The sequence below is a fragment of the Aethalodelphis obliquidens genome, unplaced genomic scaffold (assembly GCF_003676395.1).
Source record: "Aethalodelphis obliquidens isolate GAN/ISIS:26980383/991018 unplaced genomic scaffold, ASM367639v1 scaffold28, whole genome shotgun sequence".
NCBI lineage: Eukaryota > Metazoa > Chordata > Mammalia > Artiodactyla > Delphinidae > Aethalodelphis > Aethalodelphis obliquidens.
Genome location: NW_020837972.1, coordinates 9,831,396 through 10,111,588, shown reverse-complemented (window position 1 = coordinate 10,111,588; position 280,193 = coordinate 9,831,396). Strand labels below are relative to the sequence as shown.

Below are 280,193 nucleotides of genomic sequence, written 5' to 3'. Positions count from 1 at the left end.
TGCCATGGCCGCTGAGCCTGCGCGTCCGGAGCCTGTGCTCTGCAACGGGAGAGGCCACAACAGTGAGAGGCCTGCGTACCGCAAAAAAAAAAAAAAAAAAAAAAAGTGAAGGGTGACCTTTGTAGGTGATTCCCTTGAGTTATAACTCTTGGTAAACAAAAGTGCCCTAAGTTCTAGAAGTTGACTTGCTAGTTTCCCAATGCCCAGGAGACTGAGAAATCTTGTCAGTTGTATTGTTTTAGTGTTCGGTTTTAAGTAAAACTAAAAGACATTTTTCATTTTCACGAAGAACTTTATTGAACAACGAATTCACTAACTGAACGAACTTTTTGGCCGACCCAATAGCAAAGACTTCTGCCTGGATGGTTTTGGGCAAAATCAAAATTGCTTTGACTAGAACAACTAAAATCCACAGGCTCTAGAGTCTGAAACTCTAGGTTCAACTATCGTTTTGCTGTGTGACCTTGGGCAAACGCCTGACCTCTCTGAGCCTTTTACACCTCTTCTAAAATGGACATAAGTTCTTGTGTTAATCTAGGTCCTCTGAGAAAGAGACGCTAGTGCAGGATTAGACTTGCAAGGGATGTTTTTTTTTTAGGAGAGGCGCCTGTGAGGGGAAATGGGGAGAGCTGGGGGGACCTCAGATGTCGGTAAGAGTCTGACCCTCAGGCCCGTCCCACCCCAGTGATAAAAGGGAGTGGAAATCAACTGCTGGGCAACCTAAGAGTTCAGCAAGGCCAGGGGGGAGTCCTTGAGCCATAGTCACCAGTGACTCTCCAGAAAAGGCTCACCTGAGTGTCCCTGCAGTGCAGTCACGGCGGGAGCTGCAGGCCAGCTCACAGGGAGCCTGGTCTTGTTCAAATGCAGTTATGGCTCTTTGACTTCAGCAGGTGTGGCCATCCGCCAACTAAGTTTCCAGTAGATACAGATTTCAAAGTCATGGTTTCAAAGCTGCCACAATACTATCATCTGAGATGTGAAGATTAGAAGTGCATGAAATCCTGGCTCAAAGTGGCACGTAATTGCAGTTAAACACTCTTTTTTAAAAGATAATTTGCTGTTTATTTTATTTTTTAACTTTTATTGGAATATAGTTGATTTACAATGTTGTATTAGTTTCAGGTGTACAGCAAAGTGAATCAGTTATACATAGATCCACTCGTTTTTAGATTCTTTTCCCATAGGAAAAGAATGTAATGTAGGCCATTGGAGTATTGAGTAGAGTTCCCTGTGCTATACAGTAGGTCCTTATTAGTTATCTATCTTGTATATACTAGTGTGTATATGTCAGTCCCAATCTTCCAATTTATCCCTCCCCCCTTACCCCCTGGTAACCGTAAGTTTTAAATAAACACTCTTATTGGGGATCCATTCAAAGGTCACGGCTCACTTCCACTGCCTGTGTGAACTTAGGTACACAGATGGGAAGTGATGTGCCTTGGTCTTCCCATCTCTGAAATGCAGTTACCCATTTAGTTTAGACAAACTTGGAAGGCGTTTAAGCGTTCAGCATAGTACAGGGCAGATACTGAGCGAGAGCTCGCATCTCGGATTCTCATCAGCTGTTGCTACCGACGTCTTCACGGCCAGTGACTTTGGCAGATCGTCCTCTTGTGACAGGAGCACAGCAGGATCTGCGTCTCCAACCCCTCTTGAATTAGGAGTCCGCTGCTGGTGTTCCCCATGCTTGCTGTCCTACCTGGGCAAGTGGCATCCTCTTAGTCAAGGAGGGACAACTGCATGTCAAGTAGGGAAATCTGCCGAAAAGCCATGGTGGGGCCTTTAACCGTCCCTCCCTGCAGCTTGTGTAGCCTTGGCGTGGCAGGGAAAATCCCTCCTGTTTAAGCAGATGAGTGCACACACCTTGGGAGCTCCAAAGCACCCAATGCTTAGAGCCCTGTCCTTATATTAACACTTGATGTAGGAAGAATTGAAATTCTTTTTATATAAATTATGTATTTTTGGCTGCATTGGGTCTTTGTTGTTGCACGCGGGCTTTCTCTAGTTGCGTCTAGCAGGGCTACTCTTTGTTGCGGTGCGCGGGCTTCTCATTGCGGTGGCTTCTCTTGTTGCGGAGCACGGGCTCTAGGCGCACGGGCTTCAGTAGTTGTGGCTCGTGGGCTCTAGAGCGCAGGCTCAGTAGTTGTGGCACACGGGCTTCGTTGCTCAGTGGCACGTGGCATCTTTCCGGACCAGGGCTCGAACCCATGTCCCCTGCACTAGCAGGCGGATTCTTAACCACTGTGCCACCAGGGAAGTCCCCTGAAATTCTTAATGTTGGCCCAAGAGGCCCACGTGTTTGCTTGCACCAGGCCGGGCAGATGATGTAGCCGGTCCTGAGTAGGTGTGTCACTTCGGATCCTGGCGAGAAGCAGCTGGTACATCCAAAGGGTTTCATTGAAGACAACTTAGTGAACAGATCACGTGGAGGGGTGTGAGGGGCGTTAAGGACGCTAACAAGGAAAGGTAGAGCACTCAGACTAACAGCGCGAGCTGCTGCTGCCCCTGGGAGTCCTCTCCAGCCGCGGCTGTAACTGCAGAAGTGAGACAGCCCGGGACCTGGGACCCTTTGCTGCAGTGCTGCATTTCTTGCACCTGGACACACCTCTCCCTGAGCAACAAAATACAAAGAAACTGTATGGGACTAAAAATAACTGCGTGCATGTGCAGTTGGGGCAAATTCTTGACCCAAGAGTTACAAAGAGACCAAAAAACCCAGCTGCCCCTTTTGAAGAGCCTGGAGCAAAAACAGGGTGTCAGGAGCAAAAGAAGGTGCTGAGCATGCCGCCTGCACACAAGACCACTCAACGGGTGGGCAAACTGCCTAAGCCGTCCCTCCGGCCAGACCCCTGGACACACCCCTACCCTCACCCCATATAAGGAACAAGCTTGCCCCTGCCTCGGGGAGCGAGCAAGCCAGGGGACCTCTTTGTTCTCGCTCCTCCCCTGCTACAGCGGGGGCCCCGATAGAGCCTCGCCTGAATTTCTTGTCTGGCCTCTGATCAATTTCTATTGACTGGGGAAGGCCTACAACCCTGGTCAGTAACGTATTACCGCCCAACAGGAGCTGGGGGCTCCGAATTGGCTTCTCCTAAAACTGAGGGCTAGAAAGAGGAATTGGACAAATGAGTTCCAGATTTTGCTCTCTCTTCTGCCCATCTCCTTCAGATGCCTTGGATTTGTTGCTAAGACAAGCAGAGGGCTAGGAGCTTGGGAGAGGTGGCCACGAAAACTGCCCTCCTGGGACATGGTGTAACTCTTGGAAGGGTGGCAACTCCATCTGAAGGAGCAAAACCATGAGGTGGGCCAACATGACAGCTTCTACTGATGGCCACTTACTTAAAGAAATCTGAGTCTCTAGGGCCCAGCGGTCTAGCCCCAAACTAAGTCGCCCGGAAATAGAATGTCAGATCTATACTTCCCCACGAGCAACGTCAGTGGAGCCCTGAGGATTCAGATCTGCTCTGTTGAGGGAGGAGAAAACTCGTTTATTAGCTAGAGGTTTGCTTCTAAAATACTCCTCTGCTAGCTAAAACGTTAAAGCTGTCTTAAATCAATTGACGTCACTGAATTTTTCAGACCGGTTTTACCTAAGCCTTAAGATTTAATGTTCAATATGCCGCTGGATAAACGGGGGGGTGGGTAACATCACTGAAACAGATACACGAGTGTACTCGGACTCAGCTGTGAACGCAGACCTGGAGACGTGAATTATGGACCTTATTTTTGTAAGTCGTCTTGCCAACGTCCTTATGAAAACTCATGTTTTGAGGATGATGCCTCCAGGGATGAGTACAAAAACGACTCTTCTAGGAGGGATGCTTGGAGTTAGAAATGCTGCGGGAAACCTTCCAACAAGAACACTAACATCATTGACGGGAAGCGGTCTTGGGACCATCTTTTAGCTGTTAGATGCTCCACAGTTGCCCGATTCTTCACGGAGCAGAGTTCCCCATAAAGGAACACGGCTAATGGATGGATCTTATGATCTAGGACCACCTCTAATTCCATTCTGCCTTCTGGTATCTGTATGCTTGGAGTGAGTTAACTTCTGGGTCTGGTTCACCTGTAGACAGGAAAACGACCTACCCCAACGTTGGCCAGGCTGAAATGCGGGCCTTTACGGTTCCTGGTAACCAGGACTCACGTCAGCAATTGAGCAACCGCCGTGCCGTTGCCACCACCGAGAGCAATCTACAGGGAGACGGATCAGTGTAAATAATCAAATGCTTGGAGGGTCAAGAACAGAATGACATGGGAACCCGGAAGAGCTTCCTGGCCCCTGAAACTCAACGGCAGGATGACAGCAAGAGTTTCCTGGGGCAAAGCAATAACTAAACAAAACTTGCGGCGTGTAGGACTTGGACTGGAGAAGGAAAGGAGATTTTGAAAGGAGACCTATTGTCTGGGCCCCGTGGCAGCCGACTGGATCCCTTCAAATGGCTTAAGCTGTTGGAAGCGTCACCGGACAGAAGAGTAAACTTTGGGGTGAATTGCCCCCCCCCATCCCGTCCCCCTCACCCCCTGCCCCTAACACCCTGTGAGATCCAACTTATGCAGGAGCGGAAGTGATAAAGGAAACAAACTTGGATGGTGTAGGAAGTCCTCGCCAAGAGGTGTGCAATTATCCAGCTCTCCGCACACCCTCGGGGCAGAGGGACGGCTAAAAATTGGGTGGAGCTATCCCTCCTCCAGTGCACACAACCAGCTCCCAGCCCTTCCCGCCCTGCTTTATAAAGCGGAGGGGCGCAGTGGAGGTCAACCAGACTTCCCCTCCACTTTCGGGCCCCCTCACTCCCCCTTTCAGCATCCTCAGAAACCCTAGACAATGCTTAGCGTATCAGCTGGGTGTTCACATTCTCCCAGGTTTGCTGGTGGGGTCCCCGCGAAAGAACCAGCGCCGGAGTGCGGGGAGAGCACACGTGCATCCTCCCTGACAGCCGCGCGCAGGAAATACATTCATTTCCAACCTGTTGGCAACGCACTGACAGTCAGAGGAGCCACAGCTGTGGGTGTGGAAAGGCTGCTGGGGAGAACTGATTTCCCAGCCCCGAGCTGCTGTGGAAGGAGAAATTGAACACTTACTTGTAATTTCCCCCCGAGGCATGTCGGGGCCTAATCTAAGTAGGCACTTGGGCTGAAAGGGCAGGCCCTGGAAGCCGAGACTTTTTCCAGTGGCCATGTTCCAGCCCATCCCTCATGCCAGCACTCCTATAGCCCTATTTCTGAGGACGCTAGAGTCTTGAATACCTTCTGGGGGCTGAACCCCCTCTTTGATAGAGTTCTTCATTTTTTTTTCTGAAAAGTCAAAGCTTGAATCTGGGTTTGACTTGCCACGTGACCTCGGGCAAGGTCTTAACTGCTTTAAACGTCAGTCTCCTATAGAACTGTTGCAAAGATAGAAAGAGAATGTATATGCAGGACACGGGCCAGACCTGGCATACGTCTCCCGATAGCTTGTGTACCGGTTCCTGCCTCTGTCACTTGGGGTTTGCAGTGGACCTTCCTCTTCCTGGGATGCCCTGGAGATGGGGAGGTAGCATCCATCCGAACTGGTTGCTCAAAGGCCTGACACAGCCAGGGGGGTGTGTGCCTGTGTTTTGGGACAGAGGTTGGGGGTTAGCCGCTAGAATTAGAAGTTGGTCTAAGTTCTGAGAGGGCTGGCAGGCCCACAAGTGGCTCCAGGGAAATGCTGACTTCATGACATAACCTATTTGAGAGCACTTGGCATGGTATCTGATACACCCTTGACCTTCTGAGCTACGTGACCTTTTTAGTTTTGTCATTAGATTCAGACCATGGAGACGTGGAACCAGAAACTCCAGGAGCTTGACTTCTGACTTGGCTCTGTGTGTGTGTGTGTTTTAGCTACATCGCGTGGCTTGCGGGATGTTAGTTCCCCGACCAGGGATCGAACCCATGCCCCCTGCGGTGGAACCTCGGAGTCCTAACCACTGGACCTCCAGGGAATTCCCTTGGCTGTGTTCTTTGTAGAGCAGCGCTCTGCCCTATGTTGTCCCCCTAAGTGAAAGCTTACAGCCAAGAAAACTTCTGAGCCTCAGTTTCACACCCTCTTTCCCAAAACCTTGCCTCCCTTGACGAAAGGACTTCCGAAAAAGCACACCCCAAAGTGTTGTTCCCATGTAGGACTCGGACACGTAGAGGGAAGGGACTTACCCGCTGGAGACAAGAGAATGTTGTCGGTGACAGGGTGGCTGAGCCTGGGGTTGCTCTTAGCTACGCCTTTAGCCACAGGCTGTACCTTAGGGGTCAAGTGTAGTTGTTGAAAGCCTGGCTCTACCATGAGCTGGATGACCTTAGGCAAGGTGACAGCTTTCCCTGAGCCTCGGGTTCACCTGGAAGGAACACCTGCCTCACAGGACTTCTGTAAATCTAGACGAGATGGAAGTGCTTGACACCAAAGCTGTCTGTTTTTGAGCACGTTAAGGACTGTCAAGACCCCAACCAGCTTCTAAAAGATATGAAAACTTAGGAGTTGGGTCTGACCTTTTTTAACTTGGCTAGAGAGAGATTAAGCCATAACCTAAGCTTGATGGCTACACGGTTTCCTTTCAACTCCTTTCCACGCGCTCAGAACTGTTGCCAAGATCCATTCGTGACCTCCTGCTGGAAACCTCTCCACCAAGCATCATCGAAAGTGGCTGGCCAGGGGCACAAAGGAAACCTACCCACCAGGCACCCTTTGTTTTTTGCCGGTGCGTGTGAGAGGGAGGGGGTATGTTACTTTGTACTTGGTTCGTCTAGTAACGATTGCTGAACCCAAAAGAACAGTGGCTTAACCAAATTGGTTTTTCCTCTATTAAAATCTAGAGGCAGCCCATCTAAGGGCTGGCGTGATGTAGGGACCCGCCCTCTTTCAGTCTTATTACTCTGTTCAAGACATATGTTCCTAGAGTCACCTCATATTACAAGGTGGCTGCTGGGGCGCCAGTCACTCGGGATTCCAGCCAGTAGGAAGGTGAAGGTGCCTCCTTTAAGAACATAGCCTAGAACCTGAGCTCACCAATTCCACCTATATCCCATTCGCTAGAACTTTAGTGACGTCGCCACACCTGGCTGCAAGAAGATCTTGCCCTGTTTGGGGTAATCATGTCTACACAACTAACAATGGGAAAGTCTCTTACTAGGAAAAGACAGGAACTGATGTTTGGGGCTAAATAGAAGTCTGTTTAGAATGCCAAAGCCCTTGACCAACCAGTACTGGCATCGGCCGTGTGCCCTCAGGCAAACTAGCATGCCCATTTTACAGATGCGAAGGTAGTTATCCAGTTCATAGCTTTGAGGATTGATTTCCACAATAGGAGTGTTTCTCTAGTTCCCAGCACCCAGCTGCTACTAGGATCTTTCCCCTAGGGGTTGTGCATCCTGGCTTGCACATTCTACTGCGTATACCTTAGTGAAAAACCTAGTTCTCCAGAAAGTCTTCATGGAGAAATGCGAGTTGCATGTAGACATCTGGGCCTGATTTAGGAAGTCTTTGAGAGATGCACTGTTCTCTATGAGGCATCCCTTTTGTCAGAGGCCGCCAGCATTGCAAGGACACTTAACGGCTAAGTACAAACAGCTGTCCCACATCTGCAGGATCCATTTTCAACAACTGTTACAGTAGATCCTGCTGATAATGAACTTGGGTCCAGCAGGGCTCAGTTCATCGGGGGCACTGCTGAGGTTGCAAGGTGCAAATGATGATTCCAGATAGCGAGGAGGCCCCGAGAGGCTGTTCTGCCTTCAGACTCCGTTTCTTAGCTGAGTAACGTGACACCTGGGGCTGTTTTTCTCCAGAATTTTTTTGGTTTGTAAAATAGGGCAGCACTGCGTGACGGCTGCCCAGTGAATTGGAAAGCAACCCCTCCCTCGCCCCAAAGAACTCTGATACAAGCAAGATTGCTATCGTGAAACGTTAGAGGGAGAATCTATAAACCCACCTGATCTGTTGCTCTGTCTGGGCAGGAAGATGCTTTTAGAAGTTTGACAAATGTCCATCCATCTTGTGGAGGATCCCATTTTGGTATCTGTTCTTGTCCTATTTATGACCCCAATAATAGAAAGTGCTTCTTAAGGTCTCAGGTGACAGAGATGCTGGGTTGCTTCAAGGTTGAATTGAGGGCTTCTGGGAGCTGTTTTCGGCACCACCCCCTCCCCCGGGGCAGCCACGCCTACCGCAGCGATCTCTACTTAGAAAGTGAGCTCACCTTTCTCTTTCAAAGCTGCACAGAAGCTCCCCCTGCAAGCGAGGCCGCATCCTCCTTATCGAGAACTTGAATGGTTGTCCTTACAAGGGTAAATCGGAACCTTAGCTTTAAGAAACGCACTTAACATGAAAGGAATAAATCCATAGTGTAAAAATGATTTTCCAGTTGTTAAGCAATGAAGACTTCTGCATTTTGACACCTATTGGCATTTATGACGTACTTGAACAGCCATGATAGAGGCGGTAGGATCAAGTGTTGCAGTTAGACTGGGTCCAGGCTGAGTGAGCATCCTGCCGGACCACTGACCTGCTGTGTGACTTTGGACAAGTTACTTAACACCTCTGTGCCTCAGCCACGTTAGGTGTAGACGAGATTTAAAAAAAAAGCATAATTCCCTTACTCCTCAAAACACCTTGAAGTACATATATATGGAATCTAAGAAAAAAAAAGGTCATGAAGAACCTAGGGGTAAGACGGGAATAAAGACACAGACCTACTAGAGCATGGACTTGAGGATATGGGGAGGGGGAGGGGGAGGCTGTGACAAGGTGAGAGAGAGGCATGGACATACATACACTACCAAGCGTAAAGTGGACAGCTAGTGGGAAGCAGCCGCGTAGCACAGGGAGATCAGCTAGGTGGTTTGTGACCACCTAGAGGGGTGGGATAGGGAGGGTGGGAGGGAGGGAGACACAGGAGGGAAGAGATATGGGAACATGTGTATATGTATAACTGATTCACTTTGTTATAAAGCAGAAACTAACACACCATTGTAAAGCAATTATACTCCAATAAAGATGTTAAAAAAAAAACACCTTGAAGTAAAAGTGCTTAGAACCATGCCCAACATGCAGTAAGCTGAGTATTTGTTAATATAATTTTTTTATACAAACTTGTTTATAAAAGCTGGGGCTGGGACTTCCCTGGCGGTCCAGTGGTTGAGACTCTGCACTTCCAATGCAGGGGGCATGGGTTCGATCCCTGGATGGGACACTAAGATCCCACATGCCACGCGGCCAAAAAATCCCCAAAAAACCAAACTACCCGGTCTGCCCCATAAGGCATTGCTATGAGGAGTTAATTTTGAAGCCTACCTGCACAGATGATATGAACAGGGAGTTGTAGAGGTGCAACTTGTGACCCCAAAATGTCTCTTTGGTATAAGGATTATTTTAGGCTGGTAATTAAACAGCAGACATGGAAGAAATGGAAAACCGAGTAGAAATTGCCCTTTGTAAAAGATACTTATTTGTAATCTTAGATTACACTGAGATTTGGAATTTCCCTCTGTAGGGCATCTCCCTCCTGTACCAGGAAGAAAAGGATGACCTTATTTCTAGAAATTCTTACCAAGGCAGAAGGCAAGAACTTAAATCTGCATAACAACTTTACTCTTATCTACTGCTTTTCCTGGTCACCTCCCATAACTGGCTCCCCCTCCCCCAACGTCTTTTGTCTTTAGCTGAAGATGATCCCTAAGGTAGCGACTCCCCCATCTCTCCCTCAGCTCTGCCCTCAAAGAAGAGGGCATGGACAGAATTCCCAGCGACAGTCCTGAATTTCGCTCTGGTTGGGGAACGCCAAGAGCTGATTGCTGATTACCTTGGGCCCATATTACGTGAACCCGTCACTGGCTAAGAGGATTTGACTCCTCTGTCTGGTCCAAGGCGATCGGGACGCATCTCTAGAGTTTATTGGTTTCCTTACCTACCTTCTCGGGTCCCCTTTCCTGGCCACTGTGCTACTGGGACCACACCCTTTATTTTATTATTTTTATAAATTATTTATTTATTTTTGGCTGCGTTTGGGTCTTCATTGCTGCGCGCGGGCTTTCTCTAGTTGCAGCGAGCAGGGGCTACTCTTCGTTGTGATGCCCGGGCTTCCCATCGCGGTGGCTTCTCTTGTTGCAGAGCATGGGCTCTAGACACGCGGGCTTCAGTAGTTGTGGCACATGGGCTCAGTAGTTGTGGCACGCAGGCTCTAGAGCACAGGCTCAGTAGTTGTGGCGCACGGGCTTTGTTGCTCCGCAGCATGTGGGATCTTCCCGGACCAGGGCTCGAACCCGTGTCGCCTGCATTGGCAGGTGGATTCTTAACCACTGCGCCAGGAGGGAAGTCCTGGGGCCACACCCCTTAAACACCAGTTTACTTTCAGCTAACAAAATATGTTAATATTTGGTCTTGAATAACCAGCTTATCTAAATGACCAGGCTAACTAGACGCTCAAACTTTTCCAAGCTAGTTGCAACTGCGTTGACCAGGCCATCTGCCTTGAACGGGTTCACGCCCAAAATGATGTATTTCAAGAGAAACCACTTTGGGGAAACTCAAACTTAGTTTTCCACGCCACTTCCTATTTTCATTCTTGTAGCGTCTCTGCATTCACCAAGATAGAGCCTCCAGACTCGGGATCAATTAGTTTCTGGGCCATGACAAGGGATTTGAACAAAGCTGGTTATAATTGCTCAGTGCAGGGGGACAAGCAGTATCCCCTGGATCTGGTCTTAATGAGCCTGAATACTTGGGCCAGAGCGCCCCCTCCCACTCTGACCCCCTGTGGAGGTGATTACCCCATCGTTGCCATTTTAAGAATGGAAGCAAGGGCGATCGACTCCTCTAATGAGACCTGACAGTGGCTCCAGCCTCTGGCTTCGGGAATGAGGGGGAGGCCAGGGGCTCAGGAGCACGCCATCCCTTAAGTGTCTCCTCCCTGACCCGGGAGAGCAGAAGTCTGTTTCCCTGCTGCTCGGGGGGCACGGGTGGGCTCTCTATCTCTAAAGAAGAAAGCAAGCATGGTTTTTGTTTTGCATTAGCTTAGCAAAGGAGGGATTAAACTCAAATGCCAAAGCAATCAGACCTAGAGGAGGTGCAGAGATCAGGGCAGCATCCTCTCTGAGGCTGATCTGAGAAGACAGGTTGCCTGGAAGATTCCAAGCCTGCTCCCCGCTCTCGGGGGACTGGCTACCTGAGGAACAGGTGCTGGTGGGAGTCATAGCACCCTTGCCTGGCACCTTTTCTCACCTTTTCCCATTTCACGTCAGGCGTCTCAGTAGCCCTGGATACCCACAGTGGAAAAGGACACCCCCAGCGAGCAGCACGTGGCCCGCCAGTCGCTTCGTACTCTTCCCCGCAAACATGTACTTTGGGAGAGCGAAGGGCACTCAGGCTGTCTCTTTCCTTGCTTTCTGGTGCTTTATCTTCTTAGATACTGGAAAAGTTAAGGTTTAGCATGAGCTTCTTTTGACTCGCTTGGTTTTGACTTGGTTCTTTCTGCCCAGCTGGTGGGGCTGGTGACTTTGATTCACTGTGAACCTCCTCTCTGGAATCTTTTGCTTTTAGGGAACGAGCTTTAGTTCCTGTTCATACTTACCTCTAGATTTCTATCTGTTTCTGAAGCTTGATACCAGATCCGTCTATGGACTTATTTTTCTCCCACATACGTAAGTTACAAGCTCTTCTGCATCGTCTCGTTCCCCTGCCGCTCTGTGTACCCATCCAATGTCAACAGGAGGCACGTACGGACCTCTCCACTCAGAGACCCACTGGGTTCATTTTGTGGCTCCATCTCCTAGAACCTTGGGGTCCTCTGCTGGAGGAACAAAAGGGTGGGACCAGGGTGCTGCTTCTTTCTCATGAGCTCTAAGTGCCAACTGGCAGCTGAAACTTCTTACTGCCTAGAGCACACTTGACTTTGAGGCAGAGCTCACCTCCCATTTAGGGGATGAAGTATCTTTAAGAGAAATGTACCCAGGGGCATAGTAGACCCATGAACAGCGTTCATGTTCCCCCACCTCACCTCAGTCTAGGACTAAGTCTTTGAGGCCAAAATGATTCTCTGATCAACTGTGGAGCTGAAGAATCCAAAGCTTCGGAACGTGCTAAAAAATCTCCATTTGTGTCCCCTGCCCCGACTCATTCCCCGTCCCTCCTTCCCCAGGCCGGGCCGCGTCGCCAAGAGGGTGACTCTCTGCTTTCCTGCTCAGTAACTTCTAGGCTGCTCTGGTTACTGGTGGAGTGTCTGGCCACTGCCGGCTACCATCCAGCCGGTGAGGAACGGGGGAAATGCTTTCTCCTGCGGAGAGAAGGGGCTGCGGCCAGTGTGCCCGCTGGGTGCTAGTAGCCATGACCTCTAAGTCTCCTCCAAGATACGTGTAGTCCCAGAGCCACTGGCCCCTACTAGTTTGAGGACCCAACTAGATTAAAAGCTACCCATCCCGGGGCTTCCCTGGTGGCGCAGTGGTTGAGAGTCCGCCTGCTGATGCAGGGGACACGGGTTCGTGCCCCGGTCCGGGAAGATCCCACATGCCGCGGAGCGGCTGGGCCCGTGAGCCATGGCCGCTGAGCCTGCGTGTCCGGAGCCTGTGCTCCGCAACGGGAGAGGCCACAACAGTGAGAGGCCCACGTACCGCAAAAAAAAAAAAAAAAAAAAGCTACCCATCCCATGCTGACAAAGTTTTCTTAAAGGCTTTTCATAACTTCGCACAAACAACTTACTTATGCTGATCTTGGCTGAAGGTAGCAGCACCTTCTTTTCCTCCTGGAATCTTATTTTCCCCCAGATCTATGCCACGAACAAATATGGAGCCAGTTCTGTATGCCAGGGACTTTGAGGTCTTCACTAACGTTTGTGGTTTCAGACCATATAAAGCATCAGTGGAATAGCCCCCAGGTCTAGGGACAGGCTGGTGAGAGAAGTTTGTAAGGATTCCCTTCAATACTATCTGTTCTGCAGAGCAAATACCAATACATAGCACTAGGAAGAAAAATAGAAAACTCTATTGCTGGAGGGCTTGATTGTTGAAAGGGACAATTCGGGGCATGTAGCTCCATTTGGGGTGGAAAATCTGCAAAGCAAGCTGGGCTTCCCCTGCCCTCACACCCTTCTCCAGAGACTCTCCTGCTAGACAGCCGATGCCCTGAGCTGCTCGCTCGTGGAGGGATGTGGTATCAACAGAGCGTCCTTGGCCAATCCTGGTGCCAATGGGGCGATGCATGTGAATGAGGACCTTAACGTTGCTGAGGCCAGGAGAGAGGAGCAGGTCGTGTGCACACAGGGTCCTCGGGGCGAATCCTATGGTGGCTTTAAAGCAAAGGGACACTGGGCAAATAGCAAGTGATCATGCAGAGGAAAGAGTCCCTGTTTGCCTGGTGCAAAGGGCCTCTGCACTGGGCGCCTCCCCTGCTTTTCTGCATTTTACTCTCAGGGAAAACAGACTGTGAAGGCCAAAGACATGTTTGGCCCACCCCTCCCTCTGGAGCTTTCCTTGTAGCTAAACTGTACCTGGTCTAATGCTCTTTCTCTTGACGGGCGCATATGTTTAATTCCATGGAAATTCCTGGGAGTAGGTTCCCTTCCCAGAGACGCTCAGAAATCGACTATCGTGAATGCCGAAACTCCAGAGCACTCAGACTTGGACCACTTGACTCTCCCCCATGTGGCCTCTAGATGGCTGAACTTCCTTCATTTATTGTGGGGGAGGGGATCCTATCACGAGAGAGAGTTGCTAACTGCATTAATCAAAGATCTCCTTCTGGATGAAAACTCCTGAGGCAATCCGCAGTCAGCCCGCTGCCCTGGGTATCTTTAAGTGATGGGATCTGTCTGTTCATGTGCTCATGAAAACACCTGTAGAGCTAACACTCCAGACAGAACTGTAAACACTTGCGTGATGGCTTCAAGGTCTACCTGTTTCTGCCCCCAGCAATCACTCAGAAAGCAGGATTCATTACTCCAGGAAGTCGATTAGGCAGTTTGTACTCACTGGTCAGGAATGGATGGTACTTCCAACTTTGCTGTGATTCTGGTAAAAGTGTTGATCAAGTGGTATTTAGAACATTAAAGGCGACCCTTTGTGCTATAATATGGTAGCAGAGATGTGACTGTTTCCTTAACGAATGTGATTTCCCAGTAGAGTTTGATAACCCATGTTGAGACGGTTGATGTGACCCACTCTTTCCAGCATCTCCTGAACCCGTTCAATCTGATAGAGTACTATGTTCATGGATGCCGTTTATTTAGCCAGTCTCCGTGTCCCGGTATCAGCGGGGGTCTATATTAGCAACGAAGCTTACATGGAGGTAGGCCTTCTGAACTATGTAATTTGGGTGAGTACAGACCACGCTGCAGATTGCGGTAAATTAAATACAAAAATACGGATATACAACTGGAGGACATGGTTATTTTCAGGTCCAGAACTTGGACATAGAGATGAAATTTCCCTCTTACTGTGGTTTAGAAGGGGTTGAATAATATCTGCTTAAAAACAGGAGACTGTTTGCTACGGCATGTGTGCTGGATAACCCTACTGTGAATAGGGGAAATCCTTCAGTGACTCCAAGCTTATTCTGTCGAGAGATGGTCAGTGGGTGCTTCTCTAGAAGAATGCCTTAGATGACTCTGGATGCTCCTGGCAAGGTCATGTTAGAGCATCTTGATTCATCTTCTAAAACATGGCCAGCAATGATTTTCATCCCAGAGGTTGAGGTAGTACATAAAGGCTGAGGGAGAAGTGTCTTTGACTGGTTTTCTAGGCACATCTCCAGATGAGTGTGCGAGTCAAAACATGGCTATGTGAGATCCTGCGACTTTTCTTAGCTCCTCTGGGAACGAGCCCTGCAGCCTTGAGTTCCAGCACTGGAGAGCGAGGTCTGCGCACCCCCTCAGCATTTGCTCTCAGGAAGAAGCAGGGACACCTTCTTCCCATGGTCTTGAGTCAAGCCCTCTGCTCCTGATCTCCGTGACTATATGTAGTAACTTGAGCTGAGATCTGAAGGACCGTGAGAAACCAGCTACTTGAACTTCTGGGTAAAACAGGGTTAGAGCTGGAATGAGGAAGCTGGAAAGGAAGGGACTGAATGAGGTGGTGACGGGTATCCAAGACGCTCTAGATATAGCTCCAGCCTGGTTTGCTTCATGGTGGCTGACACCTCACCAAGCAGAACTTAATGTTCCAGGAGCTCTGCGGCAAGGTTGTTACCATTCCTTCCCAATTCCTTTGTGTGTGGGGTGGGGGGAGAGTGTGGCTCAAATGCTCTGGGACAAGTAGGTGACAGCCATGTCAACGGTGGCACACCTGTAGAATGCTATTAGCACCAGTATCCCAGCAGGCTGCTGAGAAGCTTGGGTAGCTGCCTTTGAGACAGCAGGACACAAGCTTCTAGAAGTAGCCCTGCTTACTGAACTGGGAAAACAACTCAAGAAAATCCATGGGGGATGTATGGCATCGTGAGGCTGACCCGCTTGCTCCCCTGCTTACAGTTGTGTGTAGATCTGATCTGCTTTGACTGTAACAGACACCACCTGGATGCACTGCAGCTCTGGCTTTCCGAGGTGTCCTGAGGCTGCTGCCTGGTACTTGCTCGGAGAAGTCTTTCACGGTAGAAGGTGCCAAGATCCTCGGTTCTCTTGCCCAGCCTCTTAGATGCTGGCTTTGTCCTGAAGAGGCTCTCTCAAGTGGAGACCCTCATGCTTTCTTCCCTCTTATCTGTCTCGCCTGTCTTGCTGTCGAGAGTGTTCTTGGGATTCATCCCTGTGGAAGCCAAGAAGGAAACAGGATTGGGTAGGTAGAGGAGTGGAACTGTCCACCTCTCTTTTGGTCCAGCAAGTGGTTTTAAAGAGGAAGATCCTTTAAAGCTGTCCCGAGTGGCGACAAGAGCATCGGACCTCTCCATCCCGTATTGATCAGTCACTGGCAGGGGCAATGTCAGGAAATGGGCATGTAACCTAGGCGAAGGCAGTTCTTTGGCTGAAATAATCCCCCCAGGGAGCTGACTGCTAAGGGCTGTCTGCCAGCAAGTGAAGTCATCAAAATGAAGGGTGTCCGGGGAGCTGAGTGGCACGTCACAGCGTTTTGCTCGACAAGCATAAGTTTCCCAGAGATGGCATCTCTTCCTCACTCAGTTTGCTTTATCCCAGTCTCCCATGTTGTGAGTGATGGAATCAGCCATTTTTTCTACTTTTTTTTTTTTAGCAAGTGAAGCTTGTAAAACTAGAGATCGCAGCAAGGTAGGTAAAGCATGGTGATGGCCGAAGGGATGCTATCTCATTGCCGCTTTCATTCAAAGGAGTACCTTTGTCTTTGAAATCAAGGTCCACTTGCGCTTATTCCTGAGCTCAGAGCAGGCAATCAATCTAGCAAGGCTTGCGGGTAGTGCCAGGTTCTACCCAATTGGCTGGCGGGGTCTAGTTTTGTCACTTCTGGGTCACCAACCCTGAGTCAGTGGATGATGGAGCCATGGCAAGGGTGTCCCGTCTGCCCCATGGAGCCCTCAAATCCCAAACTGTCGTTCAAGGGTTTCCTCATACATTCTAAGGTTCAGACCCCTGTGGAACGGACAATGTCTGACTTCAACTGGAATTGTCCCTCTGGTCACCTCTGAGTATTTCTACCACACGTCCAGAAGGTCAGACCATAGAGAAGGTCTACACCGGGCCCCACTCGCTGTGAGCTTCCGAAGTCTCAGGATGGGCTCATCCAGAACGTCAGATAATCTGCAAGACAAATAACTTGGTCTCTTAAATGACAAGAAATAATTCACTTTAACCCTGATGATGGGATTCCTGCTGTTGGTTCCTTCCGGAGGTGGTGGGTAATTCTTACGGCCTCATGTCTGGGAGGCACGTGCCAGGACGGCCCACCTTTAGGGATGCTGAGATTTCTCACTCAAACATCTTTTCATTGTAAAGGTTCCTCTCCCCACTTTGATTCATGTGTGAAAAATGTGAGATCCCTAAATGGTTTTGCATTTATTTTACTCAATTCCTGCCCTATCGATTGATGGTGCTTGTAAGCTCGCAATCTTCTAACCCTATCATTCAGTCTACACCTATTCATGAATAATTATTATCAAAAAGCAAAACACAGCAATGCAAAAAGCATGTCCAGAGTTCGGCCCAAGGGAATATCTCATATAGAAAAAACTTATAGCTGCCACTCTAGTTCTTTGAACTAACCAATAGAAAGACCAAGTTCAGGGGTTATGGAAAAGATACAAATATTTTGGAGGGGCTTATGCGAAGACGGTAGCTCTACCCTCATGTCGTTATTCAAAAATTATCTCATGGTAAGTCTTATCTATAATCCATCCACTTCCTGTTCTGTATTCGGAAGCAAACATCATCTGTTTGTATGCATTTCTTAAAGAAAAAAAAAAAAAGACATGCAGAGGTGCCCTTCCAGCATGACAGCATAAAGAGTTCTGGGGTAGACCTGTTCCCTGGGGAAAATATTAACCATTTAAAGTCTCTGGAAATGGCCCAAAGGTCCTACAGCAAATGAATATACATTTAATCAGGAAAGTCTACAATTTAGAACCGCAGAGTCTTTGGTTTTTGAACCAAGACCTGCAGACTCCCTTCTCCCGTCTAGCTCAGTGATAGGTTAAACTTCACTCCAGCATAGAACAGCCAAGGACCCAGGGCCCCCTTCCCCTCAGCTCCCAGCTTTCTTTTCAGGGAGGTGCAGGACGTCAGCATTCCTCATCCTGTTCCAGCGACTTGTTGCTGAGACTAAGCCCTGTATGCGTACGGCTGAGGAACCCCCTCCTTCCACCGGACCACCACCCTTGGGACCGAGGTTCTACCTTGGGTTCTGTGCTGCTGAAAATACTGGGACTCATGGGGCAGGGGTTTCATGGTGAGAAGCAAGCCGAAGAGACCTGGAGTTGCTGGCCCCATCCGCCAAGGGCTCCCCTCCTAAAGTGAGGGTATAGGAGACGCTCACAATTTCCCCCACCACTAGCACTGGAGCTGTGTCTCATATTCTGCTCTCTGGATTGAAAGCCGTAGAACAGAGCTCCAAATCTCTCGGCGTGGAACTGACTTCAAACACAAGAATATGGAGACCTCCAGGCCAGAGGGCGCTCTTAAACATGGTAGAAGTTAGGGTGAAAAGCAATTGGGACGTTGATAGCTTCATGGGAGATACAGGCTAAACTACAGGCTGGCTAGTTTACCAGTAAATGGGGGGAAGAGCACCTCAGCTGGGAGGGGCCCTTCTGGGGGAAAGACAAATCTTAAATGCTGTCCGTGGTCATCCGGAAGAGAGGGAATGACCTCCTTTGAGGTTGGATGGATTGGGGTACCTGATCAAGCTTCAGATAAGCCCAACCAGTTGAATCTCCAAGGAGACATACACCATGTAACAGACACCTCGATTTAGAGATTTCTCAAGTCAAGAACTCAGAATGGGGTAGAATAAATGAGTCCGTTTGCCATTTTTTAACAGAATTACTCATGTTCTTTAAAGATCTAATTTGTCTTATTCAAAAAAGTTGTCTTCTGGAGGTGTCTTTAACAAGAGATGAGGTATCTAGGTTGCAAGCTGAGATTAACGTGTTTGTCTCTCTAGGGGACATTGTGAAGAGATTGTTCTACCAAAATGTGGTTATTTTTAATGGAAGCTATTAGGTCTTTGCAATACTGGAGTATCTCTCCTTTTATCAGTTCTGGGTCAAAACAGGCAGAAGCCAAGTGCATCGGGCCTCCTGTGACTATCTCAATGGGTGACAGTTCCTGAGTTCCAAGAGGGGTGGGTCTGAGGTTTAGAAAGACCAACAGTAATGCTTTTGGCCAAGGTATTTGGAGGGCCTGTACAAATTTTGCCAACCGAGTCTTCATGTCCTTAGTGTGTTCGACTAAACCAGAGGATTGAGAGTAGTAATGGCAGTGAAAGTGTTGTCACACCAGCTAAGTAGTGCAGACTTGAAGTACCTGACCAGTAAAATGGGCTGCTCAATCATTGAAATTCGAGAGGAGTTCCCCAGGTACGTACGGTCTTTTCCCAAAAGGACTTTAGCCGTGGAAGAGGCAGTAGCCTGTCTGCAAGGGAAGGCTTTGGTGCAGTGTGAAAACATAGACCATGACTAAAATATATTTATATCCATGGGATCGAGGAAGTCGTATGAAATGCATTCGCCGATCTCAAATGGTCCATTAGGCAGTTTAAAATGTCTGGAAGCAGCATGAAAGGACTTCCCTGGGTTGTATTTTGCACAAGTGAGGTAGGCACTCTTTTTCAGTCTTGTTAACGTTTCCCCATCTATATTCACGCATGTTGTCAGTAGCCAGTGGTTTAATACAGGCACAGTGGTGAGGGGTGGGAATTTGAGTGTCTGGCAGCTTGGGTTTGGACTAAACAACTCAGTTGTATCCCTTTTGCCAAATCCACCAGTGGAATGGTTGCGTTTCTGATCTCTTTTCCTTTCTGAGGTTGATGGTTGGGCTTCTCTAGCCAGTTTTTCTAACTATCACTTGGGGAAATCTCCCTTTTGGACTGTGACAGAGGTTTGACTGCTGTTGGTTCCTTTTAAGGGTAGCATTCCTTGCGGAAACGTGAGCAAGGTGATTTCCCTTAGCTTCCAGAGAGTCACGTTTAGAATGCTCCAGAATCTTACTCACTAAAGCAGCAGGTAGAAGTACTGCATCCAATAATTCCTAAACGTAGGGACCATTTTAAATTATTTCCACTGGAAGTAAGGACGTCACATTGCTTCCACGACATTCCAAAATCATGAGCTATTCAGAAAGCATGTCTACTATCAGTGCCCTTGACCAAAGTACAAGCCCATGCAAGAGACTATAATTCAGCCTATTGGACAGACGTAGCCATAGGTAAAGGTGCTTTCTCAGCCTTAACCAAATGGGCAGTGGAAGTAATGGCTCTAAGGCAAGGGAGATCACCTGGGTCACAGGGTCCCCTTGCTGCCTATAATATCTTGTGGGTTGATGGTGGTCCTTGTCCTTTTTGATGAGTACTCCAAGGGCATTCCCTTTTCATATACAAAAAGGAAGAAAAGAATCTTGACAATTGGGATACCCAAGAGTCTGTGGGTTCATCAAAACTATGTCATCCAGCTCTTTCCCATAAAATTCTATAGGGATGGTCATTCTTTAGTAAAACATAGAGGTTTGGCCATAAGAGAAGTTTGGAATACACTTCCAGCAATCACCAACTAACCCGAGAAAAACTTGCAGTTGACGCTTAGTTTTGGGTTTGGGAGAACTTAGATGCAGACAGACTTCATGGCATCCTAAGTGCAGCTCTTGTCCTGATATCAGGTGCCCTAAATGGAAAACTGTAATTCCAGTGAAACCGCCCCTGTTCCCCAAGGAATCAGGCTGAAGGCTGATGCAGTTCCAGTTGGAACCCCGTGATTTCAAGAGTCAGGTCGAAGTGCTAAATGAGTACTTGGAGATACAGAAAGCCTTAACCAGAAAGGATGAAGCCTTAAAATAGATCCTGAATAAAACCTGGAGAGCTTCAAAATGCAAAGAGGGTAGAAGCGTGGATCCAGGAGAAAGACCTACCCTCAAATCCCAGGGTCAGCGAGAAAAGCAGCGAGCATCGATTGGGTTATTATGGGAACTGCACCTGTTTGCTCACCTGCCTTAGCACCATCAAGGGTCTTCTCTGGATCCCTATATGGGCCACCAAAATGTTAACCTTAAATACACTGCCAGGTATCTCTCCAGAAAAATTGGGTCTACTCGGGATTGGCATAGGAGTGCCATTCGGGGTCTGCATCCCTGGCAAGCCACATGTAAGTCCCGTGCAACAAGGACAGAACTCTTTTGTTGAGGGGAAAAGGAAGTTGGGAGGGCTATAGTAAACAGTCCATTGGAGGAATTGAGTGTGTTTTCATTGGCTAAGTTATGACAGTCTCTCATTGGCTGAGCTCTTGCCATACAAAAAGCGTTCTTCCTGTTGGGTTCGAGTATCACTGTAGGGCATGAGATTCCTCTTCTGGCCTCCCAATTCTAATTGAGTTTTTTGTTGTTTTTGTTTTGTATTTACCAGTAGGAAGGGTCTAATTTTTCACATTATGGTCACCAGCTTGGAGAGTCTGCATGGTAGAGCTTTGCTTCTGGCCACCTGACGGAGCTCCTGCCTCAAAACATCACCACTAAAGACCACACACCACCTGTGGGTTTGCCTCTCTCTATATGTTCTCACTGTCACCTCCACATGGAGGTGGTCTTTACCTTGGTCACCTCCAAGCACTCCATGTGTCTGGAAGGTAGGACGTAGAAGGTAGGACTTAGGTCTACGGCCAGCCCTTCTTACCATGGTTTTGTCAAGGTTATGACATTCTAATCCAGAATGTAAAGGGAAAAACTTGACCCTTCTACTCAGTACTCTACTACAATAAGGTGACCCTTGAATAATATGGATTTGAACTATGCACGTCCACTTATGCTTTTTTAAATGGTAAATAAATTGATACTACATGATCAATGGTTGGTTGTATCTGCAGATACCAAACCACTAATACGGAGGGGCCAAGTAGATGGAGAGCCAACTATAAGTTATATGTGGATTTTTTTTTTCAACTGCATGTAGGGTCAGTGCCCCTAACCCCTGAGTTGTTCAAGGGTCAGTTGTTCTACTTCACCCAGATGTGTGGTTTTTCCACACATAAAGCAATTCTGCATCACCGTCTGGGTGTTCTATCATTTAACTCAATTCTGACACCATCTACCTGGAGATAAGTATCAGATCCCCCATGGGTTCAGGTCTCAGTCCCACAGGACTGTTCACCTCCCACTTCAGACACCAATCACAATTCCAGGTTGTTACCTGTGCTTCTGATCGACTGGCTATGAATCAGTGGTTCCCATGACCTCCTCCTTGGGGTCAGTAAACTTGCTAGAGCAGCTCACAGAACCTAGAAAAACACTTACTAGCTGACTAATTTATTATAAAAGGATATAACTCAAATCTCCAGATGGAAGAGAGATATAGGGCAAGGCGTGTGGGGAGGGGGCAGAGAGCTTCCATGCCATCTCCAGGATCACCATCCTTCCAGAACATGCATGTGTTTACTGACAGGGAAATTTCAGCCAGCCCTACCCATCACCTCCACCTCCAGGGAGGGGAAAGGGGCTGGAGATAGATTATATCATCGGTTATTAGTGATCAGGTCAATCATGCCTACATAACAAAGCCTCTATAAAAACCCAAAAGGATGGGGTTTGGAGACTTCCAACTCCCTAATCCTAAGGTTGGCTCCCCTGGCACCCAGCCCCCATCTTAAGGGCTCTCCGGAAAGTAACACCGTTAACATAACTGTGTGGTTGAAAGGGGCTTGTTATGAATAACAAGACACCCATTTTACCTCTGGAGCTCTAGAACTATTTCAGGAACTGGGAACAAAACTAAATACTGTAACAAGATGCTCCGATGGCTCTTGTAATTTCCTATAGAAGGGTTTCAGGAGCTATGTGCCAGGATGAGGCCTAAGACCAAATGCATGTTTATATTACAATATCACAGGGCATAATCTGCAGGATAACCAATATAGACACTTCAGAAAGTCATCGGCTCTTCCTTGCACACAGGGTTCAGCCACAATCCTTATAAAGAGGGACCCACATATCAGAGGCTGCGATGCCCTGCTGTACATTCTAGGCTTTGTCTTGGAAGAGCTTCTTGTTTTTGCTGTTGCTACTTTGTCCTTTGCTGGCATCTCCCTCTTTCTCCAGCTCCTCTGGCTTCATGGAGAAGCCTGGAGAGACCTCATGAGAAGACCCAAGGATTAGCTTTTTCAGGCCAAGTAAAGTAAAGCCTTCCCTTATGTTAGTGGGGATCAGGATTGGGGGCATCTCAAGCTGGAAACCAGAGAAGATAAACTTGGTGATTCTCTCATGTCTGTAGTGCCGAGGACTTAGCGGTAGGATAAGGGACCAACTCTGAACGGGTGAGGATCTGTATGCCCTTCTGGCTATTTGTACCTGGTTCTCTCCTTTATATCATAGTTGTATCATTAAATCTGGTTTCTGAACACAAAGAACATGCTATACGGTCCTCTTAGTCTGAGGGTGGGGGATTGTATGTGGGTAACCTCTTCTAGAACAATCTATTTCCCTTGATGCTGCATTGGTGTAGTTACCTGATAATCGAGTTTTAGGTGAACTCAGCCATTGGTGTCTTCTGCAAAGGTCTCATAACACATACCATCTTGGTCCAAATTCTTAAGTTAAAAACTCAGAAGGGGTAATAAAACTCACTGAGGCCACTGCTGTTAGGGTGTTTCAATCTTTCTCTTCTTAAAGGCAATGTCTTCAACGACTTTGGATTAAAGGGTTCACCTCAACTCTAGAAGCCTGGTGGGAAGAAGGGCCCTAGTAAGAGCTTTTGTTTCTGTTCTAAGCCTTTCCAGAGGCATTGCCAAACTGCTCACCATTAAGGCTCTCCCCGAATGTGACTTTCTTGTTCACTGCTTATGTGGGAATCACTCTGGGGGAGAGATGAGTGTACAGTCTCCACATAACGTCTCTATTTGATTCTATTAATCAAACAAAATTTCAAACACCACTTCCCTATTTAACATTTAATGAGCTACTTAATGTGTAGATGTGGGCAGTACACAGCTGTGCAAGGGACTGAGTCCGTTATGAATTGTGACTTCCTTCTGCACTGCAATAAAAATACTGCAGATAAACAATGTGATAGTGCAAATAACACACATTTCAAAGTGAAACTATGGGCTTCATAGGAAGTAGAATGGAGTCTATCATCAGGATTTCTGTGCAGGTAGGTGAAGAACAAATGAATAGTCCATGACCAAGAGTCAACCGTGCCTGAAGCCAAGGAACAAAGGGACAGTCCTGTGGCCCAGAAGCAGATGCATGTGACCCACCCTCTGAAGCCACAGATGTAGCCATAGGATGAAAAATTCAGAGGATGCCCGTTTTGTCCTCTCTTTGCTTGCAGTTGAAAAGTTAAGAGACCCCACGTGCCCTTGCAAGTGAGTGACGATGACAAGAGCAGAGACGTGACATTCAACCTGCAATCACTTGGCAGTTTTTAAAGACTTGGCCTTGAGTATCTGGCCTCTTTAATAATGAGTGTCGAGTTGAGTGAGTTCCTCGCTGGCGATTTCTTGGCTGTCGCTGAGGTGACTAGAGTGAGTTAAGTGTTGAATAGTCGGCACCACCTGGAATTTTGCAGTCTTGGGAGCTCTTGTAGGGATGGCGGGATCTGCCAGAAGCAGAGGACAGACCGCACTTAAAGAACGATAAGCTTTGAGGTCTTGTTTTAATGGAGGAGGTGGAGGAACCGAAGTGAGATAAACTCAGAAGGTACAAGGACTTCAGGTTCCGGCGGATCCCGCGGAACGCAGTAGAGCAAGTTCTGCTGGAATATTCCGAGACCACAGACCCAAGTTCCCAGCAGTGGGGCCTTGCTCGGGATGCCCTTGACTTCAGAAGTGAGGTCAGGCTCCTCGGCAGAACCTAGGGAATCTCCTGTCCTATCCCGTGGGGTCCAGGATGGTCCTAAATGGGCCTGAAAATGGACTCTGCGCTACGTAAAGTACTCGTCTGGCTCTCTTCCTGGGGGCCTTCCCAGCGTGCATCGGGAGAATCAACTTGCCCTTGGAAAGGGTCCTGAACTGGAACTCCTCACCAGAGAGTCACCTCCTCCTAAAGAGGATAAGTCCCTTCTTAAGGGGATTCCTGCATTTCTTCACTGGACGGAATTCTTTCTCTTTGGGGAGCCTCAGATTTCTGAACAACGCTTCTGTGTACCAAAGCCTTCATCCTGATTAATCTGGAAGAAGGACCCTTTGAGTTCCAGTTTCTGCATGAAGTTATGCCCCTGCTCTTCATCAAAAAGTCTGCTGGTCTACGAGCTGACCCAGTCGTAGGAATCAGCTCGCGTTGTGCGTGTCTCTTATCAGCCTGCACACTACATGCCTTGAATCCTGAAAACGAAATGCCCTTCTTCTCCATGAGGGTCCCAACCGGAGATAGAATCCGTGTCAGATGACTACTCATAGGCATGGGCTGGGTTGAGGGAACCAATGAGAGATGGCCTCCCTCTGCTAGCGTCTCAAGGCTTCATCACACCACTTCCCCTCCCAGAACTGAAAAGGCAGGGGAAATATCCAGGGCTCACGGGGCCCAATTGTGAGCTGGAGCCATGGAAGCTAAAGTCCGAAAGAAATGCGGCCGCTGGTTGGAGGAAGGGGACTAAATACCCCAGCCTCTCTCCTCTTGTGTATCATCTGCTGGCAACTCTCACTGGGTCCATCAACTGGTTCTTTTGCCCTCTGTCTTCCAGATGAATATAAACAAATGATCCTCCCTCTCAGAGCACAGAACCAGGGGCAGAATGCTAGAAAGAGTGGGTCTTTGGAGGCAAACGAGATCAGGCTGACAGCAGGATCTGAGCGGGTGTGCTATTCCTTGGTTTATACTCGACTGTGAGGATTGACGGTTTCTGGTATATAGAGCCATGTATGGTTCTCTGCCACTGGGGTCCTTTGCACTGAACCGGCTCCTGTAGATCTGGAGCACTTTCACCTTTTTATTACAGTTCTCCTGCCTGACCCGGTCATAAGGAGATTCTCTCCAGGCTGCTCCCAATACGCTGCCCTTTCTGCTCTATCGACCACTGTCGCCGTCACAGCTACCATTCCTGCTTCCACTCGTGCTGCCCTCAGGTTCCCTCTGACGCAGATCTCGCTGCTAAGCCATCGGCTCCACACCTGCTGTCCCTGACAGCAATGCAGATTAGAAATCAAGTGCCTGGTACGTTTTGCAGCAAAATTATCCCTGGTTCTCAGTTTTCACCAGAACATCGTTCTTCGGCTGTGGTTCTCAGCACAATGAGAGCCACGTGTAAGAGGGTGGGACTAATCCATGGCTCAGAAGGCTGGCAAGGGTACAGGGATCTGGACTCTCAGCCCCGAAATGGTCTCTTCACGAACCGTAACAGGAATTATCTAGCATCTCGGAAATGTCTGCAGTCTCTGTGGCATGTCCTAGTGTTGGGGGGGAGGTAGAGGCCCCATGCAGTCTCTCTCCTGGCATCTCTTTGCCATTTTCGTGCCCAGTGGCTCCTGAAGCACTTCTAACAGTCAACACTGGCATCTTATTGTTAGAGGCCGGAACTCAAGGTGTGATCAGTACAGACGTGAAGTATAAACACCTTATCCAATGACTGGTGGCTGCAGGGGTATAAATACTCCAGCTCCCTCGCCACCATGAGGCCAACTGGGGCTGATTTATATCGTCTCCGGAGCTCGCCCGTAGAACTGAATGTGTTACCCTCTGTGGAACCAGGCTTGATACTAAGGCTTCAATGCTTTCTTGCCTTCCTGGTCCCATTTCCTTGCTCCCTGACTGATGGGTCTGGAGGCCACTTCCTAATAAGGTCCCCTCTGAGATTCCGGCCAAAGCTAAGGCGGTAGGCTACCTAGGTTTCTCACGTGTTTTTTTTTTTTGCTTGGAGTGTAGCGCTTTGGAAATTGTCAGGAGTGGATGTAACTGTTAAACTCAGTTTCCTGAATTTTAATATGCGCCTAGCGCCTTTAAGACAGAGGCAGAGATGGGCTTTAAACTTGGAATTCCCTAGATCCTGGCATCAAACCACAAGTGTGACGGGGTTGAGAGGAAAACGGAAGTGAAGACAGCAAGAGGAGATGGCAAAATTGCCGACTAGAATATCAAATAATCCTAATTGCAAGGGACCCCAGGCTGTGACTGACTCTGGTTCCTTATGCTGGGGTCATCCCCCCACCAGGTAGCTAAAAAGCCTGTAAAGTAAGTTGAATAAACCACACGAGATTTTCTGCATGTAGGAAGGAAACCTACAGTAAATTCTACAGGAAAGCAGCTCTTTAAAAAGAACACTAAAGGGCTTCCCTGGTGGCATAGTTGTTGAGAGTCCACCTGCAGATGCAGGGGACGCGGGTTCGTGCCCCGGTCCGGGAGGATCCCACATGCTGCAGAGCGGCTGGGCCCGTGAGCCATGGCCGCTGAGCCTGCGCGTCCGGAGCCTGTGCTCCGCAACGGGAGAGGCCACAACAGTGAGAGGCCCATGTACTGCAAAAAAAAAAAAAAAAAGTACTGACTTGGGAATTCTGCCCACGATCCTATTGCTGCTAAAATGAAAAAAAATAGGGTCCAGGATTCAATCATGGATAAAGGGGTAGGACCTCACATGCCTCCTTCTCATGCCACTGACACATGCTTTGCCATGACTTTCCCTCTCTGTCCCCCTTTTCCAAGGTCAACTGACTTAGGGTAGAAATAAGGGGGATGCAGAAAAGACTTGTTTCTGCCTTAAATAGAGAGCTTGGCCTCTGTCCTTTCCCAGACACCAGCAAAGACTTCAACTTCGAAATCTCCTCCTTGATGACAAAGCCTGTGGTCCCCCGGCCACTGGGGGAGGATGCCATTTCTTTCTCTTGAAGAACCCTCCTCCCTGGTAACCAGACGCAGTGGCTGAGAACTAGCCGGGCATCTGTTCATGAGGCCATAAATCAGGAGGCCTCAGTTGGGGTCAGGCCTGGTCAGATTGCTGATGGCATTAGGGTAACGAATGGGGAGTGGGGTGTTTATATTAGTTTTGGCTCTCGAGTTGAGGGGAAAATGCCAACGTTTAGCTTCATGATAAACTCAGCCCCAACACATCCCGGGTCAGCAATTTATGTTTTAAAGATCCCTTGGGAGGAGCCGGGGCGGAAGCTCCCTGGGAAATCATGGCCACCTGAGCAGGGCTGCCCTGATGTGGGAGGAGGACAAGACGAGACGCGGATGGAGGGAGGGGGGCTGGACCGGGGACTGGAGCGGAGACTGGGCAAAGGTGCTTGTAGGGAGGGTGGGGGATGCCTGTGTGAAATAAAGGGCGAAGAAGCAGAAACAGGCAGGGAGAGCCTCAGATCCCAGCGCAGATCTGATAAGGGCTCAACTCCATAGGGCCTCCTGAGAAAAAACTGCCCATTCGGGGAGCTCCACGGGGATAGCAATGGCCAGGCCCTTGGACCACCCCCCCGCCCAACTCTACTCAACCATCAGCTGGGGTGACCTGGGAAGACCACGGAGACAGCATGGGTGCCGTGATGGGTTGCAGAAGCACTACTGCTATGTGCTCTCGTACGACTGAACAGCAAGTTCTTTCTTGAAGGGGGATGGACATCCGTGGCTGCCACACAGAGATCTCCTTACTCGCACTTCCCCTTCCAAGAATTCAAGTTCTTTGGAGGGTCTGGCTGATGCATGCAGAAAAAGTGCCCATTTTAATGTGACCCTTGTAGAACACGTGGTAGCTGTAGCTCTTTTACAACTATATCTGCAAGCCTAATGGCAGGTGTAATTTGAGAGGTACCTTAATCACCTCGAACGGCGGCAGCCCCCTTATAACTCTTTGAAAAGCCAAAAGTCAAAGGGGCTGAAGTTATGTATTTAGTAAACCTTCGTGTCTCCAAGTGCCCGCTTTGTCGACCCAAAAAGCATAAGAGGGGGCATGGGAAAGAGCCAGTAGGGTTACGTGTTGGTTGAGGTCGGCCTCAGAAGTGTCAAATCCCCAGTGCTTTCAGGCTGGTGTGGAGTGCTGGCTTAGCCCAAAGCCCAGCAAGGTGGAGAAAGGTAACAGGCAAAGAGGCAGAGACTCCAATGCTCATTGTGGCCAGCTGAAGTGAACCGAAGACAGAGTGACAGATTGCATTTTCCAAAAATGGTCACAATATTTCCTGTCCACTTTGCCAAGCCCACTCAATAGCTGGGATCTGCCTCCTCACCCCTGGATCCTAAACCAGGCTTTGCAGCTGCCTCGACTGATCAAATATGGCGGAAATGACCATGTGTCTTCCAAGACTACATCACAAAAGAGGACATAGCTTCCATCAGACACTCTTTTAGGATGCTTGTTCTTGGAAACTGCAACCATGCTGTGAGGAAGCCCAAGCGTCCCTGAGGAGAGGCCCATCTGGTAAGGAACCAATAACCAGCACCAACTCATCAGCCATTTGGGGTAGGGGGAAAGAATCCACTTCCAAGAGTGCTCAGTCAAGTTGTCCCAACTGATGACATGGGGAAATGTGGTCCCCACCCCCATCCCATGTCCCAGCAGATCCGTGGACAAAATCAATGGCTTCTGTTTGGTTATGGCATTCAGTCTGGGCAAAAGATACAAAGAGCATCCCAGCTCTGAAACACCAATTGTGAGGTCTGGGAAAAGAACACCTAATTTTACAGATGCATAGAGGTTCAGAGAGGTGAAGTCACATGCCTGAAGACACAGGACTGGTAAGAGAACAAATATTCAAGCCCAGATCTGCCTGACCCTAAACCCTGCACTTCCCTCTGCTACTAACTAACCTGATCATTGATTGTCCTCAAGAGCTTTCCATACAGAGGTCAGTCAACCCCACATTCAGCACACACAGTCCTTTTTGGCCTCTCGAAATCAAGGATTCTTAGGACATACAAGATATGAAAGACACTCTCCCTCTCTGCAGACTTCACGTTACGGAGAGGGGGCATGACCATCTCTAGTTGCTGAGTCTCAGAGTTAGACACGGGGTTGCTGAGAAAAGCATGTGTGTTTCATAGCACTGTAAATCGGGCACTTACTCTTCATGACAGAAGATAAGCAATGCCTGCCCATCTCCTAGCTGAGCCTCCGTTTTCTTGGCTGTAAAATGGGGATGAGGAACTTGCCCAAGTCTACGCATCCTGGAAGGACTAGTGGTTCAAGTCCTGACCCCCTAATCCATTGCTCTCCCTACTACATCCGAGCTACCCCCAATGCCAAGTAGAAAGGATATGCCAACAATCTGAAACTTATTTCTACCCTGAGCCCCAAAAGATCTCAGCCTATAGCTTGCTAGCAAATGCCGTGGACCCTTGTTGCTGGCTCAGACCCCAGAGCTGGCCCCCTCCTATCATACATTCAAGTCCCTACAAGCACAGGCACCTTGGTATCGTCAAGATGGAAGCTAGCCCGCACGAATGCTGTGTGATGGTGAACAAGACACACTCCTTCTCTGGGATCCTGTAGTCTTTACAGATGAAGGTGTGTTCATTCATCAAGGGGCAGGACCTTTGCTGGTAACAGACGGTGGTTATGGGCTCTGCACTGAGAAGCACGGAAAGGAAACATAATCCACAAGCCAGGAAAACTCATAAGGATGGGACATGGGATGGTACCAAGGAAACTAGGTAATGGCTGATGACACGCTGGTAGTGTCCGTCCCAGGCTCACAGGTACCTTGGAGAGAAGCAGACCCAACTCTTGGGGGCCATGTAAGTGGGAGGCCAGGTCAGTGACCCATCCTGGGATCAGGAATGAGACAGAGATAGGCCAGCCAAGAAATAGGGAGCTGTGTTGATTAGTGCCTGAGGCCGCAGGTTTGGTGTCAGACCCTAGCTTGCCTCTTATCTGCTAGGAAACCTTGGGTGAGCAACTTGAGTCCTTTTCCCCCCAATCTGTAAAATGGGGATAAGGTTACCCAACTCTGAGCACTTGATGACAGTCTATGTAACCACACCCAGTCCTTATTAGTGCCTAGCATGCTGAATGCTGAATAAACTCTTTTAATGAGAGCGACTGTCTGCTTGTTCATGGCTGCTACTACAATGGGCTGTGACAAGGGCCACTGGAAGGTCACAGGCTGAGTTTCCTAGGAAATGGACTGAAGTTTAGAGGGTGACCTTGGGATCAACCCCTAGGGAAGTGGGGAGAATTGATCTCCAGTGTGAACCCAACGACAGTGTTGGCCAATCCCATGGGAGCCCTGGAATGACCCTTCTGAGGTATCCTGGGATGGTCTGGCCAGGCCTTTATACCCCTGCACAGGCATGTCACTGTTTGTGGGCTACACAGGGAAGAGCATGACCTTGGGTTAGGCAGCTCTCTGCAGCTGATGTGATCTGTGAAAGGGGATCTGTGTGGTGCCTCCCAGAAATTTGGAGGTGAGGTGGAGCAGGGAAGGCTTCCTGGAGGAGGTGGCATCTGAGCTGAGCTCTTAAAGGTTCTGTGAATGGGAGTTGGCCAGGTGAAAAGTCTTGGAGGGAGAGTCTAGACAAAGACATCACAAGTGAAGAGTAGAGGGAAGGTGGGGGAAGAAAGCAGATACCAGTCCCACTGATGTCCTTGGACATACAAAGCGTGTTCCTATTTCAAGCCTCTGCCCTGGGAACACACTTCTCCTAGACACCTGCATGGCTCACTTCCTGTCCACATACAGGAAGGCTTCCTAAGGAGGCTGATGGCTCCCTAAAACGGCCCCTGCTGCACTCCAAGCCTTACCCTGCTGGACTTCCCAGCTCTCATTGTTCCCTGATAGGGAGGTAGTTCTGTCTTCTGTGATGCTCATTTCTCCCCCCAGAATAGGAAACTTCCCAGGGACACTGCCTCGGGCACCCACTTTGTGTTTTCAGCATCCCCGGCACACACACTTGCCTGCAGTCAAGGGCTTTGCCCGAGTGAGGGAAGAGATCGGAGAAAAGCAAGGGCCAGGTGGTAAGACGAGATGAAGCGTGTGCGGGGAACTGGGTGTGGAGGAGCTTGTGTAGAAAACACAGTGCAATATGATGCATTGCCGGGTGCGTTGACAACTGGAATGGATGTCCTGGGGAGGACAGAGTGGCCTTCCTCCCGGAGTCCTGGAGAGACAGGGACTCGCGCTGCAGCTGACGAGGTCCATGTGCCTGTCTCCGGGCCAGATGACACCTTAAGCCATCCCAGGTGTGGACCGTGTCAGACACCCCAGAGAAGGCCCTTTCAGAGGTCTCTCATCAGCTTGCCTTGAAGTCTCACACCTTCCTGGGCAGGATGTTCCTTTACTGCAAACTCCCCAACTGATTGTTCTTAGGACCAAGCCCTTTGATGGTTTTATTGTCCCTAAATTCACACCAGGCCCCAATAACTTCAGAGCAGGTAGAGAATGCAGAACAGGGAGGGTGCGGGAAGTGAATGGCCCAGGGTCAAGGCAGGAGATTGCAACCTATAAATCTGTGGGCACAGACTTGCCTCTGAAGGCTTCCACGTGTGGGGCGGGGCAGCTCCTGCAGTCTCCGGCCCAGGATGCCAGGGCTAAGTGGATCAAGGTGGTCCTCCACCTTCCAGGGCTCCTGCGCGCACCTGCTTCGGCTGCGTGGGAAACGGTTGGTCCACGCAGCCGACGGCTGCCCAGCAAGGACCAGCTCTAGAACCAGGTGTCGTTGGAGACTTGAATCGGCGAGGCTTCCTATTGGGTCCCACACATCCAGCTCGTGCTGGGACCAGCTTAGCCGACTTGCTGACTCAGGGCCTGTCTGAGGGATCCCAGACTGAGAGAAGAATTTGGGTACAATCGCGTTTGCTAATTTTCCTCCCTTCTCTGTCACATTTCCGCACTCCGTCATGCTTTCTGGGGTGACCGCCCATTAAAGGGGCCTGTTGATAATGTGACCACCTTTGACATTAAGGTTTATCCTATTGGGAGCCTCTCAAGAAACTGCTTAGACCGAACCTCAGGATTGTTCTCTAAGAAGGAAGCTGGGGGTATTTAACCGCTAACCCCAGTGGTCTTTCACCGGCTGGGAGGATCTCTGTGGGCGTTAACTGATCAGCACTTCTGGATCGTTCATGATTATTGTGGCCAGAGGAAGCCCTCAGGCAGAGGTGCCGGAGCTTTGGAAGTTGGGGGGCAGGCAGCATGAAGGCCACAGGATGAGAGCGGTCCACTGCTGCTGTAGGTAAATTTCAGGGCGGGCCAAGAGGGTGTAGGGAACGTGTGCTACATTCAGAAACTTGGGTTGCGTAGGGTTCCAGCTCCACGAACTCCAGCTTGGGCTTGGAGTTTAGCAGCCTTCATTTATTCAGCCAACAGATATTGAAGTAACTGCTGTGTTCCAGCACTGTTCAAGGTACTGAGATTGTGGACCTAGAGAATACAGGTGCTATCTCCTATCTCCGAGAAATAGCCCTAATTCTCCTCACCCAATAGTATATAGTCACGCTTCATCATATCGCCCTACTTGGCCTCCACGGATACTCAGACAAACGAGGAAATATCAAAGGTGGCCTGCAGCTGATTAGGCTGAGATCTGAAGAAGAGGAAGCCAGATAAGCCAACAGCAGGAGTGAAGAAAATTCCAGGTCAAGGGACCAAAGAGGAAGGGAGGGTGCGATGCGACTGGGTTTGGCATCAAACTGCAGGAGAGCCAGATCTGGCTGGTGGAGGGTGGGTGGGAGATGCCTTTGGAAAGGACAAAGGGAGTTGGATTGCGCAGGACTTTGTAGGTTAGTTAGAGAAGGGGGTTTGGCTTTTATTTTTAGGCCAGTGGGAAACTAGTAGAAGCATTAAGATGAGATTTTAAAATGTTATCACCATAGATGAAGCCACCTGGTCTTCCTCCATTCTCTCTAGAATAGTCAGCAGGAAGGAAGTGGGCAGATTCAGGGTATATTTGAGAGTCTGTGACTTGCAGATGGATGGGATATGGGAAGAGACCTTTGTAAGCTAGAATTCTCAAATCTGTTAGTTTGGTCTTTCAGAAAGTAAGGGAGAGACGGAGTTAGAAGGGAAAGTGTCTTATTTAGGGCAATTCCCAGTGCTAAGCTGGGGCTGGCATCGCTTCGCAACTCTACGTTCAGTGATACCCAGTGGATAGGCTGAAACCGGTTGGGGGGTGGAAGTATTTACACCAGAGAATTTGGCAAACGCCGTCAATCAGGGCCAGTTGTTAACCACTTTCCACAACACCACTGATATGCCTCCGAAAGACGAGGGTGGGAAGAAGAATTGGCAGGGAGGGCCTCAGCCTCCGAAGCAGAGCTGACGAAGTATTAGGTAACCCAATAGGGAGCTCGAGCAAAGATTGTGAGACCCTTCTAGTAAGCAGAAAGTGCGAGACCCCAGTCCGCCTGCCTTTGCTCCGACACTGCCAATGAGCGGCCCAGGAAGAGCACGATCTCAGCTTGAAATCTGAGGCTGATCTCAAATCTGTCAGCTAAACCACGTTTCTGCAGCTGAACAAAAATCTCTTTTTTTTTTAAAGAGATCTGGGAGGTCCATCTCCATGGCAGGTCTGCTCTGCATATGTGGGAGGGGGAATCGGTTTTCGTCAAGTGAGACGCACACGTACACAGACCTACTCACTAGGTCCTGCTATTAGACAAATGGGTATCAATTCCCACTTCCGTATCTCCACGTCCTATCTGGACCAGACCTACGTCATTTCCTGTGCCAGTTACACTCTGTTCTTTTGCATCCTATGGAGTCCAGCCAGTGGACGCAGGAGCAGATCAGAATGTGACAGAGGTAGGGTCACTGACGGATTCCAACAGCAGAACTTTCGTACCTGCTATTCCCTCTGCAGAGGTGTTTGCCCCAGATATTAGCGTGGTTTATGCTTACTTCAAGTCTTTACGCGTGAGAACTTTCCTAGCGTATTTTAAATTGCCACCCTACCCGCATGCCCCTGCGCCGTCTCCACTCATGTTCCTGCTTTATTTTTCTTCATAGCTCTTATCACCAACTGAAGTTGCATATGTTTGGCTTACTTGGCTCCCCCAGTATGGGGAGTACGAGCTTGGAAGCTGAGCACTGAAAGGATGAGATTTCATTGTGTGCGCTGCTGCATCTCCAGCATCCAGAGTGATACCTGACCGCAGAGCTCTGGCACTGAATAGGTCAAAGTAGGCACTATGTGAGAGGTGCCCTGGATGTGTGCCTTGTATACCTGAATGGCCCAATAGGGTGTCCCCATCAGCAAGGTCCCAGGCGGGGGGGAAATGCCAGGGAATTTAATACAGAGAATCCCTTTCAAAGCCCCTAAATTGTTGCTGGAGCGCACAGGGTAAGGTGAGACAACCCAGGGATAAGCAATAGCTGGGGGCCCCTGCTGCGGAGGATGGAGGGCAGAAGAGGTGGCCTTAACCTCTTGCTTTGGCTGGAGCCGTTGGGCTGAGTCTGGAAAGGCACTGGATTTCCCCAGCTGTGGCTGGTGACCAGGGAGGGATGGAGGTGGCGTCAGGACCTGGAAATAAGAACAAGGCAGCACCTGAGGAAGAGAGGAAGGGGTAGAAATAGCCTGGTTCTCCTGCTCTCCTCCGCTCCCATTGGATGGACCCAAACCGAAGCCAGCTGCCTAGGAGCCTGGGGAAGTCTGCAGCTGTCTTCACAAGCTGAGCAGAGGGAAGGGTGAGAAATTGATGGAAAGGCAAACAGGTAATGACCAGCAAAGCAGTACTGGCTTCGCACACAGTAGGTATTCAGGTATTTGAAGACTGGCATTTTCTATCCTCTCAAGGAGGAACAGAATGGAGCAGACCTCTAGGCATGGAGGGGAGAGGCCGTGAGGGCACAGGGAGATGGAAAGTAGCCTCTGTTACTGACAGTCTTCTGACTCCTAGCCTTGCCCAGACATCTCATTTCTTGTCCCTAGATTTTGAGATCCACACCCTTTAAAAAAAAACAAACAACAAAAAAACAAAAACAAAACCCCCCTCTCTCCCCTCTACTTTTAAAAACTGTGAGCTGGCTTGAGTGAATGTTTCTAGTGCCCAAAAAAGTCTTGATTGGAACAGTTTCTGATTCCAGAAAGGCAGCGCTTGGGAAGGGATACCCCCCCCCCCGCTCAATAACCTTCTATGGCTCACCGCTACCTTCAGCATCAAGTCCATTCTTTTCTCTGAAAGGCCTCCAACATGGCCTGTAGAGGTTCAACTCAGTGGGCTAAGATAAGCGTGTATGATTGCTACTGGGATTCGTCTAGGTGTGTATTTTGGTGTCAGCTGGACTCGCTCACGCATCTCTCATCAGCTGGGTTTGCGTGGGCAGCTCTGGGCTTTCTCGTGTTTTTGAGGGTCAACCGGCTCTAGGTTGACCTTGGCTGGGACAGCTGGCCCTCACGGCCACTGTCTAGCTTTAGGTCCATTCACATGGTGGTAGCATGTCTACTCCTTAGACTCCAGCTGAAGTCGTAGATCCTTAGTGTGCTACTCAGATCACCTCCCTCAGGACTGAAACAACCCCCGCCAGGTGCTGTGAGTTTGGGCTGCCAATGGCTCACAGATCAGTTGTCCTCTGGGAACTGGCTTCTGGCCCTAGAGAGCCGCTTCCCCCCAACATCTGCTACCTTCTCAGGGGCAACCTACATTCAATGCCTAGTCTGTGAAGGGCACAAAGCTGATATCTTCTCCGCTTTGAAACTGGAATGGCCTTTCAGACTTGTCCCAAGGCTCCCCACGGGGCCCACGGAGGCCTCTGCAGCAGCATGTCAGTTCCGTTTCTCCCAGAAGAAGCCCAACCCTTCTTCCCTGGCTTCCACAGGTGCTACTGCTAAGGGTCCTCCCCAGGAAACCCACCTGCATGCAAATCCCAGGAAACTCAACCTACAGCACGTGACCTTCTTACTAACAGGTCGAAGAGTTTGACACCTGTCCTTAACACTGACCAGACTACCACTAGTTACGTGTTAACAACCACCTCTCCAGGGGGAAAAGTTCTGATTTGCCAATTTCCAATTTCCAGGGTGTAAATACTCCCACCATGCCCACCTTCAAATTATCATCTTGAAGTCACCGAATGTGGAATTGGGACGAGAGGGGCAAGATGGGCTTATAGGTCCGTAGGAAGTCAGCCCCAGGACGCTGCATCCCCACACACGTGTGCGTATGTAATTAAACAAGTATCTTGGAGCAATACCTGCCCTTGCTATACGGAGTGATGATGATTTTTCTATCCTTTCACTTTTTATTTTAAAGTGCGTCTCACATATATACACTACCAAACGTAAGGTAGATAGCTAGTGGGAAGCAGGCGCATAGCACAGGGAGATCAGCTCGGTGCTTTGTGACCGCCTGGAGGGGTGGGATAGGGAGGGTGGGAGGGAGGGAGACGCAAGAGGGAGGAGATATGGGAACATATGTATATGTATAACAGATTCACTTTGTTATAAAGCAGAAACTAACACACCATTGTAAAGCAATTATACCCCAATAAAGATGTTAAAAAAATAAAATAAAGTGCGTCTCAAGTCACGGATTTAAGGCCTCTAATGGGTCCTGACCGTGGTCTGAAATGCATGCGTCAGGAGCGTGTCCTGCTTAGCAGAGCAAGCAGCAGCTGAAGGCTGGAGGGAGGGAGTGTCTGGGGACGGGAATCTTCCTGCCCCTCCAGGGTGATCCGAGAGTTCTTAATTCAGGAGGTGGGGAGGGTAGGATGAGTGGAGAGTTGGTTTGTTTTGTTTCGTTTTCAAACATTGAAACGCTTGCAAAGCGTCCTTACTTTTCTTGGTATAAGCCCCCCTGCAGAACTGGTTCCCGCTGGACAACCTAATTCTCCCCACTTGCAAACACACTTCTCAGGGCTTTATGAGACTGAAATGCAGATTTAGTTCCCAAAAAGTACTCAAGACTCTCTCTCATCCAGTACCCCCCTCTCCCCCAGCTTCAGAGAACCATTGGGTTCTTCCAACACCACGGGTTAGGCCATCAAGCCAGGAGCTTGTTGGATAAATAAAGCCATATTCCGCCATGAATACCCTGGCGTTGATTGACGTCACCTCCCTCAAGATGGTGTAAGGCTTTCGGTACCTCCAACAACTGGCCAGCTGGCTATAGCAGGGCTCAGTTCAGCAGAAGGCGTGTCAATTGGCTTGTGCAAACTGGAGAAATTGGACACAAACCTGGAGATGGGCTTCCTGTGAGCAAAGTCTGGCAAGACTGGGTCTGTGCTCTTGCCTGGCCACAACCTAATGGCCTTAAACTGGAACTCTCTGCCCTGAAAACCAGGGTCCCAAGAGGGGGCAAGAGTTTGAGACCCCAGAAGAACAGGGGTGAGCATTTGGGCATGACAGCCCTGGGGGAGATTGGAAACCAGCGCCCTGCCACGGCATGTGGCTGGATCTGAGCGCAACACCCGAGGGGCAGTAGCTGACCTGAGCTAGGTAGGAATATAACTCGTTCCCAGCCCAAGGCAGTCCACCAACTACAGCCCTCACTTTAGCTGTTTGCAGTTGCTTAGAAATGGTGCTGTCCCGGGGAAGTTTCTCTCTTCCCGGGCAGCTGAGCCTCTTCTGTCTCTTTGAAGATTATGGGGCTTTAGGCTGCCTTTAAAGTGAATTTTTCCCCCTGTGTTTTATTATAATTAATGACCAGAAAACTCTTCTCTCTTTTCCCCCTCCTTTATCTCTTAAATATGTTGCTTTCCTCTTTAAAAACGCAATATTTCTTTTAACCCAAGATATGGATGAGTCTGTCCCTAGCAGGGCAGGCCAGGCTTCATCTGTCAACTTGATGATGCAAAGCCTCTGTCTTCAGCCGGCATCTGAGGTGGATTTCAAAGCCATGACTCACGTGCGCTTCCAGGCTTAGGACTGGAGAGCGACCTCCACCATGAGCTCTCCACACAGGTTTCCCTTCTTGAGAGGTTTCCTCCGAGGCCCCGGGTGGCTAAATGATTCAGAAGACTCTTGGAGTACACACGTGTGTAGACACACAACCACGCAGCGTACGGTTCTGCCGACCTGAGCTGCTTTTCTGTTAGTGGTGTTTCAGAGCCGTCTCTCTTGGCTACGAGAGCCACATCTGCAACAGCTCAGACGGCTCGGGGATTCAGTGGATAAACGTGCAAAGATGTAGGTAATAAGCACTAGATTATTTCCAGTTTTCTAAAATGCTCTATGGGACGTGCGTTCATCAGAACAATAGACAGATGTCCTCAATATTAGGTGCAAAATTGCAGAAGAGTAACAACATGCATGCCCGCGTATATGTGCACAGAATAGATCTAAAACAAAGTTTCTCAGTCTCAACAGTAGAGGTATTGGGGGCTGGGTCGGTCTTTTTGGGGTGCTGTCCTGTATGTACAGCATCCCTGACCTACAGCATCCCTGACCACTATCCGCTGACGTCAGTAGCAACCTTCAGGTGTATCTGCAGGCGTTGCTGAATGTAGGCTAGAATAGTGGTTCTCAGCGGGGGGTGATTTTTGCCCTGGAGACAAAGATACATACCAAGATGTCAATAGTGAATTCTTCCCGGTAGCGGAATTGGGGGAGGAGGCTATTTTACTAACTGACTTTTTAAAGTTGTCTTCCTTTGGTTTGGGGAGGGGGGAGATGCTGAGACAAGGTTTACATACCCAATGTAATAAATATAATTTAAAAACTAAAGGCCAGGTATTTAAAATTCAGAAAGCCCGCGTACTTAACTTACTTCTTTGCAAAGTTGAATCTTTTACATACTCTCTACAAAGTACCATCATTTCATCGTCATTGTTTGTTCCGTAGGTGGGATGCCGTTTCCCATCAATACAGTGAAGAAAGTGACGTGTTTGCCGTGTCTCCAGCAGGACCCCTGAGTGCGAGGAGTGGTACAGGAATAACACCAGGCAGAGGCCCAGTCCACACAGCACACCCAAGGTATCTTTAAGGAGGCCTCCCTTCCCAAACCACTCCTTGAAAAGATTCCTGTAATCTCGGGAAATATATCCAGGATCATGCCTCCAACTGGCTTTGATCCACCATTTGAGAGATTGTAAAAGTCCAGAGGCCTGAGCCCCACTCCCGGGGACGATGATTTCACTGGGTCTGGAGCGGGGCCCAGGCCTCTGGACGCTTTGAAAGCATCCCGGGGGATTCTAATGTAACCATACCCGATTTCTTGTGGACCATTTTCTGCCCGAGCCCGTGGTTAGAGGCCCTCTGTGATAAATGAGGGGTGGAATTGAAACCACAATAAAATATTCTTCTACTATGACAAGCCACGTTGAGGATGCCCGGGTTGGAAGTTTTACAGGTGGGCCCCATGGCCTTTGGCCATCTCGGAAGATGGATCTAGGTTGAGGGGCCGACCCACGCGTGCTGTGCAGTCAGCAACAGCAAACGTGCTTCTGGAGGGTTTGCAGACCCCATATCTGAGCCATGTGGATGAATTGCCACCTGAATTTGATCAGAAGCACAGAGATCTAGAGGTCCGAAGCCTCCAGGCCCAGGGTTTCTCAGTTATTGAGTACTAAGTCTCTCTGGGCCTAAAATTGTGCTCCCTGGGAGGGAGGGCTGTGACAGATGGAGACACAGGAGGTCTCCGCTCAAAGCCAGTGATGGATCCCATGCCCTGCCCCCCACCATCCTGCCCATTCCTTAAGGCCCAATTCCAATCTCATCATTAGAATTAATGATGAACACATTACGAGCACATCGTTACATCGGCCGTTGAGAATGCAAATGCAAGATCACTCAGCAAGGTCAGAGCACCGTCTGGCTTTGGACAGGCCTGGGTTGGTGACCAGAGTTCCCTGAGCCTCCTTCTTACACATCCTTTGTAAAATGGAGCAAATACCTACAGACAGGAGTCTGATCCGTGGTAGGCAGTGACAAGGACGAGGGGGGAAACACTGCGGAAATCCAAATAGTCGGGGTTTCAGTTAGTGGTAATAGACCAGTGCTAACGTCTAGCTTTTATAAGTGCCCTGGGGACGTAAGACATTAACACTGGGGGAGGCTGGGTGAAGGGTATATGTATTTCTGTGCTATTTTTGCATGCCCGGTCACAGGGGAGGCACAGGTGGCTGGCATGGCTTAGGACCACGGGTTCCATGTGGGGTTCATGTCCCAGCTCTGCCACTGACAGCTGGGATTTTCTTTTTGCAGAAACAGAATGAGGAGTTTCCCTAACCCTTCACCTCAGTTTCTCCATCTGTAAAATGGTGATGATAGAACCTACCTAGTGGAATCGCTTTGGATTAAAGGGCATCATGTAGAGGGTTTGCACACTGCTGCCACACAACTGCATTTTTAGAACTAACTACTGCTATTTCTTACCAGGTAATTGGTATTTGCCAATCAAACCATGTAATTCAGACCCTCAGATACTGGTCGGATGCCGTTTTCTAGTCTGGGTATCACAGTGCTTTACCTGTGAGTGGCCAGATGGTGTCTCTGGCTCACGCCTCTCAACAGTGGCCTGAGATACATCTGACCTCTGGGCAGCCCCTGGCATCCTGCCCACACTAAGGCATGACTGAGTTTCTCTCCTGTGTCCATCTCACTGAAGGGTCATTGCCTGAAACACAGTTCTGATGGTACAGAACTCTTCTGGGGGAGTATCTCTTATTAGCTAAGGTCACTCTCCTCCGAATTAAGTCAATTTAGAGCGCTCTTAGAAAGAATAAGGGATGTTCCTTGTAGTCTTTGTTGCAATCAGTTGTTCCCAATTTCCTCCTAAGTGCCCACGAAGAGGAGATGACTTATATGATGGTAACCCTCACTATGGGCCCCCCTTTGCTGCCACAAAGATGAGGCAGATTAAATGTATACACGACTGTATATAAAACAGATAACCAACAAGGACCTACTGTACAGCACAGGGAACTCTATCAATATCTCATAATAAGCGATAATGGAAAGGAATCTAAAAAAGAATAGATATATGTGTATAACTGAATCACTTTGCTGTACACCTGAAACTAACACAGCACCGTAGATCAACTATATTTCAATAAAATAAATTTTAAAATGTACTGATGTGGAGCGATGGCTAAAACACATTAGGTAAAAATGTGATGTGCTATGCAGCCTACAATCTTTATGTCAAAAATTAAAGGCATGTATTTAAGCATATATTTGTAGGAAAACACATAGAAAAAGATCCAGGACAGTGCTATATGACAGAACTTTAGGTGAGAATAGAAATCTATATATACCTCTGCTGCCTGGTACCGTAGCCACTAGTAACACACACTGTTGAGCACTTGAAATGTGGCCAGTGTGGCTGAGGAATTAAGTAGAATTAACATTGCAATGGAAATGGCCTCATTGGCTACTGGGTACCACACTGGATGGCAGAGGTCTGGAAGGTGGAGAGCAAACTTAATAATGGCATTGGGGCGGGAGAATAGGAGTCACAGGGCTTTCCCTCTTTTTATTTGGCTTCTTTAGGAAATATACTACAGCACTGTATTACGTAAATGAACATTCTTCTACATGCGGTGTGGTGCCCTGGATGGGATCCTGGGACAAAAACAGGAGAGCAGTGGAAACACTGAAAATTTGCATAAAGCCTGGAGTGAGTTCCTATTAACAGACTCTTTTTTTAGTTCTGACGAATGTTCCATTGTGACGTAGAACATTAGGGGAAGCGTGTATGGATACGATCCTCTGGACTACTTTGTAACATTTTTGTAATCCTAAAACTATCCCCAAATAAAGCTTATTTTAAATAATACTGATAAGTTTGGTGCTCAGTCTTTCCTAGAAGTTAAAAAATCAGACCCTTGCAACTTCTCTGATCAAGGAAAAGAACACACACTTGAACCCTTGTTGGTTCTGGGCTCAGGAAGCTTGGGAACCCTCGACTAATAGGGGGTAAGCTGTTCAGCTGCTCAGGAGCACGATGGGAAGCGTGATACCTGCCTCTGCCTGGTGGCTGGTCTTACGCCCCTACAGTGGCTACCCAGAGATGAGGGTGAGAACCCAAGACACATCTGTCCTGATGGCCACACCTCCATGAAAAGGTGTCACCAATGCAGGTGCTACTTTGAGGTCCCTTTCAGCTCATTCTGAATGTACCTCAAATTATGAAAAAGCCTTGGACGTAGCACTCCACATTCATCACCTGTGCTGTTGACAGAGCCACCTACTGGTAGATGCAAAGCAGTTTCACTGTTTCCATTTTAATGAAGAAATTGAACTGAACTCCCATCACCTCTCTGAGCTTCCAGATCCCAGGCCTGAGCTCTCCTGGGCCCGACACTGTTCTACAGTGCAGAAGACAGGCAAGGTCCCTGCCCTCATGGAGTTACAGAATCAAGAATTGTTGGATCCCAGGATGCACCCTCCGCAGGGATGTAAAGATTTGGGGTGAACCTGCCTCACGAGCTTCTAGGAGCCTCCGTTTTCTTGTATAATATGAATGACGACGCTCACGGCCACTGGGATAAGAATTTACTGTGCTTGAAATTAAAGCGTCAATTTTAAAGACCTGATACATCGTGACAGCTACCATTTCCGACATCCACCATATTCCCCTAAGTGGAAGGAGTCTTGAACCACATACTCTTCTGGAAAGTTCCCTGGTTGAGCTGGGAATAGGGGAGGGAAAAGGCTGTAACTCTTGATGACTTAATTTCTGGCTCGATCCTCAATAACGTAGCAATAATAAACCCAAAGATGGAAAAGTCTGGAATCTGTTTTAGTTTTGTCTTTGGTAAAAAGGTCCATGAGCATTCTGAGTGGGCTCTCCAGTCTGAAAGGCTAGAGATCAGCATTTTCCCGAGAGGAATAACGACATCTTGAGATAAGCGCCTGTTTCAGTAGGGGCGTCACAGGGATTTCATGAGGCCTTCCAGCCATGTCGGGATCATCGCACAAAGTGGAGGCAACATAAGGGCATCGTGACTTTCTGGGTTGGCAGGGCTGCCGGCTCCCAACCCAGCCTGTGGGTCACGTGACATCTGCCTTCCCCAGCATTGTTCCTGACGTGAGTAAATGATGATTGTTTAATCAAAACCAGACCCTGCCTCTCACCCGGCGAGCACCTCACCGGCACCAGCCTTCCCCCTCCGCCTGTGAGCTTTTGTGCCGAGGGTCCGTGTCCTTCAGGGAGTTGCTTCTCTCTCCTTTCCTCTTAGCACAAGCCGGCCAGGCTGAGGGCAAGACCAGGGAGGCAAGTTCTTGAGGGTCATCTGCCCATCCCCGTTTCACGAAGTGAGCTACTGGCCACCTCTGGCCCTGCTTCTTCTGCAAGGATGATCCCAAGGCTGGGTTGGATGATACAGGATGTGAGCAAGGACGTTTGGGATGCATTTGCTCCCACGCCTCGTGGAATACCCTTAATGGCAGAGGAGATCAAAGGCATACCCTTCTGTTCAAAAATAATATCATTGACTGCATGATGCTAAAATTGGATGCCAATGGGCCCTGTTGTCCTGTTATTGGTGGTAGGGCTTGTAGGGGCAGCCGGGATGGTGTGAAGCGGGTCCCAACTCCAGGCCACTCAAACCAGAAATTCCAGCAACCCCTCGAGCTCTGGGAAACCCCTTGCCCCACTCCCAGGAGGTCCTGTAGAGTCTCTGGGAGCTGCTGGACCACTTTCCCTGCTGCCCGCGAGAGCCAAGAGCCCAGCACTAGACTTGCTTCTCCCCCAAAGGAGCAGCCTGGCCTCGCCTGTGTGTTCCCAGGGGAACCCTACTTTCTCCTGGCTCTCGTGGGCCCCTGAGGTCCAACAGCTAGAATCTAGCTGGTCCACAGCCCTTGCAGCGGGACTTTGGTCCCTGCCGCTGCAGGAGAGGTAAAGTGGAGAGCCTGGGTCACCTCTTCGCCGAGACTTGAGAATTTCCAACCCTCACCTCCCTGTCTGCAGTCTCGGGCCGAGGGCCTTGGCATCCTCCTACACCTCTTTCAGAAGAGTCATCTCTCAGCCCGTTTGTGTGCCAAAGTGCCCTGTCCAAGGGGTTATAGCATGAAGCAGCCCACGTATTGCAATTCTGAACCATTCTTGAAGACACGAACGTGAGAAATCTTAAGTGTCCAGCCTCTGCGTGCGCCCCTCTTGTGTGTCCTTGGTGGTGTTATTCTGTGTAACCTTATTCGTTTCTGAGCCTCAATTTCCTCATTTGTAAAATGAGGAGAATAGCGCCCATCTCAGAGGCTTGTTCTTTTTCTTTTTAATTAATTTTTATTGGCGTGTAGTTGCTTTACTATGTTGTGTTAGTGTCTACTGTACACAGCAAAACGAATCAGCTGTGCATGTACATATATCCCCCTTTTTGGGATTTCCTTCCCATGTAGGTCACCACAGTGCATTAAGTAGAGTCGCCCGTGCTATACTGTAGGTTCTCATTAGTTATCTATTTTATACGTAGTATCCATACCGTATATGTGTCAGTCCCAATCTCCCAATTCCTCCCACCCGCCATTTCCCCCTTGGTGTCCATACATTTGTTCTCTACGTCTGTGTCTCTATTTCTGACAAAGCTCATCTAGACCAGAGGCTTTTTCTAAGGATTAAATAAGCAAATATTTTATCAGGCAGCAAGGACAGTGCCTGGCACATCATGTTATATAAATGTTATTTAATAAAGAAAACCCCCGAGTCTTCACAGAAACCTCACGGGGGAAGGGACGAGGGTCTCCCTCTTACCAATGAGGAAACCGTTAGCTGGGGTCTCTGTGCCTCCCAGGCCCCACAGCCGGCCCACGGCAGCCTCCGAGTTTTGAAGCTCGGCGTTCTGACTCTAGTCTTTGCCTCAACCCCCGGCTTCACGTTGCAGGTAACTGGTTTGGTGACCTGACGCCAGATGGCTTTTCTCCTTGAACGTGGGCATCTCGCATTCTGTAGCCTCAGCGTCCATCCGCCTCAACACGATCCGTTCAAACTACTGACTTTTTAAGCAACTTCTCTGACTATTGTCCTATTAACACGGATTATGAAATCGTGTCTTCATCTGTACCAGTTAACTAAATCATGGGGGGCGTCGGCGTGGAGAGAGCTGATGTTTAAGGGGGGCCACGGTAACCCCGTGTAGCCCTTAGCCACTGCTGGTTTGCAAATAACGTTTATATTGGCCTTACTAGGTACTGAGCATTCATCTAAGTTCTCTGCATATGTTAACTTCTTTGAAGCGCGGGTTTCTCCATCCGTAATGTGGGGAAGGAGAGTTGCTTTGAGGATTAGGTGAGTTCACTTGCGCGTGATGGTTGCAGAAGCTAGTAAGAGAACTAGCATTGGAAGCCCGTGGTTCCGCTCCTGGTCTGTGTTCGTAACCAGCCCTCTTGAAAATGAGGGGGCCAAGAGGAGGCTCAGCTGGGCCCAAGGCTTCTCTGAAAGCCAAGTGCACCACGGGGCCCGGGCGAGATGGGCGTGCCTGGCCGTGGGCGGCGTGTGTGTTATTCCTGCCCCACGTTGTGGAACGAGGCCATTTGGTCTGTAGAGGACGTTGAGTAATAACCAGAGAAAGGGCCACACTGGTTCCCAAATAAACAGCCTCATGAATGATGAGGGGACCCCCTCCCCACCCCTAACCCCCCCCCCCCCCCCACCCCTCCCCCGCCAGGGCAGCTGCCGCCGCCAGCACTGTGCACACGTTTCCTACACGAAGGCGAGTAAACACCACCAGGATCCACTTCAAAAGGCTCCGTGGGCAGCCGCGGCTGATGGAACCGACGTGCCTTTGGGGGGCTGGGGTGGCCTCCAGTAACAGACGGCCCCAACATGTCCAAATACATCAGCGTGGAGGCCTCAAAGGCCCAGAGCCTGAGAGCAGGAAAAATAAATAATTTCGTTATCTCTGATGAATTTTTGCCTTTGATCTCACGCCCCCCTCACCTCCTTCCGTCTCTCTTTCTCCCCACCCCCTCCCCGATTTTTCTCTCCCCACTACCTTTTTTTTTTTTAAACAAAAAAAACCTTTCCTCCTCGTGGTTTGATTTATGCCCCAAACAGCTCCGAGAGGCTGACGTCCCCTGATGAATCGATGGGGTTGTTCTGTTCCGAGACCCCTAGCAGGAGGCTGGGAGGGGGCAGGGGAAGAGTTGGAGGGTTCGTTTCAAACAGGGAAAGACCCGGCTCCAGTGAGGGGGTTGCTGTGTAGACACACGTGGACACGCGTGTAGACCCCTGTTCCGTGGCACGTCCGGGTACCTCGAGCTGAGGCAGTCTCTGCTCCCCCTTGTCTGCTGGGTTTGAGCCAACCTAGGGGTGGGGAGAAGGGTGCCTTCCTGCCTTCCCTTCCTCACTTGAGGGCTATTCATTCAGAAACCGTTAAGTGCTTACTGCATGCAAAGCCCTAGGAACCGAGGGCTCAAGCAGGGCAAGACGGTGCCCAGATCTCAGGCTCTGGAGCCAGACTGCCCAGGTTCAAGTTCTCGCTCTGCAATTCACTAGCTGAGTGACATTAAGAAAACGACTCCACCTCTCTGTGCCCCAGTTTCCTCACATGTAAAATAAGTAATAGGGTCCACATCATAGGATTAAACGAGTTAATACTGAAACCACTGAACAGCAGCTACTGGGTGCCGAGCACATTTCTATGCCCTATTAGTGGGGGAAGCAGCAGAAAAAGCGAATGGTGCCAACCTGGTTTCCAAAGCAGTCTGGACACTCCTACTCACCGTTCATGAGAACCGCGGACCCACACCTCTGCCGATGCTCATCTGCTTGGAAGCGACCCGTTCCTCTATCTCAGCAGGTCCTACGCGTTTGATACCCCTTCTGCATACCCCTGTACCTACCTTCCTTTCGTGGACTTCGTTTTATCCCCAAACCCATCCTCTAACGGAGGACTTAGTAGAATCCCTGTGTCAAGAACAAGCAAACTGAGGGGGAACCCAGGTCACACTGATGGGAAGGAGGCAGATCCAGATCTCATTTCCACCTCACACTTAGTAACAATCATGAACTTCAAGAAATCACAGTCCCTCAACCGTATAAGGGCATCCTCTGTACCCCCTGGAGTGTATAGCTCAACGGTCCCTTCCCCAGATAGGCAATAACTTGCATGGTAGGGGCTTAACTCCATTCTAAAAGCTTGTGGTGGCATGGTGTTGTGGCTTCAGTGATTCCAGACCATCACAAGGCTAGTCCCACGCTTCGGGCTATTGGGCGGGCATCCAGAGGCTGTGAGAAGCTCACCCTTTAGAATGAGACTGGGTGGGTAAGTGCTGTCCTCCATTAGTGAGAGCCACGTGACCTTGGGCCAGTTCCTCAGCTTTGCTGAGCCTCCCATCTCCATCTGAAAATGGATAGAGCACCTTGTTGCTAGAGCCACGGTGCAGATCAGATACAACCTTGGTACATTTGCAGATGTCAGACATCTCACTTAGGACCTTGGGAACACGCAGTATACGCAACCACCACTTTAAAGAAAAGAGGAAGAAAAACAAAGAGGTTACTTTGAGAAAGTAACCTAGTTCCAGCAGTGAAAGTATAAATGCTGAGGAAGTTGTCTTCTTGATAACGCAGATCCCACAGCATTTTGAAGTGTGTGTGCGTGTTTGCTGAGTTACTAAGAGCTGCTGGAAGGGGCGGCGGAAGGGCCACCTCGATTAGAGTGTGGACTCTCCTTGCAGCGGTCACCTTATATCCACACTTCCTGCCTGCTACTCCGTCAACTAAGAATACAATTCTAAATGGATAACATTCCAAACAAAGGATAAAATCAACCCAATTAAAGAGGCGGATGAAAGTAGAAGAGGTTAGAATAACAGAATTAGTGTAAAATAACTCCCTTGAGTAGGTTAAGACCCCTAGCTGTTGGTCCTCAAAACACGCGCACTCCCCTGGCTAGAACGTCTCACAGTCATAAAGGACATATATTTGCTGACTACCCCACACCCAGAAGAATGCCCGGGAGAGGGGAAACGTAGGGACAGTGGCTGCCGCCTTCAACGTTGTATCCCACACACGTAGATTCTCACTAGGCATTTTCCCCTTTTTCCTGCCTGCAGTTTTATTCAGTGAGGCCCCCCTGGACCCAAAAATCTCCAATGAAAGGATAAGGTAAAGCTTAGAAACTGACATAAGGCGTAAGCTAAGATGATAAATGATGTAATCATGGTCTGAAATGAGAAAATAGGTGAAACAATTCTAAAGTCCAGTTAAGAAGCCAAGAACTTCATCGGCTAAAAGGAAGCGTGGTGTCAGTCCTGAGCTTTTTCCTTTGTGTGTTTAAGCTCCCAGGGGACCCTCTAGGTTCAGATGCCTGGATGTCTTCAGACCGAGGTAGCTCGACTCCAGAAGGGAGACACTTTTACTCACCTGTGTTCCCAGGGTTGGACTTGTCAGCAAGAGGCCACGGAAGCGCTGTCTCCTAAGTTCCGGCTGAGCAGGACCCTACGCCACTCTCCCCTCGTGTCCCGGCGTGAGCCTGGGTGTCAAACTCTCAGGCTTGGCTTCTCCTGGCAAATCTCCCTCCATCAAAGAAATGAAAAAAACAGGTGTGTGCCCGTAATTCCCAAGCATGGCTTCCTTCCTGCAGCTTCCCTTCTAGAAAATCTCTTGCCCTCCCTTCCTGACTTAGGCGGTGTAACCCTGCCACAGTGATTCCCTCTTTAAGGGATGTTTTCCCACTCAAACCAGTTTGCACCGGCCTCAAAATGTCCCTGCGGTTTCTAGGGGCATGTGTAGGGGTGTCTGGACGGGTCAGAGCAGAAAGGAAAAGGAAGGTAAGTTGGCATGGGATTCCATAGGGTCTGCTGCAGCTGGACATCCAGAATTGTTCATCCGTGAGCACCAGGTGACCCCACTGGAGAAAGACCTTGATGTTGGGGTCCTGCTGACCAGGGTCTGCGTAGGAAGGAGAAGAGTGTAACAGTCACGGATGACATAGGCTTACCGTGTCAGGTGGCTGTGATTTCAACCTGCTTTTAACACCCACCAGCAGTTTGCTGTTGGACATACTTTACATACCTGAGTCTTCTTTTTCTCTCCTAAATACAATATTATTGTTATTTATTGTTATAAATAACAATAATAGTACCATGAAATAGTATTTCTTTTTTTAAAAATTTATTTATTTTATTTATATTTATTTTTGGCTGCATTGGGTCTTCGTTGCTGCACCTGGGCTTTCTCTAGTTGCCGCGAGCGGGGGCTACTCTTCGTTGCGGTGCACGGGCTTCTCATTGCGGTGGCTTCTCTTGTTGTGGAGCACGGGCTCCAGGCCCGTGGGCTTCAGTAGTTGCCGCACGCGGGCTCAGTAGTTGTGACTCAGGGGCTCTAGAGCACAGGCTCAGTAGTTGTGGTGCACGGGCTTAGTTGCTCTGCAGCATTTGGGATCTTCCCAGACCAGGACTTGAACCCGTGTCCCCTACATTGGCAGGCAGGTTCTTAACCACTGCGCCACCAGGGAAGTCCATGAAATAGTATTTCATGTGGCTGTTGGAATTAAATAAATCCATAGGTAGTAAAGGGTTTTGAACCGCCCTGTGCCAGACACTGTTTAGTGTTGTTATATTATTATTCCCCCTGTGCTTGACATTTGCTGACTGTGTGACTTGAAAAATGAAAGTCACGTCCTGAAAATCATATAAAATGGGGGAGGGTCCATTCCTTCCCTGAGGTTACTGTGAGGATGAGGTGAAGTTTACTCAGACCTGCCTCATGCACAGACCTCGGAGTCTGTGGCGCTGTGTTTGGACCCTGGACCCTCCACACTACCTGTAGCTTTGGGCAATGACTCTGCCTCTGTTTCCTCACCTGTAAAATGGGGATAACAGGACCCCAACGTGCGGCAGTAAGGATTAGCGGAGACAGCACTTGGTGCGTGAGAAAAGCTCTTCAAACGTAAGCTACAGTTAAGTGCCGGGAAGACCTTTTTCTGAAAGTGCAGTAATGAAAGTTTCCATGATGATGCGTCCAGCATTATAATCATTCAGTGTGTGCTTGGCTTTTTCCTCTCTTCTCTAAGGAGCTCTCCGCCGTCCCATCCTATCCTATCATTGTCTTTCCTTTCTCTCCATTCCTTTCCGTTGAGAAAAAAAGGACACCGTCTGAGAAGCTCTCAGCCCATCTGTTTCAAAACTCAGGGAAAGATGCCAAGCAGTCTTCCCAGCTGGGGACTGGCTCGCCTCTGATAAGGATGGAGAGAGGTGAATTCTGAAAATTAAACAAATCCTGGTGTCTTTGAAAGGTCACCCGGCTCTGAGGTTGACCATCCTGTCGGTGACAGACTGCAGGGCCGGCCAGCCGGAAGTGGGGAGCCTCGGGAGCAGATGAAACCAAAGTCTGGGGCGGCCACAGAGAGAGGAGGTCCCAGGATGTCACTCTCCGTAGGTGAGCCGCCCAGAGGATGGAGGGAGCTTCCACGAAGCTGGACGTTTGCCAGCGCGTGTGGAGCGCCTACATCCAGGCACGGAGAGCGCAGGAATGACTCCATCCCCACCCCGCCCCCCTCCTGGAAGGACTCACTTTCTGGCAGAAAGGCAGTGCTTTTCCGATGCCCGGTGGCAGACAAGAGTGCCGCGTCCAGAGGTGGGCTTCAGATCTCTCAACGGCAGCACAGAGGATGGTGCGGGGGCTTCCACTGAGCCTGCTGTGGCTGCCCCTTTTCCCATCACGATGCCCATTGCTTCCCTGGCATTGGACGTGGCAGTGGGGATGTGTTACGTTTCCCGGCAGCCTTGCCCCTGGGCACAGGATAGAGGGTCGGCTCTGAGGGACATGCTGTGCTCAGGGGGTGAGAATGGAGGACGGGCACCACACAGACAGAGGAGGGAGCCCAGCTCTTGGCTACAGAGTATTGAAAACCTCCCATAGCCATAAGGAGGTGGCTAGAACCACACATTTCCTTCAAGAACTTTTCCTGTGTAGTCACAACTTGGCCAACTGTCAGGCCAAAACCTAGGCATCTTGTGCCCGTCTCGGCTTTGGACATGCCCTTCCTCACTAAGTTAATCGTTCCTTGCTTTCGATTTAAAGTGAGAGACGTGCAACTCTTCCTTTCACTTGAACACGTAGAGGTCACTGTATTAATTGGCCTAATTTCAATATTGTTGTGTCTCAGGGAATAGGGAGGTCCAAGGAGGGGGAGAGACTGGGACTGGCCAGTCGGTAGAGCAGTCAGAACACACACAACGTTTATCGATTAAGTTCCCTGTCTTATATGGGCGCGGATCGTGGTGCCCCAAAACAAGTACAGTAGGAACATCAAAGACCACCGATCCCAGATCACCATAACAAATAGAATAATAATATAAAAGTTTGAAATATTGTGAGGATTACCAAAGTGTGACGCAGAGACAGGAAAATGAGTAGAATCCGTTGGAAAAATGGTGCTGGTGGGCTTTCTTGATACAGAGTTGCCACAAACCTTCAATTTGTAAAAAGTGCACTCATCTGTGAAGTGCAGTAAAACAAGGTATGTGTGTCATATACATGTGTATGTTATGTGTTATATATGTTATAGTCATGTATATAATACATGCATATAATATTTTACACAATACAATATAAAATATATGTGAATGTATAGCCATACAATACATTCATATAGATGCACATGTATATATGAACACATGTATCGATTCACGTATGTGTATGTTGTACGTATGAGCACATGTATCGATTCACTTATGTGTATGTTGTACATATGAACACATGTATCGATTCACATATGTATGTTGTACATATGAACACATGTATCTATTCACTTATGTGTATGTTGTACATATGAACACATGTATCGATTCACTTATGTGTATGTTGTACATATGGACACATGTATCTATTCACGTATGTGTATGTTGCACACATGAATCCATACATGCATGTATATATGAACACATGTATCGATTCACTTATGTGTATATTGTACATACGAACACATGTGTTCATACATGTATGTATATGTGAACACATGTATGTTGTGCATGTGAACACATGTATTCACACATATATGTATATATATGAATGGATGAATGAGTGATACGGATTGTGTTCATCACATGGGATGCCATGAAGTTTTCTATCTTCCAGTGGTTCCTGGATCAGTGTAATAGTACCTTGTACAAGGTAAAGACATAATATGTGGTTTTGCCATCAGGAAATATTCAGTGGAGCTGGGGAGATAAAATTATACAAGTGTTTTATACACCTCTGTGGCCCACCATCTTATTTTCGTGTTTGTATTTAATAGGAAAGATGGCAAATAAATGATACTGTGTATCACCTGCTGTTTCTATCACGGGGGGCTCACGGGGCCAAGGAGAACAGGACATCACTGGGGGAAGGGCCTGGGTCATCCCAGGGTTAGAATCCCAACTTGGCCATGATGTGACCTTGGATAAATCACTTCACTTCCCTCAGCGTCTCTAAAAGGATCCTGAGGATAATGGCCATGTCACAGGTTGTCCTGAAGTTTTGAGACAAGGTACTTAGCAGGCGGACTGTCAGCTTTTATATTGTCTGCCGTGTGGCGTGGTGGTGAGACGGGGACTGCAAGAGCTGGGTGGGCAGGGCACCAACTCAGTTCTGTCACTTGCTAGCTGTGGAGGACAGAGAGGTGAAGGGGCCTTCCCAAGGTCAGTGTCATCAACGGTAAAGATGGATGACAGGGTCTACTTCACGGGATGACTGCGAGGTTTCAGTTAGTTGGACCACAGAACAGTGCCTGGTACATAACAAGTGTTGGCAGGCAATTCTTCATAGGCATCTCATGGTTCTACCTGTCTTGTGCATGAGGCACTCACTGCCCTTTCATTCTGGGCTAACTTTTCAAGGATGTGTATAAAGCACACTGCCTTGGAAGAGAGAATTCGTGTCTCGCTCCAGAGCAGGGAATAGTTTTGTTTGGTGTCCAATGCAATAAAGGTAATGTTTCATCTGGGGCAATTTCAGGCAGGTTTGCTTGCAGCCTGTTATAAAAGAGTCAGGCTCCCTAAGCTCGGGGCTTCTCAACTGGGATGCAAACTCACTGAGTGTGCAGTGTTCACCTGGGTCACTCCTTGAGGGACGACGGGGACACCATGATAGTGTTGCTTGCAGCGCTGTGACCCAGGAGTCTCACGACCTCTTGACAATGAGTGTTCAAAGTATAGCTTTAAAATAGCCACTATAATAACTATCATTTGCTTCCCATTGCAGATAAGGCCAACCTGGGATGATTTTCACCCATAGAGATGGACAGGTGAAGTTTAATTCATCCATCCCTTGTGGATTTCCTCTGTCTCAAAGGGTGTTTTGAACCTACATGCTTTCCAATTATCTGTCATCTGCCAGGAATCAAACTTATTCCTGTAAAATGGTGGCAAAGGGATCATGTTAAGGTGGGGACAAAATTCTGTCCCTCTAGCTACTTGGGTCAATTGGTGGAAAAGGAAGACTTCAACAATTAAGTCATACATCTGCATCTGGAATATTAACACAAAAATGGCTGTGAAGTCATGCCCGGTTACCAAACCCTAGCCCCACAACTAACTAGCTCTGTAACCTAAGTCATTTCACCTCCCTCAGCCTCAGTTTCCTCATGTGTATCATGGTTATAACACTTACATCATTTAATACTTGAAGCTAAACAATCATATAAACTTAGATATGTATCATCATAAAATATCCTTCCTACCACCACCTAAAAGTATACCCATACCTCAGCTGTGAGCAGCATTTCACTCATCCTCCAGACTGTTTTCTCCTTTACTGTGTTTAATATTCATTGCTGAGTGTATCACTATCTGAAGTTACGTATTGGGAAAGATAGTCTCCAAAATTGGTCACCAACAACTCAGTCTCCCCCCGGCACCGATGTATGCACCTGCCACTCCTCATAGTAAGAGGTGGAGTTCTTTTCTCCTCTTCTTGAGTGTGGACTGGACTTGGGACTTGCTTTAATCAGTAGAGAGTGGTGGAAGTGATGTTCTGGGACTTCTGAGATTTTAAGAGGACTTGAGCTGCTGCTTTCCCTTCTTGAAGCCCAGCTTTCATGTTGTGAGGAAGTACAAGCTGGACCACTCAGTGATGAGAGGCCCCACACAGAGACACCTTGGAGGATGAGAGGTCATCTTGGCTTCCCATCCGAACCACCAGGTAAATGCAAACACACAGATGACTCCAGCTGACATCACCTAGGGCAGAAGAGTCACCCAACTGAGCCCTGCCCAAATGCCAGACCCACAAAATAATGAGCAATCAGTGTTTTTTGAAGCTACTAAGTTTGGGGATGTTTGTTACTCAGCAATCATGATTCCCCTCACCAAGATGTGAGCCCAAATGCTAGGATTTTGTCTTGTTTCTACTGTATCCCCGAGTCTAGTGTGGTACTTGGTACTGGATAATTACTCAAGTGTTTTAATAGGTGGTTAAAGCCCTTCAAGTAGGTGCAGTGTCTTGTTCACCACTGTATTTCCAGTTCCTGGGCAAAAAAGCTTCCTGCCCTCTTATTGATTAGAGATGACTTGTGTACATTCTTTATCTGGAGTTACCTATTCCTGTTTAGTAAGGGCAGACAGACCATAGTGGTATAAGGTAGACCCATGAGGCAGGACAATCTGGGGGTATCTTCACATTTAACCCAGGCTGCCAGTGCCTCACATGTCCACTTTCCAAAGGGTATACTTCTCCCTAACATCTGATCCCAATTCTTTTAGCTGGCGAACTGCACCCCCTTTCTTCCTCTACCTTATAACAGAAGGGGACCCTTCTGCTTCCAATCCATGCTGAGGAGGTGTGCCCTCCTGCTCAGCTCCCATGTTACTGGTTTTCACCAGAAAGAGGGTGTATGAGTCTGTATTTCTCACTGGTTCATCACCTCTGGGTCCTAAGAATAAGATCTGAAGAGAGGTGGTTTCTGCTCACCCTGCCCCTCATCTTCCAGCCCATGAGTGCTTTGGAGGAAGGCTGTGGATGAGAGGTGAGCAAGGGAAAGAGATGCCCAGCTTTACTGTGGCAGCTGCCTCTCCCTTATCTGTCCCCCAGCATCAGATCACTGCTTCAGCTCCCCGAGCTGAGTCTGACAAGCTTGTACGTTAGCACATTTCAAAAGCAGCGTCCACTTTGGGAACCGTGCTGGTGCCCAAGAGCAGTCACTTCCTTTGACAAATGCCAGTGCTGACAGCTGGACTGTGTTTTACATACCCTGGACCCCTGCTGCTCCCCGGGTGGTGCCGGGTAGAACAGGAAGGAGCTCAGAGGCAAGTCATTCACCAAGGGCAGTGACACTTGAAAGGACATCCACTTGGTGGAAATATGTGCACACAGAGGAGGGGCAGTTAGCTCTGATGCCTGACAGTCCTCAGGCTGCCAGTTTCCTAGATGTGTCCCTTGGGCAAATTAGCTCACGTCTCTGAACCTTACTGTCCTCACCTGTAAGACAGAGGCAGTTACCTTGCTGTGTAGTTATCTATTGCTGCTTACCAGATTATATCAAACCCAGCTTAAAATAGCACATGTTTATTCTCTCAGTTTCTGTGGGTAATTGGTACACTGCTTGGCTGTCTTCTGAGGCAGGGTCTCTAGTGAGAGGACAAAACAAAGCGTCAGCCAAGGCTGGGGTCTCAGCTGAAGGCTCAGCTGGGGAAGGATTGGCGCCCAAGCTCCTATGTTGTTGGCAGGACCCCGTTTCTTGCAGGCTGCACGTTTCTTGCTGGTTACTGGCGGGAGGCTGCCCTTGGTTCTTTGCCACGTGGGCCTTCCCAGCATGGCCATCTGTTTCATCAGAGCCAGCAAAGGAGAAAGTCTGCTAGCAAGATGGAAGTTACAATCCATGTAACATATCACAGATGTGGCATCTCATCCCCTTTGCCATGTGCTGTTGCTTAGAAACAAGTCCCAGGTCTTATTTACACTCAAGGGGGTCGGGATGGTAGTTTTACAAGGGCATAAATACCATGAGGTAGGGATCATTGGGGACCATCTTAGAGCATGTCTGCCGGGCTTACCTCACTCACAGTGGGGGAGTGAAAGAGCTGATGTATGTGAAGAACTTAGTGTAGGGCCTGGATTGTCTTTTTAATAAATTCTCCTAGCATTCAGGGTCCCAGCAGGACATGGATGGCACATTCAAATGATTCAACTTTCCCCCAAAGGGATGGCAAGGGAGCATAGAAAAAAAAAGGGGGGGGATGTGAAGTACCCTGCGGCTAGTAGCAGCAGACACTGTTAATGCCCCTATACCTGAAGAGTATATACTTGTAGACTGAATATTTATATCCCCCCCCAAATTCATGTGTTGAAACCTAACCCCCAAGCGGATCGTATTAGGAAGTGGGCCCTTTGGGAAGTGATTAGGCCATGAAGTGGAGCCCTCGTGAATGGGATTAGTGCCCTTATAAAAGGGACCCCAGAGAGCTCCCTCACCCGCTCTGTCATGTGAGGACACAGTGAGCAGATGGTAGCCGTGAACCAGGAAGGGGCTGGTTCCTGACACTGAAACTGCCAGAACCTTGATCTTGGACTTCCAGCTTCCAGAACAGTGAGAAACAAATATCTGTTGTCTAAGCCCCCAGTCTGTGGTATTTTTGTTATAGCAACCAGAACTGTCTAGGAAGGAGGGCGCAGTTCCTGGAACTGGAAGAAAAGATCCCTACAGAGAAGGCTGCCTGATGAGAGCTGTAGCCCTTGGTGAGGTAGCAGTGGATGGGAGGGAGCGGCCCAGCACTCCAGTGGCCCGGCAGGGAGGGAGCCAGGGGGAAATACGCTGCACTCTCTCCTCCTCTCCCTGATACCCTGCTTCACCTTCCAAAGCAGAGCCCCACTGGAAGTCAGAGGGCAAGTGAGCCCAGGTGATCAGTGCCCCCCTGGTCAGCCTCTCCATAGAGGTGCAGGGAGGATCTGGGGGTCAACAGAACATCCCTTGCAGTCGTTCACACCAGCCCATTTCCTAGGCAACTAGCGAACGGAAGGAGAATGTGTGTTTCCTGTTTCCAAAGATGGGAGCATCTGCTTGGTTTGAGGATCACGGAGATCCAAAGACCAGTACAGCATAGTTCATGATCTAGTGCAAGGTCAGCATACTACACCTTGTGGTCCAAATCTGGCCCACCGTGTGTTTCTGTAAATAAAGTTTTATTGGAACCCAGCCGTGCTCTTTCATTAACGTACAATGGCAGCACTGAGTAGTTGTAATAGAGAATGTACGGCTCTCAAAGTCTAAAATATTTACCGTCTCGCCCTTCACAGAAGAAAAATTGCCAACCTCTGGTCTAGTGGAAAAAACATATTACGGTTAGTAAAATAAGTTTAAGTTGTTTACAGGACAGCGTAGGAAGAAGTTAAACGTAATCCCTGTTTTTAAATGTAGGTATGTGGTTGGCGATCAATAGCGTCTGGTTTCTGAATTAGCTGCGACACATCATGAAAGCCTCCAAGTGACACTGCCTTTTACAGGAAAGAGTTCACATGCATTGCAGAGGTTTCTATTTTATTTTTCTTTTATGGCCGTGCGTCGCAGCTTCCAGGATCCTAGTTCCCTGACCAGGGATTGCACCCGGGCCCCGGCAGTGAAAGCGCAGAGTCCTAACCACTGGACCGCCAGGGAATTCTGCGATTTCTATTTTAAAAGGTAAACATGAAATGGCTTCTTTCAAGGCCCACTGAATCCTGGCATGTAGGTGGCACATGTGTACATATAGCCCTGCGTGATCAGCGACAAATATGGGAGACCCAGCAAAATCCATGAAAGCGTTCTGAATTCGCCGTGAACTTGATTTTACAAAAACCACACGTTTCTATTACCCAAGCTTCCTTGAATAGATTCCCCATCTTGTCTTAGCAAACTCATTCTTATCGATCATTAAAATGGGAAAGAAAATAGTCCACAGTTTACTTACTCAACAAATATCTCAGCATCTTTTATATGGCAGGTACAAAGACAGGTGCTGGGGAGGTTTGGAAGCTACAGTCATTCGTTCCTCTCGGAGCCCTTGACCTCAGAGATGATCCCCCCCCACCTCCCCATGTCCCCTCAGTCCTGTTCCTTCCTTTTCCAGGCCACCTTCATGGCTGGTGGGTCAGAATGTTCCACAGCAGAGTCATGATGGTCTCCTGGTCTCCCTGACTCTACTGAGTGTGCCATTGACTTACTAGGTGTGAGATCCAGGCTCAGTGATTCACCCCAGGCCTCAGTTTCCTCATCTCTACAATGGGACTACCATTTCCTGCTCCATCTGGTTCAGAAGGCAGTCGTGAAGATGGAAAGAGATCCTGGAAGACAGATGCTGTGTGATTCCACTCATATGAGTTTCCTAGAGGGTCAAACTCAGGGACAAAAAGTAGAATGGTGGTTGCCGGGGGCTGGGGAGAGGGGAGAATGGGGAGTCATTGTTTACTGGGTACAGAGGTCCAGCTTTGCAAGATGAAAAAGTTCTGGAGGTGGATGGTGGTGATGGTTGCCCTGCAGTGGGAAGGTATTGGATGCCACCCAACCGTACACTTAAAAAAAATTTTTTTAAGAGAGATAATGGCGTAGTTAAGCTTTTGTGAACACTGCTGCAGGAAGAGAGTAGCGCCTACTCTCTCGTGGCTATTGGGCTTTGCTGCCACCCACAGTGGACTCTTGAACCCTGAGCCCTTTGCTCCTTGCAGCTGTCAAGCAGCCTTCCCCACCCCAGCCCATCCATCACTGGGTCCCTGCTCTCATCTGTCTCCTCAAGGCCATCCCAGACACCACACGCTCATCTATCAGTGATGCTGATACCATCCGCCTCTCGCCCACCTTCCCCAGCCCGCCAGCCCTCCTCCAACCTCAGGCTTGTCCCTGCTCCACCTGGCTCTCCCGCCTTACCTCCGTGACCCTCACTTCTGCCCTTCCTAATTGTCCTCCCGCTGAGCAAGATGCAGCCCGAACTACAGCAGGTGCGGCATTGATAGAGATGGGACCACCCCCTGCTTGGAGTTGATCTCCCTGCCCCGTTTCCGGAGACCCTGGGATCCTAAGACAGCACTTCTCAAATGATGGACCTGTGCCCCAGTCACCTTGGGGGTGACTTGTTAAAATGCAGAGTCTGAATCAGGCAGTGTTGGTGGGGCCTGAGTCTCTGCATGTCTGACCAGCTCCCGGGTGCTGCTGGCGATGCTGGGCCAGGGGCCACAGTAGGAGAAGCCACATCTAAGATGCTACCCAATTCCCCTGCTGATGCCTGACCCCGGGAGGCTTTCAGAGAACTCTGAGAAGGAGCTCAGGGGATATTGGGGATCTTGCTTGAGAACTTTTGGGGAAATTCCAATCGATCAAATTGAATGAAATTGGAGTGCGGGGTGGAGATCTTCAATTCATCAAGCGTGCTGTTATCCACCTTGGAGAAAGATAGGTATTTTAGTGGAATTTGAGAAATTCTCTTTTTACAAAAGTGATTGATGGGGGAAGCGGGACAAACCCTCATTACAGGAGAAACCAAAGAGTAATAAGTAAACGCCTCCCTGTCCAAGCGGCGGGGCTTAACCCCTTCCCCTCGTCCCCCCACCCCCCACAAATAAGAGCATGTGGAAAGGAGGAAAATGCTAGCTTTACAGTGAAGAAACCGGCAGACATCACTTTGACCACGTGGTCAAGGTTACCACCACCTGTGAGGGCAGGTGAGCAATGGTGTTCGCACGTCTGTGGTCTTCTTTCCAGTAACCCATCAACCCAGTCTCATCATGAGAACAGCGTTAGTGAAACCCCAGTTCAGGAACATTCTACAAAACGCCTGACCAGTAGTATTCCTCAAATCAGTCAACGTCACAAACAACGAGAAAAGACTGAGGAATTGCCAGAGATCGGAGGAAACAAGATGAGTAATTACAATGTGGGATTCTGGATGAGACGTTAGAACAAAGAAAACGAAATACGACTGTGTGAAAGGTGGTGAAATCTGAATAAAGTCTGAATAACATTTAGATAATTGTTATGTACTGAAGTTGGTTTCTCACTTTTTTAAAAAGAATAATTTTAATTTTTTTTTCAGCCGCGCGGCATGTGGGATCTTATTTCCCTGACCAGGGATCGAACCCGCACCCCCTGCAGTGGAAGTGCGGAGTGTAAACCACTGGACCGCCAGGGCAGTCCCAGGTTTCTCAGTTTCGATGAATGTTCCGTGATGTTGGAAGATGCCAGCACAAGGGGCGAGGGGATACGGGAATTCTCTGTATTATCTGTGCAGTTGTGACATCAATCTAAAATTATTCCAACACTTTTAAAGTTGTTTTTAAAGAAAGTAATTAACCTCTAACATTGTAGGCAGAAATATAACTTGGAACCAGTCTCGTACTGGGAGGGGTGGTATGTGCAACAGCAGAAAGGAATTATTTTTATCGTTGGTATTGTTTTAACTTTTACTGTCTCCTGCCAATTCTCCAAAATACTTCTGTGCCAATCACTGGAACACTGTGGGGAGCTTAAGGGAGGGGCACAGTGAAGTGGCTGCCCCGGGCAATAAGAAGACACATTCATCTGTAAAGAAAAACAACAATAAAATGGACTAACAGTTGGTCTGCTTTTTATTATTGCTTGCTATATGCTGGCGGTTCTAAGCAGTCATACTTTTGACCCCAAAATTCACCTTGCAGGCATTGAAAAATTGAAACCAACATCAATTTCTGTTCCTGTGTGAAACAACGCTGAGGCCAAGCAGAAACCAGCTGCTGGTTTTAGGACATACTTGCCCCTTGAAGACAAGACTAGACAACTTATCAAGACCATTTGCTCATCAAGATTCACCCTAAAGCCTAGCCTCACTGTGTCCACCTATCCAGAGCCACCATGTCATAAGCTCTGCCAACTTCGAAACCATTCCCTGCCCTGCAAGACCCACTTCAGAATCATCCAGCCCAACTTCTAAAACCCTGTCAATACTCTGCCCTACTTGCCTTTTGAGACACGGCTAATACTGTCCCTTACTGCCGTCAGTCTAATAATCTTAGCCTTCTTGGTTATCTATTTTAAACCAACAAGGACCTACTGTATAGCACAAAACAAAAACACAGACCTAGAGAACAAACTCATGGTTACCAGGAGGAAAGGGGGGCGGGGACAGATTGGGAGTTTGGGATTGACATGTACACACTGCTATATTTAAAATAGATAACCAACAAGGACCTACTGTAGAGCACAGGGAACTCTGCTCAATATTCCGTAATAACCTAAGTGGGAAAAGAATTTGAAAAAGAATAGATACATGTATATGTATAACTGAATCACTTTGCTGTACACCTGAAACTAACACAACATTGTTAATCAACTATACTCCAATGTAAAATAAAAATTAAAAAAAAAAAAGTAACCTTCTTGACCTACGGTTTTCTCTGCGGGGTCTTTAGGGGGGGTCAACAGATGTATCATATAGAAATACTACCACAGGTGCACAAAGATGAACAAGCACAAGATGTTCGTGTGCAGAATGACTTCCAAAGGAAAAAGTAGGTAGTCACCTAGGTGTTCATCAAAGGGGGAACGTTAAATGAATGCTAACTACCGAGTGGTATGTCATAGGACAACATGCTAACGGAGCCGTAGATATTGATGCTGAAATGTTCTACCCCATTCTGAGATGCATTACATAAAAATCACTAACTTGCAAAACAGGTAGAATACGATCCTCTTTTTCAAAAAACATACTTTCCAGACTCTCTAGATGTACATTTATATTTGAAATATAAAAAAATGCATTGAAAGAAAAACTGGAGAGCTCCCCAAACTAGTTACAGTGGTAACGTCTGGGGAGGGTCAACAGAGGCTTTTGTTTTCCTATATTTATTTGTTTGGCTTTCTTTTCTCTTTCATTAAAACTCTGCTGAGTTTTTTCATAGATTGTCTGTTTTTCTCTCCTGGTCCTACATCTGGTATGTCACTAGGTGGCCCTCCTGTGCCCAGGTGATCATAAGTATGAGTTATGACAGAGCCGGGAACTTAACTCCATGCAAGGCCATGGTCATGACCTTCCACTTAATGGTCATGACAGTCCTAATGAGAGAAGGAGTTGTTTCTAGTCATAGAGGGGAAAACTGAGACTCAGATGTTATCACGTGGAGAGTGAGTGGTGGGGTAACCATCTGACCCCACGTTTTCTTTCTGCTGAAATAAGCACTGTAGAGACAAGCGTGAACCCCCAGCCCAGACTACAGCGGAGCGCAAAACTGGGAAAGCCCCAAGGTCATTCCAAGGTTACCCCAGTCATATCCCCCACCCAGACTCTTCCGACATAGACCCCGTCTGACCAGTTATGACTCCAGCGTCTCGTAGATTCGTTAGAAATGCAGTAAAACATCTCCTGGAACCCGGACGGCGATCTCAGTCGCACTCAGCCTCTGACATTATAGTTGCTCAGGGCCAGGCAAGGGGGCTGCCGAGTTCTATTGGACTGCTGAGCAGAGGTCCTGACCAGGGCTCTAGGGATGACATAACCTGCTCCAGGACCCACTTCAAGCATTGAAGTAGCAGCCTAGGAGGGCTTGGTTTTAAGCCAGCCAACAAGATCTCAGGTGAAAATCTAGTTCCAGCTCTAGAATGATCCAGGCCTAGGAGAGAGGGTCTGAGTCTAATAACTTCTCCCCTAGGGCCCACCACGGCTGTCTCCTGTGTCAGCTGAGCTGACCATGAAGTGCTGCAACTTGGCCAGGTGTGTTCCAGACCCTGAGCCCCAAAGCCCTTGTGGGTTCCATTCAGGGACTCCTAGCGGCAAGCTTGGAGCCTCAGACCTGGAGCCGAAGGCCTTTCCAGTGTCCTGGGCTAGGTCATCACTTCCCCAAGATTCAGATCACATAGTCCATCGACTTCAGAATCAGAGACTTGGTCCCAAGCCCCGGTATTTTCATCCCCACGGTCATTAGTCCAGCACGTGGATGAGTAAGGTTTTATGGATTGGAGGACCAGTGCCTTCTATAGTATGTGCTCCCAAAATGCATGTTTTAAAGCTATCAGTGTCGTTAATGATTAAGAGCATGGACTCTAGAGCCAGTCTTCCAGGGTTCAAATCCCAGATCTGCCTCTTGCCAGCTGGGGGACCTGGAGCAAGTTGCTGAACCTCTCTGTGCCTCCTCTTCCCCTCTTTGAAATGAGGATGATGACAGTAGTTACCTCACAGAGTTGTTGCAAAGATGAAATGATTGAATATTTCTAAAAACTTAGAACACTTGCCATGGGCTGGGCCCTGTGTCATCACCTGGGTAACCCCTGCCGACACTGTGTTTTTACACTTTCTGATGGTCTTTTTATTTTTAAGACTGTCAGTACAAAAGGGAAGGAAATCCAAATGAAAAGTCCTCCCTATCTAATCACCACTACCCACCTCTCCGGTTTCCCCAAAATAACCAATGCTAAGAGTCCTTTATATTCTTCCAGGAAAAAAAAATTCTACTTAATAATATGCCCTCATATTATTATGATAGCCTTTAATAAGTTTATTAATCCCTGAGCTTGAGAAACATAAATGCCCACCATGCTGTGAGCAGGAGATACAACAGCGTTTATTGAGCATTTACTCATTACTCAGGCCCTGGGATGTAAGCGATGAAATGCATTATCTTATTTAATTCTCACCGGCTCATGATATAGGCACTATTACTATTCCATTTCACTGATGAGGAAACTGAGGGTTATAGAGAATGAGCAAACTGTACAAGGTTACCCAGTTGGCACATGGTGGACTGGGTGACAGCTCTTTTTTCAGGCTGCATTCTTGGATGTAGAATGACGAGTGCAAGAAGGATACAGTCTTGAGGCTTCCCGGTTCACACGGCCAGACTCGCTTTGGGAGGCTGACTTTACCTGTTCTGCAGCAGCGTGTGGGAGTTTGACGTCTGGAGTTTGGATGACGGCTGAATGAAGACAGTGCTCCCAACAGAGGGCTTCGCGGTATTGCCAGTGTTCCGGTGCCTCAGGTCTGCACGGCCCGAGACAAGACTTGTGTATAAGGTATTTATTAATGGGTTGTCCCCAGGAGAAACTTGTAAGGCAGAGGGAGAGGCAGGAGAGAGGGTCCAGCAAGGATGTGATTTCAGGCAAAGTCTCAACCTGATCCCACAGGGCACTCTGGAGTGTGAACTGTACCTTTGAGTTTGTCCCAACTCAGGCGAGGGACCTGGGCTTCTGTACCACCCACCAATCCATCACAGCCTAAGGGCCGCCCCGGCAAAACATGGAGTCCTAGATTCTTCAATCCGCCTGGCAACGAGGGCAGAGCAACTCCAGTGCCCCGGGGGCCATCTCCCTGAGTGAGGTCTAGATTCGGGCCAATAGAAGCACAAGGGCACAGACGCTGGCGGTGATGGGGACTCAGGCAGAGTAAATGGCACCCCAGGGACCTGGGCGGCAAGCCAGTGGAGGCTTCTCCACCTGAAGATTCTCACTCCTTCCATCCTGAGCACTTCATCCCGCCCTTTGGATCGTCAAGTTGACGGCAACGTGCACCTGAGTCCCCACCTCCACCCCCATCCCAGGCTGCGTCCCTTCTTCTGGACACCACTGTCCTAGTCGCAGGGCCAAGCCATTCCCTTTCAGATCGCAATCTCCTTTGTGAAACAAGGCTGTAGTGTGACTAGGACACTATGATTTTTATTTTCTTCTCCCTTTAAAAATGGCAGAAGAACATTTGCTTTCAAAGGCATATGACATAAAAGTCTTAAATATAATTTTGTTTTCAGTTTTCATCTACCAGATTCATTGATCCCCTCTCTCTCTCTCTCTCTCTCTCTCTCTCTCTCTCACACACACACACACACACACAGAGAGAGAGAGAGAGAGAGATAACACTCAGGCTGTATAGAAACAAACACTTCAGCGGACAAAGTGTAAATTGTCAGAGCCCTTTTGGCAAGCAGTCCGATAAAAATCGACTACAATTCAAAAATTCTGTGTTCTCTGACGCACCTCTGGGACTCTAGAGGCAGCAGTAAGGGCTGAAGGAACACGGGCAAGGGTTTTGATCGTAGCACGTTTTATAACGTGAAAAAAAGCTGGCGTGACCTTCCTGTCCATCAGCAGGGAAATGACTGAGTGATGACCCAGCCATAGTGTGGAATATTATGCAACGCCTAAAAGAGAACAAGGCAGACCCATGAATTTTAACTTGAAAAGTGTCCGGGACCTATCAGTGAAACAGGCATGCCACAGAATAAGAGTTTGATGTGATCTACTTTTTGCAAAAGGGGGGAAATCCTATGTGTCTATATGTTTCTTATCTGGAGGAGGAAGAAGTTTGGGAAGGTCACACGTCCAGCAATTCTTGTTGTCTAGCTCAGGGTGATAGGATGATACACCCCTCTGCATTTCGCATTTTTCCTTAAAGAGAGATCATGAGCGCTCTTCACAGTTACAAAATGAAGGACTAAAACCTTGAAGAGCGGCTGGTCGAAGAGGGAGCATTGGGGAGGGGGCAGCATCGGCCCTCCGCCTGCCCCTCTGTCCTTAGTCTGCTGTCCCAGGCTGGAGGGTGGATTGCAGGGCATGGTCCCCCCACCTCTCTGCCGCCCCCTGGGCCCTCCCCAGCGGTCCTCCTGGGATGTCTCACGTTGACAGGCTCCATGCTGCCCAGCCCTCCAGCCCTCAGCAGGCCTGCTGCCCCGGCCCTGACCCCAGCCCTCCCAGAGGTTGAAAGGCCACAGTGAGATAACCCAGCTCCACGCCCCCACCCCGCAGAAGGTCAGTTAAAAAGCATCAGCCTGGAGGAACCCCCTCGGCTGCCTCTCTGGGCTCTTCGGAGCCTCCTAGGAAAACAGCCACCAGGCACTGAGTCCTTTAATGCTCAGTGCCAGGCACCGCACGGACCCCTTGAAAGCTTTACCGTGTCACAGCCTCCTCAGCAGAGGGCACAGTTAAGAGCATGGACTCTGAAGACAGACACCTGATATCTCCGGGACTTTGTTTGCTCATCTGTGAAATGGGGATGAGGATAATAGTACCTTCCGCAGCGGGTTGTTGAGAGGATCAAAAGATTGTGTGTGTGGGTGTAAGATTATATGTGTGGATCAAAAGATTGTGTGTGTGGGTGTAAGATTATATGTGTACATGTACGTATTCATATATTCTTTCATCTAATCTCTTAGCTATATCCTCATAGATATAGATATACATATATATTTATATATATTCTCTTATCTATATTTATGTACATATATATGTTTTATACATTTTATATATTATAACATATAATATTGGCTCTGTTCTTACTATAGATAAGAACAGAGCCAATATTTATTAAGTGCTTACTCTTTCCAGTAACTTCTCTTTCAAATAGTATTTAAGAGCTCTGGTGTCAAACTCAGACTGGACCTGGTTTCAAACCCCGGCTCCACGGATAACTAAGTCTCCCCAGACGATTGCCAGGGAGAGGCTGGGAAAGCATCCCCCTATTGCTAGCCCTTGGAGAGTTGGTGTCAGGTGGGAAGTGTCCCTGCAAAATGAGGGACCACTTGGATGAATTTCCCCAACGAGAGAAGATGGTGTGGGCAGGACTGTTGAAGGGGCTTCTGTGCTGCAGGGTGGATACTTGGTCTTCTGGGGAGACGGGCAAGGAGCTGGGTCATTTTACTACACAGCTGCGGGGGAGGGTGCCACTTATACTTCACGCTGGGGGGCCTCTCTGTGACCTTGGGGCAGCTGCTGCTCTTGGGGCAGCCAACACGGCAGCACTATCAGGACATTTTTAGTAGATGCCACTGGGCAGTGAGCAGAGGATGAGCGGGGGAAGGGGGATCAACTCCTAGGCCCCCAGAAAGCTCACTGCCCCTTCTGACCTCCTGTCAAAGGCTCCTTTCTTCTTCTGTAAATGGGGACAGCAGCAGACAAGGACCTTACAGTAATAAAAACCACAAAATTATTTATTAACGGTTAAAAAGTTAACAATTCCATCAGCTGAAACTCCTGGCTGGGCACATTACGTGTACTATCTCATTTAATCCTGCCCACGACCCCCATGATCTGGGGACTCTTCTAATTCCCATTTTCCAGGAATTGGGCAGCAGAACTGAGCACATTATAAGGAGCTGTCACTTACCCAGTACCCGCCGTGCACCGGGCACCACGCCCAACGCTTTCCTTTCAAGGTGGCTATGATGCTTAGATAATGCGGTTCAAGGGAGTGCTCTCCCCAGTCCTCAGACAGGAAAACTGAGATGCATAGAGGTCGAATCCCTTGTCCTAAGCGTCGGAAAGAGCGAGTGTCAGAGCTGAGCTGCAAACCAGAGTTTCTCAGGCACTAAATCCCTTTCTACTCCGAACAAAGGGTTGCTTCCGCCTAAAGAGTATGAAGGACCCCTTGTGGCAAAATTCTGCCTCACTTGAAAACAACTCCAACAGAAAAGGGCACGATTGATGGAGAAGAGGAGAGAGGGGTAGGAGGGATTGTTTCACCCCCTAGGGGTGCAGAGAGAAGAGAGAGGCTCCCACGAATGCGACTCAGCTATTCCATCCCAGCATCTATAAGAAGGTGAAAAATTAAAACAACACAAATGTGCCACAACAAGAGATTGGTTCAATTGATTCATTTATCTGATGCAATTCAAAAGGCCATTCAGGGCTTCCCTGGTGGCGCAGTGGTTGAGAGCTCGCCTGCCGATGCGGGGGACACGGGTTCGTGCCGGGCCCGTGAGCCATGGCCGCTGAGCCTGCGCGTCCGGAGTCTGTGCTCCGCAGCGGGAGAGGCCACAACGGTGAGAGGCCCGCGTACCGCAAAAAAAAAAAAAAAAAAAAAAGAGGCCATTCAACCTGATGTCACAGCTTTTTGAAGGATTTGGAAAGAGTCCGTTGAAAAGGTTCTTGAAAAATTGGGCGGGAAACAATCATGTACGGCTGATCCATCTTTAATAGACACAATCTACATGTTACGTCCTTTGAGTCATATGTTAAATCAATGTTGCGTGGTTATACCTGAATGGTAAGATTAATTATAGGCAATTTTTAATATCCTTCTTATTTGCATTTTCCACATTTGATAAGCCTAAACGCTTTATTTTTCCTTTGGAGAAAAACACCGTCCTACGAAAAGATTAAAAATTCTTTTTATCATACTATTACAGAAGAAAGCCTCCCATGGGGGGCCTCAGTCCACCCAACCTATAAAATGAGGTTGTGTCCGACAGAAGGCGAGTCACTGCACTCTGGTTCCTCAAAGTCCATTCCTGACCTGCAGCTAAAAATCCTTCCAGTGGGGACTTTGCAGCCCCCGCTGGAAGTGGAAGGGCAAGATCGTCTGGGGACACCTTTCCGGGGGTTGGGTCAGTTCTCTGATCTGGACCAGTGTCTGCCAACGTGACAAGGATTTCAATCTTGTGGACACAACACGCCTCGATGTTGCTTTCTGTTAAATGGGACAACAACTTGCCTCTTGAATCCTGCCCACTGGAGGTGAAGGGAACGGGCAAAACTCACACTGTACGTGGCTCACCCAGGGACCTGTCCTTCCTCTAAGCCTGTCCTCAGCATCGGTGTGGAATGTGGTAAGGGTAAAATCTGGAGAAGGGGTGGGAAGTTTGAAAGCCCCTAGGGGAAACACCCGTATGCATTTTAGAATGTCCCCCACCTGGGATGCTGTCACACCCACTGCCTGACACTTGGTAGGTGCCCTGCAGGTGTTTCAAGAAATCCAGCCCTGCCTCACACTCCGTCAGCAGCTCCATCCTCAGGCAAGCGGCTAGCCACTGGCTCTAGCCAGCAAGCCCCGCCCACTGTGGCATCTTCTTCCTTCCAGACCATTAGGTAGGCTTTCTACTAATCTAGCCTGCCACCTCTTCCTGCAGGAGCATTTTTAAACCCATCCAACAATCAACTGACTGATATTTCATAGGACAGTAGGAACCTACCTACAGACCTGGTAAAAGTTGTGCGTGGGTGTTAGAAGGCTGCCCTTGCTATTTGTGAGACCTTGGGCTCTTCCTTTCCCCTCTCTTACCTGGGAAGACACTGAGGTTCAGAGAGAGGCAGTAATTCCACCAAAGTTCACGCAGCTGCTAAGCGGAGGACTGAGGGTTTGAAGCCAGATCTGTCTGGATTCAAAGCCTGCTCTCCTCCCGTTCTGCCACCTCTGCCCTGCATCCTAACACAGGACCACACCTTCAATGGAAAAAGAGGGCATTCCAGGTTAGAGTAGGCCATCTGGGCGGCAGGACCCTGGCATAATAATTTGAGAAATACAGGGGTGTCCTGGTCCTGCCACCTCCCCAGTCTCTCTGCCCACAATCACCCACTGGAAGCTAGTCCTGGATTTGAGATGCTGCCCCAGCGCTTGGTCGCAAAGGCTGGTGTGTGGACCACGGGGCAGAGTCCCTGGTCTCAGTCCAGCCCTCCTGAATCCAAATCCTGATGAGAACAAGATACCAGGGGATCTTGCGTGCTGCCCTAGACACCCCGTGAAATGCAGGTGTAATTATTTTTACCCCTGCACCCCACTGATGTTTTTATAAGCCCCTTGACTTCTCCATGGAGGAGGGAGGGGGTACCATGAGGCATCCTAAAGTTAAACCAGGCGTTACTTTTTGAGCGAAGCACTCACCTTATTTATTGAGCACTTACTACATAGTACGAGGCACTGTGCTTGAGGCGCCGTGTCAAACTCTCCAGCCTGATAACGGAAGAGAGGCACAGTTAGCTGAATAGCTCTCCCCAAATCCACGCCATAATCGGCAAAGCCGGGACTCAAACTCCCACACTTTTTCTAGAGTCTATTCCTCTGGGGCTGTTGTGCGCCTTCTGTGAACACTTGGGCCCCTGAGCCCACATGCCCCCAGTCATGGGCCCTAGACGCCCCTTCCAAGGAAGAAAGATAAATTGAACCACTTTTGCCCATGCTTAGCCAAAAAGCAACAAGTTCTTCCCAATCAGCGTCTATCTGTCTCTGTCTCTTAGATAGGTAGACGATGGATGGACGGATGGGCAGGTGGATAGATGGATAGATGGCTATGTCTTCTCTCCCTCTCCCTATCTTTCCCTTTCTCTCTCTCTTCCTCCCTTCCTCCCTTCCCCATCCATCCATCTCTCTCTCTCTCCATGCTCCCCACATACACATAAATCTTAGCCTTCAATTCTTCAACTGTACAGTGGAGGTACTAAAACTCCATACCTCATAGGTGTGTTATGAGGATTAAAGGAGTTGATACAAGTAAAGCACTTAGAAGGCATTCATCCATCATCATAAACACTTAAAGCCCCTCATCACCATCATTATTATCCTTAAGCACTCAACAGTGATGCTGGCAGACTAAGCCAGAGCCGGTCCTCAAACCGAAACCCTCTGATCCCACGTATGATGCCCCTCCTGTCACTGGATTCCCTGATTCTTTACGACTTCGTTTCTGATGGAGGGGCATCAGCACAGAGGTGGGCTAGCATGCTGGAGAGATTTGGGAGGGGGATGAAAAGAGTTTCCCAGAGGCCTCGGGGAGATGACCACAGCCCCCTGCCCTCAGCACCCTCCAGCTTCCGTGTACTCATCTCCGTCCTTTCCCGGCAGCTGAAGGTTTCTGCTTCCCTGATTCTGGGGTCCTGTTTCTGCCTGAGCAGCCCAGCTCTCTATGCTTGCACTCCTGGCTGCCTGAGAGAGGACCAGGTAGGCATAGAGGGCTTTTACTTCTGAGAATAACTCAGAAGTGACAGCAAGGGCAAGAGGAAAAGGAGGAGGCTTCCAATAGGACCCGATGCCCAGCTCCCACTCTGTTCTCCCAAGACTCCTAAGAAGGATTCTCATCATCGGGAAAAGATGGGGGAGGGAGGAGAGCTCAGCCTGCTCTCTGCCTAGCCGGCCAGAGGTTTAAACCATAACTCCACCCACCAGGGGTTTGCTACCTAAATTCGGGCTACACCGAGGACACCCATGTGCAAGGCTGAATTTAAATGCTACGAGATTCATGGAACACAGGGACGTGGAATACAGAGTGTGAGCTCAGGACGGACTTAGAGAACATGACGCCTGTGTGATGGTTTAAGGATGGCTGCTCCATGGAGAGACGGAGTCTTATATTCCTCGCCTCGAATCTGGGCTGGCCTTAGGGACTCATTTGATCAGGATAGTCAAAGCCATCCTAAGAGGTCATAAGAGGCCTTGCACCTGCCCCCTGAGTCTCCAGAACACTTGCTACAAGTCGCTGCCTCCATGCTGTGAGGAAGCCCAAGCTACACGGGGAGGCCCTGGGAAATAAGACAGCACATGGCGAGTGGGGCAGGCCACAGAGCTCTGAGGCTCCAGATATGAACAAAGAGCCGTCCTGCTGTCCCAGCCACCCCAGCAGACCCAAGTGAATCAAAGAGAAAATGCCCAGCTCACCCCTTCCTGAATCTCTGACCCACAAAACCGTGAGCAAAATAAAATGGTGTTCTAGGCCAGCAAATTTGGGAGTAGACTGTTACACAGCTGTAGATAAAACAGACTGTCATTTGTCTACCATTTTAAGAATTCTGTCACACCAAATTATTTACGTATGACTTTCCTCCTTTAAATGGACTGACCTTTTTTACTTTATTTTTTAAATTTTTTGCCATGCCACGTGGCATGTGGGATCTTATTTTCCCCACAAGGGATTGAACCCATGCCCCTTGCATTGGAAGCGCAGAGCCTTAACCACTGGACCACCAGAGAAGTCCCTACTTTATTTTTTTATTTTTATTTTTTTGCAGTACGCGGGCCTCTCACTGATGTGGCCTCTCCCGTTGTGGAGCACAGGCTCCGGACGCGCAGGCTCAGCGGCCATGGCTCACGGGCCCAGCCGCTCCGCGGCATGTGGGATCTTCCTGGACCGGGGCACGAACCCGCATCCCCTGCATCGGCAGGTGGACTCTCAACCACTGCATCACCAGGGAAGCCCTTTATTTTTTAAATACTTAATTTTGGGAATTCCCTGGCAGTCCAAAGGTTAGGACTCTGCGCTTTCACTGCCGAGGACACAGGTTCAATCCCTGGTCAGGGAACCAAGATCCCGCAAGCCATGCTGTGCAGCAAAATAAATAAATAAATAAATAAATAAATGATAAATACTTAATTTTTTATCAGTACAGTAAAATGGAAAACCAGTATTATTAGTCACAAACAGAACAGAAGGTAAAAATGAAACCTTTTTCCTTTGTTGTATTTTTATTATGCCTCCAGTGGTAAGTATACCACACATTGGGAAAAACTATGTATTCTCATCTCTCCCTTGGGCTGTCTGGGAGATCTGAAAATCATAATTACACACGTGATACTCCCTGTGTCTGCACTGTCCCTTCTCTTCTTTGTCCCTGACTATTTTGCATTTGTCCTCCAAGATTTATCTTCAATGTCACCACCTCTGTGAAGCCTTCCAGGGTTCCCGTTTCCAAACATCTGGCAATGGCTTCTGTCTCCAAGCCCCCATACTATGTTGTACCAATTTCTTCTTTACACTCAGAACCCTGTCATACAATGGCATTTCAGCACCCTGGTCCAGGAGATGTGTCCCCACGTGGAATGGTGTCTAATCTAACTCAGAATCTATTCCTTGTGCACTAATTCATTCAACCGCTGCTCTGTCTACAAAAACAGGTCTGACTCCTTGATTCTTTTGTTCACAGGCAAATAAACATTCCCTGATGTGCAGCCCACCAGAGAGTTTAGGGGAAAAGGATTTTTTTCCTAATTAAATGGTGCACAAAATGGGGTCCATTTGCCCCAACGGGTGGAATCTTGACACAGAGGTGGTTGGTGGGGATGGGAGCCACTGGGCATCATGTAACTACAAACTTCCATGGCGGATGGCCCCATGCTACGTATGCACACGTTACATAGTCTATACAGGTGTGTGAGTCTCGTGTAAATCCCAACAGCACACTTGAACATAATCAGGTGTAAGAACAATTTCCTGTAGAGACTCAATGTCAAAATGCTTTCCATCAATGAACTCATTTGAACATCACAACAACACGGTGAGGTTTATCCCATCCAAACTCCATCATTGTCTTTTTCCTATTTCATCTTATTATATGCACACAACCATTATTATTAATTGTCACTAGAAAGGTATGTGATGATAGTTAGACTTTTATTCAATAGTACACCAGATTATCTCTGATTTGATTGTGGAAAAAAAAAAAAAAGAAAAATGTCTTTGCAAAAAGTGTTGGCTTTTAATCACGGTCCTGCCCATGTATATATCGGGTCTCTCTCCCGAGCTGGGATCGAAGTCCAGGTGCCCCTCCCCTCAGCTTCCACAACATTGCATAGGATTCCCCGTTGTTCCAGGTTATTCCTCCCACCAGGCACCTGGGAAGAGTTTGCGCATGCTCTTCTTCTAGAACAGAAGTTCTTAACCTGAGCCTGTGGACTCCAAGGGGCTTCCCTGAACCCCCTGAAACTGAATGCAAAAGTGTACATGTGTACACATGCCTGTGAGATGCTAATCTGGGCAGAAGCTTCTAACTTTCATTCAATTCCCAATGGGACCTCTGACTCCCTCCAGCCCCAACCAATGTTTATAATCTCTAAACTTCTCAGCTTTGAAACTATGGACATTTGGGGCTGGAATAGTTCTCTCTTTTTTTTTGCCAGGTGGTCATTCATTAATTCATTTATTCACTTGTTCTGCAAGCATTTATTTATCGCACACTGTGTATTGAAAGAAAACTAACCATCACTGAATATTTACCACGTGTCAAGTGACTGACTAGGTCATTTGGGAAACATTACCACGTTCAATACTCACCCTAGCCCCCTGTGGAATATGTTATTCCCGTTTTCAATTGAGAAAACTGTGGTTTAGTGGGCATGAATAATGTGTGCACTGTCCAGAAACTAATAGCTGAGCCAGTGGCTGAGATGGGCTTTGAGTCCAGGACTGAACGACTCCAGCAGCAGGACTGTAACGTGTGGGGCGGGGGGTTGATCCAGGCACTGGGGAAGGGGACAGCAGTCCCAGGAAAGGGTACAGCAGAGTCTGGGACCACAGAGAGCTTTACTATCTGGTTAAAGAGATATGAAAACAACAAGTATCAATCTCATAGTAAAGAGAATGTGGTACACATCATAATTGAGATGCAGGAGCTAGGTCTTCAAAGGAGGGAGAGATTACTTCCAGCTATGATAATTAAAGAAAGTTTCTGGGAGAAAAAAAGTTAAGTAAAGATCTGAAGAATACCATGTAAACTAAAACCCATGATCATGTGTTCATACAACAGGGCTGGATGAGTCTTGGTGGTGGGGGCTGTCCCAGGCATGGGAGGACGTGTGGCAGCATCCCGGGCCTCTCTGAATGCCAGTCACATTCAGTTTCTATTGCTGCTATTGCACCATCCACACAGCAGCTTAAACCACACACATTTATTATCTCACAGTTGTTTAGATCAGATGTCCGACGAGGGTCTGACTGGGTGAAGGTCAAGGTGTCAGCGGGGCTGCATTCCTTTCTGGAAGCTCAAGCGGAGCGTCCATTGTCTTGCCTCTTCCTGCTCTGAGAGGCCACCCACATTCCCTGGCTCCGTCTTCAAACCAGCGACAGCGCGTGTCTCTGATTTCTGGCCCACGGTCACACTTCCTCTGCCTCTCTTCTGCTGCCTCTCTTCCCCGCTTAAGGACCCTTGTGATTCCATTTGCCCACCCAGATAATCCAAAATTATCTCTCTCTTTTAAGGTCAGCCAACAGGCAACCTTAATGGCATGTGGAACGCTTCATTCCCCTTTGCCTTGTAACATATTCACAGGTTTCTAGGAATTAATAGACGGACATCTTTGGGGCAGGGCGGAGGGGCATTATTCTGCCTACCACCCTTGTAGCTACCCCACCCCGAGTTGTGACAACCAAATACGGCTCCAGACATTGTCAGATGTCCCCAGGTCACCAGGGGCAGGGGCGGTGGTGGATCACCCCAAGCTGAGAACCACTGATTCCGAAGACTCTCAAACATCTTAAAGCCCAGCTTCTGAGAGTCATCGTGCTCTTTTTTAGTGAGCTCATAAGAATTGCAGAGTCCGAGGGAGAAAAGCACGTGTCCAGCAAATAGTGAGTCTCAAATTGTGGAAACTTCCCAAGACCCCCGTGAAGTCACTGACACCAGATGAGCAAGTGACTTAACCCTTCTGAACCGTCACTTCTTCATCTGTACCGAGGGGAAAATAAGAATTACCTTAGGATCATGGAGAAAACGAAAGGCTCCCACAGTGCCTGAGAACAGAAAGCCTCATGGGTCAGATGCTGAGGAAGACTGAAATAGATGAACAGTGTTAACTTTCTTACTGGAGGTACCCTCACGTCAGAGCCCAAGATGAAGGTTATTTTGGGAAGTGATCCCAGGTAGCTGGAGCAGTGGGTGGTCTGAGGAGGGACCGGATGGGTGAAATAGGGATGAGGAAAAGCCAACTCAAAGGTGCATTATTGAGCTGGGTACCCTAAAGACACCTGGGCTCAGCCCCACCCGGGCCCCTTCTGAGGAACCACGTAGAACACACCTCAAATATTTCCACCCAAGTCACAGGAGGAGGGTATGGGGAGTATTAATCCACCAGCTTTTGACCCCGTGAGTCAAGGGTTTTCCCAGAGAATGTTAACTCCTGGATTTTCCAAGTATGTGTAGGTGTCCACATGGTAGAAGGATTTCTTGCTGTGGGCAGAGAAGCCCAGAGAAGAAAGCAAAAGGTGAGAAAGACAGATGAGGTGAGGTTCTGTCTGGCTACGGCTGCATGCAGCTGGTTTCCATGGCAATGGGATGCTGGAGCAGAAAGGGAGTTGGAAAGGAAAAGAGATGGGGCTGAGAAGTTGCATTCTGCACTGCATAGGTTACTGAGTCACCGTGCCATAGGAAGCCCTAGGTTCAAACCGCAGCTTCGCCTCTGGGTGGCCACGTCACCTTGAGTAAGACACATCACCTCTTTCTGCCTCATCTGTTAAATGGGGATGCTGATGGTGTCAATTTCATGACATTGTTGCAAAGATGAGATGGCATCGTGTATATTAAGTGCCTAGCAGCTTGCGTTTAATGGAAGGAAGTTCATGATATGGAAGCAACTCGAATACGCACGTTGAACCCAGTATCTGGAAGAGGACCTTCACTTGCTCTTCTTTCTGGAAATATCTGCAGAATGGATCTGAGTCTCCTTCTCTGTAAAATGGAAATAATAATAAAACTTAGCCTCTAGGGTTATAGTGAGGGGCAAGTGAGATAAAGCACGGACACATTCAAATGGGTACCCAGCACATAACCAGTGCCAGGCCTTGGCACTAGTTAATTACACTAAGGGGCAGCTTCAGGGAGCTAAGGTACTGGGGCTGGGTTTTGTGTGTGAACCCAAAGTAAGCCAAAAGCAGAGAAATGTTCTGCCCCGGACTCTGAGGTGATGGGGACATGTTGGAAGGGGCCAGCGCAGAGCTGATGCCCTCTCATCTCACATCTCTAGGGGAAGCTGGAAACCCAGGCAGTACCTACAGTAGGGTTCAGCTGCATATAGAAAGGAAATATGGGGGACCCACAGGGATGCCTCTGTCACTGAAAGACCAGAGTCCCAGTCCCCGCTCTTCCCTGCCCTCGTCGTGTGACCTTGGGCGAGTCCCTTCCCCTCTCTGGTTCAGCATTCCTATCCGAACAGTGAGACTGCAGAACAGCCCAGGATTCTCCAACCAGACACGTCAGGACCTGTTTTCCTCTCTCTCTTCCCTGCCGTCCATCTCTCCTTCCGTGGATGCTAGCCGGGTCCTGGGTGGTCTCGGACACCGGGAACCTCTGGACTATCAGGTCCCTGGCAGGGTTTGCCCGTTCTGTGATTGTCAGCTGGCCACCTCGTCTCCTCCAGCTGTCTGTCTGATAGGACGTGGTGCTCCTTGGTCATCTGTGTCTCCCTGCTCTTCATTTCCTTCCTTTCCCTTTCCCCAGCCCTTGGCTGGTTCTGGTCTCTGGGGAACAAGTGCCACCTGGGGACATTAGCAACTCCATGACCACTTTTATGATAGGTGGAATTTAACCAGACCTCCACCTGGCCTGGGGGTGGGGGGAGGTCACCCTGCCTTCCCTGTCCCTCTCTGCAAGGTTGCTGCGAGGCAGGTGTATTAATCACATTTTTTCATTTGCTATATTTTCTGATGTTTTGATGTTGGGAAGCCATACTTACTCTGGAGAGACCGTCCCGCCCAGGGCTAGCTGATTCCTAGAGACAGTAAAGGACTTGCCTGCAAGTGTATCTGTGCAAACCAACCAGTCCAGAGCCCACACGCCAACCTTCTCCTTTACTGGGCTCTCACACTCCAGGTGACTATCCCCCTGCCCTAATCACCCCCAGGGCCAGGTACCAGGCAACTAGGGACAGTCCCTATGCCCCAGAACCTGCTGAAATTACTCAAAGTAGCCAATCTTGAGCCTGCTTACTGTGCCTTGTTTTGCCCTGCCTTTCCCGATGAAATCACAGGAAAAGCTCTTGCCCACGTTTTCCGCTCACTGACTCTGCCTCCTGACAGACCCTGGTGCATACCCATGGCCCCGCAGTGCCATGCCATGCCTCCTGCTTCTCGGAAGTTCTGAGTATAAATGCTTTCCTTCATGGTAGTCAATGGCTGTGTCTGCGTGTCTTATGAGACCTGATTAAACCAAAACCCAGGTACATTTTAAACTATATGTGCATCGTCTCCCACGGGGGTTCAGGAAGGGATCTATTGCATGGGCACAGCATCAAATAACATTGGGAAAGTCGATTCCACGTTCACTAACTCATTCGTTTATTCCCATTCCATCTTTGGGATTACCTGGACGGGAGAGTCTCAGCTTGGTGCTGGTGTGCCACGAACGCCTCTTGATCACCTGTTCATCTCTGGTTAAACACACAAATAAGCTTCAAGACTTTTGCTGAAGAGCATACGGTTAAAAACATATCACATTATTTTCATGGCTTTCATGAAGGAGGAAACTTCAGTCCTCCCAAGACAACCTCCCAGGGAGGGAGCCACACAAGTCAATACCCCGATTTCATTCTCCCTTTTCTTTTCTCCTGGCAAGGCTCCATTATGGCCAGAATCAGCCAGAAGCCAAGTGTAGGGGGGGACCCCTTGATGGTTCATATAGGTCAGCCTTGCAGGACACAGAACAGAATGGAGAAGGATGGCAAGACGGTGTGGAGAGGTGGAGAGTAGGGGCAACAGAGAGATCATATAGAGAAGCAGAGGGAGGGGGCAATGGGACCAACTTACATGTAAACCACATTACTGCTGGTGCCTGAGTAGAGGGCAAAGAATCCCTCCCCACCCTGGGAATAAAACCCCCAAAATCCCTTAAGGAAGAGTCATTTGCATTATATATGAATGATCACAGAGTCTCTTTATGATGGGAGCCTTCTCAAATCTTTGACTTTGAACCACAAAGTATTATTGGGGGACACATTAGCCTAAAAAAGGTGTTTCTCAAGCTTTGGCAGTACACTGGAATCACCTGGGAAACTTTGAAAAATTCTGATGCCCGGGTCCCACCTGCAGGGAATCTGATGTAATTGGTCAGGGGTGGAGCCTGGGCACCGGGATTATTCAGAGCTCCCCCCATGACGCTTATGTGCACCTGAGTCTGAGAGCTATGGATTTATGATGATCTCAGTCCCTGCAGACGATGCTCGTGGAAGCCACCTGGCATTTGTTCCTCCTCCTTCACCTAAACCCCTAATTCCAACAGGGATTCAGTAACTATTCACAGGATGATGGCCTCATGGCATATGCTGGATGTCACAGGCCAGAAGTCTCTTTCTTAAAAATTTTTTATTGGAGTATAGTTGATTTACAATGTTGTGTTACTTTTTTGCTGTACAGCAAAGTGAATCAGTTATACATATATCCACTCTTTTTTCAATTCTTTTCCCATATAGGTCATTACAGAGTATTGAGAAGAGTTCCCTGTGCTATACAGTAGGTCAAGTCTCTTAATGAAATACAGTAAATGGCTGCATTGTAGAGGATAAATACACCCCCAGGGATGAACTGGAAACTCAACCATCCTAATATTGGGTAAAAGGGTTCCTACGGTTTGCATTCCAATTGCTAGTGTCAACATCTGTTATGGGTAGAATTGTGTCCCCTAGAAATTTATATGTTAAGCTCCCAACCCCCAGGACCTCAGAATGCTCTGGCATTTGGAGACAGGGCCTTTAAAGAGGTAATTAAGTAAAAGGAGGTCATTAGGGTGGGCTGTAATCCAACAGGACTGGTGTCCTCATAAGAAAAGGAAATTTAGACAGACATACACAGAGGGCAGCTGATATGAAGACACAAAGAGAAGACGGCCGTCTGCAAGCCAAGGAGAGAGGCCTCAGAAGAATCCAACCCGTCAAGACCTTGAGCTTAGACTTCCAGAACTGTGAGAAAATTCATTTCTGTTTAAGGACTTCGTTATGGCAGCTGGAGCAAACTAACCATGTCATACACGTATTCAAACAATGCTGCATTTCAGACAACTTAGTTTTGTTTTTAAGCACAGGGCTGCCCAGTCACCAAACCGATGCTTTTCCCACTGGGAAAGGAGAGTGAAAGACAGGGATTCTGGGTTCTCAGGCCCGATTCCATCTCTGACCCGTTGCATCTCAGTGCCTTCCCCTCTGCCCAGGGCTTCCTGGCATCAGCTCCCAAACATACTTGCACTTGATTCCTTGGCTCAGAGTCCGCTTCTGGGGGCATCCAGCCCAAGACACCTCCTAGCCCAGGAATTTGAGTCTTTGATCTGGCCTGACCGGGGGCTGAGGTCACTTTTATGTGTGTGATGCACTTGGCCAGGTTGCCTCAGCCACGGCAGCTAATATCAGGAGAGGATGGTTTCCCAGGTGGCATTCGGAGCTGCTCAATTTCACCACTTTCCTCTGCAGCAGAAGGCAGCCTCCCCTGCTCCTGTCTCATCTCACACAGGCAAAGCGCCTGCAGTTCTGGACATCACAGACTCAGGTGTAGGCTCTCAGCCTTCACGCCTCACCCATCCTCAACATGCTACATTTGCTGTGACAGGTTCCTACGCAAATTCCATTCAAAAGGGAGGGACCATGAGCCGACAGAGTCTTACGGAGGAGAGGGGATAAACTGGGATATTCCCAGGATCTACAGACCTGGAGATCACTAAAGTGACGGAGAAAGACACGTATCATATGATATCGCTTATATGTGGAATCTTAAGAAAAATGATACAAGTGAACTCATTTACAAAACAGAAACAGACTCAAAGACATAGAAGACAGACTTACGGTTACCAAAGGGGAAGGGGAAGGGGAGGGATAAATTAGGAGTTTGGGATAAACAGATACTACTATATATAAAGTAGATAACCAACAAGGACCTACTGTATAGCACAGGGAACTATATTCAATTATCTTGTAATAATCCATAACAGAAAAGAATCTGAAAACAAATAGATTTATATATATATGTATGTAAAACTGAATCACTTTGCTGTAAACCTGAAACTAACACAACATTGTAAATCAACTATACTTTAATGAAAGAAAGAAAGGAGAAATAAAAACTTCCCTAAAAGTTGAGAACGGAAAACCAAGTTGCTGTCAACTTTCTCAAAACACTAGGCAGAGGGGACTATAACATTTAGAATGGATAAACAGCAAGGTCTTACTGTATAGCACAGGGAACTATATCTAATCTCCTGGGATAAACCATAACGGAAAATAATATTTTTTAAAAAGAATGTATATATGTGTAAAACAGAGTCACTTTTCTGTACAGCAGAGATTGACACAACATTGTAAATCAACTACACTTCAATTAGAAAAAAAAAAAAGGGAGAAAAAAATCTCTCATCAGCTTGCCCAAACATGGGCAGTCCCCAACTGAGATGCATTTCCTTTGGCTGTGAGAGTGTTTTAGTAGGCTCTTTTTGGAAAAAAAGTCAAATAAGGTTTTTGAAAATTGTCATCATGTGCTTCCAAGAAAACTCAGAACTCTGACCAGAGTGGGAGGTAGTGTGGCCTCTCCTGGGCAGGAGCCACCCAGGAGCCTGGGAGAGTCAGGCCAGCTTTGGCCGGAGCTAGCTGAGCCCAGGGCAGAGGAGGTCATGCTCTTGGACGTGCCAATGGACCACTCCAGGCAGGGCTGCCCTGTAGGACTCACAAGTGGCTCATTCTCTCCGAGACAGCTGGGCACCAGGCTCGGGAGGAGAGGTGGTGACTGTGTATCTTGGCAAAGCAGGGAAGAGGGTCTGGGAGATAGTTCGCAAGACAGGCATTTGCATCTCCTGTCTATGTAGAAGGAGCTGAGTCAAGGCTGGAGCCACTGGTGGAGCAGAAATTTGAAACCTTCAGGATCTAAGTTGGTCAGTCCCTCTTTTTAGAGAGAGAGAGAGATTCTGGGGAAAAAAAAAAAAAAAAGGGGGTATGTGGGAAATCTGAATTCCAGGATCCCTCTAACTTCCAGACTGCAGTTAGAGAGCAGATGCGTGAGGAGGGGTCTTTCACTCATGGGCCATGTGACTTGGGCACTGGAGACCCTAGGACTTCGTAAATATCTCCCCACCTTCAAAACAGGGGCTTAAATTAACCCCCACCAAACTACCATCTTCTGATGTCTTTAGGAGGAAATTTAGGTCATGTCTGGAAAATGCTTCCCGCTGGTCGGTTTATCACCACATAAATACTAGAAATAGACTTTGTAAAGGCGTGCCACCTGCATGCAGCCTGTAGGCAAAGCATATTTTATTATAATCCTATGTAATAGGCGCCTTGTCGCTTTTCACTAACAGGGTGACTACTGCCTGGGACTCTCCTGGTTAGCACTGAAAGTCCTACATCCTGGGAAACCCCTCAGTCTTGGGAAAAGCACTTGGGTTGGTTAGGCAACCCAAACACACACACTCCAAGGCCACCCCTGATCTTTTCAAGGATTTTGGCGGTTCACTTGCAAAAACTAGTCCCACACCCCATTGGACCTGTTAGGCACCACATGGAGCCCTATGTCCATTCCAAAAACGTGATAGATGGAGCTGAAGCCCCGCCCACATCCCCTTTATCCCTGATGCACCTGCCCCTGAGCTTCTCCGAGTGCTTCAGGAGACTCACAACCATGCAACCTTCCCTGGGAAATTGACCTGGACTGAATCAAGCCACTTCGCCCAGAGATGGACACCCCTGGGAGGCTGTGCCCCACCTACTGGGAGCAGCTGATAATTGACTGACCTGGGGGGCAACTCTGTCATGCAAGTTATGCTCCAGAGTCCCCCGAGGGTGAGGTCGAGGCCAGACTTCACCTGAGGCCACACCCTGACTGGGCTCCCATCCCTGTCCCTTCCTGCTTGCCTCACTCCCTCTCCCTGACCCAGCGGTCTCCAGCAATCAATCAAGTTCTCCTGAATCCCTACCTCAGACTCTGCTTCTAGTAATCCTGACCTAGGACGATGCATACGGCCGGGTGCACTCCCTTCGGTGTCCCCTTTCCCGCATCTCTTGAAGCTCTTGAAGCTCTACCCTTCTTTCTGTGGCCACCAGCAGCACTGAGGCCACCAGCACCCCTCACGGCCCGCTCCCTGGCCTCCCTGCCTCCACTCCGGCCTCCTGCAGGCCACTCTCCTCTAAACGGCCAGTGGAGGCTTTTCAAAGTAAAGGTCATCTCAAGGCAACTCCTCTGCAAATCCTTCTGGAATCGAACATTTTTGTGAGGAAAAAGGAAAAAGCAAACTTCCTCAACCTGATTACAAGAAACCCTCAGCAAGCAACAGGCTTAACGATGAAAGACTAATTAAAAGCATTCCCCACTCTCCCTAAGATCAGGAGAAAGACAAGGATGGTCACTCCTGCTGTGTTTATTCAACACTGTACTGGAGGTTGCAGCCAGGGAAATAGGCAAAAAAGAAAGAAGGAAGGAAGGAAGGGAGGGAGGGAGGGAGGGAGGGAGGGAAAAAGAAAAGAAAAGAAAAGGCAACCAGATTAGAAAGGAAGATGTAAAACTGTTTCTGGTTGCAGATAACATGATCCCATGGGGCACATGGTGGGGGAAGTCCTGATTTGCAATATTTACTGATTTCTGTGGCTGATTTCAAAACATCAGTATGACGTTCCTGAGTCTGGAGCTGGGAATGACCATTTCATATACGGAGGTGACCTCACCACTCATTGTGATTCTTCCTCTGAAAGCCCTCCTCTGACTTTCACTTACATGGTATCTGGCATGGAGTAGACATTCAACAATTACACGTCGAATTAGGGGGGAAACACTTCTGCGGCTTTCCATTGCTTTTAAGTTAAAATCTGAAGTCTTTGCCACTCAAGCCCCTGCGCGATCTGGCCCCTGACCCCCTTCCCAGCTTCCTCTTGGACCATCTCCCCGCTCACTCACTGCTTTTAGCCACACTAACCTCCCTTCTCTTCTTCCAATGATTCGAGTTCTTCCCACCTCAGGGACTTCGCACAGGCTGTTTCCTCTGCATAGGACGCTGCTTCCATTGACCTAAGTCTTACTCGGCGCTCAGGTCTTGGTTTAATGCAGTGGTTCTCAGCTGGAGGGCATCTGCCAATGTTTGGTGGTCACAACTGGTCAATATCCTCCAATGCCCGGGACAGCCCCTGCCACAAAGATCACCCAAGCCCAAATGGTAATAGTGCCAAGATGGAGAAACTCTGGCTTATTGCCAGACCTTTGCTTTGATCACCTTAGAATGGAAGGACGTTTTCCCTAATACTAAAAGTTTTCTCATAATAATATCTCCTGCTATTCTTTCTCCTCTTATCACTTAAACACAATCTGGGTCAGGCCCACAGGAGACAGTCCAGGATATTTGAGAAGATATTTGGGATCCTCTGAACGGACTAAACCATCCCACTTATGTCAGACTCGCAGAAGCAGGAACGGACACTAGGAGTCTTCTGCATGTGATTTATTAAGGAAATGCTCCAGGAGGAAGCAATAGGTGATGGGGGAAGCAGAAGGGGGACAGGGAAGAAGCCAAGCCGGGGTGAGGTTTCCACGAAGCCTCAGATTAGCCTGATCCTGTGGGGAGCTTGGGAGCGTAAATTATACCTCAGAGCTCCTCTCAACTCATCGAGGCAAAGAAGCCGAGCTTTCATGCTCCTGGACCAGTCTGTCATCAGCTAAGGGTGGTGCCCGGGGTGTAGTCTATCTCCTGGCACCTCAGCCTTCTGGGTTTGCAGGCAGGGCAGCCGGTAGCCTGGGAGCAGACCTCCAAAGACAGTTCCAGGTGCAGATGCCAGGAGCGAAAGGTCACGGAAGCTAGAGGATGATCGCACAGATATGCCAAAAAATAAAATAGTGGGGGTGCGGGGGGAGGGAATCTGGATGGAGCAGTGATGGTGCATATCTGCTGAAAATCTGGGTAATCTGGTTAAAATGAACAGCTCCATGTAACTTTTTCTGGTCTGCAAGTTCCAGATCCTGCTTATATGTCTCCCTTTCCTGGGGGCCAGCAGAAAGGGACCAGCATTGGTGGGCCCCTCCTGGGAGCCGGAAGCTGTGACATGACTCAAGGGGCATTATTTGTGCCAACCCCTTACCCACAGTTCTTGCCGTTCACACTCCTTCCATCATGAAAGGTTTTGGGCTTCTCTCCCTTCTCATGATTTATGTTTCAACAAAGGTTGTTCATACAAAGAACATCTGTATATCAAATCCACTTGACTTAATCAGCTCAGAGATGCTTCCTCATGTCTGCCTGAAACTGCTCTGAGCAGTTACATGTCTCCAGAATGTCTTTTAAGACATGGATGGGTTTGAGGATATTTGAGGACTGCCCAAAGTTGTTTCCAAAATCCTACGTGCACATGAGATCTTTGTAGAGAGGGTCTGCTGTTTTATTTAACGATGAGGCTGGCCCATGACCCAAAACACACCTGAAGAGAAGCTCCTGTCCTTGGCAGCGCTCAATTTTTCTATTTTAGGATGTTTACTAGTTTGTTAAGGCTGCTGTAACCAAGGACCACAAACGGGGTGGCTGACATAATAGAAATTTATTCTCACGGTTCTGGAGGCTGGAAGTCCAAGATCAAGCTGTCGGCAAGGGTGGTCCCTTCTGAGGCTCTGAGGGAGGATCCGTTTGTTCGTTGCCTCTCCCCTAGCTCCTGGTGGGTTGATTGGCAATCTTCAACATTCCCTGGCTTGTACATGTTTCAGCTGGATCGCTACCTTCATCTTCATGTGGTGTTCACCCTGCGTGCATGTCTGTGTCCAAAGTTACCCTCTGTAGAAGGAAAACAGTCAGGTTGCATTGGGGGTCCATGCTACCCCAGCATGACCTCATCTTAACAAATTATATCTGCAATGACCCTGTTTCCAAATAAGGTCACATTCTGAGGCACTAGGGGTTAGAACTTCAACATGAGAATATTTGGGATACACAATTTAAGGATGTCCTAAGGTCAGGCAGGTGCTGTCTTGTGCTGTCAGAGGCGGTATGGAGGGAGTATGTTCACTAGAGTAGAGGATGGGAGGAGGAAGGACTGATATGGGTGGGGTTGACCAGTTGGCTATGGAGGGCATGAGCCAGCCCCAGCCCATGGACTCTGAGAAGAGTGGCATCCAGGGTTCCAGACCTTCTGTGCACCTCTTATATCTACTCAATCCCCCCTCTTGCCCCTGCCACTGATGTGGGGACCAGTTCACCAATGTGCAACCTAGAAGTGGGTGGCAGTTAACAGTCATGAGGTCACTTTGACCCATGGGGGATAGGAGCCAATGGAGAAATGCTTCCCTTCTTTATGCCATGGATGAATGCTTCTGAGATGCATTTCATGAGGCTTCCTAGGTCCTGCAGAAGCCACACCAGTTGCCTGTAGCCATGGCCAAATCAGTAACACATGCCCACACTGGCTCTCCTTCCTTCCCTGTCCCTCATTCCTGCTCCTTGGGATCAATTCCCAAGTCAAATGCCTGCACATGAACCCTTGCCTCAAGCTCTGCTTTCAGACCCAGGCTAAGGTATTCTGTAGGCTAAAACCACAGGGAAAGGGGAGTGGGCTTCTCCCTGGTGCATCTGCATGTCCCCTCTATGAACTGATGGAGCTCTTGGAGGAAAAAATTGCTGAGAGGAGAGAGGTCCAGGGGCTGCCTCCAGTCCCTCAGAGCAGGCCACTGGCCACGGCTTACTGGGAACTCAGGAGCAACCCTAAAAGCCCACAGGGCCACTGAACAGCTCTATTTCCTAAAAGCCCTGATGCATCCCACAACTATTGTATGTAAGCTTGCTTCTTCCCTAACACCCCCTCTCCTCCAAAAATTAAAAACGCTCTCCCTACTGACCCACTTCCAAGAGGCATCATCCCTATAACAGCAAGAGCTCACAGTCCTGCAGCCACGGCTTAAAGCTTTGAAGCCTCGCTGACCGGTGTGTGACCTTGGGCGATTTTGTTAGACTCTTTGTGCCTCTGTCTTCTCATCTGTAAAATAGGGATCTTTAACAGGGCTGGCCTCAGAGTGTTGTTGCAAGGTTTAGATGAGGCCAGTGCCTGCCAGGCCACTTCCTGTCCCTCCTAGTTCCTGGTGAGCATGCAATGCATAAAAACAACTTGAGAAGTTTCCATGGAGAGGGTAGTGACCGGAAGGGCTCACGAGGGAGTTTTGGGAGTTGGGGAAGGGGGCAGCTGGGAACATTCTGCTTCTCCATTTGGCCGTTGGTTCCATGGGTGTGTTTGGTTTGGGACAATTCAGTGTGGTGATATGTGCATTCCCCTGTGTGTATGTTATACTTTAATAAGAAATCAAAAGCCTAAAATAAAATAAAATAAAATTATAACCTGGTGCTGTTGGTAGTAATGTTATTGAACCCAGCCTGTAGGAGATAATGGGAGAATTCTTGGCTTGAGCAAAAAAAACAGTGACTCAGCATTGGGCCCACCAAGCAGCAGCCCAACCCTCCAGTTAGGGAGAGCTCCCAGGTGGTGAAACTCTGAGCTGGTTCCTGGTTGCATGACTTCCCATCTCGAGACCTCGGTTTCTCCATGAGTCAAATGGAAAGCAGTAATCCTTACTGAATTCCAACATCTTGTGTGGTTCTCCATTTTACTGATGGGGAAACTGAGGCTCAAAATAGATCATTACAAATGAGTAGGCACTACAGCTTTGGGGACTACGCAGACTCTATCGTTCCCTCCCAGACCCGGCTCTAGGAATAAGAAGAGCCCTAATAGCACGGCCACAACAGCTGGCATTTATGAGCTCAAACTGGGATCCAGGCTTCTGTTCTAAGTACTCTTTCTTTTTTGAACTCATTTTGTCCTCACGTTATTATCCCCATTTTGCAGAGGAGGAAACTGAGGCACCGCGAGTCAAGGTCAAGAAGCAAAGCCCATGCTCCTAACTGCCCCCCCCCGCGCCGCCGCCAAGCCCCTGCGGTTGGGTGGGTTGCTCCTCGCTCCCGCCCCCCAACTCCCTCTGTCCTTCCTTCCCCTCCCCCACCAGTGCATTTAGCCGGGCTGGGTCCTTGCCAAGTCTCCGCTGTCACAGCGTTCTCATCTTTGATCACCAGTCAGCGTTCTTGAAGTGCCGAGTCTCCCAGATGTTGGGCTGATCAAAGGCAGCTGCTGCCCGGACCCTCCCCAGAGCACAAGATTATAGACGCACGTAGGGTAGAGGCGGGAGGGTGGGAGGGACGCACACGTGACCGATGGAGCAGGGCAGCCCTGGGGGCGGGGCTCAGCGGGGCGATGGGGGACTCCGGCCCCCCGCCCCCCGGCCGGGGTGCTGGTCCTGTCAGTGCAGGTCTCAGAAGGACCGGGGTCCACTGGCGCTGCGCAGAGAAGCTGATGCGGGGGCAGATATGCAATGAGCTTAACTTTGAAAACGCAGAAGCTTCAGGGGCCCAAACCTCAAAAGGAGATCAGAGGCAAAATCTCAGAGATTAATGTAGAGGTTGCCAGTAGCTTTTATAATGACAATAATTCCCTGCAGTTAACATGATTCGCCCCATTGACTCCATCTTTTCTTGCAGGTCGTCAAGAGCTGAATTTTATGTTTACAATTAATTAAATAAAAAGCAGAGCATGAAACAGCATATACAATATAATCGTGGGAGTTTTGGTTTTGGGTATTTTTGTGTGTGTGTTTGTTTGTTTTTAATACACTTATGGGAACAGAGTAGAGGCGTGTACACCAGAAAACCTACAGTACTCGTATCTGGGCTGAGAGAAAACATTTACTTTTCATCTTCTTTCATCAATGCAACAAAATGTATGGCCATGTTCTCCAATAATAGTACCTAAGTTTAGTAAATGTTTGCTGGATTCCAGAACTGGCTTATCTCTACTTTGCACTTAGTATATGCCATTTTTATAATAAGAATTTTGAAATTTAGGCAAAATATAAAATGGTGTAGATACTTGGATACCAATTTTCTAGAAGATGATATAACTATCATCATCAGGTAGATAGATGATAGATACATAGATATATGTATAGATAGACATATATAGATACATAGATAGATAGACAAGATATAAGGGTGGAAAAATTGAGCTGAAGTACACAGGGAGCCCCCAGCACCCGTCATCTGACTGGCAGTAGCAAACCCATCTCCCTGCCTTACTCCAGTTTCTGTTTCCCATGGGAGAAATGGAAACGTATGGTGTGCTAGAAAGGCTGTGTCCCCATCCTCAGAAACCCCAAGGCCACAAACTCTAACTGAACCTCAGATAATGACAGCTCCCGTTTTTGAGTGTCCGTTCTGTGCCTCGCCCTGTGCATACACTTTCTCTAACCCTCACAACTACTATCATCAGTGGTATCATCCTGGTTTTACCAGCTGCGGAAACTAACGCACAGAAGGGCCAGTGACAGGGGTGTGCTGGAGCTGGCCACACGCACTCTTGAGAGCTGGTTGTTCAATTTTCAGGAACTTTGGTGAGTTGTTAAACACGGCCATCATTCAAAATCAAATTATAGAAAGTTACAATTAAATAAACTATGTTACAAACAGAGGCAATTACTCCAAACTCATCCCTTCCTAATTGTCTTATGACGTTTTGCCATTATCTTTGTTCTTGTGGTTACTTCTGGCTGGTAGAAATTTTATACAGTGGGGCGTTACTGTGTATCTCTTCCCAACTCCACGTTCAGTGACATGGGTAGAAATCAGCCACAACAGAAGGTACACCATGGTAACTGACAAATGCTACATGTCAGGATTTTGTTTTTTCCAGAGAACCATTATGGAACACTTACCAGCACATACTATAGGCAGTGGTAGAGTCGGGATTTGAAATATCAGTATATAAGCACAGAACCTGTGCTCTTAATGCCTGCACTATATTGCAGTCACCCCAGCCCCGATCAGAGTTCCACACTGTCCTCTAAGCCTGGCCTCAGAGCCACCAGGATGCCTCGTCTTCCAGGTACCTAAAGAAATAGAATGCAAGTTTCATGTAAGCAGAGAGAAATCATTCTACGGGGAATAAAAAGTACATGATTAGAATCCTGTTCTATTGATGCTACAAGCTTTAAACGAAGGTCTCAGCCCCGACGCCAGCCCTGATGGGGGGGATGGATGGTGACCTCACTGGGCAGACGGCTGAGAACTACCCAACGTTGATGAGAATCATGGCTCGCTTTATTGAGTGCTGACTGTATGCCAGGGTGTGTGCAGAGACCTTTAAGGGAATTATCTCATAGATTCTCCAGGACGCACGTTTTTCCATTCAAATATGTTTAGGAAAACCCAGCCGCTTCATTTTTCTTTCCCCTGATCAAGGTCCAAACATCACATGAATCCTGAGCCTTGGCACTAGAAGGGCGAGCTGAAGCACACACCCTAATTGCGATTCCTCACTAGGTGCTGTATCTGCCTACAGTCCCCAGATATTTCCTAAGACGCAAGAGTAGCGGTAGAGGAGTCACTGCTGTATAGTTTGGAACCCGAGAACCGCGTCCTGGCGCAAGGATCTGACTTCACATGGTTCTGGGAACTGTACACGGTCAAGGGGGTTGAAATTCCTCCCCTGCCTCAAATTTTGATGGGGTAACCCAGAGCTCTTTGGTGAATGTCCAAACGCCCTAGCAAGGTCAAGGTCCACTCTGGACCTGCATCTGTGTGTCCAGTGTGATCTTTCAAGCACACCAAGCATCTCAGACCCTCGAATGCCTCCTTCATCCACACCTCTGCTCTGTACACACGGGTTGTTCACCCTCCCTCGAGGTTTATCTTTACTGAGCAGCTTGGAGAGGTAAGGGCTTCCTCTGTGCCCTCCAACCATTCATAGAAACCACCAAGAATGAGTGATATTCGAAATATCTAACCAACTGGTTAGAATGGCCATCACCAGTCCACAAATAACAAATGCTGGAGAGAGTATGGAGAAGAGGGAACCCTCCTCCACTGTTGGTAGGAATGTAAATTGGTCCAACCACTATGGAAAACAGTATGGAGGTTCCTCAAAAAAAAAACAGTATGGAGGGCTTCCCTGGTGGCGCAGTGGTTAAGAATCTGCCTGCCAATGCAGGCAGCACGGGTTCGAGCCCTGGTCCGGGAAGATCCCACATGCTGTGGAGCAACTAAGCCCATGCGCCACAACTACTGAGGCTGAGCTCTAGAGCCCGCGAGCCACAGCTACTGAAGCCTGTGCACCTAGAGCCCGTGCTCCGCAACAAGAGAAGCCACCGCATTGAGAAGCCCGTGCACTGCAATGAAGAGTAGCCCCTGCTCGCCACAACTAGAGAAAGCCCGCTCACAGCAACAAAGACCCAACACAGCCAAAAATAAATAAATGAAAAAAAAAAAAAACTAAAAATAGAACTACCATATGATCCTGCAGCCCCACTCCTGGGCATATATCTGGAGAAAACTCTGCATGCACCCCAATGTTCATAGCAGCACTATTTACAATAGCCAAGACATGGAAGCAACCTAAATGTCCATCAACAGATGAATGGATAAAGAAGATGTGATACACACATACACACACACACACACACACACACACAATGGGATACTACTCAGCCATAAAAAAGAATGAAATAATGCCATTTGCAGCAACACGGATGGACCTAGAGATTATCATATGAAGTGAAGTAAGTCAGATAAAGACAGATATCATATTACTTGTATGTGTAATCTAAAAAAATGATACAAATGAACTTCTTTACCAAACTGAAATAGACTCACGAACACAGAAAACAAACCTATGGTTACCGAAGGGGAAAGGGGACGGGAGAGATAAATTTGGAATTTGGGATTAACAGATATACACTATAAAACAGATAAACAACTAGGACCTACTGTGTAGCACAGGGAACTATAGTCCATATCTTGTGCTAATCTGTAATGGAAAAGAGTCTGAAAAAGAATAGATATATATATATATGTATAACGGAATCACTTTGCTGTACACCTGAAACATTTTAAATCAACAATACTTCATAAAAAATTAAAATTAAAAAAAAATCTAACCAGTAAGCCTGGGATAAAAACCCGTCAACTGACTTTGACTCAATCAGAAGGGAGGATTTCTAGTATAAACAACTGGTCTACCCATACTGAGCGTCCTCTCTGCCTAGCCCTGTCTTAATACTCATCACGCTGGATCACAGGGTCTCTTCTTCTTTCTGTCGCCCCCTGAGGAATGTGAACAACGGGAGGACAGGAACTGTGTCCCACAATCGTGCTCAATCAATATTTGCTGAGTGCTAAGTGGCATCCAGCCTCACTGGTTAATAGCTCTGTGCTCTTAGCCTCGTCTGTAAAATGGGCCAATAAAGATACCTGCCTTGTGATTTGGCTTCAATGCATTCAAAGTGCTTAGCGTGATGAGCGTAATCCATCAGTAAATGGTAGCTTTTCATTATTATTTTGTGAGTGTTGGTTTCATGGGCTTGTCGGCTGAAAGGGGAGTTTTCTAGAGGCTGGAGAAAGTGTGGCGGTACCGGCTTGGTAGCCCACTGCTCTGCCTCGATGCTCCAGAGCGGGAGCCTGCCCACCCCTCCATCCTGGCCCCTGAGAGCATGAGACCCAAGAGGGAGCTGATCAATCAACAGGACTTGAAAGGCCAGTCGGCTTTCATACACTGTGTCCTCCCAGTGTTTCTCTTAGCTACATGCTAACACCCGTTTGTTTAGAACTCGCAGCAAATACATCTCGGAGAGGACTTTGATCCCTGGCAGCTGTGTGAGTGAGGCTGGGTCCCAGGGGCAGACAGAGTCTGGAAAGGAGGCAGGCTGGACTTGCCTCTCTCATGCCCTCTGGGCTTGGCACTTAATTTCCCAAGCCCTGCCCCAGTGTGCTGTCCTTGTAAACAGAATCAAAAGCAAAAGCCCGAGCTCCAAAGTCAGAGGGTCTCTGGTTCACATTCTACCACTTTCCAGCTGCATGGCTGTGGGAAAGTCACTCTACCTCTCTGGGCATGACTTTCTTCATGTGTAAAATGGGCATAAGAATAGTTCTTGAAGCCAGTAGTTCACACAGCAATAAGTAAGATCGCACATGGAAAGCACTTGGGATGAGCTAGGAACTTAACAAGTATTTGAACGGGCAAATACTTTGCCTCTGCTTGTGAGAAAGGCAGTACAACATTGTAATTAAAAGCACAGGATCTGGGCTCCCCTGGTGGCGCAGTGGTTGAGAGTTCGCCTGCCGAGGCAGCGGACACGGGTTCGTGCCCCGGTCCGGGAAGATCTCACATGCCGTGGAGCGGCTGGAGCCATGGCCGCTGAGCCTGCGCGTCCAGAGCCTGTGCTCTGCAACAGGAGAGGCCACAACAGTGAGAGGCCCACACACCGCAAAAAAAAAACTTCCTAACATAAGCTCCAAGAAATGCAACTGTTGTGAAAAAGTCTCCTATGTGGTTTTCAAATCATGATCCCCCCCAACATGTAACAATTTCGCACACCTTTTTTCAGAATATTACAGAATGTCCATTTCCCAACACCATCACTGATACTGATTATTATATTCTTTTTTTATTATTACCAAATCAGAAATGATAAGTTAATCATTAAAGATAACTTCAAGAAAGTGTTCCAGAAGCGTCGCACTGTGAGGTATATATGTTGTCCTGTGAAAGAAAGGAAAATCCATCAAAATATGGGGCTGTCCTGGGAATGGGAGATCTTCGCTGCGAGCACAGAGCTGGCGCGCTGGTTAGGGTCCATTGACCCCCAGGCCCCACCCTTATCCATCCTTCACCCGCCTGTTGGGCTCAGCCAATGGGAGGCACCATCAGGCAATCGGAGGCGGGAGAAAAGGCAGTTCGGTCCCGCTCACGCCCAGCTTGGACCGTGTCCTGAGACAGTGGCTGTGTCTCACTGTGCCCATAGCTCCTCTCTAAGTAGCCCTCGGTCGCCCCCCTCCCTCTCTCTACCTCTTCAGTCCTGGAGTAGCAATGTCTCTGTATTAGTGTCTTGTGACTGCTGTTAACAGATCACCACAAACTTGAGGGTTTAAAACAGTACGCACTTATTCTCTCAGTTCTGGAGGCCGGAAATCCGGTTCACTGGACAGACACCGAGGTGTCAGTGCGGCCAAGCTGCCTCTGGAGGCTCTGGGGAGACTCCATCCCTTCCCTCCTCCAGCCTCGCGTGTCTGCCAACATTCTCTGGCTTGTGGCTGCATCGCTCCTACCTTCAAGGCTGCGACTTGAAGTCTCCCTCTTCCCCATCTCGCATCGCTCGTCTTCTCTGTGGGACTCAGATCTCCGTCTGCCTCCCTTTTCTAGGTACACACAGAAATCTCAAAATAATCACATCTGCAAAGACACTTTTTTTCCCTGTTCTGTTTCTTTCTTTCTTTTCTTTTCTTTTTGCCACATAAGGTAGTATTCTCAGTTTGCAGGGATTAGGACGTGGCTATCTCGTGGGGGGGCCCTTTCGCAGCCTGTCGCATGCATATCCGTTGCCTTTGATCCTTGGATCTCCTAACCCTGCCCATGACTCTGTAGATGGTCCCTACCTCAAACTATCTTCAAGACCTCCACGGTCTTTGCCCTGCTTGCTACCCTGACCAGCAGTGTCCTTGCCTTCCATCCCAGACAGAACTCTCCCTCTTGCTTTCTGCAGTTAGACAGCTTTCTTGCACTTCCTCTGGGTTCAAATCCACTTGTTTATCCAGAAATATTTACTGACAAACTCTAGCCAGGCGCTCCGTTGAGCAGGGTTCTGCTGGCAAGGATGCAGGGTTCTGTCTCCCTAACGGGGTGAAATCAGGAATAAGCCCCACCCATTGTGACCAGGTTAGGCTCGTATGTCTGGGGGCCCAGTGGACAGTGTCCTTGAAACCTTCCGCTCTGTGGATTCAGGTTCACAAGGATTTTTCCCCTTGTTTCCGCTGCTCTGAACGTGTTTATACATGATCCTCTGGCGCTATCTGCTGGTCAATCTCTAGAACTGCAGACAGGCTTTCTAAATGGGCAGCGCGAAGACCCGAAGCCTCTTACCCAATAAGGAAAAGCAGGAAAAGGATGGGCGGGGTGGGGGTGGGACATGATGGACATTAACAAGAGCACTGATCTTGGGAACAGGTAGCACCTGGGAAGGGAAGGAAGCAGGAGTGCGCAGAAGGGGAAGTCAAGCTGTGCTGCGGTGTCACAGGAGGCTTCAGCTGACCTTCCAGAGAATTCTGAAGATGGGCTGAGACTTCAGGGTTGCCCCTAGTTGGACAAGGAAGCTGGGCTTCTATAACCGCTCCCCCACACACATCACTCAGTCACTGGACCAGGGCCACGCAGGACGGGGTGAGGCAGCCTCCTGCCGCGGAGGAGGAGTCCTACAAACCATCCTGAATTCATGGAAGGGGAGCTGGGCGGCCCTTCACATCACCCACCTGAGCGAGCAGAGGCAGATGCAGTCCCCGCCCAGCGAGGCTTCCGTCTGGGGGCAACAGGCATTAAAAATGTGGACAAGCGAATATCTATGGGATGACAAATGGCTGAGGGAGGTGGAGGGTGCTTTCAGAGGCCAAATCAGTGTGGCCCTAAGGTAGATTGTGGTGTCCTCTCTGAGGATGGGGCATCTAAGCTGAGGCCCCGGGGATGAGCTGGACTTGGGCAGCTGAAGAGTTGAAGGGGGAGCCCAGGATATGCAAAGGCCCTGGGGTGAGGTGTCTGTCTCCGAGGGCCGCTGTAACACATCACCACAATCTGGGTGGCTTAGAACAACAGAAATGTATCCTCTCACAGTTCTGGAGACTACAAGTCTGAAATCAAGGTGTGGGCAGGGCCATGCTTCCGCTGAAGGCTCTGAGGGAGAATCTATGCCTGGCCTCTTCTACTCTGATGGTTGCTGGCAATTCTCATCTTGTGGCTGTATGACCCAGGTTCTGCCTCTGTCACCATGCAGAACTCTCCCTGTGTTTCCACGTGGCCTCCTCGTAAGGACACCGGCCATTGGAATGAGGGCCCACCCTAAATCTAAAATGACCTCAAATGACCTCATCTCCAGATCCTTCACTTAATGACATCTACAAAGACCCCATTTCCAAATAAGGTCACATTTACAGGTTCCAAGGACTTTGGGGGTGGCGGGACACGATTCAACCCATGGCAGGTGAGAACAAGGTTTGCACATCTGAGAAGCAGAAAGTGGCTGGTATGGCCAGAGCTGAGTGGAAGGGGAGCAGAGGTCAGCAGATGGACCTCATAGGACCTTGAGGCTGAAGTCAAGAAATGAACTGTCTTTTCAAACCAGATCCTCTCTGGTGATCGGGTAGCTGTCACCGGGGGCAGTGGGGTGACGAGGCCATGTGTCTCTCTGGGTGTGTGGGGCTCCCAGAGAGCATGGCGGCACACGGGCCCCACGTCTTCAAGGCTCAGATGTGGTACCGCTGCTTCTGCCTCGTTCCGTTGCTTAGTACCACTCTCCCAGCGGGTCCTGATGCAAGAAGAGGAAACGGGCTCTCTCCCAATGGGAAGAACTCTGAGGCCCCACGCCGAGGATGTGGAGAAAGGGAGGGAACAACGGAGGTCATCCTAGCACTCGCTCCATCAGAGCTGGATTGGAATCGTGGCTGTATGACTTCTGAGCTGTGACATTTACATTTCCCTTTACTCCTCTCAACAAACAAACGTGGGTAATAGCTAGTTTACAACACTGTTGCCACGTGGATCAGGGACCACGTCCAACAAAATGTAGAGTCCCAACTCTTCCTCCCCAACTTAATCACATCATTGCCTTAAGCCCCTTCTCCGCATAACCCTCCAAACAAGTCAATTGCCAGCTTTCAAGGCTCACCGCTTCCAGGAAGCCTTCCCTGATAGCACGCCGACCCACCATGACCAGAGCGCTACCTTTGGAAAGCCTTTCTAAACAGTCAAATAAGTGATGCCTAAAATGCTTTGGGGCGTTACCTTTTCTACTTAAAATGTCTCAAGCCCCCAACCCATGTGCCCCAAAGAGCCCAGCTTCTGCATTTGGTAAATGAATTAGATTTTTTAAAACATAGATCAAACACTCACCCCTTCCTCCAGCCATCCTGTTTGCCTTCCTAGAGAAAATCAGTTACCAATTTCTCGTCTATTCCCCCAGAGATAGCCAAGCACGGGATCAGCAAACATTTTCTATAAAGAGACAGGCAGTCAATAGATTCGGTTTTGCAGGCATATGGCCTTGGTCACAACGACTCACCTCTGCTGTCTCCAAAAGCAGCCACAGACAAGACATAAGTGAACATGTGTGACTCAGTTCCAATAAAATTTTATTGATGGACAGGGAAATGAGAATTTCATATCATTTTCATGAGTCATGCAACGTGATTCTTCTTTTGATTTTTTTTTTTTTTTTTTTTTTTGTGGTACGCGGGCCTCTCACCGCTGTGGCCTCTCCCGTTGCGGAGCACAGGCTCCGGACGCACAGGCCCAGCAGCCATGGCTCACGGGCCCAGCCACTCCGTGGCATGTGGGATCCTCCCGGACCGGGGCACGAACCCGTGTCCCCTGCATCGGCAGGCAGACTCTCAACCACTGTGCCACCAGGGAAGCCCTCTTCTTTTGATATTTTTTTCAACCACTTAAAAATGTGCAAACCCTTCTTAGCTGTGAGGCCATGACAAAAAACGGCAACAGGTCACATCCGGCCCAGGACACGGTTTGCTGCCCCGCGTACAGAAGCAGGCGTGCAGAGAGACCCCCCGCGCCTTTCTTTTCTACACCAACGGGAATATCCCTGTGCACCGTGCTTTTCGCCCTTTTATAATATGCCTTGGCAATTATTCCACCTCTGTAAACACTGACCTCCTTCATCCTTCTCTTTTAATCTTCAAAATATCTTTTTAAAGAGATAGTTAATAAACTATTTTAGAATTGCTTTCAATGTACAGAAAAGTTGTGAGGATACTCGAGTTCCCACGCACCCTGCAGCCAGTTTCTCCTACTGTGAACATTGCTGTGGTACGTTTGTCACAAGGAACGAACCCATATTGATGTGTTATTACTAATGGAAGTCCGCGCTGTGTTTGGATTTCCACAGCTTTCCCCTGATGTCCTTTTTCTTTTCCAGAATCTCACCTGGGACCCCACATTCCACTGGGTCAGCCTGCGTCCTGAGGCTGTTCCTGGTTGTGTCAATTTCCCAGACATCCCTGGTTTTGGAAGACCTCCACAATTTTGAAGAGTTCCGGTCAGGGATTTTTGTAGGATGTCTCCCCTCCCACCCTATTGGAGTTTGTCTGACATTTTTTCATAATTAGACGCCTCATGTGGAGGCAATCAAGGGTCCAACTTTCTCTCCTCTCTCCATCCTCCAACCCTTCCAAGATCTCTCCCCACGGCTGGCCTTTCCCTGGTGGGACATTAATTACTGCAGAGCCTAGACAGACTTCTCATTGCCTGAGTACATTTGTGAAGGCAGCCGTGATTGATTGGAGCTAGTTTAGATTTTAGATTTACCTGCTTTTTTTTTTTTTTTTTTAAATCCCCGTGTCTAATCAGAGAGCCCAGCCTGGTGGGGGCCAGCTGCCCCTGGATAATATTTGGTGGGAGAGAAAAGGAGGCCGGAGACAAAATGGGAAGGCAGGAAAGCAGGAAGGCTAATAATAATGTTACAACCTAGCTGTTTATTAAAAGCCCAGGGATATACAGCCCAGGAACGGTTCTTCCTTTCCCCGACATGTGGGGACCATATTTTCTTGGCCCAGAGTTGGGTCGTGCGATTAGCCGAGAGCATTCCATTTTCTTTTAATACCTTTGAAAGGCCTCTGATTTGTGAATTTCTTTAGGGAGGGCTACGTTTGGTTGCACGTTTTAATAAAGGCAGTTCCTGAAAATAATAAAAGAAAAGTACGTGAAACCAGGCCTGGCTGGGCAACCCACACTTGCCCTCTCATAAAAGGCTAAGATCTCAGCACTGCCTCGTAAAGCTTGCTCCAGCCTGTTCTGACCAGGGTTGCGGTGTGCAGAAAACAACCCCCTAATTGTCATTTAATTAAAGAGCACTTTCATACATATCAATAAATAGCTGTTGAATAAAAAATGACTTGGAAACACAGTGACCCCTTGTCACCTACTCTAGGCTTGAGGGTACATTTTTACATGGGTGTGTGTGTTTTCTTTGAATAGACAGTCTACTGTAAGAGGTGGACAGGGCGAAGTCTGACCTTCAGAGTAACCTATTACCAAGCAAGTAAATCCTCAAGGAATAGGTTGAAGAGACACGCCCACATCCTTCCCCTGGAACCTGTGAACATGACCTTACTTGGAAAAGGGTCTTTGGAGACATCAAGTTAAGGATCTTGAGTTGAGAGCATCCTGGATTTAAGATGGGCCCTACACCCAATAGCAGGTGTCCTAATGAGAGAACAGAGGGGGAGATGGATTGATTCAGACACCAGAGGAGAGAAGACCACATGAAGACAGAGGCAGAGGTTGGTGTGATGCAGCTACAGAGCCAAGGCTCCCCTGGAGCCCCCAGAAGCTAGGAGGAAGGGTCCTCCGTCAGAGACTCTGGGCACAGCTCAGCCCTGCTGACACTTTGATTTTGGATTTCTGGCCTCCAGAACTGTGAGAGAACACATTTCTGTTGTTTTAAGCCACTAAGTCTCTGGAAACTTGGAGTAGGTGGTAGGGAACCAATACACCCCATAATTCTATGTCGACTGAAAACAAAAATGCACAATCTAAAAATTGAGAATTGTGTTTTATTCCGCAGACTTACTGAGGACTTAAGCCCAGGAGGATACAGCTTCTCAGATAGCTCTGAGGGACTGTTCCAAAGAGGTAAAGGAGATGACAGGATATATGACTTTTTCCGCTGGGGGGAAAAAAATGTAGTTGAATATCAAAAGATTACTGCTTGGGCTTCCCTGGTGGCGCAGTGGTTGAGAGTCTGCCTGCCGATGCAGGGGACACGGGTTCGTGCCCCGGTCCGGGAAGATCCCCGTGAGCCGTGGCCGCTGAGCCTGCGCGTCAGGAGCCTGTGCTCCATAACTGGAGAGGCCGCGGCAGTGAGAGGCGTACCGCAAAAAAAAAAAAAAAAAAAAAAAGATTACTGCTAATCACAGAAACAGACATCTCGAGTTAATGATTTTAGCACTTTTAGTGTGGGAAGATGCAAGAGCCTAGGCTCATTGAAATTATTCCTTTGATTGCATCTTAACTATCTTGGGCCAGGATCCTGTTTAAATACAGGAAGTGGCTAAAACGATTTCCGAGCCTAAGCAGAGCTAAAACGCTGTTCTACGGGCAATCCCCCGCCAATGTTAGGGACCAGCGGCCCCTGGCGGCCTGGCCACTACGTTGGTCTCTCCAGGCGCCGCCAAACAGCCTGTGCCTGCGCAGAATGCAAGCGCTCAAGCCCACCCCTTGGAGGGTGTAACTTCCTTGGGTTGCTCTCTTTGGCCACGCCTACTTCCGGGGCGGGCTACGCCTGGAGCACGTGACTTGGTTCCGGCTTGCGGAAGATGGCGGCGCCCAGAGCCGTAGCGTGAAATTTGGCGGTGGTAGTCGCAGGCCATTCGTGCTGGAATCACAACAGTGGGACCGTGCGCCATGTCGCGACTGATCGTGAAGAACCTCCCAGATGGGGTGAGTGCAGAGCCTGGACTTGAGAATCTGAAATTGGGACCAGCTAGGAGCTGGAGGTTGGGAGGGAGGTGCCTGGGGAGAACTGAGGGGCTTTCGATCTCGGGAAGGATTCCCGGAGGATTCAGAGCCCGAAAGGGGCTTCTCGGCAGATTCCCCGTTGACATTTGGGAGAGAGGGACAGTGCCTGCTCAGGGTTTCACAGCCGGCCCGATGGTACGTGATCCCAGCCACACACCTCCTTCCCCGGGACATGCCAGCCCCCACGCTGTGTCGAATGCCTTGCTCCCACAGCCCTCTTGTCAGTCGCTTTTTTGGGTTGACTCGTGACTGGGTCAGACACTGCGCCTGTATCCCTCTCCCACTCGGCACACTGTCTGGGAGGAAAGTGGGGAGCAATAGACTGAGGACCTGCGTTCCAGTTCCCACTCCCGCCTTTAGAGAAGGTAGGAATAAATAGTCTAAGAAAACTGCGTGAGTGTGCAGGGCTTTAAACAACTTATCCAGTAAGTGGGGAGGGGTGCCCCAGTCGTACTTGTCTCCGCCTAGAGTCCGCACAGAACTTGGCACGTGGTGGGTATCCAGTAAATACATGCTGAATAAAAGAGTGAAGAAAGAGTTGAATGTGTGGTGTCAGACGGTTAGTGCGTTGTACCCAAGTGAATCATCCGTACCTATTTCACTATGACTTTTCTTGGATAGAGAGCCCCTACACGACTGGTGTGGCCAGTATACTCATTCCCAGAATACAAAATGTGCCGTTTGGATGGCGTGAGAGATCTTGTGTACTCCTTAGAAAGAGTGAGAACATAAAACCATTTCTGTTTCATTGTTGTGGTTTTTTAACTTTACCTTTCCCCCCCCCCCGGCGGATGGGAGGGCACCTATCATACGATTTTTAAAATTCAGTATAAAACAAGAAGCACAGTCTTTTGTTCCATCCTATCCTCCATCTCTCTCCAGGAGTAACCATCTTTACGGCTTGCATCTCTTGACAAGTTCCTCATCTCAAAATCCTTAATGTAATTACATAGTAAGCTCTCAAAGCGTTAGCTACTACTACTACCGTTATTAACTCTTTCATTCATCAAACAAGACATGCAGTGGTAAGAGACAGCCATACTGAGAAGTGAAATGAGATGGTAGTGGAGAGGGGAAGGAAGGGTAGCCATGCTAAAATCCTCATCCATCAGAGTGAGGCATCAGGAGACGCTATCTATAGCTGACGGATGGATCAATCATAGATATTTTTTAAGAATATTTTTTAAGATATTTAAAAATATTATTTAAGATATTTAAAAAATATTTTTTAAAATATTTTTTAGAATAAATGATGGAAGAATTAAAAACAATAAATAACAGGCTGGAGGGAAGGGACAGTTAGGGAGTTTAGGGTTGACATGTACACACTGCTATATTTAAAACAGATGACCAACAAGGACCTACCGTATAGCCCCGGGAGCTCTGCTTAGTGTTATGTGGCAGCCTGGATGGGAAGGGAGTTTGGGGGAGAATGGATACATGCATATGTATGGCTGAGTCACTGTGCTGTGCACCTGAAACTATCACAACATTGATAATCGGCTATACTCTAATATAAAATAAAAAGTTTTAAAAAGTTAATAAATAACAGAGACTAGAAGGGAGAAATAGATGGCGTAGGTTTCTTATTTTTCATAGTGGGAGTCAGCAGGTAGTCATTGGGTAAATAAGCCAGGAAATGAAAGTGAGAGCTCAGTATAGGGACACAGCCACGCTACGAGGAGTCCTAAAGCCAGGCTATAAAGATAGCTTGAGAGGTCTTGTGTACTCCTTGTGGTAGAAAGGATACTCCTTTGTACCACAATTAGCAGGCACTGTGTAGTTTACCATTTCCTTAGTTCACACATCACTGTGACAGGCATTTATTAGGTGTCTACTATGCAGCAGCCAGGATGCTGGGCTGCTTGTACGATAGGTCTCAGCCTCCTAGCAGCCCACAGGATAGAAAGATTTCAGTGCAGTCATTCTGAGTCTTGATTTCCTTATCAATGAAGTGGGGAAGGGCCTTGCTCAAGGTCACACAGCGAGTAAGTGTTGGAGCCAGAGCTGGAACCGGGTCCAGCTGCAACGCATGCTCTGCAACCGCCCCTTCTAAGGTCACCTCCGGGGAATCCCAGGGCCTCAGGTTTCCAGCCCTTTTTGTCCCCTTGGCTCTGAGGGCTCCCTGGCTCCCCCCGCCCCATCGTCCCCCTTCCATCCTAGATGAAGGAGGAGCGTTTCCGGCAGCTGTTCACCGCCTTCGGCACACTGACAGACTGCAGCCTCAAGTTCACCAAAGGCGGCAAGTTCCGCAGGTTCGGCTTCATCGGCTTCAAGTCCGAGGAGGAGGCCCAAACAGCGCTGAACCATTTCAACAAGAGTTTTATCGACATGTCCCGGATCACGGTGAGTGGGTGTGAATCTCGCCCTCTCCTGCCTGTCAACAGCGACCCACTGGCTCTTTCTCTCCACGCTCAAGTCCAAAGCCTGTCCCTTTCCAGACCGTGGCATCTTTGGTCTTCCTCACAGTTCTCAAGCTCCCATGCTTGTGAATCCCCTGCAGCGTTTGTGGAAACAGTTTCCCCGGAGTTTCTGATTCTGTACGCTGGGGGAGGGAATCCAAGAATTTGCACGTCTCACGGGCTTACAGGTGCTGGTGATGCTGCTGGTCCCAGGATGAGAAGCGCTGGTCTACATTTTCATCCACTCGCCCAGTCAGTGGCTGAATTGCCTGTGCCGGGCGTGGTGGCAGGTGTCATCATCCCCCTCTCTGTCCCTCGCAGGTAGAGTTCTGCAAGTCGTTTGGGGACCCGACAAAGCCCCGAGCCTGGAGCAAGCATGCCCAGAAAACAAGCCAGTCCAAGCCCCCTCCGAAAGACAAAGACTCCATCTCCCCAGAAACTAAGAAGGTGCGTGGATGGGCACTCCTGGCTGCGTCCGGGTGTCAGCAGGGTGGTCACCCGGGAAGGCAGGGGAGGGGGAGGGACCTGAGAATCCCTCTCGGATGGTTCCCGAAAGCAGCCCTCCCAGGGCAGTGCGTTTCCATCTCCTTTCATCGTGACCCTCACCACCTGTGCCTTCTGTTTTTAGGGTGACAAGAAGAAAAAGGTAGCAGGTGAACTGGAGAAGGTGAGTCTGTCCTGGTGACAAGTGGAAGGCAGGCGGCGAGGGCGGGCCCGGCAGTCAGTGCCTTGCCGTGGCTGTGGCTCCTTGGTCTTTCTGTCTGATGAAGGGTCCACGCTGCCCTCCCTGGGACTGACCCAGCTGGCCCCAGAGGTCCTCTAGAGACTGGGGGAAATGGCCTCGGAAGATGTGCTTACCCTCTGAAGAGTTAGCAAGGGTGAGCCCTGCCTGAGCCTTCTCTGCCTGTTCTCCCTCCTTCCTGCTTCCCTGCCACCGGGCACCTGTAGCTAAGGGAAGATAACGAGTTCCAGGAGTTCCTGTCGGTTCACCAGAAGCGGACGCAGGTGGCCACCTGGGCGAATGATGCCCTGGACGTTGAGCCCTCGAAAGGGAAGAACAACTTGGCCGAAGACTACCTGAACTTCGACTCCGACTCAGGGCAGGAGAGTGAGGAGGAGGGAGCCGGAGAGGCCCCGGAAGGTAAGGGTGTGGCCCCTACCTGAGTGCGCGCCCTGCAGCGCCCGGGCCTGTGCACACGTGACCTGGGGCCCCTCCGCGCCGGGCCCAGGAGACTGCGAGTCAGACGCTGCCCCGTGGAGCAGTGATTATCCCGCCTGCGGGTACGTCAGCTTTGACCGATCCTGGTTCCTTATTCAGTCAGTTGATTACTCACTTAGATATTGATTGAGCACCAACTGTATGCCATGCGCTATTTCAGGCATTGGGGATATAGGAGTAAGCAAAAGACAGGGAATCCTGCCCCCGTGGAGCTGTCGCCCTGGTTGGGGAGAGAAACAGTAAAGACATTGGTCTCCTATTTAGTATATGATGTGAATACTGGAGCTGCAGGGAGAAAGCGGGAAAGGGAGGAATGTAGGAAAGGGGGACGGGAGAGTCACCGGGGAAGGCCTCCGAGGAGGTGGCCCTTGAGCACAGGACTGAGGGGGTGAATCTCTGTCCTCAGAAGGGGGTCACAGTGTCATGGGGGGGCGTGTGGACCTGTGAGCGACTGTGGCTCAGCGTGGTGAGTGCCATGGTCGTGGGGTGGGAATCGACTTTGGTTAAAAATGAGGGAATGAATTTAACGTTGAGTTTTATGGCTGGTAAAGTCTCTGCAAAGCTGGGATCCGAAGGACTCACTGGGAGTTGGTGCGACTCGGAAGGGATGGGGTGAGGGAAGGGGTTCCAGGCAGAGGGAACGGCATGGCAAAGGCACAGAGGGAAGGAAAAACAGGAACTTGGACGGGGGTTCCTCATGGCTCAGGGTGGCTGCAACAGTGGGAGCCGGTGAGAAGCCAGTGAGCTCACCAGGCCCGACGAGGAGTTTGGGTTTCACCCTGAGAGCATCTGGGAGCCCCTGGTGTGTTTTGATCGAGGAGTGAGAGTCCTCTCTGTAGGCAGTTGGCGAGGCTGGTGAGGGAACCCCGAAGTTCTCAGTGTGTAGCACGGAAACTGTCAAAACTCCATCAGTTTCTCCCCACTTGACGCTATTTATTCAAGGACCTACCGGGGACTGGCTGCTTGGCACGGGGCCCCTCGTCACCTCAGGCTTGGCACCTTACGTGCCACCCACCGGTCACACCCCCATGCTGTCTGCCTCCAGCCCTCTCGTTTGCTCACAACCGTCACCGGCTCCCAACCTCTCGGTTTTTCCAGAGGAAGACAGCAGCCTCGAACCCAAGGCAGCCACACGGAAGGAGCTGTCGGACATGGATTACCTGAAATCCAAGGTGGTGGAGGCCGAGTCGCCATCCTCAGAGGAGAGTGAAGATGAAGCCGTGAACTGCGAGGAAGGGAGCGAGGCCGAGGAAGAGGGTTCCTGCACCCCCGCCGCCCAGCAGGACAGGGAGGCGGCCCGAGCCGAGGTGCGTGTGCATCGGGGTGAGCTTGGGAGCCTGGGGAGGGAGGAGGTCTGCTTGGCCCTCGCCCACGTTCCCTGCAGCCCCTTTGTCGGGGCCTGTAACGTCGGGGAAAGACAGCTCAGCGGCCCAGAGACCTGTCTTCAGGTCTCGGTACTGCTGCTTGCTTGCTGTGTGACCCTGGGCAAGCATCTTCCCTCTCTGAATTTATTTCCTGTCGCTAACGCAGAGGCTGCCTGCCCCTCTTGACTTGGGGGGGAGGGGGGCGTAAATGAGCGGAAAAAGTATCCCAAGCGTATTGTACTTCGTAGTTACTAGCAAAGTAGACAGGTGTGAGCCCGTGATCAACAATAATGGATGAAATTAATTGAGCACTTACTACATGTGAGGTTCAGTACCTGGCATGTCATTTGTCGTTGAATCTCATGGGAATCTTGGGGGTTGGGGATTCTTGTCCCCTTTTACAGGTGAGGAAACTGAGGCCCAGAGAAAGGAAGTGACTCGCTCAAGGTTTCGGCTGGGAAGCGGTGGGGTCAGCACCCAGACCCAGGTCTGCTGGGCTCTGGAGTCTAGGTCATAAACGTGGGTGCTTCCTCTGGGGATGGCCGCCCCGTCTTCCACCCGGGGGTCCGCTCTGCTTAGGGCAGCTTCACACATCCTTTGGGTCTTCATTCCTTCATCTCCCTCCTCCTCTTTCTCCTTCCCCCTCTCCCTCCGTTCATTCTCTTGCCCTTCTAATTGCCATCTCCTGTCCTTTTCTCCTAGAAATTCTAAAGAGGTAGTCGAGTGTGGCTCAGTCAGGGAGCCGTGGGTTCACATCCCAGCCCTGATGTGGGGTGGCCGTGGGATGGGGTGAGGCGCTTCTCCTTGGGCCTCTGACCTGATGTGGGGTGGCCGTGGGATGGGGTGAGGCGCTTCTCCTTGGGCCTCTGACCTGATGTGGAGTGGCCGTGGGATGGGGTGAGGCGCTTCTCTCTGGGCCTCTGACCTGATGTGGGGTGGCCGTGGGATGGGGCGAGGCGCTTCTCTCTGGGCCTCTGATCTTCGTCATGTAAGGTGATGCCCAGCAGAGCACTGGTCTCTGTGTCCAGTTTCCACAACCCCTGCACCTGGGTGTGCACTGGAAATCAGAAGCTCCAGGTTTCAGGGAGATACCCCATAACTTATACGGGTCCATAAAAGCACAGGACTATTTCTGCAGTGAAGCTAGAAATGATTGTTCATCTACTTGGGGTAGACGTAAACCCTAAACTGACGTAACAGCTCAGAGTGGGCTTTGCCGGCAAATGAGTCTAAGTCAGGGCAGGTTTTGTTACCAAACGAATTAACCAAAAGATTAGGTTTCTCAGAGCTGTTTCGATTCTGAAACTACAGAAGACATCCCAAACCCTGTAAGATTGTTTTAAAGATTCAGGAGGACAGCTGTGTCTGCAAAGTGCACAACATCTGGCACAGAATACGCCCTAAATAAGTGGTAGCAAATGTCACCGTACCTCAGGGCTCCTTCCCAGGCTCTGCCCCTCCGTGTGGCCTGGCGCCCCTGTGAGCAGACCCCCAGCAAGCCGGCCTGTGGTTCTGGCCCTCATCTCAGGGGCACGTGGAGGCTTGGCACCTCCTACCGCAGGCTCTGGCCAGACTCTGCCTCCTTGGCAGGCACGATGCTTCCGGCATTGCCAGCTGGCCCTGGCGCCAGGGGCCTTGCAGCGTTCACTGCGACGCCCGGGTCGGCACCTCCTGCGGCTGCACCAGGGAGCTCACTGTGGCCGTTTCTGTTCTTTGCCATCACTCAGACCGAGACACCAGCCAACCAGAAGGAACGCACCACCACCCACACCGTGAAGCTGCGGGGAGCCCCGTTCAATGTCACAGAGGTACGCGCCAGTAACAGGGCGGGGTGAGGAGCCCCCGGGGAGCAGGAGACAAGGGTGAGGGTCCCAGGAGCCTCTGCTGCACGGGAGCTTCAGGGTCAGCTGAGGACTTCAGCCGGAGGGAACTGGGGGCCAGAAAGACTGATACACAGGATCTCGGGCATCGTCACGGTCGGGAAACAGGGCCGCCTATATGAGACCAGGAAGGACTGGTCTCAGTCACCAGTCATCTATGCTGGGGGCGGGCATACTTCTAAAAAACTTAAAAAGGACCAGCTAGTGAATACTCAGGGCTTTGTGATCAGTGTGGTCTGTGGTACGACTACTCAACCCTGCTGTCGTAGCAGAGGCAGCCCGAGGTGAGAGGTGGCCAAATAGGCCTGGCTGTTTGCCAATAGAACTTTATTTACAGAAGCAGGCGGTGGGCCACGTTTCGCCTGCGTACTGTAGTTTGCTGACTCTGGGTCTACACAGGAGAGAACACTTTGTCAATTTCCCTCCTCGTGAAAGTAGTAGAAGTTCAGCCTAGGAAATGTTTTTTAATGTAGCTAAACAACAAGAAGTAAAAATTACCTATCACTCTATAAATTGCCAACCAAACTGTGTTGAGAGAGAAGTGCTAACCAGATGGGGTACCAGGATGCAGAGCTAATTACCTACAGGTCTGATTACTATAGGAGTAAAGACTGTCCCAGGCAAACTGGAGCAAGCCCCCCTCAGTCCCCCACGTCTATATCCCATACGCTGACAACCAGTAATAAATTCTGAGTATATCTTCTTAGACATCTTTTTCTTTGTATAGAAACGTTGACCTGTGTTTTTCTTTTTTTTTTTTTAATTAATTAATTAAATTATCTTTGGTTGCGTTGGGTCTTCATTACCGCGCCTGGGCTTTCTCTAGTTGCGGTGAGAGGGGGCTACTCTTCGTGGCGGTGCGCAGGCTTCTAATTGCGGTGGCTTCTCGTTGTGGAGCATGGGCTCTAGGCACGTGGACTTCAGTAGTTGTGGCACGCAGGCTCAGTAGTCGTGACTCGCGGGCTCTAGAGTACAGGCTCAGTAGTTGTGGCGCATGGGCTTAGTTGCTCCGCGGCATGTGGGATCTTCCCGGACCAGGGCTTGACCTGTGTCCCCTACGTTGGCAGGCAGATTCTTAATCACTGCACCACCAGGGAAGTCCTGTGTCTTTTCTTTTTAAAAAGCAATCCTACAGTAGGAACTATTTTGAAACTCTTTTTCTCCCTCATCACATTATGTCATAAATATCTTTGAATAGTGAATATTCTGTTACAGCATCATTTTTCACGTTGCATGCTATTCTTTACTCTGGACACAGTGTTACGCTCACCCAACCTCCTAAATTGAGACGTGGGGATTGTTCCCCGTCTTCTGCTGATTTGAATAATAATGCAGTCAGCGCATTTCTTGAGATCAGGGGTCCACAGATGCTTTTCTGTCAACATCATTTAGTGCATATCTTAGGCTTTGTGAGCTATATGGGCTATTGCACTTTTTTTTTTTTTTTGGATAATCCTTGGAAAATGTAAAAACTATTAGCTTGCAGGCCGTGGGCAATATGTGGCCTGTGGGCTATCGTTTGCCAACCCTTGCTCCAGATAAGTACTGTATTAAGCACATCCATGTATTCAGTACATTTTTAAGTCTTTGATACAGAGTGCCAGTTGCCCTCTGGAAGCCTGGCCAGTTTATACTCCCTTAGCAGAGAATGAGAGTGCACATTTTTGTGAACCCTGGGTATTAATCTTTATCAATGTGACAGGTCAAAATGGTATCTCATTTTGATTTATATTTTCAATGATTAGTGAGGTCGATCATTCTTTCACGTTTGTGTATCATGTGTGTATCCTCTTTTGGAAAGTGCCTGATTATATTTTATGCTCTTTTTTTCTCAAAGTACTCACCTTTTTTGAGTCTGTATATTTGCTAATTATTTTTTTAAATAAAACTTAATCGCATTTCGGAGTAACAAGCATTTGGGTTCTGCTGGACTATCTGAATTGTCTGCTAATTTAGAGTCAGAGTTCTGTCAGTACCAACCATGCAGAAAATCATGTGCTTCAGTGGGGACGGGGGACATTAGATGGACTATTGCAAATAAATACATGAAAAATGATCACTTTTTTCCACAAACAGTAACAGAAAATGTAATGGAAAAACAGATTACTTTTATGAAAGAGAAAGAAAAAAAGGAAGGAAGGAAGGGAAGGAAGAAACGAAAAGACAGTCTATTTCTAGATATTCTAATGAAAATTATGTATTGGAGACTTTATAGGTATTCTAATAAAAAATTTATAGTTTCTATATAAAGAAAATGTTCAATTCCACTGAGGGATATAAACGAATGCTAACATAAATGTAAAGCCATACATTCTTAGAAAGTAAAAATGCCAGTTCCTCCCTAATTAGTGAATAAATGAGTAAATTCAGTGGGATCACAGAGTTTCGTCAGGATTGGGGGAGTGGGGGTGGGATCCCGGAGAACAGCTGGGAACATGCTGTGGGATTAGACCCTTCCCCTGCAAGATGTTGAAACATGTTTTAAAGCTACAGTAATTAAAACAGTTTGGTTCAGGTGAAGCTGTTCACAGGTTAATTCAATAGAATCGAATTCGGAAATAGACTCACATATGTATAAGCATCTAATTTAGGATAGGGTGTCTCATATCAATGAAGAGAAAAGAGATTTTTCTATAAATAGTAATGGGACAACCAGTTAACTTATGTGAAGAAAAAAAAAAGGTGGAGCCCCGCCTTACTCCTCATAGCAAGCTAAATTTCAGATGCATCAAGGATTTAAGATAAAAAACTGAGACAATAAGAGTTCTAGGAGAAAGCATTGAATTTACTTGTAATCTTGGAATGAAGAATGCTTTTCTGTATTCCGTATCCTGTAATAAACCGTAACGGAAAAGAATATGAAAAACTGTATGTATACATACACATATATACACGTATGTACACACACATATGCGTATACACATACATATATATATACACATATAACCGAATTGCTTTTCTGTACACCAGAAACTAACACAACATTGTAAATCACTATACTTCAATTAAAAAAAAAAAGAATGCCTTTCTAAGCAGTTTGCAGAACTTGGTAGTCATAAGAAAAAGATGGATTAATTGACTAGATAACATTTAAAACTTCTCTAAGGCAACTTTTTGTCATAAAGTCAAAAGACAAACAACAGACATGTATAACACAAACAACAGACAAAAACCTGCTTCTTTCATTTACAAATAGGTAAGTAGATATTGGGACCTACGTATGACCCCATAGAAAAGTGGACGAAAGATAGGAGGTCTTCTAAGAGAAAGAATTCAAATGGCTGGGAAATATGCCTGAGTTCACTCATAATTAAAGAAATACAGATCAAAACAGGAAGGTTACATTTTTGCAGAAATTTTTTAAGTTCAGTAATAAATTGTTTCACGCACTGTTGGGGGAAGTTTGCGGTGAAGCCTTTTGGAAGGCAATCTGGAAGCATCAGTCAGAATTTAAAATATACGTATGTACCTTTGACCTAGCAGTTACCTTGCTGGGAATTTGCACTACAGGCGAATCAGCCAGGTACACCAAGAGGTCAGTGCAAGAATGTTCATTGCCGCATTTTCTAATTCTTATTTTATTTATAAATTAATGTATTAATTTGTGTCATTTTATTTATAAAAACAAAAAACTGGAAACAACCTCTACGCTATATCACTAGAGAAATGGTTAAATTAGTGGGTCTCAGCTGGGGAAAGTCCCCCCCCCAACCCCCATCAGGGAACACTTGGCCCCGTCTGGAGTGCCAACAAGGTGATCTGGGCCTTGCAGTTAGGACCATTTTTGTTTTCTTCTTGGGGCTTTTCAGCATTTGCTAAATTTTTTACTCTCTGTGTTTGTGCATTTTTTAAAAAGAGTTTAAATCACCCTCACGTCCAAAAAATAGAGAAGTAGTTAAGAAAATTGGGAACCATCTACAACAGTACTCTATGTGTATCATCCCCGTGAAGTAACATGGACAAATAATCGTGCTTTGATGAGACGTGAAGAAAGCTGGGTTTAACCCCAATTAAGTAAAAGGTAGTTGGGAAAAAAAGATCAGAAGCAGTACCTTAAAATACCAGTGGTGCCATTACTATTCTGTATTTACACTCCTTGTTTCTTCTCCAACTTAAAAAAAAATTTCTTTTCCAAGGCGGTTTTAATTTACGATGGAGAAAATGTGTATAATTTAGAGGAAAGAGAGAGACTACAAAAGATGGAACACTTTGGTGTCCTTTCTGAATTCAGAAATTTGACCCATGTTTCTTTATTCGGTTTGCACTTTGGGGAAAAAACTTTTCTTCTCCTCACAGAAAAATGTCATGGAATTCCTGGCACCCCTGAAACCGGTGGCCATTCGAATAGTGAGAAATGCCCATGGAAACAAAACAGGTAAGGTCTGGGCTGTTCCGAGGGGGCTGGAGAGGCAGATGCTAGAGCTGGAAGGATGGGGCAGTGGAACTGTGGAGGTGTTTGGAGGGCAGCTACTTTCTTTCCTATTTGTGGTCCCCACTTCTGTGGATGTGGTGAAGGTGCTCAGGACAGGGGTCTGCCTCTTGTCCCCTGCCGCTGGCAGCCTAGTGTGAGGTTTTCACCTGTGCAGGCAGGGCCCAGCCCCCAGGCCTGGGGGCTCAGTAATGACTGTGGCCTTCAGCCCAGATGCAGGGGCCCACCGGGGGCTCAAAGCGAGGGGAGGCCGTGACCAGATTCAGGATGGCGCCCTGGCTGGCGAGGGAAGGGTCCGGGGGCAGGGCCCAAGGACAGGTGGGCTGCGTGGGGGCTTTTGCACCCCCAGGGGAGGGTCTTGTGATAGAGACCAAAACCCACAGGCTTTGGCGCAGGTTACGGCGCTGCCACGCGTTAGCTGTGTGTCCGTGCGCACGTCACTTAACTCCTAGAAAAGTGGGGAGGCGAGGTCTCTCGTGTTTAGGGAAGACTCCACATGCTCGTCTGTGCAAGTCAGGGCCGCGGGCACTGACGGGCAGTCACTGTGGAGGCGGCCCCTTGGTGCCAAGCTGGGTTGCAGCACCGCACCCACAGGCATTTGTCCAGAGAAGGTCAAAGAGCAGGCACTGGTCAGGACAGGGTGAGGCTGGGAGGCAGGCCAAGGCCCTCCCGTTTCCGAACGCTGCCTACAAAGGGAAATTTGCCTGGGGGGCATCAGGGAGTGTCTGCATTTTGGAGATTGGGCGAAAAGTACAGGTTCCCCCCGCCTTTCTGCTCGGATTCCCCCAAACACCTAGCACAGTGTGGGTGTTCCTCCGTGACTCCCACGATTGTCTGCAGGGCCTGCAGCCCTTACCTTTGTCGTGGTCCTTTCACAGGGTACGTCTTTGTGGATTTCAGCAGTGAAGAGGAAGTGAGGAAAGCTCTGAAATGCAACAGGGAATACATGGGTAAGGATGCCGGGCGGCCCCACGCCACGGGGTGGCAGGGGTTCGCTCATTCAGTTGCTCTGTAAGGTTATATTGAGGGCCTGCTGTGTGCCTGCCGGGCACTGCCCTGGGCACGGAGGATACAGCCGTGAGCAGAACAGACCAAAGCCCCCGCCCTCCTGGGGCAGAGATTAATAGGCTAAGTTCCCTGTAGAGGAAACTGACATCGAGAGGGGAGAGACAGGCGGTAACCAGAGGGGCCGTGCTGTGGACAGATGCAGGAGAGGGCCGGGATTGGAGGAGGTGCATTTTAAACAGGATCGTGTCAGCTTGGGCCACACTAAGCCGGCGACACTGGAACAAAAGCCAGAGGGGTAAAGGGAGCCAGCTCTGGCTTTGTGGAGCAGGGCCGTTCCAGTACAGGGAACAGCAAGTACAGGGAACAGCAAGTACAGGGTCTGGAGCTGGGAGGTCACCTGAACAAGATATCCAAGGACGTGCTCTTTGGCCTGTCCCTGGTATGGACAGGTGATTCAGGTCCAGCCATTGACCCCTTGTGAAGACACAAGTTCTGTTAGGGAAGAGGAGAAACCTAAGCAGTCTTGCTAGCAAGTCAGGTGGTAGGTGTTTATTGAGCACCTGCTGTGTGCATGTGGAGGTGATGGTGGTGGTCGTGGTCTAATCAGGAGCCCGGGGCAATGCATGGACGCAGTTCAGCAGCAGCACAAGGTGGCTCTTCAGGGTTGGGCTGTCACGTGAGATGATTCCCAGGGCAGTGCCAGGGGCCGTGCCCTGGAATTGGGAGGATGCAGCCCCACGGGCCAGGCGGCCCAGGCAGGCTCCCCCCTGAGCTAAAGCCGAGCTCGCAGGATAAGTGAGATTGAGGCCTGGCTTTGGCTGGGGCCGCCACCCTGGTTAACAGAGCCTGGTGTCTGGCACTGTCACCAGCCACCTTCACCATGGCTTCCGGAAGGCAGCAACAGAGTCTGGAAGCTGGCAGGTTCCGGGCCTCCCCTGGGGCCCTGACTGCCTCTCCTTGTGCAGGTGGACGCTACATCGAGGTGTTTAGGGAAAAGAACGTCCCCGCAGCCAAGGTGCCCCCAGAGAATAGCGCCAAACCCTGGCAAGGCCGGACACTCGGGGAGCATGAAGAGGAAGAGGACCTGGCCGACTCTGGGAGGCTCTTTGTGCGAAACCTGCCCTACACCAGCTCTGAGGAAGACCTGGAGAAGCTCTTCTCCAAATACGGTAGGGGCATGGCCTCTGGCTCACCACAGGCACCTGCAGCGGGTGGTCCGAGTCCCCATGTGCCTCCTGCAGCTCTTGACCTTGGGCTAATGACGGCCCCCTCTGGCCTCAGTTTTCTCATCCATAAAATGGGCCTCACCATCTCTGAGCTGCTGTGAAGATTCAAACAGTATGTAGACAGCAGAACTCGAAGTCCTAGATGGCATCACAGGCACCTTTCATGGTCTGAACCCAGACTCCCTTAGCTTTCACTCACTAAACTCAGAACTGACGGGGTTTGGGTACAGTTTTCTGAGATGTCTCTGGTATCTGAACCCTTGCTCTGCTCTTGGAAGCCCACTCACTGTGTGTGTTGATATGAAGTGCTCCCCAGTCTGAACTCTGCTGTCTAAATAGTCTTGCTCTCCAGACCGAGCATCCGGATGCGTTTGCTAGTGAGGGCCGTTTTCATTGTTGTCGTGGTTGCTGGCTTTATTTTGCAGGACACAGACTTGAAGGCCTGTGGTTCACCTTGGCACATGGAGCTGTGCTTGTTTGTAGGGTCGTGGTTGTTGAAGGGAAGGAAGTTAGGGCTCAGAATGGCAGGCGAGGTCTAGATGCTTTTAAGATCCCCTGGAGTGTCCCCCTGCTTTTCTTCAGAGACCAGTTGTGGGTTGCAGGGAATCCGAGCTCGGTCGAGTGCTTGTCTTCCGGACAAGGAGGCCCTGAGTAGGATTCTGCGATCAGGCAAATTGGTGTCACCTCCTGGCCTGTGTCCTGCTGTCCTGTCGCCAGATCTTCCCGCACAGGCTGGTGCCCTGGTTTACGTGGCAGGGCCGGGCACTGGAGAGGGGGTCATCAGTAGACTCGAAGTATCCATCCGGGAAGATAAAGCCGGGGAAGGAGGAGTTGGTCACACCCTGGTGTTCAGAGTGGAAGGTGTGTACTTTAATGTGAGCATCATAATAATATCCCAGCAGACACTTCTGTGGCCCCACGTCACCAGCAGGCACTGCTTAGTACATGACACGTATTAGTGCGTTTAACCCTCCCCGCCGTCCTCCGAGCTGGGTATTCTTAACGATACCATTTTACAGATGAGAAGCCTGAGGCCCGTAAAACCCTGTGGCTTGCCCGAGGCCACACGTATAGTATGTGATGCAGGAGGGTCCAGGCCAGACACCTCTGCTCTCAGAATAGACACACGAAGGGTTGTGGAAGGACACCCTGACCCATGAGGGGGTCTCACGGCAGCCCCTTGCCACCTTCTGTCCTGGGCCAAGCGGCGGCAGCAGCTCCACGCTCTCCCTGGTTAAAACCCATAGCTTGACTAGTGCCCAGAGTTTTCTCACCCAGCTCTGGCCTGCAGGACACTGATGCCCTTCCTACCCTCAGGTCCCCTGTCTGAGCTGCATTACCCCATCGACAGCCTGACCAAGAAGCCCAAGGGCTTTGCCTTCATCACCTTCATGTTCCCGGAGCACGCCGTGAAGGCCTACGCGGAGGTGGATGGGCAGGTGTTCCAGGTGATGGCCCGTGGGGTGGCGGGCGGCTGCCGGGCCCAGGTGATGGGGAGAGGCTGTGGGCGTGTGCGCGTGCGCGCAGGCACGAAACCACACCCACGCTTCTAGGGAAGCACACCTGATGCACGTGAAGCTGCCTCCTGATCCGAGCTGCCTCCAGGGGCAGGGTCTGCTCTGTCCTGTTCACGGGTCTATCGTTAGCCCCTAGAGGAGCACCTGGCCCATAGTGGGCCCTTAAAAAGTGTCTGTGGATTAAATGAACATGCTCTCTCAAAATACCACTTGGAAGAGGAAGGAGTAAGGAAAGAAAGAGTTTTGACCCAGTCATTGAAATGGCCACAGTAGAATATAAGAAACGCTTCTTTCTTCCAGATACCGTGCTTAGCACACAAGCCGAAGCCCCAGGCTGCCTCGCCTCCCTTTCCTGTTCGTTCGTTCGTTCATTCATTCATGATTTATTGATTCCCTGTGACTGCAGGCTGAACCTGGCTCCTGCCCGCGTGGAGCTCACACCCTCACCGGGACAGAGTCGGGTGGGGAGCCCTGCAGGTGTCACTTACAAACCGATCAGCGTCCTCTGTGAAGCTTTGTCAGGTGTCCCCCGTCACAAAGTCAGGCCCCTGTGCCACATGGCCAGGCCCCTGTTCTGGGTTCAGGGCAGCCTCGTGGGCATCCTGCCTGAGGCCCCCGTCTTGTGACAAGGGTCTCAGTACTGGGTCCAGCCCCCTCGTGGAGAGGCCGACATACCCGGGGCAGGATGTAGAAGCGCCTGCCCCCTTCCTGTCTTTACCCCCTTCCCCTCGTCCTCCTTCAGGGCAGGATGCTCCACGTGTTACCATCCACCATCAAGAAGGAGGCCAGCGAGGACGCAGACGCCCCAGGATCATCGTCTTACAAGAAGAAGAAAGAGTCAAAAGACAAAGCCAACAGCTCCAGGTCCATACCTGCCTCTGACCCAGGCTTTGGCTGCCCTCGCCCCTCCTTGCCTAGCTGCCAGGGTACCCTGACTCCTCGTGGTGGCTTTAGCCCCTCATCCATAACTTTGCTGAGCCTCAGTTTCCTCATCTGCAAAATGGGAAGAATCAGTGGTGCCTCACTTTTGTGGTGTCGTAAGGATTGAGTCAATGTAAGCAAAGTGCTTGGTCCCTGGTGCTGAGTAAGCGCTTGACAGACGTTAGGGCTTATTAATATCATCGTGGCTTTTGTTGTCTTCAGGCCCTGGTACTTGGCCCATGCCAAGTAAGATGGGGGAGAGGAGGCTTCGGGGACTTAGGAAGGCAGGCCCACAAGCGCGTTTCTTCCAGGCTTTGCATCTGCAAACAGTTGCCCCCAGTCAGCCACGGTCTCACCTCTCTGTTCTGCCTCTGACTCAGCTCTCACAACTGGAACGCGCTGTTCATGGGCCCGAATGCAGTGGCCGACGCCATCGCCCAGAAGTACAGCGCCACCAAGAGCCAAGTGTTTGACCATGTGAGTGGGCGCCCTGTCTGAGGTGCCCCCGGCTCTGGGCAGGGGAGCGGGTGGGGTCGGGCTGGGGTTGTCCACCAGCTTGTCCTCTGGGGCCTCCCCCACGGAAGCATCCACCCTGCCCTGGCTTCTCGTGGGCGAGTGTGGAGCCACGTACAGAAAGGAACTGACGATGAGCGCTTAGCGTGCGGTGCTCCTCTCGCCCCACTTCCCAGATGAAGAACTGGAGGCCCAGGGTCACACGCCTGGAAACAGGCAGAGGTGGGGTGACCCAGGTCAACCCGAATCCACTGCCCTTGCTCTGAACCACTCCCCAGAGGTGGTCCCACCCACTTCTGGGCCCAGCCAGCCCAGGTCTTTGAGATGAGCACGGGGTAGGTCGTAGGTCTCTGACCGTCCCCTTCTTCCAAGTCTGACCTTGTTCCTCCCGACCTTCCCCTCCGTCCATTTGGCTTCTCCAGATCACATACCTTCCTTTAAATGCTGTGTCTCCAGTTAGGCCGTGGCCAAGTTCATCTTTGGCAAAACCTGGGAGTGTGTTTTTCAGCCAGCAGGCAAAGGATATCCATAGATTTGGTCCATAAACTTGCTGGCCATCGTCATTTACTGCCCCTGCCCCATGCTGAAGGGCAGCGCTGTCCCCCAGAAATAGAATGTGAGCCCCACACAGAATTGTAAATGTCCAAGGGGCCACGTTTTTAAAAAGGAAAAAGGAAAAAGGAACAGGCAAAGCTAACTTTCAGAGTTAATTTTTCAGAATAGAATCTATTCTATTAATTCGATACGGCCAAGATATTATTAGTTCATCATCCACAATATAAAAAGTGACAAGCTGTCTTGCACTGCTTTCTTTCCCCTCACTGAGTGTTTAAAATTCAGTGCGTGTCTTACACTGGGTTCGGACGCGCCGCGTTTCAGGTGCCCAGTGGCTGAGCTCGTGGGCACTGTGTTGGCCACACAGCTCTGGACCTCAGCCAGTCAGGAGGGGCTGCATCTGGTTCAGATCCCACCAGTGCTCTGAGCACTGGGAAGAGAGCAGGGCCCTAAAGGGAAACAGTCCTGCTCTTCTAGAGCCTTCCAGCAGAGGAAGACACTAGCTCATTAACAGAGGTGCCGCATGTTGGCGTGATGGCTTGAAGAAGGCTTAAGCTGAGTAAGGGGAGAGGGTGTGAGAGCGAGGCAGGAGGCAGGCTGCTCAGCGGTGCGACATTCTAGCAGAAATTGAATGGAGGGCAGAGGTGAGCACACAGAAGCCCTCAGGTGGGAATGAACTTGGCATGAGTCCCGTACATATGGCTGCAGGGGAGGGAGCAGGCGGGAGATGGGGGAGGGGAAGCTGGAGGGGAGGCGCGGGGTTCTTGATTCACCCTGACAGATGCGGAACCCAGAGCCATCAAGCCAGAGTGGGTGTCCACGGGGGGAGCATCCGCGGGGGCCATCCGCGGGGTCGGGCTCCGTGCAAGCCTCCTCCTCGGGCTGTTGGGAGATGGGACAGCCGACCCGTCACCTGCCCGACAGCCAACAGGGAGACAGCCAACAGGTCTCCCTCCCACAGGAGACCAAGGGCAGCGTGGCCGTGCGCGTGGCCCTGGGAGAGACCCAGCTCGTCCAAGAGGTGCGGCGCTTCCTCCTCGACAATGGGGTCAGTCTGGACTCCTTCAGCCAGGTGAGTGCCCGCTGCCCAGCCCAGCGAGCTGCTCAGGGCTCGCCCCCCCACCCCTGGAGAGCTGGGGGCGGAGTCTCACATCAGCAGACGTGTGGATGGGTGGGAGGGTCAGGCTTTTCAAAGATGATTAGCATTAACTTTGCAGCTGCGCTTAAGAAAGAAAGAAAGAAAGATCATCAGCTCAGACTCGTGGCCCAGTGGCCCATCGGACCTGGATGGGGGGCCGTAAGCAAGAGTTTCTCCACGCAGGTGGGGGGGGCCCCTAAGCATCCTGTTCCCCGACCTAGCACCTTACTAAGAGCACCTGTTACCTGTTTCGGAATCGAGACCTTTCTTGAATCACATAGGGGAAGTTTCCTCCACGTGCTTATTCCTTAGCAGGTAGAAGTTCTTAGGTGTCTGGATGATGAAGTCTTGGAGGGCCCACTGAGAACACCTGACATCCTCCCCTTTGTCTTACAGACTGGGAACCTGAGGCCCAGAGAGTGGGGAGGGGACTTAGATCAGACAGTGAGTCTGTGACAGGGGCCTGGACTCAACTCAGGGCTTCTGACCCCCAAACTGCTGTTTCCTCAGCCTCACCAAACCTTAAGAGTTTCACCATAAAAGGACGGTTAGGATGCATGCACCCCAGTGTTCATTGCAGCACTATTTACAATAGCCAAGACACGGAAGCAACGTAAGTGTCCATCGACAGGAATGGATAAAGAAGATGTGGTACATATTAACAATGGAATATTACTCAGCCGTAAAAAAGAATGAAATAATGCCATTTGCAGCAATATGGATGGACCTAGAGATTGTCATACTAAGTGAAGTAAGTCAGACAGAGAAAGACAGATATCATATGATATCACTTATATGTGGAATCTAAAAAAGAAAAACCTTATTTCCAAAACAGAAACAGACTCACAGACTTTGAAAACAAACTTATGGTTACCAAAGGTTAAATGTGAGGGAGAGGGATAAATTAGGAGTTTGGGATTAACAAATACACATCACTATATATAAAATAGATTATCAGCAAGGACCTACTGTACAGCACAGGGAACCCCACTCAGTGTTCTGTAACAATCAATGTGGGAAAAGAATGTGAAAAAGAATGGATGTATGTATATGTATAAATGAATCACTGCTGAACACCTGAAACTAACACAACACGGTAAATTAACTATACTGCAACGTAAAATAAAATTTAAAAAAAAAAGGAAAGAAAGCTGAGGCCCAGAGGGAAGAAAAGCACTTGACCCAAGATTTCAAATTAGATTGGTGGCCAGGTGGAGACTCATACCCAGATGTGCCCTATGCCTGGAATCCTCCCGTTAATTTTTTTTGGCTCTTTTATTCTCCATCCAGCATGCTTTAATAGTAAAATAATTGCTAATGTTAGCAGTTGCTAAGCAGCGTGCTTACGTCAACGCTTTTGATTGACTACTTTCCTGGGACGACCCATGAAATAGGTGCTGTGTGCTCATGTCAGGTGAGGGGCTGAATACATTTCAAGTGCATTTCTCAAGGCCGTACATCTGGTATCTTGGTTTGGGTTCTTCCAAAAGCCGACTGAGACAAAGATTCAAGCGCAAGTAGTTCACTGGACGGAAAACACTGGCGAGAAGGGACGGGGAGGGGAGACCAGCAAAGGGCATGCTCGGCCCAGTGCCACTGGTGGAACAGTGGGCTGGCACCTTCCCCGGGGGACACCGCCCAACTCGGAGTTGTCCCACCCAAAGGACAGGTGACACGCCAACTCCTGAGAGCCACGGGCAGCTCCCATGGGGTGTTAACTTCTGACGTGTGGCGTCAGGCGTTCTGCAGATCCGGGAAAAGACCCCTAGCACAGAGATGCAGATCCCGGCCCTGGGCTGGAGGGTCCTGGAAGGTCCAGCGAGGGCTGTGGTTGGGCGCTGTCAGAATTTGCCTCGGCTCAGTAGTGGAGGGGCCGGGATTTGACCTGGGGGGTCCAGTTCCAGAGCCCTCTCCCTCATCCACTCCTCGGGGCCGCCTCTCATCCACAGGGTGGCGCACACGAGAGGTGGGGTCTCCTGGACCTGCTTCCTGAGGGCCTGGTACCCGAGGTCCCACGTGGCCGCCTGGTCCAGAGTCACCCACCGATCAGTACTGGCGTCGGGGCTCAGTGACCCTCCTTTCCATCGTCCCACATGAGCTGTGCCCTCCCTGCAGGCCGCCGCTGAGCGAAGCAAGACCGTGATCCTGGTGAAGAACCTCCCGGCCGGCACCCTGGCGGCCGAGCTGCAGGAGACCTTTGGCCGCTTCGGCAGCCTGGGTCGCGTGCTGCTGCCAGAGGGCGGCATCACGGCCATCGTGGAGTTCCTGGAGCCGCTGGAGGCCCGCAAGGCCTTCCGACACCTGGCCTACTCCAAGGTAGGGCTGCCCAAGCCCCGCTTCAGGGAGAGGACGGAGGGAGCTGACGGGCGGACAGTCTTGGCATAGACCTGGCACGTGCAAGCACTTGCTGGAAACCAGCCATGTCTGTCGGGATTGTGAATGTCATCCCGCCCCGGGAGCACCTCTGGACGGGGCAGTGTGAGGGGCAGGCTCAAAACATCCTCCGGAAAGCCTGCCTCGGTTCCCTGCCGATTCTGGCTTTCCTCAGCTTTCTATTCCCCCATGACTTTGAACCATCATCCTCGGCGCTTTGGATATCTTATACCTACAATTAGTTGAAAGTCAGTTCTGTAGGTGGGCTACCTCCTGATTTTTGGTCATAAGGAAGAAAAAGTTACATGTGTCAGTGTATTCCTTTCTGTGGCTGCCATAACAAGTTACTACCAATTTAGTGACTTAAAAGAAGAGAAATGTATTCTCTCACAGTTCTGGGGGTCTGAAGTCTAAAATCAAGGTGCCCAAGGGCCATTCTCCCTTCGAAGGCTCTTGTGGGTGGGGGGAGGGATCTTTCCTTGCCTCTTCCGGTGCCTGGTGACTCCAGGTGTCCCTTGGCTTGTGGCCGCATCACTCCAGTCTCTGCCTCTGTCCATATGGCCTTTTCTCCATCTCAAATCTTCCCTCTGCTTTTCTCTTACATGGACGCTTGTCACTGGATTTAGGGCCCACCCAGATAATCCAGAATGATCTCATCTCAGGATCTTTTATTTAATGACATTTGCAGAGGCCTTTTTTCCAAATAAGGCCACATTCATAGCTTCTGGGAGTTGGGATGTGGACATATCATTTGAAGGGCCACCATTCAGCCCACTGCAAGTAGCTTCTCTTTATCAAGGACTTTAATGCTTTGCTGACTGTTTATCAGTGTCTTGTTTATCCTTCTTTTTAAAAAAACCTCTCTGCATGTACGTATGTGTATACTCACTGCCTGTGAGTGTACGTATGTGGAGGGAGAGAAAGCATGGTTGGTGTCCGGTGGCCCTGTTGCACTTCCTCCAGGAGGGCTGCCCTGTATCAGTGATTCTGCTCCCCCGTCCCACTCCCTGTTCACACTCTTGATTAGAGAAAGCACCGGGGGATGCAGACGTATTCAATGACAGCAGCTGCTCCAGCCTCTCACCTGAACCCTGAGCTGCAGCGAGGGGATCAGGCAGCACATAGAGTTCTGTACTCTGAGCCTCAGGCTCTTTGTCTGTGTCGTGGACTGAGTCCCTCCCCCGCCCCGTCTCTGCAGTTCCACCACGTCCCCCTGTATCTGGAGTGGGCTCCGGTGGGCATCTTTTCCAGCCCAGCCCCACACAAGAAAGAACTCCAAGATGCACCAGCAGAGCCGGCCGGAAAGGACAGGATGGAGCCAGAAACAGGTAAGAGCTGGGCCTGAGATCAGGATGTCCTGGGGCAGCAGGCAGGGGAAGGACAGAGGGCTAGGGGGCAGCACTAAATTGTTTATCAGGTATTTCTTTTAAAGTTCTGTATTCATCCTGAGACTGGCGGGTCCCCATCTCTTGAGTTTTATAGGCACGTAAAATGTCCTTAAAAAAAATAGAGCATAAAAATTTTGGATACAACATAAGGTAGCCAACTATCTTGGCTTATCAAGTATAGGTTGTGAAAGGAAAAATTAAAAAACCCACTAGATTTAAAAAAAACCCACAGGGATTCGGAACAGAGCAAGAGAAAATAGCCTTCTGGGTCGTATTGATACATCCGCCGGGATGAGCAGGGCTGTTGGAGATGTTTATTCTCCCGGGTCCCTGGGATGGTATGGCGTCCTCTGGTGCCCAGTGGCTGCAAAGGCAGGAAAAGGAAGGGAGGCGGGGACCCAACCCTCAGCTGATGCTTCACACTCGGGTGAGGAGGGGGTGCTCCTGGCACTCAGGGCAGCGCAGTTCTTCCCTGTCGGGACTGTTCTACAAATGGTAAGACATTTTGCTGACCCTGCCCACTGAATGTCAGGACTGCCCCTGTAATTGTGACGATCTGATACCCCTTCCCTGTATGCCAGATGCCCTCTAGGGGGCAGTGCAGCCCTCAACTGAGAACCACTTAGGGGACCACGACTCCATCCTAGAAGCAAAGACCTTTAGAAAAGCTTTGAAGAACACCCTTACCCAGACATTAAGATCTTGCCCATCGGTAATATCCCTCCTCCGTACCTCCATCTTAACGTAGGGTTGCCGGTTGATTAAAATAAGGATTAAAAGAATACATCTCCTGTATACCCTCTCCATTGTCCTCATAAAAGAATGGGGGTGGGGATGGGAATTCTCAGATTAAAGAACAGTCCTTTAACTGAATAGACCTCCCTGTCCATAAACCTCCCTAGGCTGTCTGCACTTCCCAGTTCATCTTGGATCGGTAAAACCTCCTCAGGACTGGCCCAAGCCACTACAAGGCATCTGGGAACCCCTGGTCTAGAAGCCTTGTTTCAGTCAGGAAGGAAAATTCTTCAGTCTCTGCTTTCTGAGGCCCCCGAAAGCATCCCTTAGCCATTGGGGTTACCTACTGACCACTGATATAAATCTTTCAAAAGCCCCTCACTAGCCCCTGTTGAGTTATTTTTGGCCACAGATTGGATTAACGTTCTCTTCCACCGTGCTTATGCTTCCGTCAAGAAGAATTCTCTTTATATAGTCACGGTTTCTTCTTAACTAGCGATCACCCCCAAATTATCAGCGACCTTGGTTTCAACTTCAGTCACTAAACTTGGACATGACTAATGTTTTTCGGCCAAAAGCAAGTCCTCCTTTAAAGCACAGACTTGCCAGGAGCGAGGGCCCTGGAAACAGATCCAGCAGAGGCCTCTCCTAGCTTTGGCGGAACCACTAAGTATGGTGCCTCCCCGGGGGGCCGCTGCCCTGTGGCCACACTCTTTTGCAGGTGTCCCGGTGCTTCCCTCCCTTCTCTCTGTTTTCTTCTGTGACACTCGTCACGGTTTGTGTTTATCCTGTTTATTCGTTTGTTTTACTTGTTTAACATCCCTCGCTGGTGAGCCACGCGAGGGCAGGGCGTGGCCGTCTCGCTCACTGCTGGGCGCAAGCATCCCGTAGGGCCCCGGGCGTGGGGTAGCTCAGGAATGTGAGTTGAGGGAGTGAAGGAATGCAGGAAGAAGGGTTTCTGTGCCTCTCTGTCTCTCTTTACCTGTGAAGAGTAGGGCTGGGCCATCCTCGTCCTTGTGTCCCAAGCCCCGGCACATAGTAGAGCGTGGTGACGTCGGCACATTTGTTCTGCATCGTTGTTTAAGCATCAGAGCGTGGCGCCACCCATCGCGTAACCGTGGCTCCCTTCATGGGGCTGATTTATACCCCCCCCTCCCCTCACCCTTAAACTTTGTTTTAAAGGCTTACTGCTTCCCGGAAGTGTGTCATTATGGGTTCCCTTCCTCAGTGTCTGTCTGACTCCCTCACTAGACGTCCATCCCATAGGGCGGGTACCTCGTCTGCTTGTGCACTGCTGTGCCCCGGCACCCAGGAAGGTGCCCAGCGTCTGGTGGGAGAGCAGTCAGTAGGTGCTGAGCGAATCCACAGGCAAAAGCAGCATTTCCTCCATGCCCGGCCCTGCGCTAAGCACTTTGGGTCCTCCGTACGTGAGGCTTACAGCTCCCGGGGAAGTCACTGTCTTCCTTGTCCCCGCCTAGCCCAGTGACTGGGCAAAGCCACCAGCCTCCGAGGCTGTTCCTGCATCTGTAATATGGGCAGAAGGCCTTTGTGAGAGTTCAGTGAGAAGCCGCCCGAGTCACCGTTCTCTGACCCTCGTCCTAATTCAGCAGCATAAGGTGAAGTGGATGGTCTCTAACTCAGCCCTGAGCACCAGCTGGATTCCAGCCACTGAGCTGGGGCGACCAAGATGGGCCCAACACATACCGCTTCCTCAGAAGCTCCCGGGCTGCTAGGAGGACGGGTGGGGCTGTTCGGGGGTAGCTGAGATGTCACAGTAATAGAAGTGGGCCCTGGGTGCAGAATGTTCTGGAGCACAGCGAGGGGAGGCTTTGCAGAGATAGCGTGCCCTGGTCGGAAGGTGGAAGGCTGCCCCTGCCTGCCCCCAGCATCCCCTGGGTGCCCGGGCCTAGGTTCCAGTGTTGAGAACATCCCAGACAGACTGTCCCCAACAGGCCCTGCCTCTTAGGGGGCTGCTGTCCAGGGTCCTGCCGCCCCTCACACAAAGGAGGCCTCGGAGCTAGGAGGAGGGAGCCAGTAGTTGCAGCAAATAGATGGGATAGGGACCAAGAAGCTGTGCACGCCTGAGCTGATTTCACGCCCCGCTGAGTCCTGTGTCGTCAGGCGGATCCCCGCAGGACTCATCTCCCGAGCCTCCTTTTGCCCTTTTTTATTCCTTTTCTTACCTGTATCACACACACGGTCCCCTCCCCGGTCCCCGAGCTGTTCCTTTTCACCTGCTGCTCCCCCACGCCCGCCCCTCTGCACATGGTTCCTGAAGCTTCCCCATTTCCCCATCCCCACTGCCGGGGACCAGCCGGCCCCCAAGCCCTGGATTTTCTCAGGCTCTGCAGGAAGGCAGCAGGAGGGGAGTGGACAGAGAGGGTTGTTTTGTTCACCAGCGCCCCCCCCCCGACACCTGTCTTTTCGGCGAAGCCCTCCATTCCCTGTACCTTTCTCGGGGGGGGGGGGACAGTGTGTTTTATCTCCCCACAACCAAGACCCTCACCTCCAGATAAAGGGCTCCAAGTCGGGGGAGGTCCTGAAAAGCTGCTTGCAACTGATAACAGTCTCTGCTGTCAGCCTTCCGCGCAGAGAGCCGGAAGGGGGAGGGAGCGACTGTAAATTCTGCGGCCTGATTATAATAAAGCCCCATGTGGTGATGCGTGACTGGATTTTATTGTGCCAACTACAGATGGACGGTATTCCCCCCTGCCTCTCCCAGCCCCCTCCAGCCCACCTTGCTTTCCGCGCCTTCCTCGCACCCTCACCCCACCCCCGCCCCCATCCCCATCCTGCGCTTCTTCCCACTTTTCCTGGTTCCTGGTGAGGTCGTTGGCAAACATCTGTTCGTTTTGTGATACCTCCTTTTTCCTTGCTAGTCTTCCTGTCGTCACCCCACTTGAGGCCAGGGGCAGAAGCGCTTTTCTTTCTCTTTTTTTTTTAAGTTTATTTATTTTCTTTATTTTATTTTTGGCTGCGTTAGGTCTTCGTTGCTGTGCGCGGGCTTTCTCTAGTTGCGGCGAGCGGGGCCTACTCTTCGTTGCGGTGCGCGGGCCTCTCATTGCGGTGGCTTCTCTTGTTGCGGAGCACGGGCTCTAGGTGCGCGGGCTTCAGTAGTTGTGGCACGTGGGCTCAGTAGTTGTGGCTCGCGGGCTCTAGAGCGCAGGCTCAGTAGTTCTGGCTCACGGGCTTAGTTGCTCCACAGCACGTGGGATCTTCCCAGACCAGGGCTCGAACCCATGTCCCCTGCATTGGCAGGTGGATTCTTAACCACTCTGCCACCAGGGGAGCCTGGCAGAAAAGCACTTTTAACAGTGACCTTTGGCTTCGTCCTTGGCCCTTGGCCGTTTCCACACCTCTCTGGACATGGGCATGGGTCGTAGCAGGGCCTGGCCACTTGAGCGGGGCAGAAGCTCTTCCCAGGGATGTGGCCGACAGAGACACAGTCCCCTGCACTCAGACCTGCGGCTCTGGCTGTTCTTCTCAAAAGCCTGCAGCCGGCTGGCCTGCCTCTTCCGGCAATGGGCCTGCGGAGGTAGGGATTCCTGACATTTTCCCCTGGCCCAGACACTGTTTTATCTGGGTTTCTGTGCGTTAATTCTCATAATTGTCTTGCAAGTGGACCCTGTGATTGTCTTTCTCCTTTTTTGAATGGAAAGAAGGAAGCATAGGGAGGTTGAGTGACTTATGCAGAGTCACACATCTGGAAAGAGGTGGGCTGTGCCCAGGCCACCAGCTCCCAGGTCTGTGCTCCTAGCTGTGACCCCACAGCTCCTGTCGGTCACACTAAGTGCCATTTGTGTAGCAGATCATCATCCACCGATATTTTTGGAGCATCTGCTCTGGGCCCGGTGCTGGGGGTGCAGAGGTTACTGAGTCAGATGTGGTCTCGTCCTCAGAGAGCTCCCCTTGTAGTTGGGGGACACAGAGAAGTGAACCGATAAGGTGATTTCAGAAAGGGGTAAGGCCTCTGAAGGAAAGGTACCCAGGGGACTCTGATGGCAAGTGGCCAGGCCTGTGCTGGGGACAACTGCACAGGAGGAGCTCTGAGGGGAGGACGTTTGAGCTGAGACCTGACAAGAAGCCAGGCCTGGGAAAATGGGATGAGCAGAACAGGCAGAGGAGACAGATGGCAAGTGCAAAGGCCCTGTGGCAGGGATGGGTCTTGGCAGGCTCAGAGATCAGAATAGAGGCTGGTGCAGCTGGAATGGAGCAGGCGAGGAGACAGAATGGGAGAAGCTGGCAGGCCAGGGACAGGTGCCGACGGGAGACCAGTGAGGAGAACACCCGGTCATCCACACAAGAGGCAACGGTGCCCTGGACCGGGGACCCAGCGTGCGTATGGAGTAGCAGACATTCGAATTTCCAAAGAAGCCAGCAGAGAAAAGGGGAGTGTGTGTGTGTGTGTGTGTGTGTGTGTGTGTGTGTGTGTGTGTGTGTGTGTGTGTCATCACGGGGACCCTGACCCAGACCACTCTCACTTCGAAGGCCGTGCGCTTTCACAGCTCTGCGCTGCCTCCTGACTGTGGTCTCTGGGCCCCCTTCTCGTGTTCTTCAGGCCCCCTTTTTTCAGCAGATCTCGAGACTGGGATGCCCTTGTCTTTGTTAGCTCTTCCAGCATCCCAGGGGGAGTTGCAGACTGGGGGAGGTGGTGGCTGGGTACACAGAGGTTTGGAGAAACAACGGACATCTCTGTGCTGTTGGAGCAAAGCCAGGCTGCATTTAATCGTGTCTTTTATTTCAAGCTGGATGTTCTCCTGGATGTTGGGGGTCAGGGGCGTTGGCTGACTTAGTAGAAGTGGGAGGAGCCAGGCCAGCTGCACACCCGGGTAGGTGATAGGTCCTGGCCGTCCTCGCAGTCCCCTCTTGTTCCCCCTGGGCTGGGACTGAGGGCAGCTCACCCTCCGGGGAAGGGATCTGTCTGTTCCTGGGGTGCCAACCCTGACTGCAAGCTCATCTCAGCTCTGTCACGAAATGCAAACATCACACTTCCTGGGCAGGGGCCTGTGACCTTTGAAATAAGTGCTTTGAAGCAGACCAGCCCTTGCTCCTGGGGCAGGGAGGCAGCAAGGAGTGGACTCTGGCCCTGTTCACAGCCCCTGGGCTCCCCGGAGCTGTTGTCCTTGTGAGGCTTCAGATCCCTGGAATGCCACGCTGGGAACTGGCTGGATTCCAGGCCCTTGGGAGAGGCAGAGGGACGGGTCGTTGGGCTTTGCCAGGCTGGAAGTGGGGAGCAGGGCACGAAGGCCCATAAGCTGGTTTAAATCAGTCTGTTGACCACTGCCTAGTACAGAAGCCACATGCCGCTGAGTTAGTTGCCAAGAGTTTTAAAATGTGGGTTTTCCCATGAAAAGCTGGATTTTCAGCTTCTCGTGAAAGCTCTGAACACCTGGCCACACTTGGGTTGATCTGTCCTCGTGACAGCGATTGGCCGGTGCCGCGAACGGGCTGCCCCTTGAACCGGCACGGTGCTCTCTCAGTCACCATCATCCCCCCCATTCTGTTCTCTACAAAAAAAATCTTTTCAGTCTCGCATGAACCTCTCTCCCAACATGAAGTTGCCTGAGGTTTAGAGTTCAGATGCAGCGAACTCCAGAACTTTCCATGGACCACCGGTTTACTGTGATGCAGTGCTATGGTCTGCGGTGAGATAGCATCCTCGCAGGCCTAGCCCAGTCCCCGCACGCAGTGGGGCATCTGATTGGCACCCCTTCCTCTCTCCTTTTATCTCCAAGACACATCAGACGTGAGGCGAGCCTGTGGGGTGGGTGTCCTTCGCAGCTGAGGGGCGTGGTCTTCCTTTCCATTGAAGTTCTCATTCACCACCTGGAATCTTAGCCTGTCTGCTTAGCTTTGCTTCCCCATCATCAGTAATACTTTTTCTACCCTGCTTTGCTTTGGAAGTTGGGTTTTGAGGACAAATGGCCACACCACGGAGTCCCGGTGGGTAAATTGCATTAGTCGCTTGGGTGGGGGAGGAGCCTTTATGTATAGATTTCTCCTTTTTTGTCCTGGAGCGAGAGTCTGGATTCTGGGTTCACCTCCGAGGGAGCGTGAAGGGAGAAGGCTGCCCGTTCAGCTGATGTGAAATGGGCAACATCCTCACTGTCGCTCTTTCCATTAGGGATTGAAAGGGTTGTTTTATGACAAAGCGGTTGAAGTTCAGTTAGGACTGGCCAGCAGTAGGCTTGCATCAGAAAGGGCCGGGGGTGATGGAGAGGACTGTCGTGCTCGGCGTGAGAGCGTGCGGGACGGGTTTGAAGCCCCGGAAGCTCCCTTGGCCTTGAACTACTTGCGTGCAAGTGGGCACGAGAGAATGAGTGTCCCCGTCCGCTGCAGGTTGGCACGTGCAGGGCTCAGACCTGAGGGGGGGTCGGGGCCACATGCTCAGAACCATGAGGGTGGGAGCGGGCGGGCATCTTGGAGAATGGCTGAGATGGGGTTTGATTTCCCCGGGGGCTACGGGAGGAGCTCCTGGAGCTTGAACGTGGGGGAAATGATGATTGTCCCCAGGCCCCGATCATGTGAAAAACTGGGGAGGTTGACCCAAACAGAACACATTTTTCCAGCAGCGGAACTTCTCAAGAGGTCACGACGCCACCTCCAACCTCGTGAGGCTTCCGGCACCCTCGGGTGACATCCCCGTTCTCCACCAGGGCTCCATCCTGAGCTGCAGCCACACGCCCGCCCTGCTAACTCACAGCCTCACGCTTGCCCTTCCCTCCTCCTGCAATGCTGTTCCTTCAGAGTAGGCGTGTCACGGGTGGGAGTGACAGGATGGAGCGCTTCGTAATCACAGTCTCCAGAAATAACCAGGAGTGCGCTATTTTCTCTTCTTGCGTATGTGTCTCGTAAGCTCTGGATACAGAACGTGATTGGGGTCACGTCGTATGTTGTTTTGCACCTTCATTTTTCTCTTAATTTTTCTGTCACGAGCATCGTTGCACGTCTTTAAACATTCTTCGGAAACGTCATCTTTACATATTAGTGTAGCCTTTGGTGGCAGTATAACTCTCCAGATCTCTTGTTTATGAATATAGTCGGTTTTTGTCTTTTTTTCAGTTTTTTGCTGTTATGTGTAGCTCTGAATTGAATATATTTTGTGTAGATGAAAACATACTCTTATGTGTATGCTTCCTGAAGTTATGTATATTGGGGATTTTAAATGAACGTAACATCCCTTAGGTTCAAGGGGTATTTAGGACGTTCTGAGTTTTGCTCCCATTCTGTAATTTTTGCAGTTTTAAGTTGCATTTTATTTTGAAAGTTCGCCAAGTGCTGGTTTTTGAGGAAAAAGACCACGTCGCTTACGTTTGCAGCTCACAGTAATTTATTTTGAGGTTCAGATTATATGGGTGATATGATGTGGGTCAGTCTAAGTTAGGGCTCCTGGGTTTTGGTCTGTGCTTCACACTCTTTTCTCTTTAAAACAGAGGCAGGAAGCACGGCGGTCTCTCCCCTCCCTCAGCCCACCCCCCAGCAGTTGCTAAAACCCAGCACAAGCCGTCCCTTCCTGACGCTGCCCGCTCAGAGACAGAACCCCCGGGTCTGGCAGGTTCTGTGCTTTAGGTCCCGGGGCTTAGGCAGATAAGGCATCATTTAACAGATTTGTTTTGGTGGCGGGGTTGGGGGGGCCCATGCAGACGGCGAGACCCCAGAAGGTGAAAAGCTGACAGAGGGAGCAGCACACGACACTTCAGCAGAGGTGGAGGAGGAAGAGAATGAGGAGAGCCTTCCCGGGTGCACGCTGTTTATCAAAAATCTCCACTTCGACACGACCGAGGAGACGCTGAAGGGGGTGAGTGACCGCTCGGCCCAGAGGGAGCGGGCGGGGGTGGGCGGGGCGGGAGACCCAGTCTGCTGATGTGGTCACCGTGTTTATCCTGCCTGGACGAGTGACTTGTGGCAGCGTGTAGATTAACAGCCAACAGCCACCGCATTGACACCTCCACCGAGCTGTCCAGTAGACATGTCACCCGGAGATCGGAGCCCTGGCCAGACCAGTCTGGGGGCTGGCAGGGGCGCCTGCATGCACTTGAAGGGGACCTGTTGGGATGCGGTGTGAGAGCTGTAGTCAGAAAACAAAGCCCCTCCCCAGATGGTGTCTGCGAGGGTAACCACCCAAAAGTAAACGCCAGCACACCCTCCTGGCCTGGTGGGAACACGCAGAAGACACAGCACTGAGTGAATCTGGAGGAGGGGCAGTCCTGCCTGGAGTCCCTGATGGGCTGAGAGTTTTACATTCATAGGAAGGGGGTGGAGGGGAAAAGGATGGGGAACTCCAAGTACGCATTGGGAAAATGCCAAATGATGGGCGCTGGGGGGCTTCTAGAAGGAATTGGGCCAGAGATCTGGAAATGGGGATTCTAGTGCCAAAGGACTGGGGTCTGCGAGCTCCCCCACTGGACTGAGAACTGTCCACGGGGAGAGTCTCTGCTTCTGTGAACTGGGTTTGGCACAGAATAAATGCTCGATGCCTTTTTTTTTTTTTAATGCATGAATTGGTGACTAGCAGCCTGACAGCCATGAACTGGTTCTGGAAAGGAAGAAGGCCGTAAGGATTGAGCTGATTGGTTTCTGCAAATTCTTTTGAGCTCTGAAATCCTAGAGCTGGATTCAGGAGGGGAGACGGGGTCCACTGAGTCCTAGAGGCAGGAAGGTGATGGATGGGTGGAAAGGAGTCCAGCCTGCTTTGGGCGGGAAAGCCCAGGGTGTCAAGGTGAAGCAGGAGATCAGAGCCTGCACGCTGGGACCCTCTGGCTAAATCTCCAGTGTGACTGTCACTTGCCAGTTAGAAAAGCCACCACGGCAGCAGAGGTGCCTGGCAAAAGCAGCAGCATTTTAAGCGCAGAGGTTCGCCCTCTGGGGCAATGGGAAACCCACTCTTGGACTTTTCCTGGGCTACTTCCTGAATCCGTTTTGGTCTGGTTTGAGTTTGCTTTTACAAACAGGCACACGCTAGTAGTGTCCAAAGGCTAGATAGCTTTGAAGAGGTCAAACCAGCTTGTGGAGGGTTTGTTTTTTTATTTCTGCTGTGCTGGCCCCCCTGTATCTGGTATGGGGATGTCGTCAACGGGAACCATTTTTTTCCTGGAAGATGTGCCCAAGCTTCAGCCTAAGAGCATCCTTGGAGTTAAAGAACTCTGGAGCTGGAAGGTACAGCCAAAATGATCTAGTCCAGGTTCTTCATATTACAGATGTGGAGACTGAGGTTCAGAGAGGTCAGTTCACTGACCTAGGGTCACACAGCCCATTCGAGGCACTGTGGGGAGCAGCGTCCAGCTCACAGGGCTCCTGTTAACAGCATCCTGAGTGGAGAGTTGTGCTTAAGGGTCAGTCTGCCTGGACTTGGGTCCCAGCCTCACTCCTTACTAACAGTGTGACCCTGGGCTGGTCCTTTGGCCTTTCTGTGCCTCAGTTTCCCATTTGTAAAAAGGGGGTGTTAATAGAATCTTCTGCGGAGCTGTTTGGAAGATGTGATTAGAATGAATGAGATAATTCAAGTAAAGTGTTTGACAGTCGGAATAAGAGAGTCAGTGAATGTCAGCTGCGTGCGGTTCTTGTTTGCTGGTCGGAATCCCCCCTCCCCTCTGCTTCCCCTTCACTCAGTCGGTGAACAGTGACCCGCACCTGCCTCTCCCTGGGCCCTGTGTGTGCTGTGGAAGACACCGCAGTGAACCAGAAGGACAGGAATTCGCACTGGTCAGTTCTCAAATTCTAGCAAGAAAGACAAAAAAAGTAAAGGGAAAAATAGAGCAGAATGTGATTTTTGAAAGTTTTAAACATTAGTTGGCGTTAGGTGCAGGGGCAGTGAGAGGCTCAGGACTGGGGTCAGTGGACTCCAAGCTTCTAAGTGTAGGCCCAGCTTCCCCACTGCATGGCCCTCGGTGATTCCTTGCACTGTTCAGTGTCCCAGGTCCTTCTTGGACACTGGGAGCCAGGACCCAGCCCAGCGGCCCTTACGGGGAACCCTAAGGGAACATCCAAGCTACTTAAAGTAGGCCATGATCCAGTGCCTCCAGATATTTTTGGGGACCCCCGAGGTGATATTAGGGCAAATGTGGGGAGCCTAGTGTCTGACCAGGACCTCCACCTGCACGGCATTTAGAACCTGGGCTCTGGCGCCTGGATCCAACTATCAGCTCCGGGGCTTCCCAGCTGTGACGCTGGGTGCGTCTCTAACCCCTTGGAGCCTCAGTTTTGTCATCTGCAAAACGTGGGTAGTAACACCTACCTGGTAGAATCACTGCAAGGGCTGGATGAGTTCATGCAGGCAGAGGGCTCGGGCCAGGGCCCGGCCACGGAAGCGCATCCAGGGGTTAACTCTTCTCTTACTCTCGCCCTCTCCATGCCTGCAGTTGCCTGGTCCCCTCTGTCTTTCGAGACACGCCTACACCAGGTTGCGGGATTAGCACAGAAATTCTGATAATACCTGTCGACATTCTCTTCCAGGTGTTTTCCAAAGTGGGTGTGGTGAAGAGCTGCTCCATTTCCAAGAAGAAGAACAAAGCAGGTATTTCACAGGAGATCTCAGTTAGAAAGGAACGACTCTGAAAGAAACAGTGTCGCTCTGGGTAGGGGTAAGGGTACCTCTCTCTTGCTTATTCTGAGGGTCTTCTTTCATTCTGAAGCATTGGCAGCCCCACGCTCTCTCGCTTGGCTGTCTAAAATGGTCCTCCTTTCTGGGTCCCTGGAGACTCCTGGTTTCCGGTGGGAGCAACCATGCATGTCAGATTCTTCTGAATCTAGACCCTTTGCCACCCCGGACTGTCGGGTGTTTTCAGAGCAGTGCGATTAGAGGGCTGGCAGGGTTGACACTGTTCGGTGGCAGAAGCCTCTCCCTGCTCCCAGCATCTCTGTGCTCTGGAAATCTCCAGGGGAGAGTGAGAACAGACCCGTCTTGGGCTTTCCCTCTTCCCTTCCAAGAGAAGTGACCCAGATGTAGAACATCCAGAACGCTCCACTGAGTCACCAGCCACGCACCTCACTGGCCCCTGGGTGCCTGGGCCACGCAGACCCCACCCTCATCTCTCCTGTCAGCCTCAGGCGTTGCCACGAGTCCCTTGGCGTCTCTCTGTTCCTCCTCCGGCCCTGGCTTCCTGCAGGTGGTAGACGGGCCATTGCTCCTGGCTTCCTCACAGCTGTGCGCTCCCCATCCCTTCAATTTGCCGGGATTTGTAGGCATGCCACGTGGGCTGTCCCGTGGCTGTGTCCTGAGAGACTAAGGAGCTAGTGGTTACAGCACACAGCAACAAGGGGTCTGGTGGAGGGGGCCCTGGCTGGACAGGAGCCCAGGCCAGGGGTCTCCACGTCAGACCGCGACCTGGAGGGTAGGGAGGCAGAGCAGTCAGCTGGTGGGGGCGGGGGTGGGTGGCGGAGGCGGGAGAGGGCGTAGTAGCAGGTTGGGAGTGTACTGAAGAGGCAGAAGGCGCGCCTAGAAAGGTGGGCTGATTCCAGGTCACAGAAGGGCTTGCTGCCAGGCAGAGGAGCCTTGGAGGGGCTGAAGCAGACGGGGGCATAGAATTTGGGGAGTTCCTTGTATTAGTTTGCTAGGGGTGCAAAAAGCACCACAAACCAGGTGGCTTCCACCACAGAAGTTTATTACCCCACAGTTCTGGGAGCCAGAAGTCCAGGATCAAGGTGTGGGCAGGGTTGGCTCGTTCTGAGTGCTTGTGAGGGAAGGATCTGTTCCAGCCTCTCTCCTTGGCTTATAAGTGATTGTCTTCATGTTCACATGGCATTCTCCTGTGTGCACCTGTCCTGTGTTCAGAGTTCACCACCACCCCTTTTTTTTTTTTTTTTTTTTTGCGGTACGCGGGCCTCTCACTGTTGTGGCATCTCCCGTTGCGGAGCACAGGCTCCGGACGCGCAGGCTCAGCGGCCATGGCTCACGGGCCCAGCCACTCCGCAGCACGTGGGATCTTCCCGGACCGGGGCACGAACCCGTGTCCCCTGCATCGGCAGGCGGACTCTCAACCACTGCGCCACCAGGGAAGCCCGCCCCTTTTCTTTTTTATAAGGATACCGATCATATTGGATTAGCACTTAGCCTCGGGACCTCATTTTTGCCATGATTACCTCTGTAAAGGATCTATCTCCAAATACGGTCACATTCTGAGATGTGAGGGTTAGGACTTTAACGCACACTGGGGAGCTGGGCACAGTTCAAACCATAACATCCCTGTTCACCAGGAACCGCAGATGTAGTTTGGGCTACAGGGAAAGGCAGCTAAGCGCCGAGTGAACGACATGAAGGCTCAGTTTGGGGGGGTCTGGGGACGGAGTTCAGGAAAAGAGGTGACCCCTGAAGTCTGGGGGGTGAGACAGGCTGGCAGAGGGGTCGCCAGCTCCATCCAGGGCTGTCCCTGCAGGCTGTAGTGTCACCGTGCCCCTCTGCAGTCAGACGCTCTGTGGAGCCGGCCCCTCGGCCCTCGGGAGCGCTCTTCAGCGTGCTTTAGAACGGTTATCTGATCTTTCAGTGCCACGAGCAGCTCTTGAAAGCTACACTGTCTTTTTTAAGAGCCTGTATGTGAGAGCCCTACTCTCCGGGGCTCATCCGTCACAGCTTGGGGGGAATCTAGATGGTGCCTGTTATCAGCGAGGGTCTCAGCAGGAACCAGAAAGCACGCTCAGCTGCGGTTGTCAAGGAGATGTTTGTAGTGAAGGGGCCGAGTGCCTGGGTCTGGGCTGGGCTGAGGGGACCCACGGGAATGTCGAGGCAGTGGATCCTGTGGGAGAACGCCCCTCCCCTGCAGAGCCCAGAGGCCGTGGGGAGGGAGTGGTGTGGCCAGAGCCACAGAAGAAGGGCCACCAGCAGAGCCAAGGGTGTGGGTTGGACACTGGCGCTGCCAGAACCACGCCAAAGCGGGGAGGCGATGGGGTGCGTGGAAAGAACGGGGGCCCCAACTCTACCTCCTCCACCCGCCTATGTCAAATCGGAGCTTTCCATTGGGTAAACCGAACAGGAAACCAGAAGGCCGGGGAGCCCAAGTCGTGCTCTCTATGGACATCAGCGTTCCAGGGCAGGAGAAGGGCAGAATGGATCTGCACAGCGTCAGTGAATCGGCAATGAACTTGACTCTCTGTAGTTGCCTTTAACACCATCTTAATGAGCTTTTTAAATACCCTACGGGCACAGACCCTCCAGCCTTGGCCCTCAGAACAGTGTTTTCACGTATCCACTGGAAAACAAATACTGAAAGTCACCACGGGGTGGCGCTACCCATCAGCCATCAGTTCTTTCTGAACCTCCTTCCTGTCGCCCGCAGAACCATGTCTGGGCTGTTTGTGGAATTTCTTCCTGCTTTGGGCCCTCGTTTTATAACATGTAGTTGTGAGTAGAAATGCAGACAAGCAGGGGCACAGCCTCACAAACAATACAGACAAAGATGAGGACTGCTGGGTCAACAGTGGTGAACCCTGAGCCTCGTTTGGGCCCATCAGCCTTGAGCCGACCCTCTTTGAGTTCAACTGTGAAAAAATAGAGAGTAAAATTAGTAAATCAGCATGAACCGCGGGGGCGGAGGCATGCATCACATTTTGTGTCAAAGAGCCAGGTGTAATTAGAGACCTTATTCTTGCGTGCCCCCAGTTATGCGTATTTACATTCAGGAAGCAAAGTTCTCTATAAATTTTGGAGACACCCCTGGCTATCTGAACTCTTGCTACTCACGACCCAGCAATAGGGAACCAGAGGAGTTCTAACGAGGTGGTCACAGCCTCCCTGTCCCAGCCTTATGTCTGAAACCCAGGAACCAGGTGTAACCGGGTGGTCAGAAATACTTTGTAAAGAGTAAGCCTTTGGCGTGCTTGACTTTGATGCATGTGTTCGTATTATGCATTATGTATGGAAGCAGGGGACTGCCCGGGTAGAGCTTTTGCCGCTTGTCGTGGCGATGGTCACCCCTCCCTCCCAAAGGCGGAATTCTATTATGAAGTTAATTATCACGTCGATCATCTGTTAATTAATAGTCAACTGGGCCTCAGGTGGCGGCTGTATAACCTCGTTGGCTGATTCTTCAAGACGACTGGTAATAAATGGCGAGCCGGGAGCTGGGATCTTGGGGAACAAAGAGGGGCATGAAGAAATGAGAATGTCGAGGGGCCGTCCAGGGGCCCTTGGAGCCCTTGAACTTGGTCTGGTGCACCTTCTTTGTTTTCCTCCCTGCCTGGCGCCCCCGTACGATTCCCACCTCTCTCTCTCTCAGGCGCGCTGCTGTCCATGGGGTTTGGATTCGTGGAATACAGGAAACCGGAGCAGGCCCAGAAAGCTCTCAAACAGCTCCAGGTAAGTGGGCGTTCTCAGCCGAGGTCCCCGGGGGCACAAGGCAGGTGGTGCGGTATCCCGTCAGTCTTCGGAAATTGAGTGGGAATGCAGAGCAGCCCACATCTTCCCAGGCCCGTTGCTTTCTCCAGTTCCCTAGGGGACTGTGGCCACGGCCTTGAACTTCCTCAGCCCCCCACAGTCACTACAAGGCATTCCTTCAGTCTGCAACTCTTGATCAAGAGCCTGGTTTGTGCCAGGCCTCAGGGAGATGGGTGAAGCAGACCTCTGAAGAAACACGCCAAGACCAGGTCATGAGAAGTGCTCGGGTGCAGATAAAGCAGACACTGTGGTGAGGGGAAGGCTGCTTTAGATCGCGTGGTCAGGAGAGGCCCTCTCTGAGGACGTGACAGTTGAGCTGACACCTAATTGACAAGAAGGAGTCAGCTACACAGAGATCTCGGAACAGCACATGCAAAGGGCCTGGGGCAGGGACTCTGAGGCAGGAGTGAGCTTACTATGTCTGAGGAGCAGAAAGAGGCCAGTGTGGCAGGGACAGGGTACAGGGTGGGAGGTATGTGGAGCTGGATCTTGCAGACCTTTTATGGACTGTGGAATTCAACATAGAGGCAGTGCGATCCCATCAGAGGCCTTGGAGCACTTTGGGGAAGGATCTGATTTCTGCTGCAGAACAATGTCTCCAGCTGCTGTGTGGAGGGTGCATCATAGGAGGGCAGGTTGGAGACTGTTGAGTCCTCCAGGCACGGGTCAGGGTGGACGCAGTGACAGTGGGGAGAAGGGGGCTGAACGCAGAGGTGTTTGGGACACAGACTTATGTCCTGCTGAGAAAGGAGCGATGCCCTCCTGCTGGGTCGAAGTGCAGGGACAGATCAGGGCCCTGGATGGCAGGAAGGGAGCTGAGGTTACAGGGAGCAGAACAGAGCCCCAAAGTGGGCGAGGCCTCAGCTTAGGACAGTGTCCTCAGGGCTTCCCTGGTGGCGCAGTGGTTGAGAGCCCGCCTGCCGATGCAGGGGACACGGGTTCGTGCCCCGGTCTGGGAAGATCCCACATACCGTGGAGTGGCTGGGCCCGTGAGCCATGGCCGCTGGGCCTGCGCGTCTGGAGCCTGTGCTGCGCAACGGGAGAGGCCACAACAGTGAGGGGCCCGCGTACCGCCAAAAAAAAAAGACAGTGTCCTCAGCACCTTCCCTGACACCCCACGTCCCCAGGCCCTTCGGTGGCAGGAAGGGGACAAGGAACAGTGCTTTCTCACGAGCCTCTTTCTTTCTGGAGGCCCACTTGCTCCAGGGGGATCCCTTTTAAACCCTATTCAGAATGTCACGTGTCTGTATAGGCCATCCAGGCAGCGGCAACATAAGATGGAGTTGACCAGGGCCAAGTTGACAAGCGAGCGCGTAGCAAGCCGCATGCCCTCCCAGCTCCCATTCTCTCTGAGACGTGTGCTTGGGCCTGCACAGCTGGGCTGGATACTGGGTGAAAAGGGCACCCATACCGGCCCACCTCCCTGTGAAGCCTGGCTTTATAGGGGCCCTCCAGGTGATGGAGTCTGTCCCAGTAGAGCTTGCTAGTCAAGCGAAAGGCCTTGGGGATTATAGGAAATGTAACTGGGCACTTAGCCAATATGATCGTTTTTGTAGAATTTTGATGACCCTCCCCTTGGCCCAAAGCAACTCCAGGGAGGGCTGAATTGGGTTTGGGTGCGGTGGTGGGGAGGGATGGCCTCTGGGGCCTCTGCTCTCACTTGGAAAGTCTCTCTGCTCTCCACCTCACGTGCCCATGGGGCCACTAGCTGTAAACTAGCGACGGGCCAGCACCACCCAGAACAGAGCCTGGGCACCTGCGCCCCTTCTACCGGGGCAGCCACTGCTTGGCCTCAGCCAGGTACTGCCTGACGGGCAGGTGGGCCCCGGCCATACCAGATCTTCTCTGGTTTTTTGTTTTGTTTGTTGTTTTTTCAAGAGACACTAGAAATCCAACTTTGTCATTAGATGCTGTGTACTCATTTAACTGGATTTCAGCTCTGCACGCCCAGTGGTCTGTCTTTCTCTTCCATGTAATTCAGGAGCCTGTCAGAGTCTACCTTGCACACATTAGAGTTATGTTCTGTGCCTCGCTGTGTGCTACATACGGGCATATTGCCGCAAAGAGCTGTTTATACGAAGCTACGTGTGCTGTATTTTATGGGCGACTTTAAAGGATTTTCAAGGGTAGTTTTGCTAATACACCAGTTTTGCCTTAAGGGACCCACGTTAAGAGCCTAGCTTTAGGTGCATCTCTGCTGTGATTTAGAATTTTTTTTTTAATGGCATACAATCCAAACCAAACTCTCTCTCTGCTAGCCAGACCAAAGGGCTTACGTTGCCTGAAAATGCTTATAAACAATGGAAAATTCTGTGCCCCTTGAATGGCTTAAAGGTCAAGGCCCACTCGTGGCTCCAGAGGACTTGGAGGGCTGCGTCTCCGTAACCACCAGCTGCTGCCCGGGCTCAGCGGGAACCACTTCCAGGAAAAGCCCTTCTCTGTCCTTGACTCCAGCGGGCTTGTCTCCTGGGAATAGTCAGTGCCCCCTCGAAGTTCTCTCTCCCCTCACTCAGCCGAAGCCCACTCCGGTGAAGGACAGGGCTACGGGTGAGTGCTTCTAAGAGGACAGAGGGACAGGCTGTGTTGTCTCATCTCTCAGGGTCACGTCGTGGACGGCCACAAGCTGGAAGTCAGGATCTCAGAACGAGCCACCAAGTGAGTCTCCCCTGCCCCCTCTTCCTTGGATTGAGTCCATCCCTTTTGTGTTGGTGCCGGTGCCCTGGATGGTGTCTCATGGTCTTTGAACATCCTCCCCGACCCAACCCCCCTCACCCTGGGACCGCTTCCTAATTAAGGAGGTGTCCCGCATGCCAGCTCTGATACCCATTTCCCTGGTAAACTGGGACCATGCCAGTCCCCGGAGTAAACGTGTTAGTACTCATCTATTATAACAAAAGGAACACAGGCAGGAGAAGCAAGCAAAACCCACTTATCTTGGTCCTATAAATAAACCCAGGGAGACTTGCAAGTTGCTGGAGCCTTGGACGAACCAGAGGCAGTGAGAAAACCTAGACGCCTCGCATTATGGGACTCTCTTTCTTGGAGCTGGACAGCGGCGCCCAGAGACGGCCTCCGCTTAATTTGAAAGAGATTCAGTAGATGTTAGAGATGGAGACAGACCACTGGACCCAATGACCAGTTTCCTAAAGTAGTAGAGGTCTCTTGGGAGTTTTAGTTTTGCCCCTACATCCTCACCCTTGCAAGTCCTAGTTGAACTAATACACTGGAGGTGCTTTGAACAGTGCCCGGCATGTAACGCGTACCTGGGGTCAGCCGTTATCATTGTTGTCATTGTCAGTCCCATCTGTCCGCCTCAGGTGATGAAGTGACTGCCTCTAACAATCCTTGGGCTGGTTTAAGATATTTATTCGATGGTTTTCAGGAAGTCGGTCATCTGTTGTGGTCGTTGAGCAGGTTAGCCGCCAGCGAGCTGGCCTGAAGCTGCCGCTATCTCTTCCTTCTCTCTCTGTTTTTTAATGCTCCCTGTGAAGCCAGCCTCGGCCACCTCTGGTGGTGTCCACCCATCCCAGTCCATCCCATGCTGAGCATCCTTAGCCAGAAGAAGGCTTGGTGTGGGAGCCCCCAGAAGCTAACGGGGGTTCTTGAGCCATGAATTAAGAGTGGGGGGGGGTCCAAGCTTTGTGCCCTGCAGCTTTGGGTCTAATCCAGAGGCTGTGTGACCTTGGGAGGGTGATTTTGCCCGTAAAGTAAAATGTGAAAACGAGGTTGTGCATGAAGCATCTAGCACATGGCCAGCACGTGATCACTCAGCCAGTGGCGCCGGTCTCTCAGCTCAGTCCCCTGACTCCAGGGAGTCAGGCTGAAGTCACCTTGCAGGCTCTCAGTTCCTAGGCAGTGTTCATTTAGTCTGTCTTTTATTCAACAAAAAATTACAGAAAGCCTCCTGGGCACCAGACACTCTTCCCAGGAGCTGGGGAGGGAGATTCCTCATGGGGTTTACATTCTAGGGCAGTGCTATTTGATAGAAGTTTCTGCGATGATGAAAACATCCTATAATGTTCTACATCTGCACTGCCCAGCGTGGTAGCCACTTGCCACACATGGCATTTGAGCTCTTGAAACGTGGCAACTACCACTGCGTTAATTATCTATCGCTACATAATCAAGTATCCCAAAACTTAACAGCTTAAAACAGCAGACGTTTATTATCTCACAGTTCCTGAGGGTCAGGAATTCAGGAGCAGCTTAGCTGGGAAGTTCCGTCTTGGCATCTCGTATGAGGTTGCAGTCAAGACGTTGGCCGGGGCTGCAGTCTCATCTGAAGTCTCCCCTGGGGTTGGTGGCTTCACTTGCAAAATGGCACATTCACATGGCTGTTGGCAGGAGGCCACAGTTCCTTACCATGTTGGCCTCTCCCTAGGCTTGCACAAGTGTCCTTACAGCCTGGCAGCTGGTTTCCCCCAGAGCGAGTGATCCAAGAGAGAATAGGGAGGAAGCGGCAGCGTCTTTTATGACCTAGGCTCAGAGCAGGAGAGGAGTACACAAGGGGCATGAATACCAAGCGGCAGAGACCGTTGGGAACCATCTTGGAGGCTGGCTAGCCCAGCAACCAGGAAGTTGAATTTTTAATTTTGTGTCATTTTAGTATCGATTTAACTGTTAGCCACCTGCAGCTGGTGGCTGCCGTGTTGGACAGCATAGCCCTAGAGGACAGACCGTGAAGAGAAACATGACTGAATATGTAACGTGCTCTTGGGCAGTGATGAATGCCAGGAACATCGAGCCGGGCTGGGAGTGGGAGTGGGCTGCTATTTTAGTGGAGACAGTTAGGGAGGAGGTGACCCGGAGCAGACTTAAAGGAAGTGAGTCATAACCGTCCTCATAATCACAGCTACTGTTTATGGAATGCTTACCCTGTGCTAGGCACAGTGCAGAGTGTTTTGACGTGTCCTTCATTAAATCCTCAAACAATCCGATGAGGTTGGCACTATTATTAGGCCTGTTTTACAGTTGAGAGGCCAAGTAATAACTTGTCCAAGATCACACAGATCCTTAGTGGCCAACGAGGCATTCACACCCAGATTGTCAACTCATGGCTCTGCTCGTGACCCTCCCCTGCGTCCGTGGAGTGGAGGGTTTCCCTGGAAGAGCAGGGGGACAGGTTCGGGATGGCCTTGAACCTCAGGTGGAGAGAGTTCGTCTCACAGCCCTGACCCACCTCCATGGTTAGAAACTGCTCCAGGCCCCTGGATTCTGCACTTCGGGTTCGTGAGGAAATGTCTCCAACAAGACCTTGGGACCAGCCGGCGTATTTCTGGGCACCTGCAAAGAAAGAGACAGAGGAGACTGGGTTTAGGGAGAGGCTGCCCCCACCCCCGCATCGGAGTTCTTTCCTCAAGTCCCTGCTAGTCCCTGAGTGTCTCAGATGAAGGGCAGCAGACACCCCAGGGTAGGATGTGCCGACTGGACATCCACAGCTGCTGGGGGGAGAAGATAATTAGGCTGCGTGCCACCCAGGGGAGCCCGCCTCCTTCCCCTTTCCTCTCAGCCGCGTCCACGCAGTCTCGAGTCCCTCACCTGAACAGAGGACAGGAGCATCGGTGCTGGTGGGGGGAGGGGGCGGTGGAGTCAGCAGAGGGCAGCAGCTGCTGAGGCCCCGAATAACCTGAAGGCTTTCCGCCGACCCTCCAGGCCAGCCCTGACGTCCGCTCGGAGGAAACAGGAGCCCAGAAAGCAGACAACCTCCAAGATCCTGGTGCGGAACATCCCCTTCCAGGCTGACAGCCGTGAGATCCGCGAGCTCTTCAGGTGAGAGGCGCTGGTCCGGTTCGCGGGGCCGTCGTGTCGGGGGGAGCTGCTGAGCCTTCGGGTCTTCGATGGTCTGCCGAAGGCCAGCGCGGTGGCCTCTCAGAGGTCATCTTCTGGCTGCCTTTGATGTATCTCCCTTAATCTCAGACATTGCTCTCCAGACCGCTGGGCAGAAACATGTCCAAACAGGGCAGTCAGTCGTCTTCATCCCCACCAGCGACCTGCAGGAGGGGCAGGGAGCCAGGCGGCTGACGCCCAGCTCTGCCCATGATCTGCCTGAAATCCTGCCGCCCAAGTCATCCTTTGCTTTAAGCCAGTGGCCCACTACCTTCTCTGCACCTTTGAATCACCTGGTGACTTTTATAAATACACCTTTGCTCAGGCTCCGCCCCCAGAAGGTTGCATTCAGTTGATCAGGGGTGGAGCCCAGATGTTGGTATTCGGATCAGAGCGCCCCAGGGGATTCTGGTATCCAGCCAGGGTTGGGCAGCACGCTGGTCTACACTGCTGTCTATGGAAAGCCCGCTTTGAAATGAGGGGAGACCACCTGCCTAAATAATGCAGTCCACCAGCAGATGCTACAGCACAGGAGTCAAAACTCAGATCTCTTGGGGGCCAGGCAGCAAACAGCCTGGCAGAGCAGACTGGGTGGGAACTGACGGACTGGAGGGCCAGCGGCGATGCTGGGCAGGGACGCAGATGTCATAGGACCAGTTCTTCCCGCGTTTTGAAAGAGAAACTGGCAATCTGGATTCTTGAGTTGGCAACTAATTCACTTTCTAAAAACACTGTGGGACAACGTCTACCTGAGGGCCGGCTATAACCCAGGGCCACGAGTTTGCAACCCCTGTGCCAGTACATTACACTGTTGGGTTTTTCAGATAAGTTAGGTATCACCCAGCACCAAGCCTTGGATGAAACGTCTTTAGAGAGAGGGCGTAAGGGGGAGACGTTTATGAAGCCAGGGCGCTGTCCAGGCGTGTGCTGTGGGGCACGGAGAACAGACCCTTCTGGCTGTCAGAACCTAAGGCAGATGCCATCGGCCCCAACCAAGCAGATCACGGAAGCTCGGCTGCAGTCTGAGAGTGTTCTGGGGACCTGCGGCTCTGCGGCCTGCATGGGGGTGAACACTCAGGCTTCTGTGTACTAGACCTTGTTTGTTTAACCTGCGTTTGTCCAGTTCTGGCGTGAAGGTCAGGAAAGCTAAATCCCGATCAGGATTTTACCAGTTAGCCTCTTGCCAGGTCAGCTGTGGGTGCAAAATGCAAGTCCCAGAGTTTGGAGGCTGGAAAGTATGCATTATCTTCGTGTGAAGTCTACCCTCTTTGCTCCTACTCCGTGGTGTAAGGAAGGGGGAACCCCTTGAAGGGTCTGCTTTAAAAATCCCTGTCGTCTTCCCCCCCATTCTAAATCATACACTGGCGCACAGTTCATTAACAGACATTAGCCCAGTGCTGATGCAAAGACAGGGACCCTGTCGATTTCTTAGTAGCGGGGTCTTAGCTATGATCCCAGGGTCCCCTGCGTGGTAGTAACAGCCTGGTAAGGTGGGGTCACCATCTGCAGGAGGCTGTTTTCCATCTCCCAGCATCTGGGGGGACGAGTCAAGAGGAGTGGGTCGCCGTCACGAGAAGGTATGTATCCCGAGCCCCACACGGCCGCTGGTTTCAACCATGCTTCTGCTTTTTAAAGAGTCCAGTTTAAGAACTGCCAGATCAGAACGGGATGGCTCTGAGCAGCACGCGTTGATCGGGGAACAGCATCCTGCCGAAATGACAGCTCACTTGGTTCCGCAGCCTGTTGAGGATGACACTTATCCAGGGAAACAGAAGCCCGCAAGGGGAAGGGAAAAGCGCTTTGTCTGATCTCACGTTTTATGTTTATTTTGAGAAGACAGGGAATTAGTGTTCCCCGAACATCATTACATGAGGTGTCCCTTCCTGCCATTGTTCTGGTGGTAGTTTTCATCAACCCCTGGAAATCCAGAGCCTGCTTGGAGCCTGGCTTTGTTGTGTGTTCTGGCCGGGGGTTTGAGGCCGCTCCGAGCGCGGGCAGCAGGGGTCGCTGTGAACCTTCTCTGGGAGACGAGCTCTGCCAGGAAAGCACACAGACCCAGTTTCAGACAAAGCCAGTGGCCAGCAAAGGTCAGAGCCAGGGGAAGATGTCAGGGTTTAGGGGAACCAGTCCGGTCCATTTTGCCAGGCAGTTTTCATGGAGTTATCCTACCAGGCATAATCAAAATCACCAGCTCAGTGTGTGCTGGGCTCTGCTACAGGCCTTCCTATGCTGTATCTTTTATTAAGCAGCAGAGCAGCGCTGCGGAGGAGGGATGCTGTTATCCCTTAGTGGAACCACCATCCCGCACGTGTGTCGTTTGTACCAGGCACTGTGCTAGGCGCCCGGCACGTAGCCATTTCAGCAGAGACAGGCTCCTCTCTCAAGGAATTCACTGTTTGTGAAGGACCAGGAAGGAAAGCGACAGTGACAGTCGCACAGTGACACACCCGGGGTGTGAGGGCATGAGTGCAGCGCCGTGGGAGGGCATGGTCTGGTTCTTGAGGCAGCCCGCTGGGGTACAGCAGCTCACCCGCCCTCCGCAGCCGCTGGGGGCCCTGCCCGAGCGCTGGGGGCAGCCGTTTCTCAGCCGAGGCAGTGTTTGCCTGGGCCTTTCCTGGGGGCCACCAGCCTTCCACCCAGGCCTCACTGCACCACACCCCAACCCCTTAAACCCAGCCCGACGGGTGCCAAGAGGCCCTGCAGATCCATGCCTCTGCGGGATCGTCCTCTGGGACAGTTCGAGGCTCGCCCTTTAGAAGAGTCAGAGAGTAGACACAGCAGTGAATTAGGAGACAGCAGTTCTCTCTCTGCTGCCCCCTCTCTGGGCCTCAGTTTCCCCTGGCATAAAATAGTAGCCATAATACTGGTGATGACGTGTGCTGCGAATCTCAGTAACGAGGCTAGTGTTTGTCATTATCAATGAAGTAGATTTTTTGAGCGCGACCTCTGTGTGGGCTGAAGCGCTTCGCCTGATTACAGCCCCGCGGAGCGGTTGTCATCGGCTCCATTTCCCAGTGAAGAGACCAGCTCCAGAGCCCGAATTCCTACCCACTGGGTTGTCAGGTGGCTCGGGCTGGCACCCGGCTCCCTCACCATGCGGCTGCCTCCAGGGCTGTTAAAGGATTAAGTGAGATTATGCATGTGGGGCACTTAGTACAGCACCTGGTGTGGAGTGGGTAGTTACCTAGCATTAGCTGTGGTTATTAAACAGCACAAAGCCAGCGGCTCCAGGCTTTGAACCCAGGGCAGGTCTGACTCTAGACAGAGCCCGTGTCACAGTAGTGCTGACTCCTTGGAAGTTCTCAGCAGCATATCCTTTTTTTTTTTTTTCCTCTTTTCCCTAATTATCTCCCTCCCTCCCAGCTCCCCGCGCCCTCCACTGTAGTGCTGTCCCCCTGCAGCTAGGTTCTGGGGCAGAGAGGGTCAGTAAGGAATGTGAGACCCAGGGCAAGGCCGAGCTGCTCCTCCTCAAGCCCTGAAAGGACATGTAGAGGACAAACCGGGGTTCCCCAGACTGCGCAGGGCACACACGGATGCAGGGAGCCAACTCCTCAACCCACAACCAGAGCAAGGATGGGATGGTCCTCGGCTCACCCAGCAGGTGCCCACAGCCTTAAGTCAGTATCGATTCCAGAAGAAGATGTAAAGTGGGCATCCCCCTGCTCTCTGGTTGACTGTGGGTTAGGTGTGCGCATGTGCATGCCTGTGCTAAGTGGTTTTGCTCAGTTGTTTTTTGTTTCACATCTTTTTTTTTTTTTTTTTTTTTTTTTTTTTTGCGGTACGCGGGCCTCTCACTGTTGTGGCCTCTCCCGTTGCGGAGCACAGGCTCCGGACGCGCAGGCTCAGCGGCCATGGCTCACGGGCCCAGCCGCTCCGTGGCATGTGGGATCTTCCCGGACCGGGGCACGAACCCGCGTCCCCTGCATCGGCAGGCGGACTCTCAACCACTGCGCCACCAGGGAAGCCCTATGTTTCACATCTTTATTGGAGTATAATTGCTGTACAACGTTGTGTCAGTTTCTGCTGTATAACAAAGTGAATCAGCTATATGTATACATATATCCCCATATTCCCTCCCTCTTGCGCCTCCCTTCCACCCTCCCTAAGCTGTTTTTTCATTCTTTTCCCGCCTCCATCCGAAAGGCTGGGTTTGAAAGACCCCAGGGCAGAGATATGGTTCAGAGAACAGACCCGCAGATGCTTCCACGGAGCCTCAGTCCGTTCGCTCAGTGGAAGCCTCTATACTTAGGGCCTCCCATCCTGACGCACAAGCGCGTGTGTGCAGAGCCAAAGCATCTGATGGAAGGGTCTCATTCCCACCCACATTTCAAGTGATGGCCCTGAGATAGCAAAGACCCCTTGGGAACCAGGTGGCTAGTGCCCGCGAGCACTTAGGAGGCCTCGGACACTGAGCTGGCCACATCCTGGGCACTCATGGTATCAGTGTATCTTCAGAACAGCCCAGCCTAGTGGAACTATTGTTGTGTCCATTTTCTAGATGAGGACACTGAGGCGCAGAGAGGTCCAGGGGCTATTGCTAGAAGGACCCTCAGCTTGCCCATTTCTTTTGTACTCCAGGGGCAGCCTTGATTTGAGGCACCTGGTGTCTGGAAGGCAGTGATCTTCCAAGAAAGAGGTTCTCCAGACAGGGCCAGCCTCGTGAACATCTGACCTGCATAGTCCCGCAAGGCCTCACACTTGGTTTCATGCTCTCCTGTCGCCATCCTGCAATTCTTAATTTTCCAACAAGGGGCCCTCAATTCTCATTTTACACTGGGCCCAGCAAACTATGCAGCCAATCCTGCCTGCAAACCAGTGGAAAGATCAGATTCGGAGCAGAGTATAGTTTGGCAGTCAGCCAGCCTCAGTTTCCTCATCTGCAGGAGGGGATTGACAGTCATGCCCACTTATCCTCCCTCCCCAGGCAGTGAAAGGCTCACCTGAGAAGCAAGTGCTGCCGTTGATTCAGTGCCTCTCTCCTCACTGCCTCTCTCCTTATAGCAAAGGTTGCAAATTAGCAGGGTAGATGTGGCCCCTGGCGTGGCTTACTTGGGCCCACACAGTGTCGGGGACAGGGGGTGGGGACGAGTTGGTGTCCCATATTTGCAAAGCGTGGGGTTTCACATCCAAGCCTGGTTTCTGACCTGGGAAGAAACATGGAAAGGTCTGAGTCCATCAGGCCCGGGTTCCTCTGTGGCCTTGACTGTTGGTCTATGTAGTGGCTGCTCACACCTGCTCTTGAGCTTCCCACCCGGCCCACTTCACTCTTTCTTACCCACCAGCCTGGTAGACACAGTTTATGATTCCTGGCTGAGCATCACAGCAGATATGGGGACTAGACAGCCCCTCTCCGGCCCCTCCCCCTCCTCCGACTTCACTTACAAGTGCCCCGAGTAATGTATCGCATTCAGCGATCCTGCCCCTTAAAGGCTGGTCTCGATTTGAAAAATGTCCACAGCACAGAGGCATCCTTCTTAGGTGATGATTATGGTATAGCTTAAGTCTACAGTGCAATCAGATAAGGACATGCAGCTTGGGTCCAGCCCACCTGGGTTCATGTCCCACCTCCACCACTTCCTAGCTGTGTGACCTTGGGCAAGTCACTTACCCTCTCTGTGTCTCTGTTTCTTCATCTGGAAAATGGGCATAGACCTCCAAATGACATATAACCTCAGCAGGCAGTTATAAAGATTGGTTTTGGGAACAGTTCCTGGCACAGAGCAAGCAGAGTTAGCTAGAATTCTTGCTGTTGAGAATGAGGCCTTCAGCTTACCCTTCCACTGGCTCACTCCCGACTCCCCAGCCAGGGTAGCTTGGCCTGTCCTCTTTTCCCGCGGCCCCCATTCCCATTCCACCCAGCCCACCTCACAGCTCCCCTTGGAGTGCTATCCATGTGGCTGTTTCGTGTCCTTCACTCCCCACCCCCAGACACGCTGTCTGGTTTGCTGCAGTGGCCACAGGCCCCTGGTACGTAGATGATTCTCAGTAAATGTTTGCTGATCACGTAGATTTAACTGTGCAAAGCCTTGCCCTGTGGAATCTGATAAAGATAGGGCGTGTGAGACACAGAGAGGTTAAGGAGTTTGCCCAGGGTCACACAGCTCTGAAGCGGCACAGCCAGCTCTTTCTCACTCTGGAGCCCCCTCACCCCCACCCCTGGGGTACTGTCCCTGGAGGTCACGCCGCCATCTCTGGCAGGCTAGGCCTTCGGCTGCAGGCTACAGATGGAGAGCTTTTCATCTGAGCCTTTTTTTCCCCCCTTCCTCAGAGGTGTGAACCACCTGCCAGGGGTGTGAATGGGTGAGCTCACAACAGGTGTCTGGAGGCCTTAATTACTGGGTTTGCATCTCCTTTCCCCGGTGCACCTGTTGTGCCCACTTTGTGGGCAGCGTCCGTCCGTCCCAGGCCTCCTTTCCTCCTCATTTCCTCTCGCAGTGACCGTGACCGTGGAGGAGGGGCTGAAGACAGCTTGCCTGCCGAGTTCCTCTCACGCGCTCCCCCCTTGTTCCCCAACCAGTGGCAGGGTCACTGCCCGTTTAACTCCTGGTTGTCAGCAGCACTTTTCCAAAAGCTGCAAAGCCCTGTAACCTGCATGGGGCCACTTCCCGTTCATTAGGGAGAAGCTCTGCAAAAAACAGGCTCGGGCAGTTCACAAGAGCCAGCCTGGACCATTCCAGAAGGGGGGGTTGGGGTGGGGGGTGGCGGAGAAAACCCTCAGCCAGGTTCTGAAAGGGGGCTGGGGTAAGGAGGGCGCAGCTGTCCCCAGGTGCCTCCCCACCCCCGCTCATCTCCCGCCAGGTGTACCCCCGCAGAGCGACCCTCAGAAGAAGGCAGTGCATCCACTGATCAGACCCAGCCGTGCTCGCTCACTGTCCTGCTGTCCCTGGCTGCTTTTAGGCTGCAGCAGCAGAGCTGGGTAGTTGTGACAAAGACCAGAGGACCCACAAGGTTATAAAATACTATCTGGCCCTTTATGGGGGAAAGTTTGCTGACCCCTGGACTAAATTAAACCCAGGCAGCGCCTGCAGGGAGATGGGGCATGCCCTAGGGGTTTTGGTTCTGTCTTCTAGTTTTAATTACACACATAAGGTATTTTTTTCTTCCCCTGTTTATGAAACATACAGACATTACAGGTAAAGCTATAGCCCCACTGACCCTGCTGAAGATAAGGTCTCAGCTCAGAGAATTTCTGTATTCCTTTCTGCAAACCGCGTCCCCACTCTGACTCGTTTTTCTCATCAGAGGTATCCCTGCTCCTCTGACTTTGCTGGGGTTGTTTTTGGTTTGTTTTGTTGTAGGACTGTTTTTTTTTACAAGCAGTTTTAGGTTTACAGCAAAATTGAGAGGAAGGTATAGAGATTTCCTACGTGCCTCCTTGCCCTCGTGTGTACGTAGCCTCCCTGACTATCAATCAGCATCCCCACCAGAGTGGGACATTTGGACTCAGTGAATGTGTAGTTTGCAGCATTTTGTCTTTTTTGAATAACATATGCTCCTGGGAACGTTCTTATGTATGTCTGTTGGTGGCCATGTGCATGCTTTTCTATAGGGTGTACCTGTAGGAGTGGAATTGCTGGGTCATGGGGTGTGCGTATTTCAGCTTCAGTAAATATTGCCAAGCAGGTTTCCAAAGTAGTTGTATCAGTTTGCCCTTCCTCCATGAGTGTTCTGGTTGCCCCCTGTCCTTGCCAGCACTTGGTAGTGTATGTCTTTCTCTTTCTAGGCGTGTCTGATGAGTATACAATGGCATCATCATGTAATATTAATTTGTGCTTCCCTGATGGCTCAGGAAATCAAATGCTTTTGCATACATTTATCGTGATTTGGCTATACTCTTGTAGAATGCCTATTCAAGTCTTTTGCCCATATTTTAAAATTGGATTGTCTTTTTTTCTTATTAATTTTCTTTATTACTTTTTATATAATTTTATATATTCTGGGTTCAAGTCCTTTGGTGGATATATGATTGCATCCCCTCCCTCTCCCATTCTGTTGGTAGCTTAGTGGTGTCCTTGGATGAACCGAGTCTCTTAATTTTAAATATTGTCAAGTTGTCATTTTTTCGCTTCCTGGTTAGAACCTTTTGTGTGCTATTTGAGAAATCTTTGCCTCCTCCAAGCTCATGAAGACAGTCTCCTATGTTTTCCTCTAAAATCTTTGACCTTTCACAGGTAGGTACGTAATCCATCTGGAATTGATTTCTGTGTACGGCGTGAGGTAGAGATCAAGGGACATTTATTTCCCCACATGGAGATTCAGTTGGTCCAACATCATTTATTGCAAAGACCATTCTTTCCCCTCTGCTCTGCAGTATTGATTTTGTCATAAATCAGGTGACTGTGTATGCGAGGGTCTGTTTCTGGACTCTCTAATCTGTTCCGCGGGTCTGTTTGTCTACCCTTGTGCTAATACGCACTGTCTTAATTACTGTGGCTTTGTAATAGCTTGCTCTGGGGTGTCTTTGTTCTTCAAGACTGCCTCGGCTGTTCTCGGCCCTGTGCTCATCAGGTCTTTGGGTTTTATTCCTCAGCAGCTGGAGGTTCTGAGCAGAGGGAGTGGTGGGATCTGACTTCCATCTGTGAAATACCTCGTGAGGAGACCCGAAGGGAGGTTTTTGCAGTCCCCTGGGCCAGAGGTGATCGTGGCTTGGACCAGGTGTCAGCCGTGGAAGTGGGATGCCAGATCGGTGCCGGGGGCTGCGTTTTCAGAATCCTGCTGATGGCTTTAATGAGGACCGTGATGCAAACAGGAGTCAAGAATGACCCCTATATTTAGGTCCTAAGCAACGAGCTGGATGATCTGGGGTCAGGGCAGTCCGGGGAGGCGTCAGCTCCACTCTGCACGCCCACCCTTTCCTCACCCTCGATGCATCGCACATAACAGGGGCCACAGCGTGGTGCCAGAGTTGCACTTCTCAGTTGATCTGCCCACGTGTGTGCATGTGTTTGGGGGTTCGGCAACACCTCCGGTTCAGGGCCGCCCGTTAGCTGCGTGGATGTCAGCCGTAGCAGCGGCGTCGCTCTGTCAGTATCCCTCATGGGCGTGTTCTCTGCCGTTAGGGGGAGGACTGTTGACAGTACTCCGGATGTTTGCACAGCCCTTACCAGCGGGCCCTGCCGGGGCCTGAAGTGCCTTTGTGCTCATGATTTCATTTGTTTCTTCCCCCGCAAGCCTGGGGAACAGCCGCTGATGAGGCAGATGGCTGCACAGCCATAAAACCCCGAGCAAGTGGCAGAGTCGGATTCATGCTCCCAGTCACTCCCTTTCTCTGCTGCTGTTCCCGTGGCAGATTCAAGGGGTAGAGACGTGCCTTTTCTCACGTATCCATGTAGCTCATATCTATTAAGTCCTTGGAATATGCCTGTGATTTTCCATGTCTATGATGCTTCTCAAGACCGATCTTTAAATACGTAACATGCGCTCACTGTGAGCTAAGTACTGTGCCCATTTCAAAGTGCCCGCTTCTGCCTCTGGGATCACTACATTCTAAGAAAATGAGGGGCCCACCTGGGAAGATGATTATAGTTACAAGGCAGAAACAAAACAATGCGGAGGAATCAGTTCTTCCATTAAGGGACTGTCCCAAAGACAGAAGGCAGGAGTCCTTGCCTAACCTCTTTTTATTTGGGAAAAAGATCTGGGGTTCTGAATGGACTCCAGGGTTCCCACGAGCCAGCTGTAGAATGCAGCTCAAAGGACGTACATGGTCCAAATCCCAGAGGTCCCATCCCCACCCTGTGGTGTGACCACATCCTGGATTCAGCTTTTAATGTGGGGGTCCCTTGGTTTAGAGGGGAGAGGTGTGAACTAACCAGGCTATGGCAGATTAGAGGAGCCTGCAGGGCGGAGACGCACAGCAGATGTTACTGGGAATCAGATTTCTGCTCAGAGGAAAAGCATGGCAGATACACACTCCTGTCAGAATAGCTAAAAGAAAAAAACAAGAGTAACACAAAATGCCGGCGAGGATGCAGAGAAACTGGATCCCTCGCGCATTGCTGGTGGGAATGTAAAATGGTACAGCTACCCTGGAAAAGAGCGTGGGCAGTTTCGGACAAACAAGACAGGCACTTAGCACGCGACCCAGCGGTTGCCCTCTTGGGCATCTATTCCAGAGAAATGGAAATTTGTGTTCATACAGAAACCGATACACGGGAATTCCCTGGCAGTCCAGTGGTGAGGATTCCACGCTTTCGCTGACCAAGGGCCCGAGTTCAGTGCCTGGTTGGGGAACTGAAATCCCAAAAGCCGCAGTGTGGCCAAAAAAAACCCCTATGCACATGTCCAACCACTGATGAGTGGGTAAACCAAATGTGGTCTGTCCATACACTGCAACGTTATTCTGCCATAAATAGGAATGAAGTACTGATAGCTGCTGCACCGTGGATGGACCTCGACGACGTTAAGTGAGAGAAGCCAGATACAAAAGACCACATATTGAATGATTTTATTTATGTGCAACATCCGGAATAGACAATATAGAGGGAAAGAAAGTAAATTAGTGGTTGTTCAGGGATGGGGAAGGGGGTGGGGGTGACGGCTAAAGGATACGAAGGCTGATGAAATTTTCTAAAATGGCTATGGTGATGGCTGTACAACTCTGTGAATACACTAAAAGCTGTGGAATTGTACACTTTGGGCGAATTGTATGGTATATGAATTGCATCTCAGTAAAGCTGTTGGAAGGAAGGAAGCGGCACACAAATGTTCATAGCAGCTTTATTCATAATGTCCTTACGTGGGCATGTCGTTAAACTGTGATGCCTCCGTACAATGGAATATGACTCAGCAATAAAGAGGAGCAAACCACTGATGCGTGCAGCAACGTGGATAGACCTCTAGAGAACTATGCTGAGTGGACAGAGCTAATCCCCAGAGGTTGCATACCGCATGATTCCATTTATACAGCATTCTTCAAATGACAGAATTACAGAGATGGAGAGCAGATTAGTGGCTGCCTAGGATTAGGTAGGCAAGAAGGGAGGGGGGTGTGGCCATAGAAGTGTAGCACAAGGGATCCTGCGATGAAACCATTCTGTGTCTTGACTGTCATGGTCACACGAGTGTAAACTAAATACGCACACACATGAATACATGCAAAACTGCTGACATCTGAGTAAGGTCAGTGATCGTATTACTGTCAGTTTTCTGGTTGTGATCTGTGCTATGGTTTTACAAGATGTTACCATTAGGGGAAACTGGGTGAAGCGTATATAGGGTCTCTCTGGTTATTTCTTACAACTGCATGTGAGTCTGTAATTATCTTAAAATAAAAAGTGTTCTGAAAACGAGTATCCCAACCCAAAACGGATAGAAAAAGGTCACTTCTTGAACTAGTGAATTGCCCGTTACAAGGCGTAAGCAAAGGAAGGCTAAGGTGACTGTTAAGGATGCTATGAAAGGGATTTCTGATGGAATAGGAGGCCGGGCTCACTCCCTTTGAGACACTTCCACCCTTAAGTATGTCAGCAGTAGAGTCCGTTCTGCCAGAGAAAGGAAAATCCTCTGGCCTGTGGTGTCTGCGGAAGGTGGTCTGATTCTGTGGTCAGAAGGAAATGAACACTCAGTGGCCTCACAGTTAACAGCCAGGGTGGAAGGGAAATGGGGGAAGAGAAATTATCCCAACTTGTATGAAGATTATGTCCTCCTTATGACTTAAATCTAGGCTAATTGAACTCCAGGAAATGAAAAGACTGGTCTAGTCAGTATATTTCGCCTCCTAGGATCTATTCTCATTTCGTAGGTTTAGGCACGAACCTGGCTATAGAAAAATATTAAGCTTCAGTTGTTGCCGTGTGAGGCTGAAGTGTTTCTGCACCCTTTTCAGAGAGCCAAGGGCACCCAGGTAACCCCCCAGGCTCTTGTCCATCTGGGCGCCTCCAGGTTCTCTGTCCTGCAGGCTGGGCACAGAGCCCTGTCTCTCAGAGCAGCCCTCCCCCCATTTAAGATCCTGGGAACGTAGCCCCGAGGAATCTGGTAGAGATGTGTTCTGGGTGATACTTCCTTCGTTTCGGAAGCCTGCTTTGCAGAAAACCGCACGCCAAACTCTTTGCTTCCCTCTTTGAGTGGTCCTGCTCCCTGCCCACCAGGATGTCCACCCAGGGCTGGCCAGAGGATGTAAAAGTGACTGCAGCTCAAAGCAGGACAAAGCAGCGCTTGCCCAGGTGAGGTACTCGGGTTACCTGAGTTCTCCTTTTCCATGCTGTCTTGGCCGCCGGTCATCAGAAGTCGGCTGTCAGCTTGGAAAGCAGCCAGTGTGATTTTCCAAGTGCGACCACCTGGCCAGGGAGTCAGGAGACCTGAATTCTGGCCCAGCTCTGCCTGGCACCCACTACATAACCTTGGACGCTTGGTGACTTCTCAGAGCCTCTGTCTGTTGAGTGAATCAGTGACGGGGTTGTGCGAGGCCAGCCAGAGCAGATAGCTTCCCCCTCGCAAGCCGGTGCAACCCCGTTGGTCATGGCTGCTAGAGTTCTGTCTTGGAGAATTGTGAGGCTGCCTGGGCTCCGCAGGAAATGGCACTGTAATTGATTAGCGATGTCTGCCAGGGACCGGGGCGCAGCGTCTGTGATAGGCAAGCAGCTGCAGGTATTCGCTGAAGATTCTGGTATTTATCGCATGTCGCTAGAGCTTTTACGTTTCTGTCTGCCAGACTGACTGGTAGAGCAGTCCCAAACCACAGCCCATGTGGAAGTGGCCTTAGCTTTCCTCTTTAAAAAAAATAAAAATACACTGAAAGTCGAGAGGATATTTCTTTTTGTTGTTTTCTTCTTCCTTTGCAATTCCATAGATATGGTCTTCCATCACAGCTGACATTTCCTTTCGCCCCACGCCTAGACTGATTGCAGAGCAGTTGACAAAGCCCAGACGGTGGAAAGGGGCACCCTGGGGAGAACGTGCGGTTCCCAGGGGACGGTGGGTGGGTGAACGGGAAGGGCGCCTTGTGCCTGATTCCCACCACAGCCGCCTGCTCTCACTTCCTCTCTCTGCGCTCAGTGCCTTTTCAGTTACAAGGTCTCCGCGCTTTGTCTAGGCTTGTTGGGAGGGCGGCAGTCAGCTCATTGTAGCCACCCATAATTGTGCTGTGTGTCACCAGCACCCTGGTGTTGAAAGGCAGCGGGGAGGGAGCCCCAGGAAATCTTGGGAGGCTTCTGAGTAAGAACAGATTCTGAATCGTCTCCTGTCTCAGAGCTTTCCATGGAAAAGGGGTCTTGCCACACTGCTTTTTAGTTAAGAAATAACCCGTGGGTTTAGCAAATATTTACGAAGCATCTCTAATGAGGCAGGGGCTTTGCCAGGTGCTGGGTTACAGAAACAAACGTGAACTCCCAGAAGGGAAGGGACTGTCTTGGTTTAAGGAGAAGTGGATACAAGGTTCACTCCATTAAAACCCTCACAGCAGAGGCCAGGTCATACACGTCGTTGGTCTGGTGACAACCTCTCCAGGACTCAGTGTTCGTCTTTGTAGAATGGCGAGATTAACAACTGTATCCAGTTTGCCATATGACAAGGTCAACGATATTGGTAAAGTGCTTGGCCCTTCTCCAGTCCAGAGCATGTTGTATCTGGTACCCAGAACTCCTAGAATACCCTAGGAGGGCACCGCTTACTCCCAGCCCTGCTACTAACTAGCCGAATGCTCTTAGGAGCTTACCTTGTCTTTCTGGTCCTCCCCAAGGACACTCTGAAGTGGCGGAGCTTCACAACAGGAAGGTCTCTGGAAGGGTTTTCTTTTCAAGGAGCGTTTCATAAAATCATGGGCCATGACCGTATTTCTCAAACTTGAGAAATGTATAAAGAGCCTCCATTTAAAGAAGAAGAAAAATCTCGTGGTCCTTCCCCGCACAGCGGTGATGTAAATATTTTTATTATTATGTTACTTAACTATGTACAAATGTAAAACCCAGAATAAACCGACAACTTATGCTTATGGTTCTATTAGGACCATAAAACCAAAACACATTTTCAAGTTAAATACAAACAAAATTTAAAATCAATAAAATTCAAATTAACAACATTATTTTAGTGTGACGGATGATGTTGTTTTGCGGAAACCAAATTCAGAATGTGGGTTTTAATATTAGAACGTCGTAGCCTCAGGTCCAGATCTATAGTCGGTTTCGCTACTTTTACGTCAGTCGTACTAACGCAGAGGATGCTTATTTGCATGAGTCAGTACGTGCAGGACGGGAACACGGGTTTGAAGGCTTTACTTGCCAGTTCAGCGTCATCAGACCTCTCACTTGTCTAAATCTCAGCCAGTCATCAGACACCCCTTTTCAGGCAGTGTCGCTGAGTGGTTCTGTAAAGCCATCTTGATCACTTAAAAATAAAAGTTAGCATTATAGTGTCATTGAAAATATCAGTGAATGGATAACCAATTTCTTTTAGACTTGAGGACAGAAAAGTGTTTCATCATTCATTCTGGCTAATCGATCTCTTGTTGCAGGTCAGTACATGTAAAGATAAGTTCCGCACGATACAGCATCTGCTCTTACCCTGAGTGCTGTCTACTCCAGTTACAGGTCTTTTGAGGTCAGCGTGCTTGTACCAAGACTCTTCACAGCCCTGTTACAATACACATATATATATGCACATATATTAAAAATTACATTATCTAAATACAAACCGAAAATTTTAAGATTATCTTACAGAAGTAGCTAATCCTCTCCACATCCCTGCCCCTACCCTCATATACGTACCCAAATCGATCTGAGAGGCAGCAGACCTTAGGATGAGAAACTCTGTTCTATTAAGTAGGCTCTTACCATAGTACAAGTTTTGAGTCTGGGGTACTTGTGGGGTCCACTTAGACCTGTGGATCTTTTTCCCTGCCAAGCCTACTTAGGGTTCAAATGCCACTGGTTTTTATGCAGTTCATGCTTGTAGGAGTCACTCATTTGGCTCCTTGGTCACCCAAAGTTAAATGAAGCTTTTGGAGCTCTTTAGCTTGCCCTCCCCATTTGCTGGGGAAAGGATGGGGGCCGAGGTGATCATAGAAGGCAAAGCAAAAGGCTGCTCAGTGTGGGGGCTTTGTGCTAAATCCAGCACCACCCGTTAGCTTCAGGATTCAGAGCACCAGCACTGTAGTCTGTGACACCCTCCAGAATTGTGCAGTATTCAACCTGTACAGCTGAATGTGGTGGCCCTGGGAGTCCATCAGATCGGTGTTTCAATGTTGGCTCCTCCATCACCCGCTGTCAGACTCGGACAAGTCATTTAAATACCCCGCGTCTCAGTATTTGCGTCTGTAAAATGGGGACCATAGTACATACCTGTCAGGGTTACCGGGAGAATTCAATGAGGGGATGAAAGTAAAGCAGTTAGCCCAGTGAAGTGGTTCCCAAACTGTGCACCAAGGCACCTTGGGGTGCCTCAGTGAACACACAGGTGCACTGCGGGCTATTCTAGATTTTCAAGAAAGACACAGCAACATCATCAGCCATAGTGCCAACCACTGTTGTTTAGTTGTTTGGACCTATTAATGGTTTAGACTATCAAGCTGTTGTAACCAAACTGTTAGGTGTTTCTTTGGGCCTAGAAATGCCGTGAGAAAATTACTGAGGCATCAGGGCACGGCGCGTGAGCCAAGAGAGTTTGGGAACCTGTGGCCTCGTGTTTGGTACAATCACAGCTCGGTAAAGAGTAGAGATTGTTTCATAATAACATAACCAGAAAGGCTGTGCTGGCCGCAAGATTCCGTTTCAGCTCTTGAGACTTTGCACTTGTGGGATTGGTACCCAAGATGACTAGGCTGCGCCTCCTGCCTCCCCGCGTTTCACTCCTGTTCGCTGGTAGAATGCATTTCACAACATTGATTTCCCAGCTCAGATTTTGAAACAACCCCAGGCTGCCCGCAGTCATCTCAGAGGGGTGTCGTGAAGCATCCAAAACATAAAAGTCTTAGAAGGAAATTAATTCACTTGAGTATCCATGCCTCACAGAGTTCCTGGCAAGGGCCAGCACCCGCAGTCTGGACCCCGGCTTGGCGGAGGGGGGCAGCCTTGACCACCCTAAGCCTTTGAAGTGTACAGGGCCCCCAGCTGAGAAATCCCTCTGAGCTCTCGCAAGGTCATATGTGATGGGCTGCGGGCCCTGGAGGATTTGCCCGGCTTTCCCTGCACTGGCGAACAAAGCACATTGCAGGGAAGATATGTGAGCCCAGGGCCCAGGGTTTTATGTGTGTGGTTTGGTGTGGTTTGTTTTAATTCCCTTCCTCCTTCTAGCTGCCTCTGGCCGTCTGGCGGGATCGGGGGGTACGCCTTAGCCTGCAGATATTAGGTTAAACTGTATGAACATGCCAGTATGTGGTCAGCTTTGACCTGCAAAACACTTTTATTTAGTTCAGCCTAATGGTAGTTCTTCACCCTTAATTGAATCCCTTCCATGCAGCCATCAGTTCCTCGTGTGCACACTCTCTTTTTATTAATCTTTTTCTTTAAAAAAAATAAAATTTAGTTGCATAACTAAAACGGGAATATGTTTTTCTTGTTGAAAGAAAGATTGAAGACCAAAACCCTTGTTCATCAGCTGCTACCCCTGGTCGGTGCCACCCTCCTCCCCAGAGAAACTTACATTATCCGTTTGGCAACCCTCCTTCTAGATCCTTCCTTGTGCATTCCATATACATGTGAACCTGAAGACACCACACACAATTGCGTTGGGTCCATTTAGACCGAAATGGTGCCATGTTTCATGCATCGTTAAGCGTTTTCCCTCTGAAATGTGTCTTGGTGATCTTTCCAATTTAGTCCCTGTAGCTCTACCTGGTTCTTAATGTCCTGCGTTATCTCTTTGCTCTGAGGGAATCATGCAGCCCATTTTACAGATGAGGAAAGTGGAGTTCAGAGTGGGGAAAGTCACAGAGCTGGGAGGTGGCCCAGCCCAGGCTGAATTTTCTCGCCCCAGCAGCCTTCCCCTGTTCCCGAGCCTCCGGCAGCCTGCTCCGTCATCCTTTACAGACTGACGTGTTATAACTCCCTCCAACCCAACCCAAACCAAGTTGAGGGATGGGGCTTCCTGGCAGACCCACCATTCAGGTTAATGGAGAGTTACCATCGATACCATGGATGGCCAATCTAATTTCCAAGGAATTAGAATAGAGTAGAATCTACTTAACGTTGGAACTCAGTGGAGTGTAATTGAATGTTTGACGATCAGGGCCTGCAGGGCCCCGGGTCGTCATTACAAATATCAGTTACCACTGCGCAAGCCAGGCAGAAGCCTTGGTTAATGGGGCATCCTGGCTGCTGGCCTGAGCGACTCTCATTGCGTATGGCGTCCCCTGCGACGGGCCTTGTCCTCTGGCCAGAAAAGCAGGCTTAGAGAAAGGGGCAGCCCTTATCCAGTATCGGAAAGCTCAGGGACATCTGGGGGTGCATCGCGTGACTTTAGCATCATCCCACTAGGTGCATCCCACTTGAGCTTCTGCAAAACACCTTTGGCCAGAGTTTGGACTCTGCAGTCAGGCAGCAGTGCCCTGAGTCATAGCGCGGACCTTCCCTTGTTTGAAGGAATAGGTGTACAGTTTCTTCCCTTTTCAGGAAAAGGAACCTCTGAGAGCTGAAGGAACTTCAAGGTGCCAGCAACTTGCCTAGGAATCTGTATAGGAACCTTGTCTTTTTACCTCTACTTGCAAGTAGATTCTTCACCTACTTTCGGAAAGAACAAGACCTCAATTCAGTCAGTATAGAAGTTTAAGAAAAATGTCAGTTGGAAGAAAATTATGTTACAACTCCCAGGCTGAGGAGTCCTTCAGTAAAGCAGTACTTAAGTCTGAGCTCCCTAGCAACCAAAGCAAGAAGGGGAAAAAAGCACCAGCACCTGCTAATTGTTAAGCTACCACCCAGCCCTCTAAAGAGATTCTGCTCCCATGGAGGGCTCCAAGGGGACTGACAGGATGAATTTTTTTTTTAATATTTTTGCACAAATTTACAGCCCTATTGTGGAATAGAATGCAAAGTTTACACGAAATGTTAAAATGAGTACAAGATAAGTTTGCCTTACACTCACTGAGTCTTTCGAAGTGGGCATTTATTCTCATCTGCCCTTTGGGATAAGGTGCATCTCTGAGAAGTTTTGAGAAGTCTTAAGTCATAAGTGGAGAGAAGAGAATAGAAAGAGGGAATGAAAGAAGGAAGATGGTGCCAGGTCAGGAGAAGGTGGAAGGCCCAGTGCAGGTCACGAGTGCCAAGCTTGTGTTATGGCGCTAGCCCCCGCTGTGAGTGTGTAGTGCATGCCAAGGGCACACGGTCCTGTAGAACTCTCTGCAACAATGGAAACGTGTCCAATGTGGCAGCCATTAACCTGTGTGGCCATTGAGCACTTGCAGCACGGCTTGTGCAGCTGAGGAACTGAATTTCAGTGCTGTTTAATTGAACCTTAAATAGCAAATGCAGTGTTTTTCCTTTTAATTTGAAACAGTCACGCATAGTGGTAGCTGCCATATTGGACAGCACTGTATGACAGCGTTCATACCTTTTGATCTAGTGATTCTGTCTCTAGAGTTTTACCCTAAAGAAATGACTGGACGTATCAACAAGCTTGCTGTGTGGGGATCTTCCGTGAAAGGTTGTTTATGGCAGGGAAAAATTGGAAATGTTACTATTCAGCAGTGAGAGAGGATGGGTTAAGTGAATTATGAATGGAATGCCAGAAAGAAGACATCAACAGCGTTCGTAAAGAGCGTCGCTGAGAGGGGAAATGCTTTTGTCCGGCAATTAGGTGAAGGAAGCAGGAAGTCCAAATAGGGCACCATGCGATCTCCGAGTAAACACGCGTAGAAAAAAGACTGGAAGGAAATGCGCCAAAATAACAGTCGCTGTTGGTAAATTCCACGGCGCTTCTTCCTTCCTTCTCTGTATTACTGTGCATTTGGCAGATCGCCTACGTGAGCATGAAGATTGCTTTAGATTCAGAAGGAAAAGTACTTCTTCAAAATAAGACAGCTGTCTGTTGCTCTGTCACAGTTTCAGGGGCCAGGGGGTAGTGGTGCGTGGAGGGTGTTTCCTGAAATACTCTGGTCAAACTCCAGACCCAGTTCACTTGTAAGAAACCCTCTGAGTGGTTCTTGGCTTTCTCTCTTCCCCATCTCTGTTCCACATTGCCCTTGAACTCCAAAGCCAACCCGTTAAAAAATCTACTTGCATTGAACGGAGACAGGGCAATATACCACTTGAGTGGCGTTCTTTTGCTCAGCACTTTATAGAATTTCAAAACTCGGTCACATACAGAACTCTCTTGAATCTTTCTTTGTTATTAGCAAGGCAGAGTTTTACTCTTTTTCAAATTCTCTCGTCCGATTAGAAAAGTAACCTCATTCCAGAGTCTTTGGGAAGTTGAACATAAGCCGGAGAAAACCGCCCATCTCCCCGCCACAGGACACAGCAGTCCCCTTTGTGGGTGCCTTCCCTCATCCTCTTTCATATGCCTCTGCAGGCAGGGCAGGTATTAATATCACCATTTCACAGATGAGGAGACAGCGGGTCAGAGAGGTTAAGTGCCTCGCCTGAGGTCTCGTGGCTGGTTAAGTGGCAGAACCGAGGCCCGAGCCTGAGTTCTAGTCTGCGTTCTTTCCCCAGCTCTATAGGTGAGGTTTGACGTAACCCCCAAATAGCCTCCTCACCTATTCATGGGATGCTGAGAGCCTCTTGTCCTTCCGAGTATAGCACTTAAAAGCCTTCTATAATGGCTCAGCTCACAGAGTAAGTTACACTGGGCTGATCCTTTCTTTATGGGAGTTTACTCTTTAAAGTAGGCACGGGTGACACAGGCGGGGTTATTCAAGATGTGCATTGTCGCACACAAAACGGAGTAAGCTAAATGTTTACCCGACACATGGACGGAGGAATAAAGGCTTTCTGCAGGGAAATGAGTGGGAAGAAAGAGTCATGTGGAAGAGGTTTTAATCCAGGCAGCATGATTGCACTTCCCTGGGACAATTATCCTCTGCCTACCTTGAATTTAAATAAAGTCCCTTTAATGGCTTGTTCCGCAAAAGCATTCTTTTTGACCGGAGCCTAAGCCATCACCTCGGCTTCTCTGAATATAGCTGAGCTCAACCCAGAAGGGTTTAAAAAAAAAACACAAAACAGTGGATCTCTACTCAGGGCCTCCTGAGTATGGCATGTACTCTGGAATTTTCAGAGGCATTCTGTATCCTCAAGTAAGTGAATGTTACAGCCCCTGCCTCCTCTCCCACCTGGGTGATCCTAGCCTGCCTTAGATCCCAGGCAAGGGCTGGCCCTGGCAAAACGAGAAGGAAGTTTCAGATCCGCCTGCCCCTCTGCTGCCCTAAGTCCCCTCCATCCTAGGAAACACGGAGAAGTGCTGACCACACGCTTTGTATTCCCTGGGGCTTACTTGTGCTTTTCTAAACAAGTTGTGCTAATGTTGGCCTCCCCAGGGGAGTAACAGCCCAAGTTTGAAGGAAAAAGTTGGCTTGATAATAAAAACACGGCCCAGAGGCCTGGCTGCGGACTGCGGGGAAAGGGGGTAGGGCGGGGAGTGGGGTATCCTGGGAAGGAGCCCGCGGTTCTCTCCCTGGGGCTCCTGATACAGCCTCCCTGGATGGGTGGACAGAAAAGACCCCCGCGGGTTGTTTCCACTCAAAAGATTCCATCAGCACATCCAGCTGCATCTCGGAGTGTGTAGCATCCCTTCAGGGAAGGATGTCTGTCGAACCCATTTTAAAGGCCTGTGGGATCCCCTTTAAGGGGAATGGAATGGGGACAGTCTTCCATGTCTAGCTGGCTTGGGGTTTTGTTCCTAACCCATCTCTCCTCCACCGTGGCCAGTGCTAGGAAGCCGGTGGGGTGGGGGAGGACGGTGGCTCCTCCCCGCTCACGAAGTCACTCATTTGTCTCTCATTTTCGAGTTATTATCGAGCCGCCGGTCGTGAGGGTGTTTTGACAGCAGCTGTCAGCAAGGTGCAGGCAGCTGCCATCGCCTCCGATTGGCTGAAGACACCTAAGGCAGCGTGTCGAGTAACATCCCATCCTGCCCCGCCCCCTCCCTGGCCAGGAGCAGGGGGGACCAGGGCACCAAGGGAGGAAAAGCAAACAGAAGAGCGGAGAAGGCAGACCTCCCCAGCTACTCCAGGCCCCAAGGCAGCCCGGCTCAGCCCCGCCGCCTCCGGAATCCTTAGCGTTTTTCCGACTCCCGCTAGAGAAGGCGGCCGTAAAAGACTCAGATTGTGTCTCGTGTTTTGTTTATTTTATTTGAGGTTTTGGGCAGTGAGGGAGGGGGAACGAGAGAGGATGCATCCCCCTAAACAACTATTTAGGTGTGTCAGAGTTCATTTATTGAATTAGCGAGGTTACCACTCCTGGGGTCCCAGCTGCCAGCCAGCAAAGCGGGGGTGGATGCAGCCCCTGAGCCGGTGGGGGGCGGGGGCGGTGCCAAGCAGAGAACCAGGCGCTCTAAGCTCTGATCAATTATGGTTACTTCTTTTCTCCCTCTGCTTGACTGAAGTGCAGAGGAATGCGTGTGTTTTCCCTTCTCCCTTGAAGAGTCTCCTCTCTTCATAATATCAGTCACTCCACGTGTTTCTTTCTAAGCGCTGTGCATCCAGGCAGAGGAATAAATAATACTTTGTATTCACTGCCTTCTACCTAAGCCGTTTAAAATTCATTCTTTTCTCTTCCTTTTTTTTTTTTTTTTTTTTTTTTTAAGTATGGGGGAAAAAATGTCAGTGACACCAGAAAGCAGATGTTTTGTGATCAGGAAGCGAGCACACTTCTGCCTTAAATTGAAGGCCTGCGGGGCTAATCTCAAAGGCACAGTGACTGCAAGAGAATGTAATCTTTGTGTACCCGACAAGGGAGACCATGTGTCATTCCTGTTTCCTACCCATAAAATTCCCAAATCAACTCAGACTTCCACAATGGGGGTCTCTCACTTTGGGTTTCGGCTGCTGCAGTCAGACTTGGGGCTAAGATGGTCTGGGTGTTATAGACGTGCACCCACCTCATCCCTACTGATTTCCCTTGCCCGTTGGTACCAGAGAGCTGAAAAGGGCTACATCCTCATGATGCGTCTATTTATCTATAGCAGGAGTGTTCAACCAGGGGCATCTGTGCCCATCAGGGGACACTCGGCAACGTGTCTGGGGTCACTTTTGGTTGTCACAACGTGGAGGGTGCTAGTGGCCTCTAGTGGGTAGGCACCAGGGATGCTGCCACACATCCTACAGGGCACAGCAGCAAATTATCCCACCCAAGATGTCAGTGGTGCAGAGGTGGAGAAACCCTGGACTGTAGGGAAAAGGACCTTTTGCAGAGGAAACAGCAGAGGAGCTGTGAGTGTCCCAGTGTTTCTAAATAGGGGTGCTGTTGGCATGCGAAGGGGGGTGGCTATCTCATGCCTAAAGAGTATTTCACCCGTATAGCTGCCACTTGGTCAATGCCAGTGAAATCCCCCTTCATTGTGACAACCAAAAGCAGCCCCCACAGATCCCTCGGGGGGGAAGGTACCTCTTCCCTTAAAAATCCCTGCCTTTAATTTTGTTTTTAGTGATGACCACGTGCCCAGTGCCAACGTAAGTTCTCACACATCCCTTTTCATACTTAATCTTCACAGCAGTCCCAGGAGGTCAATGTTTTTACCTCCATTTTAAAGATAAGGAAGAGAACTGAAGCTTAGAGAGGTGACATCCCTTACTTGCAGCTAAGAACCAGGGAAGACAAGAGTTAAGACCCAGACCTGTCAGAGGCCAAACCACTCAACCACTCTGCTCACTGATCCTCTTAGAGCCTCAGTTTCCTAATCTGTTAAATGGGGGGAAATGATAACTGTCCTCCCACCTCAGATGTTTTTCTTGGGACTCTTAAGAGAGAATGCACGTAAAGGACCTTTGAAAAAGTACAGAATACAAGTGTAAGGAAATTTCAGTGAATGTTGTACCTGCCAAGAATCTAAAACCACGTGAATAGTGAAAAGCATTCTTCATGAACCCGTGTCGTCAGCTGAGTCAGTGACCATTGGAATGTGGACTTAGAAGGTCAGGTTTAAAGCCAGACTAGGTTGGGGCCAAAATGTGCAAAGTGGCTGCAAAGCAAATACCCTTTGGGTGATGTGCTGTTGGTTTCTTGAGGATTGTCTGCATGCTGTGTCATTAAACAGACTGGTTATATAATGGCATTTCAAAGGGAATGTTTTTAAAGCATTGAGTTTTTACAAAAAGCATCACAGGCCTAGTGGTAAAGTCCCCCAGCTCAGAATCTCAATAGAGCAACATTCTGTGCCGTCTCTCTCTCCCCAGCTTGGATGGATGACGGGGGGTGGGGGGCTGCAAGTCGGGGGGACCAACCGCAGGTCTGGCTGCACATCCAGATCACCATGGAAGCTGTAGGAAAGCCTGAGCCCCACCCCAGACCAATTAAAGCGGAACCTCTGGGTACTGGCTTTTTTTTTTTTAAACACCTAAATGTTTAATAGTGTATTTCTTCAAAAACAAGATTCTTTTTATCATTGTGGTGCAGTTCTCAAAATCAGGAAATTAACTTAGATACAGCCGTCTTATCTAATCTGCAGACCTTATTCAGATTTTTTCAATTGTCCTAATAATGTCCTTTGTAGAAAAAAAAGTCTGATTCAAGATCCAACCCCGGATCACGTGTTGCATTTCGTTTTCACGTGTCTTTAGTTTCCTCTAATTTTGGAAGCATTACCTGGCATTTCTTTTGTCCTTCATGCCCCTGACCATATCGAAGTCTACTGGCCAGTTGTTTTGGCTTGGGTCCCCCAGTTGGGTTTGTGGGATTAGATTAGATTAGATGGGATTGCAGCTCTTTGGAGGTGACACCGCAGAAGTGGCGTCCTCCACAGTGCCTAGTGTCAGGAGGCACATCCGATGTCCCACTGCTGGCGATGTTATCTTTGATCACTTGGATAAAGTAGTTTCTGCCAGCTTTCTCCACTGTTAACCTGTTTCTGTTCCCTTTGCAGTTAATAAATATCTCGGGGGGTGCTTTGGGGCTCTATAAATATCCTGGGTCTGGGCTCACTGTACTGCTTTTAGCATCCACTGACGGGTGTGTGCCTGAATTATTCATTACCAAGCTGGCTACCAAATGGTGATTTTGTAATTCATTCATTCCTCACGTTTATTCCTTGATATTCTCCTCCTGGGAAGGGCTTTTCTACCCGTTCCCCCCTCCCTATATTTATTTATTTAATTTTTATCAGTGTGGACTCGGGTTATTCAATGAGTCCTAACCCATGATTATCGTTATTTATTGCGTTATTGAAATTGTCCCCAGTTAGACCAGTGGGAACCCCTTCAAGCATGGTTGTATCCTTTTGACATGTCCCTGTCTTCTTTTCTTTTTCTTTTTTTGAGTACTTCCTTATTTTCTGGCCTAGCAAGATATTGCAGACTCATCTTGTACTTCTCAGCTCCAGCCCTGGAACCAGCCATTTCTCCAAGGAGCGCTATTTCTTCTCAGGGGGTGGTGGTATTTAGACACCAAGGTCTGGGTGCCAGGTGTGCTCAGGGGTCTCATGGCCGCTGGGCCAGGGTTTCAGCACATTTGGGGCTGGATAACTTTTTTGTGATAGAGGCTGTCCTGCACATCGTGGGAACTCTAGCAGCATCCCTGCCCTTTACCTGCTGGATGTCGGAATCTTAGCGTCTGGAAGCAGTGGGGGCTCCAGAATTTCTCCAGTGGGGAGGTAGGGTGGGAGCTGCATTCACACGGTAATGGAGCACATGTCTTACTTAGAGAATGGGTGGTTGACCAGTGGAAGTCCTGAAGACCAAGGTACCCCCGGGCCACTCCTTGGAGCCGTCCCTGGTCTTGGTCCTCCTCCCCTTCCCATAACTCTCTGAGCCCTCCCTCCCCTCTGGCTAGAGCTCTCATTTAAAATTCACCCCAGCTCCAGAACCTTCTCTCATTCCTCCTGGTACTAAGTAGGCTTTGTCTCGCAACTCTTTTTAGTAGGACCTTAGAGCGCTTTTAAAGTAAAATATACTGGTCCTTTACCCCGGAGTGGGGAGAGTATTGCTAGAACACAGAATTACGGCGGACTGGGATAAAGCTTTACAGTTTGCAGAGCCCTTCCGTGAACCCCTGTGGAGGTGACCCAGCCTTTGAGGCCAGTTCACACATGGGGTCAGTGACTTGTTCCAGGTCCCAGAGCCCCATGGGCCAGGTTGCCGATGTCTCTAAACGACTGGTTAAAACGCAGAGAACCAGGAAGCCCGTTTATCTGTCCATTCCAAGATGAGTGAGGTTTTCTTTTCACCTCGAGCCAGGGGACCCAGCAGTGCCTCTCCTCCTGTATTACTGCCATTCAGTGTCTGGCACCCCGACTTCCAGCATTTTCTCACCTGAGAAGGGAAGACACATCCGCAGACAGGTCCAAGCTGGACCTCGCAGAGAACAGAGGCCGCCAGGACCCTGCCTGCTAATGGGGCCCGGAGGTTTCATGGCGGATTTTTGAGTATGAGAGGGTCAGCGACCCCGGGTGCCGGCCAGGTGCACAGTCAGTAAGGTGCAGTCCTGGACACGCCCCCGGGGGGTGCAGGGTGTGTGCATCACCTGTGTGTTGGGGTGGGGTTGGCTTGCATCCAGAGGGGTAATTGGCCGCCTGCAGAGCCATTCCCGTCCCGTTATCTCAAGAGCCAGTGGTGTAAGGAAGCAGCAGTGGCTGTAGAATGAGGGGTTTTCTCCAGCTCCTAGAAGCCACCTCCTCTCAAGTCAGGGACACAGGAGGTCACGGGGCCCCAAACGTGGCTCCATTTCTTGTCCACACCTACCGTCCAAACTGCTGCTTAGCACAGCATCTTGCCATCCTGTCCTCTCCCGTTCCCAGCTTCCTCTTCCTCCATGCCGCAGGCCCCTGAAGGAGGGAGGAAGCCACTCAGACGCTTTGACAAGCAGTGGCTTTAAAGAAAGACCCTCCAGGCTCTGGTTATAAAAGGCACGTAACTGGCGGCCAGAGGAAGGCACAGTTAGGAGTAGATGTCCCTACGATTTTTCTAATTCACTAGCTTCTCTCCTGCAAAGATAGATAGGTAAGGCATGCCCACCTGGGTCCTTGTAAGAAATGTTCTCACCCTCCCATCTTTCCACCCGGGGACCTTCTCTGGCTGTGGGAACTTCGATTATTTTTTGGAGGTGGGGACGTCAGGCCACACGACACTCATCCTCCTTCCTCCCTTCCCATGACAGATCGTTAAATTATTCCAAGGGAGCCAGAGCTCAGGCTAAATGAGGCTAAACGACTGTATTATGGCAACTGTACCTGCCTCTGGTTCTATCACTTTCTTTCACCGAGAAACTTGGTCGAGAAAAGTCATTATCAGGGCCAGGCAGAGAATCCAAGACAATAAGTGTTTGAAAGCTCCCTCCCATGTCCACACACCCATTAGGTTGTCTGTGTAACAAAGCAAATTGGGGGCATGGGGCATTTGAGGGGTGACTCGTAGGTGTCTAAGTTGACAGGCCCAAAACTAAAGGGCATTTGCATTTGCAGGCTAAGTGAAATTTGATGACAGCAGTGTTTTCAGGAAGAGGGGGAGGCAGAGAGGGTCCCTTTCCTTTTGCAGTTCTGATTTTTACTCTCAGTCATTGGTTTCTTGAAATATGGAGTGCATGGTAGGGCCATGGGGGGTACGTAGGTGGCCAAGACCAGTGAGATCCCCGCCCTGGCGGAGCTGATGGACACGTGGGGAAATGGACAACAAACAGGGGACAGCAGGCAGTGATACACGCAAGGCTGACTCGTTTTGCGGTGATGGGGTTGGTCGTGCCTGGGAGCATAGCTCATGTGGTCGAGGAAGGCTTCCTTGAAGAGGTGACTGTGACCTGAGACTCGAAGGATGAGAAAAACCTAACCTTACAGAGACGGAGGCAGGAGAGCTCCAAGCCTGAGTCAGTGCAGCTCTAACTCAGAGTCTAACCAGGCGTGGCAGCTACATCATCCTGCACCCAAGGAATTTGAAGCCACTTGAAAGAGGACCCTCGTTCGGACAAGGCTAACAGAACAAGAGGCTTCTTATCTGCCAGGGTGCCAACTGGGAGCGGAACTCACGCCTCTGCTTTAAATACTCCAGTGAACGCATTCCTTGCAGGTGTGGGCAGGATTCTGGAACCCACAAGGAACCGGTGGGGGGTGAGGGAGGAGGCACCCAAAGATCAGCAGCAGAAATCTGTCGCACAGGGGTGTCCGAGGTAGCAAGTGAAAGTACAGGATGCCCGGTGTCATTTGAGTGTCAGATTTAAAAAATGTTTTTAATAAGGTGGATCTTTTAAGTGTAAGTATGTTGCATGCAGTATTGGGGACATACTTATCCCGAACAGTTACTTGTTCTTTATCTGAAATTCTTGTTTAACCGAGTGTCCAGTGTTTTATCTGGCAGCCCTCATCACTACCCCTGGGGCCAGAGTGACAGCATGGGGAGCCAGTCTGTGGTCCAGCGTGGAGGAGGGGCTGCCTGGGGGCACTGTTGTTGTAGCAGAACTGCTGCCAGAGAAGGGCCTGCAAAGCACAAGGACGCTGGGAGGAAATACTGTAACCCCTGCCTCCAACCTGCCCACAGGGGAGTTAGGTGATGCCCTCCATAGCGCATCTGAGAGGGGCAAATGGAGGAGTCTGTGCAACTGAGGGCAGTATTGGGGCCAGAAAACCTTGGCCTCTGGAGGGTTCGTGCATTGGAATATTGGATGTAGCCTGAGATCCCTGGCAGCCTAGGGAATAAGGGAAACAAGTGGTTCCACTGGGCTTCTTGAGTACATGGATCAAAGGGAGAACATTATTTTCTTAGCACTAAACTCTCAAGAGGAAGAAATGAAGTAGCAATCCAAGTGTGGTTGAAGGGATCAGTATTTGAGATGTCAGTGGGTCTCCTTTCTCCCCTTTAGAAAAATATATACAGGGAATTCTCTGGCAGTCCAGTGGGTAGGACTCCGCACTTCCACTGCAAGGGGCGCAGGTTCAACCCCTGGTCAGGGAACTAAGATTCACAAGCCACGTGACGTGGCTCAAACTATATATACATGTGTATATATACACATATGTATGAGCGTATGTATATATATATGTGTATGTATACACATAAATTGTATACATGTATATATAATTGTATATATTGGATGTATTACGTATAGTATATATAAATATGTATTATATTTATACATACGTATGATTATTTTTATAGAACATGCACATAGTATAACAGCTATAAAAAGGGATAGACTAAATGGCAAGTATATATCTTCATTTGGTTCTCCCCACGCCAGAAGCTTGGAGAAGGATTTAGGTACAGAGAGTGTATTGGCAGGTGACCCGGGGAGCAGTGAGGGGAGGTCGGGGAGGAAGCAGCCATACACAGGGGTGTGACCGAGGCCACTGCGCTGAGTACCAGGACCTGATCCCACGGAGACTCCTGGGAACAGAACAGAAGGCCTTTCCAGAACAGTCCGCCTGAGAGCCTGTGTCCTGCTAGCTGAGCACTGGCCCCCGGGACTGGGGCTGCCCTGCACTTGGGATCGAGCAAGCACCCGGGGCAGATTGGGGGCCGCTGGAGGTGGGACACTGGCAGGTAGGGGGAATCTGAGCGCTCATGAGGACCGGCCACCATCGCTTCAGCCAGACGCCAGCATGGTGCAGGGGAGGGGACACAGGGTCTGGTCCCCACAGGCAGCCACTGCAGCTGATGGCTTCTGTTTCTCTCCAGAAATAATAGTGTGCACATGTACACACCTGTGTACTGCCTTCTTCCCGCCGCTTTTCGTTTTAACTCTCTGGCACCTGTTGTTTTTTTGTTTTGTCTTGTTTTGTTTTCCACTTGATCACCTATCTTGGCGAGGGTCTAGTTTGGGGAGCAGTTTTCTAACATTAGAAATAGATGACCGCAGACTGCCTTCCTACCGCCTGGGAGGTCACTGTCCGTGGTGCGCTGGCTGGGTGAAGGTCAGGCTGAGGGTGTTTGCGTGGTGGGGAGGTGGGGGAAGCACCCTGTTCTTCCGAGCACCGCATCTCCTCGCTCCCGGGGCAGAGTGACCGGCCGGGTCTTCCCTTCTCCTGGTCCTGTGGAGAAAAGCTGGGTGCGGGGCTGCTGGGGTGACACCAGGCCTAGCCATCTGCGATGGCAGGCTCCCGGGAAACCGTCCCTCATGAGGCCCCCTTGGGCAAATGATGCCTTGGGAGGGCCCGGTGGAGAGGCCTAGGGATGCTTTCTGCAAACCTCACTAATTACCAGCTGCCTTGGGTTTTCTCACTGCCTCTAACAGTGCCCCATGAGCACACAGGCAGACCTCGGAGATATTGCGGGTTGGGTTCCAGACCACCTCAATAAACAGTATCACAGTAAAGCGAGTCACACCCATTTTTTGCTTTCCCAGCGCATGTAAAAGTTATGCTTTCACTCTGTTGTAGTCTGTTAAGTGTGCAATGGCACTGTGTCTAAAACAACAATGTACCTACCTTAATTAAAAAGTACCTTATTGGGACTTCCCTGGTGGTCCAGTGGTTAGGGCTCGGCATGTTCACTGCCGAGGGCCCGGGTTCAACCCCTGGTTGGGGAACTAAGATCCCACAAGCCCCGCGGCGCGACCTAAATAAATAAAGCAATAAATGAAAAGTGCCGTATTGCTTAAAACGGTTACAATCATCACATCAAAGGCCGCGCTGATCACAGATCACCATGGCGAATGGAACAATGACGCAGAAGTCTGAGATATGGCGAGAATTACCAAAACGTGACACAGAGACACAAAGTGAGCAAATACTGTTGGAAAAATGGTGCCGATAGACTCGCTCAATGCAGGGTTGCCACAAACCGTCAATTTGCTAAAAAAAAAATGCAGTACCTGCAAAGCGTAGGAAAACGAGGTCTGCCTGTAAATACCTGATCAGGGAAAACACCATCGGCTCCCCTAGTTCTCAGACCCTTGGACTTGGACCGGAACTCGCTTTCCTGGGCCCCCAGCTTGCAGGTTGCAGACTGTGGGGCTTCTCAGCTTCCATAATCATGTGAGCCAGTCCCTCTTAGGAAATCTCTTTCTGTATATCTATATATGACCTATTGGTTCTGTTTCTCTGGGGAACCCTGATACAGAGCCAGAGAGCAAATATTTTCAGCTTTGTGGGCTGTGTGGTCTCCGTCACAGGTACTCAGCTCTGTGCAGCTCCCCTAGAAGCACCCCTAGATAAGACGTAAGCAAATGGGCATAGCTGTGCTCCAGCGCAACCTATTGACCCAAACAGGTAATACGGCGGATTTGGCTCCTGAGCCATAGATTGCCAACCCCTGGTTTAAAAGAACCAGTCACTTTTTCCTCATTGTCATTGAAAATCGGAATAGCCGTGGATACCGGAGAGCAAGTGACATCTCTGCCACAGTAACTGACCTCCCCTCCGCCCATCCACCTTCAGTCAGTGACCCTGGAACACAGCAGTGGTGCTGGTGGAGAGGAGGGGTTCTCCCCACAAAGGAAATCGCTCCCCCGGAATCGTGAAGTGCAAACCATACCTTCACGGAGCTTCCCAGTTTCGAGTTGGAGAGGATGAGACGGAGCATCTCCATGGCCCCAGGGCAGCCCATTGGGTGAATAGGGCATCAGTCTGTGGGTTCCAGTCCCATCTCTGCCACTTGGCCTTTTAAAGGGAGGCAGGGCCAGGGGCCTTCCCCTTTCCTCATCTGTGAAGTGGGAGTCCAGTTCTGGCCCAGGACCCCTCGCCGCTGGCTCAGGACAGGAGAGAACACAAATACCAGAACACTTCCCAGGGAGGACTATCCTTACCGACCTCACTTGATCTCCATTATTGACTCTGTCATTCACCCCTGCATTTGTTCCTTCTGCTTCTTAGTGAGCGCGCACTAGGAGCCCGGCTCTGTGGGAAACGCTTCAGATAAAATGTCTCCTCTAAGCCCTACCACAGCTCTGTTGGGGGGGGGGGGGTTATCCCCATTTTACAGATGAGCAACCCAAGGTAGAGAGTGGGGGAGGCAGCTTGGCCCCCAGGCTTGTGCTTGTAACCCCTGTGTATCCCTTGTAGCACCATCTATGCCTTCTGACCTCTGACGTCTCCCGGTTTGAGTGGGGGCCGTCCCAAATATGGGGTGCTTTATCTCCCGGCTGCCTCTCGGTGCGCAGGAGAGGGGCTGGGGGTGTGAATCTCGGCTGTGCCTCCCTCACCTCCCCCGCTCCCCCGGAAGACGGGAAATGTGGCTGCAGCTGCTTCTGAGGCAGCAGGCCTGTGGCAAACGCACAAAGCCAGAGACAGGATAACTTACCCTTCCCTCCTCTTGAACTTTGCAAATGATGCCCTTTAACTCGCTGGTGAGATAAACAGTGCTTGTTGCAGAGGGGACCTTTCCCTACTGACTGCTGACTTTTCCCCTTTCTCCTCACCTCTGCCTGGGCCTCCTTGGTTTTCTTACACCCAAATCCTGTCTGGCCCTGATTGGGTTTCTTATCATGGAAAGAGCCCCCACACACACACCTGCGCACACCAAGATATGCCCCACGGTGGGACCCATCACGGCTCTCACGTCCACACACCTGAGACTCATTCCCTCTCCTCCCAGGGCCGCTGGAACCAGCCCTCCGGAGCCCATTTCTCTCTGTCCCAGACTCCAGACCACGCAGAGCCCCAGTCAGGCCCCTTTGGCTCTTGGCCCCTGATGTCCCATCAGATTCCTTTTTTTTCTTTAAACATCTTTATTGGAGTATAATTGCTTTACAATGGTGTGTTAGTTTCTGCTTTATAACAAAGTGAATCAGCTATACGTGTGCATATATCCCCGTATCCCCTCCCTCTTGCGTCTCCCTCCCACCCTCCCTATCCCACCCCTCCAGGTGGTCACAAAGCACCAAGCTGTCTGGCCCATCTTCCTCTTCTCAACTAAATTCCTCTTCTCTCCTGTAATTGAATCGAGCTCCATATTGGTTTAGTTGGCCCCTAACAAATGGTTCTCCCTCACAAATCCATTTTCCACCCCTCCTTGTCTCTGAAAACTCGCCAGCCAGCCTGAGCTCAGGTTGTTTTATTGTTGTTTTCTTTCCCAGGCTTTTAAAAATCATATCTGTCCGCGGAGTGAGTGCCTCCCCTCCCCTTGGCGCTGGCAGGCTCACCAGCGTGAATCACCGTCCTCCACTCCGTCTTCCACAGGCCCCTGGAAGGGCCTCCAGGGCCTGCCATCGAAGGCCCACACTGTGGGTTTACCTCTCGCATCTTCTGCAAGGGTGTGTCAGCTGTCATCCCCTGGTGACGACAGGCTGGCTTTCTTCGCAAGCTCCGATGCTGAGGCTGGTTATCTGAGGCACACTCCAGTCTGAGCCCCGCTGGACCAGAAAAGTGGTCCCCTCCCAGCTGTGACTCGTCGGTCTGGGGCCTCCTGGGGAGACACGGTGGCTGCACTCCCTGCCTCTTCCCAGCCATGAGCAGGGCTAGAGGGATGCTCGGGACTCTTGCCAAGGGGGTGGAGAGCTTTCTAATATGTGGGGGTCTGGAGTGTTCTTCCTAACGGCAGGTGTCAGAAGCTTCTAGAATGCTGAGCTCTTTGGAAGCTGCCTTCCATATCTGTCAACATCTCCTTGGCCTCTTTTTCTGCTTCCTCCATCATTTGCCTGACGGCTTCCCAGTGGCTGGCGGGCTCCAGCGAGAACCTGAGGAGTAGGCTGGCAGGCAGAAGTTACTCCGTGTGGCATGGGGACATGGCACAGCAAAGGAGGAAGTCGGGGAACTCCACGTCCATGGTCGGACAGCCCTGGATGCAGCCCTTTGAGCTCAGACAGACGCCCCCTCGGTGTCACATGCACCCTGGGAGCGCGGCCGCCCCGGGCCTTGCTCTGAGCAGTGAGTTAGAGCATCCGACAAGGCATCAGGTACCTGGTCCCCTCCCCACTCTCTGTTTCCTGTTTCTGAAATTGAGGACCTGGGTCATAAGAGGGACCACGTGCGGTTTGTGCTGAGCACCTACTGCGCGCCAGGCACTGTTAGCCCCATCCTGGGCGCTGGCCACTCAGCAGCCCAGCAAGGAAGGAGGACCACACGCAGAGAACAAAATGCACAGCAGAACGTAAGTCGATGACACCCAGGGGCTGGAGTGAGTCAGGTGATGGCAATGCAAGGCCGGTGCAGGTCGGCAGACCAGGTGGGAAGCCTTCGGCATCCTCCAGCCCGGCAGTCGGTCCCTCTGCCCCTTTGCGGGGCAGCGACCAGGCTCATGGGTCTGTGTGTTTGCCTCAGTGATGCTGAGCCTGGGCCGCACCACATGGGGCAGATCGGGGCTGTGCAGGTGCGTCTGCTGTTAGCCCTGCACCTGGTAGCCCCGGGCTGCTGTGCTTGTCCAGTTATTTTAAGAGCACGTTTTGGTTTTTTGGACTAGGGTAGGGGTCAGCAAACTAAGGCTCCCACGCCAGCCCCGTCTCTGTAAGTGACGTTCCATTGGCAGCTGTGCCTGCTCATTTGCGTGTTGTCTGTCGCTGCCTGCACGCTGCAGTGGCAGAGCTGAGTAGCTGCAAAGCCAAAACTATTTACTATCTGACCCTTTACAGAGGAGGTGCGCGTGGCCCTGGTCTAATCTGTGACCGTCAGCCCTCCCTTCTTGAGGCCTTTTAGGAACCTGCCCCTATTAACCCCTTTGCCCTTCTCAGCTGCTCTGGGACAAGAAATTAAACAAGTTTGTAAAGTAAAAGTTAAATAGGCTTTCAGTGGGAGGGGGCAGGGTCAAGGGCTTTCCCCTGGGTGACAGGCAGAAGCTTAGTGCGTGGGCTTCTTGGCGTCGTTCTGTTTTGCCCGGGGGGTTCTTTTCTTCCTTCTGGATTCTCTGTAGAACGAGTGCGCACAGCATCTCCTCGTTCAGGCCGCAGGAGCTGCATGGCGTTGCTGACGTGTGACTTGCTGTGCTCTGAGCCCCCTGCTCCCCGAGTCTCTGTCCGTGGCCCCTAAGTGGTAGCATTGGCTCGCATCCCGTTCGTGCTCTGGTTCCTGAACCCATACAGGGGGCTGCTGCCACCATCCCGCCCCTTTTCCTAGAGATGCTGCCGGGACACCAGACTTGTCTGGATGTTGAGTTGCCTCCTTGTGCTTCTCCAGAGAGATGGGAAGAGGCGGGGCCCTGCGGCCGTGATGCAGGTATGTGCGTTGCTGCACCCTGACAGCCCCGAGCTGCTCTGTGGTCCATCTCCAATCTCCCTGGGATGGCTTCCTCTTGATGAATCAGGAGTGGAAGGCAGTGTTGGTGGCTGTGGGCTGCTGCTTGGCACTTATAATAGGGAGACCATCAGTGGAGAGTTTCTAAACCCCCGGCGACCAGAACTTTCTGCCTATCCACATGTGCCCCCTAAGATCCCTTCAGAACCTTACAAGCTCAACGGAAGTTCTCCCCATATTTGAAAGACCTGGCTTCTCCTTTTGCCTTCACGTCCTCCTTATGCCCGTCCACCTGCCCTCCACAGTCTCCAGTTAGGGCCACTTAGATCACTGAAAGACTTGTGCCCTTAGCTTGAGATGTTAGAACAGGCCACGTGAGTTCGGGAGAATGGCGTGGGCCTGATGAGAATCAACCGGAGACACTCTGGGTTCATGGCATGCAGTCGTCCTTAGAGTTCTGAGCGGTAAAATGGATCCAAAAGAAATGACACTGAGAGACTTCCCTGGCGAGCCAGTGGTTAAGACTCGGCGCTTCCAATGCAGGGGACGCGGGTTCGATCCCTGGTTGGGAAACTAAGATCCCACATGCCATGCGGCATGGCCAAAAAAAAAAAAAAAAATGACATTGAAGGGGCCCTTTCTGTGTATGCGTAGATGTGGCAGAGGAGGGGGCAGCCACTGAGTGGAGGTGGTGAGGGCTGAGAAGTAGAGGGGCCACCCTTCATTCAGCCTTCTCAGGGGGCCTGGCCGTGACCTGGCAGCGGGCGGCATGAGGGGTGTGGACCAGTGGCGAGGGCTATCTCCCTGCCCAGCACCCCGTGCCCACCCTGGACAGAGGGTCTAGCTACCTGCCCCGTTTTGCATGGGAGCTAACCCCACCCTCTCTTGCCTCATAGAGACCTCAGGGATGTACAGTCTAATCGAGTATCAGAGGGCCCCGAGTGTGGTGCTTAAGTGGAGGCCCAGGAGTGGCCCTTCTCTGAGTGGCAGCAGCACCGGGCAGAGCAAAAGGTATCAAGTTATAGACAAGTTTAACCCTGCCTGCGGACTTCCTGGATTCTCTCCACCTCCTCTCATATTTTCTGGAGTTACTATGGTGATATTGGGTACCACAGAGATAATTGCAAGAAGCAAGATATGTGGCAGATTAATTCTTTAATCAGATTTAAGCCCACCAGAAAGAGGCTGGGTTTGGGAGAGTTTTTTTTTTTCTTTCTTTCTTTCTAATTTTTTTTCCTTCCTCTCAAACATTTCCTGTAATGAGAATAACACCAAAGGGTGTTAAATTCGTTCTGAAGGTCCACTTCTGGCTGGCCACATTCTTGTAACGATTTCATTAGCCTGAATTATCCACTTTATTTTCTTGTAACGGGATTAGCTGTACTTGAGACCAGAGAGGGAAAAGGTGGCGGAGACCATCCACTGTGTATTCTATTAACTTACCCTGGCAGAGGCGTGGAGCCGACCAGAATGCACGCCCCAGGCCAGAGGCTGCGTCTTCCGAAAGGAAGAGGGAACACGAGCTGTTCCACTGGGCTCGCTCGGCCCGAGGGAAGACACAGGGGCCTGGGTCTGGCTGACGGAGGCCTCCTTGGGGACGATTTCTTCTAATTATCTTGCAACACTAGTAGAACACATGGATAAGATGGAGAACTGCTTCTTTGCTCAGGGCTCCAAGAATCACAAAATCACGTCTGGCCCTCTTACCAGATCTCTTTGCTGGAAACCCCTGGGGTGCCCCCAGGAGAGGCAGCCCAGCCCAACCCGCTCCTTGTCAGCTTCGACTTGACACATCGTAAGGGCTCGGAAGGTGTCACTCACTTGGCGCCAGTGCAGATCCGTGTAAAGGACAAGGGCATTCCTGATAACAACTTCCCTTTCTTCTTTCCCGGTACCTGCCAGAAACCATGGCATCAGCAGCCTTGTACGGTGGGCTGATTGTCCCCATTTTACAGGTGACAGAACTGAGCCTCAGAAAGGGGACGTCAGGTGCAGGGCTGGGGTCTGAACTCACATCTGACTCCAAACTTCGGTTCTTTCAGTAATGTGTGACTTGACCCCTCACTGTCAAAACTAGACTCCTGCAGCATTTCCCCACTTTGTGTGGTCCCTGGTGAATTCGAGGTTTCACCTGAGTGTTCAAGGCAAAGGCCTTTCACCTTGAGGTGTGTGACTGTCTTCTTTTTCTCTTCCAGATTGTATTTTCCAACTGTGTTCCGTGGAATAACAGTGTCTTAGGAGGTGCTGATAGGTTTTTTTGTTTGAGGGGAGACGGGGTTCAATGGCTGGATGAGTTTGAGAAACGCTGTGTCTTCTCTCTCGCTGCTCCAGATAAATCCTCCCTGCATCAAATATCTTAAAGGGACTGACAAGGTCTGCAGCGGAGAAGCTTACTGAAGTCTGTTTAGGCAGGTCTCTCCCAAATTTATTTAATTTCAGAATGCTTTTTACACAGAATACCAAATAGCATCTTTCAGGACAAGTTTGAGAAATGTTGTTTTTTAAAAGTTACCTCTGATTTCAAAAAATTTTTTTCTGACATGATCTGCCGGAGGAGTATACTCAGATTCAGCAGGCAGTGTTCAGCCTTCAGTTCTTCTGAAGCCCTGCAACCGTGCACAGATGGCCCCCTTCTAGTGCAGAGGCTTTAGAATTTCTTCAGGCCTAGGTTTGAGTTCTGGCCAATCCCTTAAGCAGCTGGAGCCTCAGTTTCCCCATATGTAAATGGGTGCGTGATCCATGCCTTACAGGACTGCTGAGGACGGCATGAGGTTACACATGAAATATACTTGGGACAATGCCTGATCCACTGTGTGTGGTGGGACTCTAAAAAGTGCCTCTGACTGTCAGTTGGGGAAGCAGTAGGAAATCATTACAATTTCCGTTTCTATTTCTGTTTTATCTCATTCTTTTAAATGTTTTAAATAAGGATGAACATATACAGTGAAACAGCAGTACGTATGCACGTCACTTATAAATTAAAAGTGTGCATATATTGGAGATGAATGCTCAAAACTGTTTTACTGAGGATGTGCACCAACCCTAGGGGGTTGAAAAACGAAAACCACTGGCTTATAATCCACAAGAAAGAGGCTGTGCCCCATGGAGGCCCGGGCGCGTCTGGCCTGCCGTTCTTTCCCAGCACAGAGCGCGGCGCCCACACCTGGGACCTGGTCAGGAAATACTCGCCGAGTGAAGGCAGGACCCATAATACAAGGCGCATTGGCGTTCCCGCCGTGCTTCGTGTCTGGGGCTGGGTCCTGGAGAATGGCGAGGGGCAGTTCATTCAGTGCACGTGGAGCCAGCCACGAAGGTGTCCACATTACGTGGACATAGACCACCAAGGGGGCCGACAGGCTGCAGGGGGCCAGGAGGGAGAGGGCAGGGCCCCAATCTGGGGTAATAAGGAGGGAAGGAAATTCCATCACTTTGGAAGTAGACCAGCCCTTCTGATCTCTTAGAATTGAACCAGAACGGAACTTACATGTGCAGATGCTAAAGACGGGGCATCTGGTATCTTTGGCAACACAGTGTTGAAAATGTTTTGACTTTGGTACCAATATTTAAAGTCCCGTTTCTTAAAAGAATCTGGATTGCAGGGCTTTCTTTAGAAGAAAGATCTGCCAGTCCTGGGCCTAGCTGGCTGTTCAGGCTGGGCCTGAGGGGTCCCTGCCTGCTCTGGTGGAACAGTGGTCCTCAACCTGGGGCAGGATCACCCTCACCTGTTACAGGTGAGCTTGTTACCACCTGGACTGCTGGGTCTCCCCCAGAGCTTCCGATTCAGAAAGAGGGGAGTGGGCTGAGACTTTGCATTTCTGACAAGCTCCTGGAGGACACTGATGCTACGGGTCCAAGAATCACCCAGAGCTGGGGGCATTTCTGCCAATTTGGCCCCAGCTCTCTTGGTTCCCTCCTACCATCTGTCTGGCCCCAGAGGTCTTTACTTGGGGACTGTTCCCTGCATTATCCTGGCTCTGGCACGTCTCAAGATGTTTTGATACAGCTTCCTCCTCTCTTATCCTCTCTCTCTTATCAGTCCAGCCTGGAAATGACTCAGCCAGGGTCACACGGCAGGTGAGGGCAGAGCCACTACAGGAAGCCTCTGTTTTCCAGTGCCAGGTCCCCTCCACCAGAGTCTCTCAGGCAATTCTGGGCTCTACCTGGAACTCGGGCCCAGACTCTGATTCAGAGATAACACTGAACCGCTTATCCTCGGGACTCCTCATCTAGAAAACAAGAGGGTTACGCTTGCCTGCAGAGGACCCTATGAAAGGCTATTGAGAAAAGCTAAGCGCTGTCCTCCACACCTCCTCTCTCCCTTTCGTGGAAACCAGGCCATTCTTCAGCCTCCAAGAGGCAAAAATGAAAGGAATAGTGCACCAGTGATGATAAGGTAACCTTTCTACATCCAGTTCTCACCGTGATGAGCAGTGCGTAATTGGAAAAGTTCAATCTAATCGGTACTCTTTAAAAGAGAGAGAACAAAAGAGGAAGAAACTCTGAGCTTAAATATACCTCCATGAAACGGCTCCCAAAGCCACTGCCCCCTCCCCACGCCCCCTGGGTGGAGTAGAGGTGCGATCCGGGGTCAATCCACAGCTCACTTGCGTAACCTTCTGGGGGAGCAGCTGCCACAGGTGGAGCCTCGCTGAGACCCCCCACTCCTGTCTGCAGCTCAGCCAGGGCCGTCTGGAGGGAACGATGTCTTTTCTCTCCTACGCAGCAGGGCAGGATTCTGAACCCCGTTGTCTCGGCGCTAGCTCCTTGGTGAGTAATCCAGCCGGCCCCCTTTTTGCTGGCTCACTGCCTGCAATTGAAGGAATCGATGCAGGTACTTTGGAAGGAGCCCCTGGGGGCCAAACACTCCTTGTAATAGCGTGTGGTTGTAGAAGATGAGAGAGTGTCCTGAGGACAGAAGGACTGGGTGTTCCGGCCCCGGGCGTGCCGGTGCCATCGCAGTAGCGTATGCATCGTGTGAGATGATTCGGGTGAAGGACGCAGACCTGGCGCTTAGGGAGGACTCGGTCAATGTCAAGTGCGTGTTTTCATGAATGTTTATAGAGTGTTTTCTGTGGGCTAGGCGCAGGCTAGGTTCTGCAGACACAACAGAGACTGGACTCTGCCGTCTTAGAGTGTTCTTTGTGTCTCTAGAAGGGGGAGGGAAAGACAAATAAGTAAACAAGCCATCCCAGACGGTGCTCAGATGTGACAGCGTGGCTGGTGGCGCGGGGAAGCGACGTTAAATAAGGTGGCAGTGGAAGGCCTCCTTGAGAAGGTGGCATTCGAGCTGAGATTGAATGACAGGAGGGTCTGTGGTGGGAACGGCTAGGCGTGGAGAGTTCTGGGTTATGGGAAGAGCAAGGTCATAGGTCCTGGCCGAAGTTCGGTGGCTTCACGCACAGGAGGAAAGCCAGTGTGGTTGGGTTAGCCTCCGTTTCCCCGTTTGTGAGGCTGGAGGCTCGGACGAGCAGCTTTGACCAAAGCTTTCGCTCTGTATACATTCCAGGAGCGGAAGGTTTGGATGATGGGTCCTGTGGCCCAGCCTCCCTCCGCTGCAGAAACCACCTGTCGTCGACGGAGGGGTGGGTTTGTCCCTAGGTGTCCATTCAGCCTGTCTGTCCCTCCACCCTGCTTCAGCTGGGGCCCGTAGCCACACGGCGACTCAGTAAGGAAAGGGGAACACGAGACAGGATACCGGGCAGAGCGGCTGCCAACCTGCCACGTTCATTCACCCCGTGGGAACTACCCCGTGAGTTCATGGTGGATGTGGGCGTGGAAGAGAGAGCAGTGAGCGGGAACCAGAAGCCCCCAGCTGTGGACCCTAAGCAACTGAGACGCGGGGGTTGACCCCAGAGTCCTCTTTTGTCTGTCGGGCAGCAGGGGGCTCACTGCCTGCCTGTAGCTCTTCCCTACTACCAGCCAAGGGTCCCTAAAGACAAAGCTGATGTCTGGCCCACCGTTGCCTCGCCCAAGCACCTTGCACACAGATCCCTTTGGCCAATTATTAATAGACAAGACAGACCACACAGACTTCCAGTGAGCAAAGCACAAGTTCAGGGACAAACTGCCCACTTGGAGTCCAGCTTGGCTCATTGCCACCCGTGGGGCCTTGGACAAGTCACTTCACCCCCGTCGTAGGTAATGACTCGGGGTGACCTTGGAGAAATCACATAACTTCTTTGAGCCTCAGTTTTCTCCATCTATAAAATGGGAATAGCAGTGCCTAGGTCATAAGGCTGTTGTAAGATCATGTATAGCCAATATTTAACACACCGCGGGGCACATGGCACTGAGAAGGACGGGGGGAATAATGGATATTACGTGTGTGTGTGTGTGTGTGTGTGTGTGTGTTAGAAAATTGGTGGTGGTATATTGGAAAGGCTTTTTGATGCCAAGAGATTTAGCCCTTTTTTCTTACTCCAGAAGGAACAGAAAGAAGCCTGCAGTTTATTCTTAGCACAAAACCACCCCTTTATCTCATTGTTGTTCACACCACACTGTTGGGGCAGCTGGTTTGTTTTTTTTTTCCCCTCAGCAGTGCCTTGAGTGCAGGTGGAGAGAAGTCAGGCCAGCAGACTTCCCCACGTGACTCAGCACTTCTGCTGGGACTCTGGTTCCTCCAGCGGATCCAAATAGGAGGGTGATAAGAACTTGTGTCCAGGGAGCAGGGGGGCCTAGGCTCCTGGGGGTGTGCCCGACCCCTACTCGGTGTCAGCGTGCGGGCTAGAAGGTTGGGCCGCCCTCCCAGCCTGCCCATGAAACCCCCGAACCCAGGCATCAGCACGGCTGCCAAATCATCAGGTTCGGCATCTCTGGAGGGCGCTCTCTGTCCCCCACACTTCCTTGTCCCCACTGCACCCCACCCCATCCCATCCCTTCAGTCAAGGAGGAGAGAGAGGATGGTTCATCCCTTTCAGTAGCAGAGCCAACCCCCACCACCCCCACCGAGCCGCTCCATCCAGGGCTGTGGCAGGTCCAGTCAGAGGGCGCCAGGGGAGGGGATCCCCTCACGCACGCAAGACACACACACACACACACACACACACACACACACACACACACACACACACACACACGTACACACACGTACTGTGTCTGCGATCAGGCCTGTGTGCCAGCGCGATCTGCGCGCCTGGACTTGTTTGCGAGGCCCAGGCATAACTGGCTTGCCTCGCTCCACACCTTGGTGCGCCCTCCCCACCTCCTCCTTCTCTTCCCCCTCCCACCCCCACTGCACCTCGAAAGAAATTAAAAATGTGACAACAAACTCCAGTTGTCAAACACCCACGGATCCCCGCCAGTCACGTGCTCCTGGCGCGGCGGAGCGGGGCGGGGCTGCGGCGTGGAGGAGTAATTGGTGAACCCGAGGTGAATGAAATAATTGGAACAGTGAGGTGTGAGTTTGTTACTGAAGTGTGAGCGTAGTGGGGGAGGGAAGGAGGGCCACGTTTAAAAGCCCCGTATGTCCTCTTTATTCACAGCTTCTGATACAGTAATTGCTATTTTGTGGTTTCTATTATCTACACAGTGGGGAGCATCCGTGTCTCCTTCCCAAGTGGTAGAGTCTGGGCTGGCGGGGGTTGGGGGGGGTTGGTTCCTGGGTGCCCTGTCATCTGCCTCCCTCTTCGGTCCCTGGCGGCCCTGCCCAGGCATGCCCAGGCCTCTTCTCCCAGGAGACGCGCAGAACTTCCTGCAAAAGCCGCTCTTGAAAATGGCTCTGTGGGCTTTGCTGTCAGATGAGAACTTTAATAATGGCCGGTATTTATATATCGCTTATCTCCAAGGAGCTAAAGGTACTCCATCGATTCCCCCGCCCCAGCCTTTTTTACCTTTTTTTTTCTTTTTAATTCTCTTTTGATCTCTCTCTGATATCATTAGTATCGGCTTTATTTTTTCCCACCCAGTAGTTACACAAGCAACTGAAGCCATCCTTCCTGAGCTGGGAGGGAAAGCTCACCTGAGTTTCGAGTCCCAGGCCGTGGGGCTTGGGCAGGTCACTTGGCCTCTTCAGACCTTGGCTTTCTCATCTGTAAAAACAGGAGACAGTGACTCTTACCCCACAATCGTTGTACCTAGAAACGGTATATTTAAAAGGCCTAGCACTCCACAGGCACTCTGTCATTGGCCACTGGGGTGACAGCCGCAGTGACGGTCTTGAAGCTCAAGCCCTTCACTCCGGGGCTTCATGGGAATTGGGAAGTTCGTTCTAAGATCTAACCCTAATCTTCCAGCTGCTCTGGAAGCCCTCACTCTTTCTTGTCGTGAGGAATGGTGGGATTTTTTAAGCTCCTAGGGTCTTGGGACACAGCATTTCCTTGGCCATGCAGATGTCTGTCTGGACACCCCAGACGAGCAGTGACCTCCCCCACGGCCCCCCAGCTCCCTGGTCCCCACCCTCACTCCCTCGTGGATCGAGGATGCCCCTCCGTCCTGGCTTTTCCCTGCCAAGCTCCCAGATGCCACTTCTCCAGGCCACGTAAGCATGGCTCCTTTAGCTTCTCTCATCAGCTTTTTTTCTCCACCTTTTAATTATTTTCCTCGCCTTTCTCCGGACCCTCAGCTGCTTACCATGCATACAGCGTCCACAGCTTGCAGTGCGCTGCAGAGAGGGAGGAATTAACCTCACCAGTCTCTCCCTCTCTCGGTCTCTCTTGCGTACACATACGGGTGAGGTCCCCAGAAATGAGCCACGGCTAAGAAGAATTGGGCAGCATCAAGGGACGGGAAGTTAGAGCCCCCGTGGGCAGAGGCAGGGGGTTTGCACCCAGTGCAGGCAGGAGGGACTGGGTCTGAGTCGGCCTCCCTTACCCTGGGATCTCGGGCAAGTCACTGGACCCCTCGGAGCCTGCCCAGCGCAATCCTAGCCATCCCCGTACACGGCCTTCCTTCTTCATTGCCAGACAGGGCCAAGCCTCAGAATGAAAGCCCCGCTCCGGAAAGTGGCTGGTCCCCTCCAGATAACTGAAGCGGGTGAAACATCGCGCAGCACAGAGAGCTCCTCCGGCTTCGCATCAGACACTCCCAGGTTCACACTCTGGCCCTGCCACCTACTCGCAAGAACCACTACCTCCCTGAGCCTCAGTTTCCTCATCTGAAAATGGGGTCGGTGAGACCAATAGTAATTAACATTTGTGCTCTTCATATGTACCCCGTGGCCTGGTTCGTGGAATCCTCATCACCACCCTCGGAGCGTAGGTGCGACATCCCAATGGTCGTGTCCGCCTTCCAGGGCTGCTGTTTCTTCGGTCCAAAACTACCTCCAGGCGTCCACTGTGAGCCAGGCCTGGGGCACCTTGCTGCGGATCCCGTGATGGGCAAGATAGATGTGGTTTCCACTCTCGCAGAGCTGAATTCCAGCCCCAGGGGAAGGCAGAGCGTTCCCCAGGCGTCCACACCGCAGCGCCCTGAAGCACAGTGGGCCCTGACTGCTGCGGGCACATCCGCCCCCACCCAGAGCAGGTCAGCCAAGGCTGCTCACGGAAGCCGAGGCCTGAGAGCCTGGAGGCTGGGCCGGGGGTGGAGAGTCAGGCAGAGAGACCGGCCCACCCCATAGGTTGTCTGTGGCCGTGTCTGCCCAGCGCCCAGCATGACCCAGACACACAGCGGGTGCTCGGCAAGGCCTCCCTGTGCCCTTCAGCCTCCTGAGACCAGGTCTGAATCCGTCAGATACACTGTCCCCACAGTCCCCGTGACTCTCTGAAGAACTTGGTGCCAAAGCGCCATTTATGTTTACCCAAAGGAGCCTGCCAGAAAGTATGTGCGTCCCCTGCCCTCGTGTCCAACGCCAGCGGGGCTTCGCTGGAAAAAGAGGCAGCGTGTCTGTCGTGGGGCGTGTCGGCCTTTAGGTGGCAGAATAAAGCAGGGTTTGTGGGCAGGACTCCGCTGGGTTCTCCCACCTCACCTTCGTGTTGGTCCCCACCTGCCCAGCCTCTGGGCCGCTCCAGGTGGGCCACGAGCCCCAGCCGGGGGCTGGGATGACTGACAGGCCTCCACTGCCCATCCTCTGCAGCCCCTCCCCTCCCGGGAGGCTGGCCGTGGAGCCAGCAGCCCAGTTTCCGTGGCCTCTGCTCGGAGAGGCGCCAGGAGAGGGAGCGGAGCTGCCGGGGAGAGTGCCGGGGAGACGTGCAGGTTCATTTTGAGGCTTCATAATGCCGCATTTACACACCGTCCTGCCTCCAGAAATTGGGCGGGCAGATGCCTGGTCATGCCGGCAGGGCTGCGGGTTAACGCCACAGATTCAGCTTAGATCATTTCACGAGAGCTTACGGCCTTTCCTGTGCCTTTTGCCCAGTCGGTCTCTGGCCCCGAGGCATCCTGCACCATCGTGTGTAGGTGCGTGTGCCTGGGTGCCCGCAAGTGTGTGTAGATTTTCAAATAAAATAATATCTCTTTGCAGATGCCGCGCACATTAAATATTTATCGGCAACAATTTGTGCGTATATGTTTGATAAATGGACCTGAGGATGGGCTGGGGGCGGGGGAGTGAGAGAGGAAAGCACGGGAGGCCCGATCCTTTTGTCCGGGAATTTCTCAAAGGTTTATCCAGGGGGAGAGGGGGCACTGGGGAGATGGTTGGAGGCCGTGTTTACCTGTTTGATCCCTGCTGGATGCGGGGGGGCGGTGGGGAACACCTGCCTTTTCTCCTCCAGAGTCAGCTTTGCCTGACTTTGGCTTCGAGGATATCAAAACCCTGAGGCAGGAGTGGGGTTTGGAGGGCGTGGCTGTGTGGCACTCAAGTGCCAAGTGCTGAAGCACCATCCCAGGTCCCGGATCTGGGAGAAGGGACTCACGCTGCTTACTCAGTCAGATGCGTGGGGGTCCGTGGGGAGTCCGTGCTAACCCCGAGTCCGGGGCCCCGGCCTGGCCGGTGCCTCCCCAGCCCAGCCATGCGTGCACGGGGCTGCATCCCCCTTGCTGAATATTCATTCCCCCCACCCCTTCACCCCCGGGAGGAACGGCATCCCCAGTCTGACGGTTCCCTCCCTGCTGGCGTGATGGCCAGGCCGGAGGAAGAAGGCCACCCAGGCCCCCAGGACACGTGCTGGCCAGTGGGGAGCTGACACTGACACGAGTGTTCGTGCACGTGGCTGTGCACACGTACCCGCCTCGTGCATCTGCGGGCACTCCTCTCTTCTAACTGGAAAGGGTTAGCGGGTGAGAATCGGTCCTGCCTCCCCCCGCCCCCTTTGCAGGCCTCGATTCTGAAACTCCCGTGTTTTTATTCCCAGCACCTTCGGGGAGCTGAAGACAGTCCGCTTGCCGAAGAAGATGACGGGGATGGGCTCGCACAGAGGGTTCGGCTTCGTCGACTTCCTCACCAAGCAGGACGCGAAGGTGAGACCAGGGCCCCTCCCTCCCGGCCTCTCCTTTCTGGGTCCTTTGTGGGAGAAGCAGCAAGGCCTCTTCACAGACGTGGGCGCGGCCCCCACTCCCCATTCGGATTTTCTCTCCCCTCCTCTCCCCAGCCCTGCTAATTTACACAATGTCCTTGGAAGAAAAGACCATGGGCCTTGTGTTTGGAGGAAGGGGCAGTTCTGTGTCCCGGGCCGCTCCAGGTCAGACAGAAAGCGTGGGAGATGCTGTGCAGAGTGTGGAGAGGAGCCAGGGGACAGCGCTCGGAGAAGAGGCCGCCAGGCACCCCGGTGGGAACCCGCGGGGACAGCTCTTTCCCCTCTTCTTCTGCTGGTGCCTGGGGCTTGTGTTTTGTGCTGATTTCAGGTGCACTCAGGCCAGGCAAGTGCTGCTGTGTGTAAGCACGTGTACGGAATTCCTTGGAGACAGAACCACCTTTTATTTTTGAAGCAAGGCAGCCTCTCTGGGTGTGGGCTTGGCGCAGTAGGTCCGGGGTCCTCGTCCTCCGCGGCAGCAGACCAGGGGCAGAGGCTGTGTGACCGGGGTCCGCGGTTGCTGCTGTCACAGTCCCAGGTCAGGATCCTGGGGGGAGGGGCCATGGCGCCGTCTTCGTGGGCTCCCTCCGAGAGCCTGTGCCGCAGGCAGCCTTCCCCGCCCTGGCCTGTCTTCCCTTGAGGGTGCAGTAAAGCAAAGGGGCGCGTGTCACTAACGGCTGGGATCCCCCCGCCTCTGCGGAGGCGTCTTCAGAAAAGCAGAGTATTTGTTGGAATCACACTCTTGGCCAGCAGCAAATTGGCGTTGCCAGAGGCCCTGTGGGTGGAGCTGAAGGTGTCATCTCAGGGACACAGCTGCGGCCTTTGTGGGCCCTGGGAACACGCACAGGCAGAGAGGGTGCCCCAGGACTTCAGCAGGCCTGCCAGCCACCTTTGTCTCAGCGTCTTGAACTCAAGTGCACGCTTTGTTGACACGTGGCCATGTTTGTCCAGACATCTGCGCCTCTTTCTTCTCGGCTGGCAGTCTTCCCCTCGCCTCCTGTCGTGACAGGAGGGACCACAACCCCTGCGTGCAGCCGGCCCACGGCCTTGACGCTCACCAGCAAGGCAGGCACCTGCGGGGTCCCCCCGCCACTGGCTCAGAAGCCAGGGAACAGCCGTCCAGAGCACTGCACTTACTGCTGGCTGCTTGGCTTCCCCGGCCCTGCCCTGTGCCTCAGTCTCCTCATCTGTAAAATGGGAAGGATGACAGGTCCCACGCCCACAGGGTGAAGGCAGATATGGTGACACGGGTCCTGGCACACGGTGCTCGAGATGAGTGAGCTGTTTCCTCCTCGTTCCCACCAGCCCAGGTCCCTTCAGAGCCCTCCATCTGTGGACAGGGAAGAGAGGGGTGCAGGCAGCGCTTCCTGCACTGCGTCCATCTAGCCCTGAGCTTCTGTGAGTGTGTAGGACCATTGTCATCTGTTTTATGTCAGGGTTCCTGTGTGAGACTGCGATTACGGGAGAAATGAAGGGGGATTCACTCCCTGCTCCAAGAAAAATCCTTATTAAGGACCAGTGCGAGGGCTAGCTGTTAGAGCACAGACTCTGCTGCCCGAATCCTAGCACTTACCTGCTATGTGACCTTGGGCAGGTGACTTACTTTCTACGTGCCTCGGTTTCCCCCCTTATAAAACGGTAATAGAATTTCCCTCACCGAATCGTTGCGAGGCTGGGATGAGATGATAGTCTTAGGACGGTATCTGGCCTCCGTGAGCTCCGTCTGTTAGCTGTGATGAGGCGGTTGGTGATGGTGGTGATCTAAGAAGAAGGGAAGGAGCAGAGAGAAAAGTTGTCCACGCCCTCCAACTAGAAGCTTCTTTCACGCGGCAGCCTCCCTCCGGAGCTTGAAGTCAGAATTAACGTGGCTCTCGTGACCCAGAGGGCTAGACCAGGCATGGACTGCCAGCCCTGAAATTCCACGCTCCCGTCGCCAGGATGCAGTCAATATAGCTTTGTTCCCTGGGGTCATGGGAACGGGGCGTGGGGGGGAGATGCTCAGGTAGCCGGGCAGTGCCAGTGCCCGCTTGGCTAGCGCCTGGCGCCGGAGGCCAGGCTGCAAATGTTCTTTGCAGAGCCTAGCACAGCCTTCTGCTGACTTATGGAGGTGGCTCCTCCCCCTCTGTCCCTTCCAACCTGGGCTCCAGGAAGAGAAAGGGCAGCCGAGGACGGCGAGGGCTCAACCCACACCCCCTCCAGGACGGGCTCTTGCGGCCCCTCACCTCCGACAGGCGGCAGCCTGGCTCCGGAGCTGTCCCGGCCCCGCCGTTCCCGCCTCTCACCGCACCAGGACGGGCCCTCTGTGCCGCCGCTGAGCGGGCTGGTCTCCCATGAAGTCTGAGCCCACCGGGAACGCACCTCTCCCGCAAAGATTCCTTTGCTCTTTTTGCTTCCCGGAGAAGCTGCCGTGACTTTTCCTTCTCCCTGTCTGTCTGAAGAACTTTATTGTCCCCCGAGTGGAACATTTGGCGCTCTCCACTGCGCCATAGAGCGTGCGCGCTGCATGTTGGTGAATAGAATTCTGAATATTGTAAATATCTGGTTAGCTCGAGGGCAGGCGTGAGTTTGAAGAGGGAAAGCAATGCTGGAAGGAGACATTGAGTTAGAAACCCCCAGAGACCCTATTTTCATTTCGAAAGAAGGAACTCGTGGGAATCCCAGGGCTGGTAGGGGAACCTCCAGGACCCCCAGTTTCTCAGGACAAGCGCCGCCCACCACCCCACGACCACCCCCAGCGGTTCTCCCTTTGAAGCGCTTCAGGGAAGAAGACCTGCTTTAGAAATCCTTCCCGGGGCTTGACTGAACCCTGACCACTCGCCTCCCTCACCGAGGGCTTCACCCCTGCTTCCTGCCGTGGGGCGTCCTCCAGGAAGATAGTGGTCAGTAACTCTTGTGGTGTCAGAGCACTGGAACCTGGAGGTGTAAGCCTCCTGTGCCCCGGGGCGCCAGGCGGTCCTCAGAGGGGAAAAGAGGAGACAGGGAGGAAAAGATGAGGGGAGCGGACACATATTAGGGGGAGGAGGCAGGGAGGGAGTAGAGGCCGATTGTAGCACCTTGGGTCTGGAAAGCAGTGGAGAAACTAGCAGTTTCCAGGCTGGGCTGTGAACCCGGGGATGTGACTCACAGCACAGTACTCTTTCCTGGGCACCAACCAGTCCACTTTGCCAGCTGGCTGAGGAGAGAATTAGGCACCCTGGTTGGTCCCTGGAGGCATCCGCTCAGCACCCCCATCTCTCTTTGGGCCCCAAGCACGGGTCATCTGCGTCCTCCCCGCCCCCAGGGACCCTGAGTCTTCCGACCTTGCTCCATGACCCCATGTTCCACCCCGCACATCCTCGGGAACTCCGTCATCCGTCAGGCCCCTCTGGGTCAAGCACACGCCCCAAACAGGGAAGAGAATCCTAGCGCAAGGCTCCACGAAGAGCTCAGGGTAACCAGGCAACTGATGACAATAGCCAGAGGCGCCCGCGACCGGCCGAGCTGGCTTTGTGTGTGACATGTACACCGTACACGCATTGTCTCGTCCCAACCTGCAGCAGCCCCGGACTCAGCTGGAGATTTGCATAACTCCCTCCCCGGTTTCTCCAGGCGCTTGTTAAGCTCCATGTGTGCAGGGTCCTGGGAACCAATGGGAAGCCGGGACCTGGCTCTGTTGCTGAGATGCTAAACCAGGGGTGGGACCTGGCCGTCAGCCCCCGTCACAGGCTCCGTGAGCTGGCATGTTATCCCAACCTAGGGCATTTCATCAGCCCCCGATGTCCCAGGCATGAATGTCAGTCCCTCTGAAAGGGCTGCTGTTATTATTATCTAAACCTCCAAGTGTGATGAGCCCACATTTCTCAAAGAACCTTCTCCCACGCGCTGGAGGGAAGCAGGGACAAAGGTCAATGAGGGCAGACAGGAAGTCCCAAATAAGGTGGTCTTCCCCAGTGCCTGGGCCTGCGCTTGTGTGTAGGGATGTTTGTAGTGTCTCAGGTGCCACGTGTTTCTCTGGGTCCTGATGATGTTTCTGGAAGGGCAGCCTCTTGGCATCAGTAAAAAACCATCAACTTCTAAAAGCCCGTCTTTGGCAGGGACGGCACTGGGCATTTGACACGTCAGCGGGAGGAAGCCATTTGACAGATGGGTAAACTGAGGTTCGAAGGGTTGGCGCCACGTGCCAGAGCTGGGAAACCCCGCGTGTCGATCTGATTCCAGAGTCCACGGATTAGCTCTTCCTCCCTTCATTCACGTATTCACTTAAGTTGAGTGCCAGCTGCGGCCAAACCGTGCGCCAGCCCCCTTCCTCTCTACACCACACCCCTCACCTCTCACCCATCCCCAGCAACTCACCAATTAGACATTTGGAGGAAGGCCAAGAGGTTGGCCCTTAAAACATCTCTTGGGAACAAGCCCAGGATGAAATCAGCTCCTCCGGGGCCCCCAGAGGAGGAGTGGGCATTCCTTTAGGGGCCTCCAGAGCCGCACACTGTCTCCTGCCAACCGTCCCAAGCCTTGGAGACAGCAGCTTTCTACCTGGGCAGGTAACCTGGGATTCCCAACCAGCTGTGCCCGTGCCCACTGGCCAAGCGGCCACCAATAGTCACTGGGCTTCCGTTTAGAAGCCACCACCTCCTCTGCCTTTACTTGGACTGGCTGGTCACGGAGGAAGAAGGGAAAGAAAGCAAAGAGCAGACTTGCAGCCTGGAAACCAGAACATTCTTTTTTTTTTTTTCCCCCATGCATGCGCCTTTAATTTCTCCCTTCCCGGAGCCCACCGAGCCTTTGTACTTTTGCAGTTGCAGCTGTTTTTATTTGCCACCGCTGCTGTTGTTTTAAAAGGTCTGTTTTCACATGGAATGTTATCCAATTAGCAGAGCAATGTGTTGGCTTAAATAAACACTTGGGGGGAGCCGGCAGTAGGGAGATGGGATGGCGGTCGGCGTTGGCAGGCAGCGCTCTTCTCTTCTCACCGGTAAACAACCACAGCTTTAACTGGGGAGTCGTGCCAGTTAACGTCTCCGTTCTCACTTCTCACTTTTGTATGGTGCCGGGGGAGAGGGGGGCGTGGACACAGCCCCAGGCCCACCCCAGTTGGGGTAATGCTGAGAGAGTTTCGTAGGGGGGTCCCATCAGGCCTCTCCGCACCCATGGCCTTCGCCTTGCAGATTCCGCTGAAACAAGACCAGTGGTGGGAAGAGGTGACAGTGAGCAAGGCAGAGCTTCTTAAGGCAGGGACAGCCACCTTCTCGCTGGGTGCCCAGCCGCGGTGCAGGCACCGTAAACGGCGATCGCCATCAGACTAGCGGTGGGTGGTGTGCGCTCCACACACAGACACACACACAGCTTTGCTCATCTGAGTGCAAGGAGTGCATAGAGTACAGCCTCCCAGGGGCCCCGAGGATGTGCAGCCAGGGTCTGAACGGGACATGGCCCCATGGAAATGAAGACTCCGTGGGCTGTGTCCTCCCTAGACAGCCCATGTTCTAGAAAGGCAGGGTGGCACAGTGGTTAGCAGCGTGGCCCGTGGAGTCAGAGCTGCCTCCTTCCATCTCCGTGAACGTGGGCAAGGGGCTTCATGTCCCCACACCGCAGGCTGTTCATGTCCACAACCGGAAATGATCTGCGCCTTGAGGCAGCCATGAAGATTAAGTGGAAAGCCGCGTGCCACGCACTCACCACAGGCCGCGGCGCAGGGCACCAAAGGAGCAGAGGCAGCGGAGTGTCCCGGGCCCCACGGGGCAGAGGTGCTGTGCTTTGAAGCCGAGGTATCAGTTGCTTTTTGTCTCCTGAAATGTTAACTGGCCACAAGGAATTAGGGTGCTATCCCCACTTGTCTGTGTTAGGTGTGTGCGCTCGTGCTTGTGTTTTTTTGTGGGTTTTTTGTGGGGTTTTTTGGCAGTACGCGGGCCTCTCACTGTTGTGGCCTCTCCCGTTGCGGAGCACAGGCTCCGGACGCGCAGGGTCAGCGGCCATGGCTCACAGACCCAGCTGCTTCGCGGCATGTGGGATCTTCCCGGAGCGACCGGGGCACGAACCCACGTCCCCTGCATCGGCAGGCGGTCTCTCAACCACTGCGCCACCAGGGAAGCCCGTGCTTGTGTTTTAAGTGCAGGTTTTCCCTAGTTCCTATCATCAGGGCCCAGGGATAAAGGAAAACGTGTTTGAATCCTGAGGCTTGCATTTCAAGGCATGGATTTGCCCTCAGCTCCACGGCATTGTAAGTCGGAGGGGCCCAAGGTGCTGAGTGGAGGCCCACAGTTGAAGTTAGCAGTATTGTGCAAAGAGCCCCACTTTTTCTGGGGACCAGCTCTTCCCCAGTGGAGGCCAGAGGTAGCTGGAAGATTTGCTGGGAGCTCACTTACAGGAGTCGGGGAGCATTGGTACAGGGACAAAAGTGATCTCCCCCTTAGAGCTCAGCATGCTGTCCACAAGGAGCCGATACAGAAAGTCCCAGGGCAGCAGACTGTCCTCCCAGAATCACAGGCCCCTGTTTTTCACCCCCCTCGGCAGAGAAGGGGCTGAGCCCCCGGCAGAGAAGGGGCTGAGCCCCCGGCAGAGAAGGGGCTGAGCCCCCGGCAGCCCCAGCTGGGCCGCGGCTCCCTTTCCCCGGGCTTGGCTGCTGTGCTCTGAGCCACGTGGTCATTCTTGGCCACACTTCCTCCAGGATTCAGGGGCACAGATGGTTTAGGGCAGGTTGGCGGCGTCCGTGTTCAGGTGGATTTGGCATCCGCCGAGAGATGCGGCCCTCCCACTCGGCGAGAGACAGCAGAGGGGCTGAGAGATGACCTGGACGTCTCAGGACAGGAGGCCTGGCCTCAGCCCAGCCCGGGAGCCATGGCCCTTGGGATGGGAGTCCTGCCAAGGGCATCACATGGGCTTTTGTTGCCAGGAGGCGGAAGCCCGTCTTCCAGAGAGAGCCGCAGAAAGGTCAGGCCTGGCACTGAGCTGGCAGCCTTCCGGTGCCTTCCCTGTTTTGGAAAGGTGGCTGCCAGGCCTGGGCACAGTCTAGCCGGCACTGGAGGCCAGAGCTCTTGGCGCCCACAGTTGGTGGCTTAGGTCAGAGGAGATGAAAGAGGTGTGTTTCCAAGATAGCTGAGGCGGAGAACCGGGTGATGGGGCAGCTCCAGACTCCGGCTAGACCCGCTCAGAGTAGCCCTTGTCGGGCCTCACGTTGTCTAAGACCTGCTCTCTGAAGGGGGCAGTCCATCTGCCCCGGGTCAAGGCAGAGGGACTCCAGGCGACCATCTGTGTCAGCAAACAGAACCTAACCCCAGATGGTTCAAGTGAAGAGAGATTCATGGAGGGGTAAGAAGGGCTCGGGGGGGCTCGCCAGGGATGTGACCCACCCCCACCAGGGCCAGTGGCAGTGGGAGCTGTCGCCACCTTAGGCTGAGGGACCTTGAAGGGACAGGTGAGAGCCTGAGCTGTCAAGGTGGGGCCACCGGCAGGAGCTGTGGTCCTGGAGGGAGGGGTCCAGGGAGAAAGTCTCCCGGCCTCTCTGCCCCTCCCCCAGCCTCTCACCGCCGCCTCCCATTTGCTCATCCTAAATGGTACCCGAGGCCAGCGAGCCCTGGTTATGCCCTCCAGGGGAGGCAGCTCTGAAAGCCCGGAGAGGGGGTGCAGGGGAAGATCAGGAATAACCAGCACGGGCCCATCGGGTGATGAAGGAAGTGGCCCCGAAGTGGCCGGGGGGCGGGGGGGACCTCATCTTCTACAGCATCCTCCTCTTTGCCAAACCAGTGTACCCTTAGAGTTCCATTCTAGACCTTCAGGCTTCGGCAGTGACCCAGCTGGGCGATCGGGTGTTAGTGGCACAGGAGACTCTTCCCATCCCAAGGTCCCAAAGTCACGCATGTTGGGAGCGGGGCCTCCTGTCCGTCTCTGTGCCGCACCCAGGACTGTGTATGTGTCAGCTCTTGTCCTAACCAAAGGCAGAGCCGCCCACTTGTACAGGACAGGACAGTCGTGGGCGAGACGTGCTCCTTTCCCTGCTGCCCTCGTGGGCTGAATCTCAGGGGTTGGAGGAGCCAGGGCAGTACATCTAAACCAGCCCTCCGTCTCCAGCCGGGACCAACCTCAGCGTCCCTCCCAGTCTGGAGACGTGATTTCACGACCCTCGGTGAAGGTCTCGCTCCATGGTTCGCCCTGCAGAAATTTACCGAGCACGCTCTGTCCTGAGCTCTGTGCCGAGGGTAGCCAGGATAGAGGCCTCCCTCCGAGGTTCAAGGTCGAGCCAGGGAGCCCGGCACACAAGCAGGCATTAACGGGGCAGGCGTTCTTAAGGAGGCTGGGGGCGCAGGGCACACAGAGGGCACCTGGCTGCAGTCTGTACGAAGGGAGCCCTTCCGAGGCTGAGAGGGATGTTACGAAGGCCGAGGGATGGAACACATAGAGGCTGAAAGGAAAAGTAAGGAGGAACTTGACCTGCATACCAACCTTGGCCTCAGCTTTCCTTTCCTTGAAATGGGAGAATGATGTCTGTTCTCATGAGTAGGTTGAGGTCAAGTGCTTAGAGTTCTCTGGAACCCAGGACATCTCTAATCTGTGGTATGAAGGCCCTTGGATGGCAAGGGAGGAACACAGGCAGCAGAAGCAGGATTCGGAGAGAAGCAAAGGGCTGGGAACAGCTAACTTTCCACTTCCTCCATTGCAGCGCCCGGCACTCTGTGGAACCCCGGGCACCCCGAGACGACCGCAGCCCTAGAGCTGAGGTTCGGGAAGTCTCTGTCTGGGGAGAAGGTGGTGTGGGTTTCGGTGGAGTCTAGTGTAGACACAGACCTGGGAGGAAGCTGCTAGAGGAGGGCAGGCCAGAGAGGCCGGGACTGTGCCTGGAACCTTCCCCTGCACCGGCCCGAAAGCCCCAAGGCCCTGGGGCTGTGTCTCCCCGTCACCCTCCCCGGGTCTCACATGTAACAGGCTCTTTGCGTGAAGCACCACCACTCGGAATTATCCGAGGCCAGTTTTAGCCAGGAATCCTGGCTTCCTGCCTGCGATAGTTTGGGGCTACCGCATTCCAGCCACTAGGGCTGGAAACACAACCTGATTTCCTATTAACCTGAGGGGACTAGAACCGGGAAGGGTAATTCTGCTATTTTTGGAGATTCACACATTGTGCTCTAACCTCAAATACAAAAGAGCGTTTGTACCCTACTTACCATTCTCCCTGCTCTTCAGCGTGATAATGGGAAGTTGAGGGCATACATCATAATAATAACAACAGCCAACATTTAGGTGAGAATTATCACGTGCCAGGCAGTGTGGCGTCAGACTTAATAGTTCATTGAATCTGCGCATCCATTCTTTGCTGCTGCCTCTCATTTTACACTTGGGGAATCTCAAGCTCAGAGAGGTTAAGCAGCTTGCCCGAGATCACACAGCTTGTAAGGGATGAAGCAGGGGATTTGAACCATAGTAGCCCAGGTCCAGAGCCCCCAGTCTTAGTTGCCGTGCCCCCTCACCTCTTAGAGTGAAAAGCCCTTCCAAAGAGGAGATGAGAATTTGCAAGGGGTGATGTCAGAGAGAGGCTGGGAGAGGGAATTTTTAGCAACTCCTGTAATGAACAGAGACCGCTCCAGGCTTTGTGTGCCGCAGGGATGGAGAGTGGGTTTCCAAGGGTAAGAAACACAGATATGACGGCTGGAGTTGGGGCATCTCGCCTGGACTCACCTGCCAGGCTCCAGTACCCCCTTGTTCTGACTCTGACTTAGTTCCTACCAGATGCCACCTCTTGGCCGCCCCCATCCGACCGTGTCCCCAGAACCGCAGCTCCTCAGGGACCCTGGCACCAGGATGGAGTACCCGCCATGCCAGACTCCCGACCAGTTTCACTCCCCGCTCTTAAAACCCCAGCTCCCCCAGTCAGGCTGTTTCTCTGCCTCACCAGCTGAGAATGCGTGTGTTTTAAAGCTCTGAATGGGCCATTCCGGCTTGGAGTCCAGATGCATTTTTATATCCACATGGAAAAAAAAAATGCAGAGGCTCTGCTGGCAGTCAGAAAGAGTTTTTTAAATGAACGTTTAAAAAAAAAACAAAGAAAAGGAAAAAGTTTCCTGCACCTGGCCCTTCTCAGAAAAGCACGAAGGAGAACAAAAGCATTTCTTTAATTTGGGCCCATGTCTAATTTTTAAAAGACGCATGTCCCACCCACCTCGCACCGGTGCTTTTCAGATGCAGCCGTCTATCAGATACCTACTCTCTGCCACCCTCGGGGCTGATGGTATGTAAGTCTCACAGTTAGCCCCATTTTACAGGTGAGGAAACTGAAGCTCATGTGGGGGCAGTTGGCTTACCCAAGGCCACTGTTGCCTTCCTAGGCTGCTGTAAGAGACTGGGTGGCTTAAAACAACAGAAATGTCTTCTCTCACAGTTCTAGAGGCCGAAAGTCCAAGATCAGCTTGTCAGCAGTATTGGTTCTTCTCAGGGAAAATCTATTCCATGCCTCTCCCCTAGCTTCCGGCGACAGCCTGCATTCCCTGCTGTGGATATCACTCCAGCCTCCTTTGTCACGTGCATTCACCCTGTGTCTTCACATGGCCATCTCTTGTAAGGACACCAGTCACACTAGATCAGGGGCCCATCGTACTCCAGGATGTCCTCGCCTTAATTTAACTGCATCTGCAAAGACCCTGTTTGCAGATAAGGTCACAACCTGGGGTGCCAGGTTAGGATTTCCACATCTCTTCTTTTGGGGGATCCAGTCCAACCTCTAACAGTCACAGTGCAGATGAGGCCAGAGAGGGACTGGTTCCAATCCAGACCCCTGGTTATACACTGCCTCTTCACAGCATCAAAGAAGCAAGAGGGGCAAACCCCGTGGCGCCTCTTCTCATAGCAGGTGGCGCTGCCTGCAACCCAGAAGCAGAGACCAAGATGCCACCACTGGCCACTGCTGCTCCCTGGTGCTGACAGCGCCTGGGAGCCCGCGCCTTCAACCTAGCACTAACCCGAGGCCTCTGTGCCGAGAGAAATTGCAAATGTCTGTGGTGGCAACACCACCTTCACGAGAAGTAGCATCTATTGAGCAGTTACTGTGCGCCGCCAGAGTGTTCTGGGCATTTTGCATGTTAACTCTTTGTCTTCTTCTGTAGAACCCTAGAGGATAGTGCCGTTAACATTCCCATTTTACAGATGAGGAAACTGAGACCAGGGAGATTCATTTAACTTGCCCAAGGCCTTGAAGCTAGGAAGTGCAGGACCTGCCCTGCCCAGGCAGGGTGGCCTCAGAGCCCAAGCTCCTGGCTACCAAGTGCAGTGACCTCTGTGTACCTCAGGGGTGTTTTGGGAAGAGCCCCAGCACAGAGCCAATTTAGCTCTAGACCTGGTGATGTTTAAGAGGGAACTCACTGGTGCCATATGAATCCATTTGTAGGAAGTGTCCAGAACAGGCAAATCCACAGAGACAGAAAGTAGACTAGCGCTTGCCGGGGGGCAGGGGGAATAGGGAGTGGCTGCAAATGGGTAGAGCGTTTCTTTTGCAGTGATGATGATGAAAATGTTCTAAAATAGGTATGGTGGTGGTCACACGACTATGAATAGACTAGAAGCCATTGAATTGTAGACAGGTGACTTCTATGATAGTGACTTGTATGTGTGGTGAGTTATATCCCAATAAAGCTGTTACAAAACAAAAGTCAAAAAGAGGGAAGTAGGCAGAGTGCGGGGGGGCGGGGTCAGGAAGAGTGAAGAGCGGGAGGCAAGAGCATGCGCAGGTCCCAGGCCGCCGAGCCCGGGGCAGAAGCCAGTGGCTGGGGGACCACGGCAGTGCGGTGGCCAAGGGAGCCTTAGCGGAGGCCAGCAGAGAGAGATGGGGGCCAGAATCCCCAGGACCCGCGGAGGACGGTGCCGCCCAGTGACAGTGAAGGGCCCCTGTGGTTGTCATCGAGGGACCGGATGGGCTCGGCTTCCTCAGAGGCACTGCCCCTGGCAGCCGGGTGGGAGGCCAGCCGCCTAACGGGGTCGCCGTCCCCAGATGGGATGGAACACGGGAGGGAAGCCGGCTGCCCGGCCCAGGCACCAGTCACAGCCCAGAGAGCGGATGTATGGAGCACACGGCCACTTGCAGCACTGTCCCTGGGCACGTAACCCACTAATGGGATAGAAGTGCCCATCAGCTCCCTACACCCGCCCCAGGAAGCAGGTGTCACGGGGCCAGAGCTGGCCTTCAGGTTTGCGGTGCTGGCGGGTGGGAGACCAGGCTGTGGCGTCTTCCGGTGGGTCTTTTCTCACGCGCTGTGTTTCATTCCAGCGGGCCTTCAACGCCCTGTGTCACAGCACCCACCTGTATGGCCGGAGGCTGGTGCTGGAGTGGGCCGACTCCGAGGTGAGCCTGCAGGCCCTGCGGCGGAAGACGGCCGAGCACTTCCACGGTAAGAGAACTGCCGTCCGCCGGCCGGGCTGGGGGGGCCGGGTTCCTGGACCTCCCTCCGTCTCCTTCACATCTACCCTCCGCCATCCATACGCTTCTCTGTGCCAGTGGGAGGTGCTGGCCCGAGTGGGTGGCATTGGTGGCCTCCATGCCCTTTTGGTTTCCCAGTCAAGTCAGGTCATTGGGAGGCCTGGCAGGATATCGGGGAGAGGAACAGCCTGGGTGAGGGTGGTTATCCCCCCGCCCCCCCCACTTCCTGCCTGGTTGCTGCCGGCTGGCTGTCATTGCCCCCAGAGGCCACAGCTCACATCCAGTGGCTCTCTGCACCCAGCACTCTCTGTCCAGGGTCCAGTGGCTGACCCAGGGACCACTTGCCCCGATTTCCCTGCGCCTGCTACCTGTTTACTGGACCCTCCTCAGTTATGCAGTTTGAGTGCCTTCCGCTTCCTGCCCGGGCCCCGATGGCCATAGGACCCAGCTCCACCTCTCACACACCTTGGTGGCTTCACACAGCCTCGCCAGTAACGCAGTCCAGCTCCAGAAGATACTTAGCCCCTGCCATGTCCCAGTACGAGGAGTGCCGCGGTGACCTCTGGGGGCTTTGGGCCCAGGTGGAAGGGGCTAGGTCCAGAAGGGCCTCCCCGCAGAGGTGACGTTCGTGCCCACAGGAGGGTTGCCCAGGGTTGGCATGAGCGTGACACATCGAGAAACGGGGCGGCCAGCGTGGCTGGAGAGGGCAGCCAGAGGCCTCACACAGGCCTCGCCTTCTCTAGCACGTTGTCTAGAAGCAGCATGGAAGCCCTTTGACTCTAGCTCCACCTGCCAAACCCTTCAGAACACCCCCCCGTGCCCACCCCAGTGGCCTTTCCTGCCTAATCCTTCCCCACCACACCTCCCGTGGAGGTCGCTGTCTCCAAACGCCAGGCAGGACTCTGTGTCTTTGCATATGCCGTTCCCTGTGCTCAGAATGCCTTGCCTCTCAGTTTTGTTTTTCTCTTTTTTTCCAACCTGGCAAGTGCCTATCCAGCCTTTAAGGCCCAGCTCAAATGACACCTCCTCCAAGAAGCCTTCCCTTTCCCCACCCTCCACCCCCAGGTATCAGTAATGGCTCCGTCCTCTGCTCTCCCACCTGTGTTTCTAAACCTCCTTGCCACGTCGTCATGTATTTCTTTTTTTTTTTAATTCTATTTATTTATTTGGTTGCACCGGGTCTTAGTTGTGGCAGGCGGGCTCCTTAGTTGCAGCGTGCACGTGGGATCTGGTTCCCTGACCAGAAATCGAAACTGGGTCCCCTGTATTGGGAGCGTGGAGTCTGAACCACTGCTCCACCAGGGAAGTCCCCGTCCTGTATTTCTTAACGATTCTTCTCCTCGCTGGACTGGCGCCTCCCGCAGTGTGGAGAGCGTGCCGTCGTGTGCCGTCATGTCACCTCTGTCACTGTGATTGGTTCATCTCCGGGCCCCCGTGCCAGCCTGGACCAGTCCGAGGCTGGGGAATACATAAGCAAAGGCGAACGAGAAAGCAGAGCCGTCAGGGCTAAGTACACAGTCGCAAGCACACAACTCAATAAGCCCCCAAATCCTGCTGTGCAGGAGGAGAGCCTGTCCTTATCGACAGCCATTGACCAGCCTAAATGCACCCATCGGCAAATGTTTGTGTAAGGGACTCTCCCGTCCCGCTGCCCCCCCCCCCCCCCCCCGCGGGGGAGTGCAGACTCAGCAGTCCTGCCCTGCATTGGAGAGTAGCCTCCTTCAGTAAACTGAGCTCCAAAGACAGCATTTACTGCCTTACCCCAGCAGAAAGCCTTGGCTGGAGGCGTTTCTGTGGGATTGGCTGTCTCCCCCTATCAGCTGCAGGCCGAGGCCCAGACAGGGGCAGATAAAATAATAATATCAGGAAAGACAGCAGGTTGTTTGCATACATCTTCCCATTAATGCCCCAGCAGCCCCGTGAGGTGGGCCTGATTAGCCCCGTTTTGCGGATGACAGAACTGAGACCAGCCGAGCACTAAAGGCACTCCTGAAAGCTACTGTTTATTAAAGGCTTCCTCTGTGCCGGGCCATCCTCTGTATGTGACACGCGTTGTCTCTTTCATCCTCACGGCAACCCTTCCAGCCATGGGCACGGCTGTCTACATTTAACAGACAGAGAAGGAGGTTCAGCCGTGTGCCCAAGACATGAGAAAGCCTGGAAAGTGCACAGCTGACATTTGAACTCGAGGGCAGCTCTAGAGCCCTCTGCCCCGCCCTGCCACAACCCCACGCATGGCATTATAGTAGCAGATGCCACTTGTAAAAGCCTTGGGCCTCCGTTAGATCTAGGGTGTGTGTGTTTACCGCACGGCTTCCTTCCTCCTGAATCGTCCAGACCCTAAACCCAGAATGTACAGGGTCCCTTCCCGAAATGGAGGGGATGAATACCAAGTCTAGTGAGAAACATAGCTGGCGCTTTAGAATTGACACCCTGCGATGTGCGTGTTACCTTGTCCCCATTTACAGATGAGGAAACCGAGGTGCAGAGGTGAGAAAAGGCCCCACCAAGGCCAGCGCTGGGTGTCAGAGCCCAGCCATGTGTTTGCACTTTTTTTTTTTTTTTTTTTTTGTGGTACGCAGGCTTCTCACTGTTGTGGCCTCTCCCGTTGCGGAGCACAGACTCCGGACGCACAGGCTCAGCGGCGAGCCTGCCATGGCTCACGGACCCAGCCGCTCCGCGGCATGTGGGATCTTCCCGGACCGGGGCACGAACCCGTGTCCCCTGCATCGGTAGGCGGACTCCCAACCACTGTGCCACCAGGGAAGCCCCTGCACTTCTTTTGAGTCCCCTTGAGGGGCATTCCCCCCTCCCCCAGGTTCTGGAAGGGGCCCCTGGCTCTGAGCTAACCAAGTGCGCAGAAAGGGAGCCCTGAGAGACCCTCCCCGGCACCGTGGGTGGATGTCAGGGTCCCAGCAGGGAACAGAACTTACCCCAGGCCTGCCATGCAGAGGTGGGGGCAGGGGGCAGAGGTGAAGGGGCAGCAGGAGGAAGTGATGCCCCTGGGCTCCAGGGAGAGCAGGGGCCTTGGGGATGGCCAGCTGGTCCCCAGGTTTGGAGGGATGCAGCCAGTGCCAGGGCCCTGAACCAAAGCAGGGAGGGAGCCAGGAAAGATATGCCTGCATCCCGCTCGCCCCCCTCTCTGCTCTGCTCTCCTCCCAGGTCTCGCGTTGGCCCATCCATCAGCCAGAGGGCCAGGCTCCCCAGTGACGGCTCCTTCCAGGGGATGGAGTAGGACAGGGGAGGGATTGGCAGCTCCAAACAGAATATCCAGCGTCTGTGGCGACCCACGAAGTTCAGGGCATAGGGCGGAGGTCGGGGGGTGTTTTCTGGGGGGCGGGACCAGCAGTGCCTGGCTTGGCGGGGATGTGTTCCATCCAGAAGGGTCACTGGCAAACATGGCCAAGTGTCAGACCTCTAGCTGGCCTCACCTGTCTGGGGCGTGAAAAGGCAGCAAAGAGGTAGCCTGAAAGTTCGGGGCCCGAAGAGTCTGAAACAATTACCTATCGTACTTATACAGCACTTTTTCCAAACCAATATATAATCCTTAGAAAACAAAAGGACGCTATCCAGAGCACAGCAAGATGTGAGACAGGGATTTTTAACCCAGAATCCATGAAACCTTGTCTTCATGGGCCCTAGTCTAGGGCTGGCCTCAGAGGGGCTGTGAACACACAGAAACGTTATCATCTGGTACGTGTGTGCACGTGTGTGTTTACCTCTGGCAAGAGGATCCTTGTTGTCATCAGATTTTCTCTCAGGTCATGGTCCCCAAAAAGTTAGTTTTAGGAGGAAGAGCATCAGCTTTGGAATCATCAAGTCCTGGATTCTGTGGCCTCCCAGCTGAGTGTCCCAGGACAAGTCACTGTGCCCCTGGGGCTTCCGCTTCCCATTTTACAAATGGGGATACAAGGGTACTGCCTTATGGGGTACTGGTGAAGATGGTCAGGGCAATAACGAGCAGCACGAGCTGCCCTTTTTTTTTTTTACCCACACAACACCCCTAGGAGGTAGATGCCCTTAATCACCCCATTTTACAGATGAAGGGACTGAGGCACGCAGAGATGAAGTAGCTTACCCAGGATCACACGGGCAGTAAGTGGTAGACGCAGGGATTGAACTCGGACAGTCTGGCTACAGCGTTCCATCCTTGGGGTGACTGCGCCCTACATCCTTCCCAAGTAAGCAGGACACCGCGGGGGAAACAGGGTAGACGAGTCGGCCGAGAACAGGTGCTCTGCAAACGTCAGCCCTCTTACCCACCCACCCCATTGTCTGCTTGATGTCTTTGGAAACGGGATACCCACGGCAGTCCTCGATACTCAGAATAGGGCTGCTGGCCTCCTGCCCTCCTGACTGGACCCTTTTCCCCGCTCTGCCCCTTCCTTGTGGTGGAAAACGCCCAGCTTGTTTGTGTTGAAATCCTCATTGTTCAGAGCATCCAGGGCCCTGGCAGACTCCGAGGGCCGGTGGGATCCATGCCCGGTTCCCTCCCCCGGCCCTGATCTGTGCCAGGAAGGCACTCAGGACTCAGGTGGAGGCCCCGAGCCCCATTTGCCCAGCCTGAGCACCGAGGCCACGACAAAGGGCTCCCTGGGGAAGGTGGGCCTACGGCAGGCGTCTTAACCATTGGGCGGGAACCAGCAGGAAGCTTGCTGGGGACACCGTGGCCTCTGAGCTGCCCTCGGGGACAGAGGGGGGGTGGCCAGAGAAATAGAGAAGAGCTTTGGCCCTACTGTGGCCGGTACAATCAGAGTTCACCTCTGCCTCAGAGCTCCAGCTCCCCTGGGGGAGGCTGTGGGGATGGGGTGCTGGTGGGCCGAGAGCTGCCCAGGCCCTGTGACCAGCCCTTCTCTCCTGCATTAGTCCCTGACAAGCCTAGGTCAAGCCACACATTCCCCCCTCCCCCAGGTTCTGGAAGGGGCCCCTGGCTCTGAGCTAACCAAGTGCACAGAAAGGGAGCCCTGAGAGACCCTCCCCGGCACCGCGGGTGGATGTCAGGGTCCCGGTACAGCTCCATGTGCAGTTCAGGCCACGTAATACTAATTACTATTATTATTACCATGACAACTTTCATCTGTTAAGCCTCGCTTCGCGCCAGGTACTATCTGTGGGGCTTTCACAGGTATTAATCCTGCAGAATCCTGGGAGGTAAATACCGTCATTATCCAGACGAGAAAATTGAGGCACAGAGAGGGCAGATGATTTCCCCAGGGGCGCCCAGCTTCTAGTGGCCGAGTCAGGAGTCAGACCTGGACTTTTAACCATCCTGCTGGCTTCATATGAGCAGCTAGGCACCGCTACCCCTTAACGTTCCACCCTAGTGTGTGTCCTCATGTCCGTTCTGTTACCTCAGGTAAGTCACTCGGCCTCAGCTTTGTCATCTGTACAGCGGGACTAGGGTGCCTACCTCATAGGGGAATTGGGGGGCTTACAGGAGATGAGCTCTCTAAAGCTCTCGGTGCACAGCGAGAAAGCAGCAAGTATTACTTATCCGCCCCTCCCCTGCAAGGCGCGAATGCTTCTTCCTTCTCTGGGCCACCAAGAACACTCCCTGTTTTCCTTGCATTCCGGTGGAGCCAGGCCGAGGGAGGATGCTCTCTGGGTGGAGGAATGAGACATAAAGAAGAACCGCAGTTTTTAGAAGCCCGGACAATAAGGAACGTGTGAGAGAGAGAGGGAGGGAGGGAGAATGAATGAGAATGAATAGCCCGTCACCTGGGCAGTGCTCAGGACGGTACGTTTGCATCTGTAGATGCCACCTGTCCCCAGGCCTGGCACGTGGTAGGCTCTTAATTAGTACACAGTAACAGCAAGGGGGAGGAAGGGGATTCCTCGCTGGTAAAAGGGCGTGATGTCTTGCTTTCCGAGGCAGTTGTGGGAACTAAACACTCAGCGCCCAGTCTGGACGTCGCCAGTTCTCTAGGCTCCCTGTCCGCGGCCAAAACTCTTTTCAAAGCCCCCCTCCCGGCACCCGCTCCCCAGCAGGAGGGTCTTCATTTCACCCACTGTCCCGGTATCACGGCGGTCCTCAGATATTCCCTTGCGAGTTGATGCTTACGAAATGCCCATCAAATGAAACAACCGAGGGCAGCTCTTTGAAAGTTGTTCAAAAAGCTGCCCTGGATAGGCAAAGCCCTTGACCCCAGACAGCGGTGCTTGGGCCGAGGGAAGGGCAAGGTGGCCCTCTTCCACAGAACCGCCCTCCCCTCTCCCCGTCCTCTCCCTGCCTTCCTTCCCGGCCCCCGGAATCAGCCTTCTCAGCTGCTGCTCGGCAGCCCCCGGCAGGTGAAGTGCTGTACTTCAGTGCCTCGGTGCGGGCGGGTGAAAAGAGAGAGCGCAGAGGGAAGAAAGAGGAAAGTCGGCCACTGGCTGTGTCCTTTTCTTCCCGAGCGTGTTACAAACCAGCAGGGTCGCGGCATCGCGGCATCGAGCAGCTTTCAGGGCCCTGGCAGGCCGCAGTACCTGCGAGCGCCGCTGACAGAGTATAATGGTACGGAAGCAACCCGCCCGCACAGCCCTCTGTTTTCCAGCGGGCACAGCCGGGAGGCCTGGGCAAACAGGCTTTTATTGGGCCGGGAGCATGGCTCTGCTTCCCGGCATTGTCTTATTCCAGCTGGGAGGACTGATGGGCTGTGGTTAGCGGCTGCACCTTTCACCTCCGGAGCTGGGAGCGCAGACATGACCGGCATGGCAAGTGGCTGGCAGCGCCGCCGTCGCCCGCCTGCCCACCCGCCCCCACCCTCGGCCAAACCAGGCCAGGCTGGGATGCGAGATCTGCCATCTTCAGGCCCAGACGATGGGCGCCTGTCCCATCGGTCACTGGCCTCCAGCACGGTGGCCCTCCTAGCCAGGAAGGAGGGAGCCCGACTCCTGGGGCCCTTGCCCCGTCGGCCTGGCCCCCAGCCCCCCGTGATTCAGATCTCAGCCAAAGTGTCAGAGATTCTACTTTTCCCCGAAAGTTCCCTTGTGGCACCGTGTACCTCATCTCCCTTGAACTTTGTGTTCACGTGTGTGGGGGTTTCACCTCCCTGCTCCCCGAGAGGCTTTATCCTCCAGGGGACAAGGCCCTCTCCACGCCCACTGCCTTGGCCCTGCATCTAGCGCAGAGCAGGTGCTCAGTAACAAGCGGTGGGGTGAATAAACGAACAGATAAAAGTCCTGATCGTCAGAAGGGCCCGTTCTAGTGGAGCGTCAGCTATGTACTGGGCACTGCAAGAGGGGCCCTGCATGGTGTGCAGCCAGGTGGCGCTAACCTTGACCCTCGAAACACCACTAGTCTGGAAGAGGCAGTTGTGTGCCTTCTTTTTAAAGGTGAAGTCAGGAGAAAAAGAAAACAGGAGAGAGCTCGGTCGAGGACATACTGCGTGCAGGGGACATTGCCAGGTGGTTTCATGCACTCTCATTTTAGCCTTGCAGCTCCTTAGAAGAGGTGCTGTTCCCATTTTTCTGAGGTGCAAACTGAGCCCCAGAGGGGTCTAGTAACTTGCCTGAGGGCACACAGCTCTGCACACTACGGAACAGCTCACCGTATTTAGCCACTCCCTAGACCCCCAGCAGTTCCTAAATTTCAAATTATCCCCCCTTTTATTGGATCTGGGCTCCACAGTCCAGGTAGGGCCGTGGTTACAAACGACAGCCCCACAGCCAGATTCAGCCTGCAGCCTACTTTTGTAAATAAAGCTTTTGGGGGGAACACAGCCATGCCCGTTTTTCACGTAGCGTCTCTAGCTGTGTCTTCGCCCTGTGAGGACAGAGTTGAGTAGCTGTGACAGAGACAGTGTGGCCTGGAAAGCCCTAAAACATTTACTGTCTCCCCTTTTACAGAAAAAGTTTACAGCCCCTAGGGCTTGTGAGATGGCTGCCCTTCTTTTGTCTAAAGCCACGGGTGGCTAATTTCTCCCACATAACCCCCCTTTCTCAGGGAACGTACAATTCTAGAGGCATCATAACCCCACCCGCATCCTCCCAGCTAGAGTCCTCTGCTTAAAAATCCCCAGCTCAGGCTTCCCTGGTGGCGCAGTGGTTAAGAATCCGCCTGCCAATGCAGGGGACACGGGTTCAAGCCCCGGTCCGGGAAGATCCCACATGCCGCGGAGCAAGTAGGCCCGTGCGCCACAACTACTGAGCCTGCACTCTAGAGCCCGCAAGCCACAACTACTGAGCCCGCGTGCCACAACTACTGAAGCCCACGCGCCTAGAGCCTGTGCTTCACAACAAGAGAAGCCACCACAACGAGAAGCCCATGCACCGCAACAAAGAGTAGCCCTCGCTCGCCGCAACTAGAGAAAGCCCACGTGCAGCAACGAAGACCCAGTGCAGCCAAAAATAAATAAATACATTTATTTAAAAAAAAGAATCCCCAGCACTTCCTGGAACAGAAGCCGCAGTGCCTTGCTTCCCACTTCATTCATTCACTCACTCAATTCTCCATTGATCGTCTAATTATCCAGCCTTATTCAGTACTGAGGACAAAGCGGCAAGCAAAAGAGAAGGTGCCTGCCTTCATGGAGCTAGTATTTGAGTGGGAGAGATGAATGATTTAAAAAAAAAAACGGTAATAATGAGAAAGTTATGGTGATCGCAAGCCCTGTGGAGGAAATGCAAAAAGATAACATCATACACTCAGGAGTGTGAAGAGGGAGGAGAGATTCCAAATGTGGTGGTTGGAAAAAGTCTTTCCGAGGAGTCAGTGTTTTTGTGTGATTCAAAGAAGCCAGCCAGCCCAGGATCTGGGAGGAAATCATTCCGAGCAGTGGGAGCCGCAGGTGCAAAGGCCCTGGCGCAGAAGCATGCTCATCGCAGGCCATTGTGACTAGAGAATGAGTCCAGGGTGGAGAGTGGTTGGAAACAAAGCTGCAGAGGCCAGAAGGGCTCCCTGGTGGGGTCTTGTGGGGTGGGGCAGGGAGCCTGGCATTTATTCAAGATACAGTGGGAAATCCCTCGAAGATTTAGAAAGAGGAGTGCCATGGCCTGGTTTACACTCCATCCCTCATCCTCGCTGCTGCATGGGGCATGCATTGTAGAGGAGTAAGAATATGGAATAGGAGTCCCACTATGGTCGTCCCAGCAAGCCACGGCGGTAGTCTGAGCAGGGACAGAGACAGGAAGGGTGGAAAGAAGCCAGTGGATTGAGCGTATGTGGTAAAAGTAGAGCTGGCCAGACTTCTGGGAGGCAGGAGGGAAATTAAGGCCAGTACAGAGACTTTTGCTCAGAGCGAGCCACTCACAGGATGGTGGTGCTGCGTGATGATGAGGCCCTGGAAGCTGGGAAGAGTGGGTGGGGGTGGGAGTGATCCGGCCGCATGGGGTTTGAGACACCTATTAGGACTCCCCATGGGATGTCAAGCAGATAGATCTATGAGTTGGGAGCTCAGGAGCGAAGTCTGGGCTGAGATATAAATTTGGAAGTCATCAGCATACAGATGATATTTAAAGCCTGCAACAGTTCACCAACCCCCCCCCCCCCCCCCCCGCCCATAACTTAATCATTCATAGGACGGCACACTTTCAAAAGACTGGGGACCAGGAGAGCCCATGATCCCCATGCCAGCCCTTGCAAATATGCCTCACTGATCATAGCCCTGAAAACATAATCATCGGGCTTTAAAAATCACACTCAGGAAAGTTCAAGCAAGTATGTGAAGTCACAGAGATTATTATTCAAAATATCCCTCTGCCACGGATCTTTCCAGCTACCTGGAGACAGAAGGTTCCTATAGGCTCCCCTCGCCTCGTTCTTATTCCTCCATTTGGGTGCCTTGCATTCCCTCCGTACGGCTTTGCTGTGGCAGCCCTTCCTCCAGAGCTGTCAGAGGCTCCAGCAGAAGACAGGCGAGGGAGGGCTGTCCCGGATTGCCACAAAGGGTCCTGACAGAGGAAAGGTCACTATGGGCACCCGGGGCCACCCAGGAGGTGTTGCACCCCTGCCCCCTTGGAAGCGGGTGCCCGCCCCTGTCCAGGGTGCTGACTCTGTTCTTCCTTCTGCTCCCAGCCCTGTCGGTGGGTAGCAGCAGGAGAGAGGTTGAAACTGGCCGGGAGACCCACTCTTTGTCACATGCCCCAGGCCACCCCAGCTGATGCAGGCAGAATCGAGAGAAGAAAAGTCAAGAAGCCGGAGTCAAGGTGGCTCCTCGGTGGCAACTGCTAGCAGTGGTGCAAATGGCTGAGCTGTGGCCAGGGAGCCAGGTTCAGAGAGCCGAATGCTTCTCCCTGCAGAGGTGCTAGGGAGGCTGGGGGGGCCTGGAGCAAGGTGGAGCAGGTGTCCTTGTCCTCCAGGTCACCCCCTCCCACTCCTCCCTCCTTCCACCCCCGACTCCCCGAGCCTCTTTGAGTGGTGTTTTGGAAATATTTCCAAGCGCTTCGGCAATATCCTGCACACTCTCTCCCCCTTCCCCCGGGAGCGGCTGTCCGTGCGGGGAAGGTACTTGCTCCCAATCCCGCTAAATTGTTATTGACTTGTGTTCTCTGCGTTCTGCAAACATTTCACTTGGCTGTCGCCAGTGAGGCCAGGAATCCCTGCTAGGGCTAACGGGGAAGCCAGCTGTGCCGGGCCATTTCTCCTGCTCTTCCTCATTGATCATGGAATTAAACTGACAGAAGGAGAATTTCAGAGCAACTTGGGAGGGGAAGGGGCTGGGCCCGGATTGGATGAGGGTTCGGGGACCTGGGGACCAGAGTGCTGGAAATAGGGTCAGGAGGAGGGTGGACTTGCCTCCAGGGTTGTGGCTGGTGACAGAGGGTGGCCGGGTTTGTTTCTGAACTGTAGGCTGGCCCAGGCCTGAGAAACCCAAGGAAAACACACAGACGAGGAGGTTGTTATTACTGCTTCATGACCACAAGTGAAACTAGTGGGGTTCTGTAGACAGAGAGTAGAGAGAAAGTAAACCAGAGGCTGCACTGGTGAGCTGTCGGCTGAGATCACAGATCTTTATTTTGCATAGAAGATAAGGGGGAGAAAAAGTGTTTTGTTTTTGTTTTAATTAATTGTCCCTATTTTGCTATCAGAGGATTTGACCTGAAAGTCAAGATTATGGCCTCTCTTGAAAAATCAGGTCTGACCACCCTAGGTCCTACATTCACATAGAGTAGCTGGGATCGAGTTACATGGGCTTTTTTTTCTTCTTCTTCTTCTTTTGCCGCAGTCCGCAGCCCTCCCTATAGTCACCCACCCAGACCGTTTAACTCCATCACATTCGCACTTACAGATCCTAGTGCAGACAGCATCCCACCTTGGCCCTCAAGACGATGTTACTGATTCTTTCTTTTTAGCCTCTACTCCCAACCCAGGGCCTTTGCCAAGAGGAAAGGGACAGGTAGTTAATGTCAACCAAGCCCCTAGAAATGGGGAGATCCCTCCGGGCCCGAGACAGGAGAGTGGGGCGGGGAGCGGTGGGGGGCGCCTTCCAGCCTCTCCTGGTTTCTTTTTCTTTTGTCCTCTGCAATGAGTCACCTTCTCCTGGACACTCCCCTGCCCCCCCGGCCCACACAGGCCGCTCCAGCATCTGTAACTAATGCAGACGCATGCAGCACCAAGCCCCAGAGCCCCCAGGCTTAGTGGCCCCACGGCCCTACCAGGGCTGAACCCACAATAATCCAGGCCGGGCACCTTCAGCAGCCCTGGTGGATGGAGAGCCGCCAGCCCGGCCACCTGGAACTCCTGTGTGCCCTGGATGCCCAGAGCACAGAGCAAGATGAACCCGCCGGGCTGCCCCGGGGCTTCCTGCTTCCCAGGAGCCAGAGTCCTTAGCACTGTGATTCATAACGGCTGTAGTCACGGCTGTCTCAATAGCCAACGTCCACCCCAGGCCATTTGCATCAGAACCTCTGGGGGTAGGGTCCAGGTATCTGAGGTTTCCCAGACGATTCTATCAGGCCGTGGGTTGGGAACCAATAGCTTCTTGAAAAAATGGCTGATGCAGGCACTGGGCCGCTGCCACGCGGCCTGAGTCTGTTTCACGCCTTCCCTGTTGAGAAGTTCCTTCTGAGGAGTCTGGGCTGGCATCCCCCCCCGCAGGGCGGGCAGCTGAGCCACGGGACCACAGGCATTGCCGTGGGGTGACAGGAAGACCCTGGGACCAGCCTGATCTGTGCTCAAGGCCCCATTCGGGGGAGTCTTCCCCAAGCCCTAGAACAGCTGCTTATGCATCTGGAAGGTGGGGCAGTAATATCACCTGGCTCGTGGGAGACCTGTGAGTGAGTCCACACCCAGCCCATGCCTGGAGCCCAAAGAGGCTGGGCTCAAAGCCCGGGCATGCTGGCTTCTCTGCCTTCATGTACGGTCGGCCCCAGCTCAGCCTGCTAGGTTCCCAGTTTCCTGAGTACCGCCCGCTCTCTGGGTGTCCTTGGACGACACCTGCGTTGTTACTTTTAACATGACTCAGCAGCTCTGTGTGCACCCAAGCCTTATCTGTTGACTCTTCTTGTGGCGGGCACTACTGCCACGCGCTTTCTGCAGAGAGCAACTTGATCACATGGCCTGGGACCAGTGAGTGACAGAGCTCAGAGCCCAGCTCTGCCCACCCTGGGACCCCAGCATGGCCTCCGTGGCTGCTGGCTCAGTTTCTCCTTTGGTGGCAGTATCCCTGGCACCAGGCCTGGCACATGGTATATATTCAATGACTGTTTGCTGTGAATGACTGAGGGCTGGAACCCTCAAGGCCTGAGATCAGGAGAGCAGGCACTGTTCCCAGTTAACAAACAGGAACACCGAGGAAAGGAGTTAAGAGGCTCCCTTAAATCCTTGAGGTGCAGAGGTGGGCCTGGGGCCCAGTCTCCCGTCTGCCAGCCCCAAGCAGGGGCTTTCGGATCACGCCTGGTTCTTGGGGGACCAGCTGTGTTCTGCAAAGGCACATCCATGAAACACCTCCTGGTGCCGAGAAAGGGCCACTCGTTTGGTCTTAGGAGCCAGACTGATCGTCTCTAAAGAGTGCCCTTTATTCTGTGATCATCTAGTGTGTGCCTGCTGTGAACAGAGCCCTGGGAGGCAGACCAATCGGGGTATCTGAGGGTTTTGCCCATGGGGGCTGCCAGCCTGGAGCCTGGGAGGCAGGGGAACCCAGGAGCAGGCAGCCTCACACGCCAGGCCAGCCCTCAGGGTGCCGGCCCCTCGCAAGACCCACATCCTGTGTCTCCAGCACCGTAACGTCCCCAAGGGTGGGGACTGCAGGTTGCTTGTGCCCCCCGATGGCCTGGGGCAGCAGACCACTGAGTCCGAAGGCTGTGGTGCCTTGTCCCAACCTGGAATCCCGCCCTCCACTCTCAACCCTAACCTCCTTCCTCTCCTCCCCTCGAGGGACAGACCGGAGAGAGGGGCACACCTGCTCCCCCGCCCCCCTCCCCCGCAGCCTGTTGGAGTCGCCTCAGGTACGGTTTTAACAGGGGAAACCTGCTACACGGGCCTGCACTTTACAGTTTGCCAAGGCCTCGCCTGCCCTTTGTCTCGGGGAGTAGCAAGCTCGGGACCTCCAGGAACAGCTAGAAAACACCCAAATAAACGAGACCTCCCATCTCCAGGGGCAACTGGCACACACCCCATCGGTTATCCTTAGGTGGGGATCAGCGTGGCCGGATCAGCCAGTTTCGAGAGAAACTAGAAGTGGAGATTCTTGTGTCCCCTCTCTTGTGTTTACATATTAGTGACTAAGAGGTTTTTGAACGTTCCGTGATATCAGCAAATCCAGATGCCCTTCGGTGGGCCTGCCGGGTGAGGCCGGCTTCATTCCAATCGGTCACCTGTAGACAATGCTGTCTTAGTTTGGGTTCCCTGGAAGCAGCCCCTGACCAGCTAGGAGGGGAGCCAGTTTGGGGGATGCAGGCCACAGGGACCCCTGAGAGCCGTGTGGCACCTGCCCCAGAACTGGGACATTTCTCCAGGGGGCTTAAATCTCCAACACTTCCAGCCTACCCTGTGCCAGGGCCACGTGTGCCCCTGTGGCCAGAGAAAGCTCCTGGCCCTCCAGGCGGGGAGCTATGAATACGCCCCAGAGCTGCCCGCTAACGCCGTACGTGACCGTCAGGAGGGGGGCACCCACTGCGGCCGCCGCATCTGTCGAGGGCCGGTACTGCCATCCCCATTTTATGGAGGAGGGACGTGACCTGCCCACGCGCTCTCAGTAACAGTACCCATTAACGACAGTAAGGGCGTCACCTCTCCCCCGCGGCTTCTGCGTGCCGGGCGCTGTTGTAAAGGCCTTCATCTGTGCCCTTCTAATGCCCTTTGGGACCCCAGGAGCTGGGTGCTGTTCAGTAACTGCCGAGACTGAGCACAGAGAGGGGAGGCCTCGGCCCTGGGTGGCTCAGCCGGGGGGCGGCAGGCTTGCCTCCGGGCCGGGCAGCCTGGCTACAGCCGGCAACGCCATCAACTCCGAGCCCGGCCGCCCCGGCCGGTCCCAGCTGCCTCCTCTCAGGGTTCCTTTCAGGATCCTCTCCTCCCCGACCAGCCCTGAAGCTTTGCCCTGTCCTCCCGACAGCCCCCCGCCCGCCTGCCTGCCCTTGCCTTGTGCACAGGGCGCCGGCGCCAGCCAGGGACGGGAGAGAGATGCGGGCTGGCGTTCTGTCAAGGAATTAATTGAAAAATAAAATCATTAGATGGGAACTCCAGAAATGCAAAATGGTGGCTGGAGAGTGGGGAGGGGGACGGGGGCAGGACTGGGGGGTTGCTGGGGGACGGCTGAGCTTTTTGTCAAGTTAATTTCTTGGGTGTTGATGTTTGGTGACATTCGCTTGTTGTTTATCTCCGGGTGCAGCTGTGATACTGAAAGAGAACGCACAGCTTGTTCCGTTTATTTATTTTACACCTTTCTCTGGTTCTGCATTATGTTTGTTCGGTGAAAACCCACTGAGGCTTTTGATGTCGGGGAGATGGGATTTCAGCAGCTGTTCCCGGCAAGCAGGGCGCTCCGCGTGCGGATGGGGCCTGTGGGGGGGGTGGTTGCTGGGTGTTGTCTGGTGGGGACTCGGGGCCCGACGTGTCCTCTGGGGGGCGGGGCGGTGCTGGGGGCCCCGGCCTGAGCCAGATACACCAGGCCCCAGGGTACCAAGCCCTTGGGGCGCCAGGCTCCGTGAGTGAACTCACTGATCCTTGCCGCCGCCCCGGGAGGTCGCGTCTCCACCCGCAATGTACAGACAGGCAGCCGAGACCCCAAGAATACAAGTGACCTGCCCAAGGTCACCGAGCGTTAAGTGGCAGAGCTGGGACCTCAGACTGTCTGACTTCTGGGTGTCATGGGACTTGCCTGCCACTCACCCCACAGCCGTCAGTGGAGATCCCTGTGCCTCTGGTTTCCAGCTGGAGGAGGGGGAACCATACCTGCTTTGGCCTTGACCAGCTAAATCACTTCATTCACTTACTGGACAACTATTTATTGCTCACCTACTGTGTACCAGCCTTCCTGTGACAGCCCCTGCCCTGCTGGCACTCCCTGGCCTAATGGCAGAGGGACACATTAAATCAACACCTCTGACATGAGCAGTAGTAACAAAGATGGTGGTCGCAGCACCGTCATGGAGCCTGACCAGGTGCTGGCATTGCTCTTTTCTCTCCTCAGTGCTCACCACAGCCCCAGGAGGTAGGCATTCCTAGTGGCCCCATATTACAGATGAGGAAACTGAGGCCCAGAAGGGCTAAGTCTGCTGCTCACAGCCTCACAGCCAATCCATGCCTGGGCTGTGGGGTCAGTGCCCACAGTTCCTGAGCACAGTTACAATAGGTGCTGGGGACAAGTCAGGGGGCTCTGAAGGGCTTTTGCAGGAAGAAGGAGCCCTCACCTCCCGGGGAGTCAGGACGGCAGCAGAAGGCAGCCACAGAGAAGGGAGGGGTGGCGGAACAGCCCCGTCCCCCCACGTTATACATGAGGGGTTGAATCTCGGACGGGGCACATGCCCTGCCCAAGGTCACCCAGCTCGGGAATGGTCAAAGCCAGACGCAGTGGCCACACGCCCTGTCACCACAGGGTCCTGCGTGATCTTGGCCCCGCCCCCAGGCAGGGCCCCTCGGGAGATGCCACAGAGCACAACACAGAGCATGCGTGGGTTGCAAACTAGACCGTCTGAGGTGGAATCCAGGGGCTGCCACATGTTAGCTGGGGGCGGGGGGGCGCCTCTGGTGTGTATGATCCTCTGCACCTCCGTTTTCCCACCCATGAAATGGGGGTGATGACACCAGCCTCCGGAGGGTTTATGAAACTAAGGTGAGACACCACTTGTTAAGTGCCCGTCCTGTGTGTTTCCTCTTCCAGCTATGTCGCCCTCTGGGCCTCAGTTTCCCCAGTCGTGGTGCCTCTCTTCCCGCCACTCCATTTGTTTGTTTGCTGTCCCGACAACTGCAGTTTTACTTTTTAAAAGTTACCCACATTGGTGCCCCTTTTTATTCATTCACTCAGTCATTCATTCATCCATTTTTATGTTCAACAAATGATGACAGAGCACCTACTGTGTGCTCAGCCCTGGGACGGTCTCTCGCAGTCTGGCTCACAGTGTGGTGGAGCCAGGCCAGTGCAGCGCTCGGGATGTTCCGGTGACAGAGAGGCCCTTGGAGCTGGCCAGGCCCCTGGTGACCCTGGGCCGTGCTTCTCTGAAAGGTCCCCGAGGTGGGCTGGTGCCCGATGGGTGCCCTGTGCTGGCCACTGGGGGCACCCGGAGTTCACGCCCCAGTCACCGCCTGCGCGGTGCTCCTGGGCCAGCTGGGTAAGAGCCACCCGTGTGCCTGGCACCTGCCCCCTTGCCAGTCTCAGAGTCATGCTCAAGCCGTGGGAAAGAACGAAAATTCTGCCAAGGTGAAAGCGGTAGCTGCCACCATCATGGCTGCTGCTCCACTGGCCGCCGCCTCGCGCCCCAGGCCAGCCCAGGAGAGCAGGGACCAGCCGTCCCAGGAGCTCAAACCTAGCCCATCATTAGCCTCTGGGAGTGGGGGGGGGGGGGCGTCAGTGACAGGCCTGCAGGTCCTTCTGTTTCCCGGCTCCTACTACCTGCCCAAAGGTCCAAGTTCCAGAGACCGTTGCACACTTCTGGCAATTATTTGGAAACCCAGAGAGGGCGGCGGGGGCGAAGGAAGCAGGTGTCCGCCCCAGCCCCTCCTGTCCCCCTCCCTCCTCATGACTAACAACATGGTGATGATGGCCTGAGGCTCCGGCCGGGCGGGCCTCCCGCCCCTTCCTCACCCTCCCCGAGGGGCCAGCCCCTCCGCGTCCCCCCTTTCTGCCCCATTCGCTCATCCCCTCGTTCAACAGCTGCTCACAGGCACCCACTGGGTGCCAGGCAGTGCGCTGAGGCAGGAGACACGGCCGTGAACGGGGTAGCTCTGTCCCCAGACAAAGACGCGCCCGCCGGGTGGTGAGAAGTGCTATGGGGCGAGGTGGGGTTGGAGAGCGGGGACCTGTCGACGACAGCGGCCAGGGGAGTTCTCTCTGAGGAGGGGACGGGGGAGCAGGGGTCTCCGGGTGGGAGCGCACTTCGCGGGCCTGGGAGGGCCCGGCCCAGGCAGTGCCTCGAGATGACCACGGAGAGCTCCCGGAGTGGAGCAGGAGAGCCTGTCCTGGAAGGATCCCTTGGGCTGCTGTTGGCGGGGGAATAGGTGGCCCTGAGGGTGAGGGCGGAAGCAGAGTCCGCTGAGAAGGTGCGAGTGCTCGGGTCAGGCAGTTAGCCGCGGAGAAGAGGAGAAGGGTCAGCGTCCGGGTCAGGTTCTTAGGAATGAGATGGAGAAATAGCCTCAAAGAGGTCAAGTCACTTGTCCAAGACCACCTGGAAGAGACCCAAGATGCTGCATCTCGAGGGCGAGCGTTGGGCTAGGCTCTGGGGAGACCCGCTGCCTGCAGGAGCCCCAGACCCAGTGGGGAGGTGGCAGCTAAGCATCGCAGTGGCAATTTGGCCCACCCGGAGGATTTCACAGAGGAGGTGTTGTTTGAACCAGGGAAGGAGAGGCTATTGGGACAGCATCCGACAGCTGCCTCAAAACAAGCCCAGCGTTATCTGGGGGTGAGGCTGACCATGAATGACTGGTTAGACAGCAGAGGGACTGACAGAGTCAATCTAAGCCCAGAGCCTTCCCCCTCCCACCCCCACCCCATTCCCTTCCTGGAGGGCTGAGAGGACCAGCACACCTCCCCCCTCCACCCTTTGTCTCCCTGGCAGTCTCTGGGCAGCACCTGAGACTTTTATGAAAAGAGGAAAGACGGTGGGCTTTGGTGTGTCTTGGGTCCTGGTTTCACCACTTCCTAGCTGAGTGACCTTAGACTTACCTGTCTTTGCTTCAGTGCTCTCACCTGTGAGAGGTAATAATAATACCTCCCCATGGGATTGTTGAGAAGATAAGAGCCATAGCACAGAGCAGATAATCAATAGTGTTTGGCACCCTGGGGACATATATTTTGCCGAGCCCACCACGCCCTTTCACACTGTGCATCTACCTCCCCTTCCCCATCTCCTCACAGAGAACTCCTCTGCATTCTTCAAAGCCCAGGTCAAATAGCCCCTCTTCTCTAAAGCCATCTCTAATTGTTTTTCCCTCCATGCCTCATCTGGAGTCCTTGAGCATCCAGTCACCCAGCATTTACTAAACACCTACTGTATGCCAGCCACCTACTATACCATTAAGAGTCTGCGACTCCAAGAGAACAGGAACTTGTTTCCCAACCCCTGGCCTCGCTTGACTTGGCCTCTCTGGAGGTTCTGGCTCCCCCTACATCAGGCAGAGACTCGCTAACCTCTGACCTGCCGGGAAGGGCCTTCCTCCCTTCTTTCCTCGGTGGGTGGAAGATGGGGAGGGGTGGCCGACAGGGCTGGGAGAGAGGCTGCCCCCTGGTGAAGTAGAGACTAAGCCTCCGTGTTTCTCTGTCTCCCGCTCTGTCCTCTCTTCCCCTTTCTCATACCTCCTCTGATGCTCCTTCCCCCTCTTCTTGTCTTTGCTTATTTCTTCGGTCTCGTCTCCCCACCCCCACCCCGGGTCTGTACCTGCTCTCCTACCTCCCACCCCTTCCCTCTGTCCCTTCCTGAATCCCCTCCCCCTGCTCCCTGTTTGCTCTCCCCTTCCCTCTTCCTCTCTGTCGTCTCTCTCTTCCTGACTCCCAACCCTCTCGGCTGTTCTTTTCTCCTCTCTTGCCATCTGGGCTCCCGCAGAACCCCCGAAGAAAAAGCGGTCTGTGGTGTTGGACGAGATCCTGGAGCAGCTGGAAGACAGTGAGGACGGCGGTGACGAGCAGACCCTTCAGCCGTGAGCTGGCGCCGAGGGTACGTGGCTGCAGAGCCCTGGGGACGGGGCACAGCCGCTCCGGCTCTGCACCCCCTACCACGGGGGCCGGGCGGGCCGCACCGCCCGGTGGGGCAGCAGCAGCAGGCAGCCCCGCCCTCCACTGGTCCAAGGTCGGAGGGGACGATGGCCTCAGCCCACTGCCCGGGCATCCCGGGCCCCAGGCACTGACTGCGCCTGCTCTGTGCCCAGCACTGCAGGGCCAGAGAACAGGCGCAGGATGCCACCGCGCCGGGCAGTCCCTCGTGGCAGCACGAGGATCTGGAAGTGGCAGAAACCACCGAGCCCTGCGTCCAGCCCAGCCATTGGCGGTTCCCGCACAAGTTCCCCCTCTTGCTTCTCCTCCCAGCAACCCTGAGATGCAGACAGGGCCTCACCATGCTGGCGCGAAGGCCAGGGTGCAGGGGGACTTCAGGGCTTGCACCGGGGTGCGCAGCTACATGGGCGCAAGGACCCTCGGGCCCCACTGCCCACGAGCCCGGAACACTCACCAGGCTGAAGGCAGCTCTCTGGAGTTGGGCGCTTTGGGCATGAAGCCCCGCTCCACCCAGCACAGACTGGGGACCCTGCCAAGTCAGCTCAGCTCCCTGGGCCCAGCCTCCTCAATAACTGCTTCCCACCTCAGAGGACTTTAGCGAGAAAGAAATGTAATAATCGTGAAGAACGCCAGGAACAGTGCTGAGCGTGTGAGGCGGGCTCCAGAAGCTTCTGTTCTCGCTCCCCCTCCAGGGCTGCTAAGCTGGAGTTCCTGCCTCCGTCTCTCCAAGGGACTGCTCACAGCCTGGGACGTGGCCTCTGTCCTGCCCCTTCCTCGCCACTTGGGACCACAGGCCCTGGTTCAGTCACAAGAGCGTCTTCCGTCCGTGCTGACCATGGGGCCACTCACGAAGCACTAAGCTCCAAACCCAGACACCGGCTCATTGGTTGAGCCCGGCTGTGTCGCTAACGGCAGACGCCCTCTACTCACAGGCTGGGGACGCCGTGAAATGCAAACAGGTCCCCAGCCCTGGCAAGCAGCGTCCCAAGTCTCATCCCAGACCTGGGGTGCCCACACCTACTCCCGCCTGGAGATTCACACCCAGCACACACCAGGAGGGGGATGGTAGAGAGGAAAGAGCTAGAACCCGTCTGCCCTGGGTCTGAACCCCAGCTGTGTGACTTTGGACCGGCGAGGTCCCCTCTGACCCTCAGCTTCTCTTTCTATAAAATGGGGGTGATCTTGTACCTACCTCAGAGATGGTGCTCGGACCACATCAGCCAGTCCAAGTAAAGCCCAGAGCAAGCACTCGTTTTTGTTTCCTTCTTCATTTGGGGCAGCTGGGCCCCGAGTGAGAGCCCAGGGATCTTCTGACTTGCTGTGTAAAATTTGGTCTGTGTATTTTTCTGGGAGGAGGTTTCAGTCCACACCAAGCAGTTTTCGGAGTGGCCTGGAATCCAAGCAAGACCACACAGCGCGGACAGTCCTGCAAGGCTGAGCGTGTCCCCAGCTCCCTGGGGGGCAGGTGCTTCCTAATCCATCCTAGGTTATCCCTGGGACACAATGGAAGCAAAAGACACAGACCCGGAGTGGCTCATATCCCAGCTTTTATAGTGAGGTGTCTCCCCGACATCAGACCATAGAGCCTGCGTGGGGTCCCTCGGGTGACCAGGCTCCCAAGTTTCCGTGGGTCCCAGGGATGACAGGGCTGGGGTCCACCCCCTCCCTCCCCACTGCTTGTCCCGTTAAGGACCACGTGGATTCTTTTGGTTAAAGAAGATTGCAGACCCGTGGGCCTGGCACGGGAGGAGGTGACATTGGCACCGGCTTCACTGAAGGTACTAGAATGTCCCCAGATCGGAATTCACCACCTCCTGCTGTTGCCATGCCAGCTCGGGCTCTGCATTCAGACCGTTCTGGGTTCCTGGTAACATCCACCACTCGCCAGCCTTGTGAGTGGGGGCCAGTGACTTAACCTTCGATTCCTCAGTCTTCTCATCTTTAAAATGGGATGGTGCTAACAGCACCTCCATATACCGGGGGTATTGTGAGGCCCAGAGAGCTTCAGGCACCTGCAGGAGGTGAATCTGACCCCAGGGCCTCGGGTCTTTCTTGACCTTCATGCTTTACTATCTTCCCTGCGTCCAGAAGAAAAAGCAAGCAAGCCCCGGGCCCGAGCCCAGAGAAAGCTCAGGACCAGCAGGGGAGCGAGGGGGCCCCCCCGCGAAGCCGATGGCCTGAGGGCGCAGCAGGCGGGAAAGCCACCAGCCGTTCAGCCAGCTGCACGCAGGGAGACTGGCCCCTTCCCTCCTGCCTGCCCGTCCCAGCCTGGCGTCTGTACCCCCAACCCTGGGGGCTTACTGTCTGGGGGGGAAGGGCTCCCCCATAAGCAAATGGAAGCAGTCACTTCAACTCCCCTAGAGATCTCGGGGGGGGGCACCCCATCACCCCACCTTCGTGCCACACCTGGCCCTCACCAACGCCCATAGCAGACTCCACGCTGCCCCAGGAGCACTGCATTCTCCACATGCAGCCCTGAGCTGGATCATGGGGAATGTAGTGTAAAGCCCTTCGGCCCTGCCCCCGCATGCACACGTGGAGTAAAACCACACTCTTCACCACGATGAGCAAGAAGGCCCTGCCTGCCCTGCCCCTGCCACTCACTTACTGCTCTCCAACCTGGAAGCACAGTCCCACCCCAGGGCCTTTGCACCTGCTCTTTACTCTGCCTGGGACACCCTTCTTCCACTTTCTTCCTGTTTCCTTCCCCCATCTCCACCAGCCACTCTGAGATCTTCATTTAAGCTTCCCTCCCTTCCTCAGAGAGACAGCCCCGACCACCTTATGGAAAGTAGCCACGCTCCGTTCCTCTCCATGCCCAGCCCCTGCCCCCATGTCGTCTTCAGCCGATCCTGTCCCTGTTCCTTTCAGTCACAGCACCTGGTGCCTGGAGGCTGAACAAGTGTCTCAGTAACCCTGAGCCCTGTCCCCCACCCCTTTGAAAGTAACTCTTTAAATAGGAACTACTAAAGCTCTCGTCATTTTTATTATCATAATCATCATCGGCATTATTATTGGTATTCTGGAATAAAAAGTATAGCTAGGTAATAATAAAATAAAGCCAGGTCTTTAGCCTGGCCCAGAGGAGGGCCCACCTTTCCCCCTTTGAGGGAGAGGGACTGCGTGAAAGCATTTCAGAAGAAAAGCCTCCACCCAGTGTGTGCCGGGTGAACTGGGGAGACTCCGGGCCTAGGAGCCAAGGCCCTGGGGAGATTGACGGTCACTGTTGCCACCAGAGCAGTGGGGCACGGGGGGAGCTTTCAGGGAGGGGGCTTCAGGTGAGTTCGAATGATGATGGGACATCAGAGGTCCCAAACCACCAGAAGACGTAGGAGAGAAATTCCAGAAATAAAGCACAGAGGTCGCATCTGAGGAAACACAAGCATTCTGAGGTGGGTCGTGGTGGAAAGGAGCCCGTGTATCCAGGAAGGCAGCCTGGAGGGAGTGACCTCTGCCCAGCAGCCCCCGAGCAGGCCAAGCAGAGACGTGGTTTACCCAGTTGCTCCTCATACGAAGCCAAAGCCAGACTCAGGATGGGCCCACGGTTGCCGTGGTGCAGTCGGGAAATAAGCGAGCCCCTCCCCCAGAAACGGCCGGTGTCGCTGTGCTTATTCCTAACCTTTTCCATCCTGGGGTTACCCGTAGGCACCGATGCCGTTGCCACAGTAGACTGGAAGCCAGGCTCGGGCCCTTGTGTCAGCGCTTGTAAGTCATTCCACAGACCCTCAGCCGTGGGGTGATCCCAGGGTGTGAGGTCTGCCCCCTTCCTCCCTGGGAAATGCGAGCTGGCATCCTCCAGCCGGTTTGCATGCTCTGCAGGGGCTGGTGTGGAAGATCACAGGACTGGAGTAAGCCCAGGTCCCAGCGGAAGCACCTTGACCCTGGGAGGGCGCCAGGCATTTTGCAGTGTCTCAGAAAGGAAAAGGGGGGGAACAGCACAGGCCAGAGGCAGAGAGAGGGTGGTGGAGTTAAGTCCTCAAACCAACGGCTAATCCTCACTCCCAATCATTCATTCATTCATCCATCGAACACTAGGCATCCCTCTGCACTTGGCACTGTGCTGGGTGCCAGGAATACAGGGACAGAAACACTGGATCCACACGGGAGTTTGTCTCCTGGGCTTGAAGACCCGAGAATCAGGCAGAAGACAGTTTCCAGTGGCCTTTGCCCCCGTGTTTTTCCTCCTTTCCTTTTGCCGCCGCCTTGGGCTCTTTTGTCTTCTGTGGCGGGGCCCGTCCCTCCCAGCGCCTGTCTGTGCTCTGCAGTATCTAGGAAAGGATTAGTGCAAGCCGAGCATGGAGGCTTTGGTGAACAGAGCCGAGTTTGGTTTCAACATCTAATTCAATTTGTTCTGCCGAGATTGAAATATGAAATGGTTGCCAGTCAAACGTTCAAAGGACGGCGAAGGGAGAGTGAGTACCTGCTGAAATTTGAATTTTAATGAAAATGACTTTAACCCTTTGGTACGCCTTGCAGAAATGAAACGCGCTCCCCTCCCACGAAAAAGCCTCTCTGGTTCTCTTTGCTGAGCTTCGCTAATAACATGCGATCATTTTTTTCAGCAGTATTAATAATAACAGATTAATAGAATCCTGGCTTAATAATAAATTTGTTCTCCCATCTTGCCCCAGCCACTGAAATAGGCACCTTCCCCTAGCTGACTTTTCCAAACCCCACGCCAGACAAGCCAGGCCCCCGTGCTGCATGCCCTCGTAACACCTAAGCGCCTCCCTGGCCCCTGTCACAGCTGTAAATGGTTGTCTGTGTCGTGGTTTCGTTTCTGTCCTCCCTCCTGGGGTTGTCAGCCCCAGGAGGGCAGGGTCCATGCCTGTTCCCTGTGCACCGCGTCTCCTGTGCCTCTCGGGCAGGAAGTGTTTGGTAAATATGTGATGAAGGAACGAACGCCAACTTTGTCCTCCCAGCAGCTGTGGGAGGTAAGTTTACGAGATTGTACAGAAGTGGAGCCTCCAAGGGGGAGGCGACATTCCCAGGTGACACGGCACAAGGGGCTGGCCCCGGGACTCGTGCCCAGCTCCAGGTAGCGGGAAGCCCGAGTTCCAACCTGCCTCGAGCTCTCCTACCCCGGGCGGCGGGGCAGCACGTGCTCGCAGGAGAGCCTGGCCCCACTCGGGGCCTTAATGCACACCCTCCTCTCGTCACCCCTGCACCGCGGGCTGCGCTGCTGTCCCATTTTACAGATGTACTCGAGGCTCAGGAAGGAAGGCCGGCGTGTGCCGGAAATCAAAAATCTGACCTCAGGGCGGCTTGAATGAAAGGCATCCAGTCATTTTTCCCCTGCCAGGTCTCTCCCTGCTCAGCACCTACTTACCATGAACTCCTAACATGCTGTTTGATTTTAATACCATCGAATGCCGTCCATCCCCAGTGCATGGGCACATGTTGGGGCTCAGTGGGGCTGTGGAGGGCACCAGGGTAGAGCATGAGGGTGATGGGGTACCCCCGAGACCCGCGGAGGATGGTCACCTCCCGAAGGCAGAGCCCATGACCTCATCCCTGGGGGCTCCCGTTGCTGCAGAGCCCAAGGAGAGGTCTGAACCTGAAACACCTGGGCGCATGCATCCCAAGATGTTTGCTCAGGCTGCTGTGCACCAGACCCAGCCCTGGGTGCTGGGAGAGACACTCCCGGGTCCCCAGGAGCTGACAGTGGGATGTGGGGAGACAGACAGCAAGCAGATGTTTTCTCCTCTGGTGCTACTGAGGCTGCTTTCTGTACGGGGTGTCCGGAGGGACCGAGGGAGGACTCCCCAAGGAGGTGGCGTGAGAGCAGAGCGGGAAGGAAGGGACGGAGGGGCAGTGGGACTGGGAAGACCACTGTGCAGGCTCAACTGGGCTGCCGAGCCCAGGGCCCCTGCAGTAATCCAGGGGAGGCGTGGCGGCTTCAGCCAGCAGAGGAGGTGACAGGCGGCCGGGTCCCAGATGTTTTGAAGGTGGAGCCCAGGGGACAGACTAGAGGTCTGGCTGTGGGCTGCGCGGCGCCATGGTCTGGGCCCTGAGCCCCGGGAAGACAGAAGCCAGCATGTGCTGAGACAGGCCATAGGCAGGAGCTGGCCCAGAGGAGACACCAGGAGTTGGGTTTTTAACGCGTTCAGTTGGAGAGAGCTGTCGGGTGGAGATGGAGAGCTTCCCAGAGGATGTGTGTCTCCAGTTCAGGAGAGAGGGCTGGACCAAAAGTGTAACAGGAAATCATCTGTTTTTCTTTAGGAAATCTAAGAAGCAGCGTGGAGGCTCACAGCCGCGTGCAGGCAGAGCTGGGATGTCCTCGCTCAAAGCTTACCAGTTCCCAGTTCATTTTGAAGCCCCTTTTAGGTGGTTCCAAACTCTCTTGACCACAGGACCCCTTTTTCCAAGCAAAAGTCTTAGAAAAACCAAGAACCCCAATGTAGAAAACAGAGAAAGTAGAACCGCTCTATTCAAAGTCAGGGTGTAAGGGCCCGCACGTGTTCATCCTCCCTGTCAGGAGTTGGTTGGAAAACCACTGATGTAAACATGTCTCATGAAGCATGGAGTGCAGGCTTCCGTGGTACACGAGGTGATTTTAGGCAGCCCATAAACTTTATTTTTTTTAATTTTTAACTTATGGGTTTATTTTCACATGTACGTTACAATTGGAAATATACAGCTAGCTCATCAAGCCAATGGTTTTGCCAAGCCCTAAGGAGGAGGTAAAAAAAATAGTGAATTTGTATAAAGAAAATTATTAAGAACATGAATGTGATACAAAGAAGTGGTAAAGGGGGCTTCCCTGGTGGCGCAGTGGTTGAGGGTCCACCTGCCAATGCAGGGGACGCGGGTTCGTGCCCTGGTCCGGGAAGATCCCACATGCTGCAGAGCGGCTGGGCCTGCGCGCCATGGCCGCTGGGCCTGCGCGTCCAGAGCCTGTGCTCCGCAACGGGAGAGGCCACAGCAGTGAGAGGCCCGCGTACGGAAAAAAAAAAAAAGAGAGACAGAAGTGGTAAAGGGAATTCCCTGGCTGTCCAGTGGTTAGGACCCCATGCTTTCACTGCCAAGAGCCTGAGTTCAATCCCTGGTCAGGGAGCTAAGATCCTGCAAGCCACACAGCTTGGCCAAAAAGAAAAGTGGTAAATAAGGGACATGAGTGATCTAAACTGGGGGTTGGTAGTCTGCGGGCCTGTGGACCAGGTCCAGCTGCTGCCTGTTTGTAAAAATAAAGTTTTATTGGCACACAGCCATGCCCATTGGTTTACAGATGGTCTAGGCTGCCCTCCTGCTGCAGTAGCAGAACTGGGTAGTTAAAACAGAGACTGTATGGCCTGCAGAGCCCAAAATATTTACCGTCTGGACCTTAACATCAAGTTTGCCAATCCCTGATCTAAAGCAAGCCCCTCTAATCTTGCAGCTCAGAAAGCCAGAGCCAGAGAGGGCAGGTGGCTTCCCTAAGGTCACACCGTGGCACTGCTCCCCATTCTGTGCCCTCCCCATCCTGCCACCTCTGCCCAGACCCAGCCAGGCTCCCTGGGCCAGAATCCCAGCTCTGCCACTTGCCTGCAGCGTGACCTTGACCTTGCTCCTCGGCCTCTGTGTGCCTCGGTCTCCTCATCTGTGAACTGAGAACAACGGCCATACGACTCCTGGAGTTGTGAGGATCAAGTGAGTACAGTATGGTCCCTGCCATGCAGCAAGCACTGTACAAGCGTTCGCCATAGTTACCCCATTCCCCAGCGTAAGGCATGCCCCCCGGGCCCCGGCAGGCTCTCGCCATCACCCACCACGCAGCACAAACCCTGAGCCCAGGGCCTTCTGGCTCAGCGGCAAAATAAGAGGGGCCCTGCAATCTAATTAGAGCATCGCCAGAAGCCAGGGCTGCGTCCCCTCCAGCTTCTTTAATAGACCCCACTTCCCCTTAATTGCAGCTCTCATGAAAACGATCCACTGGGGCTGCAGTGCCCCATCCTTGGGCTCAGGCCAACAGCAGACATTTCTCTGTAGTCGTGCAGATTTCTGGACGGCAGCTGCTTCTGCCTTCCCTAGGAACTGTCTGGAGCCCTCCCTTCTCCTGGACCCCCCAAAACATTCCAGGCGATAATATCACCGCCATCTTGCATGTCTGTGTGTCGCCCCACGGTTTACAAGGTGCTCTCGCAGGCTTGAGTCTCGGCTGCAACAAGGCAGAGGCTGTCGCTCTCATTGCCCAGGTGAGGAAACTGAGGCTAGAGGACTGCAGTGAGCCGCGCATGGCTAATACTCCAGGAAGATGCTGGAATAAGACAGGCCCCCTTGCCTCCAGGCATCTTCACTGGCCACCGCCCACAGTCAAAGTTTTGGCTGCTTGGGAGAAGGAAGGACGCTTGAGGAGTGGTGGGCCACATAAGACATAGCCTAAAACACTGGTTCCTTTAATGATTCTCAAACTGTATTTCCCAGAGGAGCTGGGATGTGGGTCCAGAGCCCTTAAGCCCCTCCCCGTCCAGTATTTCTAGTCTTGGGTTCAGTTGCCCAGCCCTCATAGAATAAGCATCTCACCGCAACAGTTCTGAGCTGGGAGATCTTTTGTAGACTCTGAAATGCTAGCCAGCTTCTTCACCTGGTGCGCAACCAAAGAACAGAAGCCAGCTAGAGATGCCGCCAACTGTGGTGGCCTTGCAGACGGACGGTGTATTAGAGTGTGTTTCCCCTGCTATGACAGACCCAAGAATCAGTGGTTTCAAGAAGATGGAGGCGGACTTCTCTCACGTGACGTTGGGAAGGTGAGCACGCTCGCTCTGACAGGGCACTGCATAGTGGCAGGGACCCGGCTGCCTCCGGATCACACGGCCAGGAGGGCTCTCTCTGTGCAGGACCCGGCCAGCAGGAGGACACAGCCTGGGCCGCCTCGTGTCACTTCTGCCCGCATCTCTTTGGCCGGGACAGAGACACATGGTCAAACCTGCCTTCAAGGAGCACTGGGAAATAGTCTTTCTCCTGGGTGGCCGTCGGCCCATTAAGACATGGAGGTCCCGGTGCTGCAGGAAGCAGGAGAGGGAGTGTGGGAGTGGCTATAGCAGCATCTGCCGTGGACGCAGCCAGCCTGCTGCCCGGCGTCTTCACGGGTCATTGTCAAGATCAATTTCACTGTCCCTGATTTTCACCTTTTGAACTGACTTTAGAACTCAACCCCACGTGAGCGCCATTCACAGATCCAAAAATATGCTTCTGTGGATTCTTGTTTTTAATTTTTATTGGAGTCTAGTTGCTTTACAATCTTGTGTGTGTTTCTGCTATACAGCAAAGTGAATCAGCTATACGTATACCTATATGCGTTCTTTTTTGGATTCCCCTCCCATTTAGGTCACAGCATTGAGTAGAGCTCCCTGTGCTATACAGTGGGTTCTCATTAGTTATCTATTTTTTTTAATTAATTTATTTAGTTAGTTATTTTTGGCTGCATTGGGTCTTTGCTGCTGTGCGCGGGCTTTCTCTAGTTGTGGCAAGCGGGGGCTACTCTTTGTTGCAGTGCACGGGCTTCTCATTGCGGTGGCTTCTCTTGTTGTGGAGCACGGGCTCTAGGCACACAGGTTTCAGTAATTGTGGCACGTGGGCTCAGTAGTTGTGGCTCGCGGGCTCTAGAGCGCAGGCTCAGTAGTTGTGGCACATGGGCTTAGTTGCTCCGCGGCATGTGGGATCTTCCCGGACCAGGGCTCGAACCCGTGTCCCCTGCATTGGCAGGCAGATTCTTAACCACCGCGCCACCGGGGAAGCCCTAGTTATCTATTTTATACATAGTATCAATAGTATATGTATGTCAATCCCAATCTCCCAATTCATCCCACCCTCCCCGTTTCCCCCTTGGTGTCCATACGGTTGTTCTCTACGTCTGTGTCTCTGTTTCTGCTTTGTAAATAAGATCGTCTACACCAATTTTTTTCAGATTCCACATATATGCATTAATATACAATGTTTGTTTTTCTGACTTACTTCACACTGTATGACAGTCTCTAGGTCCATCCACGTCTCTACAAATGACCCAATTTCGTTCCTTTTTGTGGCTCAGTAATGTTCCATTGCACACGCATACCACGTCTTTCCATGGATTCTTAATGCAAGAATTTGGATAACGGGTTTAGGGCCCAAGCGCTAGGTGTCAATGAAAAACCCCAGAAAAGCGTGAGGCTCTTGTTGCTTACACGCAGCTTACGCGCGAAGACAGGTTTGCTTACTGCCCCATTGGCCAAAGCAAGTCACATGGCGGAGCTCAAAGTCAGCAAGGGAGGGGACTAGCAAAATGCATGGACATGGTGGTGGAGGGGGTGCAGATCGGGCCGTGAGTGCAGTCAGGATCCCACACACGACTTAGCATACCACGCACCCATCCCTTCCCTTGGGGACCATCTTAGTGCCAGCACCCATCTGTGGCCCGGATGACTGGGACACCTCGTCTCCCACTTTCCCCCACCGTTTCCCACCTGCTCATCCTTCGTGTCTCGACACCACTGGCTCTGAGCAGTCTCCCCCCGCCCCCTGGCCACCCAAGACTTGGGTGCCCTCCCTCAGAGCTTCTCAGGGTTGTCACTGCCACGGTGCTTCCTCATGGCACAGAGTGTGTGTGCTCTGTCCCCAAAGGAAGCTTTCGAGGGCTTGTCCACAAGTGCGGGGCGGGGAGGGGCTCCCACTAAGCGTTTGCTGGAACCCAGGTCGCCCCTAGTCCGACCTCTGGAGAAGCAGGCCATGAAGGGACTCTTTACTGCCAAACCCAGGAAAGTCCTAGCCAGGCAGGTGAGCCCAGCCTCCGAGATGAATCCTCTCTCTTCCGGGGCGTTCGCGCTGCCAAGGGACCCAGATGGCGCTCATCAAGCCCCTGGGTGTCACTGGGCCAGCGAGTTAATATCCTCCTGCTGGAAGTTTCTCTGCTCTTTGCCCTCTGATCGTCACAGCCACGTGGGCCCCAGAGCTGCCCAGGGGTCACTGACAGATTCCCTCCAGCCAGGCAGCCTCAACCCCAATCCTCCTCGAGGAAGGGGAGCCGGCCCCTCCGCACAGTGCCCTGAGCGCCCAGTACGTGGGACATGGTTCCATCCCCGCCCCACCCCCCTTTTAAAATAAGCCCTCGGGTTTCAAAACAAAAAACAAAAAAAAAAAACCCGTTCCTTCTGGTTCCCAAGACTCAGTCCGTTCCAACCTTGTTTTCTTTGGGAAACGTTTGAATTTCGAAATCGGAGTTTGGATTTAGCTTCATTTCTCTGCATACTGACCCCTCTCCAATCCCTAGGCCTCCCTGCCCTGGCTTTCGAAGCCGGGAATCAGGGCTGGGCGCACCGCCTGTCTCGTTTTGCAGGCCTGGGCTTGTGAAGCAGACCTTCCTTGTTCCTGCTTGGAGAGGCCAGCCTCGAACTTCCAAGCGTCTGGAAAGCGGTCCCCGTTTCCGCATCTCTCGTCTGTTCAGCTGGGTGTCTGATCTGCGAAGAAGCATATAGACAGATCTATGCTTTCAGCCCCCACTCAGCAAAGCAGCTTTTCAGGATGGAGAGGGGCTTGCATGTTCTCTGAGCTGATCGTCAATATTTACTTTCACGCCATCTTGCCTGCAGCAAAAGCCCCCGGACCCTCAAGACACGGTACTTGCCAGAAACCCAAGCCCTTGGGGGTGAGAGGTTAAGTTCCTCCCTTTAACCCTGAAGCACAGGCTTGAGAATCACACCAGCCTAGGTTCTGCTTCCCAGGTTCCTGAATCTCTGCATCTGCTCCGTCTGCAAACAGAATACACTGTCCCTCCCAGGGGGTTTCAAGCCCAGGGGAGATGTGAGCTGAGCCACAGCCCAGGGCCTAGTCCGGGGGAAGCACTTTACCATGCATCCCACCAAGTTTTACTGAACGCTACCCTGTGCCAGGCACCAGATGGTGAGCCAGGGGTACAAGGCTAGGTCCCCATGGAACTCAACCCCAAACACCGGAAGCGAGATTGCAGACCGGGAGGCCCCTGCGGTGTGTGTGTGTGCGCAGGCATAGCGCGGTGCACCAGGAGAATGATGCTGGGGAGCCTGACTCAGATGGGGGTGCTGGGGAGGCACCTCTCAGAAGTGATGTCCCAGCTGCGGGGGGAGCGGGTAGCTAGGCAGAGAGGAAGAGGAGGTCCGGGTGGGAGGAACAGCCGTGCAAAGGTGGAGCAGTGAGAACTGGGGCGGCTGGCTGCTGGCCTCCCTCCGCCCCAGCCCCCGGCCCCTCCTCCCTGCCACCATCCGGACTGGGAAACCCAGCTGGTACCTCCCGGTCCCGACCACTGCTGGGCACGGACGGCCGTCAGCCGGGGACCGCCGCTGTGTGCCGGGGCCGCTCAGGTCCCCGCGTCCTCAGAGCAGAGACCTCCCCAAGGCAGAGTCACGTGGCAGCTGACTGAGGTTTCAGATGTATCCACTCATGAATATCAATCAGGCCTGGTAATTCACAGTAAGTGGGCTCCAGATTGACTAATAAGCAAGGCTTTCACCCCAAACCAGGGCCGGGGAAGGAGAGTGGCAATGGCGTGCGGCGGTGGGCAGGTGTGGGCACGATGTGACCGGAATTGGGAAACCTGAAGGCAGGGCTGCAGATGGCAAGGTGGCCCGTGGCCACTCGCTCCCACAAGGGGCTGCCAGACAGCTTGGGGAGCAGGGGTCCCCTCACAGCAGCCAGCGCCCTCGGGGGAGCTGGGGACAGGCTCTGGGCCCGGGACACAGAGCACATGGAAGGGGCTGGGAGAGGGGACGCAGCCTCTCAGGGGTGCTGACACCCACCCTGGCGTCTGGCTGGCATTGAGGGTTTGGGACCCCAAACCCGGCCCCTCTGAGGGAGAGGAGGTTAACCTCTCCCTCAGGGATCTCCTGACCGCAGTTACGGGGTCCAGCCAGAGACCCCAGGAGAGACCGGTTGCCTGGGGCAGACCGTCCCAGGAGGACCAACCCCCTCGTCACCAAATGAGGAAGAGCTGGTCCTGGCCTGGGAGTTGCAAGCACTTCCCGTGGGTGACAAGCTCGCTAACCCTCCCCGCAGCCTGAGGTCAGGGAATCTGAATCATGCACAGCTGGGTGGGAAAAGCCAGACTGCTGGGTCGAAATCCCGGCTCCGCTGCTTACGACAAGCTCTGTGACCTCAGGACCAAGTGGCCTGGCTTTCTGTGCCTCGGTCTCCTCTTCTGTAAAATGGGGATGACAGGAACGCCCACCTCGGAGGATTCAGTGAGCGGGCCTGGGCGGGGGATCGCCCTGCTGTGTGACTCAGGCTAGACACTGCACCTCTCGGAGCCAGGGCCCCATCCATAGGCTGAAAGAGACATAAAGCCCCCGGCACACTGTGGGCTTAGGGGAAGGTCCTTCCTCCCTTCTCTTGGCCTCCCCCATTGTGGGCTTGGTTCATCCACCATCCTAAGTGACCATAATCACCACTGCTCTAAACACGGATTAACTTACTTAATCCTTCACCTCCCCGCGAGATGGGCACCATTATCACCATCCTCATCTCCACTGAGGAAGCAGAAACCCAGAGAGGTTAGGTGCTTTGCCCAAGACCACACAGCTCCAGGGTCAGCCAGGGTGGGAAGCAGGCGGCCAACAACAGGCTGTGCTCTTCACCTCCAGGCTGCGTCCCCACTACTCCCCACCCCGTCCTGACCCTCCGTGTCTGCCTCTGCCTGGAGACACAGCCCCACCCATTTGAGAAAGGCTGGCAAGGCTCTGAACCACCCTTTCTGCCTGTTCCTGTGAGCTGGAAGCTTCCCTCCAGCCAGGCTGCTGGCAGGCAGAGCCTGTCCCTTTTCCTCTCGCACCTGGAGGAGTGTTTGGACTCTTAACCAGAGCTCGCGGGGCGTCTGCAGAGATTACATCCTACTGCATCCTTGACTTTCCTGGTGTGATGCCACCTGGGTGCCACAGTCCCTAATTATTAGGACGAAACCCGTTCCGAGAAGCGGCATCCACCCTCCCACCCCGTCCTCCCCGTGGGTGTGGGAGCGGCATCAGTGTTCAGACGCCCAGCGAGGACCCGTGCTGTGTCTCCAAAGGCAGTCCCTTCTGTCAGGGATGGAGGTCAACCCAGAGTAAGGACTTGAGTAACCGGGGGCCCACATTAGAAGACCCTGAGCCCTCCGGGCACACCTGTGACAGAGTCTCAGGGCTGGGGTCTGAGTCCTAATGCCTCAGCCATCCTTCTCTGAGAGCTAAGTTCTGGCCCTGTGGATTCAACGATAAAATGAAGTCCAATGATCCCCGACTGAATACTCACCACAGCCCTGCAACCCATGGGCACTGCGCTTTCCCCCCCATTTTTCAGTTGGGGAAACGGGGACATCCCCAGAGTCTCCCAGCTCCGGAGAGGCTGGGGTGTTCCTGCTGGGTCTCCCTGACGTTCATCCCCAAGCCCCAGACCGCCCGCCGAGGCCTTTGAGAGAGAGTGCGTGCGTTTATTCATTCATCAAAACGTTGACGGGCACCTTCCCTGGGCCAGGTCCCGGGGTCCAGGGGGAAGAAGGCAGACACAGCCCCTGCCCCTCGGGGCCCGCAGGCTGGGCGGGAGTGGACTGCTGAGATGGGGGGGACGCTCCAGGGGCCCTGGGGAGGTTCCTAGCTCCGATGAGGTATGTGTGTCTGTGGGTCCTTTGTGCAAAGGACAGGGGAGCCATGCGCATGCAGCTCTGGGTCGTCCGGAGCTTAGCCTCGGCTTCAGAAGGCTATGCGACCAGCGCAAGCCACCACCTCTTTTGCCCAGACAGCAGCCAGGACGCGCATTCAGTGTCCTCCACGCCCCTCCCCACTGCACCGGCTCTTCCTCTGATTCAGGGCAACAAACAGGTAGTTTAAAAACCGCAGCCTCTGTGACCCAGGGAGGCAAAGAGGTCGGTCGCCTTCATCACAAACAAAGCCTGGGTCCATCCTCGAAGTGCCTGTAATATAACGTCAGGCAGAGAGAAGGGCTGGAGATCAGAGCACGGAGATGGCACTGGAAGTGGGGGCGGGGGGACAGCTTCACATGGGCACAGGGACGGTCCCACGGATGAGGGGACAGTCATCTACCATCCCTGGGTCCTTGTGAGGATCAGCTGAGCCGAAGCTCACCAGCGGCCTCAGCTTAGCGCCTGGCATGAAGTAAGTGCTCAGTAAACGGCAGCTCCGTGGGGGCGATCAGCGTTGTTTGCCTTACGATTCTCCGTCCCACTGATTCTTAAGCAGATGCCGGGTCAGCTCCAAACTCCCCAGTAGAAACTACCAAGATGGATGATATTAACGAGGGGCCGTGGGGAATAGTTGAGCCAACTTGCTGCTGCTGCTAATTTTCATCTGCATCTCAAGTGGGCCTCCGGGCCTCCGAGCTGCAGGGGAGCCTGGCGTGGATTTGGGGGGTGCCGCAGGCACCTGCCTCCTGGTCCAGGGCCTTCCAGTTATCCCTGCTCCGTGGAGTGGTGAGGGCTGGCCATCGGAGCTCAGGAAGCCCAGCCCACTGCCTCCCATGAAACACTGGGTAGTTTCTCATTTTCCCCTTGAGCAGTTTCACAGCCCAGTTAAACCTGCAGCAAAGGCTCGCTGGGATGGAGACCCAGGCCCAGGAAAGGAGGTGGGTGAGGGGAATAAATACACCCTGCGTGGTGCCCTGTCCCTGCCAACAACAAATGAGAAATAACCAGGAAGAGCTCAAGGGAGAAAGTGATTTACAGATCCCAGCCCGGGCCCCTTCCTGGACCCAATATTAGCCAAATACATAAATATCCCCAGCATATAGATTCCACTTTGGACATTTATTTTGCAAACCAGGCTGCAGGCTCTACAAAGACACCCTGTTTCAGCTCTTTTAAAGCAGAGGTTTGCCCCCTGGCTTATACCCCTAAAGTGTGGTTCAGCCGCAGAATTCTTTTGCTAATTGAGATACTCTTTAAGCGGCCAGCCAGAGTCTGGCCATCTTTCGTTTATCAGGGCTGTGTTGGAGTTGGAAGTGCTTCTGTTGAGAGCCTCCCCTGAGCCAGGTTCTTACGAATAACGCCTGTCTGTACTGTGTGAGTGGGGCTCACGTGCCCATTGTCCAGATGCGGAAACAGAGGTCCAGAGAGATGGACTACCTTCTCCAGGGTTACACAGCTCAGAAACAGCAGAGTCAGGGCCCAGGATCTGTCTGGTTCCACAGCCAGCGCTTTTTCCAAAAAGTACCCTGTTGGGCAGGGGCAGTGAGGGAGACAGGGGTCGCTCTGCACCCATCATCTCGTAAAGGGTCTCCTTTTCAGGCTGGTCTGGGGTCCAGGCAGTTCCAGGCCAGCCGCCATCCTGATAGCATCATTTTACCTTCCGGCTCACTGTTCCCCTTTGTAGCTCGCTTTCAATCAGCGTGAGCCGCTGAAATGAGATACCCCGGCAAGTGTCGGCCCAGGCCCACAGGCAGGCCGGACACCACATACGGGCATCTCCAGGTGCTTTCCCTCCCCTTAGAACCCAAATCAGATTTGAGCAGGGACTGTCCAGGCTGGGCTGCACTGAGCCCGGCTTCGCGGGGCCTCAAAGCGTCCAAGGCTTCGGGGGCCCAGCCCCGCCGTATCCCTGCCTACCTTCGTCCCAGTCTCCAGCCTCGCGATAATTCTCAGAACAGAATCGTCCAGCCCGGGCCTCGGGGCTTGGCCTTGCAGGCCCTCTGGGGAGCATTCCGTGCCCTCCTTTCCTCCAAGAGGCTTTCCTCACCACCGTGTAAAGTAGGGTCCCCCGACACGCTCTAATCCTCCTGACTCTGTTTCATTTTCTTCCTAGCACTTAACAGCCTCTGACGTGCTTCCTGTTGATTCGTTTATTATCCGTTCCGCCCTCCCCATCAACTAGAATGTTCCCTGGGGGCAGGTGTGTCCTCTTGGTCACTGTCCAGTCCTCAGAGCCCAGCACAGCTCCTGGGACAAAGGCGGGCAGATACCGAGTGCAGGAATCGCTTTGGCAGGTACAGAGTGGTTTCTTCCTCTTTCAGTAAGGACGGCCCCGCCAGGCGAGTCTCAGCCCCACTTCACAGATGAGAAGAGTAGGCCCCGGGGCCCGTCCAGGTGCAGAGAGTCGCCGTTTCAACCTTCAGGGGTGGCCGGCCACAGGATGCTCTCCCCTCCATGAAGGCGGGATGTCCAACTCTTGGCAAACTGCTGCTGCTCTCTGAAAGTGACAGAGGGGAATCAAACCAGTCAAGAAGTTGGAAAGTTGGGGCGGCCGATGTGCCTCTGAGCCCCGGGCGGGGCTGCAGCTGCCGTCTGCACCGGAGCCGGAGCGCCGCGGGGTCTGGGGGTTTGCTGGCAGACGGCGGCTGAAGGCTCGCGCCTCGACTTAGTTAGAATGCAGCCGTTAGATCGCTCCCTCCTCTCTGATGGCGGCAAGTGATTGACACTTACAAATTACCCAGCCGAAAGTGTCGAGTCTTTGACCCCTGAGTAACATCTTTGGCAAGCCTGAGATTTGCCGGCATTTTGTCATCTAATTACTACAAATCCCTTGAAAATTCACTGGCTGGTGAATTTTTAATGCGGGGCAATTTCAATGTGATGCATTGCCCAGATGGGTTCTTGCGTTTCTCACCTCTCTTTCTCTCTCTCTCTTTCCCTCTCTCTTGGTCTTTCCTCCTCTCTCTCTCTCGTGCTCACACTCCATCCCTCTTTGCTTAACTTTAATAATCTCACAAACTTCTGAATGAGCTTGTAGCAAGCCCCCAGCCTGAGTCTGGGCAGAGCTGTTGCAGGATGTGCTGTCTGCCCATCTGATCATGTCTGTGCTCTGTTCTTTGGAAATGGGCATAAGACTGACCATCAGAAGAACATTTCATCCTTGCCTCCCAGCCAGCCTGTGCGTCTCTGCCTTCTCCCCCTCGATTTCCCCAACTAGCACAAAAGACTAAGATGCACAAATAAACCAGCCTCCTCTATGACACGCCGTGCAAGTGGTTACTTTCCCCGCGCAAAGGGGCTGGTGACTGTTTGCAGGGTTGGTTACTTTCACGCTAAATCCTTGGGCAAAGCAAGTATTTCAGCACATTATTTTATTTTTTCCCCTCGTTCTTTAGACCCTCGGAGGATGGCACTCACTGAGGCAGGGTAGAGATGCTGCCTTTTCGGAGCAGAGGAGAGATTGTACCTTTCACTCTGGGTACCTGGACAGCCTCCTGCCTCCCCCGACCCCGAGGGGAAGCCCTACTTTCTCCATCCAAGCACCACACTGACCCGCCCGTGCTGCAGAATGAACTTGGAACTTCAACCCCCAGGATGCCAGCACTTAGGGCTTGCTCCCCACAGGAGCAAAACTGTCCTCAAACCACGAGTGAGGAATGGCCCATGAATGGGAAATCCAGCTCCATTCTCTCTCGGAGGGTCGCCCTCCCGTTCCTACTCAGTTTTTAAATATTTCTTATTCTTTGTTTTTTCTTCACCTTTTCTCTGCATATCAGATTCTTATTTTTAATACAAAAACAAGAGGCCTTTTAAACTTCATCCCCAGAACAGCCCTCGGTGTTAGGTTTTCCGAGTTGACAACACGGAGGGTGAAGACCGCGGTCGCATCTGTGTTCTGGCTGTTGACCTCGTGGAGATAAGTCCCCTCCAACCACCCACCCGCTCTCCGTCCCCCTATTCAGGGAAACGAGGTTTTGCTTTTCAGCCCCATTTCTGGTTACATGTGTACATGGCTGATAAAATATTCCACTTCACCCCTTCTCCCCATGGGACCTGCCGTCTTACGGGAAGAGGGTTTGTATGACAGCGACCGCGACAGCCCGCGTGTCGCCTGGAAACCGCAGTTGGGGCGGGGAGGCAACTCTCTCCCTGCAGCTCCTCTTTATTCAGATTCCCTCTTCTGGTTCTGAGAACGGCCGTCGCTGGAGAAAAAAAGCCCTAAGCCTCCTGCATGGGCTCCGGACGAGGCCCAGGCGGTCACCCTCCCGTCCTTGAAAGGGGAGATATTGCCCAAGTCCCACCCGTTTGCTGCCACCTTCCCTGGACATCTCCTGGGGCCACCCAGACACGCAGAGTGGTCAGCTCTGCCCCGGCTGTGACTGCTCAGGGCTTCAGCTCCCCTTCCCTGAACACCCTCGAAAGTTGGGGCCAGAGCAGAATCCGGGTGGCAACAGGTTCCGAAGAAGCAAACTTGGCTGGACGGAGGGGACCCAGCAACCGGAGAAGGGGCTGGGCGTTGTGCACGGGGACGGGGATGTCACGGCCAGCGGAGGTCGTCCAGGAAGGAAGGAGATGAAGAAGGAGGTCTGTGGATGGGATGTGACACCGCACTGAAGACACTGACCCCTGCTCTTCTCTCCGCTCGCTGGCTTCTCTCACATCTCCCTTCACCTGTAACTCATGTTCTCAAATCCAGAACATTCCAAAGGCCAAAGCGGGGCTGAGGGAGACATCCCTGAGCTTGTTTCTAACCTCCTTTTTCAAAAAGCATCAGCTCCCTTTGCTCTGCGTACACGGGAGCGGGGACTTTGCACCCAGCGTTCTGAAAGCTGCCCCCGCAGGTCTGTGTCTGCAGAGCTCCTGCAGGCTGGATGCCGAGGGGCAGAGCCACAGATCCTGTGCAAAAAAAGAGCTTCGAATAGGATGCGGGGTTACTGGAGGGGCAGAGTTTTCCAAAAGCTTGGAAGAAGCTGGGGCTCCAATAAGAACACGACCAGCATTTAATAAGCACCCACTCGGCGCCAGGCACCAGGGTGGCAAAGATGAGTGACGTGGTCTTGGCGTCGACGGGCTAAAGTTTAGTGGGAAAGACCTTTGCATGTAGATTATCTCTTAGAAGGGGAGCATCGAGGTGGGAGGTCGCCACGGTGAAGGCAGGGCAGCTACAGTGGCCTTCGTGGGCGAGGAACCACACGTGCCTTGAGACCCCTCTAAGGGGGGCTTGGCAATTTTCAGGCAAGTCTTTTTCAAACAAAGGTGCCCACTTGCATTTTGTGTGAAACACAGCCCAGTGCCTCCATGCCATGGTTCGATGAGCACAAACTAGCAACACTGGGACCACATAAAAAGAAATGCATTGGGGCTTAAAAATAAGAGAGAGAAAAATAATAACAATAAAATAAGAGAGCACTGCAGATGATTAACTCTGTTAATCTGCCCACTGATGTGGCCCGTCGCCCCCTTTGTGGTCCCCAAGACGGGAATGAAGCAAAAAGGCTGATGGGAAGTTTGAGGGTGTCTTTATTATGCCTCAAAATTCCTCTACTGTTTTCTTCTTGTTTTGTTTTATTTTGGAGTCTGTGTGCGGACGTGGATGTGTTTGCGTACACACATTTTACTCCTAACAGAATTGCTGTTATTCAAAGGTCTGGTTTTATTTGAACCGTAGTCTCCACTTGACGGTATCTGCCAACTGTTCTGAGACTATAGACTTTTTTTCCCTCCTTTTCCCTTATTCATTCAACAAATATTTCTTGGGAGCCTGGCACTGTGGTTTGCACAGTGACATACTGCTAGGACAGAAAGTTCCGATGTCCCTAAGTCTCATGGGGAAACAGATGATAAAGGCAAATTATACAAATACATGTATAATTTCACGTAGGGATAAGGGCTAGTGTAAGAGCCGACTTTGGTCTGGGAAGGCCACTCCAAGGAAGTGACATTTAAGCCAAAACTTGGAGATTGGAAAGAAACCACCCATGCATGACGGAAATGGAGGTGGGATGAGCAGTATGTCGGGCAGAGAGACAAGTGAGTCCCAGAAGCAGGGGCACCTTTCTTTGAGGACAGAAAGTTGGCCAGCATTCCTGGAACATAGTGGGTGATGTCAAGAATGGACTCGAGAGATATTTAGAGGCAACCGTCGAGGACTCGCCATTCATTCAAACAGGAAAGACATAAATGTTCCAACAGTGAAGCGTGGGAGGTGGGGTAGAAACAGGATGCAGCAGATGCAGTGGGATAAACGGTTGTTTCCAATCTCCTTCACCTGTGCTGCCCGCCACTTGCTTTCCCAACTCCCCCTGGCAGCTAGAGGCGTCTAAGAGACAGTTCTAAGCAATCAGACTTAAGCAGAAATCTGCTAGAAGCTTTGCAGGAAAGCTTTTGTTTTCCGGATAAAGAGTGAAACTGCAGCACCTGTCTCTTTGCCTTTAACTTGGATGTGATGCTTGGCACTGCAGCAGCCATTTTGCAACCTTGAGGGAAAGGCCAAGAGAATCACAAAGACAGGCAAGCCATTTAATCCACACTTCCCTCTAGATTTTTTCATTAGATGAGAAGAATCGCCCCCATTCATTTAAGGTATAGTTAGTTGGATTTTCTGTTATGTGTTGTCAAAAGCATCCCTGGGCTGGCACATGGAGTAAGGAATTGGGGCTGAAGAGAAGTGAATAACAATACGGGTGAGTCTGAGTTCAAAAGCAGCAGCCTTGAGATTCTAACATGGAGCACCCGGTGTGGAAGAGCCATGTTTGAACCTTGATGGAGAAAGAGCCAAAGGTGATAAAGAGCGAGAGGAAGAGGATTTTTCTGCACAGGCCCTGAAGAGGTCCTCGTGCTATTCCCTGTGTTTCTGGGTTTGAGGTACATTGTGACCATAAATGTTGTGTGGAACAAGAAAGAAAAATTGTGAGAATGTGCAGATTCTTTACACAATGTTAGAAGAAGAAGCAAAAACAACATTTATTCGGTGTTTTGTGTTCTCTCAAGAGGCCCACATAAATCCTTGTTAAGCGAAGGTATGCATTGAAATAGAAATCATACAGTAGCCACAGACTTCAGATTTCCTAGAGTTGAGGCCTCAGAAATGCAATGGTTGAAAACGCAGATGACACAGATGGGATGAATGTGGAGCCCTGGTTCCTAGCATCTGGCATCAGGGCCATCCTGATTCTACTCCCTTAATCAGGTCCCAGCTGAGGTCAAGGGCCAACTGGACCAAGAGAAGCCATCATGCCTCAGGGGGAGGAGCCAATGCTGCAGCTCAGATGCTGAACTCACAGCTCTCTGCCTAAGCTTGGGGCACGTTGACATTCAATCAACAAACAATGTATTGAAGACCTAGTATGTCCATACTGTCTCGGGTGCTGAAATTATCTGGGTGCAAAGGATTATGAACATAAAAGGTGGATGTCAAGGTAGCTGGCAGAACTGAGACTCAAGAACGCTGTAACGGCCACCTTCTCTGCTAGGAAGTGTGCTTTCAGCTGCCTCTCAACCGGGATGTGATCTACGCCTGAAGTGGCGTGAATGCTGAAAATCATTTGAAGATCCAGCAGGTTGGAGGAAGTATCCCAGGGCCTTGGTGTCATTGAAAATACAAAGATTTCAGGGAAGAAGCTAGGAGACGTGCCGCAACCCCGCGTACCTTGGACTCAGTTCTGTATGTGCCCTGCACTGCTGCAGCTCTGTCCTCTCTCCTGTTGCAGGGACGTGGCCACGTAGTATTCTAACTTCCTTTTCTGAGCACAAATGAACTGTTGGTTTACGAATATCTACCATCAAAAATTAGATTTGGGGGTGTAAGGTGAAGGAAGAAAGGAATAAAATACCACTTAAATCAGGACATAGACACAAAAACATCTGTATAAGAATGCTCAGAGCTGCTTTGACTGCAGTAGCGAAAGACTGGAAACAACCCAAATGCCGATCCGCAGTACAATGGGTGAATAAACTGTGGCCCGTTCACACAACCGAATCCTTGTCAGCAGAGAAGAAGAAACAAAGGATGGACCCAACAGCACAGATAGCGTTTCACCGAGTGAAAGAGGCCAGACACAAAACGGCGGTTACTCCATCGGTCCAGAGTTCAAGGAGAGGCCAAACTAACGGCTACTGATAGAAATCAGAACAGTGGCTCCCCTGGGGAGCGGGCGAGTGATGGAGGGACTCGAGGGAGGCTGCCATGGGCTGGAGATGTTCTATATCTTGATCTGGGTGGTGGTCACATGGGTGTTTACCTAGGCAAAAATTCATGGAAATGTGCATTTTAAGTTATATGTGCATTTTAATTTTTTTAGAAAAGGAAGACTATAGATTCACGTGTGTGTCATCCAGTTATAAAGCCTGTTAAGTGATTCATCCTGCACCTGCCTACATATTAGGATTCCCTGGGGAGTTTCTTAAAAACACATGCCTTGACCCCACCCCCCAGGGATTCTGAAATAACTCATCTGGGGCACTGGTGATGTTTCAAAGCCCCCCAGGTAATTTTGATGGGAAACCAGGGTTGAGAACTGCTGCTCTGGTGAGCCAATCACAGCCACACATGGAGCTTCCAACCTGGCCCTGGGACTTCCGTCTCAAGAACAGCCCTAGCCTCCCTCCGTCCAGATGTTTTCCATCTGTTCCAAGAGATAAGGTATCAGAAATGATTGAGAGTTGGGATTGTCTCTAGTTCCAAAAAATCTCAAGCAAGAGGTCGGCACAGACCTCATGGAAGAACAGGCTTTGTGGAAAAGATGGGTCTCAAGTTAGATGAGTCAAACAAAAGCAGATGGAGGGCTTCCCTGGTGGCGCAGTGGTTGAGAGTCCGCCTGCCGATGCAGGGGACACGGGTTCGTGCCCCGGTCCGAGAAGATCCCACATGCCGCGGAGCAGCTGGGCCCGTGAGCCATGGCCGCTGAGCCTGTGCGTCCGGAGCCTGTTGCTCTGCAGCGGGAGAGGCCAAAAAAAAAAAAAAAAAAAAAGCAGATGGCGAGTGGAAGGATAAGCATTCCAGAGTGGAATGGCATGAACGGAGGCACAGAGGCAGACCAGCCTCAGTGTGAAGAGCACTACCCAACTCTCAGGACCTCAACCAGCTGGGAATCCTCTCCCTAGACTCTCCTCTGCCTTCTCCTCCCCTCACATGACCTCTGTACCTCCCTCGACTCACCTCCCTGCAGGGTGACTGTCCATTTTGCAAGCCTAACTCCTTCTTAAACCACAAGTTCCCCAAATACCATGATTGACATATCCACTTTTGAACCACACACTTTCTGACCCAATTTCTTGGACAGACAGGGAGAGAGGAATAAAGTTTCCAACAGGGAGCTGGGAAGTCAGGCTGAAAATGGTGTCAAATAGATCTGACCCAAAATCACTCAGCTTGTAAGTGGTAGAAATTAACTCAGGATCAGATGCCGGACACCATCCGTTTGCCCAGATCTACTCTCCTCTGTTCTCCACCTGCTGTGTGCGTGGGAGGCTGGCATCAATGGACCTCCTTTCAGGCTCCCAGGTGTGTGTGGCCAGCAGGAGGCCCTGGAAGAAGATGAGAGGCAGAAGGAGAAAGAGATTGGGGTACAGATTCGCCAGCCCCCCTGCTGTGGGGTCACCATGACTGTCTCCCTCTGCCAGAGGCCACAGCTCCTGACCCACACTTCTGTCCGTCAGCTACAGCAAGGTTTCTCAGCCTTTGTTTTTTATCATCCTTCTCAGGAGACTTATTAGACATTTTTCCCCCTAGTCACTTCCCCTCCTCCCCCACGAGACTGTAATACCACAGATACACTGCAGGTCTGTTTCTATGTGCTCTGTGTGTTTTTGTACTTCATAAATCGAGTAAGATTCTCTCCATAAGAAGAGTAATAGTAATACTCCCACAGAGTCCCAGAGCTCCACGTACATAATTTGAAAACGGAAATAATAAATAATGTTTATGGAACACATCCTAAATGCATGGCACTGTTCTAAGCACATGACACTTATTGATTCATTAAATTTTCCCTGCCATGTGCGATCCATAACTGTGCCCATTTTACAGATGAGCAAACAAATTCAGAGAGGTTAGGTAACTTACTTAAGGCCACACAGTAAGTGGCAGCGCTAGGTGAAGAACTCAGGGAGTTCTCTGCATGTGTGTGTGCATGTATCTGTGTGTCTGTGTGTCTGTGTGTGTCTGTGTTTGTGTACATTCTTATAATCGTGATGTTTGAATGGAAAAGTCTGGAAAAATGGGCACTAAACCATAGGCAGTGGTTACTTACAGGACTGAGAAAACAGATGGACCTTTACTTGTAATGCTTGAAATTTTCAATCAAAAAACAAATAGAGATTTTGAAAAACAAAGTCAATAATACTTTTCTTGCTGACCCATGAGCAGGCCCTGAGTATGTGACCTTGTGCGTGCCTATGCATGTGTGTGTGTGTTGGGGCGGGGAGAGAAACTTCCAGAAAGCCACAAACTGGGGGGAAAGTTGCCCGGGTTCCCGGCACCATGACACTGGATTGCTAGGTGATGCCGTGGTGCTCACAGGTGACCAAGGGCCATGCTGTGTCCCCCTGACTTCCTCAAGGTCTGCACCCACATGGGGGGTGGGCACTGGGGTGCCCCCAGAAAAACATGCACCTGCCTCAAGCCACTGGAACTTGCTGGAGCCATGGGCCTCGCCCTCCGGGGTGCCCACAATCACCCTGCGAGTGTGAACACCCCCCCAAGTCCCCCAGAGTTCACAAGGCAGGAAATTCTCATTTTCACCCAGGAGACAGCCTGTCTGTCGATTAGCTAGGAGCCTCCTTCTATTTTTTTTTTTTCCTGAATGATAATTTCCCCCCTTTTTTTTGTAGCTAAAAATCACCCAGGCTTGTCCAGACGAGAGGGCAGAAAATTATGCAGTGAAAGAGAAGGGAAGATAATTTCTCTGGGTCACAGGCATTCTCACTTGTCATCCGTCTGCAGGAGAAGAAGTGGAGGGTGGGGGAACCAGCCGGGATGCGAGGCCAGAGGATGAAAATGAAGGCTGGCCCAAATCTATCACTGTCTACCTCAGCGCTCCCTCAGGGGGTGAGCCGGGGGCGGGGGGTGCAAGGGAGGGACGGGGGCTTTGGGCTCTGAGCAAGGGGTCGGGAAGAGGGGGAAGGCTGCAGAGGGTGGGAGGGAGGGTAGCCTTGCTGTCCAAGCTGAACGGGCCCCCCCTTCCCCTCCTCAGGCCTCAGTTTCCCCATCGAGAAAAGAGGGATAAGAACTCCCTCCTCCACTCACCCCCTGCACCCCTCACCCACACCGGAGATAACAGATGGGAACATTCTGGAGAATCTGGACCATAAAAACACAAGATATGGGAGGTAACAGCATTGATGTTCACCAAAGGCAGATGAAGCTTGCAGGGTGGGGGTGCGAGGGAGGGGGTTCAAATCCCAGCACCGTCCCAAGGAGGGCTTGGGCAAATCGCACTCCTGTCTGAGCCTCAGTTGCCTCATCTGTCAACTGGGGATAAGAACTCGAGCCATCTCATACGGTTATTGAGAGGATGAAGTGAGACTTATATATAATGTGTCTGGCCTATTGTAATCTCTCAATCATAATAACAACAGAAACGATAGAAAATTACAAGGGAACCACAAACAGTCGCCCACATTAACAAGGGGTAATGGGTCTCGATTTCTCATGCATTTAAAAAAAAATGTCTCTGAAGCTTTTAAAGAGAAATACAGAATCTACAGTCAGACAGACTGGTTTTAGTTTTAGCTCTACCACCCACCGTGTGGCCCTGGGCAAGTCACTTTACTTCCATGGGCCTCAGTTGCCCCATCTGCAAAGAGCAAGTTGTGATACCTCTCAGGGTCACTGGGAAGATGAGAAATACTCAGTGGGGGACTTCCCTGGTGGCGCAGTGGTTGAGAGTCCGCCTGCTGATGCAGGGGACACGGGTTCGTGCCCCGGTCCGGGAAGATCCCACATGCCGCGGAGCGGCTGGGCCCGTGAGCCATGGCCACTGAGCCTGCGCGTCTGGAGCCTGTGCTCCGCAACGGGAGAGGCCACAACAGTGAGAGGCCCGCGTACTGCAAAAAAAAAAAAAAAAAAAAAATAGAAATACTCAGTGGGATGTGCCACGAGTCTACAAAAGTGCTGGCTGTCCATCATTTCACTTCATTTCCTCACCTCCCTCCTCCTCTTTGATTTAAAAAAATCAAAGCCCCCCTACTCTGACTTCTCTTCAAATCTTCAAGGTCATCATGTTCCTCCTGTCTCAGGGTTTTGGCGTCTGCTGCTCCCCGCTCCCTGAAATGCTCTCCCACGCCCTCCTCACCTAATCAATGCCTCCTCATCCTTCAGACCTCAGCTCAGATGTCAGAAAACCTTTCTGGACAGCCTGCGTCTCCTGCCCTGATACTCTCCCTCGTAGCATGTAGAGTTTGTGATTTGGTATCATCACCTCCTCCGCTGGGTGGTAAGCCCCATGTTCATTTGTTGATTCATTCATACTATAGATATTGATTGAGGACCTACCATATGCCAGATTGAAAGGGTTGGGAGGACCAGGAAGCAGGAAAAAGCTAGATTCTTACAAGGAAATAAGTGCAAACATGGCTGGATCGAAGTGAGGGAGGGAAGGAAAGAGCAGGAAGAGATGAGGTGCAGGGGGAGGTTGGATTTAATACAAAAGGCAAGGAGAAGTTGTATCAGTCAGCTACTGCTATAATAATGCTGCCAAACAAATCACCCCAACATTCAGTGGCTTGAAACCATAAGCATTAAGTATCGCTTCAAGAGTCTATGGGTCACCGTTCTGGCTTTTTCTGGGCTCTCTCATCCTCTGTGGTCTGTGGTGGGTGCTGATGGAGGCTGGCCTCTCTTACATGTTTGAGGCTCAGCTGAGCTAGAATGGCTTCTGCTGGGAGAACTTGGCTCTCCCCCATATAGTCACTCCAGGAGCAGGTTAGCCTAGGCTCAGTCTCCAGGTGGAGGCAGGGCTATGAGAGAGAGCTGAAGCTGCAAGGTCTCTTGAGGTCTAGGCTTGGAGCTGGTGTAGTGTAACTTCTGCAATAATCTCTTGGTCAAACCAAGCATGGAAGCCAGTTTGGTCCACCATTTCTCTATCCCTGCGAAAGCACAGTGCCAGGCATAGGTGAGGATCTCAGCCAATATTTGTGGGATGGACGGACAGGTGGAGGGATGACGGATGGATGCTCTTGGCCTTTGGCTGGGTCAGAATTAATGATGGGGGTGGGGGATGGTGGTAAAATCCCTCAGCCTGCACAGTTAGGAGCCCCAGCTCCCCTTCCCCAGGGCTGCGAAGAGGAGAGGCGACAGCGTTCTTCCTCCCCAAGTTTAATTAAGTGATCTGCCTCCATGGGGCTAATCCTGTTATCGCTGCCCAGAGCTGACCACAGGGGCGGTGTAAAATGTCAGCTGTCTGGAGGGCCTGGTGGGACGCTGAAAGCCACTGGAATTTGGGGACAGGCAGGGGGTGGAGCGGAAGCCAGAGCCCCCACCGGGGCAGAACGTCCGCTTTCCAGACACACACAAAGGGGCTAAGCTCACTTTCAATCCCATCCCAGGAGGAGGCTCAGAGCAGGAGGAGGGAGTTGGCTAAGAAGCTTCTGACTTGGGTGGACTTTGTTGTGGCCACTGCCTATCCCAGGCGCCACATTCCAGAGGGGAAGCTTCCGGCCTCACATCCCCTCCTCTCCTAAAGAAGTGGACACTCCCCTGTCCTGGACACACAGTTCTGGACCAGATGAGCTTAGGTTTGGATTCTGTGTCAGCCATTTCCTGTGTGGTCTTGAGGCAAATTGCTTAACCTCTCTGAGCCTCCATTTTCTCATCTGTACAATGGGTGTGGTAATATCCATCTTCCAGGGTTAGTGAGCAGATTCAACGAAACATCTAGAACAGTGCCTTGCATGTAGTAGGTGCTCAGAAAATGCTGTGCAGAGGCTTCCTCCCACTGTCAGGATCACATTTAACATGATGAATGGTTGTCTTTTTTCTCCCCTACCTATCCATGGGCTCCTTAGGAGCAAAGACTGTGTCTTAGACATACAGCCACTGCCCTACTCCTTCAAGGCCACCTATCACCTTACGGCTTGTGACCAGCACCCCCTGGATGTGTGCAAAGCACAGGCTAAGTGACCTTACCAGGCAGCTCTGCTCATCACCCAACCCCAGCCCCTAGCCCAGGGCTTGACTTGCGTTGCCCCAGCTTTTCACAAGTGACTCATTCATTCATTCATCAACAGATATTGGGTGATGCCAGTTCCCTGTCTATAAAATGGAGCATGGGAACGGAGGGAGGGTCACTGGACAAGACAGTTCCTTCTTGCTCTAACATGCAATGGTCTGGGGGGACTTAGACCCCTCCTTTTCCCTGAAAGTGATTCCCTAACCTAGTGCCTAATATTCCCCCCAAAGGCAGAAGTCTTGCTGGTCCCCACTCATGAGGACTCAGGACACCTGCCAAGGTGGGAGCAATTAAGAGCAGGTGCTACTTGGGAGAGAGGAGCAAAGGTCCAGGGATGCAAGTGGGGAGGAGAAGGCAGAGCCTGGGGCAGTGAGGACCTTCACTAGTGTCCCAAAGTGACCCTGCAGCCACCCTTATAATAATCACCAGCTTGTCCCCAGAGCTTTGCATTCGTCCTATGCTGTCCTAAGCATTTAAATTTCATCCTCCAACCGACCTATGAGGCAGGTACTGTTTTTACCCCCGTCTTGCAGATGAGGAAACTGAGGCTCAGAGAGGTGGCCAGAGTCACACAGCTTGTACGTGGGGAGCTAGGCTACCAACGTTCTCGGGACCTCTCTTTTCTCATCTGCAAAATGGGGATGAGTCACTGTGCCTGCCTCCTGGGGTGCTTGGGGGATGGCAGAGCTGTGTGTGTGCCTGGCACAGAGAGAGCGGGCCAGGGAGGCGCCCCGAGCACGTGGCTGCGATCTGGCCGGAGTCCCCGGGAGTCACCGGCCGGAGATTGGGGGAAAAGGCACATCTGCCTCCTGCCACCGTGGTCTCCGGAAGTCACGCAGAAATGGCGGCCCCAAAGAACTCCATAAAATGCAAGTGGTAGTTAAGTTGGACTCCTGAATGAACAGGAGTAATTAGCACTTCACACAGAGAGTGAAACCCAAATGTCAGACAATGCCAGGGCCATTAAAGCCGCCTCTGCTGCAGCTCCGGCCTGCCGCTGGCTGGGTGTCCATCTGGCCGCTGACCTTCTCGAAGGCTGCGGACAGCACGGCAGGAGGGTAGCCAGGCCGGGGGACTGGAGTGTGGGACACGAGGTGGGCTCTGCGATCTGCTCAGCTCTGGGTTACCGACAGAGCCTCCTCTTCTTCATCTGTTAAGTGGGCTGTTTCTGCCTCCTAGGGCTGTAGGGAGAATTAGATTCAATCATGGGTCCCGAATGTTAGTCACATGACAGCCGCTCTCCAAGAAGTGGGTAAGTACCGTGAGGGTAAATAGTGCCCGACACATCGTAGGTGTAGCAAATGCCGCTGGTAACCCACCCGCATCACCTTTCCCCAGCACCCATCCCCAACCCTCGAGGTGGCCGCTAAAGGCTGGCGGCTCCTTCCGTTTCCAGAGACACGCCCTCTGCCAATGGGAGCTGCCTGTTGAGTGCGGGTTTTTTCACCCCGTCCCCCAGCTCAGCCCACAGCCAATGCCTGGTTGATACAGGAATACAAAAGGTCCACCACTTGCTTCAGGATCTGAGGCAACGCTGTGGTACCATTCACCCTCCCGAGCTCCCCATGGGACTCTAGCGAAAACGACATCTTCACCCAGCTCCTTCCCCTGCTCCGTCCTGCTTCCCTCACCCCTCACAGATTTCTCCTGCAAATGCTCCTTCAGTAAAACACTTCCTGTGAATCCCCGTCCCAGACTCTGCCTAGCAAGGGAGTCACGTAAGATCATAGGTGTTCAGTAAAGACTTGTGGAATCAAAGTATTGTCTGTTATTCTAAAAACACAGGACCAGGATTAGGGTGAGGCAAGTGAGGTGCCTAGGGTGTAGTAAGGAAGCGCTCACTCTTAGAGTCATGCACATGCCTAGTGCTGCTAAAAAATTGGAAACCAATTATGCATTGATCGATCAAGAACCAGCTGTGTAAATCATGGGACATCCTGAAAGAGGGCAGAAGATCATGGTTATGAAATTGATCCTTGAGTCAGATGTACATAGACCTGAGTTCAAATCCTGGTTGTGCTACATTGTAACTGTGACCTTGGGCAAGTCATCTGGCCTCTCTGAGCCTCTTTTTCCTCATCCCTAAAATGTACATGATAATACCTCTTTCACAGGGCTGTTGGATGGTTTGATGAGATTATGTTAATGGACTTTGCACATAATGGGTGCTCAAGAACGAGTAGCCATTGATCACAGTGAGAGTGTGATCAATGGCTGCCTTTGAGAGCACTTAGAGCAACTTTGTGAAGGTGTCAGAGGTGGGATGTCTCCTTCCCACATCTGCCCTGTTGGTTCCCTCCCAGATTGCTCTTGGACTTCTCAATTCTGATTCTCATGGACTGCATCTTAGACTAAATTGTTAATTTTTAATGTTGCATACATTCCCTCTGCTTACCAATGGGCAGCTGGATCGATGTCTAAGGAATCTTTCGATCATAATTATGATAAAATGAGGTATGCATAAGTGCACCTCATTCCATGAATTGACCCCAGCAGCTAAAAGGAAGACCACAGCAAATGACACAGAAGCACCGCTCCAGAGGCGAGATGACAAAGCATGGGCTTTGAAGAACCATATCTGGCCGTGTCTGGTTCCATTACTCACTGTGTGGCCTAGAGCAAGCTGTGTTTCCTTTCTCTGCCTCAGTTTATGTGTCTGCAAAACAGGCATCCTAAAGCTCATACTGTTAGCTAACAGTGACAGAGCGCTAACTATGGACCCAGCACTGGGCTAAATTAATTGATTTACATGACCTCTAAAGTTTGTAACGGTGGGATTATAATGATCTCCAGTTTCCAGATGAGATGGATAAACTATGCAGGGGGAGATTGGCAGCTTCCAAAGGTGGTGGGCATCTTAAATTCCAACAGAAGCTGGCATGAAGCAGGGTGCAGGAAAGAATGGGAGACTAAACCACAAAAGCCTGGGAGATGATAGGATGCTGTGAAGGTCTGTGATGCTGCCTGATGAGCCATCATGAAGGGGCACATTAAATCATCTTTTTGAGTGTTCCCTGTGTAAAGTGAAACCCAGCTTGATTTTAAGGGGTGATGAAGGTCTTTTCTGTTTTGCTTCCTTTGGGGATCTAGCCATGGATTTTTTGCCTTTCAGGCATTCCCTCTTCTTCCATAAATGCATCACCACTTTCTGCAACTCTAGGTCCACAGAGCTTGGGTGAGGCTGACCCACCTTCAGATCTAGGGCTGATCACATGACTCAGGACTGGTCAAAATATTTCATCCCTCCTGGCCTCATCCATTGGTCTGGGATGGGCATGTGACCCAGATTTGACCAATCAGAACATTTCAGTCCCCTAGCTACACTGATTGGTTCAGGGACGGGCACATAAGCAAGTTGGTCCAATTGGAGCTAGTCCAGGAATGTTTGTTTTTCTGGAGTGGCTGAGAAAGAGGAGTCTCTCCTTATTCCAGAACTGCAAACAGTGAGGAAGACTGAGCAGGGGACTACTAGTAGCTATCATGAGGAGCCTGAGAATGAAGCCAACACCCAGGAGGCAGAAACAGGGAAGAAGAGAGACACACACATCAAGCCCTGATGATTGTTTGAGCGCCTGGATTCAGCTGAGCCTGAAGCCATCTATTCCTGGATTTTTGCTACATAAGACAAAAATTTTTGTCTTAAGTCAGTTTGAGCTGGGTTTTAACCATAGAAACCCAAAAAGCTGTTTGCATTATTTTTTCCCAGGGAAAGCTTTCCTCCCACCATCACATGATGTCATTTCTAAGCAACAGTGTGGAACAGCAGAGAGAGCATCAAATGTGGCATCAGACACACCTGGATTAATATCAGAGCCCTGCACTTAGGCAAGACTCCCATTGTTCTAAGCTGCAGTTGTTCCTCTATAAGATGGGGCTATTAATAGTCCCATCACAGTATAGATTTGATGGGAAAACGTATGTTAAACTTTTACATGAGCTATTCTTTCTACCCAGAATGCCCTTCCTTTCCCTCCTTGTGGACTTACCCTCTACTCGTCTTTCAGATTCTCAGCTCAAGGGTCCTTTTGTCAGGGTTACCTCCCCTAATCCTGCTGGCCAAGGCCAGTTGGTCCATGACGTTGTCCTACGCTTGGTAGCTCTTGTCACAGTTTCAATGTGTCATTACAGGCATGGTTATTTGATTAATGTCCACTCCTCCACTCGAATGTAAGTTGTAGGTAGGCAGGGAAGTGTTGGATTCTGGTCACTGCTACGTGCCCAGTGCCCAGTGCCCAGCACACAGCCGACCCTCGAGAAATGTTAGTTGTATTAACCGCTATTGAACCTAGTTTCCAATCATTTGAGGCAAGGGGTATTTCTGATCACTCAGCCTACATAAAGTGAGTGTCGGACAGGTACCAGGATGCCATGATTTCGGCAAGTGTCTACGTGGGTCCGTCTATCCTGAAACCAAGGGAGATGGGTGGTGGGGTCTATACGTGGTCAGTCTGAGCCACGTAGATGGCAGATCTGCATCCATTAGTCAATTAAATTTCACTACGCCTTTAGGACCAGGAAGGAAGGAACAGTGGCCACAAAAGTGGCCTTCAAAAAATCTATGGAAGGGATGAGCTTAAAAATAAGGAGACACCGGGCTTCCCTGGTGGCGCCGTGGTTGAGAGTCCGCCTGCCGATGCAGGGGACGCGGGTTCATGCCCCGGTCCGGGAAGATCCCGCATGCCGCGGAGCGGCTGGGCCCGTGAGCCATGGCCGCTGAGCCTGCGCGTCCGGAGCCTGTGCTCCGCAATGGGAGAGGCCACGGCAGTGAGAGGCCCGCGTACCGCAATAAATAAATAAATAAATAAATAAATAAATAAATAAAAACAAGGAGACACCATGCTATTGCAGACTCCGGAGGAGTCATACTTCTGGAGGGTTCGTAACTCAGCTCTGCCACTGACCAGCTAGCTGTGTGGATTCGGACAACTGTTAACCCTTTCTGATCCTCACTTTCCCCATCAATAAAAGGGAGATGGTCATCCCTGCCTCCCAGTATTGGGAGGAGGCAAACTGACTGGATCCAACTCCCTGTCCTCCACTCAAGCTGTGTGACCCTGGACCCCTGATGTATCCATTTTGTGCCTCAGTTTCCTTGGCTGTAGCAAAAAAACCTACCTTACAAGGAGGCTGGAAAAATGAGACAATTTAATGAAGTGCCAGGAGCCAAGCCTGACTTTCACAGGCCTCCGATGTATGTGGTCACTGCTATTTTCTGCTACCTCTGTATTAGGACTGTTAGTAGGAATATTAATATAATGTCAAGCACCCTACACAGTGCCTGGGGGACCATCGCTCCCTTTCTTTTCTCCAGATGTGCATCGTGGCTGTGTCCACTGGCTGACCCACCCCAATTAGGTGACTCTCGTGTTAATATTGACACACAAAGGAGGCAGCTGGTGACCTCTGAACTCAGCTCATTGGGATCACAAGCTGAGTTCGGCCCCAGCCCTCAGCTCTGAGAGCAGGACTCGTAATCTTCTTTGACGTCAAAAGGAGCTGGCCTCGCCCTGACCTTTGCTCCCCAGCTCCCTGATTCCTGGCGTTTCCAGGGCCTGACGGCAGTCGCACTGCCCATAGCACAGACGTGGCCTGGACCAAGTGAAGGGACGGCTGCAAGAGCCAGCGTTTCCTGCTGGAAGAAGGGAGAACCTTCAACTCAAGAAAGCTTAGCTGGCTTCTGGGTAGAACGTGGATATGGGGGGGCAGATTGCCAGCCAAGGAGCCGGTTAGGAGATCTTTGCCGTCATCCAGGAGGGAGATGCTGATGGCTGAATTTGGGTGCTAGTGGGAAATAAAGCATGGATAGGACAGAAACTGGGAAGGTGGAATCTCAGGGCTCACTGAGGGGTATTGGGAGGGGTGGTCTAGGAGGAAGGTCCCTTCCCAAGTGTACACACACAGGTTTGGGGTCTTTTTAATATTTATTTATTTATTTAGGCTGAACCAGGTCTTTGTTGCGGGATGCAGGATCTTCGTTGCGGCACGCGGACTTCTTAGTTGCGACATGCATGTGGGATCTAGTTCCCTGACCAGGGATCGAACCTGGGCCCCCTGCGTTGGAAGCACAACGTCTTACCCACTGGACCACAAGGGAAGTCCCACACACAGGTTTTTTTCGTCACAAGGGAGGAGTCCAGGCACCTCACCCACTGCTCTTGTCCCTGCCATGAGTGACTAGAACTTGGTAGTTAGAAATTACTGAGCATTAGAAATGGCCTTGTGTCTCTACCCTGCTATCTCCACCCAAAACCAGCACTAGCCTCAGCCCTGCCTACCCCCAACATGGAGCCCATGAAACAGACCCAGAACCTGGTGATGCCCGGGAGGAGTTGCCATGGCCACATGCGTGTCAGCACGGCAAGATGGGGAATATTACTGACCCATACCCGGCCCACTGGCTGCCCTGTAGACAGAAGGCATGAACCATCAACTCTCCTTGGAGCTGACACTGGGGAACTTGGCTCTGGACGTCCCATCAAAGGAGAGGTTTGCCCATGGATGTGACTAGACAAAGAGCACCGGGCCAACCTGATGATGGAGCTCTCTGGGTCCTTCCAGGGCTTCCCTGGTGGTCCAGTGGTTAAGACTCCACACTACCACTGCAGGGGGTGTGGGTTCGATCCCTGGTTGAGTAACTAATATCCCGTGTGCTGCACGGTGTGGCAAAAAACAAAACAAAAACAAAAAAACCCAAAAGAAGGCTCTGGGTCCTTCCAGATCTTTCTATGATGCCTTTGATTATGGTCCCTTCTGGAAGACAGCCTGCTTCCATTTTCTCCTGGCAGCTCTCCCCTCCTGTGTTGATGGGAGCTGATGCCCCAAGCCCTGGATTGACTGACATTCAGTTGAAACTCCTCTCTGTGACGGGCCTGGTGCACACGGGGGTGGAAGAGGATGAAAGAAGGGTCAAAAGAGTTAAGATTAAGGGTGTGGCCTCTGGAGCCAGATTGCGTGGGTTTGACTCTGGCTCTGTCACTCACTAGCTGTGTGACCTTGGGCCGGTAACTCCACATCTCTGGGCCTCATCAGCAAAATCAGGTAGTGATCACTCCAGCACTCACTTTATTGGATTTCAGTGAAGATTAAGTGAGATGATACTGGACAGTGTCTGGCACAGTAAGTGTGTTCAATTCTCATCATGCTTTCCTTCTCTGAAATCATTTATCCTCGGGAGGAGAGGAACACATTTCTGGCCACAGAGCCACGAAGATGCAGAGGGTTACATAAAATTGTAAAAGCATGAACAAGTCAGAACTGGATGTACTAAGAATTAAAAAGAAGGATGGTTTTAAAATATTATCTGAAAAAAATAAAATAAAATATTATCTGCACTAGACTGTAAGCTTCCAGGAGGTAGCAAGCAGGTCTTTCTGATTTATTCCAATTCTCCCAACACCCAGCACAGGGCACAAACTCTTATTTTCAGAGTCTGAAAATTCCATCAATTGTAAGAGGCACCATTCATTTAATTACAGTGTTTCCCAAAAATAGATGTGGGTTTTATATATGTAATACAGCTCAATTTCAACATGTTAAAAAGAAAAAAAGAAATTGATCTTAAAATTGGAGAAATAAAGGAACAGATCATCAATAAATGGTAACTGCCTATGTGAATGAATAAACGGTTGCAGAAACAATACAAAGGAGTATGGTTAAATACCGTGTGCCGCCAATACTGGAAGATTTAGGAAGGGGATGCACCATCACAAGCAGAGCATATCTGGGAAGGCTTCCTGGAAGAGGTGGACCATGAGTGGGAATAAGCAAGAACTTATCTGACTTAGGAAGAGGAAGAAACAGTGGGGGAGGGACATCTTGATAAATCAGGAAACCAAGTGACCATCATCCCCTTCCCCTTGCCACCCGCCGCCTTAGGCAATGGAAGATGGCAGAATTATCCAGGGAAGTGACTTCTATGTCAGCTCAGAGGAGTTAGGACCAAACCAGACATGAGTCTCAAGATATGGGCCTGCATCAGGCTAAAACTACATGGGACTTAAGATATGGGCACTGGAGGCAAAGAAGCCTGGGTTCGTATCCCGGCTCTGCTTGCTCCTTAGCTGGGCAACCCCAGGATGATGACTTGGCCTCTCTGAGCACCGAGTCCCTCACCCAGGAATTGGGGAGACCAATAGGATTCTGAGGTCAGACATGCACAGAATCAGGCATGTAGAAAGTGCCTCATAAACGTTAATTTGAGAATAAATAGGATATGTTTTCTACTGAGGGAAAAGTTTTGAAAGTGAAAGGCCACCAGCAAGGAGGCACTCCTTCCAGCCCTGGAATTTGAGAGTCCCAAGCTCCTCAGATGAGTTACTACCCCTCAAGCCACCAAGATTGTTGGCCTATTGATGGGTATAGGCAGGACCGGGTATTTTGCAGGGCCCAGTGCAAAATGAAAACGTGGGGTCCCTTGTTAAAAAATTATTAAGAATTTCAAAATGGGGACAACAGAGCATGAAACCAAGCTTGGGGCCCTTCTAAGTGCCGGGCGCTGTGCAATTACAGGATGCAAACCCATAACGTGGACGCTGGGCAGAGAAATGTGCCCTCCAAGCTGCTTCTTTGGGCCTCTCAGCGGTCACCCAGCCTCCAGCCGTAATCCCGGCAGACACCCGGAAAGGAACATTCTACAGGCCCCAGCATGGACTGGAACACACTTAATTTGAACACAGCCTTGTGAAGTAGGTAATATTGTTATCCCATGTTACAGATGAGGGAACTGAGGCACACAGGGAAGGACCACCAGGTAGGCCACCAAAGGGCACACAGCTGGGTGGTGGCTTAAACCCAGGTCTTTGGGAACCTGCACCCGCGGAACCTGGAGGTATCTCACTCCCACTAGCTCACTCCTTCTAGAAGCTGAAATACACATTCCCTGCAATGCTGGCAGCCTCAGATGAGGTTTAACCCAAATGTGGGAGGCCACACGGCCAGAGGTTTAATCCCAGCCTCCGTGGGCACCTCCTGTCCATCGCACCCCCCTCCTCCAGCAGGACAGAGTCCGGCGTCCGCCAACTTGCTCCCCGGGCCGAGGCCAAGAGTTAACGTCGGAAGGGAGCCGGGAGAGTGTGAGAGCGGAAGGACATGTCAAATCAATCATATTTAAACAAAAGCCTCTCCCGCCCAAGGGCCCTTTTAAAAGCTGCTTATTTAATTAAAAGTCCCATTTTCCATATTTATGGCCCTTATTCAGTTAAATATTAACCGCTGGGGCCAGGGCTGGTGTGTGCTTTGCGAGCGGCGTGTGGCGAGGTTCATTACCGAGGCCGGGATTTCTCCGATGGCCGCGCGGCCACGGGATCAATGCGCTTCCTTGGACAAACACCCGCTCCTGCCCGCTCCGCCCGCTGCCCCGCTCCTCTCGGTCTCCCGCACTCCCACACGCTGTCTCTGCCCGGAGACAGAGACCAGGGGCAGTGAGAGACAGTGAGGGACCCAGAGAGACAGGGAGAGACCCACAGAGACAGAGAAATCCGAGAGACAGTAAGAGACCCAGAGAGACCCAGAGAGACCCAGAGAGACAGTGAAAGATCCAGAGAGACAGAGATCCACAGAGACTCAGAGAGACAGAAAGAGACAGTGAGAGATCCAGAGAGACAGAGAGAGACCCAGAGACAGAGATACAATGAGAGACCCAGAGAAGCAGTGAGACATAGAGACCCACAGACACAGTGAGGACCCGGAGAGACAATGCATTGTTTTTCTCTGCGTCCACCTGTGTGTCAGTCAGGACCACGTGTCAATACATACTTTGTGGGGCCCAGTGAAAAATGAAAATGTCAAAAATCAAGACTTTCAAGACGATTCTGCCTGACGGCACCAGGGGCACGCCCTGGTCTCTGCCAGGATCGAAGTGTGTGCTGGGTCCAAGGTGGCAGAGTTGACAGGCACGGGGGGTGGGTAGGAAAAGCCCACGCTGACCCCACTCACTGCCGTTCCCAGTCCCCAGTTCACTGGGAGATTGGCCAGAAGAAGAGGAGAAGGGGAAAACTGGCATCTCTTAAGGTTTGATCCCCAAAAGCTCAGGGATAGGAGATCTCGGTTTCTGGAACTCCTGGGGGTGATGGTCCCTGGCCAAACGCAGCCATTAAAAAGAAACGGAACATCGGGTGAGGAAGGTGTCTGGATCCAGGAGGGTGCTCGTGGCTGCACATCCCACATCACACAGAATCATCATCACACAGCAAACCTTAACCAGGCTTCCCACGGGCCTGGCACCGCCCCGGTGCTGTCCAAGGACTGACTCATGGAATTCTCACTTCCACCCTATAAGTTATTCCCACTTTACAGATGGGGAAACGGAGGTTTGGGAAGGTTAGGTAAGGAGCCCAGTGTCACAGAGCCAGTGAGGGGCAGAGCTGGGATTAGACCCTTGTCCTCTGACTCCTAACCACACGATAGAAATCACCAGAGTCACTAAGACCAGGCTGAGGGCCACCACTGCCCTTTATAAGCCCTGGGGACCTCACGCAAGTTCCTGACCACTCTTGCCTCAGTTTCCCCATCTGGGAAGTGGAGGAGGAAGATTCTTGGGGTCATTTTGCATCTGATTTTTGGTTGCTGTAGCCCGGGTCCTACTCTCCATGCTACAGCTCCTGGTCACTGCAGTCGGCGGACACACTCAGCTGTGTCCAGAAATCACTGTCCTTCCCCCCACCTCTTCTAAGCCCTGCCTGTCCCTCCAGCTCTGGTTCTGCCCCATGACAAGACCCTCTGGATGTTCGGGACAAAGCCGGGGTGCTCCATCGTCATGTATTCAGTGCTCAAAAGGGCAGGGCTTTCTCTTCCCCCCCCCCCACCACAGGAAACAGCAGGGTGAATGGAAAAGGTGCGCTTTGGGGCCCCAGAGTCCTAGGTTCGAATCCCACCTCTGCCAACTCGGGCTGTCTCACATCACCTCTCTGAGCCTCAGCTTCCCCATCTGCAAAATGGGGAATAATAATAGTACCTCCTATTAGTTGTTACAAGGATTAAAGGACATGATTCTTGTAGAGGGCTTGGTAGAGCCTGGCACCCAGGGAGCATCACTGCAGGGCCTGGTGGGGCTGCTGCCCAAGCTGCTGGCCTGGCCCCCTCCTGAGAGCCATGGTTCCGAAGGACAGTGGGGCTCTAGTTCCCACCTACACTTTGCCCATCTCCCAGGATCCCGACAGGGCAAGACTCGGGCTGCAGTGCCACCTCTGGCCCTACTGGGACCTCAGTCCTTAATCACGCCACTGCTCTTTCTGGGGCCTCATTGTACCCATCTGTGCAATGGGGATTGTTGGGTGTAGAAAATCTCTCTGGGCCGTTTGCAGGGCTACTGCGTCTTGACAGCAGACAGGGTAATGATGAACCTGACCTGAATATGAGACACTTGGTAAAATGCGCCCATTTATGTTCTACAAGGACCATGTGAAAACAAGCAGTGCCCAGACTCTCAGAGGTGTTAGGTGCCAAAGCCGGGCTGTGAAGGGCGCCTTCTACATCACAGACACACGCAGGCATACACACGGACACGCATGCACACAGCGCGTGCACCCACACACCACACCTTTGGCCCCATACTCTACCCCTCTGTTTGCATCATGTTAGGAACTTGGTTCCTTCCACTGCTACCCCCTCCCCCAAAAGAAAAAAAAAATCTGAAAAGCCAGATTAGAACTTCACACACACATCGCCGGGAAAAATCTATGTCTCATTTTCATATCTAGCAAAATAAAATGACACCAGAACACTCCAGCAAACCCCTAGAGGGGGGAGCGTGTCTGCCAAAGATGAGGGGTGGGGGAGACACCTTTCCCAAAGGGGGGAGGCCCCGGCGCCAGAAACACGGGAGGGGGCGTCGGGCCTGGTGAGAGGCTGGGGATGAAATCGATCAGGCCATTTTCTCCTGGGGCCGGAGGAAGGCTGGGGTTCCTGGGAAGAGCCTGGGGGTGGGGGGTTGAATAGAGGGTAGGGAGAGGGAGAAAGAGAGGAGGAATAAAATCCCAGGGATGGTGGTGTGAGTGAGGGAGCTGGGAGAGAGAGACACTAGGTTATCAGAGAAGTGTGAAGACAATAATACAATCTGACATTTCTGAAACAAGACCCCCCGGTTGCCATGGCAACGGCTCATGTGGGAGCAGCTCCCAGGAGACGGCTCCGAGATGTACTATAAATGATGTTTGATTAGAATTTAAATCATTTAGGCAGAGAGAAGATAGGCCTTTTGTCAGCAAGGGGACCTGGGGGTGGAGAGGGAGGGGGGCAGGAGTGGTGGCGGGGGAGGGGGCGCAGCCAAAGACCGCGGGGCTTCGGCTCCGCCAGCCTGGGTGTGGAGAGCGGGATCGGAGGTCAGTCAGGGGGTTGATTACTTTTGCCCTCTGCTTCATTCCCGTTTACAGTAACCTTTCCATGGTGGCCAGAGGGACTTGGAGGGCAGGAGAGGAGAGGCCTGGGGGGACGCGGGGCTGTGGGAGGGGAGTAAGTGAGAGTGGCAGAGATGGAGAGAGACAGAGATCATGAAAGAGCAGAGGGAGATGGATGGGGAGAGAAACAGGAAGAGACAGAGAGAGAGAGACAGACACACAGACATGTAAAGGGGCAGAGATTATGAGAGACAGAAAGAATACAGACCAAGAAATAGGCTGAGAGACATGGAAAGAAGGGACAGAGGGAGATGAAAGAGACTGGGGAGAAACAAAGAGAGACAGAAAGACCAAGAAATAGAGAAAAAGAGATGCAGAGCGAGACAGAAGGGGTCAAAGCCAGAGCATTTGTTGCTAAAAGAGACAGAGACAGAGACAGAAAGAAACACTGAGACACAGAGGCAGAGAGACAAGAGACCAAAGTGAAAAAGAGGATTGCTGGATCCATGCACTGGGAATCACTCTCCAGCCTCTATAAAATGCATCAGGAATGTTGGAGCCCCAGATGAGCCCTGCACTTAGAAAACGCCCCGCCTCCACCTCCCACTCTGGTTTCCCCCACCCACAGGGAAATTTCCTGGACCTGGAATTCCTGGGCTGGGGTTAGTGACCCAGAGAAGAGGCACTGCCTGCTTTCTGGTCTCAGGAAAATGGGTCGGGGTGACCCTTCCCATGAAATCTTAGGCAAATCACTTCTCCACTCTGACCCTCAGTCTCCTCATCTATAAAATGAGACGTGTGGGTCAGATCAGCATGTAGACAGTGAGTTTTGTCCGCCTCGTTCAGTTCTGATTTTTAGTTGCATTTGTTGCCAACATTTAAAAATTGGGAGACCTCATATAAATATTTGGATTTCTGGGGTCTTAAAAAAAAACAGGAAAGTCTATCCAAGCTGGGCCTGCACTTCTGCATGGCAGCCACTTGCTGGAGATGAGTAGCGGTCACCACTTTCAGTCTCCAGTTTGCCACAGTCCTCACCACTCCCTCTTTTGTCTTACACCCAGCTGCATTTTACTCATTTCCAGGTCCAGAGGAAAGAATAATCCACCTCTGTTTCTGTTTCCGTATCTTACTATTCCTGGATATTTTTACTACTGGGAGGTTAGACTGTGATCAGATGTGGGCACCTGAAGGGTGACTCCTGGAAAAGCCAAGAGGCAGGCAGAACTGACAACCTGTGAGGCAGGGAGAGGTCATTTGATCATTTCTGGGAGTAGGTGGGTCGTTCAACATTGCCGTGCCCGTGAGCTGCACACCAAGAGGGGACCCTTGAACTGGAACCCCCATTAGATGAGAGGTCCTTGGGGGCCCAGGGGATTTGCATATCCTTTTGACTTGAATAGAGGCATAATCGAGTTACTGCATGTGGCACACTTAGCACAGTGGCTGGCCCATGGGGACTCTTTGTGGCATCTGCCTCTGGTTCCTCCTGCCACATCCCCTCGGCCCACCTCTAATTAAGTGCAGGTCTGTGCAAGCAAGCTGAGATTCACATCTTTGTTGATAGCATCCTATCTTAAGAGTATCTTTGTGTGGGCTTCCCTGGTGGCGCAGTGGTTGAGAGTCCGCCTGCCAATGCAGGGGACACGGGTTCGTGCCCCGGTCCGGGAGGATCCCACATGCCGCGGAGCGGCTGGGCCCGTGAGCCATGGCCGTTGAGTCTGCGCATCCGGAGCCTGTGCTCCGCAACGGGAGAGGCCACAACAGTGAGAGGCCCACACACCGCAAAAAAAAAAAAAAAAAGTATCTTTGTGTGTCTTTCCTCCAGTCCCAGGTCTTGTCTGATGCCATGGGAACCCGCTGAACTATACACAGTGTAGCCTGGACATTTAAGTTATGGTTTGTATTCGCTTCCTGTGACTGCTGTGTCAAATCCCCATGCTGCTTTCGGGGGGACCCAAACTCAGACAGTGCTCGAGAAATGTTAGTTACTGCATTGATTGAGCTGGGGGGTGATAGACACCCAGTTTATTACTATTATTTTTTGTTTGTCTGGTTTTCGGCCATGCCACGTGGCATGTGGGATCTTAGTTCCCCAACCAGGGATCGTACCCGTGCCCCCTACAGTGGAAGCGCGGAGTCTTAACCCCTGGACCGCCAGGGAAGTCCCAGATAGACACCCAGTTTAAAGTGGCTTAAGCAAAAACAATTTGTTTTTCTCATTGACTGAAAAGTTTATAGTTATATCTACGACTTCAGGTACAGCTGGATCTAGGTCCTGAAACAATGTCATCAAGAATTTGTCTCTTTCTCATTTTGAAAGTTGTGTTTTCCTCTGAGTTGGCTTCATCCTCAGGCAGCCTCTCCTCACAGCTTGGCAAAGATGGCCCCCAGCTGCTCCAGGCATCACGCACAGCAAAAATGAGAGCGACTTTCACCCAAGAGCGCCAGCAAACATCAGGTATCCCTGTTCCTTAGCTCTGATTGGCTCATCTTGGGTCATGTGCCTCTGCCTGAACCAATCACTATGGGGAGAGGGGATGTGGTACTCTCACTGGCCTGCCTGGGGTCACCTGCCTATCCCAGGACCTGGGGGTAGGGTCAGCCCTATAAAGGCCACCTGGCCTGAGAGCTGAGGCTCCCCTAAGAAAATGTGGGTGCCTTTAACATTAGAAGACGTAAAGGGGAAAGCACAGACGTCCTCTACTAGTAAGATCATCACGTACTGTTAATTTTAGGTAAACCTCTGCTGAAGATGGGAGACGAGATACTGCCCAGCAGGTGGGGGCCTGAAGCTGGGAGGAAGGGAAGCCAGGCGTGGTACCAGTCAGTGGTGCCAACCCGTCCTGGCTGGAGGGAATTCTCAGGATCAGGAATCTGCAATCTGAGAACTTGTCTATATTTTTGCAATTTCTATTTTCTTCACTACGGAGCTGAGGGAAAGCCAAAAGGAAATAAAGTTCCTTTCAGAAATGCCTGTTTGTGCCGCACGAAATGGCATATGAAGAGAGAAAGCACCTTTTGTGGAGGCTTGGGGAGAGAGAAAAGGGGGTCGGGGCCAGTGGAGGCAAGGGAAATGTGTGGGAGGCCCCACCCCGTGGGGAAGAGGCAAGCAGGGGTGGGGAGGAAGAAAAGGGTTCTTTCTGCACAAGCTGAGTCCAGGGGAAGTTTGAGTGCATTGATTGTTGCGAATCATACAGACCTGGATGTGAATCCCAACCCCACCACTGCCTAGTGGTATGACTTTGGGCTTCAGTTTTCCTATCCGTGAAATGTGGATGATTATAGTACCTCCTATGCCTTTTGTGAAGATTAAATGAAATGATACCTATGAAGCCCTTAGCCTGATGTGCTTGAATCCACGATACACAAAATAACACGGTGTTAAATGAATACAGGATCTGACTGTACTTTCTTTTATTTTTTTAAATTTTTGGCTGCGTTGGGTCTTCGTTGCTGTGCACAGGCTTTCTCTAGTTGCGACGAGCGGGGGCTACTCTTCGGTGCAGTGCACGGGCTTCTCATTGCAGTGGCTTCTCTTGTTGCGGAGCACAGGCTCTACGTGCGCGGACTTCAGTAGTTGTGGCACGCGGGCTCAGTAGTTGTGGCTCACGGGCTCTAGAGCACAGGCTCAGTAGTTGTGCCGCACGGGCCTACTCGCTCCACGGCATGTGGGATCCTCCCGGACCAGGGCTCGAACCCGTGTCCCCTGCATGGGCAGGCGGATTCTTAACCACTGCGCCACCAGGGAAGCCCTGACTGCACTTTTTTTGGCTAACCCTAATCCTGACCTGTTTGCGATTAGGCTGTGGGCCAGGGACTGGCTGTCTCTGGGCCACCTCGTGTGGGCACAGAACTGTCCGGAATCTAAGAATGCAAGGCTCAAAGCTGGCCTTGGCCTTCCGGTTTGTTATGATGGCGTATTTGTCCAGGCAGGAGGATAGAACATATTTTATTTAAGAGTTTGTTTGCTCAATTTATAACTTTTAAATCTCAGACATATGGTGTGTGGGCTTCCCTTTGTCTACTCACCTCTGGGTTTGCTGGAGTTAGCAGCCAGCTGCCCTCTTCTGAGTCAGACGTATCCTGTGCTGTGAGCAGGACCCAGTTCCTTGCAGACTAAAGGGGCAGAAACATCATGAGGGGAGATGCAGGGGCAAGAGCTGGGAGAGGAGAGGCAGAGAAAGGGAAGTAGAGAGTTTGCCAAGAAGAGGCAGGGAGTGTGCAGGGTTCAATTGTAGCCCCTCAAATTCGTGTCCATCCGGAACCTCAGAATGTAACCTTATTCGGAAAAGGGTCTTTGCAGATGTACTTAGTTAAGAATCTCAAGACGAGGGTGGGCCCTCCGTCCAATGCCTGGTGTCTTCATGAAAAAAAAAAAAAGAGTTGAAACAGACACACAGAAGGGAATGCAACATGAAGACGGAGACAGAGATTGGAGTCGAGCATCTATAAGCAAAGGTACACCAAGGTTTGTCAGCCGCCATCAGAAGCTAGAGAGGGATGTAGGACAGACGTTCCCTCCAAACTTCTAGAAGGAAACACCCTGGCCAACACCTTGATTTCAGACTTCTAGCCTCCAGATCTGTGCAAGGAAAAAATTCAGCTCTTCTAAGCCACCCAGTTTGTTGTCATTTGTTGCGGCAGCCCCAGGAAACTAACAGGGAAAAGAGGCATGCGGAGCAGGGGACAAGCCAGGACAAAGGCTTGGAGGTGCCAGGACGCTTCCTCTGCCTTCAACGAGGCTGGACATTCCCATCAGAGCTACCCAGAGGCATGCGCCTTTGTTTTATATGGTTACAGCACTAAGACATGTGTTGGTTTCCTAATATGTCACAGTATTAGACTGTGAACCTTGGGAGGATGGGGAAGTCATATTCTTTAATGATTCCAATGCAAGCTTTGGGTTAACGAAAACCTATATTAATTACTAATAGCATATCGCATGCCCACTGAGCAGCAAGCCCGGGTCAAGCATTTTATATACAGGACCTCTTTGAATCCTCACCTCTAAGGTAGGTACTGTTATTATCCCCACTTCCCAGGTAAAAACTCAAGCTCCCAAAGAATCGCTGCATTGAGGAAAATAAAACCAACAGCTCCCCTGCAATAAAAACAACGGCGCTTCCACAACACTCAGACGTGCCCAACAGCGGTCTAAGAGTTTTGCATATGTGTCAACCCGTTTCACCCTGACTGTAACCTGATAAGGGACTTACTATAATTCACCCCATTTTACAGATGAGGAAACAGAGGTTAGGAGACATTCAGAGCTTGCTCAAGGTGGGGCTGGAATTTTCACCCAGACGGCACCCCTCCAGCAAAACTGCTTCTCATTTATTGAAGGCCGGCCGGCCATGTGCCGGGCAGTATGATGGGCATTCTACGTGTTCAGCGCTCCCAACCACCCCTGGGTGAGTGCACAGTGATGACCGTTTCATGTGGAATATTTGAATAATAAGCAGATGATAGCAGAATGCAAAGAGACTGTGACATCGTGCTGCCTTTGGTCCTTGGTTTTCTACCTACCCCCTATCCTTCCCACAATATTCCCAGAGGGCATGGAACATTGATCCTTGGATCCCAGATACATGGCACAGTGCCTGGCACGTAGTAGGTATGCATGTTTCCTGAGCTGCCCACCACCTACAGCCCCCACTGCATCTGGCATGGCCCAGAGAAGGGCAGGAGGCTAGTGAAGCTATTGGACTGAATTTATGCCCTCCCTCCCCCTTCCCTCCCTCCCCCTTCCCTCCCTCCTTCTCCCCCCCCCCCCCCCCTCCCCCCCCCCTCCCCTCCCCTCCCCCTCCCCCTCCCCTGCCCTCCTCCCTCCCTCCCCTCCCTCCCCCCTCCCTCCCTAGGGGCCAGTGAAAAGGGAGAAGAGGAGAAGGCAGGATCCACTCCAGTGCCGCCTTGATGGGCTTATTTATTACCCAGTATAAATGGATCCACTCTGAAACGTACCAAGCAGAGCGCGGCAAATATGAGGGCAGCAGGCCTGCTCGTCGGTGAGGGCTGCTACCACTGCTGCCCCAGGGTGAGGCCACGACGGGGGCCCTCACCGGTACTCCAGCAGGGCTCTCTGCCCCTAGTTGTCCGCTTAGCAGATGGGTAGGGGGCGATATCGCTTAGGGATAAGCGTCCTCTTGTGGCCCCAGCTGTCCGGACCCAAGCTGGAGACCTGGTGGATAGATAGAAGGTGACAGCAGGACATTTACAGTTCCGATGGGCTGGGAGGGAGCTGGGGCAGAGAAAGGTCAGTGCAGTTGATGATACTTACGGCCAATAAGATCGAGATGTGTGAATTTCAGATGGACAGCAAATCACAATTTTCAGTATAAGTATGTCCCGAATTCTGCACGGGATATACTTTTACCCCAAAATGTATTTGTTGTCTACCTGAAATTTTAATTTTACTGGCCATCTTGGGTTTTTATTTGCTAAATCTGGCAACCATATGCCCAGAGGATTCTGATGCCCAGAGAGATAGGCAAACACTGGAGTAGATGACGTCCTTGTCAACGGGAAAAATCCAAAGATCTAAGTCTCGTGGTACCAAGGGCTGGGGCTTCTGCAGCCACGCTGTGGTTTGGGTTGATTTTCTCACCGCTTTTATGGGTGTATCAAGGCATGATGGGCTCAGAGACACCCAGGACAAGGGGGATCTGGGACCTGAGCCTGACTGCCAACGTCCTGGCTCTGGTACACTGACTAGAGGCTCTTTGCAATGGTCGTGCTGCACACTGCATTCTTCTCCTAAATATCATTTACTGCAATGCGCTATAAGCATAACCAGTCTTATTACAATTTGTAGGAGTTTAACTTATTTGCTTTTGGTCTAGATTCCACCAGGCCAGTGAGCAGGCCTGTCTTGTCCTCTGTGGTATCAACGCAGCGCCTGGGCAATGAGAAATACCCAATACCGATGGCCAAGATAAATAAATGACGAAGTTCTGGGAGTAGCGGCAGATCGTTTTCCTGGTCTGTGTCCCTTCAATATATCAGTCAGTATATCTTTGCTACTCCCAGTGTGATCCAAGGACCAGCCCCATTGGCATCACCTGGGAGCTTGTTGGGAATGCAGAGTCTCAGGCCCTACCCTGGACCTCCTGCATCTGCTGAATCTAGTTTACCACTCGCTTGTGTATCATTTCCTCCAAGTCTCCAAGTCACAGTTTCCTCAGCTGAAATATAAAAGATAATAAGGTCCTTTACTGCCTCCTTCTTACCCTGTCGCCTATATCAGATGAGAGAATGCACTGGAAGGTGCAAAGTTGAATATGCTTCTTGCAAGGTGGCATTCTTATTATGAGTGGCTGGAAGATTATAAAAGAGCCCCGTACCTCCCCATTTCCTTCCTAGCTCATCTCTCCCTCTCACGTCCCCAGTCCCTAAATAAAACCCAGCTTCCCCTTCCCGCCTCTCCCTGCTCCTCCTCTCTGAGTTCCTAACCGCAGGCAGAATCTTCCAGGTGCTTGTCAGTTTGGGTGACTTGAAACAAGCATTTGCACGCGTCTATCTGAAGGAGGTCAGGGTTGGGGTGGTTGGGCTGTGAGCAGGACCAAGTCGAATACAACTGAGTCCCCTACACTCTGTTTTGTCTTGTTGCAAACGTGCTGTTTGACGCGGGCCTGATCAAACACGTCCCCCGAACCTGGGGGATGTGGGGAATGGCGGGAGGAATTAACATTTTTCTCTCTGAGGAGCCTGCCAGCATTCCGCCCCGTCCTACATTTGGGCCCCATGGGGATCGCATCCAATTAGAGATGGACCTCCAAGTCCAGCGACCGCCTTCACATCCCGCACCAGTGCTGGAGGTTTTCAAAGGAGTGAGCTAACATCTATTAATGGTTTCCACGTGCCGGGCTGTGTGCTGGGTGCTTTACAAACATTTTGATGGGGTTACTGGGGGGATAAAATGAAACACAGGGTTAATGCATTTCCTGGAATGGAGAATTCCATCAACTGTAGCTTTGCCCCCTTGATTTAACACCAACCACAGTAAATGTATAAGGCGACCACTTTCTGGCTACTCAGATGGTGGTCCGTGGGCTGGCAGCATCCGCTGTCACCTGAGAACTTGGTAAAAATGCAGCATCTTGGGCCCACCCCAGACCTACTGAACCAAAATCTGCAATTTAACAAGATTCTCCAGGGAAACTGTGTGCATTCCAAAACCTATCTTGCTTTCAGAATCATTAAAATATGGGGGAAAAGACACATTTTAGAAGCAAGGACATAGGCAGATGTCCATTTCAGATGAGGAAATTGAGGCTCAGAGAGGCAAAGTTACTTGTCCAAGGTCACACAGCTTATAGATGACAGAGTCAGAATTTATAGCTCGGATCTCAAGGCCCATGTTGTCAGCAGCTTGAAATCAGGGGATTAGAAGTGGCAACAGCAGGGGAAGAGATGGGGGATCCAGCCCCATGATCTTCCCACCTCACTGCACTCTACTCCACCCCTCAAAATGGAGAATGTCATTGTCATCAGTGATAATCAATACATGATTTTTGATGTCAGCTCAAGATAGTTACCAAAGACCAGGTGTGTTTTTCCTGTCTCTTTGAGAGACTGACCTTGTCAACTACTCTGGGCCTGGCTCAATATTTCCAGGTTAAAAAAAAAGTTCTGCAGGGTTTAATGTTGACGATGTTGATAGCCATATTGTAATGATGAAATAGAGAGTGATTAGCCGCATGGAAGAGCTCTCTGCTTGCCATCTAGGTCTCGTGCACGTGTCACCCACCCAGAGAGGCCATCCTTGACCACGTGGTCTAAGTTAGGCCTCCATCCCTTTCTAGCACATTGAAATGTCCTAATTCTAAGTGTGGCCCTTGTCATTGATGAGACGATCTTGCTTATTGATTGACTTGTTTATGATCTGTCTTTTCCCCAATGGCATATCAGCCCCATAAGGGCAGAGATCCCATTTGCCTAGTTTATCACTGGATCTTCATTGCCTAGAGAGGGCCTGGCACGTGGTAGGTGCTCAATGGATATCTAAGTTGATGAATGAATGAATGAATGAATGAATGAATGCATTTTTAGGTGGATGGATTATTGTTTGGATGGACGAATGGGTGGATGGGTGGGTGAATGGGGCTGTAGATGGGTGGATGGATGGTTAGGAGGGTGGATGGATAAATGAATGGATGGAGAGAGGAATTTTAGACAGCCAGAAGATTTGAGAAGGCTTCAACTTTCCACTTTAGACTTTGAACCGTCAAAGGAAAGTCGCCAGTGAAAACCACTTTAAAACATTATTCCTGTCAGAACGGCCATCATCAAAAAATCTAGAAACAATAAATGTTGGAGAGGGTGTGGAGAAAAGGGAACACTCTTGCACTGCTGGTGGGAATGTGAATTGGTACAGCCACTATGGAGAACAGTATGGAGGTTCCTTAAAAAACTACAAATAGAACTACCATATGACCCAGCAATCCCACTACTGGGCGTATACCCTGAGAAAACCATAATTCAAAAAGAGTCATGTACCACAATGTTCATTGCAGCTCTATTTACAATAGCCACGACATGGAAGCAACCTAAGTGTCCATTCACAGATGAAGAAGATGTGGCACATATATACAATGCAATACTACTCAGCCATAAAAAGAAACGAAATTGAGTTATTTGTAGTGAGGTGGATGGACCTAGAGGCTGTCATACAGAGTGAAGTAAGTCAGAAAGAGAAAAACAAATACAGTATGCTAACACATATATATGGAATCTACGGAAAAAAAATGTCATGAAGAACCTAGGGGTAAGACAGGAATAAAGACACAGACCTTCTAGAGAATGGACTTGAGGACGCGGTGGGGGGGAAGGGTAAGCTGGGACAAAGTGAGAGAGTGGCATGGACATATATACGCTACCAAACGTAAAATAGTTAGCTAGTGGGAAGCAGCCGCATAGCACAGGGAGATCAGCTCGGTGCTTTGTGACCACCTAGAAGGGTGGGATAGGGAGGGTGGGAGGGAGGGAGACGCAAGGGGGAAGAGATATGGGAACATATGTATATGTATAACTGATTCACTTTGTTATAAAGCAGAAACTAACACACTATTATAAAGCAATTATACTCCAATAAAGATGTAGAAAATAAAAAACATTATTCCCATCAGAAGTGAAAGAAGGTAAGTTTCATTATGAAAGAAGAAAATTAAAAATAAATAAATAAAGGGACTTCCCTGGCATTCCAGTGGTTAGAACCCCACACCTCCACTGCGGGGGGCACGGGATCGTTCCCTGGTAGGAGAACTAGGGTCTCACATGCCACGCCGTGCAGGTGGAAAATAAAAAAGAAGTATTTACCTGGCCCGATGGCTCTCATCTTCAAGCAGCTGAGGGTATTTAGAAAGTCAAAACAAAATGATAATCTTCCCCCTCCCCATTTTCTTCCTTTTCGTTTCTCTCCCCTGTAACTCAGTGGGACTGAAACTAAGCCTTCTCCTTCTAGACTCTTGATAGCTTGCGGGCAGCCCCTGTTGGCCACCAGGTTCTCGCTGCCTCTGAACCAGGACCTTCGCAAGCCCATATGGCACCTTGGTGAAAACTAGAAAAAGCCTTCCCTTCTTCCAGATGGGCATGGCTCTGGGCCATGGAAAATGGTTGGGTGAGCATCTTCTTGGCTTGGGACTTTTGTGCAGGGACCAGTCTGCCCAACTCTGCGCAGTGGCCTTGTCTGACCCCCAGGACTGGTTTGTTTCAGGCCCACAGGCTCTGAGCTGCCAGTGACCTTCCCGCGTCTCCTGAGTCCCAGCCTGATCTCCTTAGGTTATTCTTTGGTCATTTCCTAAGCATAAGACCACAGGGTGGGGAAGTCTATTCTTAGTCCCCATACGGCTGACAGAGGAATCTTTCAAAGGGCTCTCTCGGCCCAGAAAGTTCTCTCTCTCCCTCCTGTCTCCCCTATTTTCCTCTGCAACTAATTGCTGTAGTCGTCAGTAATAAGAGCATCCCCAAACTCCCAGCGACGTGGGCTCCACCAGGTGGCTGTCTGAATGGTGAGATGCAGCCCCCTTCCCTCAGCTTTGAGGACAACTGTGGATGGAGCGGCCGGCCCACGTCCCTGCTCACGTAAGGATGGTTCTGAGTCCCATGGCAAGAATCCAGACCTTCCGGGACAGGGCGGAGACTGTGACTTAGCAGTGAGGACCAAAAACATAGGAATTAGAAAGAATTGTATTCTGCCACATCTGCTTAGTAGATGTGAGTTCAGGCAAGCGACTTGACCTCCTGGAACCTCTGTTTCTTCTTCTGTGTAACAGGTATAAAGATCCCATGTTGCAGGGCTGTGACGATGAGATGTAAATGGCTAGGGTTGCTATTCCGGTGGGAGCTCTTGGAAAAGTCGGGGGAGGGGTGCAGGGAGATAGCCTCATCCAGTAACCCGGACACGTCATCCCAAGTGCCAGGAGCCTGAGGATGCTAGGAGAGAGGGAGGCATGGGGAGATGGGCCCACCAGGGGCTGGGGCATTTTCCCCATCAGTGGGTGGCAGGCTTCATCCTCAGAGGTTGGAGGAAACTTTGGGCAATGTCTTGATCTCTGTGGTTCCCTGGTCAGAAAGAGCTGGGAATTCGGAGGAAGATTCGTGTGTTCTAGGCAAGGCCGGCTCACTGGGGCCTTTGGGCTGCTTCCTGTAGACTCAGTCTCCTCAGCTGCTGAAGGCTGATGCAGAGGGTCCTTAAAGGAAAGCTGATGAAAGGTGATGAGGGTGAGAACACTCTGCAAAGTCCTTTAAATTGGGAAGTGCTTCAAAATGTGGGCAGGTACTTTATAAACTGTAGATTGCTTTACAATTGAAAGGTACATTGTAAAATTAAAACCTATAAGCTCCAGTCCCTGCCTGGTCCAAGACACCTGAAAAATCTCCTATTGAGGTGACGTGGATAGCGCTGAGGCTGGGATACACAACGGGTGGGGATCTTGGCAATGGGAGACCAGATGGCCGTAAGGACAGGGAAAGAACCTTGACCAAGAAACCGCTGGCCGGGGAGCTCCAGCCCTCACACTGGGGTGCATCTCAGCCTCGACTCTGGGTCCTGTGCGTCCTTCTGTCCTGTCCCGAATCCTCCTCTCCTTCTGAATTGGTGTCACCTTCAGGGTTGGTTTGGTTTTTTTCTGATATGCAGATTCCTGGCCCTTCCCTGAATCACATCCACTGAATCATCATCTCTGTGGGCTGGGCCCAGGAATCTGCATGTTAACAAGCTCCCTGAGGGATCCTGGTGCTCTGTGATGGCTAAGAAACACCAGGTGAGCCCCTGAACCCCTGTCCATGGTGTTCCTAACACAACGTCGGGTGCACAGCAGGCACCCAGCATATGCTTGTTGAGTGGACGCCTGAATAAATCAAACCTTCACAGGCCTCAGTGTCCTCATCTGTGAAATGGGAGGGATAATCATCCCTGCCTTGCCCACTGTCCTTTGAGGCATTTCAACAAACAGCGTGCAGTGAGGCAAGTGCATGTTAAAGGTTAAGAAATTCAGTCCTAGATAATCCTTGAAGACCAGAGTGTCCTCCTTTTATTTTTCTTATATTCCAGGAGAGCATCTTCATGGTCCATGGCAAATGCTAAAAATATAAAGCAAATAATAAATGCCTCTGGGTCAGAGACTGATTCCGTGTGGCCGAAGTAGAGGCTATCTGCTTAGCCATGAACCAGGTAAGTGTGCACGGCTGGACGTGGCAGGCAGGGACTCGACATGCGGACGTGGTCACATTATTGGACGTCTATTGAACACCAACACTATGCGATGCATCGCACCGGGCATGGATTTGTGAGTCTGCTGGGCAGTGACCCGAATTCAGTGCTGGGTAGAGCGCTGGGTGCATTGGGGGAGATCAATAAGCAATTATAATTATTATTACCATTAATAATAAATGCTACATGGTCCGGACAAAGAAGCTACGATGAAGTGGGTGCCTTGGAGCCCAGGCTTTGCATGTGTTGGCGAGCCGGCCCGGTGTTGCCTCTGCTTTCAGCTCTGTGCAATTATAGAGCACCACTCTGCAAGGGGGAGGCTGGGAGGGGACTGTTCTTATAGTCTCTGCTCCCATGGTGTGCTTATTCACCACTTCCCTGGGAGGGTAGGAAAGAGTAAGGGCTCCACAAGCAAGCAGGGAGGTCAGGAGAGATCCCTAGGGGTTGGCTGTTTATGAAGGGAGTCCAGAAGATTCTGTTGGGTGGTCCGGCCTAATGGACCTCACTCCCACCCTGGCCCGGGCAGAGTCCATTGCTCATTCTCCCATCCATAGTTCTTCGCACACCCTCTCAGAAAGCACTGCTCACTTTGAATGCATGTGATAGCAAGGTGGAAGTGTTCCCCAATGGTTAGGCACACAAGCTCAACAGCTGGACCTCTTGGGTTCTAATTTAGGCTTCACCACCTATGAGCTGTGTGTCCTCAGGAAAGTCACTTACCCTCTCTGGGTCTCAGTTCACTCCTTTGTAAAATGGTGATAACAATAGTGCCCATCTCATGGGGCTTTTGAGAGGATATAAATAATAAGTATAAAGTGTCTTGCACACAGTGACCACATCAATGGTCATTGTTGGTATTTACCATCCTGTGTCTTGTTCATCAATAAAAGCCTGGTATCCGGCACAGAGAAGGGGTTTGGTGCATGTGGGTAAGTCACTGGCTCTATGAATAATCACAGCCAGCATTTACTAACCGCTCACTCTTTTTTTTTTTTTTTTTTTTGCGGTACGTGGGCCTCTCACTGTTGTGGCCTCTCCCTTGCAGAGCACAGGCTCTGGACGCGCAGGCTCAGCGGCCATGGCTCACGGGCCCAGCCGCTCCGCGCATGTGGGATCTTCCTGGACCGGGGCACGAACCCGTGTTCCCTGCATCGGCAGGCGGACTCTCAACCACTGCGCCACCAGGGAAGCCCCTAAACGCTCACTCTTGCCAAACATTATTCTAAGCAACTGTTTGCATCTGTTAACTAGTTCATCTTTGCACCAATTCTTAGAGGGAAGAACTTCTACTGTTTCCATTGAACAGATGCATTACTTACCTTGCCCCACATCGTTCAGTTAGTAAGGCATGAGCTAGAATTTGAACAGCCAGTCTGGACCCAGAGCCCATGCTCCTAATCACTGCACTGGACGGCCTATTGAAGGAAGGAAGGAAGAAGGATGGAAGGAAGGAAGGATGGGGAGAGGGAGAGATACATGAGATCACTAGATGGATAATCAATAAATAAACTCATGGAGAGATGAAAGAGTGGGAATTGACCTTAGAGAGTTACTATGAAGATTAAAATGAGTAAAGGCACTGGCCCTGGAACATAGTAAGTGCTCAATAAACGTCAGCAACAATGATGATAAATAAGTGGGTAAATAACGGATGATAGTGAATGGGAACAGTGGGTTGGCATTTGGAGCCTCTGACCAGCCAGATCTCTCGAGGAGCTAGCAAGAGAGACACACAGAGGCTTGGATTTCTCTTCCCGTTCCCCGGATGGGTAATTTGAGCACTAAAAGTGGGAGGACTCTCCCAGGGTCACACTACTGATTCTGGAGTCAGGATTCCACTCCAGAGTAACCCCTGGGCACAGCCTCTGTCCTTTAGGGGTCCTGAACTGGCATCCTACTGTGTCAGAATGACGAGAATTTTCTAGAAGACCGAGGCAGAAGCAGAGGGAAAAGCCCATATTTTTCGGTTCACCAGGCAGTTATTGAGAGCCTACCATGGGCCTGGCGCCCTGTGAGGGGTTTCCTCATATGCCAATCCATGTTCTTTTCACCTGGCCGCGGCTTCTGGGCCCTGGGGCCCTGCTGTGGGATGAAATCTTGGTGACTAGGAGTGGGCAGGACCCAGAGTGGCTGCCTTCAGAGGAGAAGAGGGTTCTGGTTGTATCAGTCAGGTGACACTATGATCCCCACTGGTGATCACGGCACAGACCACAGGGAGGAGGAAGGGCCTGTGAGCTGTTCGTTTGCTCCTCGTGTGCACGGGAGAGACTGTGAGATGCAGGCCAGGGAGAGGAGCCGTGTAAGGCTGGGGGTGGGGCTCGGCCTATGGTTGGGATCAGGGTTCAGTCTAGGACCAGTGTTAGGGCTCAGTCTGGTTCTAGAGTTGGGATTTAGTCTGGGATTGAGATCAGCAGTCCGTCTTTGGGCAGGATCAAAGCTCTGTTTGTGACTGGGGTAGAGAATAATCTGTGACTGTGTTCAGGGCTCAGGCTATGAAAAGAGCTCAGGCTGTGGCAGGGATCAGGGCTCAGTCTGTGAGTAGGATCAGGGCTCAGTCTGTGACTGGGATCAGGGCTCAGTTTACAACCAGGATCAGGGCTCAGTCTGGAGCAAGAGTCAGGGCTTAACCTGGGGCCAGGATGAGGGTCCAGCCCTTGACTAGGGTCAGAATTGCCCTGCGGTCATAAGTGTCCATGGATGTGCCAAAGCTGGAGTCTCATACCCCAGAATCACTGCCCAGAGCATCAGTGTCAACCCCATCCTCACACCCCAAGCCCCTTGCCCTGCCTCCACTTCCGCAGAATGAGTGTCCCAGAGTGGAGCTCCCCTCCCTCCCTTGCCCCAGCCTCAGGCCAGCCCGGCGTGGCCCGGCGTGGCCCGGCGTGGCCTCATCCTTGCCCAGCCTCCGTGTGCCTCCCTGCTGCCTCCCTCCCTCTGCCACCAGCTGCCGCCTCCGTCTGCTTGCTCTCTCCCTGTCTCCCCTTCTCTGCCTTAGAGACAGCTATAAGTCTCCCGTGAAATATATACAGTGTAAATATATAAAAAGCTTGTGCCTGCCTGCTGCTCATGTATTCATGAAATAGTAAATAAATTTTATGGGATAATTTGAAGGCTGCCAGGAAGCCGGGAGATGAAAACGAGGGCCTAATGAGACGGAGTATCAGGGCGGCGCGCACACAATCGATCTGCAGCCGCCTGGGCCCAAGCGGGGCGAGTCCATCCCCTGTGGCCCAGGGTCTCGCTGCCAAGACACTTCGCAGGGGCTTCTGGGGGTCATAAACCACGGCTGGCTGCATCTGGGGAGGCCCGGGCTTGGAGAAGTGGTGATGGGTGGTTGACATCCACCTTCTGGGAAACCCAGGGAGGGGGAGAGGTGGGCTGGGTCCTTTTCCTAGCTCTGCCTGGGACGTGCTGTGTGACCTTCAGCCAGTCACATCCCCTCCAGGTACCTTAGTTTCTCCATGTGGGTGATGAGTACCTTGAAGGAGAAGGTCCCCAGGCTGGGGCACGTGGCCGTGACAGTCTCTCTCAGAGTCTTCCTGCTGCGTGCAGCACCGCATTCTTTTATGCTTATTGGATGAATATCTGTCTCTCTGCTACACTTACACTCCATTTGCACAGGGGTCTGGGTCTGTTTTGCTTAATGTTTAGTATCCCGAGTGTCTGGCACAGAGGGGGATCTTCACAAATATTTATTATGAATAACGGAATAAATGAGTGAAAGAATGAGCGTGTGACTGAAACATCCAGAACAGACCCAATCCCACCCACCACCCTTCACTGCAACCCCTGTGGTCCAAACCACCATCATCTCATGCTTGGACTAGTGCAAGAGCCCCCTGTCCAGTCTCCTGCTTCCACCCTGCCTTCCTACGGTCTGTTCTCCCCACGGCCACCAGAGGTACCCTGCTAAACCCAATGAGTCAGATCGCATCCCTCCTCTGCTCAAAACCCTCCGTGGCTCTCATCTCACTCAGAGAAACAGCCGAAGTCCTCCCCATGGCCCACAGGGGGATGTGTGACCTGCCGTCGGCCCCTCTGGCCACCCTCACCCCCTACTACCTACTTCTCCTTCTCTCCCTCACTCCACTCCAGCCACTGGCTGCCTCTGCTCCTGGACCCCACCTCACGGCCTTTGCACTGTCTGTTTCCCTCTGCCCGGAACATTCTTTGCCTGGAGAGCCTCATAGCAAGCTCTCACCTTTTCCAAGTCTTTGCTGAAATCCTATTCCCTCTCTGATGCCACCCTGACCACCTTTCATAAAAGTGCATCCCAGACTTCTCCTGGCTCTCCCTACCCCCGACCCTGCTCCACCACCGCCCCCCCCGCCACCTCCCCTTGGTCTGGGCATCAAGTGTCCTGAGGGGTGGGCAGCGTCCTGAGAGAGCGAGGAGAGAGAGGGGAGCAGGGAAGAAAGAGACCCATGATGGCTTGAATGGGCATAGAGAGATGTGTGGCCTCAGGGGAGGGGACAGGCCAGCCTGGAGCCTGGGCCTAGGAGGAAAGCAGGACCCTGATGGAGCTCTGTTATGGGCTGAACTGTGTCCCCCCCACCCCCAATTCATATGTTGGAGTCCTAACACCCAGAACCTCCGAGTGTGACCTTACTTGGAAATAGAGTTGTTGTAGATGTAATTAGTCAAGATGAGGTCACTAGGATGGGTGCTAGTCTAATATGACTGGTGTCCTTATAAGAAGGGAAAGTTGGGGTGTAGCCACGCACACAGGGAGAATGCCATGCGGACACAAAGACAGAGGTCAAGTTGATGTGCCTAGAAGCCAAGGACACCAAAGATCGCCAGCAAACCACCAGAAGCCAGGAGGTAGACAAGGAACAGATTCTCCCTCGTAGCCTCAGAAAGGGCTGGCTCTGCCGACACCTTGATCTTGGACGTCCAGCCTCCAGAGCTGTAAGTTTTAAGTCAACTAATTTGTGGCACTTGGCTACAGCAGTCCTGGCAAACTAATCCGAGCTCTGAGAGGCAGAGGGAGACTCATGGTCCTCTAAGTTCAATCCAGGCTGGAAGTGACTTCAAGAGGTCATGGGGGCCACCCCTCTGCCTCCAAGCAAGGACAGAGAGGAAAGTCTGATTCTTTCAGGGATACCTCTGAAACTCCCCTCAGGCCCATGAGATTGCCAGGAAGTCCTTTCTAAAGCTGACTTAAATTCTGCATGCCGTAGTTGATATCTACCTCTTGTTCTAAAGAACCTACCCAGCCATCCTCCCACGTTTGGATATGACACTTGACTAACTGCACTAGAGTCAGACAGACCTGGGTTCCTGCACTGGCTCTGTCACTTACACGCTGGGCGGCCTTGGGCAAGTCAGTTCATCCCTGAACCTCTGTCTTCTCATCTGCAAAACGGGAACAGCAAAGCTTGCTGATACCTCATGGAATTATTGTAAGGATTAAATGAAGTCAGTCACAGGAAGCAACTAGTACAGTGCCAGGTAGGCAGCAAGAATGAACTGGATGCCAGACGTTCTTATTACTATGGGTTTGTTGTCAGGATTAAGTGAGATATGACGCATTAGGTGCTGAGGGGCTGCTCCAGCCAGCACACGTGCCAACTTCAGCTTCCTCAGCAGACAGAGGGACAGATCCATATACCTCAGACATATGAGAAACACACGAGCCCGCAAATCATGGGCTTCCCTGGTGGCACAGTGGTTAAGAATCTGCCTGCCAAGACAGGGGACACAAGTTGGATCCCTGGCCCAGGAAGATCCCACCTGCTGCGGAGCAACTGACCCCACGAGCCACAACTACTGAAGCCCACACGCCTAGAGCCCGTGCTCTGCAACAAAAGAAGCCACCACAATGAGAAGCCTGTGCACCTCATTGAAGAGTGGCCCCCGCTCGCTGCAACTGGGGAGAGTCGGCGCGCAGCAACGAAGACCCAAAGCAGCCAAAAAAAAAAAAAAAGAGCCCACAAACACCTAAATAAACAGAGGGCGTTAGTTTTTGAAAATAAAGCGCCAACCATATAGTAAGCACTCAATTAGCTGAGGCAAGAATGGTTATATCTTATAAGAATACGGACATTACCTCTGCCCTGTCTCTGTCGTCAGTCTGTGCATCTGTAAAAGGAAGTTGCAGGTCACACCTGCGGTTTCTAACTCGGTGTCCCTGGG

General features: G+C 51.7%; 2 protein-coding genes and 1 long non-coding RNA gene across 8 annotated transcripts; 1 reads left to right on the top strand and 2 right to left on the bottom strand.

Annotated features, from left to right (window-relative positions):
- Window positions 1-76,231: 76,231 nt before the first annotated feature.
- On the bottom strand, window positions 76,232-83,770 carry LOC113630046 (uncharacterized). Its single transcript, XR_003436806.1, has 3 exons — window positions 83,576-83,770; window positions 78,001-78,065; window positions 76,232-76,369 (listed from the first exon to the last, which is right to left on the bottom strand). It is a non-coding gene; the product is annotated as an uncharacterized LOC113630046 (long non-coding RNA).
- A 16,252-nt stretch (window positions 83,771-100,022) lies between these two features.
- RBM19 (RNA binding motif protein 19) lies at window positions 100,023-226,974 on the top strand. 5 transcript variants are annotated; one of them, XM_027124674.1, is made up of 25 exons: window positions 100,023-100,160; window positions 102,402-102,584; window positions 102,962-103,087; window positions 103,269-103,307; window positions 103,589-103,781; window positions 104,958-105,166; window positions 106,951-107,031; window positions 111,400-111,478; window positions 112,411-112,482; window positions 113,506-113,709; window positions 115,084-115,214; window positions 116,026-116,147; window positions 116,585-116,681; window positions 118,234-118,344; window positions 120,526-120,726; window positions 121,982-122,111; window positions 130,550-130,704; window positions 133,359-133,419; window positions 137,114-137,193; window positions 139,871-139,926; window positions 142,924-143,040; window positions 188,433-188,538; window positions 200,818-200,938; window positions 220,081-220,191; window positions 226,470-226,582. In XM_027124674.1, the coding sequence occupies exons 1-24, from the start codon at window positions 100,125-100,127 to the stop codon at window positions 220,176-220,178; spliced, it is 2,808 nt and encodes a 935-aa protein (XP_026980475.1). In that variant the 5' UTR covers window positions 100,023-100,124; the 3' UTR covers window positions 220,179-220,191; window positions 226,470-226,582. The 5 variants fall into 5 exon arrangements, with proteins under 5 accessions (XP_026980475.1, XP_026980473.1, XP_026980474.1 ...); XM_027124672.1 differs by having other exon boundaries at window positions 130,535-130,704; XM_027124673.1 differs by lacking the exon at window positions 226,470-226,582 and adding an exon at window positions 220,940-222,619 and having other exon boundaries at window positions 130,535-130,704.
- Window positions 188,546-193,621, bottom strand: LOC113629838 (uncharacterized). Of its 2 annotated transcripts, XM_027124675.1 has the most exons (5): window positions 191,891-193,621; window positions 191,419-191,763; window positions 190,814-191,175; window positions 190,249-190,352; window positions 188,546-189,921 (listed from the first exon to the last, which is right to left on the bottom strand). In XM_027124675.1, the coding sequence occupies exons 1-5, from the start codon at window positions 191,940-191,942 to the stop codon at window positions 189,393-189,395; spliced, it is 1,392 nt and encodes a 463-aa protein (XP_026980476.1). In that variant the 5' UTR covers window positions 191,943-193,621; the 3' UTR covers window positions 188,546-189,392. The 2 variants fall into 2 exon arrangements, 1 of the variants encoding a protein (XP_026980476.1); XR_003436710.1 differs by having other exon boundaries at window positions 190,950-193,621.
- Window positions 226,975-280,193: the final 53,219 nt, after the last annotated feature.

Excerpts from the sequence above, each read along its gene's own strand:
- LOC113629838 (XM_027124675.1), bottom strand. The coding sequence starts at position 191,942 with ATGACGGAGTTCCCGAGGATGTGCGGGGTGGAACATGGGGTCATGGAG. Across the intron at positions 191,176-191,418 it reads AAGCAGGGGTGAAGCCCTCG|CATTGCTTTCCCTCTTCAAA; the intron begins GTGAGGGAGGCG and ends GTCTCCTTCCAG. Across the intron at positions 190,353-190,813 it reads CAGGCTGCCGCCTGTCGGAG|ATCACCACCATCACCAACCG; the intron begins GTGAGGGGCCGC and ends CCTTCTTCTTAG.
- RBM19 (XM_027124670.1), top strand. The coding sequence starts at position 100,125 with ATGTCGCGACTGATCGTGAAGAACCTCCCAGATGGG. Across the intron at positions 143,041-188,432 it reads GAGATCCGCGAGCTCTTCAG|CACCTTCGGGGAGCTGAAGA; the intron begins GTGAGAGGCGCT and ends TTTTATTCCCAG. Across the intron at positions 188,539-200,817 it reads TCACCAAGCAGGACGCGAAG|CGGGCCTTCAACGCCCTGTG; the intron begins GTGAGACCAGGG and ends GTTTCATTCCAG.